Raw genomic sequence first — 288,358 nt, 5'->3', positions numbered from 1 at the left:
TCCGGCACGTCAGAAGCCATGCGACCGGCCGAGAGCACTGACGGAAATGGGTCCAGGACGCAGGGCCCCGGGGGAAACCAGGAGAAAAAGGGCAGCGGAAGGGCACAAGGGCCAGGAAGGGCAGCCCCCAGAGCCACCGGGCAGCACGACAAACCAACAAGGGAGCGGCCTGACGGCGCCAGAACGCACTGAACCCGAACCCCCCCACGGAGGCACAGGGAGCAGCCCCATACCCAAGGGAAGCACACAGGGCACCGTCCTGAACCCACCACTAGGGGGAGCCCCAGAACCACACCACCAGGGCCACGGCCCCCGAAGGCGGGAGCGAGCGGTGGCAAGGACGGGGAGCACAGGAGCCACCACAACCAAATCCAAAGCATAGGGTAGGGACCACCGAGCCATACGAGGGTGGGGCCCAGCCCCAGACAAGAGGCGAGGCCCAACCCCGGGGCCAGGAAGCGCACAAGGCCCCCGGACAGCCAGACCCACCGGTGCAGCCAGCAGGGCTGCGCAGAAATAATGTGACCAAAATGATTATTGAATCTATGAAATTTACTAGGACAGTTCTGGAGGCAAAAGAAGGCCTACCAAGGTGTGAAGTGGCCAATGAGTGAAGAAGCATCTGATTTAATTTTCAGGCTGAAATTAATATTAAAATATGGGACAATTCTTCACTAATGTTAAAAACCAGCCCATTAGACTTGACATGTTTCCACAGTTATTGCACACTAATCAATCAACCATATCCTCCAGACTATAAATGACAGATTTTTGATTACTTTGAGAGGTGTTCCAACTTACTTCCACAGTGACTACATGTCAAACAATATGTGTAACTATTCTAAAAAAAAAAAAAAAACTAAAAATGAAATTTAAAAAAAATCACAGTTTTTACATTTTCAGTACAGTGGCCGAGAGTGTGATGGAATAGTCTTTCCAGAATGTTACAAAATGCTTTTCCTGAATTTTTTTTAGAATGATATGTTTCCTAAATAAATAAATATGACTTATACTCTAGAAAACACAGTACTCCGATCTATCCATTGAGTCTGAAAGCAGGCAGCTTGTTACACACTTGATTTTACACTTCTGGCACAAATGTATGAGTTGCCACAGAGCGGGGTTTGGCAAGCTGTGGCACTGGAGCCACATGCAGCTCTTTATCCCCTCCACAGTGGCTCTGTGTCCCTGAAGGCCTGTGTCCCTGAAACTTTTCCCCCCTGAGTGATGTATGAAAATCTGAGGTTTTCAGACACTGTGACGCAGTGATGTGCGGTCAGGGGAGCCAGGGGAGGCTGTGCCTCACCTGTCATCATGGAAAGGCATATATATACATATATATATATATATCGTATTTATCCAGTGATTTGTACTGTAAAGTTATTTTCCTTTTATTGAAAATCACTGAATTTTCACATTTGCCGTTAAAATACTGAGAAGACCCGTGTGGTGAGGCAGCAGCCAGCCGTGCCTCACCTTGAATTGCGCAATCACTGCTGGCATGCTGTGCAGTCAGACTTTGCCTCACTGTCTCTCTGTATGTCACCATTAAAATGGTCAAACACTTTGGTTTTATGAACTTAAATTCCATATTTTAGCTGATGGATATAATGTACCGTGTTTTTTGTCAACAACTGTATGTGTGTAATGTGTTTTGTGTACTAAGCGATCATAAAACGGCTGCAAAAAGGCACCAGGTGAGGCACACAGTTCTCCTGCCTCATGGTAGGGGGCACTAGTGATCCCAGGGATTCTTCTTGCAGCAACTCCTCACCTGCAGAATAAGTGACAGCAAGCTACAATTTACAGTTAGCAAGTTAAGAGCCACAGTCCATTTATTTTACTTTCAGAATCGAGGATTACATATCCAAACTGAAACAATTTTTGCTTCAGAAAACGAAAGACCTGGTCTTTTCAAACGGAGCTGGACAACATAAAGTCTGGCTGTGTGGACGTCTAGTAAGAAACTGGCTCCAAACATACAATCGGAACAGGACTGTTGAAGGATGACTTTCTTGCCTGGCAAGACTTTCTTGTCTGACTTTCTTGCCTGAGACAGAGAGACTTTTAAAACTGAAGGAAGATAAGGTAAAGTTCCACAAACAAGTCATCAGTGCTTTTGTTCAGAAGGAGCGGTACATGGACTGTGTTTATAAGTAAAGGTAAGACCTTTACTTATAATGTTTGTTTTTAATCAAATGTGCTTTTTGTGTGCTAGTTTGTATGTGTAAAGGATGCTGATATGAGATTTTAAACATAACCCATTAACTGCTGCCAATCAAATGGTGAGTCAGCTGCTCTGTGGGGTTCATATGTTTGTAAATCTGATCTGCCTCACCAGCCATCAACCTCACCGCATGTCACTGCTGTGACATAATGTAGTGCCTCTGCATCTTCACAAAGGTGAGAACTTTGTTTTTGAACAGAGACACTGTGTTCTGCGGAGAGAGGGTGAACACATCAGTGTATGAGACAAAGAGCACAGAGCGGAGAGGGAGGCTTTTTGGCAGTGTGGAGTGACAACAACTGTAGAACCACCCTATTTCTCACTCCACTTTCACTGATGACACATTATCGACTCGTTCACATCATGTGCGTTTCTAAAGTGCATATGATGTGTCACAAGCAGCACCCACCGACATCAGTTGTTAAAAATTTGAGACAATATTGAATTCAATTTATGCTTTAAGCATCATCACAGATAAAAGAAATGGTCAAAATTCAATAAAACATGTCGATATATCAATGTGTTGAATAAAAATCACACATTTAAAATACAAGCCTGATCTGGAGAAACACTGCAGTGATGTTCACAAGCAGAAATCACATTAAGCAGGTGAGAACACTCTCCTTTAATAGGCTGTTATGTTCTAAAATGACTTGTTTTAGATTCTGACCTAATGTAGTTGTGTTTCATGTTGAGCTGCAACATTTAATTGCTGTACGTGACTGAGGAGAGGGAGGAAAAACAAGAGAGGATAACCTCAATCACACTGAAATGAACTTTAGCCATAATAAAAATACAAATAGGCACATTTTTTTTGTTTTTTATTTCAGAGTGGCCTTTTATTGTGGCCAGCCCAAGGCACACCTATGCAATAATCATACTGTCTAATCAGCATCTTAATGTGCCACACTTGTGATGTGGGATGGACTATCTTGGCAAAGCAGAAGTGCTCACTAACATAGATTTAGATAGATTTGTGAACAATATTTGTGAGAAATAGGTCTTTTTTCTATATAGAGAATATTTTAGATCTTCAGCTAATGAAAAATGGGAGCAAAAACAGAAGTGTTGCTTTTATATTTTTGTTCAGTGTGTGTGTGTGTGTGTGTGTGTGTGTGTGTGTGTGTGTGTGTGTGTGTGTGTGTGTGTGTGTGTGTGTGTGTGTGTGTGTGTGTGTGTGTGTGTGTGTGTGTGTGTGTGTGTATTTTTTAACTGTATTCATCTGTGTCTTTAGTCATTCATTTTAATGAACAAATGTGTTTTGTGGGTCCAGAAGAATTTTATTTGTGGGAGACGGGACAAAAATGGCTCTTTGATGATAAAGGTTGCAGACCCCTGCACAAGTATTTTATTTTCTGTTATGGTACTGTATGAAATAAAGAAGAAATGTTACAGTTGCTTCACTAAAGTAACTCTTAGAATAAATAGTTTCTGAGACTAAAGCCCAAAGCATAACTTTCCCTTATGTAATTTAATCGATTTAAAGAGACTAAAAAAACAAAAAGTCCTCATGTCCTGTTTTGGTGCATTGGGCTCCGAGGCCGAAATGGAGAGACGGAGCTGCAGTCGCTGCACACTGACTCCTCACACACAGGCTTTGTGCAGAGGAACGTTTGCTGCTTTCACAGGAAACTCATATTGGAAACAGATTTTCTCTGGCAGTTGATTTAATCCAAAACCCAACTGAATCCACGTTCATTCGCTCTGGCCTGCACACACAAAAAGAGGGGGACAGTTTTGAAATCCATATCAAAGAGTGGAAGGTATTTCCTTTATCTTTTCTTTCTTTGTGATTGCATATTTCTTCTCTCTTTCAGTCTCCTCACCAATCCTGCACACTGTTCCTCCTCTCGCAGGGTTGCCGGCTTATGTTTTACTGCTAAGTGCTGTTTGGTGGTTGAAATATCAGCTCACAGGAGCCTGACTGGGTGGAGGAGTAGCTGAGGCCTCAGCAGAGCAGTGAAGGTCCATGCGGGGGCCCAAATATAAATACAGAGTGTGACGCACCGCAGCTCGCTTTTAAACCCTCAAACAGAGGAAGTCAACATGTGAACATCGCTGTGCAAACAGCCAGTCATCTACGGGTGTATAAAGCTGTCAGGAGAAAGCCAGCTGACCCTGGAATCAACCCAAACACAGCTTTTAGAGACACAGGGCTCTTGCATATGTGAACAAAAACACCACACATCCCTGAACAACACAAATGAGACAAATGTTTCCAATGGTGTACAACCCCTTCTGTTGCCAAGGAGATTTATACATTGCTTTTAAAGACTTCATTTTGGTGTGAAGTGATACAAACATTCGTCTATCCATTTCCTATACCTGCTTAATCCAATTAAGAGTCACAGGGGTGGGGTGGGGTGGGATGTGGGGTGTGGGAGCCTATCCAAGCAGATACAAACATACAAAACCGTTTCTTACAGTTGGTACGTCATCATCAGTTGAACAGTGTTTGACTAGTATTCATTCAGTTTGTCTTACATACATGTGAAAATAAACATGGAATTGCTGGCTTGTTGTTTAAATATGGTGAGGGTCTATTTAACTGGAGTCAAAGATAAACTGAGAATTTACGGCCATTTTCAGGAAAAAAATGTTCAGTTGGATCAAACGGAAACTTGTGGTCTCTGAGTAACTTCAGACAAAGATCTGACATCTTGTTTCAGTGGTTATTGAAAAGCTATGTCATTGAGATCAAATGTCAAAACCAATGTTTTCAGTTACTTTCAGGAAAATGAATTCAACTGAATAAATTACAAACATGGAGTTATTGATTTGCTACAACTATTTGTGCACACCAGCGGCTGAAATACAGAGTGTGCCCTGTGAGAGCCCATTCAATCCCTCTCGCGGCAGGTGTTGGCCAAATTCCAGGTGACACACACAAGCATCTAATACCACTCATTTGGCACTTAAGAAAATGTGTAGCCATTTGTGCTGTTAGCATGAAAACAGTCAGCAGACAGTCACTTTCGATCTGGATGTGAAATTTGTCTAAGTGCCCCCACGAGTGTGGAGTTGCCAAGTGCACATGTGGCATGCCAGAATGTCGGATCCCCCCATAACACGTGTGCATGTGTTTACATGCTCCCCTCCCCACTCCCCGTCAACATGTGCGTGCGTGTGGTTCGCGTGCTCCACCGCAGGCGAGGCGCCTCTCATCTGATCACAGAGTGACACCTTGGTCTGTGCACTGAACGGACGGGGGCGTGGCTGGCTGTCAACAACAGCGACTGTTGACAACTCTGATCCTGGACATCACAGCTGCAGAATACGTACCATGTTTTGACTGACACGTGCGTGTGTGTATGCTTGCTGTCCTCACGTGGAAATACATAAATACATATATTGTTTTTGCAACGGGCTGGAGAGCGCTCACATTGACAGGCTGTCCCAGGTGAAACTGACCGTCATATCATGTGGACATGCAGCAGGCGATCTGAATGACATGTTTGTCTGACAAGGCATGCGTGTCCTGTAAGCAGCGTGCCACAGGACTATATGACAAGCCAACAGCGCAACAAATACACCACTTTAGTCATGTATCAGAAGAAATATGGCAGAACTGCCGTTTGGTCAGTTATCACTGCACTTTTTCTCTTTTATTAAAAAATACGTTTATGTCAGCGATGGTAGCGCAGTGCAGAAGTTTCTGGCTGACAACCAGAGCTTTTGTACATTGCAGGTTCGGATTGCATGGGTGGCATGTATTTTTCTTTTTTTTTCACAGCTTCACATACTCCAGCTACTCGCACTGTGTTCCTGCTGCGATGGTTTTGTGCACGCTCGTGCACAACACCGTCGCGTGCACGAAGCCGTCACAGTGGGTTCATTCACGCCTGCTCATCAGCTCAATGTTTTTGTGGTTCGCGCATACGAGCTGTTCCGCCATGATTCGCCCTGATTTGTACTTATTCATACTATCTGTGAAGGGGCCCTAACCTTTGCACAGTATTATATGAAACTAGCTGAGTTACCCGTTTTGCGTACTGATAGTATAGAATAATTTTAGCCATGTCATTGTATATTTCATGTCACTTCACTTAAGAAGAAGAAGAAGAAGAAAGCTGACCGTGTGTGTGTGTGTGTGTGTGTGTGTGTGTGTGTGTGTGTGTGTGTGTGTGTGTGTGTGTGTGTGTGTGTGTGTGTGTGTGCGCACATATGCTTTCAACCAAAGGGCCCCAGTAGCCTCCCTATTGGTGCCCCCAGGTCACCATACCAAGTTTGGTGTCGATTGCTTAATTACTGTGGCTGTGCATAGCAAACAACATGCAGACACATGCATGCACGGTCATCTTTATATATATTAGATGCATCATAAGAATGTGTTTCTTCAGTCTTTAGTGTGTCTTGCAAGTCAAAGAATGCTGAAGCAGGTTCATGTAAGTCACTAACCAGCTTATTTAATACTTTACATTCTTCCCTTCACATGTTCTGAATCAGATTGCATCAGGAGGCTACAGATGTATGCCAACCTCAACTAGTTCATAAAGTTTGCCTTAAATTACAGTTTAACAAACTAGACTTATTTTGCTGAAATTAACATGTGCCTTATCTAAATTAGCTAAATAATAGTCGTTCTGGTTTCACGCTCTACATGGAAACATGAATATAAGAACGTGTGTGGACAAATGGATGTATGGATGAAATATATTGTGCTACATATAATTGTATTGTTGTCATACAGGTCATTTAATAAATCAAATGTGGTATTTTGATGCAGACAAGATATGATTTCATCCTTCTCAGTATTCTGTATATCTGTTTTTTTGTGGGGTTTTTATGCATCTGCAAGGGCTGAACATGTTTACTTCCTATTGTCATTTATTGGTGGTGTTTTGGAACGTTTTCCTCAAATTATCAAACAAAAGAACATACAACCTTCAGTTGTGAATCCTTGACCTCAAAGGCTAATGGAGGATGGTGGTAAATTGTCAGAGTGGCCTGGGGTTATGCTGGAGCAGATAAGGAGTCTTCAGTGATCTGCTCACCAGCACACAGCTGCTTCACACTGTCCAGGTAGCTGCAAGTAGCACCATAATGCCTCATGGGTGCTGTAACCAGGATTACCATGGTGATAACACTGAGGTCAGGGGACGTGTGCCGGGGTGGGACCCCCCACAGTGAGGCAGGGGGCCACAATGTTACCGCACGAGGTTTTGTTTACATCATTTTTCATTACACCTGCACAGCACAGCACATGCGGGGTACAGCCAGTTACAGCCAGCCACTTTTCTTTTGGCAAATCAAGGGATGGTAGGCATTGGGGGGGGCTTAGTGGTTAGCACTGTTGCCTCATTACAGGAAGGTCCTGGGGTCGCTTCCCGTCTAGTCCTTTCTGTGTTGGCTTAGTGTCGGCACAGTGGTTTATTGGTTAGCACTGGTGCCTCACAGCAAGAAGGTCGTGGGATTGATTCCCGGCCTTTCTCTGTTGAGTTTGCATGTTCTTCCCTTGTCTGCGTGGGTTTCCTTCCTCCCACAATCAAAAACTTGCTTATTTAGGGTCTGCTCCTTTCTCTGCCCCTGACCAAGGCAGCATCTACATCTGGAGTTGATCCCCGGGCGCTGGACTGTGGCTGCCCACTGCTCCCAGTGGTTAGATTGTATCTAACTGTGATTAGGATGGGTTAAATACAGAGGACAAGTTTTGTTGTATGTATATACAGTATGTGCAGTGACAATAAAGACTCTGTTCTATTCTATTTTCTGATTACAGAAACTGCATAGGGCACATTTTGTGTCTGTTGCACCACTCACAGCTTCATGCTGGTGAAGGACTTTCAAAAAAAAAAAAAAAAAAAAATAGATCAAATCTAGGCTCGAGTTGAACATCTGCTTTCTGGCAAATCAGAGCTAAAATTTAAGAAAAGCCGAGTGGTTAAGCACACTTGTTTTTCAGTGCGGAAGGTTCCCAGTTCAAAACCCACCACTGCCCATTCTCCATGTAAAATGCAGCTGCTTCAGGAATGTCATCCGGTGCAAAACTTGTTTCAAATCATCATGCAAATTCACCTCGTTTCTGTGGTAGTGACCCAGAGTGAAAACAAGGGAGCAGCCAAAGGACTTACAATTCTCCTGCTGAAGAAAACTGGCTATAAAAGTGATGATTTCTATTAAGAATATGTATTTTAACATTATAAGTTCTTTGATTTCAGCCGTTACGCTGCTTCTCATCCATCTTCAAACTCAAAGGTCAGCATGAGGCTCTCACGAGACTAACCACAGCCATGTTAACTTTGCCTGGTAAAAGCAAAATCAACGTGTCCGACTGTGGCTGGCGGTATAATGGATAAATGTACAATATCCACTTGAACATTACATTCAGTTCACACTTTGTTAACGCTGTTATACCTAATGGGGAAAGTTATGCTCCAGTTATTTATGCTACGCAAACAATAGCCCGACAACAGGCCTGAATTGATCCGTATGCTGGCCACCATTTAAGAGTAGGAGATCGCACTCCTAGTGACCTGACACCTGCTTGACCTGGCGCTGATCACGTGATGCGCAATAATGAATATGACGCGATAGATCAGGCTGACGGACTGTTTGCTGTGCAGAACTTCAGAATATCATGTAGTTTCGTCGTAAAAGTAAGTATGTGGTTGCATTCGCATCTCTTAAGGAAAGTTTGAAAAATGAGGTCTGGGAATCCCTTTTGCAAATGACCAATAGGGGAGCAGCGCTCGTGCCACACCCCCAAACTTGACCAAAGTGAGGCTGACCAATGCTGATGTCAGCATCTTGGCCGCCAACCAATCACAGGTTAGGAGAGAGAGATAGGTGTCCGGCCTAATTCAGGCGGGTTGTCGGGCTACGCAAACAACATCTGGCTTCTTCTTCTGGGCTTCTTCTATGCTCTGCTTTCTGTTGCTGTATGTGGCGCTGCAGTGCAGTAGGACAAACTTGAAAAAGGTCACTAGTTTTTCATGAAGTATGCATTTGGAGGTAAGCAATGGCACTTGACACCACAATCCCAGGCTCTGCTTAAATTCCTAAGTATCCTAGCAACCTTGCAGTGAGCTGCATGGTGGTGATCCAAGGTACATATGGGTGTACTTTGTACCCGCATCCCTTAAATATAAATCGCTCCAAACAAACCTCGCTTTGACTCCTCTTGTTTTCATCATCTTCTGACCTCATGGCTGCTTTAATTACAGTGTATTGTTCCTTAGCCACATGTGCACTCGAGTGCTGTCAAACACTGTGGTGATTTTTGGATGAAGTTTCAGGGAGTGTGCACTAACCTTCCGCTGGGAAAGAATGCACCCTGTTCCATTTGTGCTTCTGTTCTTGCCTATATTTGTACATGAGAATCTTCTCTGTGGTTAAACCAGAGGCTCTGGGATCATACTGGGAGGTTTTCTTTGGCAGAGCCTCATGATTGGTGAAACTGACCTTAATCTGCACAAATGTCTCTGAGAGTCATCATCACTGTGTAAACACAGTATTTTAATGTAATTTTCAAGTTTTATTATTATTATTATTATTATTATTATTGTGCCTTACCTTATGTAATAAGGTTAAGGTTATGACCTTTATAACATCAGTGCAAATGCATTCAAAATATTTTGTCAATCAAGGCAAAAGCAGCGGTTCTACAGAAGCAGAAGTTTCCCATCATGTTTGTGCAAACATTCCATATATTTTCTATCTCCCCTTCCCATCTCGCTCTCACTCTTATCACTTCAAGGCCCGTCATCCTCGTGTGAACCTGAAAGTGTATGTGGTTGTGATTTCTCTGGTCTGTGACCAAGGAGAGTGGCTCAGTCCGCCAGTGCATTCAGATTTTCACACCTAGGTGTCAGCAGAAAGCAGGTTTCTGCACAGCGCTCCTGTTATCAGAACAGAGTTTTTCCATGACTGACATACAGTATAACATTAATCTGCAAATATGTTGAAAACTGGTAAGAGAAATGAAGCATCACATCAGTTGAGGTAGCAGACGTGGGGTAATCACAATCTGTAATCGTACTCGATTATAATCATTACATTTTTTCATGTTATCTGTAATTTTAACCAAAATAGGTCATTGTAACCGTAATTTAATTGTAATCTTTGGAGAAAAAAAATTGTAATTGTGAGAATTATGTGAATACGAGGTCTGTTAGAAAAGTATCCGACCTTATTATTTTTTCAAAAACTATATGGATTTGAATCACGTGTGATTGCGTCAGACAAGCTTGAACCCTCGTGCGCATGCATGAGTTTTTCCACACCTGTCGGTTGCGTCATTTGCCTATGAGCAGGCTTTGAGTGAGGAGTGGTCCACCCCCTCGGCGGATTTTCATTGTCAGGAAATGGCGGAATGATTTGGGCTTTTTTTCCATCAGAATTTTTTCAGAAACTGTTAGAGACTGGCAGCTGGAAACCATTCAAAAAATTTATCTGGCTTTTGGTGAAAATTTTACGGGCTTCACAGAGAATAAGGACTGTTACTACAGCTTTAAGGACGGCTTTAAGGACGCTCGGCGCACCGCACTCCGTGCCGCCATCGAGAACCACAAACCACCGGATCATTTCTAAACGGATGGCTCTGTGGAGCCAGACCGTCGTGTGCACTTTCTCTGGTTATCACAAGAGCTGGACATCAACCATTTTCAGCAGATTTCACTTTTAACAAGAGATTTTGTCATGGAAAGCCGAGCGGAGGCTTCGCGCGTCACGATGGATTCGCTACTGGAGCGAGACAAAACTCTGTTTTGGTCTCACAAGACGGCTTTGAGATGGCTTTCAGACAGCTGTCTTTGGTTTTTCCATCGAGTGATTATCCGAGAAATTGTGGATGTGCCTGGACATGCCAGAACATGTCCCATGAGGCTTCATCACGGCGTTGCTGTGCGCCATGCGGCACCGCAGCGATGCGCGAAGCCTCCGCTCCTCTTTCCATGACAAAAACTCCACTAAGAGTGGAATGTGCTGTTCATTTCCAAACTGGACGCTGTTTTTTATCCGGGACGTCGTCTGACTAGCACAGGAATTGTGAAAAGACGTGGACATCAGCACTTTTTCGGCACATTGAGACAGACATGGGGAGGAATTCCACGCGTTGCGGCGGTGCCGCATGGCGCAAAGCAACGCCATGATGAAGCCTCACGGGACATGTTCTGGCATGTCCAGGCACATCCACAATTTCTCGGATAATCACTCGATGGAAAAACCACCGACAGCTGTCTGAACGCCATCTCAAAGCCATCCTGTGAGACCAAAATGGACGTGGTTTTGTCTCGCTCCAGTAGCAAATCCATCGTGACACGCGAAGCCTCCTCTCGGCTTTCCATGACAAAATCTCTTGTTAAAAGTGAAATCTGCTGGAAAATGGTTGATGTCCAGCTCTTGTGATAACCAGAGAAAGTGCACACGACGGTCCCGGCTCCACAGAGCCATCCGTTTAGAAATGTCCGGTGGTTTGTGGCTCTCGATGGCGGCACGGAGCGCAGCGCGCCGAGTGTCCTTAAAGCCATCCTTAAAGCTGTAGTAACACTCCTTATTCTCTGTGAAGCCCGTAAAATTTTCACCAAAAGCCAGATAAATTTTTCGAATGGTTTCCAGCTGCCAGTCTCTTAACAGTTTCTGAAAAAATTCTGATAGAAAAAAAGCCCAAATCATTCCGCCATTTCCTGACAATGAAAATCCGCAGAGGGGGTGGACCACTCCTCACTCAAAGCCTGCTCACAGGCAAATGACGCAACCGACAGACGTGGAAAAATTCACGCATGCGCACGAGGGTTCAAGCTTGTCTGACGCAATCACACGTGATTCAAATCCATATGCTTTTTGAAAAAAATAATAAGGTCGGATACTTTTCTAATAGACCTCGTATAACTCTAAAATAAAACTGATTATCTTAAATAGTTCAACAACAAATTTGTGCTGCTTTTATGCAGCGCTTCTCCATGAAAATTTCAAACTAAAATAAAATGAATAAAACAAAACAGCCACATCGCCTAGTTTTCTCGGAACTGAAGTTTTCCCCTAAAATGTGTGTTTAACATCGATTGTGCACTCCACGCCAGCGGGAGCCGATCTGTGTGTATGTGTGTGTGCATCAACATGTGCGTGTTTTGAGTCCAGATGGTCCCCTTTTCACCCCTTTTATCTGTATTATTATGTTATCATAGCTGTTAGACCAACTCAGCCACATGGGGTGTGCAGCCAGTACATTCTGAGTGCCGGTCTCAAGCCCGGATAAATGAGGAGGGTTGCGTCAGGAAGGGCATCCAGCGTAAAACAAGCCAACCCAACTATGCAGACTAAGAATCAACTTTCCATACCGGATCGGTCGCGGCCCGGATTAACAACGTCCGCCACCAGACCCTGTCCAGTCTGTAAATGGCTGTGTGATGTGTCTAGTGTGTAGGCGTAGCATTAGTGTACTTGCCACTTCTTGCTTTCAGGCCTCACCGGTGGCTAGCGGAGCTGCTTGCAGCACTGCAAAAAGAGAGCCGAGTGCGTAAGTCTCTCCTGCCAGTACATAGCCTCTCCACAGCAAGTCCTATGCAATACCTCCCCGCGGCTACAGACGGAAACTGGGCACCGTAAGGCCCCAGGCTAAACTGCAGGGAGCTCGAAGGAGGTCTGGCCCCCAGATGCACGGCATGCAGGGCCCACCGGTGTGTGGACACGCCCTGATGCCTGTGAACCAGACCCCCAGCTATGAGCAAATAGCACGGGTAGACGGAGTTTGTCAGCCTTGGATGGCAGTCCATCTAGGGGAAGGTAACCCTGATTCAAACACCTCCGCTGCCTTGTGGCTATACCCAATCCTGGGTAAGGCTATGGGAGTAAACCCAAACAGAAAATCTAGCAGACAAATACAGTGATATTTGAGAAGTGAAGTTTACAGGATTTACAGAAAGTGTGCAGTAATTAAAAACAAAATTAGGCAGGTGCATAAATTTTGGCACCTCAACAGAAAAAAATACATCTTTATTTAGTAGATCCTCCTTTTGCTGAAATAACTGCCTCTAAACGCTTCCTATAGCTTCCAATGAGAGTCTGGATTCTGGTTGAAGGTATTCTGGACCATTCTTCTTTTCAAAATAGTAAAAATGACAGACACAGCCCTTCACAACAGCTAGCAGCCACAGTGAGTGGACTATGAGTTACTGACAGTGAGAGTTGAAACTCGGCTCAGCCACTGTCACTTAAAGCAACCATGCCCCCAATTTAACAAAACTTTATGTTTAAAACATCTTAAACTAAGAAGTTACACAACAATTCATCCCCTGTACAGTATCATGGAGGAGAAAACAAGCTAAAACCATTTTTTTGTACCGGCTGTAACATGTTTATTTCTGCTCTAAAGTTGGACATTTTAACATGGACTTGAATGGGAACTTGCTCACTTTTGGAGCCAGCCTCAAGTGGCCAGTCAAGGAACTGCAGCTTTTTCTCCTCTTCAGGGAGGGCTTCCTCTGAGCCCATTGAAACTTACCACTTCAGCAAGACTTAACCTTAAAGGAAAAATACATGAAGAAAACCATCAGTGGCAGAATATTTGGACAAGAGCTTTATAAAAATAATCTTGTCATGAAGTATTTTGTGGCTGCGCAGCCCACCACGGTTTAAAGCCCTGACTGCCCTTTTGTTACTTTTGTGGTAGTAGCATTATTATGACTTCATCAATCACCGGCATCTGTGATGTTGTCAGACACTTTCAAGAGAATCTGGAATGCTGTCGTGTGGATGTTTTTCTTGACATCCTAAAGGACATATAGAAGCATTTATGAGCAATGTTTATACCACTTAAAAGACACGGATAGATTTAAGTATGCAACTGTACCACAAATGAATCCTTAGTGTTGCTGTTTGCAGGCTATAAGGTCCAGCGACCTCAGTTAGCAGACTGTCAATAGGTTGTTCCTAATGACATCACCACTGGACCACAGACAAGTAAATTCAGTGTAAACACAACAGACAAGAATTATTTCTACCTGCTTAGCAATGGAGACCACATTCTGTGTTGTCGTAACTTCATCGTGCTATTGGTGTGCGGATGATGGTGAACCAAATGATCTACTTTTAATTTATTTGGAAAAACCTTTTAAAAAATCCATTCTTCAAAGAACAGGGATACTCCCATCAAATCAATCTGCAAAACTACACTGAATAAATTGTCTGGGAAATGAACTACAGAGTATCTCAGCAATATCATACCAAACGTTCCATGGGAATATCACAGCACAATATTGATTTAATGGATGCCAGTCCTTTCTCTTGACCTGGATTATCCAATGATATATTCATATGAGAGCTGAGGGGGAGGTGGGGGTGGGATGAAGCAAGAAAGCTCAAGCCATCCTTTGTAGTTTGCAGTCTGGTGCCAATTATCCTGATTGGAGTGTAAAAGTGATTCCAGTGCCAAAGCCACACACCATTAGGCGTGTGTGTGTGTGTGTGTGTGTGTGTGTGTGTGTGTGTGTGTGTGTGTGTGTGTGTGTGTGTGGTGTGTGGTGTGTGGTGGTGTGTGTGTGTGTGTGTGTGTGTGTGTGTGTGTGCATACAAAAACCTGAAATAAGAGATGGGGGGTAAAGCAAGGAGTATGAGGAATCAGGCTTTTGTATAGGCCAGCTCTGATTTTACTCACAAAATTAGAGTCTTGAGTTGCGGTCACAGGCTACTTGAAATCTGACACTTTCACACAGTGGAGAAGCATTTGAAAACCACCCCACAGCATTCCCATGTTTCTGTCACATCGACCATCAAATGTACAAGGAAAGTGACAGTAAAGCAAAAACATCAGATGTGAGAGGATTTTGTGTTGAAAAGCTTCAGTGGATACTCAGATTACATATTAAATTTGGGGCAGTAAAAGCACAAAAACAGTTCCAACTGTACCAGAGTTCATCTCAATGTTTTATGGGAACAGGAAGCATTTCGTGCCACAGTTCCCATCCAAGTGTTTTTAAACCTCTGACTCGGGATTAGATTCAAAATCAGGTGCTGTCACTCTTCCGACAACATGGACAAAGTACTGTATGTTTCTGTGACACTACAGAAGGTTCCCAGTACATAGAATCATAAACAGTATGACAACACACAGCTGTCACATCCATCCGTGCACTCCATTGGATACATAAAGTGAAACCTTTCGTCTCTCTATCCGCTTCACATACGAGTGTTTAGACAAGTTGCTGTAAACGTCTGCCCATAGGGAGGACTAGCACAAGTAGTTAACTACACTGCTGAAAATAAACAGCTTCCACTGCTTCTTCAGTCCCTTCCTTATACGGGCCGAGATTGTTTAGCTGCAGTTGAGAAACTCAGTGGTTCAACCCATCCATGGGAGTGGACAATGCCCCCCCTTCTGAAGGGCTCCAGGAGGTCAGTGGCTCCAGACTCCTTTTAGTGCCAGTGGATCTCTTTGTCTTTACAGGAGTCTCTCTTGTACTGCCACACGTCTGGTGTTGGCTACAGTCTCACTGCTCTGCACAAATTGTGTTGTAAAATGGTTGGACCACTAAAAGGACCAGTCTGTCCACAAGTGACCCTATTGATCTTCTCCAACTAGTGTAACATCTGCTCACCATATGTGACAGACGTTTCATGGATGAATACAACTGTTATAAATGTAATTCTCTTAACGGTGTTAACGAGATTGTGCTGTTTACTTACGGGCGCCAAGTGAGGATCCAAGAAGAAGAGCCTGAAAAACACACCTAATGAGCTGAAAGTTTTATACAGTATATTGAGGCACAAATGTGGAGGTTCCCAAAATAGTTGAGCATGCCAAGACTAGACGGTGATCATGTACATAAATAATTAAATTGACAGTTTATTCACAAAAAAAGAAGAAAGGAAGAAGAAAAGGAAACTGTGTGGGTCAGAGTCATTGCAAACAAAAAGAACTTTAGGGACACTCGTTACAGCCGTTTGCAAACGCTTACAACTGTTTGCAAACGTTTGCAGCTGTTTGCAGAAAATTAATTTGCTGAAAAATTTTGAACGTTCAAAATTTTCGCGACAATAAATATTCTTTGCGACTTTAAAAACTGTTAGCAAACTGTTTTGCAGCCTTTTGTGAACCCTGACGAAACCCTAAATTTTCTATGTTCATCAGGATTGCTGCTCTGTGGATATGGGCTTAAAGCCTGTATCTAAAAGGTTTGCAAAACAGTTTGCAAACAGTTCATAGGGTCATAGACAGTATTTCGTATCACAAATACATTTTGAACATGATTTGGCACCCAACATTATTAATATTAAATTAATAAAAAATTATGTTATTATAAAAGAGAAGAGACACATTATTAGGTTTGAATATATCTGATTTGTTGATTATACTGTCTGCAATATATCCCCAACTGTTCCCTGAGTAGGGAGGAAAATCCCCAATGACCAAGAACAATGAAAGGCATCAGAGGGCTGATGCAACCCTGTACATTCTGAACATACATGGCTTCTTTTTGTGACATCTGTGTGACTTTCATCATGCCAGCACATGACCAGTCAACCAATTTTTATTTTTTTATTTATTTCTTTATTTTTTTCTTTTCTTTTTTTTTTTTTTGCTCATGGATATAAACTTTAGATCACTCTCTAACCCTATTTGTTGCCATAATATAGTACAAAAGATTTTTGGGTACATGTGTTGTGGACCTTGACATTGTCCAGTCCGCTCCAAAAGTTACTCATTTTGAGATATCTGCCCAAGTAATATTCCCACCAAGTTTGGTGAACATTCATTAAGTTAATTATTATTATTTATTATTTATTTATTTATTGCTTGTTCAGACAGACACAGTAGTGATTACAATAACCCACTTCACTGTTTTGTCAGTGTGGAGGATAAATGATATTATTAAAGGAACAACGTATGATTTTTCTATACCTCCTTACTCCTATCAAGGATCATGGGGAGGGGGGGGGCTATCCCAGCATTCATAGGGCAAGAGGCGGGATATACCCTAGACAGGATGCCAATCTGTCGCAGGGCCACAGAGAGAGACACACACATTCACACTGTCACTCAAACCTACAGGCAATTTAAAGTTTCCACTTCATCTAACCTGCATGTCTTTGGAAGTGGGAGGAAGCAAAGCTCCCGGAGGGAAGACAGGGGAAACACACAAACACCACGCAGAGAAAGTGGTTAAGTGTGCTTGTTTCCAGTGCTGAGCGTTCCAGGTTTGAGGCCACCCCTGTGCATTCCTCCATGTAAATGTGGAGTTGCTTCAGGAATGGCACCCACTGTAAAACCCTGTGCCAAATCAAAATGCAGATCCGCCTCAGATCTGCTGTGGTGACCCTGAGTGAAACAACCTACAAATGCACTTTTGACTGAGAGTGCACTCACACTAGGCATGCCATACCAGGCTGAACACATTCGAACCCCAAAGTCTAGTTCATGTGAGTGGTGTGAGTGCTCTGGACTGTGGCTGGGCACCACACGCTTTTCTATCCCTGAAGTGACTTGGTCTAGGATGCAGTTCAGTTGGCTTCGGACACAGTCTACATGTCGTGTGCTCACAAACAATGCCCGAGCACAGCTTTATCTGTTAGCTGAACTGTGCCCACCACTGGTTGTCTTTACTGTACAACATTTAGGTTAGCAGACATTGAAGGCTGCGGACTGAAGTGGCTCATATCACCTCAGGGCTCAGAGGTCAAGAGGAGCCACACTTCCTGTTGAACCCCATGCTGACTGCTTTACTGGCTCTCTCATTGTTCAAATTTATCATCCCTGCCATTGATGTGGCCTCTTGCAGAGGCCATTAAAGACCAAAGAGCATCACCCCAAACCAGATGTTTCACCTAACGAAGTCCACCGTGCAGTCTGTCACTGCAACACACAGAGCTCATGAAAGACTGATGGGCTCATGCATAAGGTTCAGAAGTCACCGGTCAACATAAAACAGTCCAAGAAATGAAAGCATCTGTGCAGGTAAAACACATTCCCACTGTGGTTTTAACTTTCATCCCCAGTAGGTAAATTCTGTGTATAATAAAGTGATATTTCCTATTACTGTCATTGTGGGACTGCGGTTTTAACTCCGTCCACCATTCCACCCACAGCATGCTGTTTTATAGTTTTGATGAGAGGTGAATGGAGAATTTATAAGCATTTTTTTCTTTTTGACAGTGATTTCTGTCAAAAAATAAAAAACACAAAGCGCCACATGATCCAAAAACAGCAGTGATAACGCTTATATGTTTACAAACCCACCAGAAAAAAAAATGTTTGCACACCTCTTTTATTTTGGCACTATTAAATCGTAAGGTTCCAGGTTCAAGGTTCAAGACCACATCTGTCCATTCTTTATGTAACATGGAGTTTGTCAGTAAGGGCATCTAGTGTAAAATTTGTGCCAAATCAAAATGATCTGTCTTGGATCTGTTGTTGAGACCCCGAGTGGAAAAAAAAAATCAGAGAAGCCAAGAGGACTTGCTTACTTAATAAATCACAAAGTGGATTTTTTGCATTTATCCATCCATTTTGTATGCCCGTTTACTCCAATTAAGGGTCAGAGGGGGCTGGAACCTATCCCAGAAATCATACGGCGTGAGGCGGGGTCTCTGGATAAGACACAAGTGGAGGTTATATTTAACAATTAAAATCTTTGATGGAATTTGTTGTTTTCTCTTTCTGCCTCACTCTTAGCTTTTTAATAATGTGATTTTTTATTTTTTATTTTTTTTAGTAGATATGGTAGAACTACAAAAAAACAGGGTTTTTGTGTATTTGATTTTTCTGCACAGAAGACAAAAATTCTGTGCAAATAGGCAAATTTTCCAGGTACAAATTGTTGTTGTGTTTGCTGTGTATTTTAAGTACAGTGTGTATATACTGGTGGTGGTGTTATTCTACATCTGGGGACTGTAGGTGCTCCTTCAGCCTACAGAAATATTTTTTTGGTGGTTGGTGGCAGAATCATAAAATCACTTAACAAAGCTCAGGACCAAAGAAGATCTCTTGTTTCCACACTCTTTGTGAATACAGTGAGGAAAATAAGTATTTGAACACCCTGCGATTTTGCAAGTTCTCCCACTTAGAAATCATGGAGGGGTCTGAAATTTTCATCTTAGGTGCATGTCCACTGTGAGAGACATAATCTAAAAAAAAAATCCGGAAATCACAATGTATGATTTTTTTAATAATTTATTTGTATCTTATTGCTGCAAATAAGTATTTGAACACCTGTGAAAATCAATGTTAATATTTGGTACAGTAGCCTTTGTTTGCAATTACAGAGGTCAAACGTTTCCTGTAGTTCTTGACAAAGTTTGCACACACTGCAGCAGGGATTTTGGTTCATTCCTCCATACAGATCGTCTCCAGATCTTTCAGGTTTGGAGTTTCAGCTCCCTCCAAAGATTTTCTATTGAGTTCAGGTCTGGAGACTGGCCAGGCCACTCCAGGACCTTGAAATGCTTCTTACGGAGCCCCTCCTTAGTTGCCCTGGCTGTGTGTTTGGAGTCATTGTCATACTGGAAGACCCAGCCATGACCCATCCTCCTGTGTAGTTCTGAGCTTTCTCAGAATCATCCTTACTCCACAAAGTGAGATCTTGCATGGAATCCCAGACAAAGGGAGATTGACAGGCATCGTGTTTCTTCCACTTTCTAATAAATAATCATAACAGTTGTTGTCTTCTACCAAGCTGCTTGCCTGTTGTCCTGTAGTCCATCCCAGCCTTGTGCAGGTCTACAGTTTTGTCCCTGGTGTCCTTAGACAGCTCTTTGGTCTTGGCTATGGTGGACAGGTTGGAGTGTGATTGATGCAGGTAACAAGTTCAAACAGGTGCAATTAATACAGGTAAAGAGTGCAGAATAAGAGGGCTTCTTAAAGAAAAATTAACAGGTCTGTGTGAGTCAGAATTCTTGCTGGTTGGTAGGTGTTCAAATACTTATTTGCAGCAGTAACATACAAATAAATTATTAAAAATCATACATTGTGATTTCCAGATTTTTTTTTTTTTTTTTTTTTTTTTAGATTATGTCTCTCACAGTGGACATGCACCTTAGATGAAAATTTCAGACCCCTCCATGATTTCTAAGTGGGAGAACTTGCAAACCGCAGGGTGTCCAAATACTTATTTTCCTCACTGTAACTCTGTTTGTGCCTTCAAACAGAGGTACTTGTGTGAAGAGGATGGAGGAAATCCATTTAGAGCCTCACCTCTGGAAAAGACAATACCACCAGATAGCACCAAGAGTCTGATATCTGGGGGATGATGGTCAATGCGGTGATTAGGAGTCATCCACAGCTGTGTCCAGGCCTATAACTGGGGCTGCTCCTGTGCATGGACACCTGGAGCATCTTTTTTCTCAATAATAATGATCATCTTCCATTGCTGTTCAGAGAGCTAAGAAAGTTCCACATTGCAGGAACTGCTGTGCTCTCTGAGCAAGCAGTGTGTGGATAGACCTACCTTTTGATATGGTTACCCCAACAGTCAGTGACCTGGGGGGTGACAGTAACTGCAGTGGTTACAAGTTTCAAAACATCCAGAGTGACATCGCTGGACATGGTCTTCTAATACCAGAAGTACTGCTAATGAGATTGCGCATGTTCTTGTGGAAGATGCTGGAGTCTTTTGCAGAACTGTATGGTCTGTAGACGTGAATTCTGACCACAGACTTGTAGCTTCCCAAAGGATTCCTTTGACTTTTCAGAGACTGCCGACTGCTCATGTGTCCAAAAATAAATGTGCCTAGACTTCAAGATCAGGCTTTTTTGTAGGAGTTTACATGAAATCTAAATTGAGGAGTTGTAGACAAGTACACATGCTAGTGACCCAAAAGGAGTTCTTCCCTGACCAGTTAAAGCTAATAGGGTTTGTATTGGAGTCACCCCTGTCCACACGAGGAGGTGGTTCATATCTGAGAGCATGACGAATATCATCCAGTGGGGTTGTAGTGCACCAATTGGCAGAAATTCCAGTTTTACAAGAAGCTGAAAAACAGTGATGACTCTGAGGACAGACAAGGATCCATATGTTAGAGGAATCTGTGCCCAGGTGACTCACCATCTGTGGTCTAGCAATGCTCGGCTGCTTGCAGAAGATTTAAAACACAATGTCCTCCAAACTGACACCTCATCTTGTTGAAGTCATGGTGAGCATTTGTAAAAAAACGATCCTTCTGCCAGGATGTTTGACATTTCCAGTGCTAGGATTCTGTTGGCTGAGCTGCCAGTCAGATGCAAACCTTTTAAATAGTTCAGATATCACAAAGGCATTGAAACAGCCGAGGGTGGAAAAATCTTAGCTATTTGTAATATTGGAGTGGTATTCCTTCAGGCAGGTGGCGATTCTGTTCTCTGTTATTCTAAAAGGATTCAGTCCCAGTTATTTGGTGTTCAGTGACCACTGCGGTTTGTCTTCACACTCAAGAAGTCAACCATCCACCACATCCCAGCTCTGCAAATACTTCATAAACCCAAGCATGGGCTTCTTTGTTGATTTTGGTGATGCGGTGATTCAGAATTTGTTCATCCCAGTAAGATCGCTACACAGATACAAGTGCTATGTTCTTCCTGGTTAATTTAGCCATTTGTAAAGGAGCTGAGTGTCAGGTAGATCTGTGGAGTCACATCGGAAAATACTTATAGAAAGCATCACATACATGCTACGTACTTTGCAAAAATGAGGTGGTAGGGCTGCAACTAACAATTATTTTTCTATTCTTGTTTAGTCGATTAGTTGTTATAAGCCCATAAAATGTCAAAAATTGTGAAAAATATCAATGAATGTTTTGCGGAACCCAAGACGACACCTTCAAACGATGTGTTCGGTCCATGTCTCAAAGATATTCAGTGACCTGCCAGACAGAAGTAAAGCTACTTAGATATAAACCAAAAAATATTCACATTGAAGCCGCTGAAATCAAAGAATATAGATATTTAAAACAACAAAAGGAAAAATGATTCATCAGTTGTCAACATTGCTATCTATTAATTTAATGGTAAATTAATTGCCAATTAATCACTGCAGCTCCAGCGGATGGTCTGCTTCTGTGAGACCAATCAGGTCCAGGGAGAAGACACTAATCAGAGCATCTGTAGATTATTTTTAAGTTTCCCAAAGCATCCAGAAGAAGAGGAAGAGGTGATCAGCAAGGAGCTGATGGAAATGGAGGAGGCAGAAGAGATGATGAGCCGGCTCTAGGCTGTGCATGAAGAACAAGCAAAAGCTGAGATTAACGCTTTGCACCAACAAAAGGCGGTGGTGAGGGAGCTAAAAAAAAAAGGAGCTGGAAAACATGAAACAACAGTTCATTCAAGAGCTCACGAAACAAAGGATGAATTCAGAAAACGAGAAAACTGTCTGCAAAGTCAGATGAAGGACAAACACGACCTTATCAGAAGAGAGGGGAAGCTCAGGGGGGCCGACTTAAGAAAGAGCTGCTGGCCCAAGGGGAGCTTCATAAAAAAGAGCTTGAAGCTGCGATGAATCATTTCAGCAAAGAGCTGCAAGACCAGGAGAAGAGATTTATTATGGAGTTAAAGACAAGGAGGAACATTTTACGAAAGAGCTCCAGGCCAAAGATGTCTCAAAGACCAATTAATTACAGCAGTTATGTAATCACTGGAGTTATTCTTTTTGCTGGATTAGTCTACAAAATATTTAATCTTAAAGTTTTAACTGATTTCAGTAGTCAAGAGGTGAAGCGCCAAGGATGAAGAACAACAAACCAAAGAGGACTTTATTCAGTGCTGATGTTGACTTAACCTCCTGACTTCAGGAGGATATACCTGGTAGTCAGGAGGATAAAAGTGTTCCAGTTTGATTTCTGATGCCTCCTTGGCGATGCCTATAATGGCTTCACAGGTCCGATGTGATATGAAAACTCTGCCCTTCAGAATGACGCCTGACATCGGGACTCGAGGGTCGCTGTCTGACTGCCTCATGCTGGGCCACAAAGGCCTGATGTGGCTGCAGAGCTGGAGGCAAATATAATCAAGCCTATTAGGAGAGAGTATGGGGTGATGGAGCTGTTGTACACAAAGGAGAACAGTGTTCAACCTCTCTTGGCTGACACAAAAACCTTCCATATGGCTCTGTGCTAATTACATAAATATTTCGGGTTCGAGCTGCACTAGTGGCTGCTGACAAATTTCTCATGGGGGGGTGCAGTGTCTGCAGTGATGGCTAAGGTGAGCCATTCAGTAACTAACTATAGCTAACTAGACAATTTGCTGGATCATATCGTGCAAATTAGTCATCTAGCAAATTTGCCATAGTCTTGTCACCTCATGTATATGTCATCATCTATGTAGGCTTGACATTGACTGCCTTGTAGACAGGGACAGGTAACAAAAACCAAATAAAAATGATTAAAGACCAGAATACTGATAAATTTTAATATTAATGGTACATCTTTCAGTACTAGAAAATAAACTGGTGCATTGTCATTTTGCAGAAAATAGCTGTGTGCTAGAGGTTGGCGATACCGGGAATTTTGGTATTGATCCGATATCAAGTAAATACAGGCCCAATATCGCCGATATCGATATCAATGCCAATACTTTTTCATATTTAAGCTTCATAGATCCAAAGGATCCAAAAGACTGAGGATAGAATTTCGCCAAACATTGTACGTGACAACAAAATACTTTATTTATCACAATCAACATTTTTGTTTAAAAAATATCACTCAACAAAACTTAAAACAAAAGCAGAGGGCTGACTCGAGGAGCGCGCTGAGTGGGCGGGCCAGGCTGAGCCTACCTGCATGGGTGTTGGCTGGCGTCACTGAGCCATGTGACGGCACAACAACAAAAGACCAGAGGGGGGAGGGTGCACTGCTCTGTGTTGTGTGACACAGCGCAGCGCTGCTCTGTGTTGTGTGACACAGCGCAGCGCTGCTCTTACAGACAGAGAGTAGACTTTGACGAATCTGCATGCGCAGCAGACAGTGCACGTGGGAGAGAAAAAAAGCTTGAGTATCGATCTTTTTACACGAGGATTGTTCAATATCAATACCAGGGTTGATATCGATATTATCGATATTAAGATTGATCCGCTCACCTCTACTGTGTGCTGTCTGTCTCACTGTGCACATGGAGCAGCTCTCTCTTTCACTTTCTCGCACACATACACACAACCAGCTGCTGCCTGCTTCAGTTAAAGTTACAAATAAGCTCTGATATTAACAGTATGGCTTTCAGTGCTAGAAAATAAACTGGTGCATTTTTGCTATGCAAAAGAGGGGTCTCCCTTTCTCTCTCTCTCTCTCTCTCTCTCTCTCTCTGCTGTTTTCAGTCTGAATGCGGAGCAGCTCTCTTATATGTGCACATACACAGCCCGCTGATATTCACTTAAATTAAAGCTCACGAGTCAGCTCCAACTTAGCGGTACTGGCTTTCAGTACTGGAAACTAATAGTTGTATTTTCATTGTGCAAAGAACATTCTAGCTGTCTCTCTCAGTCTGCATGCAAGGTGCTCTCTCTCAAAACAAATGTACTGATAGAATACGGTTAAAGCATCAGACCACTAAGCAGTACCACAGTAGTAATAGTATCATTAAAATTTGAATGATACCCTTTCCACTCAAGAATATGTGTGCATGTGACGTCACTGTGTTGTCAGTAAAAAGCTCTGTTTGAGACCGAGAAAAATTCTTCCTTTCATCGTACTGCACTGTTATTATGTATTCTTACCAGCTGCATATGACAAACTTGCCGTCAAAAGTTTAAAAATAAAAAAAAATCTAATTTTTCACGCCTCAGCAACAAGGACAAAATGGACGTTTTAACTGAGAATCTTGTTTTTTGACTTCTCTCGTGCTTTTAATACAATCCATCCCAGCCTTCTGCAGGAGAAACTTAATATAATGGCTGTGGACCCTCACCTTGTGCACTGGATTTTGGACTATCTGACCAACAGGCGTTTGTTCATGCTGAGGCAGTAGGTCCTCAACATTGATCGGCAAGCACTGGAGCTCCTCAGGGCACGGTGCTCTCGCCCCTTCTCTTCACCCTCTATACTGCTGATTTCCAGTACAACTCAGGTGCATGCCACATGCAGAAGTTCTCTGATGACACTGCAATTGTGGCATGTATTAGGGAGGTAAAGAGGGGGAGTATAGGGTGAAGGATTTTGGGAGGTGCAGTGTCAGCAGAATAAGCTCCTGCTGAAACCACCAAAACGAAGGGAGGTGGTGCTCAATTTTCGACGGGGGCCAACCTCTCTGAGCCCATCATTATTGATTGATTAGAGGTGGAGGTGGTTTCCACCTACAAGTACCTGGGGCTGCAGCTGAACAACAGGCTGAGCTGGGCAGCAAACATGGAACACTGTACAGAAAGGCAGAGCAGGATGGTATTTTCTTAGAAGGCTGGCTTTTGGGGTCCATTCAAAGCTTCTGTACATGTTTTATCAGTCCATTGTGTCAGTGTCCTTTTTTAAGGTGTTGTGTGTTGGGGGAAGGAGTACTAAGAAAAAGGACATTCTTAGAGTGAAACCGACTGATTAAGAAGGTGGGCTCTGTGGTTGGACTGTGGTCTGGACTCTGTGGAGAAGGTGGTGGAACAGAGGACACTCTCCAAGATCAGGGCGACCCACCCCCCTGAACTCGGTCTTCTCCCACCAGTGAAGCACCATGAGCAACAGGTTCCTCTCAGTGTGGAGCTCCACTACTTTTCTTTCGGATCCATCCATCCATCCATCCATCCATCCATCCATCCATCCATCCATCCATCCATCCATCCATCCATCCATCCATCCATCCATCCATCCATCCCAAGGAGATAGGACTGACAACACCTGGTTTAATTTGGTAAATTAAATTCCTGTCTGTTTCTTGACTTCTTCTGCTATTCAGCAGGTAAATGAAACATGCCATCAACCACCAGACACTGCACACTGCAAATGGGCTGAGACCACCCCCTTTTAGTCCAACCAAATTCAGCCCCTTGGTCCAAAATGTGGTCCGTAGAGCTGTTCACACCTTGTATTTTGCTTGGAACAAACTGAACAGTCTGGTCCAAACAGTCAGGTGTGAAAACAACCTAGAGTCTGACACAAAGTGCTTTTTGGGCATGTCCAGTGCTATGTGTTAAGATTGTTTAATGACCATTATGCAGTGGTGTGGCCACACATGTAAGATGCAATTCAATCAATTTCTTAATTTTATATAGCGCCAAATCGCAACAGAGTCACCTCAAGGCACTTCACACAAAACAATTCAGACAACAAAATAAAATACAATTCAGAAATAAAATAAAATGAATTAAAAGATTTAAAAGCACAGTAAAAGAGGTAAAAAGTAAAATGCATAGTAACATAATATGCCAATATGCTAGCCTATACGAAAGGGAAAATAAGTGCGTCTTAAGTCTGGACTTGAAAGTCTCTACAGAATCTGACTGGCTTTATTGACACAGGGAGATCATTCCACAGAACAGGGGCACAAAAAGAGAAATTTCTATGACCCCAGACTTTTTATTCACCCTAGGGATGCAGTCCTCCATCCTGCAAGAGCAGAGCCTGGGCCAGTACATAAGGTTTAATTAGGTCAGCTAAGTAGGGAGGTGCCAGTCCGTGAACAATTTTATAGGTTAGAACCTATAAAACTTTTTTTTATTATATATATATATAGGCCCAAATCACAACAAACAGTTGCCCCAAGGCGCTTTATATTGTAAGGCAAGGCATACAATAATTATGTAAAACCCCAACGGTCAAAACGACCCCCTGTGAGCAAGCACTTGGCTACAGTGGGAAGGAAAACTCCCTTTTAACAGGAAGAAACCTCCAGCAGAACCAGGCTCAGGGAGGGGCAGTCTTCTGCTGGGACTGGTTGGGCTGAGGGAGAGAACCAGGAAAAAGACATGGCTGTGGAGGGGAGCAGAGATCGATCAGTAATGATTAAATGCAGAGTGGTGCATACAGAGCAAAAAGAGAAAGAAACAGTGCATCATGGAACCCCCCAGCAGTCTACGTCTATAGCAGCATAACTAAGGGATGGTTCAAGCGTCACCTGATCCAGCCCTAACTATAAGCGTTAGCAAAAAGGAAAGTTTTAAGCCTAATCTTAAAAGTAGAGAGGGGTGTCTGTCTTCCCTGATCTGAATTGGGAGCTGGTTTCCACAGGAGAGGAGCCTGAAAAGTACAAACTTAAAATCTGATCTCACAGGGACAGGAAATGGGTGTAATGTGGTCAACCCTTTCTGCGTCATGTCAAAAAGTCTGGCAGCAGCATTTGAAGCAATTGGAGACCCCTAATGCTGGGACTGTGGTAAACCAGAAAATAGAACATAGTCCAATAGGCAATAGTCCATCTAGAAGAGACAAATGCATGAATCAGCATCTCATCGCATCAGCCATAGACAAGATGGGACGAATCTTTGCTGTTAATTCGGCAGGTGGAAGAAAGCAGTCCCTCGTAATATCTCTAATATGGAGGTTAAAGGACAACAGAGGATAAAAAAAATTACCCCAAGGTTCCTCACTTTGTCAGTATGATTTATGATACACGAGCTGAGGCTACGCGTATAGCTGGTCAATTGATGCCGATGTCTCACTGGACCAATACCCATTGTTTCTGTCTTAATCAAGTTTTAAAAGTAGGAAGTTAGACAATCCAGCTTCTCATTGTTGCAAGGCAATCTTCTAAGGATTTTATGTGATGAGGTAGTGTTACTGTACAAAACACAGTGAGAAACGACTGGACAGGTATGTACGTCAGCCAATGCAAGGTGCATTCCCAAGTAATCCCAAATTATTCTCCAGGCTATCGAGTAAATGTATGAGGATCCACAGTATCAAATGCCAGCGCTGAGATCTACAGCAACAGAAGTGTATGTGGTGGTGTTTGAATCCATTGCAAGCAGAAGGTCATTCACCACTTAGTGAAGCCGTCTCTGTGGAGTGTATTTTCTAAAGGCAGACTGCAGTGGCTCAAAAAGATTATTCTCAGTAAGGTTGTCCATGAGCTGCCATGAAGCCACCTTTTTCCAGAATTTTAGAGCAAAATGATAGATTTGAATATCAGCCTATATTTTTCAGTACACTAGGGTCAGATTAGATTTCTTAAGTGAATGGTTTTAATCACTGCAGATTTAGGAACAGAATTTAGGAACAGATCCAGAACTTAATGAGAGATTAACAATTTCCAGCACAATCGGCCCAAGAATGGGTCACAGATCCTTAAACAGTTTTGTTGGTATAGGATCAAATAAACAGGTTGTGCTTTTTGTTGACATTACAAGTTTCGTCAGCTGTTTCAGCTGACTTTTGAGAGTGGCCTCACAATTCCTGAATAAATGGTCCTGGTCTGCAGGTCCGCACTGAGAACCATCACCTGCAGCACTTTTTGAGGTAAGTTCAAAACTGTTCAGTTGGATTCTAATGGGAAATATGTTGTTGTGTACTTTGTGATGCAGAAGCAGTGAATGGGGTTTTTTTTTTTCTGTTACGGTTGGAGTGGATGATCAGTATTTGTAATGGGTTTTGGTATCAAAGCACAGGCTGTATTTTAATGACGTACTCTGTACTCAACAGTTTAAGTTTTTGTTTCAAACCATGTTTAATGTTTAGACTCTGTCTGAAAATGGAATCCCTCCCTGTTTGTTAACACAATCTCCAGACAGCCCCAGCCACAAAACAAAAATATAAACGCAACACTTTTGGTTTTGCTCCCATTTTGTATGAGATGAACTCAAAGATCTAAAACTTTTTCCACATACACAATATCACCATTTCCCTCAAATATTGTTCACAAGCTCGTCTAAATCTGTGATAGTGAGCACTTCTCCTTTGCTGAGATAATCCATCCCACCTCACAGGTGTGCCATATCAAAATGCTGATAAGACACCATGATTAGTGCACAGGTGTGCCTTAGACTGCCCACAATAAAAGGCCACTCTGAAAGGTGCAGTTTTATCACACAGCACAATGCCACAGATGTTGCAAGATTGAGGGAGCGTGCAATTGGCATGCTGAACAGCAGGAATGTCAACCAGAGCTGTTGCTCGTGTATTGAATGTTCATTTCTCTACCATAAGCCGTCTCCAAAGGCGTTCAGAGAATTTGGCAGTACATCCAACCAGCCTCACAACCACAGACCACGTGTAACCACACCAGCCCAGGACCTCCACATCCAGCATGTTCACCTCCAAGATCGTCTGAGACCAGCCACTCGGACAGCTGCTGGAACAATCGGTTTGCATAACCAAAGAATTTCTGCACAAACTGTCAGAAACCGTCTCTGGGAAGCTCATCTGCATGCTCGTCATCCTCATCGGGGTCTTGACCTGACTCCAGTTCATCGTCGTAACCAACTTGAGTGGGCAAATGCTCACATTCGCTGGCGTTTGGCACGTTGGAGAGGTGTTCTCTTCACGGATGATGCGAAGGAGATGTGTTGCACTGCCTGAGGCAAATGGTGGTCACATCAGATACTGACTGGTATCCCCCCAATAAAACAAAACTGCACCTTTCAGAGTGGCCATTTATTGTGGACAGTCTAAGGCACACCTGTGCACTAATCATGGTGTCTAATCAGCATCTTGGTATGGCACACCTGTGAGGTGGGATGGATTATCACAGCAAAGGAGAAGTGCTCACTATCACAGATTTAGACTGGTTTGTGAACAATATTTGAGGGAAATGGTGATATTGTGTATGTGGAAAAAGTTTTAGATCTTTGAGTTCATCTCATACAAAATGGGAGCAAAACCAAAAGCGTTGCATTTATATTTTTGTTGAGTGTATATATATATATATATATATATATATATATATATATATATATATATATATATATATATATATATATATATATATATATATATACAACCCCTGGCAAAAATTATGGAATCACCGGCCTCGGAGGATGTTCATTCAGTTGTTTAATTTTGTAGAAAAAAAGCAGATCACAGACATGACACAAAACTAAAGTCATTTCAAATGGCAACTTTCTGGCTTTAAGAAACACTATAAGAAATCAGGAAAAATAATTGTGGCAGTCAGTAATGGTTACTTTTTTAGACCAAGCAGAGGGAAAAAAAATATGGAATCACTCAATTCTGAGGAAAAAATTATGGAATCATGAAAAACAAGAGAACATTCCAACACATCACTAGTATTTTGTTGCACCACCTGTGGCTTTTACAACAGCTTGCAGTCTCTGAGGCATGGACTTAATGAGTGACAACAGTACTCTTGATCAATCTGGCTCCAACTTTCTCTGATTGCTGTTTGTCAGATCAGCTTTGCAGGTTGGAGCCTTGTCATGGACCTTTTCTTCAACTTCCACCAAAGATTTTCAATTGGATTAAGATCCGGACTATTTGCAGGCCATGACATTGACCCTATGTGTCTTTTTACAAGGAATGTTTTCACAGTTTTTGCTCTATGGCAAGATGCATTATCATCTTGAAAAATGATTCATCATCCCCAAACATCCTTCAATTGATGGGATAAGAAAAGTGTCCAAAATATCAACGTAAACTTGTGCATTTATTGATGATGTATGACAGCCTGTGCTCTTCAGGCAGTCATCTTATAAATCTCATTGGAACAGCACCAAACAAAAGTTCCAGCATCAGCACCTTGCCCAATGCGATTCGAGATTCATCACTGAATATGACTTTCATCCAGTCATCCATAGTCCACGATTCCTTAGCCCATTGTAACCTTGTTTTTTTGCGTTTAGGTGTAATGATGGCTTTTGTTTAGCTTTTCTGTATGTAAATCCTGTAGGCGGGTTTCTTACAGTTCGGTCACAGACGTTGACTCCAGTTTCCTCCCATTCGTTCCTCATTTGTTTTGTTGTGCATTTCATTTTTGAGACATATTGCTTTAAGTTTCTGTCTTGACAGCTTTGATGGTCTTCCTTGGGTCTACCAATATGTTTGCCTTTAACAACCTTCCCATGTTGTTGTATTTGGTCCGAGAGTTTAGGACACAGCTGACTGTGAACAACCAACATCTTTTGCAACATTGCGTGATGATTTACCCTCTTTTAAGAGTTTGATAATCCTCTCCTTGTTTCAATTGACATCTCTCGTTGTTGGAGCCAATGATTCATGTCAGTTCACTTGGTGCAACAGCTCTCCAAGGTGTGATCACTCCTTTTTAGATGCGACTAACAAGCAGATCTGATTTGATGCAGGTGTTAGTTTGGGGATGAAAATTTACAGGGTGATTCATAATTTATTCCTCAGAATTGAGTGAGTCCATATTTTTTTTCCCTCTGCTTAGTCTAAGAAAGTAACCGTTACTAACTGCTACAATTATTTTTCCTGATTTCTTATAGTGTTTCTTAAAGCCAGAAAGTTGCCATTTGAAATGACTTTAGTTTTGTGTCATGTCTGTGATCTGCTTTGTTTTCTACAAAAATTAAACAACTGAATGAACATCCTCCAAGGCCGGTGATTCCATAATTTTTGCCAGGGGTTGTATATGTATATATATATATATATATAGTGTGTGTGTGTGTAATTACTTTTGTGTAGACCCAGACCCTGCATTGGCAAATGTCAGCTGATCCTGGCTTTACAGTGTCACAGCACCACTGTGTGAGTTAACACTCAGTAGGAATGCGGATGCAAGAGTTGTGTCACTGAGTTTGTATATTTGATATGTGACATGTAGTGTTCAGTCTTTCACAGTGCCAGATGTTGGAAACCAGCCAACAGTGCAGCAGCGATTTCACTGTATAAACACAAGTATTACCGTATGCGTCAAACAACGGAAATGGGACACAAACCACTCCTGATTACATCATGCAGCAACTATGTGATCATTAGAGTTGATAATGTCTGTATCTGGGCTGATAATTCACCCACATGGGATGCTAATACTTATAATGTACACTGTGACAGCATATAGTATGTAGTTTACTGATGTGGGGGGTCAACTGCCTACAATCGAATCAGAGCTGCAGTTTATCAACTAAAGATCTTCACTTGTGGTCATGGGACAGGCGCCATGCTTGGGGGAGGTTTGATGGCAACTAGTCCCGAGGGTCACTGAGGTGACAGAGCTGAATGGAGGACTAATGAGTGACACAGCGGTTAGGTCTGTGTCTGCAGATCTAAAGGCTGCTGTGCTGTTTGACAACTAAGCTACACAGTTGATATGTGCAGGGGGTCACACATCCATACGTCATAAAGGACTCAACAAAAAAAGTGTCACGCGTCAGGTCCTGATGATGAGTCATTTAAATTTTGGCCATATGGGTATTGTGTTACATAATGTGGGTTGACCTTTAATTTTTTTACCTCTGTACTTAATTTTGTAAAAAACTGTTCTTTGCAACGCATAAAGGCAATAGAACAGAGTATATCATCTTATAATTTAATAGTCATTAGTAATAGTAGTAGTAGTATTTACTGTCTGTAGTGCAATTATTAATATTCAAAGTCACATTTATTTTAGAAACTATAGTTTTTATAACTCTCAGTTAAAAGAAGTTAGCCTTCACAACTGAGCTAATCTGTTTATCAAGTTTTAACACTGTTAAAGATAATGCCATAGATTCTATGCAGAGGGCCTATTGTAGGGTGCTAAAAAAGGAAGTAACATCAGAAGCACTGATGTAATCACAGGAACCCAACAACAAAATTTCTGAGTTTTACCATTTAGATTGAGAGAATTCAGAGATATCCTGACTTTTGCCTTCTAAGTAATTCCATAAGGACTACAAGTAATTGTCATCTTGGATTTTATCAGCAAATAAATCTGTGCCAGTTTTTGTAAAAAATAAATAGATATCATAGTTATTTGAAGTAGTTTCCCAATGGAAGCATGTGTCCAGAAAATAAATGGGACTAAGTATAGACCCTTGAGGATCCTCACAGGCTCACGAGGTCTGTTAGATAAGAAAAACCGACACTTTTATTTTTTTTTTAACTATATGGATTTGAATGACGTGCGATTACACCAATCATGCTTGAACCCTCGTGCGCATGCATGAGTTTTTTCACGGCGTGTCGGTGACGTCATTTCCCTGTGGGCAGGCCTTGAGTGAGATGTGGTTCAGCCCTCTCGGCCTGAATTACCTTTGTTTCACACGCTGCTCGAGACGGCGCGCGTTGCTTTATCAAAATTTTTCTGGACCTGTGAGGAATATCCGAGTGGACACTATTTGAGAAATTTAGCTGGTTTTCAGTGAAAAGTTTAACGGCTGATGAGAGATTATGGGGTGTTTCTGTCGCTGTAAGGACTTCCCCCACGGAGCGGGACGTCGCCGCAGCCGCTTCCAGGCGCCGTCGTCGGCCTGTTTTGACCTGAAACATCCTAATTTAAGGCTTAATTCACCCAGGACGTCATGAGAGAACAGAGAAGATTCAGAAGAGGCCGGCATGAGGACTTTATGCGGACATTCCACTGTTTAAGGACATTTTTTAATGAAAGACGTGCGCGCAAATTCGCCGAGACGTTTCCGTGACGACTCGGCGAATCTGTGTGCGCCGCGACAGGAAAAATACCTCCGTATTGAAAACCATTTGTAAAATTCAGGCGGCTTTTGATGGCTTTCAACACAGTGAGTAACTGAGAAATTGGTTTAACAGCTGGGCATGTTCCAACTTGTCCGTTAAGGTTTCCAACCCGGAGGTGTTTTTTCCTGTCGCGACCCCACGCGGTCGGGTCCGGCCCAACATGCGACTCTGCCCGCATGTTCTTTCATTACAAAATGTCCGTTAACAATGGAATGTCCGAATAAACTCCTCATGCCGACTTCTTCTGAAAGTTCTCTGTTCTCTGACGACTTACTGGGTCAACAGAGCCTGAAATGTGGAAGTTTTCAACTTGAAACGGCGAGACGCTGCCGCCTCGAAGCGCAGATCGCCGTCAGGCGCTGTGGGCCGTCCTTAAAGCGACACGAGCAGACCAAAATCTCTCATCAGCCGTTAAAATTTTTACCGAAAACCAGCTGAATTTATCGAATGGTGTCCACTCAGTTGTGCCTTACAGTTTTTGAAAAAAATTTTATCAAACAAAGCAGCAGTCTCTGAGCCATTCCTAAACAATGAAAAAATCGATGAGAGGGTGGGCGACTCCTCACTCAAAGACTGCCCACAGGCGAATGACGTAACCGACAGGCGTGAAAAAACTCTCGCATGCCCATGAGGGTTCAAGCATGTCTGATGTAATCACACGTGATTCAAATCCATATGGTTTTTGAAAAAAATAATAAAGTCGGATACTTTTCTAACAGACCTCGTAGAGCAAAAAAATGTCTGTGTGCCATTTTAGATCAATGGCTTGAACACAGTGAGACAAGTGGGACAAAAGCAGGCCATGATCAGCCGTATGAAAAGCTGCTGTTATTTCAAAAAGCACAAGAACAGCAGGATCCTGACATCAGCAACACATAAGATTATCTTTAAAAATGTAACTGACATAAACGTAGACATAAAACCATGCAAACTTAAATTGATTTAAAATGTTATTTCTCTCCAGTATTGATGGAGAATAGCTTTCTCCAAAATTATTTGAATTATATTGTTGTTGTTGTTGTTGTGCACTTATTAATTTTGTATTTCCAGTACAAAGTTCAGTGTTACCTGGAATCAACAAAGCAACCACATTAATACTGATGTCATACAACACTATATTAACAAATGTAACAGCACAACTGTATACAACTGTACAGGACAGATTAAATATGTCACTTTTTAAAATGATATTCTTGTGGCAGAGCAAATGAAAGTTACTGCACGTTTATTAACTCTAACAGCTAAAAGCTGTTTGATTAATTAGTGATTAATTGATCAATCAATCAGTCAACTGAAAAAAAAAATTCAATAACTGCTTTTGAAAATTGATTAATTCGACAACCAAAGTTGATCCATTTGATCAGTTCTGGTTTTTCAAAAATGGAGATTATCTATTTTTTAATGCGTTATTAATTTTCTAAGCCTGGTTATTGTTATAAATAGTCATGGGGCCCGGAGACTATTCCAGTGGTCATTATGCAACTCAGACAGTCTATCGCAGGGCCAACACATATAGACAGACACACACATTTACACGCTCACCTACGGTCAATTTAGAGTCACAAATTCACCTAACCTGCATGTCTGTGGATGTGGGATGAAGCTGGAGCACCCGGAGGAAACCAACGCAAACACGGGGAGAACATGCAAACTCCACACAGATGGGAAGCGATCCCACAATCTTCTTGTTGCAAGACAGCAGTGCTAATCACTGAGTCACTGTGCTGCCATACATAGATAGATAGATACATAGATAGCTAGATAGATAGATAGGAAAGCATCTGCTTTGTTGGTAAGAAATTGTCAGGATTTTTTAAAAATTTAGGCATTTTATCAAATAATAAATTGTGTCATTGACAGAATGACCCATTGAAACAACAGGAGTTTCAGCATCAACAAATACACAAATGGTTTTTTTCCCCAACATTCTGTACTGCCAAAGGATTCGTCACTGAAGTGATACCAGTAAAAAAAAAATGTTCCCACACTGCTGCCCGCCTTATTTCAAAGCTGGTTGAGCCAGTCACAATCCTGGCTGGAGTTCCCACATGGATCTGGGTATCTGGGTGGAATCGTGATTCATCCTGCTTGTTGACTCGAAGAACAAATCAAACTGTCCTGTTGTTCTTTTTGAGGGTTACAAGGTGGAGCAGTGAAAACAACTTTTAAACCTGCTCTGCTGTGGAAAGTTGGGGTTGGATATCCAGAATGCTCATGTTATATATATGCAGCCACATTGTCACTGTCTTACGGTGATGATGTGGGACTGAAACAGATGGGTCCTTGAAATGTTGATAATCTGTGCACCGTTGCGTCCCGTCTGTCTGTCCTTATTCATACTTCTGTATATAGATGAGCCTGTCCTCTGACTGTCTGACATGTGAATTTAGTCAAGCATGTCTGGTCATGTGACAGGTTAAATCTAGCTTGGCAGGGTTCAACTCTCAATTAAATTTACCTCCAGCATTCTCACATAGTTTTGCCAGATGAGACTGAAAGGTCAAAGAACAATAGTCCCGTCAGGGAATTCAGTTGCTCAGTTATTCTTGTTTTTATCACCCGTGACAAATTTTAAACGGTGCTTTCATGACGTGTCACCAAAACTGTCCTGATCTCTTCTGGACCGTTGACTAATTTCTCAGGTAACTGCTCATAAAAGCCAGAAATTCTGGTTATCATATGGTGACAAAGATGTGTTTACAAATGTTTAGTATCACTCGTGTAGCTGCAGAACACTTTGATGTTCATTATTTTTAATTAAACCTGCACAGCAAGTTTGTCAGTGTCAAATTTCTAGTGTTAAGACATGTCAGCGTAAATAAAGTGTTAAGATTGTGGTGCTGATTTTGAACAAATTTTCACTGCATTGGTGTCACATCGTATTGTAATGTTAAATCATATAGTGTTAATTCAATTCAACTTGAAATGTCTAATTGTACAATATGATAAAATACCACCCTTTCAGTCCTCCAGCACCTTGCAGATCTCTTCTTCTACACTTCCAGTCAAACATAAGACCCTCAAAGCAACATAAACAAAATAAAGAAACTAAATGGATCTGGAGTTTTACTTTTTAGCTGACAACTGAACTATGAAGTGGCTTACCTGCTGCTGACAAGGTCAGCCTCGCCGGCCTCCTGCAGAGCATCACAGCGGAGCTCTGAAAATGGAGGTCGGTCTTGAAGTCCTGAGCGATTTCTCTCACCAGGCGCTGGAAGGGCAGCTTGTGGATCAGCAACTCGGTGGATTTCTGGTAGATTTCTTTGTCCACATTTTGGATTATTCCAAAATGGAGTCAATTAATTTGTTTCACTCAAAATTCTACTCGCAACACGCCATAATGAGAATAAAGGTTTTTTTGAAATTTTTGCAAATTTATTAAAAATAAAAAACTAAGAAATCACGTGTCCGTAAGTATTCACACCGTTTGCTCAGTACTTTGTTGATGTTCCTTTGACAGCAATTACAGCCTCAGGTCTTCTTGAATATGATGCCACAAGCTTGGCGCACCTGTCTTTGGGCAGTTGTGCACATTCCTCTTTGCAGCACCTCTCACGCTCCATCAGGTTGGATGGGGAGTGTCTGTGCACAGCCATTTTCAGACCTCTCCACAGATGTTCACAGAGTTGTCCTGAAGCCACTCCTTCGATATCTTGGCTGTGTGCTTAGGGTCATTGTCCTGCTGAAAGATGTACCGTCACTCCAGTCTGAGGTCAAGAGCACTCTGGAGCAGGTTTTCATACAGGATGTCTCTGTTCATTGCTGCATTCATCTTTCCCTCAATCCTGACTAGTCTCCAAGTTCCTGCTGCTGAGGAACATCTCCACAACATGATCCTGCCACCACCATGCTTCATTGTAGGGATGGTGCCTGGTTTCCTCCAAACATCACGCCTGGCATTCACACCAAAGAGTTCAAACTTTGTCTCATCAGACCACAGAATTTTGTTTCTCATGGTTTGAGAGTCCTTCAGGTGCCTTTTGGCAAAATCCAGGTGAGCTGCCATGTGTGTATTACTCAGGAGTGGCTTCCATCTGGCCACTCTACCATACAGGCCTGATTGGTGGATTGCTGCAGAGATGGTTGTCCTTCTGGAAGGTTCTCTTCTCTCCACAGAGGAATGCTGGAGCTCTGACAGAGTGACCATCGGGTTCTTGGTCACCTTCTGATTAAGGCCCTTCTCCCCTGATCGTTCAGTTTAGACAGGTGGCCAGCTCTAGGAAGAATCCTGGTGGACCTGAACTTCTTCCAGTTACGGATGATGGAGGTCACTGTGCTCACTGGGACCTTCAAAGCAGCAGAAATGGTTCTGTACCCTTCCCTAGATTTGTGCTTTGAGACAATCCTGTCTCAGAGGTGTAGAGTCGATTCCTTTAACTTCATGCTTGGTTTGTGCTCTGACATGCACTGTCAACTGTGGGACCTTATATGTAGACAGGTGTCTGTCTTTCCAAATCATGTCAAATCAACTGAATTTACCCCAGGTGGACTCCAATTAAGCTGTAGAAACATCTCAAGGATGATCAGTGGAAACAGTTCCACCTGAGCTCAATTCCTAGTTCCTGGAAAGGAACTAATTCCTCGCCCCATATTATCTATCATATCACTTGATATTCTAATTCCTGTTCATTTTGTTTGTTATTTATTCCCTTTATCTTGTTTCAGTAATTATTTTTGTGAGTTGCTCTAATTGTACATTTGTTTGTGCTTTCTTACATACCTTTCAGTTGTGGTGACCATTTTACCATTTACTGTTACGTAAAGCAACCAGTTAGCTTTTTAGTTTTAAGCAAATAAATTTCATTTCATTTAATTTGTTTTTATTCTTTTTTCCATGGTAATGAATAAAAAAAAAAAACAAAAGAAAATTGCACTTTACAGAGTACAAAATAACACATTCCATGTAAAAAGGAGTAGGATGAAGAAAAACATCTTATCTCCTACCCCATTCTTGTTTCAACACAAGTTTTGACGGCCTCACCTTTGTGTTCGTTAAAAGAATACATAACAATGAGCATTTTTTTCCTTTTTCTTTTTTAGCTCTATTCATTTGGATTTTCATACAATTTTAATATTTTCTGTTTATACAGGCATTTAAATACCTTTAATACTTTGCCTCTACTGGTGGTTGGCTCTCACTGCGGTATTGTATCACTTCCTGTTCCGGAGCACAGCGGTGTTTTTCTGTATCTGTTAGCTGTTTAATCTGCGCAGTTAGATTGATCTAGTTACCTAGATAACGATTTGTTTCACAGTGTAATCTTCACGTGCCTTAACTAAAGCACTCCCTCTGCTGAATCACCTCTAAATTATTTACACATTATTCACTTTGTGTGTTTTTAGGAATCCACTAGCTTAGCGCAGCTACTAGCTCTTAGCCGGTTTAGCATGGCGGCTTCTCCTGTCTCTCCCACACTTTTCTGCTCTGGGTGTGAAATGTTTAGTTATTCCTCGGCCTCCTTTAGCAGTAATGGTACTTGTAATAAGTGTAGCTTATTCGTAGCTTTGGAGGCCAGGCTGGGCGAATTGGAGACTCGGCTCCGCACCGTGGAAAATTCTACAGCTAGCCAGGCCCCTGTAGTCGGTGCGGACCAATGTAGCTTAGCCGCCGTTAGTTTCCCTCTGGCAGATCCCGAGCAGCCGGGAAAGCAGGCCAACTGGGTGACTGTGAGGAGGAAGCGTAGTTCTAAACAGAAGCCCCGTGTACACCGCCAACCCGTTCACATTTCTAACCGTTTTTTCCCACTCTGCGACACACCCGCCGAGGATCAAACTCTGGTTATTGGCGACTCTGTTTTGAGAAATGTGAAGTTAGCGACACCAGCAACCATAGTCAATTGTCTTCCGGGGGCCAGGGCAGGCGAAATTGAAGGAAATTTGAACTGCTGGCTAAGGCTAAGCGTAAATTTGGTAAGATTGTAATTCACGTCGGCAGTAATGACACCCGGTTACGCCAATCGGAGGTCACTAAAATTAACATTGTATCGGTGTGTAACTTTGCAAAAACAATGTCGGACTCTGTAGTTTTCTCTGGGCCCCTCCCCAATCGGGCCGGGAGTGACATGTTTAGCCGCATGTTCTCCTTGAATTGCTGGCTGTCTGAGTGGTGTCCAAAAAATGAGGTGGGCTTCATAGATAATTGGCAAAGCTTCTGGGGAAAACCTGGTCTTGTTAGGAGAGACGGCATCCATCCCACTTTGGATGGAGCAGCTCTCATTTCTAGAAATCTGGCCAATTTTCTTAAATCCTCCAAACCGTGACTATCCAGGGTTGGGACCAGGAAGCAGAGTTGTAGTCTTACACACCTCTCTGCAGCTTCTCTCCCCCTGCCATCCCCTCATTACCCCATCCCCGTAGAGACGGTGCCTGCTCCCAGACCACCAATAACCAGCAAAAATCTATTTAAGCATAAAAATTCAAAAAGAAAAAATAATATAGCACCTTCAACTGCACCACAGACTAAAACAGTTAAATGTGGTCTATTAAACATTAGGTCTCGCTCTTCTAAGTCCCTGTTAGTAAATGATATAATAATTGATCAACATATTGATTTATTCTGCCTTACAGAAACCTGGTTACAGCAGGATGAATATGTTAGTTTAAATGAGTCAACACCCCTGAGTCACACTAACTGCCAGAACGCCCGTAGCACGGGCCGAGGCGGAGGATTAGCAGCAATCTTCCATTCCAGCTTATTAATTAATCAAAAACCCAGACAGAGCTTTAATTCATTTGAAAGCTTGACTCTTAGTCTTGTCCATCCAAATTGGAAGTCCCAAAAACCAGTTTTATTTGTTGTTATCTATCGTCCTCCTGGTCGTTACTGTGAGTTTCTCTGTGAATTTTCAGAACTTTTGTCTGACTTAGTGCTTAGCTCAGATAAGATAATTATAGTGGGAGATTTTAACATCCACACAGATGCTGAGAATGACAGCCTCAACACTGCATTTAATCTATTATTAGACTCAATTGGCTTTGCTCAAAATGTAAATGAGTCCACCCACCACTTTAATCATATCTTAGATCTTGTTCTGACTTATGGTATGGAAATTGAAGACTTAACAGTATTCCCTGAAAACTCCCTTCTGTCTGATCATTTCTTAATAACATTTACATTTACTCTGATGGACTACCCAGCAGTGGGGAATAAGTTTCATTACACTAGAAGTCTTTCAGAAAGCGCTGTAACCAGGTTTAAGGATATGATTCCTTCTTTATGTTCTCTAATGCCATATACCAACACAGTGCAGAGTAGCTACCTAAACTCTGTAAGTGAGATAGAGTATCTCGTCAATAGTTTTACATCCTCATTGAAGACAACTTTGGATGCTGTAGCTCCTCTGAAAAAGAGAGCTTTAAATCAGAAGTGCCTGACTCCGTGGTATAACTCACAAACTCGCAGCTTAAAGCAGATAACCCGTAAGTTGGAGAGGAAATGGCGTCTCACTAATTTAGAAGATCTTCACTTAGCCTGGAAAAAGAGTCTGTTGCTCTATAAAAAAGCCCTCCATAAAGCTAGGACATCTTACTACTCATCACTAATTGAAGAAAATAAGAACAACCCCAGGTTTCTTTTCAGCACTGTAGCCAGGCTGACAAAGAGTCAGAGCTCTATTGAGCCGAGTATTCCTTTAACTTTAACTAGTAATGACTTCATGACTTTCTTTGCTAATAAAATTTTAACTATTAGAGAAAAAATTACTCATAACCATCCCAAAGACGTATCATTATCTTTGGCTGCTTTCAGTGATGCCGGTATTTGGTTAGACTCTTACTCTCAGATTGCTCTGTCTGAGTTATTTTCATTAGTTACTTCATCCAAACCATCAACATGTCTATTAGACCCCATTCCTACCAGGCTGCTCAAGGAAGCCCTACCATTATTTAATGCTTCGATCTTAAATATGATCAATCTATCTTTATTAGTTGGCTATGTACCACAGGCTTTTAAGGTGGCAGTAATTAAACCATTACTTAAAAAGCCATCACTTGACCCAGCTATCTTAGCTAATTATAGGCCAATCTCCAACCTTCCTTTTCTCTCAAAAATTCTTGAAAGGGTAGTTGTAAAACAGCTAACTGATCATCAGCAGAGGAATGGTCTACTTGAATAGTTTCAGTCAGGTTTTAGAATTCATCATAGTACAGAAACAGCATTAGTGAAGGTTACAAATGATCTTCTTATGGCCTCAGACAGTGGACTCATCTCTGTGCTTGTTCTGTTAGACCTCAGTGCTGCTTTTGATACTGTTGACCATAAAATTTTATTACAGAGATTAGAGCATGCCATAGGTATTAAAGGCACTGCGCTGCGGTGGTTGGAATCATATTTATCTAATAGATTACAATTTGTTCATGTAAATGGGGAATCTTCTTCACAGACTAAGGTTAATTATGGAGTTCCACAAGGTTCTGTGCTAGGACCAATTTTATTCACTTTATACATGCTTCCCTTAGGCAGTATTATTAGACGGCATTGCTTAAATTTTCATTGTTACGCAGATGATACCCAGCTTTATCTATCCATGAAGCCAGAGGACACACACCAATTAGCTAAACTGCAGGATTGTCTTACAGACATAAGGACATGGATGACCTCTAATTTCCTGCTTTTAAACTCAGATAAACCTGAAGTTATTGTACTTGGCCCCACAAATCTTAGAAACATGGTGTCTAACCAGATCCTTACTCTGGATGGCATTACCCTGACCTCTAGTAATACTGTGAGAAATCTTGGAGTCATTTTTGATCAGGATATGTCATTCAAAGCACATATTAAACAAATATGTAAGGCTGCTTTTTTGCATTTATGCAATATCTCTAAAATTAGAAAGGTCTTGTCTCAGAGTGATGCTGAAAAACTAATTCATGCATTTATTTCCTCTAGGCTGGACTATTGTAATTCATTATTATCAGGTTGTCCTAAACGTTCCCTGAAAAGCCTTCAGTTAATTCAAAATGCTGCCGCTAGAGTACTGACAGGGACTAGAAGGAGAGAGCATATCTCACCCATATTGGCCTCTCTTCATTGGCTTCCTGTTAATTCTAGAATAGAATTTAAAATTCTTCTTCTTACTTATAAGGTTTTGAATAATCAGGTCCCATCTTATCTTAGGGACCTCATAGTACCATATCACCCCAATAGAGCGCTTCGCTCTCAGACTGCAGGCTTACTTGTAGTTCCTAGGGTTTGTAAGAGTAGAATGGGAGGCAGAGCCTTCACCTTTCAGGCTCCTCTCCTGTGGAACCAGCTCCCAATTCGGATCAGGGAGACAGACACCCTCTCTACTTTTAAGATTAGGCTTAAAACTTTCCTTTTTGCTAAAGCTTATAGTTAGGGCTGGATCGGGTGACCCTGAACCATCCCTTAGTTATGCTGCTATAGACTTAGACTGCTGGGGGGGGTTCCCATGATGCACTGAGTGTTTCTTTCTCTTTTTGCTCTGTATGCACCACTCTGCATTTAATCATTAGTGATTGATCTCTGCTCCCCTCCACAGCATGTCTTTTTCCTGGTTCTCTCCCTCAGCCCCAACCAGTCCCAGCAGAAGACTGCCCCTCCCTGAGCCTGGTTCTGCTGGAGGTTTCTTCCTGTTAAAAGTGCTTGCTCACAGGGGGTCGTTTTGACCATTGGGGTTTTTACGTAATTATTGTATGGCCTTGCCTTACAATATAAAGCGCCTTGGGGCAACTGTTTGTTGACATTTGAACAACATTTTAAATGATTTGCCATAGAGTTCCATTGTTTCACGCCCGCCACTGAAACACACATTTGCTTCAGCGTAGTTCTAGAAAAAGGGGTTTTAAAATCATATCTTCTTTGGCTTGTCTCACTATTTACAGTGAAAAGTGTTTGAAGACTACGTGGTAACAGAAGTTTGGCTTAGAACTAATAATGTTTTTAAGACAACCAAGTACTTCAGTTTTAATAGTTGTGACCTCAAATTTGATTTTAAATCTTTTTTTTTTTTTTTTTTTTTTTTTGCAATTCCCACTTTTCTTTCTGTTTTTGAAAAATTTTACAGTTGATTTTTTTTTAAGTCAGTTTGTCTTATTTGTACAGTGTCAAGGTACCTCAAAGCGCTATACATGAGTGAGGTGTACTCTACCCAACCTTAAGTGTTTTTGAAAAGGTGCTCTTCACTTATAACAAGAAAGGAATGTCAAGTCTGGAAGCAAGTGCTGGTACCACACACTACCACATCCACCACACCACGAAACTGCCTTGGGTCCTGAATGGTAACTGCCTAGGCAGACAACCAATTTATCCCCACATCTCGAAAGTAGCTATGTATCTGCCACAACCAGGTAAAATGTGGGCGACCCCGTGGCCTTTTCCAGTTGCAGGGTTCCTCAAAACTGAGGCAGCTCCATGCTGGATCATACCCTGAGAAACACACCACATGGCCAAAATGGCCAAAATGTCGTAGCTGATACTCCCTCACAATGCAAGTGATACTCCTTGTCTGAGTATTCCTAAGTAATCGCTGGTTTGACACAAAGTCATTCCAGAGGTACTCAGTGATCCTCCAAAAAGAGCTCGTGAAGCTCACAGTCCCGGATTAATATTTGACTCCATCACTTGTGCAGAGTCGCTCACTCAGTCATGCAGCGTCCATTAGAGCTGACAGCTTTGTTTAAAATCAACAGTACCTCAGGTGCAGCACACGGCCATCTGGTGCCCAAAACCCACCTCCACTGAGCCGTGATAACACAGGGGCTACAAAGACAACGCGTCACTGTTCCAGACAGGAGCAACTACTTGCTGCTCTGCCACATGCAGTAGGTGAAGTAAAATTTACGATATTGCACAACCTATAACTTTTACATTTTAGACATGAAGGTAACAAATATTTATAAAAACTGGCATGTCCAGAAAAGTTTGATTAAACACACAGTATGGACGAGTGTAAAGGTCAGAATAGAGAACCGATAATGCTGCTCACTGGAACTTTTTCAACATGAAACATACCACAACTAAAAGATATAAATGCAATAAAAGATATAAATGCAGTCCAGTTACCATTTCCAGCTCATTCTATGTCATCACCCCCCCCCCCACCCCATACCACATGAATGCACAGATGCAACCAAGCATCCACACATACCACAAAAGAATGGTGATTCCTGATTTTTTGTTTGCTTGCTAATTAAAAATATTAAAATCCAATCTAATTAAAAAGATCAGTGTTTTCCTTTGGATGAACCATTTATTGTCTAATAAATGAGTAATTATGACTTCATATAACATCTGCACTTTGAATTTTGATGACCTCAGAGCCGCCAAACTCTTGCACCCACTTGTGATCTTTGGTGCCCTCTTAAGTGGAGCTTGGACCCCAGGTTGGGAACCAGGTGAGTAAAAGGGCAGGTGTTTAACAACTCACTGGCATCTGAATCTTCGATGATCTGACCAAGAAAAAGAAGGTCAAGGTCAGCTCCCTCTGAACTCAAGGGTGGACTACATAGCCCATTGTGCTATGTGTAACCACTGACATTGGTTCAGGTGACAGGAGCCCTTGAATGAGACAGTGATTTCATATGACATCACAGTTTCTGTCTTAAGTCACACTGTGATGAATTGAGAAAACATACAAGTTCTTGTCAGTTTTTGACCTGTACAAATCTTTTTTATCCCCCGCTGGCCGAAGGGGCAAAGGGGGATTATGTTGTGGTGATTTCCATCTGTCCGTATGTCTGTCCATCCCAAAAAGGGCCCAAGTGTTCTGAAATCAACTCCTCTCGCATTTTTAGGAGGAATTTCATGAAACTCAGTGTGAGTCCTTGTTATAGGTTGTTAATACGCATGTTATCATATCGTTCGAGTTGGGCCCATTTTACCAGAGTTGTGCTTAATTAACAAATCTAGACTCAGTTTCATGAGTGGGTGCCTGCATTCTGAAATCAACTCCCCTCACATTTTTAGTCAGAATTTTGGGAAACTTAGTATAATTCCTTGTTATAGGTTGGTAATATGCATATTGTAATATTGTACAGATTGACACATTTTGAGTTAGTTATGGGCCTTGATTAATAAACCTAGACATGCCCAGCTTCACGAATCGGTGTCTGCTTTCTGAAATCAACTATCAGATACCTTGAAATGTTATCAAAATGTACCCTGCCTCTTGCCCAATGACTACCGAGAAAGGCTCCAGCCATGTTGTGACCCTTAAGTGGAATAAGCATATAGAGAAAATGAATGAATGCTGTATCAATCATCAGCTTAGTGATAAAATTTCAATTTTGTTGAGTGCTCCACGCTATGCACAAACCTTCCTACACCAGGTTTATCCTGGGTTTACAGCAGAGTTACAGCACGGTTACTACGTTCCATGGGCGTTCACCTCAGAGCTGTATAACTAGTATGTACAATGTAGTACCCTTTGCGCACACCTCAGTGATTGTAGATGCAAATCTGAGGTAGAAGAAGTGGAAACAAGAAAAAGGGTGTCACCATATAGATTGTGGGATGAGGTTCTAGCCCAAATATCTTGGATCTGTGAGTATTTTGTGTTGTTATTCTCTGGCAACAGTTGTGAACGGACACACACACACACAGGCAGAACATTTCCTTTTTCACTAAGCAGTGCAAAATCCAAAAATAACTTAAAATTTAGAGTATCTCCTATATAAAAGCAACTAATTATTTACAACAATACCTGTGTGTACATTAGATCCACAATAAAAGAAGGAGCATACTGGTTGATCATTCAATGTAAAATCACAAAACAGAGTAAGCAAAGTCGCAAAAAATCAGTGTTGGTAAATATCGCAAAAACTCATTGGTAGCCTTAGGTGCAATCACTTTCTACTACAGATTGTTCCACAGAACAGGCAGACGGTAAGACAAAGCTCTGCGGCCTGCAGACTTCTTTTTAACCTTTGGAACACATAGTAATCCTGCCTCCTGACAATGCAGAGCACGGACCAGTACATAAGGTTTAATGACCAGCCAGTGAGGGAAGTGCTCGTCCATGGAGGATTTATTAGGTTCATAAGAAAACCTTAAAATCTGACCTCACATGGACAGGAAGCCAGTGAGGGAGGACAAAAGGGGGGAAATATGGTCAAACTCTCTTCTCCTAGTCAGAACGCTATCAGCATTTTGTACATTGAGATTTTGGAGCCCTCAGATGCTGGACTGCGTGCGGTAAGCCAGAAAACAGGATATTACAGTAATTGAGTCTAGAAGAGACAAAGGCATGAGAGTATGAGCAGCATCCTGCTGGAGGAGGGACTGAAAATTAGAAATACTGAACCCGAATCGTTAAAAAAGGTCACAGTACAGAGAGAGAGAAAGAGAGAGAAACGTTTTCCCTCTTCCAAAGGGTTGTCAGTGAAGTTGATGGAGGAGAGAGTCATCCGGTGTGTGTGGAACCCATAACAGCATGAACCTCGTGTCTGTGCGCCTCCATGACATGTGATTAAAACATGTTTTTTTCTCATATTCTGCTCACTGAGGACGCCTCGTCTGTGAAAAATGGAAGCATGTATTAACTGTTAGTTTTCACAGACGTTGATTAACTTAATGTGTGCCCTGCACATCTGTTTCTAATGGATGTGAAGCGTATTTAAAGTGATCCAAGATGAACAAAAACCTTTTAAACTGGGTAACTTTGGGTCAGTGTCAGAGTCACACTGTGTATTTTTTTTTCTTTCGCCCCTTCAGAATATTAGAAATACGTCTGTGGCAAAGTAAACAAGTACCCGGCAAGTTTGGTTAAGATTATAATTTGTGTGGCTCTGCAGCCTCTGTGGACTTTTTTGCTCATTTTTCCTCCAGATTTGTTTTTACACTCGGTCTGCTCTGGTATACATCAAGACAAGAGGTCACTAAACAAGCTTGGCCAACAAATTATCCATAACCAGGCCAGGCCCGGGCGACTGGTGTCGCACAAACAAACGTCGGTGCTGGACCTCGTACGAAGCAGCTGGTTGACCGTTTGTGTTACAGTGAACTGCACAGACGGCGGATGATAGAGAAGACGTGATGGGGGAAGGCAGCAGGAAGTGAAAATGTCAGGGGGAAAAAAGAAAACTAGAGTGGGAGGATGTGAGAGGTCTTTGAGACCACACAATGTCTGCTTTCTGTCCGTCTCCTCTGTGTGACCCGTCCCAGGCTGAAGAAGGACCATTGTAAGCACCAAGCGAGGGACAGTTAGGGTACCACCACGCTGAGGAGCACCACAGGAGGACGACTTATCAAGGTCACGCCTCTGACCCCGGCTTCCTGCCCACCAGAATGAGCGTTTATGTGACGCTGTGGCTTTCCCATCCGGAGATGCTGGTTCACACTCTCACATGTGCTTTTTCGTTACAATCTACCCTGCTAGCGTTTAGCCTTTTTTGCTTCCGGACTTCCTTCCTTCCCTCGCCTCCTCAAACTGCAGAATTGATGTTTCTTTTCTGTGTTTCTGCTTATCTTTGCTCACCTTGACTTCATCTGACCATGAGCCAGGAGAGCACACTCCCACACACTGCCTGAGTCTGAGGTTTCCTCAGTCTGCAGCATTTTTTTCCAAAACAGACATTATGCTGTGGGGAAAAAAAAGTGTATGTGGAAAAAATATATATACAACCCTAATTCCAATGAAGTGGGGAGGTTGTGTAAAATGTAAATAAAAACATAATACAATGATTTGCAAATCCTCTTCAAACTATCTTCAATTGAATACACCACATTTTGAAATGTATGCCTGCAACACATTTCAAAAAAGCTGGGACAGTAGTATGTTTACCACTGTGTTACATCACCTTTCCTTCTAACAACACTCAATAAGCATTTGGGAACTGAGGACACTAATTGTTGATTTTCAGTGGGCGACAGGTCTGGACTGCAGGCAGGCCAGTTGTACCTGCACTCTTTTACTATGAAGCCACGCTGTTGTAACTCGTGCAGAATGTGGCTTGGCATTGTCTTGCTGAAATAAGCAGGGACGTCCCTGAAAAAGACGTTGCTTGGATGGCAGTATGTGTTGCTCCAAAACCTGGATGTACCTTTCAGCATTGATGGTGCCATCACAGATGTGTAAGTTGCCCATGTCATGGGCACTAACACATCCCCATACCATCACAGATGCTGGCTTTTGAATTTTGCACTGGTAACAATCTGGATGATATTTTTCCTCTTTTGTCCGGAGGACACGACATCCATGATTTCCAAAAACAATTTTAAATGTGGACTCATCACACCACAGCACACTTTTCCACTTTGTGTCTGTCCATTTCAAATGAGCTCGGGCCCAGAGAAGGCAGCGGTTTCTGGATGTTGTTGATGTATGGCTTTTGCTTTGCACGGTAGAGTTTTAACTTGCACTTGTAGATGTAGCAATGAACTGTTAACTGACAATGGTTTTCTGAAGTGTTCCTGAGTCCACATGGTAAGATCCTTTACACAATGATGTCGGTTTTTAATGCAATGCCGCCTGAGGGATTGAAGATCACGGGCATTTTTCTCCAGATTCTCTGAATCTTCTGATTATATTATAGACTGTAGATGATGGAATCCCTAAATTCCTTGCAATTGAATGTTGAGAAACATTGTTCTTAAACTGTTGGACTATTTATTTTTTCACACAGTTCACAAAGTGGTGATCCTCACCCCGTCTTTGCTTGTGAACAGCTGAGCCTTTTGGGGATGCTCCTTTTATACCCAGTCATGACACTCACCTGTTTCCAATTAACCTGTTCACCTGTGGAATGTTCCAAACAGGTGTTCTTAGAGCATTCATCAACTTTCTCAGTCTTTTGCTGTCCCTGTCCCAGCTTTTTTGAAATGTGTTGCAGACATCCATTTCAAAATGAGCAAATACATGCGCAAAAACAATAAAGTTTAGCAGTTTGAACATTAAATATCTTGTCTTTGTGGTGTATTCAATTGAAAATAGGTTGAAGAGGATTTGCAAATCATTGTATTCTGTTTTTTATTTACATTTCACACAAGGTCCCAACTTCATTGGAAATATATATATATATATATATATATATATATATATATATATATATATATATATATATATATATATATATATATATATATAAAGTGCTATACATTGTGTTATACATCAGTTTGAAGTCCATATGCAGTGTAACAGAAGGACATTATATTGTCTGGGTCATTAGAATTTAAGAGCAGCGAATGCTGATAAATGTTGAGATTTTTTAATTCACCAACTTTTCTGATGAATGCTGGTGAAAAATATCATTAGCAACATTTAGCAACAATTAGCAACATTCACGCGAATGTTAGCAGCTGTGTTTGTGAGAATTAGCAACTATTTGCCACTCTTTTTCCACTGTTTGGGAACATTTTGGACCTTTTGCCTATTTCTGGTAAAATACCAGGCGAATGTCAGGCAAGTCTTGGAACTGAATCAGTCTTACCCCTTGTGATGGACCCAAACCTATAAGAAGAGAGTAAACCCTCCCCAGAATTCAGTTTGCAAACACTTAAAAATGTTTTGCATATGTTTGTAACTGTTTGCGTGACCATAAAAACTGTTTGTGAACTGTTTTGCAACTTTTTACAAACCCTGAAAAAAATTTAAAAAGTGCAGCGTTTGTCAGTATTCATCGCTCTGAGATACTAGCTTTAAAGCTAGAGTGTGTAGGGTTTAGGGATGTTTATTAGCAGAAATTAAATTTAGTATCCATAACCACATGTTCATTAGTGTATAATTAGCTGAAACAATGTATCACAATGTTGACAAATGATGTATCAATGTATCAAAATGAGACAAAGTCAGAGAGGTGAAACTGAGATGATTTGGACATGTGCAGAGGAGAGACCCAGGGTATATAGGGAGAAGCATGCTGAGGATGGAGCCACCAGACAGGAGGAGAAGATACAGAGGACAGGGTAAGATAGAAACAACTGATCTGCTGTGGCGAGCCCTAACGGGAGCAGCCGAAACAGGAACAAGAAGAAGAATGTACCAAAATTTTGTCATACGCTTATATAATGAGCCCTTCACATTTACATAGGAGCGGGCCTCCTTATGAAGGCTGCCATGTTGTAGAGCCATGTTGATACAGTAGCCCAAAGGGGCATAATTACTTCATTTTGTGCATTTTGCAGCATGGCTGGAAGACTAAAGAAAAAGAAGAGAAACCAGTGGTTGCACCCCTATACACTGTCTGCTGCTTGCTGCAGGCTAACAACAAACCTTTGTTTTTGTGAAATGGAGGGTCATACATAAAGATAATCCTGGACACCAATGAATCAAAAGCATGAAGGGAAACAATATTGTGGCCGGTAACAACATAATACAATCAGCAACCTCACCACTACAGTACATGATACTAAATATTACACACTGTAGCTTTAGAAACAGGACATTCAGTGTGTCACTATATAGTTTGCATTCAACGCTGTTAGAAAAAGAATTTAAAAAAAGAAGAAGAACAACAAGAAGCCGTTATCCTATCGAGGCCATTGGTGCCCGTACTTATACCCAGATACTGCAGTGTTAGGTGGATGACAGTCTATGGACTTGCCCCTGGACAGGACCATAGACTCTATATATTGTACAAAGCCTGCGTGACATCACCCACAGGTTTTCTATAGAGACCCAGAACAGACTTCAAAGTCCATATTTGGGCGTCATCATAAAAAAAACCAGCGGGGAAAAAATCTTCCCTGGAAAAAAAAAACCCCAGGAACGAAACTTGCATCTTGCAAAGTTTCTGATTAAACTGATTTTAATCTCCCATGAAAAGAGAATTGTTTCAAGACACACCAAATAACTGATATCGAAGGGTATATGGTGTGACATATTACCAAGAAACTTGAAAGAGAGGTGGGACTGCTTCATGCTTTAGGTAGGGGAGTGATGGTCTAGTGGTTAAGGCGTTGAGCTTGAGACCAGAAGATCCTTGGTTCAAATCCCCGCCTGACTGAAAAATCACTTAGGGCCCTTGGGCAAGGTCTTTAATCCCCCATTGCTCCTGGTGTGTATTGAGCGCCTTGTATGGCAGCACCCTGACATCGGGTTGAATGTGAGGCATTATTTGTAAAGTGCTTTGAGCGTCTGATGCAGATGGAAAAAGCGCTATAGAAATGCAGTCCATTTACCATTTAGGTATAAAAACAACAAAAGGGAGGTGTTGTACATGCAACAGTGCTTGAAACAGCACCCACAATGGTGGTATCGAAAAACAAACTTCAACTTTTTCAAGGTGCTTCTTCATTTTTTTGGTTCCTTTAGGAGTAAAGCCAGCCCAGCCAAGACTGGCGTCCATTTACAGCTGGGTGGACTGGAACAATGCAGATGACATTTGTTCAGTGCTACCACAGCGGAGTCAGTATTTTGGCACAAGTTTTTCACCAGATGCCCTTCCTGATGCAACTCCTGTTTAAGAAAGAAACACACAGCCCCTGGTCTTCATAAGAGGGCTCCCATCCAATTACTAATCAGGACCTACGCTGCTAAGCTTCTGAGATCTGACAGGATCAACCGTACACAAAGCACACAGTCTGTGAGTAGTTTCTGTCCCCCGCTGGCCGAAGGGGGATGTCTGTCTGTCCATCCGTCCGTCCATCCCACAAAGGGGGGTAAGTGTTCTGAAATCAACTCCTCACGTTTTTAGGAGGAATTTGGTGAAACGTGCTACAAATCATTGTTATAGTTTGTTTGTTATAGTTTGGTAATACGCATATTATCATATCGTTTGAGCTGAACCCATTTTACCAGAGTTAAAGCGCCTTGGGGCAACTGTTTGTTGTGATTTGGCACTATATAAATAAAATTGATTTGATTTGATTTGATTTGATGATCCTTAATTAACAAATCGAGACTGTCAGTTTCATGAGCAGGTGCCTACATTCTGAAATCAACCCCTTTCACATTTTTAGGAGGAATTTCATGAAACTTGGTACAAGTCCTTGTTATAGCTTGGTAGTACGCATAATATCATATCGTTCGAGCTGGACCCTTTTTACCAGAGTTAGAGCCCTTGATTAACAAACCTAGACACTGCCAGTTTCATGAATTGGTGTCTGCATTCTGAAAGCAACTATCACCTTAAAATGTTATCAGAATGTAATAAGCACTTGTATCAAATCAGCATTTGCCAGCTTTTGGGGGGGGGGGGGGGGGGTATTGTGCTCTCAGTGCAGACTTGTTATATATGAAAATTCAGTAGGTATATCTTATATATTATATTCCAATTCTAAGGTGAAACTATGCTGTATACTAAGGTATATCTAAAAAGGAAGAGTAAAATAGAAGAGTAGAAAAGAGTAGAGTAGAGCCACTTAGGTGCCTGGTCTTGAGAACCAGGGATTGTAGGTTGAAAAGCTTTTTTATCCCATGGGAACTCTCCCTACCCACCCAAGAGGCTCAAGAAAAAGTACATATATAATAATAAATGATAAGACATCATATCAAGCATATATGTATTTCATTTAACTCGTGTTAAAGATTTTGTCACTTTGAGGATAAAGTCTTTTTTGTTTAAAAATGCTTCATTTTTTTAATGCCATAAAACAATTTAAACATTAATAGCTTGAGGGATGACTCAGAGTAGACATGCACTATAGCTTTTAGTTGTAGAGTAAATGCAGATGCATTCATTCAGGTACTTAAGTATTTAGAGTATGTGGATAATTCTTCAATGGTTAATGTGATTTTTTTTAATCCCCTTGATTAAAGATGACACTCCACACTACGCACACATCTTGATTGCTTAATTTCAAATCTACTGAGGTGGCGTACAGCCAGAGGCAAGACTGCAAAAATCATCACTATACAAATACTTAGACTGCATAATAGTACATGAGTAAATATACTTTCTGCTTATATGTTCATAAGTGTAAAAGTCACTGATGTTTGTGATAGATTAAGTGGATTTGGTTCTTTCACAACAAAATGAGTTTTAGAGTTTTCTTTTTTAAATCTCTAAAATCATTGAAACTTCTTTTCCTGTTTCCAGACTACCATGGAGTCATGTGAGTTCTTCACAGGAGATGCTGTGTTACAACCCTTTGTGTCTTTGGTATGCAGGTAAACCTCACGTCTGTTTATATGTACAAGTGAGAATATTTGAGTTTGGCCCTGCCTGAACTGGAGCTGATGCCTATAAACACACAGCGGGCTATGTGGTTGTGGACGGACCCTTGGGACTTGTGTCCTCAAACAGCATGAAGGAATGTCCACAGTTTGTCACCATATGAGGCTTTGGCATCTTTTGTCAGACTTTTTGTGGGAAGAATTCTTTGAACCAAGCATTCCCATGTTTCCTTTTAGTCAAACCTTTATATATATAAATCAGCAGAGATGAAGAACTTTGGAAGTATGTATCAAACAACTGCATTTTACTGTGGACCTTCTGAACTAGATTGATTATTATTTTTGGTCTTGTTGTTGGTGTATGTTTTGGTTGTTGTTTCAGAAAAGGGAGAGCAGGGTTGCAGTTTTATGGGAGCGTTGAAGCACATGGCTGTGCAAGACTCAGAGAAACCATTAATCGTCTCCAGATTGGCTAATGTTTTTTCCGTTCCCTTTAATGTGGAGTTTTTCTCTGTTTTTCCTGAAGCTGATCTTGGAAATGTCACGTTAGCCGCACGCTACAGGCTGTGCTTTTTTCTGTATACGTGCCGGCTGCATATTCTGGAAGGCCCACAGCCGTGACACCGAGCCAAATGTAGGTGAATCAGGACACGACACATGAGCTCAGACAGGACCTCCTGACCCACTTCAAGCTGTCCACCTGGCTCAGAGCACCATTACATGCTCAATGTAATGCTCAATGCTCAATTACAAATGCTCAGTGTTTAATTGTATTTTACACTACATCTGTAAAACAGAGACTGACAGCAAAAGAAGAAACACCAATGCAGTAAAAATTATTTTTAAGCTACTTTTAACCATTATTTGTGATTACTTTCATGCAAACGTTGGATAACACAAGTAATAAATCTATACTCAACAAGAACATAAATGCAACACTTGTTGCACAAATACCACACCAGCCAGGCGGATGGATTATTTTTGCAAATGCGAAGTGCTCACTAACAGTTTTTTAACAATTTTGTGGATAAAATTCAAGAGATATAAACCTTTCTGTGTGTGCGTGTGTGTGTGTGTATATATATATATATATATATATATATATATATATATATATATATATATATAAGAACTCTTGGATCTTTTCCTTCAGTGCATTAAAAACAGCAATAAAAATAAAAGTTTTGCATTTATACTTTTGAAGAGTATATATTATAGTGGTTCAAACTGCACCCCTGCCACATTTCTCCATGTAATGGGGAGTTGCTTCGGGAAGGGCATCCAGTGTAAAACTTGTGCCAATTCAACATGCAGATCCACCTCGGATTTGCTGTGGTGCAAACAAGGGAGCAGCCAAAGGCACTTACTTATGAGTATATATTATTGATTTTTCACAGTAAAAGAAAAAAAAATGTCTATCCAGTCCCATTAGCTTTTGGTTTGGATTTATCTGTCTTTTCCTCAGAGTTGTTGTAATGCATAGATGGGGTTCAGGTTACAATCCCATGAACCCGGCTATGGGTTCGGTGCCATTGGCCAAACATATTGTTTTGATACTACAAGTGACTAACACCGACAGGTCAGAGTAAATATTTGTGCAGGTGTTGGTTGTTAAAGTGTGACAGATGACGGTTTCAAAAGGTCTTTCCAACCAGTTAATAGTTATTATCAACAGGGCCAAAAACAAACACGACAACTGTCACGTTCTAGTATTGCAAATGTGTACAATGTTACAATGTGGTGTGATTGTAAATCTGCCTGGAATGGGCAGTTCTCAAAAACTGAGTGAACATGCAATAAGGAGCAAAGCCACCAAGATGCCCACACAACTCTGAAGGCGTTACAGGCTCTTCTGGTTGTAGTAAATGTCTATTTCATCACTAGTCACATCTTCATGGTGGAGTGGCGCAGAGAAGACTTTTCATGCAACAAAAGCCATCAAATCTAGGTTTGAGTGTCCCATGCAATCTGCTGCTGAAATTTCACATCTGCTTTTCAAGAAAATCCTTCTGTGTACCAGTCCACCATGAAGCTGTAACTCCATGACCACAAACAAAACAAAAAGGATAAAAAGTCCAACTGTGTTCCTCGTGGTTCAAGCAGAACATAATTGGAAACTTCTCTTGTATGTTTGTTGTCCTCCGGCTGCGTTCCCTCAGTGTTGTTTGCATCACCATGTTGAAACTGCAGCAACTTTACTGGAAAAAATGTGTGAGACTGTTCAAAAGGCTGAAATATTATTGAGTCAATTTGACTTGAATATTGTGATCAGAACTAACTAGAGCACTGTGCTCATAGAGCACAAATCTCCACCAACACCAGTTTTCAATTCCACAAAATTTTAGCTTGGAAAAAATTTTCAAGGTCAAAGTCCTGTTAGAAATGACTTTTCATAAGCTAAAATAGAGGTGATCAAATATCAGGAGTATGTGTTTAGTTCATTAGTTCAGGCACTTGAATCAAAGTTTTTTGTGGTGTTGTCAGGTTGTTCTTTTTTTTTTTCAACTTTTATAGTTTCTTAATTCTTTTCATAATTTTCAGAGAATACTGCTTATCTTTGCTATGCACAATTTTTCATTACTTTTTGGTACTTGGTTTGGTTTCTGACTGATAACTGGAAGACATAAACAGGCATGAAATTGGAACCTTCATCCAATTTTGGTTGGGTACGTGACATCAGTCCATAACAGAAAAATGAGAGCGGTTGAGGTACTTTTGACTGAGATATACTGTAGTGCAAAATGTACACCAAATGGGCTTTTCAATATTAAATTCAAATGTCCACAAAATCCACAATCCAGATCATTTCTGGATCAAATTTTGTCAGGTGATAGTGAGTGCCAGTCTGCACCTCAAATATGAGAGTGATTGGGGCACATTTGATTAAGATATAATGTAAAATATATTAAATGGATTTTTGAATGATAAATTTAAATGGATAGAGATTGAACAAGACTATATACGTGTAACATGACAAGCCAATTTAATATATTTTAAATGTTACAAATAAAGGGTCTTCTCAGGCTACTGTGGGTGTTTTTTGTTTGTTTGTTTGTTTGTTTTGTTTGTTGTTGTTTTTTTGTTTTTTTTTACAAATTTGAAGTTACTGTTTGAAGAATCTATTACTACAACACATTTTTTCAATTATGTATTGAGATTGAATTTTATAAACTACTACAGGATTCTGGTTTTGCTTTTAAAATCGTGTGTTGGGGTGAGTGGGGGAAGTCAGGTCTGACCTAAGAGGTCCTGTTTGGTCATGAGAACCAGAGCAAAGTCTCCTGGGAGATTTTTTTTTCTGTGCCGTCTCCTCTGTTATGATTCCCATGACCCTCATGGACCAGTTTATGAGGAGCAAAAGAAGAAGACAGCTGTGGCTTCCAAATAAAGTTTGTGTCATGATTTCCACTTCAACTCTCACATTTTAATTTGTTTGAATAGCACATATAAGCTTTTTTTTATTATTATTATTATTAATATTATTGTAAAATATTGTGTGACATATTCAGGCTTTGACAGTAAAAATGTAATTTGAATTTGTAATTTTTCCCGCAGCCACCATAATCACAATTTTTTTCTTTTTAATCTTCTCCCAATACAGTGTTCTGGAAGCTTATGTTTGACAGCCTGTAGCCTATATTTTGTATTTTTTACATTTTATGTTAAACATTAAACAGCTGACCCGTTGGCATCATGAACACAGCATCTGCTGTTGTCAACTGCCATCATTTTCTCTCCGGCTCTTCGTGGTCATACTTCTTCAAAATCGGATAAACTTGTGCTGCTATCTCCACAAGTCTCATCGGCTCTCAGCATAGTTTGCAGGGAACCCTAAAACATTTTTTCAGCTGTGGAACAGTCATATTCCTGAAATTTTTGTGCTCCTCCTTGATGACAGACATGGAGAAAATGCATGCAAAAATAACAGTAAAAAGCACGAAAAATAAGTACAAAATAAAGCACATTAGCCAAACGCTGCACAGCAATATTCTACCGGAAGTGTGCTGAGCTGCTTATAAAAAGGATGCTGATGCCACATGCATTGGATCGGGTTTTCCTATATGTGGTAGGGAGAATTGACTGGCTGCAACTTCATGGAGCACTACGTTTCCAAATGGGAAGAAAACAAAGCTAAGTCGTCGTCTGCATATGCGGCCATTTTTTTTAAGTTTCTTTACATTTACTGAGGTAAACATGCACACCTGTACCTCTGTAGAGATCATTTCCAATCCAGGAGACATTTTCACCAATTCTGTGCTGACAAGAACCACTTTATTGTGAGGTTTTTAGCTTGCCCCGTATCCTAAATGTATAGCTATTTAGCCTATGATTGTGTTAGCATTCTAACTCAATACTGAAATAATCAGAACAATTTTTGTCCTGAGTGAAAAGTTGAACTCAAACTATCTAAAAATAAGACCTATGTTGAAAAAACTGTTATATAAACATAGCACCTTTTCAAGAAATATTTCACTCCACATGATAATGCTCTAACTGCCTGAAAATGTTGTAGTACATATGCCAGGCCTGTATGTGGTACTGTAACACTTCCACCAAAGACGGAGAAGAAGACGTGGACCATGCACATAACCAGTGTCAGGGGCTAATCAATGTAGCAGTAGAAGCTAGGGCTTCACAAAGTGGCACACAGAATAAATATAAAGTTTTTCAGTCCTTTCATCATCGCAGCCTGACGAAAACTGTTTTCCACATGAGACGCCATTTTTTTGGACAACGCCATCTGGAAATAGTTTAATTCCTTATCTTGAAAATTACTTCTAAATAAATGCAGCTTTTTAAAATAAATCCCTGGTTGCATACCTCAGCCTCAGTGTGAGCTGAAGGACACCACCGCTTTGTCCCACCATCAACAAGAAGAAAAAATAACATTTTAAAAGCTGAAAGTCCTTTCTGCAATTATTTTATTACGGTCACAGCACTCCATTTATTCACAATCAGCATTCCCCACAGCCATCCTTCATCTCTTCAGCATTCTGCTAACAATGAAAATAAATACCATTAAGGATCCACCAAGACAAGGCAAAAAGTATGTTAAAGTACACTGTTAACAACAACAGCATGTCATTCATTATGAGTGACTGAGCTTAGAGAGGTGGGGTTATGACATCCATATAGGCTGTCCACATGAAAATGTGAATCTGGCACTTTCAGAATTATCCACTCTGGGACCTGTTTTCACAAAGTAGCATTTTTGGGCTCTGAAAATCTGCAGATTTTCTGAAACCCGTCTCCTCGTGGACAGAGCCTAAATGCAGAGCAGACTCTTGGCATAGGCCATATAGACAGTCGCCTAGGGTGCTACCTGCTGGAGGGGCACTGCTGTAAGCCTTCAAAAATAAATAAACGCTTGTCCATTTGTCCGGGACAAGCAAAAATCATAATCTCGCCTCGGGCACCAAAATGGCTAGAGCCGGCTCTGCCTAAACACATCCTCCTGCAGAGGCTGCATATTTGCCAGTTGGCAGATGACTTTGAACATTAAGCATCACTATAAGAGCAGCAGTGAATAAATGACTTTGGGAATTACTTTATGTGCGGGCGAGATTAGAACGGGGAGTTTTTTGTGCTGAGGCTGAGCTGTCAGATGAAGGTCCAGTATCAAATGCTGTGTCTGGTATTATTTTATTTCATAACCATAAAAGAGAAGGAGCTGTAATCTTCATTCTTGTCAGACAGCAGGCTCCATGCTCCAGTTAACAGGGTCGCCCTGTCTGCATACGTGTGCAAAATCTGTGTGTCACTGGAGACGTGCCTGTGCACGAAGACAGCGTGATGTTGAGATTTGCTGTGTGACCAGGCGTTTTTTGCAGACAGGCTTTTAATCACTGTCTGCTTCACTGATATGGAAGTCAAACATGAGAGGGCGTCCTTCCAACACATTATAAGGAGGCTCTGTACTGCTTCATATGTATTTACCCTCAGTTCAGTCTGGCCTATTATCACAGCACTCAGTCCTCTTCTTCCTTGTTAAGTAACAGAGAAAGTGACATCATTGTTACTTTTGGACGTGAGCCAGAAGAAGTAAATCACACACATTGATTTTGTTGTCAGCTGGTATCTCGTAATTACCAGTCATGCTCTTGCCTTGTTCTCAGCCTTGTGGTCTTCTTTATAATGGTGTTCTTTATATGGAATGGCAAGAGTGTCACCTGGGAGCATCACATGAAGCTAAAGTCTGCAGCAGAAGGCCCACATAACGCAACGCAACCTCTGTGAGACGGTGGTGAATAATGTGTGACATCAATTATAGATCTGCGTAATCAGAGTCAGCAGTTGCCTGTAAACCTCCCAGGAACAGAACAGTGATTGTTGCAGAGGTTCCTGCTATCTTCTTAACTACAGGAAACAAAAATCACAAGATCCTCTGGTGACACATCTGCAACCAGATCTGACTAAAATAACTTTTGATTTCAGAGTGTTATATAATCATATGAAGTCAGCAGTGACCACTGCAGAAACTAGGGTGGAAAAAAAACACCCAGCAGCTCAGTCTTATTCAGCTACTTCCACCCACAGCCTTCCATTTATTTGGTTCCTGGAGGGAAGTCCTCTTAATTTGAGCACTGTTTTTGTTTTCACACTTGTATATGAACACCAGTGGCCATGCTCATATTTATTAAGATGCGTGAAATAGTAAATGGACTGCATTCCAGTAATGCTTTTTCCATCTGATGTAGATGCTCAAAGAGCTTTGCAATGATGCTTCACATTCATCCATTCTCTCTCTCTCTCTTTCTCTCTCTCACACACACAGACACACACCACCAACCCAATCTCACGCCATTTCATGATTGCATCACGAAAAGTAAATGAATCAATGGTTCGTGCTCGCTGCTTTTTCACGACAGGAGCACAAATTTATTTTGTGACTGGGGGCACAAAATGTGGGGTAATGCTGGGAGGGGGCTGTGGGAGTTATGGATAGGATTAGAAATAGTACAATTAAAAAAAACATGTCAAGAAAATGTGACTCATTTCATGATGGGAGCACAAAATAAAGTGTGAGACAGGGCTGCACACACACACGCACACACACAAAATCTCCATCACGTATTAATTACTTTCTCCACCACATTAAGCATGCGTGTGCGAGAGAGACAGAAAAGCTGTAGCTGGAGAAGTCCGCTATGATTCCGGAAGTGATTAGAGGCGGTTTCAACAACCATGAACTCTGACGGAAAATGATTAATCCACTACGAAACAATTATTTTATATACGCAGCGTCCAGCGCACAATGCATGGCAGTCAGTGGAACAAAGCACGGCATCCAGCTGGGAACATAGCGGGTGAGATCGTCACGACGAAGTGCGTGCAAGTGCATGCATCAAAGTCTTGCAAGTGTCAGGGCATCTTAACACTAACCCTAGCCCCAACCCTAACACTAACCCTATTATATTTATATTTATTCATGAGACTGGGATTTTGTCCACTTTTGTAATAAGGAGTTGGGATTCTGTCCACTGGGATTCTGTCCCTTGGGATTTTATCCATTGAGATTTTGTCCACCACACGACAATGACCCAAAACACAAGACGCTCCTGGTGAAGATCTACCTCCAGAAGACTGAAGTGAGTGTTACTGTCTGGCCTGCACAAAGCCCTGACTTGAATCCCTCTGCAAATCTGTGTGGGGACTGAAGACCAAGGTCCACACCAGAAGACCATCAAATCTGGAGGAGCAGGAGAGACTCAGCAAAGAATAATGAGCTGGGATTCCTCAGGAAACATGTCTCAGACTTGTTGAGAGCTACAACAAACAACTGACTGCAGGCTGTTATTCAGCAAAAAGGACACACAACTGACTGTTAGCATCAGGGAGGCCAATGACCCTGACAATTTTTGTTTTTTGTGTAATAAATAATTTTGTTTCTGTGTGCAAAGTAAAATGATAATGCAATTTAATTTAATTTAATTTAATTAGCTTATAATGTGCCAAATCACAGCAAAAGTCGTCTCAAGGCGCCTTACATAAAACAAGTCAACATAAAATTGAATAAATAATTAAAAATGAATTAAAAAAAATTCAAATACATAAATAAAACAGAAGTAAAAGAATAAAACAAATAAAAATAAAAACTATCCATAAGAAAGAGAATAAAATAGGTTTTGAGCCTTGACTTAAAAATGTCCACGGACTCAGACTGCCTCACGGTCGCAGGAAGACTGTTCCACAGGGTGGGTGCACGATACGAAAAGGCTCTTTGACCTGACTTCTTCTTCACCCTGGGAACACAGAGAAGTCCGGCATCCTGCGACCGCAAAGCCCGGGCCAGCACGTAAAGTTCCACCAGATCAGCCAGATAAGATGGCGCCAGTCCATGAACAACCTTATAAGTCAATAGCAAAACCTTAAAATCTGCTCTCACAGAGACAGGGAGCCAGTGCAAAGATGCCAAAATGGGTGTGATATGTTCAAACCTTCTGCTACATGTCAGACGTCTGGCGGCAGCGTTCTGAACCAGCTGAAGACCCCTAATGCTGGACTGTGGTAACCCTGAAAATAGAACATTACAATAATCTAGTCTAGAAGAAACAAAAGCATGAATCAGGGTCTCAGGGTCCCTGATAATGTAATGATAATGTAATGATAAATGAATGTAATGATAACCATCCCTGGTTCTCAAGACCAGGCAGCTAAGTGGCTCTACTCTGCTCTTTTTTACTCTTCTATTTTACTCTTCTTTTTTAGATATTTTGATATACCTTAGTATACTAGCATAGTTTCACCTTAGAATTGGAATATAATATATAAGATATACCTACTGAATTTTCATGTAACCATTCAAAATAAAACTTGAATGTTTAGAAACACTGTGTTGAAAATCCCTTCTCTTAAAAAGCACTTGGGAAAACTTTGAAGAAAACTTTCAATTTCATAGGGGGAGCTAATATTTTTGTCCTTATATGTAAATGTTAGCAAGAAATAAACACTTTTAAATTGAAAAACCATGTTTGTGGAACCAGATGTTACCTCTGAGGTGAACTGCAAAACATCTTATGGAGACATTATAGAAGCTAACGAGGGATACAGGAACATCACTGTGGCACACATATTGAAACAAATCAATCAAACTTTGGTTCCTTCAGTCAGTCAAGTATAGAGGACAATGTTCACTCATCTTTTCTAATCTATCGTGAGACTGTGTGCAACAACACCAAGTAACCACTACCTAGGCATGCCCCGGGAACGCCCATCAAGTGAAAAATGGCAATTGCTTGTCGCTCTCATTTGCAGCTAATCTGGCTGTAGGGGTAGTGCTATTCCGCAGAGCCGTATATGAGTACTGTTCCTTCATGGAGTGCGAGCCACCATTTTCACACCGGGCAAAATATTGACGACGTGCCAGGATGTGAAATGTTTTCGTGTGCATTTTCAGTGCGGACGTAAATACGCGAGTGAACACACACGGAAAAAAGCTTGCAAAATACATGTTAAAATATCGTTCTTACCTGAATATCGAGCCAGTAAGACTAATTTACATGAAATTATGTAAGGAAAGTATTAAACTTACCCTGACACCCACATATTCCAAAATACTAATGTTGAAAGTTTACACTCATCTAATCTGTTCCAGCGTCAATCAATTCATTTGCGGATGATCAGTCATGAGTCACCTTTTATTCCAGGCACTGCCAGGCAATATCAAGGTACAGAAATTGAAGTTGAACAAGTCATAATCTGAACAGGTTAGTGTTGAAAGTTTACACAGATCCAATATGTTCCAGCTTCCAAATTCTGCAGACATAAAAAGGCACAATACTGCGATACACACAATCCAGACTGTGCACATTGGCTACATCAATTAATTCCACATGGTAAATCCATTTTTGTATCATTGTGAATTAATTCAGCTTTGAGTAAAATTCCATTCCAGGTTGTTTCTAAATCCATTGTATATATATCGCATACAACTTCATATTCATGCAATGCACAGGCATGACGCTCTGCAAGATACACCAGTTTATTGCCCAAAAGTCACGAAAAAGTAACAAGAACAACCAAAACTAAGGGCCCCTTCACACATAGTGCGAATTTGTTTGAATTACAGCGAAACAGCGTGAAACAGTTCGAGTTAGCGCACCACGAAACATCTCGCCGATGGGCAGGCGTGCACAATCCCGGTGTAACAATTCGTGCACACGACATTGTCTTTCGAGCAGGAACACAGTGTGAGCTGCTGCAGCTGCTTACACTGTGGGATGAGCTGCACCACATCGCGCTGCTGATGTGGAGGAAAATAAAATAAAAACCAGCTGTATAATTAGTGACTATCACTGGGTTTATTTAAATAACACATAAAGGGGGACGCAATACAGAACCCACCGGTTAAATAACCCTGGTTAAATAAAAAAATATATACCACACTTGAACCCACACCCTCTGATGGAAACTTTACCACTGCGCCACAATCACTGCCTCATCACATGAGCATGAAATGGTTAGAATCAACAAGCAGATGAACGCATTTTCTAAAAAAAAAGAAAAGCTTTGTGATAACTGACCAATGTTTTCGGTGTATTTCTGCTAATGTGTGACTGAAACTGGTGTATTTGTCATACTGTTGGCTTGTCATATGGTCTGCAGCACACCGCTCACTGTCCTGTCACACGTGATGTTCAGATCACCTGCTGCATGCCCACATGAACTGGCGGTCCAGTCCAGCTGGAACAGCCGTCAATGTGTGCGCTCTCCAGCCCATCGCAGAAGTGATATATGTTTTTATGTATTTCGATGTGAGGACAGCAAGTACACACACCGCGCATGTCCATCAAAACACGGTGCGTGTTCTGCAGCTCTGATGTCCAGGACCAGAGTTGTCAACAGATGCCACGCCCCCGTCCGTTCAGCGCACAGACCAAAGTGTCACTCTGTGATCAGATGAGAGGTGCCTCACCTGCAGGGGGGCACGCGAACCACATGCATGCACGTGTTGTGCGGGAGCCTACACTCTGGCACATCACATGTGCACTCGGCACCTCCACAGTCATGGGGCACTTAGACACATTTCACATCCAGCTTGACAGTGATTGTCTGCTGACTGTTTTCATGATGATAGTGCGAATGGTCTCACATTTTGTAAGTGCCAAATGAGCGGAGTTAGAAGTTCATCTGTGTCAGCAGGAATTTGGACAACACCTGCCGCGAGAGGGTTCGATGTGTTCGCACAACGCACACGCTGTCTTTCAGCCGCTGGTGTGCACAAATAGTTGTAGCAACAGGTGTTCGAGGCAGCTACAAATTTACATGTTTTGCATTCGATTCCTGCTTTGTGGGCACTTCAACCAAATTTGCACGATGTGTGAAGGAAATGTTGTCTCCTTCCTCCGGTTGTGGCATTGCTAACATGCGCAGCTTACCAGCATTTTCCAGCTGTTTCTTGACAAGATGTATGTGCGTCGTTTCGCGCTAGCCACTGAGTTGCCAGGTTTGAAAATGGGGACCACGTCTCCTTTCCGGCACGCGTCTCCGTACGACTGCAGACTCTAGTACTCACATACGGCTCTGTGTGCTTTTCCTGTCTGATGAGGAATCAAATGCAGTGAAGCATGATGGTTAAGAACCAAATATCACTAAAACAGAAAGACAAGGGAAATTGTGGTGTATAACTCATATCACAGTATACTCATCTGATTTCACTGAACAGAGCCAAGAGACAATCCAGCAACCTATGACAAGAACTGATGTGTCTTTGGTCTGGTTTCAGCTGAACTGGGCTTAAGTGTCACTTAATTTTGGAACACACAAGAATCCTGCACGCTGGGAATGCAGAGCACGGGCCAGTACATAAGGTTTAAAAAGATATGCGAGACAAGAGGGTGCTATAGTGTATTTAGTGTATTTTATATGTTCATAACATAACCATAAAATCCAACCTCATGAACAGGATCCTTGTGAAGGGAGGCCACAACCGGGGTAATATGGTCAAACGCTCTTCTCCTGGTTATAAACAATTCTCCCTACCACGTATAGTCACATTTGGGCAACTGTAGGGGGTGCATTATTATTATTATTTGCCTTATTTTGAAGAGTAACAGTCAACTATTCTTCCAGTTGTGCTGTAACTGGTGCAGCCAACATTAAAAATATGTCCAATCAATCAATCAATCAACTTTTTTCTTGTATAGCGCCAAATCACAACAAACAGTTGCCCCAAGGCGCTCCACATTGCAAGGCAAGGCCATACAATAATTATGAAACACAGTCTACGTCTAAAGCAACATAACCAAGGGATGGTCCAGGGTCACCCGATCCAGCCCTAACTATAAGCCTTAGCGAAAAGGAAAGTTTTAAGCCTAATCTTAAAAGTAGAGAGGGTATCTGTCTCCCTGATCTGAATTGGAAGCTGGTTCCACAGGAGAGGAGCCTGAAAGCTGAAGGCTCTGCCTCCCATTCTACTCTTACAAACCCTAGGAACTACAAGTAAGCCCGCAGTCTGAGAGCGAAGCGCTCTAATGGGGTAATATGGTACTATGAGGTCCCTAAGATAAGATGGGACCTGATTATTCAAAACCTTATAAGTAAGAAGAAGAATTTTAAATTCTATTCTAGCATTAACAGGAAGCCAATGAAGGGAGGCCAACACGGGTGAGATATGCTCTCTCCTGCTAGTCCCCGTCAGTACTCTAGCTGCAGCATTCTGAACCAACTGAAGGCTTTTTAGGGAACTTTTAGGACAACCTGATAATAATGAATTACAATAGTCCAGCCTAGAGGAAACAAATGCATGAATTAGTTTTTCAGCATCACTCTGAGACAAGACCTTTCTGATTTTAGAGATATTGCGTAAATGCAAAAAGGCAGTCCTACATATTTGTTTAATATGCGCTTTGAATGACATATCCTGATCAAAAATAACTCCAAGATTTCTCACAGTATTACTAGAGATCAGGGAAATGCCATCCAGAGTAACGATCTGGTTAGACACCATGTTTCTAAGATTTGTGGGGCCAAGTACAATAACTTCAGTTTTATCTGAGTTTAAAAGCAGGAAATTAGAGGTCATCCATGTCTTTATGTCTGTAAGACAATCCTGCAGTTTAGCTAATTGGTGCGTATCCTCTGGCTTCATGGATAGATAAAGCTGGGTATCATCTGCGTAACAATGAAAATTTAAGCAATACCGTCTAATAATACTGCCCAAGGGAAGCATGTATAAAGTGAATAAAATTGGTCCTAGCACAGAACCTTGTGGAACTCCATAATTAACTTTAGTCTGTGAAGAAGATTCCCCATTTACATGAACAAACTGTAATCTATTAGACAAATATGATTCAAACCACCGCAGCGCAATGACTTTTATACCTATGACATGCTCTAATCTCTGTAATAAAATTTTATGGTCAACAGTATCAAAAGCAGCACTGAGGTCCAACAGAACAAGCACAGAGATAAGTCCACTGTCCGAAGCCATAAGAAGATCATTTGTAACCTTCACTAATGCTGTTTCTGTACTATGATGAATTCTAAAACCTGACTGAAACTCTTCAAATAGACCATTCCTCTGCAGGTGATCAGTTAGCTGTTTTACAACTACCCTCTCAAGAATCTTTGAGAGAAAAGGAAGGTTGGAGATTGGCCTATAATTAGCTAAGATAGCTGGGTCAAGTGATGGCTTTTTAAGTAATGGTTTAATTACTGCCACCTTAAAGGCCTGTGGTACATAACCAACTAACAAAGATAGATTGATCATATTTAAGATTGAAGCATTAAATAATGGTAGGACTTCCTTGAGCAGCCTGGCAGGAATGGGGTCTAATAAGCATGTTGATGGTTTGGATGAAGTAACTAATGAAAATAACTCAGACAGAACAATCGGAGAGAAAGAGTCTAACCAAATACCGGCATCACTGAAAGCAGCCAAAGATAACGATACATCTTTGGGATGGTTATGAGTAATTTTTTCTCTAATACTCAAAATTTTGTTAGCAAAGAAAGTCATGAAGTCATTACTAGTTAAAGTTAATGGAATACTCAGCTCAATAGAGCTCTGACTCTTTGTCAGCCTGGCTACAGTGCTGAAAAGAAACCTGGGGTTGTTCTTATTTTCTTCAATTAGTGATGAGTAGAAAGATGTCCTAGCTTCACGAAGGGCTTTCTTATAGAGCAACAAACTCTTTTTCCAGGCTAAGTGAAGATCTTCTAAATTAGTGAGACGCCATTTCCTCTCCAACTTACGGGTTATCTGCTTTAAGCTACGAGTTTGTGAGTTATACCACGGAGTCAGACACTTCTGATTTAAAGCTCTCTTTTTCAGAGGAGCTACAGCATCCAAAGTTGTCTTCAATGAGGATGTAAAACTATTGACAAGATACTCTAACTCCCTTACAGAGTTTAGGTAGCTACTCTGCTCTGTGTTGGTATATGACATTAGAGAACATAAAGAAGGAATCATATCCTTAAACCTAGTTACAGCGCTTTCTGAAAGACTTCTAGTGTAATGAAACTTATTCCCCACTGCAGGGTAGTCCATCAGGGTAAATGTAAATGTTATTAAAAAATGATCAGACAAAAGGGAGTTTTCAGGGAATACTGTTAAGTCTTCTATTTCCATACCATAAGTCAGAACAAGATCTAAAATATGATTAAAGTGGTGGGTGGACTCATTTACTTTTTGAGCAAAGCCGATAGAGTCTAATAATAGATTAAATGCAGTGTTGAGGCTGTCATTCTCAGCATCTGTGTGGATGTTAAAATCGCCCACTATAATTATCTTATCTGAGCTAAGCACTAAGTCAGACAAAAGGTCTGAAAATTCACAGAGAAAATCACAGTAACGACCAGGAGGACGATAGATAATAACAAATAAAACTGGTTTTTGGGACTTCCAGTTTGGATGGACAAGACTAAGAGACAAGCTTTCAAATGAATTAAAGCTCTGTCTAGGTTTTTGATTAATTAATAAGCTGGAATGGAAGATTGCTGCTAATCCTCCGCCCCGGCCCGTGCTACGAGCATTCTGACAGTTAGTGTGACTCGGGGGTGTTGACTCATTTAAACTAACATATTCATCCTGCTGTAACCAAGTTTCTGTTAGGCAGAATAAATCAATACGTTGATCAATTATTATATCATTTACCAACAGGGACTTAGAAGAAAGAGACCTAATGTTTAATAGACCACATTTAACTGTTTTATTCTGTGGTGCAGTTGAAGGTGCTATATTATTTTTTCTTTTTGAATTTTTATGGTTAAATAGATTTTTGCTAGTTATTGGTGGTCTGGGAGCAGGCACCGTCTCTACGGGGATGGGGTAATAGGGGGATGGCAGGGGGAGAGAAGCTGCAGAGAGGTGTATAAGACCACAGCTCTGCCTCCTGGTCCCAACGCTAGACAGTCACAGTTTGGAGGATCCCAAAAAATTGGCCAGATTTCTAGATTTCAGATTTCAGATTTCCAATAAGTGTAAACCAGACTGGACAAACTAAATAAACACAACCGCATCACACTGATTTTACTTCTCCTTAAGCAGCACACAGACGCTGCTGAAAAGTAAGAAATTTCGGGACATCCAGGCTTTGACAGGAGCCAGAACCATGTAACTTATTTTTTCCATTTAAATCGTTGAAGAATATTCCAACATAGTTTGATGCTCGGTTGTCTCACACTAATGGACTGTAATGCAGTAGTGGAACATATCCAGTTTAATTCATAAATGCTGATGTTATCATTATAAGAGGAGTGATGAGAGTAACAGATTAGTGGGTGTTTCATATCCACTACGGTTTGCAGGCTGGGCCATGATAAAGCTCTGTGACCTGCTGTAGTTCATCATGTTTGCCAAAGATACACACACACACACACACACACATACACACACTGCAGTGTTTATTTCAGTGGCTTCAACATCTGTCAGGACATGTGACTCACTGCAGTCAGACTGTGAGTGGGAACCATCACTTATCATTCATAGATTGAAAGGTAAATCCATTACAATTGACGGTGCTTCACTCGTCCTGAAGCAGTTTATTGTTGCACCACAGAATCGCTCGTTCATTCATTCATTAACGTACTAATGGTGAGAAACTTAGAAGTGTAGTGATTGCTGCCTATCTCAATAGGTCGGCGTCTGCTGAGCACGCAAACTGTACCTCATTTACATTTAAATTTTGGCAGTTAGGTGGACAACAGAGCTCCTTTACACAATTACTGAGTGACGCTTGAATACAGTGAGAGGGGGATGACAATGGAAATGAAATGGCACTGAAAGAGAAACAGGAAGATTAACACTGGAGACAATTTCAAACCCACTTTAGGAAAGAAAAAAAGTGTTTCAATCAATGTATTTTTTTAAATTTGTGATTATAAAATTTTGCAATTCCTGCACATAATTCATGTGGAGATTTAAGATTTGCAACAGCTTTCCAGATACTGTCACACTGCAAAAACTGAGAAAGACTTTTTGTCTAAACAGAAAAAAATAATCTTGTCAAGCATTTTTTACACAAGAAACAAAAGTCTTATTTTGGGAAAATGTTTCTAACTTTTCCTTGATACGTTTTTCCAGCTAATCTCAAGCTGTATTTAACCAGTAACAAAGGCAATACATTCAAATCACCCAAGCAAAGGAACAAGATAGGTGGCTTACACTGACGTCACGGATTTCCCATGATCCGCTCTGATTCGCTAGTGTCCACCATCTTCAATGTACAACAAGGCGGTGGCAACCGTTGAGCAAGGTGCAAAATGGGAGTTATATGCAGTTGTCGGGTGTTCTAACAATTCCGCTCAAATACCAGGAGTGGGCAGTGAGTCCGTCTTTACAGAGAACAACCACAGTATGCTGTCTTTTGAAGAGGACAAGGAGCTGCAGTGTTTGGGCGAGTCAGAGTCTTCGCTGCCACTGTAGCTCGGCGGTGAACGCTGTCTCATGGCAGATCAGCCACCAGGGATGATTTCTTAAACAACAGAGAAACTTCCCGAATATACTTCACCTCCAGCATCACCTCTCTGCCAGCTTTCTTCAGCGCCTGCACCATAAGGTCGTGCATTGCCTCACGGAGGACGTTCCCGTTGATGGACAGGATCGCGTCCCCGACCCGCAGAACTTGGCTGTGGTCAACAGTGAGTCCCGGGAAGAGCTCGGAGATGAGGATGGACATGCAGTTCTCCCGGCCCCCTTTAATACTGATCACCAGCTCACCGGACTCCTACTCGACCACCTGGATCTTCTATTTAATGTTACACAGCATATTTTTTAAAAACTAAGTTAATAACAGTACCCGTAGGTATGAAGACAGTCAGGGCTACAGCAATCTGCAGCACAATAAAAACATGTTCTTTTTAACTTTTTAGTGTTTTTATTGTGTCATGGTTCAGTTTTACAGAATGTAACTGTGAAATGTATTGTTTCATTGGATTCGCTCTAGAAAGTCATCTGACATGCTCACTGACATGAAAGCCCAAAATAAAACAGAGTGACAGTTTACGAATGTATTTTTGAAAAGTAACAAAAGAGAATGACGGGGTTGTCGGATAACCTGAGAAAACGTGGGCTGCTGAGGATGACTGTAGTTTTCTACAATGCCAGCGGTTTGACAAGTACAGTCTGACCTGCAGGAGATGAGATCAGAAACTGAACACACTGGTCTACAAGTAAACACCTTTAAAGATGTCAGCATGTTAAAAGTTTGTCTGCTGGCTTGGTTTTGTTCCCCTTTTTGTTGTGTAGCTGCAGCCTGAAAGGTTTATGTTTGAATGCGCTGATGCAGCACATCAGTGTTTATCTGTGTTGTGCATGCGTGTTTTCATCCACACAGCTTGAGCAATCAGGATGACTGATAATGTTATTCTGAGACTTTGGGCCCTGTCTTCCACCTGGCTCAAAGCGGCACAGTGTCATTTTTAGTTTTTAACCCAACACGTCTATTTGCACTCATCTGTACATATCTGGGTGTGTTGGTCTAAATGTGAGGTGTGGTGGATGAACGTTTGTGAACCCTTGAATTATTATACAACCCCTGGCAAAAATTATGGAATCACCGGCCTCGGAGGATGTTCATTCAGTTGTTTAATTTTGTAGAAAAAAAGCAGATCACAGACATGACACAAAACTAAAGTCATTTCAAATGGCAACTTTCTGGCTTTAAGAAACACTATAAGAAATCAGGAAAAAAAATTGTGGCAGTCAGTAACGGTTACTTTTTTAGACCAAGCAGAGGGAAAAAAATATGGAATCACTCAATTCTGAGGAATAAATTATGGAATCACCCTGTAAATTTTCATCCACAAAACTAACACCTGCATCAAATCAGATCTGCTCGTTAGTCTGCATCTAAAAAGGAGTGATCACACCTTGGAGAGCTGTTGCACCAAGTGGACTGACATGAATCATGGCTCCAACACGAGAGATGTCAATTGAAACAAAGGAGAGGATTATCAAACTCTTTAAAGAGGGTAAATCATCACGCAGTGTTGCAAAAGATGTTGGTTGTTCACAGTCAGCTGTGTCTAAACTCTGGACCAAATACAAACAACATGGGAAGGTTGTTAAAGGCAAACATACTGGTAGACCAAGGACGACATCAAAGCGTCAAGACAGAAAACTTAAAGCAGTATGTCTCAAAAATCGAAAATGCACAACAAAACAAATGAGGAACGAATGGGAGGAAACTGGAGTCAACGTCTGTGACCGAACTGTAAGAAACCGCCTAAAGGAAATGGGATTTACATACAGAAAAGCTAAACGAAAGCCATCAACACCTAAACAGAAAAAACAAGGTTACAATGGGCTAAGGAAAAGCAATCGTGGACTGTGGATGACTTGTGATTTAGCGCTATATAAATAAAATTGATTTGATTTGGATGAAAGTCATATTCAGTGATGAATCTCGAATCTGCATTGGGCAAGGTGATGATGCTGGAACTTTTGTTTGGTGCCGTTCCAATGAGATTTATAAAGATGACTGCCTGAAGAGAACATGTAAATTTCCACAGTCATTGATGATATGGGGCTGCACTGTCAGGTAAACGGCACTGGGGAGATGGCTGTCATTACATCATCAATAAATGCACAAGTTTATGTTGATATTTTGGACACTTTTCTTATCCCATCAATTGAAAGGATGTTTGGGGATGATGAAATCATTTTTCAAGGTGATATGCATCTTGCCATAGAGCAAAACTGTGAAAACATTCCTTGCAAAAAAGACACATAGGGTCAATGTCATGGCTTGCAAATAGTCCGGATCTTAATCCAATTGAAAATCTTTGGTGGAAGTTGAAGAAAATGGTCCTATGACAAGGCTCCAACCTGCAAAGCTGATCTGGCAACAGCAATCAGAGAAAGTTGGAGCCAGATTGATGAAGAGTACTGTTTGTCACTCATTAAGTCCATGCCTCAGAGACTGCAAGCTGTTATAAAAGCCAGAGGTGCTGCAACAAAATACTAGTGATGTGTTGGAGCATTCTTTTGTTTTTCATGATTCCATAATTTTTTCCCTCAGAATTTGAGTGCTTCCATATTTTTCTTCCCTCTGCTTGGTCTAAAAAAGTAAACGTTACTGACTGCCACAATTTTTTTTTTTTCCTGATTTTCTTATCGTGTTTCTTAAAGCCAGAAAGTTGCCATTTGAAATGACTTTAGTTTTTGTGTCAGTCTGTGATCTGCTTTTTTTTCTACAAAATTAAACAACTGAAGAAACATCCTCCGAGGCCGGTGATTCCATAATTTTTGCAGGGGTGTACATCTTGTGTTTGAAATACATCAATTAAAAAAAACAATTCAGGAATAGAAAAATGTCTAAAGAATTATGCCCCTTTAAAACTCAGAGTTAAAATAATCTCTGCAACATGCCATAGTAAGTTCAGCTGCTCCCTTGTATTGTACTCAAGGTCGCCACAGCAAATCCAAGATGGATCTGCACGTTGAATTTTGCACAAGTTTTATGCCAGCTGTCCTCCTGCACAACTCCACATTACATGGAGGAATGTGGCAGGGGTGCGGTTTAACCCCTGGAACCTTCCACACTGAAACCAAGTGCACTAACCACATGGCCACCACCCCAGCCATCATTTTCAAAATCAAAATGATGAGTTGCATAACTGGCACTCTTGAGTGTAACACAAGTAAATCACCACTTTTATAGTCGCTAAATAGTCTGGGCCTTCATTTACAACATTCTTTAAAAAATACACAGAGTACAGTACTGTATAGTAAACAGCCTGGAGAGGGCAGTTCTCAAGAAACTGAGTGACGATGTAAGAAGAAGACTAGTGAGGAAAGCCACTGAGGTGACCCTAAATAAGTTATAGGCTTCTGTGACTGTGATGGAGAAAATTGTGCAAGTGTTGCATTTTGCAGCACTCACAGTTATAGTGGAGTGCAGCAGAGAAGGATTTCATCAAATCTAGGCTTGCATCTCCTGTGTGCTTTACTGCAGCTGAACTTTCATGTCTTTATAAGAAATCGCCCTCTATACCACTTCATCCTGGAGGTTTAACTGATGCAAAATGCCAAAGCTTGTGCTGTGGAATTTTGGATTTTTGTCCAAATATCAATAACCCTGATTGGTAAGTGTACAATCCCAATTTCACTGACGTTGGGACATTGTGTAAAATGTAAATAAAAACAGAAGATACAATTATTTGCAACTCCTCTTCAACCTATATTCAATTATAAAATCTGTCTTTGTGGTGTATTCACACACAGACAAACACCACTATCACACACACCTTCTGTCATTTTGGATGTCACCAAAATGACATGACCCTGCATGTCTTAGGCTGTGGGAGGGAGCGGGGTGTCAGGAGCTCAGCACTCCCCTTGCCTTCACTGCGCATGCGTCATTTCAGAAGGTCAGCAACAGATCACCGATAATCACCTTGTTCTGCTTACAACTGCACTATAGTCACCATCTATCTCAGCGACAGATATGTAAAGCTTTTGTACAACATTATTTCCACATAAAAGACGTGGGAGCATTCACAGTGCAACAGCAGCACTCTAAGACTCTTTCTCTGAGTCTGACTTCTACACCCAAAGCGATCAAATGGAATAATGTTATTATAACCATCAGATGACAACATCAAACCTCTTAAATCATTCTAAAGTCAGGTTTAAGCAGAAAACAGGTGAGAATCTGTAGTTGCCTCCACCATGGCACATGCATAGTGAAGGCAGGGGGAGTCCCTGACACCGGAGCACCCAGCAGGAACCCACACCAACACAGGGAAACATGCAAACTCCACACAGAAAGACCACAGGTGGAAATCAGTCCCATGACCTTCTTGCTGTGAGGCAACAGTGCTAACCACTAATCCACCGTGCTGCCACTTACTGAAGAACTTGACCAAAAAAAAAATGCATTAATAGAATGAAATAAAAATTGCAAACACAAAATGAATCCCTGTACATCATGACTGGGTCCCACACTAATATTTGGTTTCAGAACCTAACTGCCTCTAAACACACCTCATGCTATCTGTTGCTATTTTCTGTAGGTATTCATTGTTTTGCATTTAAACTCTTTTAGGTTTGAAGAAGTCCCTTTTCCCAAGGACATATTTCAGCTCTCTGCAAATGTTTTCTTTCAGGATTGTACATGTAAAAGTATTTTTACAATACTTTTGCAGTTTTGTATTTTTGTTGTGTAACTTTCCCAGCAGCCACAGTTCAGGGTGGTTTCCTGAAGCATGGCAAATAATTATGATTTATACTCTACATCATAATTATAGCCTGATAATATAATATGATTCCATTTCTTTTCAGGTGCTTCTGGTGTAAATTCCCCTTGCTTAATCCAAGTCAAAGAAGTGTTTTGAGAATAACCATGTAGATGTTTTTAGTACACAGTGCATATTTTAGGATAAATGAAGGTTGTCTGAATCCGAATCCATAAAAGGCAACATACCTTAAAATTCCTGGATTTTTATACTTCTGACAGAGGTGCATAATGGGTTTGTAGCAGTTATACAACTGGTGAGGTGGCTTTAAAACCCCAAAATTCACATTATATTTACAGAGCAACAGGAGTGGGAGGTGATGGTCTAGTGGTTAAGCATTGGGCTTGAGACCAGAGGATCTTAGTTCAATCCCAGGCTGACCAGGTCCTTAATCCCTAGTTGCTGTCAAGTGCTGGCGTCGGATATCCGCGGGCGCATCCTGACACGAGGTGAATGTGAGGCATTGAGTGTAAAGCACTTTGAGCAAGTCCTATCTAAATGCAGTCCATTAAGTACCAAAGTGGCATGTGAGACTTATAGGGGATACCTATTGATTTTGGACAAGGACCCCCATCTCATCACCCGCCACTTTCAGAATACTGATGAAAACCCACAATAGCTGCTTTCAAAAATAGACTGTATATATAGTGGACAAAACCTGCGGACATTACCCATTTGTTTTCCATAGAGACCCAGAACAGCTGAAATGACCCCCTTGTCTGGCATCACCATGTTAAGGGTCTCTCCTGCACTGATTCCCGATGAACCATTAATGCATAAAGCGGTGGAGGGTGGGGGGCTCCATGTGTGACAAAAAAAAAAAAAAAACCTGAACACACCACTCGCTCCAAGTCCAAATCACCAGCTAACAGGCTAACCTTAATTCGGGTGTTTTTTAAATCCTATTTTTGGGGAACTGCACAGTACTAACAGCCAGTGGTTCGGCATAGCTAACCGAAAAGTTAGCTTTGATAACCATTAAACCACTAACTGAAAAGTTTACTTTTATAATGCTAAACCACCAAAAAAAAAATTTAGTGGAAGTTACGGCTAACTTTTAGTATTATCGGTTGCGGCAACATCAGATTACACTGTCGGGTACTGGTAAGCCAGCAGGGGCTGCTGGACCTGTAGGATCACAAACACAAAAAGCAACGTACGAAAAATAAATAAATAAAAATAAAACCCCAAACCACTGTCAGCATCTTTATCAAAAGCAGTAAATCACAGTATATCTCTCTACTATATATTTATAAACTGTTAACAGAGCTACGGCTCACCCGTTCACAAACACAAAACAATGCACGACGTTTGAGCTGTTAACATACCGTTTTGTCCACAGTGTAATTCTTTCGGCTGTATGTTGCAACAACAACGCTTAATTGTGTGTGCTTTGACCTGTGAACCAGAAGTGTTAGCTAGCTCTCTGCATTCATAAACAGGAATTAACATGTATGATTTTAGCGTTTACAAATGTTTTTGACCATTAAATTTACTCAATTTACCAGCAAACAACAAAACAAAACAAAAAAAAAGTTAGCTGACAGTAAGTTAGCGAAAATAAATTTAGCAGAAGCTAATTCGTCCACTGATGGTTTTCAAAGTTAGCAGAAAAGCTTCTCTAACTAGCGGTTAGCGGCACTGTACCCACCACTGCTAACAGCTTACTTTTTACTTTTTCTCAGTAATCATGCATTAAGTCATGCGCTGTGTCACACAACATGGAGCAGCGCACCCTTGTATTGTGGTTTGTCAGCCCTTTGCCTCAGGAGATTTTGTTTTAACTTGTGTTGAGTGATTTTTTTAAACAAAAATGTTGATTGTGATAATAAAGTATTTTGTTGTCATGTACAATGTTTGGTGAAATTCTATCCTAGGTCTTTTGGATCCTTTGATCTATGAAGCTTAAATATGAAAAGTATTAGTATCGATATCGGTGATACTGGGCCTGTATTTACTTGGTATCAGATCAATACCAAAATTCCGGTATTGCCCACCTCTAAGTGGCTCACATCGAGGCGGCGAGGTTGGGGGCTACGAGAGGAGGAGTCACTGGGCTCATCCACTGTCACTCAAAGAAACCACGCCCACAATTATACAGAATTTTATTGATTAAAATATCTTAAACTAAGAAGTTAGAAAAAATTCACCCCTGTGTAGTTGTCATGGACGAGTAAACTATAGAGACCAAAACAGTTTTTGTTCCAGGCTGTAAACATCTTTATTTCAGCTTGAAAGTTTGACATTTTAAAATGGGCTTTAATGAAAATGTGCTCTGTTTTGGAGCCAGCCGCAAGCAGCCAGTCAAGGACTGTACTTGCTTGCAACGTAGTACATATGGCTAAAATCCTTGGTAATGGTCCAATACTTAATTCTTGGTGTCTATATGCAGGTTTTTGGGTCAATGAATTCAGTCAGATACAGGAGAACTGCGCGAACAAGAATTCCATGGAATGAGTTATCGTGAGAGGACAATACCCAGTACCTGCATAACATCACTCTGTGGAAATACTGTTTTGCACTTGTGTTGACATTGTGACAATATTACATACATTATACACCTAACCTGCATGTCTTTGGAGGTAGGAGGAAATCGGAGGACCCAGAGGGAACACATACCAACACAGGGAGTTCAGGCAAACTCCACATAGAAAGGACCATGTGGGAAGCGATCCCATGACCTTCTTGCTGTGAGGCAACTGTGACAAGCCACAAAAGTGCCGTGCCACCCAGTGCTTCAGATGTTTTGCATCCTTTGGTGCTGAATCAAAGTGCAGTTTATTTCTGCAAGTTTTTTTTTTTTTTCCAGAAAATAATCCTGATAATGTTGGCTGTTTTTACAGAATATTTATGTTTTTCCCCTCTAATTGGTGTGTGCATTTGACTTAGATGCAGTCCATCTTTAATGCAACCAAAAGCAATGAAATGATTTCATTTCATGATAATGAGATTATTTTGTTTTTAGGTTAACTCTCCTGACCCCTTTGAAGTGACTGATTTATCTGGATCTTGTGAACAGAAATACAAAATACAAATCAAATATAGCCTCATGCAATCACCATTCTGCAGAGGGGAGTAGCCTTTCTTATCGTTTTGCTGTCTTTTATTATTGAATTTGTGTCCAAATAAGGGCAGTGTTCAGCAGCGTGCTGCAGTGATGATCTGACTGAGCTGCTACGTCCAGCTGGCAGGAGCCAAGAGGAGAGAAAAAAAAATCATTTAGCTCATTGTAACATTCCTCATTTCATTGTATATTTTTGAATTAGTCAGTGAGCAGAAAACTGATGGCCCCATTACACACTGTGCATGCATGAGTTGGTGTTTCCCTGTGAGCCGCCGTAAAAGCACACATCAGGCTGCTTTAAATGAGGCAGCGTAAGGTTATGTGTCATAAAACTAAGCGACGAGGAAACCTCTCCATTTTGCAGCCAGCTGCTTCACCTCGCTGTGCACTGGCACAGGGGAGATGACCTCATCATGCACACTGAGCCACATGTGGACAAAGCTAACCTAAAAATTAGCTTCCATCACTGCTAATCCGCTAACTGAAAAGTTAATTGTGATCACGGTAAACTGTTGCATTGCTAAACCATTTAGCTGAAACTACTGATAACTGCTAACTTTTATGACATTAGTTTAGCTTTTGCTTGTTTTTCTTTTTAGCTCTAAAATGCTGAAAAACAGGCCTAAAGAGCTGAAATTTTAGTATGTTGTAACATAATGATGATCAAGATGCACATCAGTGCTGCCAATCGTCCCGCACTGGGCAAGACAGTCCCAGTATTAACCCCCGTGTCCTGCATGAGTGTGCGCAAGGCACCCATTAGTCCCGTATTTGTGTGGGTCTGAGCACGTCTCCGAGCCCCCATAGTTACGCCTTGCACCCTTGGCGCTTGCGGCCACGTATGGTGCCCCAATTTGGTAAATTCATATGTTGGCAGGTATGGCACATAAATAATTAAATGAACAAATTAAACACTAAGGACAGCACAGTGGATTAGTGGTTAGCACTGATGCCTCACAGCAAGAAGGTCAAGGGATCGATTCCCACCTGAGGCCTTTCTGAGTGGAGTTTGTGTGGGTTCCTCCCACAGCCAAAGACATGCAGGTTGGGTTGATTGAAAATTTTAAATTGTCCGTGGGTATGAATGTGTTTGTCTATATGTGACTGAGCAACAGACTGGTGTCCTGTCCACGGTGTACCCCGCCTTATGTCCTATGACTACTGGCATAGGCTCCACTACCCCCCCCCCCCCCTCCCCATGAACCTTAATTGGGAGGAGTAAGTGCTTGATGATGAGTGAGTGAATTAAACACCAATTTTACATTCAACATACAGTTTATTCACAGCACATGAAGTACTAAAAGATGAATATTAAAAAATATACACATGGAAAATAACTTTCATAATCTAATTGATGCATTTAAGATGACTTGACCTTCTGCTCCTCCATCTCCTCGAGGTAATGTTTGCCTTCATGTGACATTTTCACTTATTTTTTTAGTGTATAAGCTCCGACCAGAACAAATGTTAAGTGTTACAGATGTTTTTGACATTTTTTTTGTTTTTGACAAAGTTATTGACAACTTTAACTGCTAAAAATACCCAGTTGGTCTGCTAATGTTTTTCAAAGTTATCTGAAAAGCTAATCCACAAACCAGAAAGTTAGCATTGCTAGTTAGCTGTTAGCTAAACTGATGCCTGTGCTGGTCTCTGGATTGTAAATAGCCTTGTTACCCCATTTAAACATCTCAGAAGGATTTAACCTAGCGTTGTTGTTTTATTTTTTTTTAATAAACTCTAAAATCAAACCTGATTCCTTCATTAGAATAACTGCACGTCTGCATAACTGAAAGCATCAATATCTTTTTTATTATACACAAAATACAAAGAACCACACGTCAGGAGGATCACAGTACATTTCTGATGCAACGCTGCTGCAGAGGCAGCTAGAACCTCATCACCATCTCGCATGTAAAACTTCAGTGAACGGGAGTGTATAAATTACGAGGGCTGTCAATAAAGTAACGGTCCTTTTTATTTTTTTCAAAAACTATATGGATTTCATTCATATGTTTTTACGTCAGACATGCTTGAACCCTCGTGCGCATGCGTGAGTTTTTCCACGCCTGTCGGTGACGTCATTCGCCTGTGAGCACTCCTTGTGGGAGGAGTCGTCCAGCCCCTCGTCGGAATTCCTTTGTCTGAGAAGTTGCTGAGAGACTGGCGCGTTGTTTGATCAAAATATTTTCTAAACCTGTGAGACACATCGAAGTGGACACGGTTCGAAAAATTAAGCTGGTTTTCAGTGAAAATTTTAACGGCTGATGAGAGATTTTGAGGTGATTCTGTCGCTTTAAGGACTTCCCACGGTGCGAGACGTCGCGTAGCGCTCTCAGGCGCCATCGTCAGCCTGTTCAAGCTGAAAACCTCCACATTTCAGGCTCTATTGATCCAGGACGTCGTGAGAGAACAGGGAAGTTTCAGAAGAAGTCGGTTTCAGCATTTTATCCGGATATTCCACTGTTAAAGGAGATTTTTTTAATGAAAGACGTGCAGACGGATCCTGTGGCGGAGCCTTAAGGACAAGTTGGAACATGTCCTGCTGTTAAACAATTTCTCATATACTCACTCCACTGAAAGCCATCAAAAGCCGCCTGGATTTTACAAATGGTTATCAACACGGAGGTGTTTTTCCTGTGCCGCCACACCGCGTCGGCTGCGTCCCGACGCGCGGACCCGTCCGCACGTCTTTCATTAAAAAAATCTCCTTTAACAGTGGAATATCCGGATAAAATGCTGAAACCGACTTCTTCTGAAACTTCTCTGTTCTCTCACGACGTCCTGGATAAATAGAGCCTGAAATGTGGAGGTTTTCAGCTTGAAACAGGCTGACGACGGCGGCTGAGAGCGCTGAGCGACGTCTCGCACCGTGAAAAGTCCTTAAAGCGACAGAATCACCTCAAAATCTCTCATCAGCCGTTAAAATTTTCACTGAAAACCAGCTTAATTTTTCGAACCGTGTCCACTTCGATGTGTCTCACAGGTTTAGAAAACATTTTGATCAAACAACGCGCCAGTCTCTCAGCAACTTCTCAGACAAAGGAATTCCGACGAGGGGCTGGACGACTCCTCCCACAAGGAGTGCTCACAGGCGAAAGACGTCACCGACAGGCGTGGAAAAACTCACGCATGCGCACGAGGGTTCAAGCATGTCTGACGTAAAAACATATGAATGAAATCCATATAGTTTTGAAAAAAATAAAAAGGACCGTTGCTTTATTGACAGACCTCGTATGTCACATTTCTTCACAGCATATAAGAATGAGAACTCATTGTGTAAAAATTCAGATTCTGAGGATTGTTCGGTGTATCAGTAGAAGCTGACACTCGTCATATGTAGCCGATGATGTCTTTGCAGATTATGGGCTGCCGGTTGCCTGACTTGAGCAGAGCTGCAAACTGGTAGAAGTCTGTGTCTAGTTCATTAATGGCTGAGTGAGACTGGTGGAAGAAAGGAAGTTTGGACTGGATTGCTCCAACTGGACAGGATAGGCGTTTTGGAGCATTAGCAGTTTTATTAACATGAGAAGAGTCAGTGGACCTCAGCCTCACTCTGTCCTCTACGTTCTTGGAAATTCCAGCCAGTTTCCGTCTCATGTTGACAAAGAAGTCTCTGCCTAGTCTCCGTCGAGGACTCGGCTTCATCTCAGTGGGCTCAGGACAATCTGGCAAGTCCATCCAGTTCTGTATGAGGTCAGCAAAGCTGTTATCGCCCAGAACTAGAGGCTGCCGGCTGCGTCTTTTGGTTAACAAAGAGTTGGCCCAGTCGTCTGGGTCGCTCACTTCAAACGAGGTCCACCTCTCCAGACAGGCATCTGAAGTGGATTTGGGTCGAGCGTGCTCGCTCTCCACCCTGTTTGTGCGGAGGCAGGCTAAAGAAGACACTCTGACATTCCTGGTCCTCCTGAGAACCACACCTTCATCCCGCCATGATGCTTCAGAGTAGCCGGAATCAAACTCCAAACTCTTGTGACTGCTAGGAGATCTCAAACCCAGACCGCTGCTCGAATCCTCCTCATCCTCCTCCTCTTCCTCCAGAGGACCAGCCAGACAGCAGGCAGAGTCATACGTGCTGGCCGTGCTGGCGTCAGACATCCGCAGGTGCGTGCGCTGTTCTCGTTGTAGAGCTCTCCGTTGACAAGCGCGTGCCACAGCAGAGTGACGGCTCAGGGCTGGGAGCTGTCCGCTGATGGGTGCGAGGGGGCGTCTGGGGGCAGGGCAAGTTCTCCTCACCTGCTTCAGGTCCTGCAGTGACCTCATCATGTACTGCATCTGTTCCCGTAAGCAGTCCCCGGAGTCACGTAGACAGAGCTGAGGGTAGAAAGAGAACATAAAGTGGGCAACGATTTTCAAAAGCTTCCCGATAAAATGCTGCTGACTGCAGGCTGATCCAGTAATGAGAGCGTCAGTAAGACACGCTTGGGCTTGTTCAATCACTGGTCTTCAGTTCCAGCTCAAAGAAAAGCTTTTTCTCAAGCTGTGTGGCATCTGAACTCTAAAAAAAAAAAAAAAAACCCTGTATAATCACACATAACGTCAGTAAAAGCCCCTTTGTTCTTTAACATCTACACACTGAGACGACTAAAACAGCAAAGTGAGGACGGTTTAAACCGGCGTCACATCAGCCGCCATCCGGAGGTCCTAACCCATTAAATCCACAATAAAGAATATTATATGTCAGCTTCCTCTCGCTGAGCTGATTGGTCAGAATCAGCCAATGAGCAACAGTGACTCACTGTTAAACCCAAACAGCAAGTAGGAGATCACTTGACAGAGAAATTAACCAAAAAAAAAAAAAAAGATCATATTTGCGATGAAAACAATAGCAATAATAATAAAATGAATTGATATCGTGCTTTAAAAATAAAGTGCTTAGTGACAATTAAAAATCAAGAATCACAGACATAAAACAAAAAGCAATAAACCACAAATTACAATTTAACATCCACAAGAAAACATCAGCAAAATTGTAAAAACAATAGATTAGAATAACACGGTTATTGTCATTTTACTTGAAAGAGGGAAGGTGTATTTTTAGTTTAGGAACCTTAAAATCTTTCAGTTCACCTTTACGTATTGTATCTGCTTAGTTCTGTCCCATCACTTACACTGAAACCCCAACATAAACTGCATGGGTACTCACAAAGCACACACACACACACACACACACACACACACACACACACACACACACACACACACACACACACACACACACACACACACACACACACACACACACACACACACACACACACACACTTAAAGCCAACCATCATTACAAACCAAAAGGTGTGTGAGCATCAGTGACGGTACAGCTGTGGCGATAGTCAGTAAAAAATTAATAAATAAAAAAATTGTAATAGACATTAAAATACATGAAGTGAAAAAAGTTTACGATTAAAAGAAAGAGGGGGAAAAAACAACTCACCATTTCTTTTTGTTTCATCTGTAAAATTCAAATCCTGTGAGAAAAGAAGCCACCAGCACACATTCTACTTTTAAAAAACAAAAACATACACAAAACACTATTCAAGAAGAAAATATTCAAGTCTATAGTGAGGCTGGCAGAAAGAGAAAGTGTGGGGTTTACAGAGGTGCTGCTCTCACACGGACAGATGTGCTGCTGAGTGAAAAGTTGAGCTCTGAGCGCCTCTTTTTTTTATACCGTCTGCCCTCGGAATCAGCCAATCAGAGCGTAGCAAGCCTCCAAAAAAAAACAAAAAACAAAAAAAAAACAACCGCGTGCAGGAAGGCGCTGCAACCCGCCAGCAGAAAAATAGGCACTAAAATCAATGAACTATATTTACAATATTTTGTCAAAGAAGAAATACAGCCATCTAAACACAGAGAAAAGGGTGTCTATTTTTCTGACGTCACAACAGCGCACTGTGCAAGAAGTGGAAAAGTGAAGACTTTTCTGATCTGAATGACTTTTGACCCTGATCCTTCTCGTGACACTCTTGATGAAAACCTGATTTCAGAGGAGACTTTCAAAAACTTTCATGATTTGAAATTGGGAATCTTATTTTCTGAATGCCACCTGCAGCACTTTGATGCAGATTTGGATTATTTGCTTTATACTATTCTGTAATTTGTGTTCTTGGTTTGGTTTCTCTTTGTGCACGGTTGGCCTCTGGTCACAGCTTGTTGATGTAAATCATGTCCCTGCATGGTTCTGAGCGTGTTCTGTGGCACTCGGACATTCATTCAGACTATTCACAGTTTGCAGATGTTTGTGCTAATTTGATGGTTTTAAAAGCACCACTATCTGAAATCCAACTCTGACAGCCCGCATGCCAAAGAAAGTGCCACATTTGCATCAAAGTACTTGTGATGTGTCCTGCTCCTCCAAAGTGACCCAGCAGCACATACGCATATGATGGCACACAATCTTTATTAAAGCATAACAGTAGCATTATCCTCATAACCATACACCATTTTGCAAATGTATACTTCGTGCATGTGCCTAATAAATAGGCACACCATGATTTGTATGAAAAAATGGCTTTTCTCCATGCAAACCCAAAACACATACTGCATACCAACATTCATGTAAAACAAACTACAAAAATGTTTTAATTTACAAAAAGCAACACTGTATTAAATAATTATACATTACTGCTAATGGAATCAAGAATGTCAATTTCACGCACAGTGGATGTGTTTTTCTGGACACCTAATGGGTTTAGTTACTGTACAAGCTGGTACAGTAGTGTTCAGAATAATAGTAGTGCTATGTGACTAAAAAGATTAATCCAGGTTTTGAGCATATTTCTTATTGTTACATGGGAAACAAGGTACCAGTCGATTCAGTAGATTCTCACAAATCCAACAAGACCAAGCATTCATGATATGCACACTCTTAAGGCTATGAAATTGGGCTATTAGTAAAAAAAAGTAGAAAAGGGGGTGTTCACAATAATAGTAGCATCTGCTGTTGACGCTACAAACTCAAAACTATTATGCTCAAACTGCTTTTTAGCAATCCTGTGAATCACTAAACTAGTATTTAGTTGTATAACCACAGTTTTTCATGATTTCTTCACATCTGCGAGGCATTAATTTTGTTGGTTTGGAACCAAGATTTTGCTCATTTACTAGTGTGCTTGGGGTCATTGTCTTGTTGAAACACCCATTTCAAGGGCATGTCCTCTTCAGCATAAGGCAACATGACCTCTTCAAGTATTTTGACATATCCAAACTGATCCATGATACCTGGTATGTGATATATAGGCCCAACACCATAGTAGGAGAAACATGCCCATATCATGATGCTTGCACCACCATGCTTCACTGTCTTCACTGTGAACTGTGGCTTGAATTCAGAGTTTGGGGGCGTCTCACAAACTGTCTGTGGCCCTTGGACCTAAAAAGAACCATTTTACTCTCATCAGTCCACAAAATATTCCTCCATTTCTCTTTAGGCCAGTTGATGTGTTCTTTGGCAAATTGTAACCTCTTCTGCACGTCTTTTATTTAACAGAGGGACTTTGCGGGGGATTCTTGCAAATAAATTAGCTTCACACAGGCGTCTTCTAACTGTCACAGCACTTACAGGTAACTTCAGACTGTCTTTGATCATCCTGGAGCTGATCAGTGGGTGAGCCTTTGCCATTCTGGTTATTCTTCTATCCATTTTGATGGTTGTTTTCCATTTTCTTCCACGCATCTCTGGTTTTTTTTTGTTGTTTTTTTTTTGTCCATTTTAAAGCATTGGAGATCATTGTAGATGAACAGCCTAATTTTTTGCACCTGTGTATAAGTTTTCCCCTCTCCAATCAACTTTTTAATCAAACTATGCTGTTCTTCTGAACAATGTCCCAACGTCCCATTTTCCTCAGGCTTTCAAAAAGAAAAGCATGTTCAACAGGTGCTGGCTTCATCCTTAAATAGGGGACACCTGATTCACACCTGTTTGTTCCACAAAATTGACAAACTCACTGAATGCCACACTACTATTATTGTGAACACCCCCTTTTCTTTTTTTTGACTAATAGCCCAGTTTCATAGCCTTAAGAGTGTGCATATCATGAATGCTTGGTCTTGTTGGATTTGTGAGAATCTACTGAATCTACTGGTACCTTGTTTCCCATGTAACAATAAGAAATATACTCAAAACCTGGATTAATCTTTTTCGTCACATAGCACTACTATTATTCTGAACACTACTGTACTTGAACACAACGCATGTCCATTATCACGGTCACAGAGTTGCTGGTCACTCTGCATATTTGCAATATTTGATTTTATCACCACACAATTGGTGACACATAACTATAGTAATAACCGTTCAGGTTGATCTGCGCTTCTATCTGCAGGAACATCATGAAGACTTGTTTTGTCTGCGACAGCTGGGTGGCACTGTACCACAGAAGGCACGTCAACACAAGACTCAAAGGCCACCATGCCACTTCTCCATGTACACCAGAAAGGGCATCCAGCAAAAAAAAATAAATAAATAAAAAATTTGGATCCACAACAGATCTGCTGCTGTGACTTAAGAGAAGTCAAAAGAATCATTTTCTTGCAACTCTAAACCCTTAACGTCCACATCCTGTTCTGCTCACTACAGCTTACATTTTGAGTGAAACGGTTGTATCAAATGACTCACAGTTAAACCCAGAACCCAAACAGCGCAGAGTGAAAGGGATAATGTGTCAAACCTGAAGCTTCTCTAAAGTCAATAACAGGAAAAATTCTAAAGAGTATTAAACATACAGCAGAAGTTTTAAAAACGAGATTTTACTTCAAAAAAATCATTTAAAATGTTTAAAATTCTTTGTGCATCATCACTTAATCTATTTTCTGGCTCTGTGAGAAAATTACTCTCCTTAATAAGAAGTGTTATGGAATTAAAGACAAAATATTAACACGAAGAACAGGAGGTGTTAATCGATACAGGGTGAAGAATCATTAAAAAGTTAACATGAAGGCTTGCTGCATCAGAGCAGGAAACTTATGTCAACCCAAACTCAAGAACATGAATATTTTCTGGAGTATTTAGTCTAGAAAAGGAAAATGTACAGCAAATTTACAGTGCATCTGGAAAGTATACACAGCACTTCACTTTTTCTACATTTTGTTGTGTTGCAGCCTTATTCCAAAATGGATTAAATTAATTTTTCCCCTTAAAATTCTACACACAATACCCCATAATGACAATGTGAAAAGTTTTTTTGAAAGAGTTTTGCAAATTTATTAAAAATAAAAAACTAAGTAATCATGTGTACCTAAGTATTCACAACCTTTGCCATGAAGCTCAAAATTGAGCTCTGGTGCATCCTGTTTCCACTGATCATCCTCGAGATGTTTTTACAGGTTAATTGGTGTCAACCTGGGGTAAATTCAATTGACTGGAAATTTTTGGAAAGACACACACCTGTCTACATGTAAGGTCCCACAGTTGACAGTGCATGTCAGAGCACAAACCAAGCATGAAGACAAAGGAATTGTCTGTAAAACTCAGACAGAATTGTCTCAAGGCACAAATCTGGGGAAGGTCACAGAAACATTTCTGCTGCTTTGAAAGTCCCATTGCCACAGTGGCCTTCATCATCTGTAAATGGAAGAAGCTCGGATCCACCAGGACTCTTCCCAGAGCTGGACACCCATTGAAACTGAGTCATCGGGAGAGAAGGGCCTTAGTCAGGGAGGTGACCAAAAACCCAATGTCGCTCTGTCAGAGCGACAGCATTTCTCTGTGGAGAGAGGAGAACCTTCCAGAAGGACAACAATTTCTGCAGGAATCCACCAATCAGGCCTGTATGGTAGAGTGGCCAGACAGAAACCACTCCTTGGCAGCCCAGCTGGAGTTTGCCAAAAGGCACCTGAAGGACTCTCAGACCATGAGAAACAAAATTCTCTGGTCTGATGAGACAAAGATTCAACTCTTTGGCATGAATGCCAGGCTTCATGTTTGGAGGAAACCAGGTACCATCCCTACAGTGAAATATGGTTGTGGCAGCATCATGCTGTGGGGATGTTTTTCAGCAGCAGAAACCTGGAGACTAGTCCGGATTGAGGGAAAGATGAATGCAGCAATGTACGGAGACATCCTGGATGAAAACCTGCTCCAGCAACAGTTCATCTTTCAGCAGGACAATGACCCTAAGCACACAGCCAAGATATCAAAGGAGTGGCTTCAGGACAACTCTGTGAATGTCCTTGAGTGACCCAGCCAGAGCCCAGACCAGAATCTGAGTGAACATCTCTGGAGAGATCTGAAAATGGCTGTGCACTGACGCTCCCCATCCAACCTGATGGAGTTTGAGAGGTGCTGCAAAGAGGAATGGACACAACTGCCCAAAGATAGGTGCACCAAGCTTGTGGCATCATATTTAAGAAGACCTAAGGCTGTAATTGCAATTGCAGACATAGGTGCGTCAGCAAATTATTGAACAAAGGGTGGGAATACTTATCTGATTTATTGAGTAGAATTTTTAAGGAAAAAAATGAATTTACTCCATTTTCAAATAAGGCTGTAACATAAAATGTGGAAAAAGTGAAACGCTGGGAATACTTTTCAGCTGCACCAAGTTTGAAACCTGCTACTGACTAACTGCAGCTATTGAACTGCAGCGCCCTCTACAGACAACTCTCCTGCAGCTTTGGGAACAACTGGGATCAAATAAAGTTTAAAAACTGTGCAGTATAGAATACTTCTATCTATCCCATTTGTGGACCTACTTATTCCACTTAAGAGTCATGGTTAACATAACTTGAAATTTTCTTCAACATATGTCACGTCATAGAATCCAATAGACGTAGACCTTGTTTGACCCGTACTTTGGAGACCAAGCATTAAACACTGTCAAAACTATTCCATTCATTCATCCTATTAGCCCAACCAATAATTTGCATCACTTTTTACCAAAATTGGAGCAACTTTAACTTTTGACCCCTGTACAAAATGAAACTTACCTTTGTCACCATTCTTGCTGTTTTTATCCCGTAACTCCATAGAATTCAGTCACAGATAGTCAATACTATGCCTTTTTGGAATCTTTATGATCAGGCAAATAATATGGAATATTTTTCAATATGATTGGAGCATCTTTTAATTTTGACCTCTGTGTAATTCTTCAATTGACCCCTACCTGACCACCGATTGAAGTCAAGTGGCCAATCAGTTTTTTAAAAAGAGTTGTGTCTAAGGAGTATTTCTGCCGAATTTGATGCTTTTATCACCATTTGCATGATTGTTTCAGTTATCTGCTGCACTAAAACAACTAAAAACAAGTAAATAGTTACTGTGAAGCCCTTGTTACTTCATCAACAAAACATTTATGCCTGCTGCTCCATGCTTTTATTTTGAAAGTGATCATGCAACACAAATCACTGATTGCAACACATTCTCCTTTGTTGAGCTCGTCAGACAGATACATATAACTGACAGGGAACTGAATAATTAAAAACAAATCTATTTGATCAGAATTATTATTTTTGCATTCTACGGCACTAAACTGTGAATATTATAAGATGTCAAACTGTTGGGTCCTTACAAATGCTTTCAACTATTTCACTGTGCCGGATATTTTGAAAAGCTTTACAATCACATACAACTGATGAACTTTTATTTATTTTTGTACAAGGAAAAAAAAAATTCTGATGAAAAAAAGCAACAGTGGCCTCTAGTGGCCATTAACAACACATGATTCTCAAAAAAAAAACCATCACAAGTAGCTGTCTTTATTTTAGAATATGTACAGTGTACAGTAGTGTTCAGAATAATAGTAGTGCTATGTGACTAAAAATTTTAATCCAGGTTTTGAGTATATTTCCTATTGTTACATGGGAAACAAGGTACCAGTAGATTCTCACAAATCCAACAAGACCAAGTATTCATGATATGCACACTCTTAAGGCTATGAAATTGGGCTATTAGTAAAAAAAAAAAAAAAAGTAGAAAAGGGGGTGTTCACAATAATAGTAGTGTGGCAGTCAGTCAGTGAGTTTTTGTGAATTTTGTGGAACAAACAGGTGTGAATCAGGTGTCCCCTATTTAAGGATGAAGCCAGCACCTGTTGAACATGCTTTTCTCTTTGAAAGCCTGAGGAAAATGGGACGTTCAAGACATTGTTCAGAAGAACAGTGTAGTTTGATTAAAAAGTTGATGGGAGAGGGGAAAACCTATACACAGGTGCAAAAAATTATCGGGTGTTCATCTACAATGATCTCCAATGCTTTAAAATGGACAAAAAAAAACAAAAAAAAAACAACAAAACAAAACAGAGATGCCTGGAAGAAAACAGAAAACCATCAAAATGGATAGAGAAATAACCAGAATGGCAGTCTGGATTTACCTGTAAGTGCTGTGACAGTTAGAAGACGCCTGTGTGAAGCTAATTAATTTGCAAGAATCCCCCTCAAAGTCCCTCTGTTAAATAAAAGACGTGCAGAAGAGGTTACAATTTGCCAAAGAACACAACTGGCCTAAGAGAAATGGAGGAATATTTTGTGGACTGATGAGAGTAAAGTTGTTCTTTTTGGGTCCAAGGGCCACAGACAGTTTGTGAGACGACCCTCAAACTCTGAATTCAAGCCACAGTTCACAGTGAAGCATGGTGGTGCAAGCATCATGATATGGGCATGTTTCTCCTACTATGGTGTTGGGCCTATATATCGCATACCAGGTATCATGGATCAGTTTGGATATGTCAAAACACTTGAGGTCATGTTGCCTTATGCTGAAGAGGACATGCCCTTGAAATGGGTGTTTCAACAAGACAATGACCCCAAGCACACTAGTAAATGAGCAAAATCTTGGTTCCAAACCAACAAAATTAATGCCTCGCAGATGTTAAGAAATCATGAAAAACTGTGGTTATACAACTAAATACTAGTTTAGTGATTCACAAGATTGCTAAAAAAGCAGTTTGAACATAATAGTTTTGAGTTTGTAGCGTCAACAGCAGATGCTACTATTATTGTGAACACCCCCTTTTCTATTTTTTTTTACTAATAGCCCAGTTTCATAGCCTTAAGAGTGTGCATATCCTGAATGCTTGGTCTTGTTGGATTTGTGAGAATCTGATACCTTGTTTCCCATGTAACAATAAGAAATATACTCAAAACCTGGATTAATCTTTTTAGTCACATAGCACTACTATTATTCTGAACACTACTGTACATGTTAATCCACAATGTGGTGGCCAGAAGGTTATCAGTTCAAGACTACCTGTGCCAATTCTCCACCTCAGGAGGGGCATCTGGTGTAAAAAGTACAAGATGTTATCATCATGAACTCGTTTATATATTTATTTCAAAGTCTAGGAAATTAGGCTAAACTGACTAAGCAGATTTACCAGCTCAATACAAAAATCAAGTTTGTTTTGTTAAAACATCAAATGCTGGTCTGTTAAATGTGAGACACGTCTGGGTTTGTTGCAGAAAATAATCACCTGCATAATGACAACTAGGAGCAGAGCTTCTGCTTAGAAAGTTGGAAATAAACACACAGGCTGTTAACTCTAAATTAACCTTAAATACAAACAAGGTAAAGTCTGCAAAATAATCAAGAGGCAGATGTAAAACCAGATTAACTGTAGCAGTAAAAAGGCCCCAAGATCTTATTTCAAGAACCCCCCCCCCCCCCCCTCGTCCTCCAAAAAAAGACTAAAATGCAGATCAGTTATTTAACTACAGAGCTAAATTTTGCAGCAATCATTTTTCAATAAAATTGTGAAAAAAGAAAAAAAAAAACCAGAGTGCATGGGAAACAGTTTCACATGCACTCTGGGTTTTTCTCTCCAATAGATGGCGCCCTCAGCATTTTTAAAAAGTCACAAACGTAAAGAATTTGGATATTTTCATTTAACCTCAAGTTTATTTCACAATTCTGCTATTGTGATGTGTCTAACATACTGAAACAACAATTTAATGTCTGAGTGAAACTAAAATACCACAAAATTTTCTTAGTTTACCTTCATTTGTATGCTCAAATAGAAATCTTAAAACAGCTTAGCTCTGGTGTTTCACATTCAACACCTCATATTTACTTGCAGATCCCAATAATCACTTCAGCCAACTTTTTATTAATGTAGAGAATGACAATTTTCATGTAACAAAATGCTTTCCTTTGAATTAAGGTGCCATTCATGAAATCTTCCCCTACACACCGATTTCAAAATTATTTTACAGAAAACACTCATTTTTGTATCCATGTTTGAGTTTGCAGTTTACAGAGACACACACATTTCATCTAATCAACTGTCAAAGAAATAAAAAACAATGACAAGGAAAAACAGATTCAGGTGGTTTCTACTTTTATTTAAATTAAATCATATAGGACTTTAAAGCATTTTAACATTTACCAAAAACACTAACCTTTTTCTGAATTAGATTTTGTCTCAATCACTGTATACTCGGTTCTAGGCAGCAAACAGAAGAAAAGAAAGGGGAAAAACTAGAGATGCACATTAGGTCAAAGCATATCTAGGAACTGATTGTAAACAGAAATCAAGGCACAAACAAACATTGCGACAGACATGGAAAATCTAACTATAAAAAGTGAATGTTAGCGACACACATATGTTACACAGAAATTAGCCACTCTCCCCCTGCATGTGAAGCTTTTTAAAAAAAAAAACTTTTCTACTTTTTTTTTTAGGTTTGTTTTTTTTTTTTTTTGGAATGTTAGATAATTGTGCAGGTTACAGAGCTAATATTTGTCCTTTTGAATCATGCAGAACATTATACGGTTTAGCTGCAAATGACAAACTTATGTAAACACTGTAAAAAAAAAAAAAAAAAGAAGAAAGCAGTCCTTTATCATTTTTATGTCTATGCCTGTGCTGGTCTTAAAAATAAGCTTCATGTGATTAAAAGCTTAATCATTTGCAGATATTCTAAAGTAAAATGAAAATGTATTTATATAAAAAGGCTTTCCTTTGCTTTCTTTAGTACTTAGAAATAAAGAGAGAACAAAAATAGAATGATACAAGTTGATTTGTGGTCATAGCCCAAAGAGTTAACAACAGGAGCAACCGGATCGGCAATCATTGAAATTCTGCAAGGCTCGTCGACTTCTCAGTCTCTCAGGTGTCCGTATCAAAAGCAGGTCAAAGCAGAAATCGTGGTTGGCCAGTGCAGTCGTTCACCATGTGTGCTTTCTCCACGTCGGTCTGGTCATCGTAACTCTTCAAGTAATCTAAAGAGGCATTTATTAAAAAAAAAAAAAAAAGTCAGTCACATAAAGCACTCATTTCAAATTAGCATTCTGGGGTTGTCGTGCTCACCTCAACTCTTTCCCAGGAGCGACTTCAGAAGAGGCCACAGTCCTTCAGGTTGTTCTTGATGATGACGTCAGTGACGGCATCGAACACAAACTGCACGTTCTTGGTATCGGTGGCACAGGTGAAGTGGGTGTAGATTTCCTTGGTGTCCTTCTTCTTGTTCAGGTCTTCAAATTTGGTCTGGATGTAAGCCTGAGCCTCCTCGTATTTGTTGGGACCTGAAGAAGACGGAGGACAATATGAGCCAGACGCTGCAAGTGGTTCTTGTTTCAGATCCACATAATTTCATTAGGATGTACAAATAGTAACGTTTGTAAGTCCAACTAAAATTCACCTCGCTTGTGTATATATTATATACATTCCCCAGTTTAATGATATTGAAAACTTAAGTTATATTTAAAGAAATTCACAGTTAAAATATGATTAAAAACAGTATGTTTTTAAAGCTAATGATCAATTTTTGTTATACATGTTTCAACATTTGCCTAAAGGTTTTAAATAAAATCAAATGAGTGAATACTTTTAATTTTTTAAGTGCATAATTTAAAACATGTCTTTACATGTAGCCATTATATATAAACTATGAATTCATGAAATTTACAGAAAATGTACCAGACTGCAATATATAATCAGGATATAAATTTGCTGATATTGTGATGAGATTTTTGTCACATTCCACAGCCCTATGGTATAGTAAATATATAAATATATATTGAGTGTAAAAAAAAAAGTATGTCCAAAGTACACCCTCTTCCAATTTCACTGTCCATTCCAATATTTTACTGTGGACCCAGTGATACTCCTATTAAGTTGGCATTGAGCAAAACTGGTAGGAAAGAAAAGGCGGTCATCACCGCCATAGTATTTTTGTTGTGTATTTTCTTGTTGTGAATGGAGCAATTTCAGCATTAAGAGAACAGCAAAAAATAAACATGATGTGTTGGTGCAACGCTGATGTAGAGGAGAAGTCCGTTCTATCATGTGGTTAAAGGGAGTCGCACATTTTGAAATGGAAGACATTGTGCAAGAATAAAAATAAATATGCAGGATTACAAAAGCAACCTGGAAACACATCATATGCATGTTTCGTACTTGCTGCCTGACACACATAACGGCGTGCATGCATGAATGCACACTTGTGTAATAGTTCAACTGACTGATGATTTAGTCTGATGAAGCTGACCTGCTGTGACGGTTACTTAAATATGGCCGTGTTACTTATGAAAACCAGAACAATCTGCACCACTGTCAATCAACACGCAGACTGATGCTTTTGCCATCAGCCCAGTCGGCGTTTCTATCGTACCGGAGTACTCGGGGAAACAGATGGTCAGAGGACTGTGGGTGATCTTCTCTTCAAATAGGTCCTTCTTGTTGAGGAACAGGATGATGGATGTCTCCGTGAACCACTTGTTGTTGCAGATGGAGTCAAACAGCTTCATGCTCTCATGCATCCGGTTCTGAATGGGCCAGACACAAATGTGGAGATAAAGGGATTACCCGAGAGCACAGCTCGGGCACATAAAGGAAATGAGTTCACTGCAACACACCCCCACCTTACAGCTTGACTATAAAATGTTGGAGGCTTTAGTTTTTGTGATGAACTCACCATCTCCTCGTCTTCGGCTAGCACCAGGTCATAAGCACTCATGGCCACACAGAAGATTATGGCAGTGACTCCCTCAAAGCAGTGAATCCACTTCTTCCTTTCAGACCGCTGGCCTCCCACATCAAACATCCTGCATACACAAACAGAGCAACCATGCTGCTTTTAAAATCACTGGGCAGATAAGACAAATAAATGTTTTTGGAACTGAGAAATGACTGAAACAGCTCCAAGGTCTCCCTTTGAGACTCATGTCTCTGGCATTTCAGTACAGTGCTGTAACTGTGGTAACGGACAGCCTTTTCACTTATTCACGATGTGGAGCATCCGTAGATGGACAAGAGTTTATGTACACTTAGATGGTGCTACATTTGGCGGTCTTTCTAGTTAATATTATAAGCAACCTCTGTGCCTCCTAGTCAAAACTAATGTTGGGAAAACTGTTGAGTTTAACCGCTTGTTTCAACTATGTGACTTCTTATTCTTCTGTGAAAATGAATAAGCTCCAGCACAACCTCTAGAATACGCCGGGGACAGAAAATGTCCCCAGATGCTACATTATGCCATAGTACAACTCAATGCTAAAATACCCTCAGCCGTATGAGCATAAAAAGAGGAAACTGAATGTGACCTTTTAACCTCTTAAAATAGGTCAAAGTTAGCAATCTTTGACCTTGTCCAAGGTCTGTGTCCCAAGAATGCTCTGGCAGTAATAGGACTGTACTTATGCAGAGCACAGACAGACGGACAGATGGACACAAAGTATTTGTAATACCTGATGGGCATATTTTGGCCTTGAGTAAAAATGGATTAACATTTGGAAAAATTTTGTTTCACAGGGGTTTTTTAATCTCATCTCCAGGGAAAAAAGAATTAGTACTTGTTGGTCACAATAAACCTATCTGGATTTTCCTCTGTGGGTTCACACAAGTTTGACACAGAGTCATGCTCATTAATTATTTGTGATTCAGTGATACCACAACACATTTTGTTTGAACTTGATATCTGATCAATTCTGTCAAGAAAAGAACTACTTTTTTTTTTACATCCTTTCCACCATGACTAATCCATAATGACTCCAAGATGACCTTTCAAGATCACGGAACGTTAAAGGTGATATGACCAACAGAAAGTTAATATGGCTTAATATTAGTGTTTAACATTAACCAAAGGTGCATCTTTAAGCAATTTCTACAAATAGCCACTTTAAATATCCCCTGTAAACATTCAAAATTTGACGTTGACCAGTTCCTTTGACATCATTTCTCAAAATCAAATCACTTTGTCCTTGGCTGAACCTCAAACATTACACCAAGTTGGTCTTAGAATTATTTGTTCTCACACACACACACACGAACAAAAATGATATCTCCACATCCACTACCCCATGAAATTGTGATAACCACACAGGTTGTTTTATCTGTTTTGGCATAATCGTTTAAGCTTTACTCCCAATGAACAGCTCATTTTCCCATAAAGCTGCTAGAACACAGAATTCATGACTATATCTGAACTCATATTCAATAAGTGAGCCGTGTTACAGAGATCATGTTCAGATGCACCCTTTGGCATGTTCATTCTGCAACTTATCACATACAAAATATTCAGGACAACTGTGAGAGCCTCTCAAATTATAACATGCTAACAAATTTCAGCCAGTTAAATTAAACTGGCTGAATACTGGCTGTGGACAGCAGTCTGATGGCACACAGCAATAATTTATCTACTACAGTTTGAGCAGCTAATAACCAGATGTCCTATATCCGCAGTGACTAATTACCTTTATGTGCCCCTTTGCCATTTCAAGAATATGCACTTATTTCTTCTGACCACAGCAGAAGCAGTCATTAAACCAGTCAATGCAACAAATTCCTTCACTCACAAAAATCTTGACAGAATTTTCTTTTAAAATCCATTCCAGCACTCTGAGCAGATCATTTAACAAGTTATCAATTTTGTCTCCCCACTTGGGAAAGGAAGAAAATGAATTGAAGATTTTAAGCATTTCATAAACATGATTGCTTTCATTAGGAAAAAGGTAAAAACTGATATCTTACTTGAAGTGTAGCTGCTTGAAGGTGAAGTGTGTTTCCACAATGCCGGTGGTTTTGACTCTGGTCCGCAGTACGTCCTGCTGTGTAGGGATGTAGTCTGGCTTTGCTATCCTCTCAAGATCGTTCAGGTAACTGATGAGAAGGGGAACAGACACACCATAAACACATTTAGGATCAAGTACTGTTGCTCAGCTCTGCGACCAAAACACATTTTAGACCGGTATGGACACGGGCTCAGGCTATTTCAGTCTAAAATGTCTGGTTTGTTCCCTCAAAGAAAGACAGAGACTCACACTGGTCCTCTGAACATCACCAGGTCCAGATTTACAAAATATAATAAGCAACTTTTTTTTCATCAATAAATATTTATACACTTCCGGATATACAGGCAAATAAACTTTAAATATCTTATACTACTAAATCTTTTAAGAATTAATCAAATGCTTCCTTCAGAACTTTGCAGCAGAGCATCAGTTCTTGTCTGATGTCAAATAGAGGTTTTACAGATGTATATTTTATACTACTGAGTGCTGATGAGACTTTTTTTTACTTTTTTTTTTTAAATCAAGATACACATCTCAATAAAATTTCATAAATCGAGCCGACGCAGTGACAAAAATTTCAACTGAAAAACATTATCACTCCATTTCAATTTCTCTGTGATTAGTTTCACAGACATTTTGAGTGCTGCCCTTCCTCAGAGCGCAAACAACGTCTTTGCAGCAGTTAGTCACAGGTGCATAAAATACTGTGAGCCAGAAAATTCTGTTGCCACCAGGGTGGCGACTGCCTTATACCTACCAAATTAAGATGCCCATTCCAGCTTCTCACAGCCTTAAATAACATTGACTAAAACCTAAAGCTACTCAATATGTAGCAAGAAAGAAACACAACAAAACTCTCACATGACAAATGATTAACCAAAAATGTTAAGACACTTTGTTTAATCCCTCCTTTTGTTGTACATTCTTTGCTTTATTATTATTATTAATAATAATAATAATAATAATAATGTCCATGTCCAGATGTCCAGGGGGCATCTTTTCCGGATGCCCCCTGGACGCCTCGCTGGAGAGGTGTTCTGGGCACGTCCCATGGGGAGGAGGCCCCGGAGAAGACCCAGGACACACTGGAAGGATTACATCTCTCGGCTGGCTTGGGAAAGCCTTGGGGTTCACCCGGAGGAGCTGTGTGTGGATCTGGAGGTCTGGGCGGCTTTGCTTGAGCTGCTGCCCCCGCGACCCGACTCTGGATAAAGCGGAAGAAAATGGATGGATGGATGGATGGTTGGATTATTATTATTATAAGCGGATGTCAAATGGTTCCTTCTGACTGGTTCCACAGGAATTTAACTTAATTACATCCAGACTGCTGCTCGACTCCGAGCTCCTCCCGAGTGACAGAGTTCCTCACCCTATCTCTAAGGGAGCGCCCAGCCACCTTGCGGAGGAAACTCATCTCGGCCGCTTGTACTCGCGATCTTGTTCTTTCATTCATGAGCCAAATCTCATGACCATAGGTGAGGGTCGGAATGTAGATCGATCGGTAAATCGAGAGCTTTGCCCCTACTCAGCTCTCTCTTCACCACGACGGTCCGATACAGCGACCGCATCACTGTAGACCAGGGGTGGGCAATCATGTGCCATGAAGGGCCGAGACACTGCAGGTTTTCCTTTTAACCAATCACCTCAGCAGGTGATTTCATTCATGATCAGGTGTCTCAGCAGCTGATTTCATTGACGATCAGGTGTTTATGCTCAAGGGAGAAGCTCATCAGCAACCACCTGCTGAGGTAATTGGTTGCAAGGAAAACCTGCAGTGTCTCGGCCCTCGTTGCCCACCCCTGCTGTAGATGCTGCACAGATCCGTCTATCGATCTCACGCTCCATCCGTCCCTCACTCATGAACAAGACCCCGAGATACTTAAACTCCTCCACCTGAGGCAAGGACACCCCACTGACCTGAAGAGGGCAAGGCACCTTTTTCCGGTTGAGAACCATGGCCTCAGATTTGGAGGTGCCAATCTTCATCCCGGACGCTTCACATTCGGCTGCAAACCACCTCAGTGCACGCTGAAGGTCCTGGTTTGATGAAGCCAACAGGACCACATCATCCGCAAACAGCAGAGATGAGATTCTGTGGTTCCCAAACCGGACCACCTCTACACCCTGGCTGCGCCTAGAAATTCTGTCCATAAAGGTAATGAACAGAACCGGTGACAAAGGGCAGCCCTGGCGGAGGCCAACGTGCACTGGAAACAGGTTTGACTTACTACCGGCAATGTGAACCAAGCTCCTGCTGCGGTCGTGCAGGGACCGGATAGCCCTTAGCAAAGGACCCCGGACCCAGTTCTCCCGGAGCACCCCCCACAGGGCGCCTCGAGGGACACGGTCAAACGCCTTCTCCAGATCCACAAAGCACATGTGGACTGGCTGGGGTGTAGAGCTGGTCCAGTGTGCCACGACCAGGACTGAAAACCACACTGCTCCTCCTGAATCTGAGGTTCGACTATCGGTCGAATTCTCCTCTCCAGCACCCTGGAATAGACCTTACCAGGGAGGCTGAGGAGTGTGATCCCCCTGTAGTTGGAACACACCCTCCGGTCCCCCTTCCTAAACAGAGGGACCACCACCCCGGTCTGCCAATCCAGGGGTACTGTCCACGACCGCCACGCGATGTTGCAGAGACGTGTCAACCAAGACAGTCCCACAACATCCAGAGACTTAAGGTACTCAGGACGGATTTCATCCACCCCAGGAGCCTTGCCACCAAGGAGCTTTTTGACCACCTCGGTGACTTCAGCCTGGGTGATGGACAAGTCCGCCTCTGAGTCCCCAGTCTCTGCTTCCTCTTCGGAAGACATGATGATAGGATTGAGGAGATCCTTGAAGTACTCCTTCCACCGCCCAACAACATCCCCAGTCAGGGTCAACAGCTCCCCACCCGCACTATAGACAGTGTTGGCGGAGAGCTGCTTCCGCGTCCTGAGGTGTCGGACGGTTTGCCAGAATTTCTTTCGAGGCCGACTGATAATCCTCCTCCATGGCCTCTCCGAACTCCTCCCAGACCCGAGTTTTTGCCTCTGTGACCACACAGGCTGCAGCACTCTTGGCCTGCTGGTACCTGTCAGCTGCCTCCAGGGTCCCACCTACCAATAAAGACAAGTAGGACTCCTTCTTCAACTTGACGGCATCCCTTACTTCTGGCATTCACCACCGGGTTCGGGGATTGCCGCCGCGACAGGCACCAGAGACCTTGCGACCACAGCTGCAGGCGGCCACATCGACAATGGAGGTGGAGAACATGGTCCACTCGGACTCCATGTCTCCAACCTCCCCCGGATCTGGGAGAGGCTCTCCCGGAGGTGGGAGTTGAAGACCTCGCTGACATAGGGTTCCGCCAGTCGTTCCCAGCAGACCCTCACGATACGTTAGGGCCTGCCAGGTCTGACCGGCTTCCTCCCCTCCCAGCGGATCCAACTCACCACCAGGTGGTTTTCGGTCGACGGCTCAGCCCCTCTCTTTACCCGAGTGTCTGAGACACGTGGCCGAAGGTCAGATGATACGACTACAAAGTCGATCATCGACCTCCGGCTCAGGGTGTCCTGGTGCCATGTGCACTTATGGAAACCCCTGTGCTCGAAAATGGTGTTCATGATGGACAAACTGTGGCTAGCACAGAAGTCCAACAACTGAACACCACTCGGGTTCAGATCGGGGAGGCCGTGCTTCCCAATCACGCCCCTCCAGGTCTCACTGTCGTCGCCCACGTGGGCGTTGAAGTCCCCCAGGAGAACAATGGAGTCCCCGGTTGGAACACTATCTAGTACCCCTCCCAGAGACTCCAAGAAGGTTGGGTACTCTGCACTGCTGCTTGGCCCATAGGCCGAGACAACAGTGAGAGACCTGTCCCCAACCCGAAGGCGTAGGGACACAATCCTCTCGTTCACCGGGGTGAACTCCAACACATGGCGACTGAGCTGGGGAGCAATAAGCAATGCTACCCCAGCTCGCCGCCTCTCCACGTGAGCAACGGCAGAAAAGTGGAGCATCCAGCCCCTCTCCAGGAGTTGGGTACCAGAGCCCAAGCTGTGCGTGGAGGTGAGCCCGACTATCTCTAGTCGGTACCTCTCAACCTTCCGCACAACCTCGGGCTCCTTCCCCCCCAGCGAGGTGACATTCCACGTCCCAAAGGCCAGAGGCTGTGAGCATGGACCAGGCCGCCGGGCCACCCGCCCTCAACTGCCACCCAGTCCTCTCTGCACCCGACCCCCATGGCCCGGAACGCAGGTGGTGAACCCACAGGAGGGCAGACCCACATCGCTCTTTCAGGCTGAGCCCGGCCGGGCCCCGTGGGCTAAGGGCTGACCGCCAGGCACTCGTGCGCGAGCCCCAACCCCGGGCCTGGCTCCAGGGTGGGGCCCCGGCTCCGCCATACTGAGTGAAGTCTCGGCCCTTGATTTCATGTCAGTCATGAGAGCTTTTGAACTGCCCTTAGTCTGGCCCATCACCTAGGACCTGTTTGCCATGGGAGACCCTACCAGGGGCACGAAGCCCCTGACAACGTAGCTCCTAGGATCATCCGGGAATGCAAACTCCCCCACCACGATAAGGTGGCAGTTCGAGGGGGAGTCGAATTTCTGTAAATTCTTCTTCAAATGCTGTCTCATTATTATGTTGTGTTTAACAATGATGACCCTTCGAGGACACTCCGGTGAGCATACCCAGAGGGATCTGCAGCAAGCCTGAGACCAAATAAACTGATAAAAGGACTAAATACAAATGCTAATAGCTCTCACAGTAATGATGTTACCACTGGTGATGCAGGAAGAGACTCAATCTTTAAGCATGCCACAGTGCATCCAGAAAGTATTCACAGTGCTTCACTTTTTCCACATTTTATTGTTACAGCATTATTCCAAAATGCATGCAATTGTGCAATTGTCCATGCAATTGTGTTTCGAATTTTTCAAAATTCGACACACAAAACCCCATAATGACAATGCGAAGAAAGTTTTGGATTTTTGCAAATTTATAACAAACAAACAAACAAAACTAAAAACTAAGAAATCACATGTACATAAGTATTCACAGTCTTTGCCATGAAGCTCAAAATTGAGCTCAGGTCATCCTGTTTCCACTGATCAACCTTGAGATGTTTCTACAGCTTCATTGGAGTCTGCCTGGGGTAAATTCAGCTGATTAGACATGATTTGGTAAAACACACACCTGTCTACATATAAGGTCCCACAGTTGACAGTGCATGTCAGAGCACAAACCAAGCATGAAGTCAAAGGAACTGTCTGTGGACCTCCGAGACAAGATTGTCTCGAGGCACAAACTGGGGAAGGGTACAGAAACATTTCTTCTGGTTTGAATGTCCCAATGAGCACAGTGACCCCCATCATCCATAAATGGAAGAAGTTTGGATCCACCAGGACTCTTCCTAGAGCTGGCCACCTGTCTAAACCTAGCAAATGGAGGAGAAGAGCCTTAGTCAGGGAGGTGACCAGGAACCTGATGGTCAGTCCATCCGAACTCCAGCATTCATCTGTAAAGTGAGGAGAACTTGCAGAAGGACAGCCATTGCTGAAGCAATCCACCAATCAGGCCTGTATGGTAGAGTGGCCAGATGGAAGCCACTCCTTAGTAAAAGGCACATGGCAGCCCACCTGGAGTTTGCCAAAAGGGACTTGAAGGACTCTCAGACCATGAGAAACAAAATTCTTTGAGACAAAGATTGAACTCTTTGGCGTGAACATCTCTGGAGAGATCTGAAAATGGCTGTGCACCGACGCTCCACATCCAACCTGATGGAGCTTGAGAGGTGCTGCAAAGAGGAATGGGCAGAACTCCCCCAAGACAGGTGGCATCAAAGTTTGTCGCATCATATTCAAGAAGAATTGAGGCTGTAATTGCTGCCAAAGATGCGTCATTAAAGTAGTGAGCAAAGGGTGTGAATACTTATGTACACATGATTTCTTAGTTTTCTATTTTTAATAAATTTGTAAAACAAAAAAAAATTAAAATAAAAATAAAAAATATGGGGTGTTGTGAGAATAACGGAGGGGAAAATTTTATTTACTCCATTTTGAAATAAAGCTACCACATAACAAAATGTGGAAAAGGTGAAGCGCTGTGAATACTTTCTGGATGCACCGTGTGTCGTGTAACAAAGTGTTGATGCCCGTGTAATCTCTTACAAGCTGCAGCTTGGGTGTAGACATCAGAGCTTTTGCATCACTATTCCACACCACGTGTTTAATCATAATCCCACTCCCAGCAGAGAAGGGTTTAGGCTGCTTTGTCATCTTGCCATCGGCTGTAGAAACAACATTTGCCCATTGGGTTATAATCTCTGATGATTAACTGAATTTTTCAGTTCCCATTTTAGCAGAGATGCTACAAGTCAAATCTATTATGTAAAATGGTAGACGTATAGTGGCATGAATAAACGGGGGATATTCTAACGCTGTGTTCAAGACTATGGCACTCAGTTTTTGAAACTGCAAGTCCCGAAAAGCGTACGTTCCCTTGATCAACTCTGAAAATAATATGGATGCCCACGGTAGCATATACAAGTTTTGTTGTTGTCGATATAAGGAACATGTAAATACATAATTATACCTGCTTGCAGTGGGTGAGTAAGATGGAAAATGTCTCAGATGGTATTTGTAATAATATGCATATGTCATGGACATGAAGGAGGGATGCTCGTCAGCATCTCACCATGTAATTTAGGTCCTTCAGACTTTATTTTGAATAAATGCTTCAAGGGAGCATTAGCATGGCAAAAACCTTTCAGACCACCCAACTTTTTAAACATTTCTCTTATTTTGCCTTTCATCTTCTGGAGAGGCTCTGCCCCCCATACCCCCCACCTTTTTAAGCATTTTCCTTTTTTTGCTTTTCAGCTGATACCCCAATTACAGCCCTCTTAACCCCCTGCCACTTTAAGCATTTTTTTTAAATGTAGATGTAAATTAATATTCAAAGTTTTCAGCTAGTTGACAGTAGGGCTGTACAATATGGCCAAATTATCATATTTCAATATTGTCATATAAATTGTCATGTAAATGTCACTTATATAAACGCTGTCCATATTCTTGAGCCGCTTAAGTGGGTAGGGAGAGTTCCCATGGGATAAAAAAAGCTTTTCAACCTTCCATCCCTGGTTCTCAAGACCAGGTACAGTAGTGTTCAGAATAATAGTAGTGCTATGTGACTAAAAAGATTAATCCAGGTTTTGAGTATATTTCTTATTGTTACATGGGAAACAAGGTACCAGTAGATTTAGTAGATTCTCACAAATCCAACAAGACCAAGCATTCATGATATGCACACTCTTAAGGCTATGAAATTTGGCTATTAGTAATAAAAAAAAAAAAAGTAGAAAAGGGGGTGTTAACAATAATAGTAGTGTGGCATTCAGTCAGTGAGTTTGTCAATTTTGTGGAACACACAGGTGTGAATCAGGTGTCCCCTATTTAAAGATGAAGCCAGCATCTGTTGAACATGCTTTTCTCTTTGAAAGCCTGAGGAAAACGGGACATGCAAGACACTGTTCAGAAGAACAGCGTAGTTTGATTAAAAAGTTGATTGGAGAGGGGAAAACTTATATGCACGTGCAAAAAATTATAGGCTGTTCATTTACAATGATCTCCAATGCTTTAAAATGGACCAAAAAAAAAAAAAAAAAAAAAAAAAACAGATGCGTGGAAGAAAATGGAAAACAACCATCAAAATGGATAGAAGAATAACCAGAATGGCAAAGGCTCACCCATTGATCAGCTCCAGGATGATCAAAGACAGTCTGGAGAAATGAAGGAATATTTTGTGGACCGAGGAGAGTAAAATTGTTCTTTTTGGGTCCAAGGGCCGCAGACAGTTTGTGAGACGACCCCCAAACTCTGAATTCAAGCCACAGTTCACAGTGAAAACAGTGACATGTCACCCATTGAGCATGTTTGGGATGCTCTGGACCGGCGTATACAACAGCGTGTACCAGTTCCTGCCAATATCCAACAACTTCGCACAGCCATTGAAGAGGAGTGGACCAACATTCCACAGGCCACAATTGACAACCTGATCAACTCTATGTGAAGGAGATGTGTTGCACTGCATGAGGCAAATGGTGGTCACACCAGATACTGACTGGTATCCCCCCCCCCAATAAAACAAAACTGCACCTTTCAGAGTGGCCTTTTATTGTGGACAGTCTAAGGCACACCTGTGCACTAATCATGGTGTCTAATCAGCATCTTGATATGGCACACTTGTGAGGTGGGATGGATCATCTCAGCAAAGGAGAAGTGCTCACTATCACAGATTTAGACTGGTTTGTGAACAATATTTGAGGGAAATGGTGATATTGTGTATGTGGAAAAAGTTTTAGATCTTTGAGTTCATCTCATACAAAATGGGAGCAAAACCAAAAGTGCTGCATTTATATTTTTGTTGAGTGTATATATATATATATATAGAAGAAGAAGGGCTTTTATTGCACTTACAACAAAATTTGTCATTTGCCATTTGCATTTAACCCATCCTAATTACAGTTAGACATCCAACCACAAGGAGCAGTGGGCAGCCACAGTCCGGCACCTGGGGATCAACTCCAAAGATCCACTCCATCGACTTGCTCAGGGGCAGAGAAAGGAGCAGACCTTAAATAAGCATGTTTTTGATTTTTGATTGTGGGAAGAAACCAGAGTGCCTGGAGGACACCCACACAGACATGAGGAGAACATGCAAACCCTACACAAAGTACCAGGTGAGGCATCAGTGCTAACCACTAAGCCACCGTGCCCTCCATACTTTGTCTTAATGGGCCAATAAAAAATTGTGATGAATGGTGTAATGATGAAGGGTCAAAGTGGGCTACAGTGTTCTTAAGTTTGGAACGCAGTATAATATCCACTGTTGGGGCTCCAAAATGTGAAGTTGTTTTTAGCAATATCCCTCCAGGTTAATATGAGCACTGGATGCAAAACCTGTGGCCATACTTCCCTGGCCAACATTACTGCTCCCAGGAAGTTAAAACTGCTTTGACTGTAAAACAAATCACTTAAAAATACACTGAACTGTGTCCTTACAGTTTTTCTGCAGTTATTTCTACTCCAGCATACAGCAAGTTGCTGGAGAATGAGGAGGCGGCTCAGGTTTTATTTTTATTTCAGAGTGGCACAGCATCCACAGTGATAACCTCTCACCTCATACCAGCTGCCTCACATAATTACCTGATGATCCGTCATTACATCGGTTCATTTTAACAAGGCAATAGCACTTACGACCTACACAGAGTGGCTAACGCTGGCAGGACAGTCACAAATTAGGCCCCATCAAAAAAAGAAAAAGAAAAAACAGGTTATCATCTCCCCCTGCATGCTGAAATCGCCCACATCAATTTTTTTGTTTTGTTTTGTTTTGGTGAACTTCATTGATTGTGGTACAGCTGGTGCAGGAACTGGCAAATCTGCTAGGTGGTGAGTATGCTTTGGCCAAAGATTACCGAGGAAGGCCCAGAACTTGCCGCTTGTCCTCAGTGACAGCCACACACACAAGGACAACGTCATTTATCGTGATACAGATTGCCGAGAAGGCCAAGCAGGTGAAGCCATGGTACGGAGTGAGCGTTCCGCTGAGGTGACCATGAGCGATATTTACGGCCACTATGCATGTGGTATGCTGGACAATGGAGGTAGCTTGGACACCAAGTACAACGGTTGCCAGGTGAGTTTTTCCCCGTCCAGCTGTGAGACTGGTTTTGTCATAGTTCTAAGTGAACTTAGTTCTTTGTGTCTTATAACTAAGTGCCATAAATGTATGTTAATTCATATTACAAGGGGAAGTTTCATTTCCCAACTTCAAAATTTTACTGCATTTTTTGGTCTCTGTTTCAAAGGGGAAAATAATTGAGCTTTGTAACACGATTGGTATAAAAATTCCTTATGAAACAGAATCATACATTCTTCAAAGTTTTCCTTAGATATTTTTCTCTCCTGTAGTTGACCACACTGCTGAGTCAAACCGCTGAACGGGGGGGGGGGGTTGAATGATTTTTAGAAATACCATGTGGCATCTCACACTATATTTATTTTTATAATCACTTCGGAGAACATCAATCCAGGTGAGCCATTTTTGCAATGACAGTGAAGGATTAACCATGGGCTTACTTCTATTGACAAAACAAAGACACAGCCACTGTAAATCCAAACAGAACATTATTAATCACCATCTCTTCAGGCCTTCTGTTTGTCATAGGGGTAACAGACTGGTTTGGATCGCATCACGGTTTTAAGTCACAGATCATATAATTTGTTTCAGATCAGGAAAAAAATTCCTTTATGAAGGAACAATGAAAACAAGGAACTTTTGCTCATGAACCTGAATGAAAACGTGTCCAATGCACCAGGTACAACTCGCTGCATCTCATTGCCCCATACAATTACAGCCTGGCTGTGTCGAGTCTTTCCCAGAAGGCATATCATTTGGCCAAGTCGAGAAAAGATCTGCATAAATTATCTAATCGAACAATTAACCACACATCACAATACATTACAGACATCTGTAATAAAATGATCACAAAGGAGCCATTTAATCATGCCAACATTAGCCGTTAATGTTGCTTTGTGATGCTAGAGACTTCTAAAAGATAATGTTTTCAAGACGCGAACGATTAAAATCCACCATGAATCACACTGCTTTCCAGTGCTCACCTTGGTCATGTCACCAGCCAGTCCGAAAGAAACTTAACACTTATAAAGTAACAAAAATAAAGTACTTCTTTGGGTTTATCAGTGAATGGCAAACCAGCTTTAGAGGTGCACACTACCCATTGTATCAGAGTGTGTGGAAACATTGCATTAATTATTCTATGTTAATACAATACAGAACATGAAAAATAAAATGAACAATAAAATAATCAAAATGTACAAATAAATATCTTAACACTGTTGGGAAATGGCACAAGTTTGATAGACTGCCTGATGTCTTAGCTTCACATTTGACAAATACCCAGTCAGTAGATAAACTTGTGGATAGTTTAAACTGAGTGCTCAAAACTACACTCGACATGATTGCACCACCTGTGTTAAAACCGCGCTCACCCAAATCACAGTCACCTTGGTTCAATGATTATCTGCGTGACCTCAAGCATAAAGCAAGAGGTCTAGAACGGAAATGGCACCGTTCAAAATTAAAACTATTTCACCTTGCGTGATGTGATGCTATCTTAGACTGTAAGCATGTATTATTGGCTACAAAGCGGACCTACTACTCTGATTTGATCAACAAAAACAAGCATAACTCAAAGTTCTTGTTTGACACGGTGGCAACACGTTTGCATGGACAACCACCTGTAGTTCGCTCTCCTTTTACAGCACAAGATTTCCTGGATTACTTTGAGAAGAAAATAGAAGACATCAGGTTAAACATATCCCGGCATGCCTTAATCCAGCCACTACACCCTGCTACTGATGTGGGCGCCACTACTGAGGTATTACCTAGATTTACAGAATTTGACAGTATCTCACTAGACATGCTGACAAAACTCATAATGTCAACAAAAAGCACAACCTGTTTATTTGATCCTATGCCAACAAAACTGTTTAAGGACCTGTGGCCCACTCTTGGGCCGACTGTGCTGGAAATTATTAATATTTCTTTAACTTCTGGATCTGTTCCTAAATGTTTCAAATCTGCAGTGATTAAACCATTACTTAAGAAACCTAATCTTGACCCTAGTGTATTGACAAACTATCGGCCAATATCAAATCTATCATTTCTCTCTAAAATTCTGGAAAAAGTGGTGTCACAGCAGCTCGTAGACTATCTTACTGAGAATAATCTCTTTGAGCCACTGCAGTCTGCTTTTAGAAAATATCATTCCAGAGAGACGGCTCTCACTAAAGTGGTGAATGATCTTCTGCTTACAATGGATTTGGACACCACTACGGTTCTGTTGCTGTTAGATCTTAGTGCTGAATTTGATACAGTGGATCATCATATTCTACTTGATAGGCTGGAAAATCACTTTGGGATTACTGGGAGTAACCTTGCATGGTTGACGTCATACTTGACCAGTCGTTCTCACTGTGTTTTGTACAGTAACACTACCTCTAACCTTAGTGACATGAAATTTGGGGTTCCACAGGGGTCTGTCTTAGGCCCCCTGCTTTTCTGTCTTTATATAGCACCCCTTGGGCACATATTGCGGCGTTTTGGGATTACCTTTCACTGCTATGCAGATGAATACTCAGTTATACATGCCGATAACTGCTGGTAATCTCGTTCACATAAAATCCTTAAAAGATTGCCTTGCAGCAGTGAGAAGTTGGATGTCTAGAAACTTCCTACTTTTAAACTCTGATAAGAGTGAAATGATGGTTCTTGGTCCAGTGAGACATCGGCATCAATTTGACCAGTTAACACTAAGCTTCGGCTCGTGTGTCATACATCACACTGACAAAGTGAGGAACCTTGGGGTAATTTTCTATCCTTCGTTGTCCTTTGGCCTCCACATTACAAATATTACTAGGACTGCTTTCTTCCACCTGCGAAATATAGAAAAGATTCGTCCCATCCTGTCTATGGCTGATGCCGAGACCCCGATCCATGCATTTATCTCTTCCAGATTGGACTACGGCAATGTTCTATTTTCTGGTTTACCGCAGTCTAGCATTAGGGGTCTCCAATTGGTTCAAAATGCTGCAGCCAGACTTTTGACACGAAGCAGAAAGTTCGACCACATTACACCCATTTTGGCATCCCTTCACTGGCTTCCTGTCCCAGTGAGATCAGATTTTAAGGTTCTGCTACTAACCTATAAAATTATTCATGGACTGGCACCTCCCTACCTAGCTGACCTAATTCAACCTTACGTACCAGCCCAGGCTTTACGTTCTTAGGGTGCAGGACTACTTTGTGTCCCTAAGGTGAATAAGAAGTCTGCGGGTCACAGAGCTTTCTCTTATTGTGCCCCTGTTCTGTGGAATGGTCTCCCTGCGTCAATAAAACAGTCAGATTCTGTGGAGACTTTCAAGTCCAGACTTAAGACGCACTTATTTTCCCTTTCATATGGCTAGCATACTGGTACAGTTTTGTTTTACGCTTTTTACTCTTTTAATTCATTTATTAGTAATTGCAGCAGGCCATGGCCTCAACTTTACCTAAATTCTGGGTCTTTTAGTGAAGTTTAGGGCTAGTGGCTGGCAATCACCTTAGTATTTCTCTGTTTTCTTGTTGTTTAATGTTGGCAAATTATACAGTATTTTTTGTCTTTCTGATGCCTGATTCTGTTTTTTTTTCCCTCTCTGTTTAAGGTGCAGCTCCATCCAGAGATGGGAGTTGTGTTCGTGTTGGCGATCCTCCTGTCCTGTGTGCCAATAGCATTTCTTGTATATTCGTCCGTGAATTGTTCTGTAATTTATGTTTGTAGCATGGCCCAAGGAGAGGGTCACCCCTTTGAGTCTGGTCTGCTTGAGGTTTCTTCCTGAGAGGGAGTTTTTCCTTACCACTGTTGCTCTGGGGGTTGGTAAGGTTAGACCTTACCTGTGTGAAGCGCTTTGAGGGAACTCTGTTGTGATTTGGTGCTATATAAATGAAAATAAATTGAAAAATTTAAATTGAATTGATAGTTTTAAGCTGTATTATTTATAACCTACCACTGCGTTGATGCACTGACTTCAACGGTGTGCTTTTTCTGAAAAGTTTTATAACTTGGTAATTACTCTGCATCCAGGCAAAGATTGGTACCGCTGCTACTTATTTAAACTTTAGAACTACTACACAGTACATATGCGTGCCATACAGATCGCTGATCAACTATGTTCCGTTATAGCACTTGTATCTCATTCCTACTAAATTTAAAGCTTAGGTCCAACTTTGTACAGAAGATGCAGGGATAAACCACAGATGGACAACACCAAAAATATGCAGCAAATGCAGATGATGTTTCATTATAAGATACATCTGTTTTAGTTAAAGCCACTCACTAGGCTGCCGAGTCATTGAGCTGGTACTCGCGGGCCCTTGTGAAGCAGTTCTGCACACCACCATCGGCCCACAGTCGTTGGATGACGTTGGCCAGATCCTCTGGCAGGATGCCCTGCTCCTCTGCTGCTGCTGACAAGGCAAACAGTTGGCGAGCATCATCCTGTGGAGTGCAAGACACACCAAAATAGTTACTCCCAAAACACCAAGAAATGTGATTAAACCTCATTACTGTTGAACTTATTGTTTAGAACGTAGCATGACATTAAGTCAGCAGTTTCTTTCCATGTCATTAACTGCTATGGAATATGTAATGTTTTAATCATATTATTGCATGCTGTATTTATTGTCTCTGACTGTTCGCACAGTGTTCAGGATGTCTTTTAAGAGTAAGAATAAGATCATTATTCATCCCAAAGGAAATAATTTTGCTAGAGTACAGATACAGTGACAGCAAACAGTTAAAAGTTTTTGTTTTATTTTAAGACATTTGCACAAGATGTTACACAATATTGCACATAACTCTGAGTAACTGAATAACTCCGTTCCTTATGTATTCATCCTACGAGGATGGGGTGGGGGGGATTATACAGTCTGATTGCCGCGGGTAGGAAAGACCTCCTGTGGTGCACCTCGGTGCTCTCAGTCTATGGCTGAAGGTGCTCTGATAGGATGTCAGTGTGGCATGTAGGAGGTGGGAGGTGTTGTCCCAGATGCTGAGTAGTTTCCTCAACATCCTCATCTCTGGCACCTCCACCAAAGACTCTAGCTCAACCCCCAGGACAGCGCCAGCTCTCCTGATGAGCTTGTTGAGTCTGTTTGAATCAGCTGCCCCAGCACACTACAGCGTAGAAGATGAGTAGTAAAACATCTGCAACATATTTCTGCACACACTGAAAGATCTGAGCATCCTGTGGAAGTTCAGTCAGCTCTGACCTTTCTTATACACAACATCTGTATTTACAGTCCAGTTTGTTTTCTATGTGGAAACTCAGGTACTTGTCGTAGTCCATAATGTCCACCTCAATTCCACTGATGATTACTGCATCTGGATGGGTCTTCCATTTTCTGAAGTTCACCACCAGCTTCTTCATCTTAGATACGTTGAGCTACAGGTGATTGAGTCCACACCACTCCACAAACCTGTCCACTACACTCCTAGGCTTTTTAGGCTTCATTTAGATTTGCAGTAGACATGCAATTTATGTGCATATCCAATTTGACTGTTGTAAGATTGAACATTCACATCTTGCAAATCAGTTTTGGGCGACTGCTCAGATCGGATTCCAAGTGTGTTTTGTTACTTCTGTGACTTTTGACACCACATAAACACAGGGGGGGGAGTGTACATCAACTGCAGGCTGCTCATTATGACTCCCAGCTCTGGTCATTTTTCACCCTACTCCAATAAAATCACTTAGAATTCGCCTAAGAGAAAACATTTGACATGAGACATGCTTTCGGGGACACGCTGTCAGGTGACAGCCACTGTTCAGCTAAAGAAGCCAGTGTGTGTTGGGGGGGCTATACACAAAATGCACAAATCTTTAGTATGCATAGTAGTAAAGTATTTAAACACTGACAAATCAGTCTGCTTGGCATTGAGTGTCAGCAGAAAAAGAACAGAACACCAAAACATTTTGGAATGTAATAATCAACTTTCACATTCCTACCCAGTTTTTAGCTACTACTGGAGCTGGAAATGAACACATTGTAATGGACTAGCCAGGTTGAAGAAAGAGTAACATTTGACACAAGAAAACACCCATTTTCTGAATTATACAGTGCGGTGCATCCATAAAGTATTCACAGCGCTTCACATTTTCCATATTTTCTGTTACAGCTTTATTCCAAAATGGAGTAAACTCATTTTTCCCCTCAGAATTCTACTCACAACACCCCATAATGACAACATGAAAAAAAAGTTTATTTTAAAATATTTCTAAATTTATTAAAAAGAAATAACTAAAATCACGTATGTGTAAGTATTCACACCTTTTGCGCAATACTTTGTTGATGCACCTTTGGCAGCAATTACAGCTTCAAGTTTCTTGAATATGATGCCACAAGCTTGGGACACCTAACTATGAGCAGTTTTGCACATTTCTCTTTGCAGCACCTCTCAAGCTCCATCAGGTTGGATGGGGTGTGTGCGGGCACAGCCATTTTCTGATCTCTCCAGATATGTTATCAGTTTCAGGTCTGGGCTCTGGCTGGACCACTCAAGGACATTCACAGAGTTGACCTGAAGCCAATCCTTTGATATCTTGGCTGTGTGCTGAGGGTCACTGTCCTGCTGAAAGATGAACTGTTGCCGCAGTCTGAGATCAAGAGCACTCTGGAGCAGGTTTTCATCCAGGATGTCTCTGTACATTGCTGCATTCATCTTTCCCTCAATCCTGACTAGTCTCCCAGTTCCTGCTGCTGAAAAACATCCCCACAGCATGATGATGCCAACACCATGCTTCACTGTAGCGATGGTGCCTGGTTTCCTCCAAACATGATGCCTGGCATTCATGTCAAAGGACTCAATCTTTGTCTCATCAGACCAGAGAATATTGTTTTTTATGGTCTGACAGTCTTTCAGGTGCCTTTTGGCAAACTCCAGGTGGGCTGCCATGTGTGTTTTACAAAGCAGTGGCTTCCATCTGGCCACTCTACCATACAGGCCTGATTGGTGGATTCCTGCAGAGATTGTTGTCCTTCTGGAAGGTTCTCCTCTCTCCACAGAGGAATGCTGGAGTTCTGACAGAGGGACCATCAGGTTCTTGGGCACCTCCCTGACTAACGCCCTTCTCCCCCGATTGCTCAGTTTAGAGGGGTGGCCAGCTCTAGGAAGAGTCCTGGTGGATCTCAACGTCTTCCATTTACACATGATGGAGGCCACTGTGATGGCTGGGACCTTCAAAGCAGCAGAAATGTTTTTGTACCCTTCCCCAGATTTGTGCCTCAAGACAAATCTGTCTCAGAGGTCTACAGACAATTCCTTTGACTTCATGCTTGGTTTGTGCTCTGACCTACACTGTCAACTGTGGGACCTTATATGTAGACAGGTGTGTGCCTTTCCAAATCATGTCCAATCAACTGAATTTACCCCATGTGGACTCCAATTAATCTATAGAAACATCTCAAGGATAACCAGTGGAAACAGGATGCACCTGATCTTAATTATGAGCTTCATGATGTACATGTGATTTCTTAGTTTTAATTTAATAAATTTGTAAAAATCTAAAAAAACTAAACTTTTTTCACACTGTCATTATGGGGTATTGTGTGTCTAAAAATTTTATTTTATCCATTTTAGAATAAGGCTGTAACATAAGAAAATGTGGAAAAAGTGAAGCGCTATGAATGCTTTCCAGATGCACTGTATGTCACAACAGAGAATAAGCTGCATCTTTCCAAAATTCATTACGAAGATACACACACAAAAAAAATTGCAAGTTGCATCAGTCTAAAAGTAGCATTTATTGTTTAAATGAGGTGGCATGGCTTCATGCAAAAAAAGATCATTTTATTTAATTATCATTATTTAAACATTTACCTCACTAAATGCAAGAAAACATTTTAAATTACTACACATTTTTAAAACAATTATACAGTTAGCATTACCTTACCCTAGCCAACCCTGCTGTGGTTGTGACAGTCCCAAAAAGGGCAAACAAGTTGAATGCTGAGAAGTATGAAGGTTATTATCTCTCTTTATTCAAGAGTGTAGACTTCAGTTTGAGAGCATGATTTTTAGAAATTTATAATCAATCATTGCATTCATTGCCACTTTTCTTTAGGTGCCAACAATTCCAAGTCACTGATGTGTCTTGGTCTTTTTTCATCAATTATTAAGCAATACAAACAGTACTGTATTGTGTGAAATCTGTATGTAGAAGGCAGCTCTCAAAATCTGAGTGATCGTGCAAGAAGCAGACTAGTGAGGGAAGCCACCAAGACACCAATGCCAACTCTGAAGGAGTTAGTTTTCTACAGCTGTGACTGGAGAAAGTCAGCATTGTGCAATTCTTATCTCTTGTACCACCTGTTGCAGCTTCATGGTGGAGTGGAACTATAACATACGGAACTAATGGGTGAAACGCTGTAAAAGAGAGCTGCGCATTTAGGACGGTTAGAAATACTCTCTGTATTTTAAGTAATGTAAAATTGTTTAGTGTTCCACAACTATCCTGGGTGGCCATGCAAAAGTCTGTTCTAAACTACCCATTAAGAATAATTTTGCATTTTGCACCATGTTTATACTGAAGTCTAATATTGCAGTTTGAGAGCTGCTTAAGCATTTAATTCAATCAAGCTTCTTCAACAATTCTGCCACCTTTGTTGTAATGATGGATAATGCTACAGCAGCGAGGGAGATCACTATAATAACTGATTTTAATGATGACAGAGACCTACCGCTCTGCCAGACTCCTCATAGTCGATCTTGAGGTTGGCCATGGCTTTTATGATGGCCATAATGGACTGGATTGTGTTGCTGTAGACAACTGCTCTGTACTGCTTACACTCATCTTCTGAGTATCCGTCCTCATGGATAATCCTGAAAACAGAAGGAATAATGTGTATTTTATGATGAAATTGCAATGTGAACAAAGAGTAATATTATAAAATTACTGCTGCATGAAATGCTGGAATCTGCAACTACTGTGAATATGCAGCTTCCTATTGTCATGTAACGGGCAGTATACCTACAAAGAAGATTTTTAGTTGCATTTATTTCTTAAAAATGAAAGTTCCAGCATTTCATGCAGCAGAAATATTATAAAATTACTGCTGTATGCTGGGGGGGTCCTCTGTGCACCGGAATTAAACATTATTAAATATTTACTTGCACTTGGAGCACGGAAGAAATATATGGGTGATGAAGAAGAATGAAGCTGAAGCATAAGCTGCCAGGCTATAAACCCAACAGAACCATTGCTTTCGACCCCACATAGCCTGAAACAACAGAACCAGAATGCTCATTGGCTGTCATGTGCTGAACAAAACCTCACTGAAATGCAAGTGAACCTACAGTGAAAAAAGGGGGAAAAAGCCAATAAGGACTGAAAGCTTAACGTTTTTCTTTTGTCCACATTCAATAAATTATTTATACAAATTTGCAAGAGGAAATATGCTGCATAAAATTTAATTCAACAATTATCTCATTTATACCCATCAATAACCCAGCACACATGGAGAAAACACACTACATCTAGGGGTATGCAATATATATGAGGTATGTCAGACAAGTTCCAGGACTGGTGTCACAAAAAATTTATTTCAAATCCAAACTACAAACTACAAGTTATCACCTTCAATGTAATCCCCCTGGAGTCTAAGGCACTTTCCCATCCTTCTCTGCCATGCTTGCATGCACTCCTGGAACGAGTCTTCCAGGATTCTCTGTAGCTCTGTCGTCACGGCCTTTTTGATGTTGTGCACATCTTCAAAATGGGTTCCCTTTGAGGACCCCCTTGAACTTGGGGAAGAGGAAAGAAAAAAATCACATGTAGCTGGGTCGGGCAAGTAGGGAGGTTGCTCCAGCACAGTGATGTTCTTCTGGGCCAGGAACTCACAGGTACTCAGGGCAGTATGGGCAGGTGCGTTGTCATGATGAAGCACCCACGAGTTGTCCTGCCACAATTCTTGCCTTTTCTCGCACACTGAATGAAGCAAACGCCGCAGTATCTCTTTGTAGACATGCTGGTTGATCGTCTGGCCATGTGGTAAGAACTCGCAGTGGACGATGCCCCTCACATCGAAGAATGTGATCTACATGACTGACTTTGGACTTCAACTGTCTTGCTTTCTTCGGCCTTGGCGAATTCGGGCTCTTCCACTGAAGGCTCTGATGTTTGGTCTCTGGGTTGTACTTGAACATCCATGACTCATCACTGGTGATGACTCTCCCTAACAAGTCTGGTTCAGTTTCAAGACGCTCGAGGATATCCTGACACACTTGCATGCAGCGATCCTTCTGGTCATTGTTATGAAGATGTGCACGGCATCAAAAAGGCCGTGACAACAGAGCTACGGAGAATCCTGGAAGAATCGTTCCAGGAGTGCATGCAAGCATAGCAGAGAAGGATGGGAAAGTGCATTATACTCCAGGGGGATTACTTTGAAGGGGGTAACTTGTAGTTTGGATTTGAAATAAATTTTTTGTGACACCAGTCCTGGGACCTTTCTGACATACCTCGTATATACGATATAACCGTTTCACTGTATACATTTGGCCGATGGTAGAGATTTAGACTCCACAGTGCTTTGGTCACAGGCTCTATCTCCACCTCAGCAGATTAAAACTTCTTGTAGGAATGTACAATTATAAGCCATTTTAACCTTCTGGAGTCATTTAATCCTCTTAATTCGGTCATGTAAAAGTCACATGACCGAAGTTAAGTAACTGTCCCATTAAATTCACCAGACTCTGCCTCTGTTTCAATGCATTTTAAAAGTGCACGCTTCAAGCTTTAAAAAACTTTTTAAATTATGCTAATAGGCCTAGTATAACCTGAATTATGATTAATAATTTCCGCAATGTTTTTCTGTGAATTTTATGGTCATATTTTGTGCGCGTATTTGCAGAAAGCCGCAGTAAACAGTCTCACATTTCTTCATTCAACTGCGTTGAGAGCTCCATCTCGGGGCAGGAGAGCAGAGAGAGAGAAAAAAAAAAAACATGCTTTCTGGTCTATCATTGGTGGAACCCCTTGACATAAGCCAATCAGGATCATCAACCCATGTGGTGGCATCTCTGAGGTCTTTCTGGACAAAACGCCACCAAAAGCAGACAAACACTGCCTCCTGCTGGACAGAAGCAAGACTGGCAAAATGAGACTATTCTAATGCATAAAAATACAAGTCAGAGAATCAGGTGCTCAAAATGAACTATATCTGTTTTTGTTTTTTGTTGTTTTTATTTATTTATTTGTCTGTTTTATTTTAATCAATTTATATCAATTCATATGTTGCCCTCTAGGGTTGGGTATTGAGAACTGGTTCTTTTCGGGTATCGTTAAGAAATTATTCGATCCACTGACATCAATAGTCTTTTTACTCAAAGATTCCCTTATCGGTCTTTCAGAGTGACCGTTGTTTTTGAGAGTGTTTGTTGGGAAAATGATCATTTCTCTACGCTGATTGCAGACCCTGCAGCGGCTCTGTAAGCGTGACTCCACTTTGAAGCGTGAACCAGTGAAGTAATGCTTCAATCCGCTGGCTCATTGGTTCTTTGATTCGCTGCTCTTCAGAGGTGACAAGTCCAGTTCTTAACCCATCTCAAAGCCATTGAGCTGAGCCACAATCAGGGTTCCAATTCAGGGACCAGATGCATGAAAATTACTTATTTTCATGGTGTTTCACTTGTGTATTATCAAAGGTAACCGTTTGGTGAATCATATCTGAAAATTTCGTGAAGCAATCATTGAAATTCACAGATTGGCATTATTTTAAAGCCTCAGTTATAAATAATGTTACGGACACTACAATGACAGTTAGGTCTGCCATATTTGACATTTATTTGGAAATGTCCCTTTTTTCAATAGGTCAAATTTTCTGACATTTAAACGGTTTTCCACATTTTTTTCATGTTTTGAAGCAACATTGCAGATGCTATCCCAGTTGGCATAAAACAAAAAGGTTCACCTGCAGATAAATTTTACTTTTCATTGTAGTGGGGAAAACGTGACCCTAGTTGTGTCTGACCCAAATTCATTTCGAGTATCCCGAAATTCTTGTTTTGTAATATTCACTGCAAGATAATGACTTTGATTAAAAAATACTGTATCATGTGCATCGCATCATGTCCTATGTGTCCATAGCAGGTTACGTTCAGACATTTAGCATAATGTTACGGACACTACATTTTGACACACTGAAACCAACACTAAGACAGTGATGCTCGCATTCCTGTATATTTTGGTGTATATTGTGCCACTGCCATATTGTTTTGTCATCAGCATAAACGTGAAAGTGTTAGGTGACCCTGACTGTGTCCGAGCAAATGGAATGTACTTTGACCATCCCAAAATGAATATTTTATTGTGTCAGATTCAATCCAAAATAATGATTTGTGGTTTTAATGAATGATGAATCATGTGCTTTGTATCCATTTTACATTCTTGTACATTTAGCATAGCATTTGTTCGTTGATAGGAGAAAGCTAGGATGTATGTTACGGACACTACATTTGGACACAGTGAAGCCTTCATAAAGACAGTGATGCTAGCATTCCTGAATATTTTGGTGTATATTATGTCAGTACCATATATGTTTTGTCATCAACATATACAATATTGTTTCAATCCATCTCATTTGATTCTTTCTGTGCTGTTACGGACACTACATTATTTTACGGACAAAAAGAGTCCTTTACTATTGGACTCGCATGTAACAGCAAAATTGATTATGTTCAGAAACCTTCTGTAGGTGGACATGAAATTCAATTTGTTTGACATAATTCAGGTAAAATTCCAGCAAAGTTTTACCAGGTATTTGGTAAAGTCTTAATATTCAATGAAAGTAATAACAAAAACCTAAGTTTCTATATTGAGTCATAATTCGAAGCAGCATCGACCGATTACGATTCTGGAGGAGTAGGGAAATTGAAAAATGTTCATAAAAACGAGTAATATTTGACATATCTCAGCAAATGAGGAATGGTTTTGTATGTTTTTTGGTTTGGGAAGTTCATTTATGGGGTTGTTTGTGTAATCCAAGGTCAAGGTCATTGAGAAATGTCAAGGTCAATGTCTCATTTTCCATATTAAACTACTCCCAGTCAGGTGAATGTTCAAATACTTGTCTTCTGTTAAATAATCAAAGATATATTTTAGGAGCTTTAAAATGAATGGGTCATGTAATCATGTAACGGGTAGTGCACCTGCAAAGAAGGTTTTTATTTGCATTTATTTATTGAAAATACATGATGTAACGATAAACAAACAAAAAGCTTCATTATTGATATTTTAAAAATGTCAGATTTAATTTTTGGCGGAACAGGAATGTTTACACATCTCAAAGGTGATTTTCTGTTTACTCAAACAAAAAACTAACTTTTTTTAAACCAAAGTTCAAGGGACAAGCTGTTGTAGAGTGCTACTCTATGTCAAACAGATGATGCCTTGGAACTTGGCACTGAGTATGTAAAACCCAGTCAGTGGCTTTCAGGGTCATGTGCATGTTTATTCAACCTATTTGGTAATTACATAATACAAGTAGGAGCTGCAGTGACAAAAACAGACATGATGGTGTAACTGATTAAATGTGCTGAACCAATTTCTGAGCAACAATGTATCTTATAAAGGATCACTTGGGGGTGCTCTTGATACCATACCATTTGTGGCTTGTTACTCAGCAGTACACCAAATTTACAAATAATAATAATTATAATTTTCTGGTCATTATCAGACCAAAATAAGCAAAAACATGCGTATGTGTGAAGGCATTGACTATCAGCTGCTTTGCACGCTTGAATATTTCATTATAGCTGTGTTTTAAAATAACTTGCAAGTCTACTAGTTAACCAGAGACATTTTTTGTCAAAAAAGGGGTAAAAAATCTAACCCTGCATTAAAAAAGAACCCAATCTTTGATGCCTTCTCTGCCAACACCAAGAATAATATATTTTGTCCTTACTTGCACGTATTGTGTAAAGGACATTTTGATGCACTCCAAAATTGCATTTAATTAAACCCCATCAATAATGGTGCAGTTTTCTGACTGTCAGATCTTTGCAAGCATAATTATGTATTGTAAGCATTATGAATAAGATTTTCACTCACACAAATATACTGCAGCACACCACTGAGATCAGTGATTGATCACCTTTCCACAAAAGAACCCCCCCCCCCCCCCCCCCCCCCCCCACACACACACACACCATCAAGCTTTATTTTATTTCTTTATTTGTAACCCCATTAGCTTCCACAAAGTGGTTGCTAGTCTTCCTGGCATCCAATAACTTAAAATCACACTACAATTACATTTCGACAATAAATAATCCATACAATTAAATTCAATTCATGATCCTTCACATTAAACTCAGTCCAAAGTCTATGCTTTTTTTAAATTCATTCATATAATTTAGTTTTAAAATCTTTTTAAAATAATATCTACATGTTATTACAGCTTATAGTTAAGCTGTGTTGGTTTTGGTCTTGAGCATCTAAAGATTTCAGAAATTGACTAAAACAGGATGCAATACCTAACGGGAACGTAACAACAATGTGTTTGATGGGCCCAAACCACAGCCATGCACATTCAGCCTCATTTTCTCAATCTTCTCTTTACTGACAACTAAACCTTTTTTTCCCCAGAGGCACTGAGTGATGTAGGTAACACAGCTGACTAACAGTTTTAATGGTATGGAGAGTGTGTATGCACGTGAGCTCCGTTTTGTCTTCAATACTTCAGTTAATAACATTTACTGTGAATCTGAGAAACCCTGCAGCTGGAAGACGGAACATTCAGCAAGCGAGAGGAAGTGGTTTAGATGATGACATGATTCACTGCCTCTTAAAACTCAACAACTATTTTTCATTTCAGAGATGAGCACAATTCAGCGAATGCATGGACTTTTTCCTCTGAATTTGATGAAAACCGCCCTTGGTGCACAATTCTTTTTTCATTCTCTTGCATTAAGAGTACTTTTCTGCAGCCTGACTGATGATAGCGTCATCTTTACTGAATGTTTATTACATTTAGCAAGGTTTGCCAACTGTACGCCCTACAATTTATATCGTGGTGCAATTTGAAGCATGAACAGTAACTGTGTATATACATATCACAGAATACGAGGTCTATTAGAAAAGTATCCGACCTTATTATTTTTTTCAAAAACCATATGGATTTGAATCACGTGTGATTACATCAGACATACATGCTTGAACCTTCGTGGGCATGCGAGTTTTTTCACGCCTGTCGGTTACGTCATTCGCCTGTGGGCAGTCTTTGAGTGAGGAGTGGCCCACCCTCTCGTAGATTTTTTCATTGTTTAGAAATGGCTCAGAGACTGCTGCTTTGTTTGATCAAAATTTTTTCAAAACTGTAAGGCACAACTGAGTGGACACCATTTGATAAATTCAGCTGGTTTTCTGTAAAAATTTTAACGGCTGATGAGAGATTTTGGTCTGGTAGTGTCGCCGTAAGGACGGCCCACGGTGCCTGACGGCGATCTGCGCTTCGAGGCGGCTCTGTTGACCCAGGAAGTCGTCAGAGAACAGAGAACTTTCAGAAGAAGTCGGCATGAGGAGTTTATTTGGACATTCCATTGTTAACGGACATTTTGTAATGAAACAACGTGCGGGCAGAGTCGCATGTCGGGCCGGACCCGACCGGGGGGGGTCGCGACAGGAAAAACACCTCCGTTGGAAACCTTAACGGGCAAGTTGGAACATGCCCAACTGTTAAACAGTTTCTCAGTTACTCACTTGTTGAGTGCCATCAAAAGCCGCCTGAATTTTACAAATGGTTTTCAACACGGAGGTGTTCTTCCTGTTGCGGCGCGCACAGATTCGCCGAATCGTCACGGAAACGACTCAGCGAATTTGCGCGCACGTCTTTCATTACAAAATGTCTTAAACAGTGGAATGTCCGCATAAAGTCCTCATGCCGGCCTCTTCTGAATCTTCTCTGTTCTCTCACGACGTCCTGGGTCGAAACAGGCCGACGACGGCGCCTGGAAGCGCTGCGCGACGTCCCGCTCCGTGGGAAGTCCTTACACCGACAGAAACACCCCATAATCTCTCATCAGCCGTTAAACTTTTCACCAAAAACCAGCTTAATTTCTCAAATAGTGTCCACTCGGATATTCCTCACAGGTCCAGAAAAAATTTCGATAAAGCAACGCGCGCCGTCTTGAGCAGCGTGTGAAACAAAGGAATTCAGCCGAGAGGGCGGGACCACATCTCACTCAAGGCCTGCCCACAGGGAAATGACGTCACCGACACGCGTGAAAAAACTCATGCATGCGCACGAGGGTTCAAGCATGATTGGTGTAATCGCATGTCATTCAAATCCATATAGTTTTTTTAAAAAAATAAAAAGGTAGGATACTTTTCTGATAGACCTCATATTTGTTTAAAATTGCAATTGCAAGTGCTTTTGAACGGGTGAAGGGTAAAGCACTGCTCCAGAAGCTGTTACAGTACTTTTAACTGTATTAGACATATTTCACACAAGTAGTTTAGTAAACATGTACAAAACTCCAAAACAAATCACTGCAAATTCTGGATCTGTTGTTTTTAAATTTCTTAAAGATTAGTATTTCCCCAGAAAATTAATTTCTTTGATAAGCCAGAAGTGAATACGGAAGAAGGGCCATAGGACAAAAAGAAAATGTTGATCTTGTGTGAATTTGGTGATGCAGGTTGATGACCGTAAAGTGTGCTCATCCATTTACATATATAAATCCACCGCACTGAGCAAATGCATATCACTATAATTTATACCAGGCATCACTGTGGCTTAGTAGTTCACACTACTGCCTCATAAAAAGGTAACAGGTTTGGACCCGGTCCTTTCTGTGTGGAATTTGTATATTTTGTTTTTCTTTGGGTTCCTTCCAAATGCACTGGCTTCCTTCCAGTTCAAAAGACAAACAGGTTTGTTGAATAAGCAACTTTAAATTGACCGTAGATGTGAGAGAGTGTGTGTGTTTGTCGGCCCTGTTATAGACAGGAGGCCTGTCCATGGTGTACCTCCCCTCTTGCCCAATCACTACAGGGATAGGCTCTAGGTATCCATAACCCTAAACTGGAATATGCAGGTACACAAAATGAATGAATGAAAGAATGAATGCAATTTATACCACCCACATCTAACGTGCCAGATTCAGAGAACAGAATTAAATAAAAAGCTAGAATAATTTCACCTGATGGCTGAGCTAATTTGAACTCTAAGATAGGGGCATGTTCAGGTATCATTTGTTCCACCCAGGTCATGTCTTGCTCACGGTCCACCTATTTATTCACTTATAGGTTCATCGGGACATAAGCAGAGTAAACGCTGTCAACATGGGGACACCCAGAGCAGCAATTTTTGGGTTTCAGAATGGCTCTTCTGGACTGCTGCAGAAAACCTATGGGTGATATCACACAGGGTTTGTCTAATACATATACACACACACATATACACACATACATATATATATATATATACATATATATATATATACACACACACACACACACACACACAGGGTAAAATAAGCATTACATTACCATTTTTCTCAGTAAATATATTTCTCAAAAGTGCTATTGACATGAAATTTTCACCACATATCATTAACAACCCAAGTAATCCACAGAAACAGAAATCAAACCATAGATGTCCATAAATTATGTGCAATAATGTAAAATGACAGGAAAAAACTATTGAACACCTGAAGAAAGGGAGGTGCAAAGAGACATGAAAAGCTAAGACAACAGCTGAAATATATCAGTAATTAGAAAGCAGTCCTGCCCTTTGTCAATGTAAATTAATATCAGCTAGTTTGGTTCCAACTGGTGGCCTATATAGGTGTCTCCATAAAGGTGCATCACAAGAAAAATCTCATGATTTTTAAAAGCAAAGAGCGCTCTCAAGAGCTTCGCAACCTTATTGTTGCAAAACATACTAATGGCACCGGTTACAGTAGGATTTCTAAAATCCTGAATGTTCCAGTGAGCTCTGTGGGGTTATAATCTGAAAGTGGAAAGAACATTATTTCACTATTAACTGGTCACAACCAGGTGCTCCTCACAAGATTTGTGACAGAGGACTGAAAAGAATTATCAGAAGAGTTGTCCAAGAGCCAAGGACCACTTCAGCAAGACCTGGAATTAGCAGGTACAGTTGTTTCAAAGAAAACAATAAGCAATGCACTCAACCGTCATGGCCTATATGCAGGCTCACTATACAACACACCATTGCTGAAGAAAAAGCACAGTGAAACTCGTTAAAAGTTTGCTGCACAATATTTAGACAAGCCTGGGAAATACTGGAGAATATAATCTGGTCAGTTGAGATCAAAATTGAACTCTGGACTCCATAACAGACACAATAAATGGCATTGCACATCACCCCAAAAACACAACACCAACAGTGAAGTTTGGAGGTGGGAGCATTATGGTGTGGAAGTGTTTTTCAGCATCCGGCATTTGCAAACTTCATATAATTGAAACGAGGATGAATGGAAAAAATGTACAGAGACATTCTTGATAAAAATCTATCAGGATGATGAAAATTAAATGAGGGTGGACATTTCAGCAAAACAATGATTCAAAACACACAGTCAAATCACCCTAGAATTGTCCAGCCAATAACCTGACTTGAATCCAGTAGAAAATCTATAGAAAGAACTAAAGATCACAGTTTATAGAACACAGAATCTTCAACATTTGAAGACTGTTTGTGTTGGCCAACAATCATGTTCCCCTTCCCCAGATTTGTGCCTCGAAACAATCCTTGGAGGTCTACAGACAATTCCTTTGACTTCATTCTTGGTTTGTGCTCTGACGTGCACTGTCAACTGTGGGACCTTATATGTAGACAGGTGTGTCTTTCCAAATCATGTCCAATCACCTCAATTTACACCAGGTAGACTCCAATTAAGCTGCAGAAACATCTCAAGAATGAACAATGGAAACAGGATGCACCTGAGCTCAATTTTCTGTGAATACTTATGGACATGTAATTTCTTTTCTTTTTTTTCTTAATAAATTTGCAAAAATCTCAAAAATCTTTTTTCACATCGTCATTATGAAGGTGTTGTGTGTCGAACACGGAGGAGAAAAAAAATAATTTTGGAATAAGGCTCTAACATAAAATGTGGAAAAAGTGACGTGCTGTGAATACTTTCCGGACGCACCATCGTTGGACAAGTTAACATTCCTCCAAATGAAGGCTTACTGGATCAAAGCCTAGTTCATCTTGTCAGTGTGTCAAAGGGTCATTGTGAAAGACAGTGTGACCCACACTGCTCCATCCTGGTTATGACTCAAATCTGCACCTCATCTCCAGCCTGTAAAATTCTCTGCACGGGGCCGGATTAGCACGGCAACCACTGTACAAACAATCATACATCCCACAACTACAAGGGTGGGGATTATCCCACAGGACAAAACTCAGCACAAGCTCCTCTTAAAATAATACAATTGTGGGGAAGTGCTGCTAATATGCCAAGTACAGCAGTTTAAATACCTCCATCAGTCACTATTTGGCAACACAAACTCCATTGTTAACCTGCAAGTGAAACCCTCGTTGATATCAATTTGGAAAGTTGGGGGAGGCTAAGAAAGTCCTCATACAAAGGACCGGGGCTAATATTGTCACACATCTGATAAAATGCTGCAAAGACACAAAGTATAACCAAGATGCCAAAATTGACATTTAAGGAGTTTGAACTGCAGACAGCCCAAAACTGTATGTTACATCTGGCCATCAGTCCTCAACAAATGATTGATAGTATCAGTCTTTTCTTTAGTGGAGTTTTTAAAAAAGTACTGTATTCATTTATTAGACATGACTGGAGGAAAAGCCCAACAATGAACCTTCACTTACTTCATCTGTTTCACAATGGTGCTCTTCCCAGACTCCCCAGCACCTGCAGACAGAACAAAAACAGGCAGAGGTTAAAAATATGCCCACTGTTAGCTGTGAGAGGTAAACAGCCAGCCAGTGAGGCCGCCTCACATCTGAAACTTCATCTTGCTCCCTGGTATATTTACCTCCTAATTTTAGCTACAGTTCTTTAACGGATCTCAGGATCTTGTTTTTCCTTTCAGTGGGCAGCTGTGAGGATTTTACCTTCTCACTTTTAACAGTTATATCAGTGGTCATTACACAAACAATATTAAAGTCTGATATCTTCTAAAGGAACGTAAACAATTTCATTTTTTGTTTTGAAACCAGTCCGTTCATCATGTTAACATTTTAATGGAAATATTTTGCACTGAGAGGATATGGGCTTTTCTTATCCACTGCTGTTTATTCCAGCAGCCTGAGGCAATCAGAGAGCTCATCTGCAACACACACACACACACACCTACCTAGGGGTGCCTGTCAGTACTCACACACGCCTGGGGTGAAGTATTTCCAGGCTGACCCTCAGAACACACTGCTACACAGTGTGCAACACGTGCACAGTGAAGCCCCTGGGTAGGAACATGCCAAGATAGCTTCTATAGACAGCTGTCAACCCTTGCTGGAATATTTCAGAGTGGCTATAAAAAGCAAAACACAAAGACTGCCTCTAAATTAAAACATCTATAAAATCATACTAAGGTTATTGACAGTCTGGAGCAGGCATGGGCAGCAGTGTGCCATGAGGGGTCAAGATGGTACATGCCTTCACCTCAGCAGGTAGTTTCAACGATCAAGACTAACAGTTTGTTATATAGCCAAGCAAAAGTGATGTGACATGCAGAACAAGTTATTTTGTGCTGTTAAATGTTCTGGAAATGACATTTCTTAAAGCATATTGATCCTATACAATCATAAGTGGAAGTCAAATCAAAAGCCAGTGTATTCCACGGCTCCATGCCCATGCAAAGTACATTCATGAACATGGTTACTGTCTCTCGGCACTGTTTCACTGTATGCATGTCTTCAGGCAAGGACAGATTTTTAACAGAAAAAAAAAAAAAATTGTGCTAATATTGGTATGTGCCTCCTTAATACTGTGGTGTCTGTTAGAGCCATCTGATAGTTTGTAATAATAATCTAACAACATGGTGCATACTTGACTTGCAAAAATGCCTTTTATCTGCTCCCATGGTCAATGTTCAGAAAAAGGACAGTTTAACAAATTTTCCCTTGAAAATGCCCTTTTTGTGCAACAGTTGTTGAGGGGCTTATCGGATGGCCTGTGCAACCGTGTTATCTCAAACACTAATTGAAGAATTTTAACCAAATGTTGTACATTAGCCAAGTCCAACCAAAGGATCAACCCCTTAAGATTTCAGGTCCAACATCAAAGGTCAAGGTCACAACATATAGTCAAATGTTTGCCCAATGCAAACAGATGTAGGAAAGCTTTCGAAGGCTTATAACTCAATCAGAAGTCATAGATCCATGGTTACTATTACACATGAATAGGAAGTCATATGTGGCTTCTCAAAATATGCCACTGCACTTCACCTTGAGTGACCTTAAAGGCCACAATCAAGGTTGCTCATGTTTTGTCTATAAAAGAAAAAGACCCAAGGTTGCTATTAGACATAGATAGGAAGTCACACGTGGCCTTATAATACCATCACCTTCCTAAAATAATGGCCTAAGTCATATTTTCCAAAACATGATTTAGGCTATTATTTTAGGAAGTTGACGATATGCAACTTCTAATTTTACCCAGGTCAAGCCAAGGTTGCTGTCATGAAGTAGAATATACTTTTACTGATACAGCTGCAGACTTTGCACTTTCTAGAGCAGAGGTCGCAATCTGATTCCAGAAAGGGCCAAGAGGGTGCAGGTTTTCGTTGCAACCACCCACTCCACCAGGTGATTTCACTGATTTACTGATTCCATCTATTCAAAGTGATGTTAATCAGTTAATCAGATGTTAATCATCAATATTAAAGAATTATTAACGGAGCAAGAAAACCACCAAGGTCTGATTTTCCCATACAGACCAAGCAAGCAAGGTTAATAATTTGTTGGCTATTATATATAATAGCAATAGGATATAACAAGCAATGTAATAAAATGTAATAATGTAATAAAAGGAAATATAGACTGTAAGAAGGGAGATATAAAATATGCTTGTGTAATGGCCTACATGATATGTACATGATAGTGCATCAGTGTGCAACATTCACTGTTTTGTGCAACATTCAGCAGTAAATGGTTTTATGCAATTTAGTGCAATTGAGCCAATGGATTAAAGTTAACAGGTATTGTAGTGCAATAGAATAAAGTGTCCGTAATATAGTAAAGTGTCCAGTAGAAGATAAAGTGACCAGTGATGGCTCTGTCCTTAAGGGGATATGATTACTTCAATTACAGACATATAAGCTGCACCACTGGCACCTGTTCATTTGCCCACCATTGGAAAACAAGTCAAGTAAAGGACAATTAAAATCACTGACAAGTGGGAAATGATGTTTAATATAAAAATGTGATGTATCTGTGTTTACACAATCAAGAATTCATCAGAATTCAACAAATAAAAGTACAAATCTAAAATTTTGTGTCAATCACGAAGTGCAAAGCAGCATGACTGCAATTCTCGGGAAGTGGACTTCATTATTTAGCTGGTAATACACTAGTGTGCAGCCAATCCACCACAATACCAAATCTTTGAGTACATTAATATAATTGACCACAATCTACCTAGGCTGACAGTACTCACACATGCACATGTTCTGCTGAAAGTAGTAAACATGGCCTTTGGAGTTTGTCCCGTGAACACTGCTAAGAATTAGAAATGAGAGGTGAAGTTTGGCACATACCTTGGTGCCAGCACTGCTCTGATAACAAGTAGGCAGCAGCTCTGTTTACTGTACAATCGAAAGACGCTGAACCTTTTGGCAGACTTTGTCAGTTTTTTAATGTGTATGTGGAATCTGTCTTTTCAAGTTCAAATACAAATACAGTGTTCTCATTCAAAGGTTCTAATGTGAGAGGGCTCACACTTCACCTCCACAAGGGGGACAAGAGAAACTGGAGAATAAAACAATGTTAAAATATAGTTCAGAGTATTTAGAATTGGAATCCATGCAGTGTTTTAAATTACTTGAAAAAAAAAAAAAAACAGGTGAATAATTAACTGACATAACTGTAGTCAGTGAGTATTTAAATAACCACACTGCTCATTACGCACATGCAGAGGCAAAGTGCAACTCTGCTCTGCAGTTTTTTTTTATTTTTTTTTACCAGCAGGCAGTAAAATGTTGCCATCAAATGCACAAGCACTTTAATATTGCAAAATTCCTGCAGAACTGTGTGCACTTAACTCTCCCTCACTTCAATCTTCCAAAATGTTAAAGAATTAAATGCAATGATGCACTTTGAGTCACAGGTAAGGACTCAGACGATGTTTTATTCTTGGTCACCGTTGCGAGTGGTAATCACTCTTGGGATGAGAGCAAGTGCATGTTGGCAGCTTGTCCATTGGGGGAGAATAAACTGCAGTAGGAGCTAAAAAAAAAAAAAAAAAAAAAAAAAAAAAAAAAAAAAAAAAGACGTGTCTGACTACTCACACTGATCCTTATTATTACTACACACTTCATCTGATGTGTGGCTACTGCTATGTTATCATTTCTATTGTAATGTGGAGGCTCACACTGCAACTGCACAACTCCCCCCCCCCCCCCCCCCCCCACACACACACCAACTATAAGCGAAGTGTGCAATGCATCTGCACATGCGTGGGTCAAACGGGTCAGAAATTCCAGCTACCAAACACACACTGCTACCACTGAATTTCGTATACAGTAGCGTTAGCGGACTGTGAAAGTTAAGGCTTACTGGTGAAGCAGCAGGACCTTCGTGGCCGGGACAACGGTGGGGATCGAACACACGCGGCTCGCACCAAAAGACTGTTTCTCTACCAGGTCAGCCAAAGGGGAACTCCCCGTTAGCCAAGCTAGCGGGAACGTCTTTCAATTGGGGACCCGGGACTTTCATCCCGCTACACTGGGATTGTTTCAAAGGCTTTCATGCCACATTCACACCGGGCGCGACGTGAGCGACAGTAGCGACAGGTTGCCATGTAATCCCTATGGAAAAACGCGTTTTGGCGCCACGTCACGCAGCGCGACGCGATGGACGCGAATGAAGCGACGCGAGTGAGCGATTGGCACGTTTGTGGCGCGATATTGCGTCGCATCACATCGCGTTGCCCTCCTCCCCAAGTTGAAAAATCTGAACTTTTTCGTCTCGTCGCGCCGCGATGACCAATCAGGGACTGAATAGGTAGTGACATGGAGATGTCTGGAGTTTGACTGAAGATGTGAACATGTCCTGTATCTGGTAGCAGCCTGTGAGCAGGACTTATGTCTCTTTTGTCCTTTATTTCACAATTATGACAGTTTTTGGAAAAAGTAGCAGCCCTGCAGCAGCGGGGAGCGGAGTTTCTTTTCTTTGTATTTTACGTGCGTGCGCGAGCGAAGCGCCCATGGAGATTATTTTACTTATTAACTACACAGATGTATAATAAAACAAATGGTGACTGGTTTCTAAACACAATTATGACATTTGTTTGGGGAAGAGTGAGAGCAGCCCCGCAGCAAGCAGTGGAGTTTCTTATTTTTCTTTTTTTCGTGCGTCCGTGAGCGAATTGTCTGTGGAGAATATTTTATTAACTACACAGATGTATAATAAAGCAAATGGAGACTGGTTTCTAAACACAATTATGACAGTTTTTTTGGGGGGGGAAGAGCGAGCTGCAGCCCCGCAGCAAACAGCGGAGTTTCTTTTTTTTTTTTTTGTTTACATGTGTGCGGGACACGGGACAGGAGGTCCTCAAACTGGGTCCCGCAGAGGTGGAAGGACCGCTGAAAGCGGCCGTCATCCAGACGCAGCTTCTGCAGCAAATAATGATACTCCTTGTATTGGGAGCTTTCCACAACAACTCGCTCTGTGTGATCAAGGTCCGTCATGTTAACTTGACTGACAACCGGAGCCGGCGAGCGAAATGGAAGCTCCTCCTATTTGATGACGCACCGGGGCGAATTTTCGCAGCAAAAGCAGAGTGACACACCGGGTGAAGGAGGCGCGTCCGTTGCCACGCGACCCCCGCGAATTTGTAGCATCTGATCGCGCCAGGTGTGAACGCGGCATAAGCCTTAAGCGACGCATACAATAATGACAGGTGCACATTGTGCTGTTTTCAAATGCTCAAACAGAATTTATAGGCTTTAAAGGAGGCTGAAAACAGACGATTGCAAAGCTCCGCAGAGTCCACACAAAGACGGAAAGAAGAAATGTGGTTGTAAACCTCCATTCTACACAATTAACACCCACAGAAAAGAAAGATCCAGACGGATGTAAAAGACGAACTAAAATTGTATGTTTCTTGCACACATTTATTTTGTCAATATCCTGAAACGGTGCTGAATTATAATGTGGTTGATGGCACCATTTTCATGCATCGGCTTATGACTGTAATCTCGCGCCATGTCATTCATGACGAGAGATGCATGCACATATTGTATGTCTGTCAACTTATCAAAACAAACGTGACAACAGAGAGGTTATATGAGAGACCCACCTTCCTTGTAGTCATTACGAAGCCGGTGGATTAGCGATTTCTCATCCCTGCTTAGCAAATATTCTGCAATATCCACAGTTTCAGACCCTGGACTTCGTCTAACCATCCGTCAGTTGCCTTCAAGGGGTCAGAAATTTGTTTGTTTCCATTTTCAACAAGGACCGGTCATCATTTTCGACAGCAGCTCTCTCTTCCTCCTTTGTTAGCACCAATGGTAGTTTCTGTACCGATGCAGCATACGCAAGGGCAGCCAGCTCTTCTTTCCGTTTCTGTCTACTGCCGTACGTAGTCCTGATTGTAACAGGCAATCAGCGGAGCTTACAAAAATGCTTTAAATCGTCAACTTTCCAGCGGTTGAAATGGTCCAAATCATAGCACTCCTCGCTGCTTTCCGCCATCTTTGAATGTGGATTGGTAGCCAAAAAATTTAGCATACCCATAATATACCACGCGGCCCGAGATGTGCACTTCGCTTATTTACATGAGCACTTTCCAAAGAATGGTGAGTTGTGGGGGGGGGGTGACAGCTTCTCTCTGCATTATCTGGTGGGCTACCTGACAAATTGCTATACAAAGTGTAAAACAAACCATCTGGTAATGTTGACCTTGTTTTTATGCTTTAAATCAAAGAGACTTAAATCTGTTTCTTTACAGAAAGTGTATACTCTATGTCTTACAATAAAACTATCCTCTTAAATGGAAATTGCATTGCATTTCACAGTATTTTTCTATCTGACAGATGCTCAAAGTGGTTTACAATGCTTAACACGCACTCAGCCACACACACACACAAATGGCACTCCAGACACCAAGTCACTTCTCTAACCTTTTGGCCACCACTTCCCCTGCTGAATTGAGTCTGTTTCTGCTTATTTTCGCAAATCTGCCACAAAGTTCCGTGGTTTCTATTCAAGGCTAGACAACCGTTTCACCATGTTTCATGATTTTCAATAGTGTTTGCACAATCTTGATGACAAACCAACAAATAGGCACAAGCAAAAGAATCTCTTCTGCAAGGGTAAAATATGGAGATGATACTGGCTCAGATGAAAGCATATTTGGACCAATCAGAACAGGCTTTATTAAACACGAGTCTAATGCTGTGTTCCATTGCAGGTCGGAAGTTTATCATTCCAACTCATTTCCAACTTTCAATCTAAAGGCATCTGCTCGAGAAATCATGGATGCCTGCAGCAAACTCATAACGAAGGACATTGAGCTCCTTTCCATAATATTCTGCCATCTTGAGAGCGGGACTGTAATGTCTTTGTGACCCACCGCAGTACTGACAGAAACACCAAGATCCACAATGCAAGTTGATCCCAGTTACATAAAAGCTACCAAACACTACATACAAGTTAAAATCTGATGAAAAGGTAATTCCACGTACCACTCACCGTGTGATCTACCATACTGCTGTGATGCCAGACCGATGGACTTTGTCTTGACAGATCTTGCCCTAATATCCGGCTTGACTAGCATAGCACTTTCTGAGTTGGAGCACCCCCACAAGTTTCGAGTACAATATGTGGTCTTTTTCGAGACGCTAACAGCCAATACTCAATTGCTGCCTGATGGCGCATTTCAAAAACATCTCACTCTGCTTTGCTTCAGATATGCAATCAATTTTTTAAGGACGCCATTTCATTCCTTCTCGTTTCTATGTAGATTTATGTTTCCAGTCTTCTATTACTGCCTTCTGTTCTTCATTTACAGGGTTCATCTGTGTTAAACATTTAGCACATTACTGCCACTAAATGGACAGGTGTGTGTAGTACTACCTTCTCTTCAGACTTTCCACACATTGACCTATCATTACTGACAACTAGTAGACATAATTAAAACACCATAATTACCACATCCCACAACATTTGTTGTAAAAATTTGTGCAATGCTACACTAAGTGCATTTGAAAAGAGCCATATAGGGGGAAAAAAAAAAATCATTTTTAAGAAAAATAAAAGTATTTAAAAGTAGCAGTTTGGATTGCAGGAATGTTTTTCTTAATGCATTAGTAAAGTGTTCAACTGTCAAGCATATACACTGAAGTGACTAATGTTCTTGCAGTGTGCAACTGTAATATCTTGGAAAGTACAAGTACTGAATTGGGACTAAGGATCAGCAGACATTCAATACGAAGTGATTTGTTTTTGGGAGGGGGGGTGTAACCTGAATGGCACAGTAAAATTGGAAAATTCAAAGCAACAAGCAATACATAAAAAATAAAGCTCAACTTAAACTAAGTAAAACCTACCAAACAGACCTGAAATGTACTAAGAAGTACAGTTGACATAATGACAGCGCTGAATTGGAACTAAAAGACAATGCGAAATGACACAGAAATCTTTTTATTTTTTTCCCTGTATTTACTGAACTAGAGGGGTTTCAGACTGCTTGTGCAGTCCAAGATTCCCAGAGTTTACAAGAAAATAATGTGCACAGCCTAGCAACCGGGCAAAGAGGAGACTGTTGTGGTTGTACTTGACTCATGTTAGAGGTTAGGATTTTAAAAATGAAAGGACTGAGGCCAAGAAAACAGTCAAAGAATGGAAAAAGATGAATTGCAAATTTAATTTCCAACTCTATCTAAATGACATTAAAGAGTTAACCCACTACAGAAGATGTGCTTTTCTACTCATTTGTGTGTGTAGGAATAAGGGGTGTTTGCCTGAAGAAACTGTACGGTGCACTAGAGGAGAGGTCAACTCATTCCAGAAAAGGCCGAGAGGGTGCAGGTTTTGTTTGCAACCACCCACTGCACCAGGTGACTTCACTGATCAACTGACTCCACCTGCTCAAAGTGATGTTCATCAGTGGAGTCACCTGGTGGATGGGTGGCTGCAAAGAAAACCTGCACCTTCTCAGCCCTTTCTGGAATGAGTTTGAGACCTTTGTGCTAGTGTGTCTGTATGTAATTATTACCTCTATGCAATTAAGACCTCTGCACTAGAAGAACACAACAGAAAATATGTAAAGGCCTGTTTCTGCCACTGGAACTTGAGGGTCATTCTAAAAGGTAAGATATGTTTGCACACATCTCTGCCACAGGGACTGCACAAGAAAAGGGGCTCTGAAATAATGCTGGGTTGCTATGCAGGCTGATACCAGAGTGAAAATCTGACAGATGCATTTTTGCCCAATGATAAAATAAAAATCGTATGCGGCTGTTATTCAATAATCTTCATTCTTTTAATTCGTGTGACAACATACACTGTCACACTTCTTTTAATATATTTATTATACTTCATGGACCATAGTGAACACTTCTTATTTGTATAAATATGATGTCCTAAAAAAAACACTATAACAAAAATTGACTGTAAACAGGATCAAATTTATTGCCAAAATCTTTCAATTATACCTGAATCTATATATGTTTTTTTTAATTGATAAAATCAATAAAAATATGACTGCATATATTCTTAATAATAATATATTGAGATACAGACAGTTCACAGAAGACATTTTCCATTGAACCAATCAAAATTAGAAACAGTCCAGCAGGTAACAATATTCATCATGTCCATGACTAAATATACTAAAACAATACATCACAATTGTACACATAGCACAGTTGTGAAGTATGTGTACAATTGTGATGTATGTGAATTGATATTGAACATTTATTAGTCTTAAAGTAAATAATATGAAATTGGTCACTGGATCCTTAAACTTTGGACATAATAAACTCTACATGGTGGATCCTTGATCTCTGGACATAAATAGGAATAAACAAAATCTGTAGTTTTTGTCAAAAGCATTTCCTTTCAGACATTATTGGCATGAATATCTTTCCATATAGTATCTGAGCTGAGCTCTTATAGCTGCTGTGCTTCACTTCAGGATGTAATTTATAAAGAAATACAGCACATTTCATTTCGGGAGGAAAAAAACTTTTAGTCGATTGTAGTTTGTCTGTACTGCAACGTTTGGAAAGGAGGTGTTATTTTATTTGAAGTTATTAATTCCGACCGGACTCTGTCTCGGCAGAGAGCCGCGCAGCGTTTCGAGCTGTGTGAACAGAACGGAGGATGATTCTCGTTTGTTGAGCGCAACAAGACAAGAGTCCCAGTTAGTGACTTTAATACACACAAAAGTGACTCATGATATTTTAATGGCTTTGAGAGGGGTTAAGAAGCGGACTTACCGCTTCTGAAGAGGAGCAAATCAAAGAGCCATGAGCCACTGAATCGAAGCATTGCTTCAATGGTTCATGGCTTCAAAGTGGAGTCACACTGCAGAAACGGTTGATTACAGACCAAACCCTGAATATCTGACTTTATTTGTACGTCCGTATGACTCTGAAACTCAGAAAAATCCGTATAATTTACGGACTATAGGTTGACATGAAAACCAAAGCTGTGTTCACCGCGCGGACACGTTCGGCACTATTCGGGATTATTCAAGTTTGTTTTTTTTTACCGATAATGAACGATGCGGTTTGGACCAACCGGTCTGGATCCGGGCCTGCTATGGGACATTTCTGACACGTTTTCAGATCTGCCACAGTATGAGTGTAACAAAATTCACATCTAAAATGACAGCCATTATAGAGGGTCACGTGAATTGTACAACATGTCTATTTTCAGCAAATGAATTTAGACCTTGGCAGGGCATACTTTGTCTATGTGGCAAGCTACCCGAACAGGCTGCAAGCCAGGGATGCAGGTAGGCCTATGTGTCTATGTTCTTACTAGTGCAGGGGGTTGTGTCAAATCAGAGGACACCTGCTGTTGGTTCTGTCTCATTCATATTTGATTAATTTTATGACAGCACGGCTTACAGCTCCATTTTGGAGTTTCTGTAAACTGAAGTGCCGCTTGTTGTGGACACCGCTTCTTTTCTGCAACAGCAGGATCTGTGACATGAACTAAAAGAAGGTGCATCAAACCTCAGCACTGACCAGTGATGAATGCCGACAAGTATGCCAGCTAACGTCTCTGCAGCAATTCCTGCCAAAGTCTGTCTCGATAACTTTACGAGGGCTGTCAATAAAGTAACGGTCCTTTTTATTTTTTTCAAAAACTATATGGATTTCATTCATATGTTTTTACGTCAGACATGCTTGAACCCTCGTGCGCATGCGTGAGTTTTTCCACGCCTGTCGGTGACGTCATTCGCCTGTGAGCACTTCCTTGTGGGAGGAGTCGTCCAGCCCCTCGTCGGAATTCCTTTGTCTGAGAAGTTGCTGAGAGACTGGCGCGTTGTTTGATCAAAATTTTTTCTAAACCTGTGAGACACATCGAAGTGGACACGGTTCGAAAAATTAAGCTGGTTTTCAGTGAAAATTTTAACAGCTGATGAGAGATTTTGAGGTGATTCTGTCGCTTTAAGGACTTTTCACGGTGTGAGACGTCGCGCAGCGCTCTCAGGCGGCGTCGTCAGCCTGTTCAAGCTGAAAACCTCCACATTTCAGGCTCTATTGATCCAGGACGTCGTGAGAGAACAGAGAAGTTTCAGAAGAAGTCGGTTTCAGCATTTTATCCGGATATTCCACTGTTAAAGGAGATTTTTTTAATGAAAGACGTGCGGACGGATCCGCGCGTCGGGACGCAGCCGACGTGGTGCGGCGGCACAGGAAAAACACCTCCGTGTTGATAACCATTTGTAAAATCCAGGCGGCTTTTGATGGCTTTCAGTGGAGTGAGTATATGAGAAATTGTTTAACAGGCAGGACATGTTCCAACTTGTCCTTAAGGCTTTCAACAGAGGTGTTTTTCCTGTGGCGGAGCGTCGCGGCGGCTGCGTCCCGACGCGCGGACCCGTCCGCACGTCTTTCATTAAAAAAATCTCCTTTAACAGTGGAATATCCGGATAAAATGCTGAAACCGACTTCTTCTGAAACTTCTCTGTTCTCTCACGACGTCCTGGATCAATAGAGCCTGAAATGTGGAGGTTTTCAGCTTGAACAGGCTGACGACGCCGCCTGAGAGCGCTGCGCGACGTCTCGCACCGTGAAAAGTCCTTAAAGCGACAGAATCACCTCAAAATCTCTCATCAGCCGTTAAAATTTTCACTGAAAACCAGCTTAATTTTCGAACCGTGTCCACTTCGATGTGTCTCACAGGTTTAGAAAAAATTTTGATCAAACAACGCGCCAGTCTCTCAGCAACTTCTCAGACAAAGGAATTCCGACGAGGGGCTGGATGACTCCTCCCACAAGGAGTGCTCACAGGCGAATGACGTCACCGACAGGCGTGGAAAAACTCACGCATGCGCACGAGGGTTCAGCATGTCTGACGTAAAAACATATGAATGAAATCCATATAGTTTTTGAAAAAAATAAAAAGGACCGTAACTTTATTGACAGCCCTCGTATTTATTGCACCATGATTAAACAGACAAGTTCAGCTGTAAAAAGGAGGAACAAATGTCAAAGGCTTTGCGCTGTTCTGTGTGAAGACTTGCCATCATAATGCATCATCATCATCATCATCTCACAACTACACTAGTTGTGTTTCAAGAATAAGAGTTTAAAAAGTCTACCTCTCTTGGCAATACACCTTTAGCTGTTTATGCATTTGTGCAAATAAATCTGCATTTGTTATGAGCAAGTGTGACCCATCCTGGCGGGACTGGGCGCATAACACAAAGACAGCAGTGTGGGCCCCCCTCGGCACACAACACAGGGCTGCTGTTGAGGATTAAGCCTGGACCATTCCAAACAGCACCAGCTCACACTAGGCTCCGCCTCCTTCTGTTAACATGACAACTGTCTTAACTAGCCATAGCAAATCACTTTGTTGGTCAACACCAAGAGAAAGAACTTAAGGGGATACAACTTAACCCCAAAATGCTACCATTAGTGATGAAAATAAACTGAACTGTGGAGAAACCTGATAAAATGCTAATTATCATGAAAATACCAGTACAACGATGAACTGAAAGATATATATATATATATATATATATATATATATATATAGATATATATATATATATATATATGGACTTGAGCTTGTTTTGGTAAAATCTCTGCACAATCAGCTATCATAACCAAATTATGCAGTTGGTGGGGGAAGGATCAAAACAAAAGGGCGGAAAAATATTTCACATATCTATTATCAGATAAAGTTGGGCTGTAGCTATCAATTATTTTAGTAATCCAGTATTCTATCAATTATTCTGGCGATTAATCGAGTAATCGGATAAAAAGTAAGTTTGTGTTTTTAACAACATTAACAGTCCAGGGCTCTCCCTAAGCAATGGCACAATGTCGCTGCGTCATCACGCAGACTGTCAAATTTAGTCTATCCCTTTGTTTTCCTGGGTAATCATTTATTTTTTCACATCATTACAAGTTTTGGATCTTTCCTGGTGTCAGGGGTTCAGCCAAAGTCGGGCAAAAGTCTTGACATTTTGCTGAAATGGCAACGGGATGTGGCTTCCGGTTTTGTTTTCCCCGAATTTAACCATTTTAAGTTTTTTTTTTCTTTTTTTTTTTTTTTTTTTAAAGGTTGTGAACTGGGTCCCTGCGTGATTTTTTTTTATCCCTCTTTCTCTGTGATTCAGCAGATGCATTTCAGCTGGAGGTTGAACATGCAAGCCTCGCAAGTCAGTTTTTTAAAAATTATTGTTATTTTATTACCGTGTTTGTGAAACGTTGTGTGTTGCCCAAAAAAGCGAAAATTAAAAAGCGAAACACTCAGTGCGAGTCTGAGCAAAACACAGACGGAAGAGTGGACTTCTTCCAGAGACTGTTTGTCAGTGTGGCCGGGGACGGAGCTGTGAGGGCAGTGCTGAGCCACTCACACTGTGCAGAGAGAGAGGCAGCCACTGGCCGCTGTGCGAATAGCCACTCCCCACGTAGAATAGAGAGCAGGCAGCGGACAAAATGGTGGGTTAAAAAAAAAAAAAACAGATAAACACGCTGCTTCGTTTTAAATGCGCAGTAAGCTATTTCAGATGATCAGCGTGGACCGTTTTTCTCCTAAAAGTCTTTATTTCACTCTGTGTCGCGTTAGAAAGTTATAGCTATTGTGCTAATTTGATTAGCACTTACACGGCTTATGCATGCTCTAGTCGTCTTCTGTTTGTTTTTATGGGGATGTTACAGCTCCACACACAGGCCTGGCATATGTACTACAACACAAAACGAAGCTTTGAAGCACAGAATTTGCCTCCAACATTTTTTGTAATTGAATTATTGAAATTACTTGACTAATCGTTTCAGCCCTACTTGGGACACAGACCTTGGACAAGTTCAAACATGGCTAACCGTGACCTGTTTTAAGAGGTTAAAAAAGTCACATTCTGTTTAAATCTGTTCAGTTATTTTTATGAGTGGCGGGTGTGACAGCCAATCAGAGTAAAGTTGCACTGTGATGTCAGTGGCTGGTCTCTCCAAAAATCACTATTTTATGTATTTATATACATGTTTCTCATATATTATGTAAATGTTAGGGTGAAATAAACACCTCTAAAACTGAAAAAGCTGTTTTTTGGAGCCTAATAACACCTCTGAAATGATTTACAAGCCAATTCACGTTAGCATGGTGTCATCACAGGCTGGTAGCTAGCTGCAAAATTTGGTTTTGTTGGTGTGTAAATACATCCTGTCATATATAATGGAAATGCTAGAAAGAAATAAACACTTCTAAAACCAAAAACGCTGTTTATGTATCCTGATAACACCTCTGGAGTCAATTACAAGACATTTTCCAGATGTTAGTGTGCATGCTAACATCTGCTAACTCAAAGTAAAATTTGTCTCATTAATACCTGCAAATGCACAGAGGGTGATCTACAAATATTCCTTGATGTAAATATCATATTGTTTTTGACTGATCGATCGATACAGAGGCATTATTAAACATAACGTACAAATTGTATGTAAGACAATAGGAACTTATTAATTAAACAACTGCAAATTATAGGTAACACAATGCTCATATGACCGAGGGTTATTTTAGCATTGCGGTTTTTATTTTGTTTGGTTTTTTTTTTTTGTACTTACACAAATGCTAAATTTTGTTCTAACAACAATATTCCTTGGCCAAGCTGTTACAGCCCAAGCCGCACCAAAAATCAACAGGTAGAGCCGTCTCAGATTTGCTGTCTTCCTGAATGCAGCCTGGTAGTCTCCCTGGCATTACCACTCAGTGTGGTAGGAAGATGAGCGTATCATTGTGTTTCACATGCTAATAAAAACTCACCCTCCTCCATTTTTGTACTCTCTTACAGACACTCCTTAAAGCATATATTTATAGCATATATATTATACTTTGTGGTAACAGAGGGAATAAAGAGAAAAGCAGAAGCCTATTTGATATGCTGGAAACTGAGAAATGCAGTATTTTCCTCTCAAGAAATTAAACCATTAAATGATTAAAAAATAATTAATGACTATTTTTCTGTCAGATGATTAATCACCTCTGCTCTAAAAAGTAGTTTGCTGTTTGTGTGTAATTACTGAGGTTTTGCATTGTAACTGTTTGTGTGAAAACCTCCTGGAGATGACCGTCACTGCACTTTTTTCAGGTTTACCTGCTGCAATCACAGCTGCTTCGTCAACCCTGGTGTTCCCGAGTTGTTGACTACCTAAGCACGTTCGACTTTGTTAATTAGTAGTGGTTCGAGCAGGGAGAGTTGGAAAACATGCAGGGCAGGTGACCTCTGCTCTCATCCTTCCTGCTCCCACTTATGACATCTCTTTGATTAATCAATATCTGACACCTGGTTTTAGGCTGATCCATGAATATCAAGTATGCATTAGCTCCGAAACTCAACATTGAAGACAGTATAGAATCAAACACAGGAGATCATACACTACACATTCAGATCAATTATCACTTAAACAAACCGAGGGCACTCAGGTGCACACCTCTACCAACAGATCCATTTATCAGCTGTCAAATAAGTAGTACAAATGAACTGTAAAGTACAAATATCACAGAAATCATTGGGACACATGACAAAAATAGAACCTAAAATGTATCCTGGATTCACATATGGTAAGAAATCTAGTCAATACTTCCTCAACTGAAAACCTACATCTTCACTACATTAATAATTACTGAAATCCTTCACCAGGTTCCTTAAACATATTGCTAACAGAAACAAGAAGGGCCAAATAAATTACCCCTTTGGTGGAGGTAATCAATGTTTAGATCATTGCACCGCTGTCTCTTCCTGCTTCTCACACAGTGATTAAAAACACACCCTGCACAGATCTCACCGTTTGTTATGCATCGCTTCTCACTGACCTGAGACTTCTCACAGACTCCTCACTCACTGACAGCAGGCCAAAGTCACGATATAGAGCCTACATCGGGATGCCACACCTCCCCCCCCTCCTATAGTGCAAAAAATATATTTTTTTTGGGGGGGGGAGTATTTTCCCTAAAATCAAAGCAATAGATCTGATAAATATATACTTTAAGGAGTGTCTGTCAGAGTGCAAAATTGAAGGAGGAGGGTGTTTTTATTAGTAGAAACACAATAGTACTCTGATCTTCCTACCACACTGAGTGGTAATGCCAGGGAGGCACTAAGGCTGCACCAGAGACACCAGGCTGCATTCAGGAAGGCAGAATGTTCACATGTCTGCAGTATCCATGGATATGACTAGTTAGCATCAAACATGGCAAATGTTTTAGGCTCCAGCAATTATATTGATTAATCTGTCCATTATTTTCATTATCAGGTGTGAGGCTCATAAAATTTCAGAAAATGGCAAAAAAAACAAAACAAATCCAAAGCTTTTTAAAGCCTAAGATGATGTCTTGAAATGTCCTGTTTTGCCCACAATGCAAAGATATTCAGTTTATCAGAGAGGAGTAAAGAACAGTTACCAAAAACACAGAAAATATTCAAGAAGCTGAAAAGAGACTCATATCAATTAATTGGTTATCAAAAATAGATAGCAATTAATTTAACCGTTGCAGCACTGTAAATGCTCTGATCGCAGTCAGGGGGACCTCCTCTAAGTTCCCATTACTCCATGTCTGCACCGTGGCTCCTTGCAGCATTCAGTGTGGCAGCAGGCATCAAGAGTTAGCAGCTAACATGAGCGATGGCAGCAACACATTAAACGGGGTCACAGAGGACATTCTGACCAGATGTGGCATATGTTATCAGGATATGTTGGGTTGTGCATTTTTTATTTATTTATTTATTTTACAGAGCAGGAACGTAACAAGGATAAAAACTTTGAAATTGACTGTCAGATAAAGTACAAAGCCGCCACGCACCCTTCGCCGATTTCATCTTTCCTCACAATGTTTTACCATAAACAGTCATGGGTTAATTTAGGCAGACATCACCCGACTCGATTAGCAGCTCAAAATACAAGACTCCAATATACACAATATAAATTTTGAAATCTCAAAAATTAAAAAAAAGTAAGCCTTCGGCTGCTCCCTTGTTTCTTTTTCACTTGGGGACATCACAAGGTGGGTCTGTATGTTGATTTGGCACAAGTTTTATGCCCAATGCCCTTCCAGACGCAACTCCACATTACATAGATAAATGTGGCAGGGGTGGGGTCTGAACTAGGAACCTTCAGCACTGAAACCAGCGCACTAACCTCAAAATATACAGTGCAATAAATGCACATGGAAAGACTGGTGAAGCAACTTGAAACATCAATTTAAAAAAATATGGCAGGCACAGTAAAAATGCAATTGAAATAATGACACAAAAACCTCACAATACTAAAGTTTAACAAAATCCCCTTCATCACACAGAAACCTCAGTTCTTATTTCACCAGTTAGTTTAAATGTAATACCATTTGTCCACTCTACTCAGTCGCCTACACAGACAGCGAGGGGCCTGATGCCACCTGTTCTCTCATCTACATGTTGAGAACTGCGCTAATCCAGACTAAAGACGGTGCCACTTCCTGTTCTCAGTTTTAACAGAGGAGGAAATGCAAGCAGCTTGCATCAACATGTGTAAACTCAAACGCCAAAAAAAAAAAAAAAAAGACACACACGTACAGACGTCTGCTGTATGTTTGGAAAAGCAGGGATGGAAAGATTCAGTATTCTCCAACAGATGGCTGCCAGACCTCAGGCAAAGACCAACTCTGGACAGCACAGTGATAACTGCTGCCCAAGCAGACAGCAACAGAGATGACTAGACTGAAACTACTATGAGACATCCAGAGAACCTGAAGCAAAACAGGAGAACATGAAAAAAAGACACTACATCCAAACATAATTACTCAACCCCAGTACCAATAGAAATCCTAAATCCCCAAACTTAATATATTAGGATTGTCCTCAAATATGAATGATTTTCAAAATATTCTATCAAACGCGTTAAACAGTTAGTTGTCAGATGAAACATGCAGTATAAATCATGTATCCATTATTCACCTCAAATCTCAGCACAGCCATACACCACATTTATCAAAAATAAGGCTCACTAAATTTCCAATCAGAGCATCACATGGCTTCAAAGGTTTTTCACATGTTCTCAATTCATTTTTTTCACCAGTTTACAGAAAGAGCAAAATACAAATATCAGAATGCAAACATACTCTGTGGAAATCATTTTATCTGTGGAGTTATTATAAAATCAGTGCGGTGATCTCAGGCTGTTTTCACAGATGACAAAATAAACCAAAAAAAAAAAAAAATTGGCTTTTCAAAAAATAGTAATTATTTTACCCATAAAAAAAAAATCATATATATTTACAAAATTTCCTTGAATTAAATGTGTACTTACAAGGGCCATATTACACACTTTTTTGGAAAGCCAATAAGGCACCGCAGTCTTGTTTGATATCGCGGGATCTGACCACTTATGGGGACCTGCGCTCTGTTGTGTAATAATACACAGCATAAGTTCACACGGAAAAATGGTTTACTGTTTTGTTTTCAGCTGCAATCACCAAAGCAATCGTCAAGCGTTAGCCTACACAGCTAACCAGAGTAGCTCTGTTCTCTTGTCTGCAAAACAGCCTCAACACATTTGTGCCCTGCATTGTCAATTTTTCTTTGCACTTTCACTTTGTTTACATGTAATTTGCCCAAAAACCCATTGAAAATGCTGTGTTTTTTTCCTCCGGAAGTAGAGAAATTACGTCATATTTTACTCCTTTAGTGCCCGCCCTCAAACGAGACTACGGTGACCTATAAGGGTCATCAGTTGCAGATATTAAAGTCGGAAGATGAAAAATGTCTCAAACACACTGAAATCACGTTTCACCTTTTTAGAGGTGACAGCAAGCAGTTAGTTCTTATTGCTCCATCCAATAACATAAGCTGGGTAGCTTCTGCTTGCTCTGGTGGTGTTTGCTTTCTGAATAAATAATGCACCAATTAAATTAGTTTTTGACCAGACTGAAAATATGACACCAACATCTAAAAATAGAGCCTAAGTTGAAAAAAATGTAGAACTTCCCCTTTAAAGTGGATATGATACCTAAAAAATTAGGTAAAACCGATATAAATATCAAAAAGATACATACAGTATAGTAAGTTGAAAGTGGTTTTAATTATTATCACTGAGAAATAAAGTTTGTACAGTTTCTCAAAAGTGTGTTTCTTAGAAAGCGCACTGGCAGCGTTCCATCAGCGGTCACGTGATGCTGTGACGTCACAGCATGTAGAGTCCCGTCTTTGTCTGTTAGATTGACAACAGGAACAGATGGACCTCAACATGGACAGTGACAAGATCAAGAACCTTTCTGACTCCTCTTCAAGTGTGGATTGTTTCTGTGAGGAAATTGAGACCGACTCGGATCCTGAGGATGTCGCAGCAGTGATTAGACCCTACAGATTCGAGCCGTATCTTTCAGACAAACATTCAAACCAGGAGCATTCTGGCAGCGAAAATAATGCAGACGGTGCTTATGGCGGATCCAAAGCAGACGCAAGAGACGTGCCAATTCCAATGGATTTTGAAAGGCTGCCGAATACGGAATGGTAAGGAAGGCTTTGATTTTTGTTGCTGCTGTTTATAGCACTGTAATTATAGCACTTTCGATTCTAGCGTCTGTTTACTGCCTTTGTTATTTTTCCAGAGCCGCAATAGTGTAGTTACTACTTGCGGACCGCCGTCATTACCTTCGGGTTTTTGCCGTTTGAGTGCCTGGCATTGCATTCATCCATGTTTAGTTACGTTATTTTCACGAAAGAATAAGAAATAAACGGCGAAAGTTTCGAAAAACATTGCCGAAAACAACAGTGAACATGCCGCCACCGTGTTTACTACGTATTGCACTGATATTTTTAACCATTTTTGACCATTTCAAGATTATTGTGAACATATTTGGGGTTGACATTTTAGGTGTTCCTGTGAGCAGTGCGAGAACATGGAGACGGCAGAGGAAAGTGTCTGCCGTCGGGAGCAAATGCGGGTGTGCGAGCGGAGGGAGTGGCAGCCTGACATTTTGTGCATCACACAACACCGCGGCTTTCGATCAATCTGCCTGGACTTGAAAAGGCTAAAACCTTTCGCCCTTGTGTTTGTGCAATATGCTGCGACACACTGGTCAGGCATATCGACAAACAAGTCCCTGAGAGCTGTGTTTAATCAAAGTTTCTGCCGCCAAGCGCGCAAGCCGATACGGTCCACAGGCAGTGACGTATTTCAGGTTTGGTGCTTAGCGGGAAGCTGGTCACGGGGCGTGCACATTTTTCAGCGGCGAGACGTTCAAATGTTGTATATAACGGGAGAACCGCGTCCATTTTCCCAAAATGCTTAGGTTGACCGAATTATATAACCTTTGTTACATGTAATAAGACTATGTTGTCTTTAAGTGTCATATCCACTTTAAGGGACTTCATAGTTGTCAACAGAAAATATCCTAAAATGAGCTGCTTGATTAAGCCCATCAGTTCACAGTTCAACCAATAATTGCATCTTTTTTTTTTTGTTTTACCAAAATTGAAGCAACTTTAACCACCTATTGAAAATTCAAGTGGCCAGTTATCTTTTTTTTTTTCCCCAAAAGTGTAAGGCCCCATAAAAAAAACTTTATTATCCTTGACAGCAGAATAAAAGTGGTGAGTGTGGGCCAATTTGGTGCTTGTATCAACCATTTGAAGGATTGTTTCAGTTATCTGCTGCACTAACTTCAGTGACACTACACCACAAATACAAACCCAACTCAGTAAGAATGTCAAAAATTCTTGAAGCCCTATAAAACAGAATTAGGACAAATCAACCAACTAATCTCTGTGCTCTCAGATGCTCAACAAAACAGGATGTAACTGAAGGCCTCAGTGTTGGCTGTGAGTCACAGTGAACCTGACTTTTAAATACACTGTCCCCCACTTGGCAGGAGGGACATTAGACAGACGTCTTCCTTCCTCCAATAAAGCAGAGAGAGAGAGAGAGAGAGAGACAGAGAGAGACAGAGAGAGAGAGAGAGAGCGCCCTGCTGAGACAGGAAACACAAATAAATGAGGCTAATGACACTGAGGCACTGTGTAGAAATGTGCTTGAGAAACGTTTAGGCAATAATGGAGATCACATTTGTTTTGGGTAATGTCAGCTTTGACAGTATACAAGAGCGATAACATCATGACAGGCCACTGGCACCTCTGTAACAAAACGTCTCTTTGTCAAGATCTCCACATGCACAGTGTGCACGGACGGAAGCAGCTGACGATGACACACTGACAGCTCCTTGTTAGTAATCACTGTGTTCCTGCCTCTTGGCAGGTGCAGCCACACGTTCCACCCTACACAAGCCAATTAAACATATGATCCAGAGTCACATTATAAAAGAAACCTCTAACTGCACAAACAATGTGATTGAAAATATTCAGCTGAGGCTGATGTGCATGTGTGCTTTGTGAGCTTTGAAACCTGGGTGATGATGTATTTCACAGACTTGTTTTTGCTGTTTACATGTTTGCCTCTGTCATCACTGACCTCGTAGAGTGTTCCCAAACAGTGCATCAGCATGGCTTTTAAATTAAAACACACATCCAATCTGTAATATCACTGCATTAACAAATACAACCCCAAAGCCAAAGAGGACAAGTGTGGTTTTATATCACAAAAGAGGGTATCCAGCTGTCCAAAGTCATATTTGAGTGGATTAAATGTGTACAGAGTGCACGATGAAACAGAAATATTTTGATGCTACAGACAGTGAAAAGAACATCTGAAATGCAACTAAGATAAACCATCTCCCCAGTCTGAGGTCAAGAGCACTCAGGAGCAGGTTTTCATCCAGGATGTCACAGTACATTGCTACATTCATCTTTCCCTTGATCCTGACTAGTCTTCCAGTTCCTGCTGATGAAAAATATCCTCACAGCATGATGCTGCCACTACCATGCTTCACTGTAGGGATGGTGCCTGGTTTCTTCCAAACATGATGCGTGGCATTCACGCCAAAGAGTTCAGTCTTTATTTCATCAGACCAGGGAATTTTGTTTCTTATGGTCTGAGAGTCCTTCAGGTGCCTTTTGGCAAACTCCAGATGGGCTGCCATGTGCCTTTTCCTAAGTTTTTTTTCTGTCTGGCCACTCTACCATACAGGGCTGATTGGTGGATTGCTGCAGAGACGGTTTTCCTTCTGGAAATTTTTCCTCTCAACCACAGAGGAATGCTAGAGCTCTGACAGAGTGACCATCGGGTTCTTGGTCACCTCCATGACAAAGGCACTTCTCCCCCGTTTGTTCAGTTTAGACGGTTGGCCAGCTCGAGGAAGAGTCCTGGTGGATCCGAAGTTGTCCCATTTATGGATGATGGAGGCCACTGTGCTTATTTGGACCTTCAAAGCAGCAGAAATGTTTCTCTACCCTTCCCCAGATTTGTGCCTCAAGACAATCCTGAGAGTTGATAAAAGCAAGTCTATTAAGATATTCCGTTTCATTAAGATGACACTCATATGGGGTGGACATGTTCAATATAACACATTCCTTGTCATTATGCGTTAAACGTATTGCTATACACTAGGGATGTCCCGATCAGGTTTTTTTGGCCCCGATCCGATTACGAGTCATCTGATTTTGTGTATCTGCTGATACCGAGTCCCGATCCAATACTTTAAAACTGAATGAACAATGAACAAATGCTAAATATATAATAATTTCATTTTAATCACCTTATTTTATTATTTAGCACTTAAACAGTGCACTTCTCCTTGAGGTAGCTTGAACAATCAAGTAATAATCTACCAGACTTAAAAAATATACAAATTTCCATTTTATTTTATTTGTCTAAAAATAAATGTCCAAGGTTCCTTATGTTAAACAAGAAATTATCTAATCTGAAATAACAGGTGGTTTTAATTTACAGATGAAAGGTTTCTAAAGAACCATTTATTGATTTAGCTATTTTAATTACAAGTGTTCTAAACTTTCTTAAACAGTAATCAGAAATTTTGAGGTAACAAACAACAAAAACAAAAAACATTTCCAAGGATTTTTCTTCAGAAAACTGCTCTATAAATGAGCAGTGCTGTGACACATTTCTGTTTTGTAGAGATCAGTGGTTTCCTGCCACTAGTCTTCCGTGTTTTGGCGCATGCCGCTCGTGCGCACACAACCTCTCACTCTGTTTTGCAGACAAACGATCACAGGACAATTTGGGGTTTTTTTTTTTCTTTTTGTTAATGTTAATCAGATGATCGTCGTCCTGAGGACTTGGCTAGCACCGGGTCCTGCTGCACATGGAAGGATGACTGAGCAAGAGTTTCGGTGGGAAAGTGTCCATCATCCTTTTGTCATTCCATCGAGGCGTCAGGCTGAGCATGTAAACACACAAACAGCAGTTCTGCGAAAGAAACTTTAAGAGCGTAACTCCCCTCACCTCTGTCCAGGTTACAATTCCATCTGTTGTTCCCAAATTCACTGTGCAACTCTTGTTCCCTTTTCTCCTCTGGAATCGGTTTCAGCCGCACGCGTGTGCGAGAATGTCCGGTTGAACTCATGGTTTTAATTTTGTTCAATTAAAAAAAAAAAAAAAAGATTGGGTTGAACTTTGACTGCGTCAGCCTGCCGATAAGCGGCAATGCGCGCACTCCCGTCAGATGCATCGCGTCAAAAGCCGAGCTAAAGTGATGCTTCTGACGCCTCTAAAAAGCAATGCGTCTCATTGAAAATAATGCTTTTTAGACCGATTGACGCCTCTAACGCTTCCAACGCGTGAAAGGCCCATTAATCTGCAATAATGAGCTTGAAATAGCACTGATCAAAATAATGAGGATAAAATCTATATCGGATTCCTGATCGGGATGCAACGTCCAATTTCGAGGCCTGATTTCCGATCACGTGATCGGATCGGGACATCCCTACTATACACCAGTCCACTTCAGTTCTAACAACATTAACACAATATTCAAGTCTCTTGTTCCAGAGAATTGCAACTCCTCCAGGAATGCGCCAGCATATTATTCCTTCACAAATATCCACGGTGGACTCCCCTGCTCCATGGAAGTTATCGTGTAATGTGTTTAATCCCTCTATGCCCTGCTTTGTCAGAAACGTCTCTTGTAGACAGAGTACATCACACTGTTCCAACAAGTGGTCTACAACTAACCGGCGGGCTTTATCTTGCGCACTCTGCCCCACGCCGAGTCCCTGACAGTTGTATGACAGGACTTTTAAACTCATAGCACATTAGTTGGCCTCAGCCCTACTGGCTAATGGCGCCTCACTCATCCGTACATTCAGAGCAGCACCAGACTATTTCAGTCAGACACCATGGCCCTGCTACGTGGCTTGTAAAAGCGTCTCACATAAGCACCCTCCGGCCAAATCACTGGATTATACATCTCCGCAACAACTTTACACTCAGCAATTATTTTGAACGAGGAAAATCTATCATTAGTAGTGTCTATTTTCTGACACTTAACCTTGCAGCCAAGTGTTCCTTAAGATAGTCAGTGTTTTTGCATCCAGGTCAGGGTCAAATTTAGAAGCAAAAACGCTCACCAGTTTGGTGGTCACTGTCTAAATGTGGTGACCAGCAGCTCCTGTGCCAACAATTGCCAGGCTTTTACTTGGCATCCTCGCCCCAGGTGTTGGGGGAAAGTGGGTTCCTGGTTTACCAGCAGGCGGTGGCCTTCCTCTTTTAATGATGGTAGTCCACTTTGGAGATCCAAATAAATTAGGTACATCCTAGCAGCATTCGCCTCATCCCCGCCACTGCTGGTTGAAGCGTATGCACTGTTGCTCTCACTCCCCTCATCACAAGTAGCAAATCCTCCAGTAGCTGCTGGAACAGATATGGACTCAGTGTTGGCTGCCACGATCAGCCTGCTGCCTCCACACTGGTCGCCAAGCACAGGTCCGTTTGCGCTGCAATCACCATCCTGCACCTCTGCAGGGACGCAACTGTGGTTATCTGCCCGCCGGTCCAAACCACACGGCTGGTCACTTTTCCGAGCTTCATCCACAGCGCCCTCCAGGCTACTCACACAGTGAGTCACATCCGTGGTGATAAGGCGAAAATCCGCACACACTTCTCCTTGGAGTTGAAGCACACCCCGTATGGCACTAATGTTGACATGTAGCTGTTCCATTTTCCTCAGCAGGCCACACACATCTATATTTGCGAATGTCACAGGGGGCAAATCCTCCAAGTACTGCGATACAAATCGTGGGACATCCTCCCCGCATTCATTAAGAACTTTCAAACAACTTTGTATATTGTTAATGTCCTTCTGCGCATCTTTGTGTGTTACATTGCGCTGCATAGTTTGGCACAGCTCAAATAATACCTTCTTGGAGGCCTCGATCGATTCAGAGTTGAACGTATTTGCTGCCAGTAGTACAATTTCATCCTGGCTTAAAGTTCTCAATTTCACTGCAAGGTAGTTTAGGAGCTCATCCTCCACAATAGTTTTTCCATCCGCAGTCTTATAGATTAAAGGTTTTAGCCTGAAGCAACACAAAGTAGGCTGCTGCCACGTCCGCCATCTTAAAACAGGTTTGGGCTATGGTTTTTTTGTTGTTGTTTTTTACATTTAAGTAAAAACTGTGTTCATATGTAGCCAGTATAACCATGGCCAGTTACTGTCTAGTGTTAATTTCGTCAGACGAAGCGAGAAAATATGTTCGTCAACAACCCTTTTTCCCCATGACTAAGATGAGACAGCCCCAATGTTCTAAAAACCTGACTAAAACTGTGTAAATGTGCGTTATTGTTGACGAATAAAAACGAGACGAAAATGTTTTGCAAGAAATAAAAAATAAACAAAAACTCCCTCCTCGTTTTCGTCTACTACACAAGAAGAAACGCAACATCCAATCCAGCTGTCATGTGTTTGTGCCAGCAGTTCTTCTACTGTCCTGAAGACTACGTAATGTTACTTACCCTCTTGCTGTGCCCACTGATAGCTAAAGGGTTCTCACCAGCAATATAACAGCGTAACGGTCCATTACACTGTTATAATAAAACAATTACACTACAGTTGGGCTGCTACTTTGTTTTTGAGGGTGTGTAATGGGAAAATAATTTATCTACGTTGATTGTGGGCCCGCTGGTTCTGATTAGAAGCACTGCGTCCACAATTAAAGATGTCAGTCGTGACTCACCTTTTCTGCTGATTAAAGTCTCTAAATGGGACTCTTTTTCTGCGAGAACCGTCCAGCATTTCACATGGACAGTTTTTATTCGTTCGTCATTAACGTGCCTTTTTGTGGGGCAGCTGACGACAGTTTTCTGCCGTGGACTGGAACATTAATATCTCCTGCTTCTCTGGTTCCTAAACTAAAGTTAGTGTCCCTCATGAAAATAATAATAATTATTATGATAATATCCTCCGCTCCGTGTCTGTGTGTGTTGTGGAATTTGCTGCAGCTCTCTGCCGAGTAAAGGTGGAAAGACGGATCATTCCACAATCATTAACTTCAAAGCTAATCGCCATTTTAAATCAAATGACACCTCTTTCCAAACGTAAAACAGACCGCATACTACAACCAACGAAAACTGTTTTTCCCCAAAATGAGACGTCTTCCATTCCGTTGGGGAGAACTTATCCCAGCATCAAAGTCTCCGTGCTCGCCCAATCTGAGCATAGCCGTGTAGCAGTGCTCCAGGTGGGAGTACTGTAGGGGAGACAGGGGCCAAATAACATTTTACAATTATATCCCTCTGAATCTGCTCGGCTATAAGAGTCTAGCTGTTAGAGTCATATTATTTAACACCAATTTTTATTTTGTTGGTGTTGCTAATAAATATAAAACATCAGAACAAGTGCATCATTTGTAAATGTGTATTGAATCAACAAACAAGACACTTTTAGTAAAGTTGCATTGAAGATTCATTCATTCAATTCAATTCATTCAAGATGTTTGTTATTCCAGGCATTTAATCAATATTTCAGCTGTGGAACACAAGTCAACTGGAATGAATAAACAAAAATTATGTCTGAAATAAATAGAAAAAGACAAAAATATTTTGACTAAAACTAGACTAAAATACCTTGAGTTCTTGTTTAACTAAAACTAGACTAAAATGTTGAGACTTTTAGTTGACTAAAACATGAGTAACAAAAATGATGTGAATGACTAAGTGTGACTAAGACTAAGAACGAACTTTGACACAAGACTAAGACTAAATTGAAAAATGGGCAACAAAACTATTACTGTCTCCCTACTCCTGCAATTAACATTTAAAAGTTGATTTGACATTTGTAAATTGATTTAAAATCATCGAATGTCCGTAATCGTTTTTTTTCCCCCACAACTTTAGTCTCAATGGTCATCACATACGTATAACAACAGAAAGGCCTATCACCTCGCTTGTGAAGCCTTGGTTGCCATTTACAGGATCCTGATGGCCACAAAGGCTTTTATACATGCAATTCACACATCATCAGCATGGATTTTTGGGCCATGGCCCTCCATCAGGACTAATTCACATCACTCCAAAGGAAAGAAATTGGCCACATCTGTGTTTAAGTTTCAGCCAGACCAAGCAGTGACAGCACTATTACTAATTAAAAAGTGCCTGCAAAGTCAGAATAATGATGATGATGACCAAGATAAAGCATGATTTATGAATGTGTCTGTGCTAATAAAAAACAACTTAATGTTGCTTTAATTCTGCATGAAATATCAGCTGGTAAACAGGACAAACAAGGACACAGAGCCTGGTGATATCAAGTTCAATAAAAACATCAGCTGCATCATAGACTACGAGCCACTGGAAACAGACTACTGCATTATACAATCATCCATTAGCCCACTCCTGCTGTACCAACATTTGTGCTGAAATCCATGTGCAGACTCACACAGGCATGCACACAGAAACTGATGAATTATGAATTTCTATGTCAAAATATGAGAAACGGCTGTGGGGAACACATTGCATAAACTCTTTGGGTAGAAATATGTTCAGCAACAATGCCAAACAGACACCATTAACAAGACATTAACAAGGATAATGCTCTCAAATTTCACGATCATACATTATCGTCACTGTGGTGAATAGGTGAAGTTCAAACATCTTCATTGGATTCCATTTAGAAATAAAACGATCACTTTACATTTCACTGAAGAGAACTGTGTGATTATTTTTTTCCTATGAACAGACACTAAATGTATGAACACACACAAGAACCAAAAAAGGGCAATGGGCATACATAAAGAGAACCTTATTTATTAGCTTTCTGAAAGGAAAAAAGAAAAACACACTTTACCCTGCTCAGCAGGCCAGAAATAAATATTGATGAAGAGCCATCTGGTTTTTTTTTTCTTCTTCAGGAGGAACAAACAGAGTAACCAGGCTGCATCAGTCCTACGGTGTACCTTATTGTAGCTACAACGCTGTATTGTGTTTTCAAACAAAACAAAAAGACTGAGCAGAAGCAATAAAGCAGTTTACTGCTGTTCTTGTAAACAGAAAGGTGGATGTGAGGCATTTTTATATGTGAAAAGAGTTTCTTGAATAATGTGTGGATTTTAATAATTAAGACCCTTTGGCTGCTCCCTTGTTTGCACTCGTGGTCGCTACAGCAAATCCGAGGTGGATCTGCATGATGATTTGGCACAAGTTTTACACCGGATGCCCTTCCTGACGCAACTCCACATTACATGAAGAAATGTGGCAGGGGTGGGATTTGAACAGGGAACCTTCCGCACTGAAACCTAGTGTACTAGCCACTTGGCCACTCCCCCATAAACTGGTTCTAAAGAAACTGCTCCCCCCCTGGGACTGTGTATTCTGGGCACAGGTCATAATTCTGCAAATGGTGCAGGGCGTCTTCTAACTGATGGTTAAGGGAATTACATCCCTGTCTTCTGTGTGTTGACGTGTCTGAGCAAAACGCTAAAGCCCAGAATGCATAGATATGGGTATGATGTTATTCTGTGTTTCAGGGAGTCCCCAGTGTACAGAAACCCCTCTTCACAGAGTTGATGGCAGAAATAGGACAACAATTACTTCAGTAACATTGATCTACATCTAAATCACAAGCTGTAGATCAGGTAGCTGAATTGGACTGACAATATGTAGACTTAGGTTTGATACCTAGTTATGCTACTTGTCTGTGTCCCTGGGCCCCCAGTCCACCCAGTTGGAAATGGGTACTGGCCTTGGCTGGGGATGTAACTTGTGGATGGACTGGTGTCTGTTCTAGCAGGAGTGGTACACTCATCTGATTCCCTACCTATGAAATCCATCATAACACTGAATCACAACAGCTAGCAACCCCCACCAGTGGAGCTCACAGCACACACTACTGGTTAGTCAAGGTGACCATGCAACTAATTATTCATAATTTTATAGCATAAATTGTTAGTCTGCTGAGTTTTGGACACCCCCCCACCCCAACCCCTTGCAGCGGTCATAATGGGGGAAACTAGCTGCAGAGACAAAAACTGTTTTCGCACAAGGCTGTAAACATGAAACATGTTTATTTCTGCTGTAAGCTCTATGGGACACAACGCTCTTGTGGAGCAAGCCTCAAGTGGCTATTCAAGGAAGTGCAACATTTTCCACCTGCTGGTTTGCTTCATTTCAGACGGCCGGCAGATAGGGACTGGTCAGGACATGTATAATTTTGTGCTTACAGTGGGATTTAGTGTCTGCCGGGTGAGTTTTTGCCACACATCAGTATTTTTGCATCTAGACTTTGGTAACACCTGTATCCTACAGTTTTAACATGACCAGAAACTGCAATTAAACAGCCCTGAACCAACCATTCCCACCTGTGGCATGATGACTTTCCCTTCAGAGTTTTCAAAACCAATTATGCCTCCCAGTTTTCAGACACTTCCACCCTTAACTGCACAAAATAGTCTCTTGTCTTACAGCACACAATACTGAGCACATGGTGGTGACGTCTTTATGGACCTTATGGGTTGCAGTTCCTCACATCTTTCAACTGAAACATTGAAGACAAGTGGTTTTTTTCATGAAAGAGATTACCTTCATATCATCCTAATCAGATTTAACTGTTAGTATAGCGGATATGGTGACATGCCGCACAACTGCATGCCCCCAAACCTGACCTGATTATGTGGCTAATCATACCCCCACAGCTGGAACATATTTATTTGACTGTCCTAGTGGCTTTAAGACAGAATTAACAAACAAGTCAAAAACAGACTCAAACCATCTAATTCAACTACAGTGTGCAAGTACATACATTCACACATGTACAAAAAGAACAATGTACACAGACATGATGCATGCACCCAGTGATGCAAGCAGATGATGACATTTGCATCCCACGCATCCTAGGAGACCTTTCTGCACTTGCAGAAGCAAACTAATTTGACTTTATTACACATGCTGTTAGGAACTTCATGGAAATTCTTGAAGGCTCTCTTCCAACAATATTTGAGTTACCCGCAGAATGTTTTCAGCCATACTTTGAACACGGCTTAACAGTATCCAGCCTTCCAGTCTGGACTAGGATAATTACTCCAAACTGAAAGGTCATCGATCAAAGAGCAGGCGAGGCGACCACGGCTGCCTGTGACAACTGGCCTTGTCGTAGGAGAAAAATCAGCAGCTGTCACGGCCTTGAAGCTGGCAGACATGAAAGGTCCAAACCAGACCAATGTACCTGACACAGCCGGCGGCAACATCATCAGTCAGCGCTTCAACTGTAGTTTAAATGAGACTCTGATGCCAACTCTGATGTGCGTGTGTATGTACATATGCACAAACTAAATGTAGGAATATGTTTTTAACTGATAATGCTGCAGTTTTTTGTTCTGGGATCGAAATCTCTAAGCAGCTTCCAAAGCACCGAGTTTTACACCCACCACGGAGGTCATGACTCAGTATGGAACTCACCCTTTACCTTTAAGAATGTCATCCCTTGGTCTGTATCAGTTTGTTGGTTTCTAATTAGGATTTGTACTATTACAGTTTGAATTATGCTTGACTGATGATATTTTACCTTCTCTTGGTGCCAGTCTGTGTAGCAAACAAACAAACAAACCTGGAGCAGTATCTTTGAGCAAAGCATAATTAGCCATTCTTTAAAATGCCTCAGCCTCTTTCTACCAAAGTGATATGATGTATACAATATCATTACCATTAAAAGGCAGGTAATTGTCTATAACCTTCCAAATTAGGATATGAAAGTGTTATTTCAGTATTTAAAAAAATCATCCTTGACACTATTCATGATGTATTTCTATGTGAATAAGAGTGTTCTAGTTACGGCTGCAGCTACTGAATTTTTGGAATTGAGCATTCTATCGATTAATGAGTAATCGGATAAAAAGTACAGGACATTCTTTTTTCTTTCTCTTATTGCACATTTCATTTGATTTATTCAGTGTTTAGTGTATATTTATACATGTCATAGAGTGAAGCTCAAACCAAAGTCAAATTCCTTGTTTTCTGTGGATGTTTGGCAAATAATACAGCCTTTGAAAAACAGCTGTGGAGTTCAGCGTTTCAACAAAGCTGCAGTGATAAATTAACTCTACAGCCTGTTGATAAAAACTCTTATCAAACCTTTTTTTGGAATAGTTAAACATGATTCATTTAAAGTGCACGTCCTTTCGCTTCATCTGCGGAGGTGGAGAGGAGCAAGTGGAGCAAACCGTGTTTTTTTAGAAAAATATACAAACACACTGCTTCACTTTAAATGCGTAATAAGTCCATTTCAGACGATCAGCGCGGACCCTTTCTCTTGAAAGGCTTTATTTTACTCAGCGTGTGGCTTTGAAAACTTGTAGCGTCGCCTGCTACATCGATTAGCGCTTACATTAGTTATGGGTATGCTCTATGGTCTTCTGTTTTTTGTGGGAGAGTTACAGTGCCACATATAGGCCTGGCATATGTACTACAGCTTTAAACAAAGCCTCGAGGCAAAGAATTTGAATCGAACATTTTTTGTAATTGAATTATTCGAATTAATCATTTCAGCCCTAGCTCTAGTCAACACAAGAAGACAATTGGTGAATAAAGAATGATTGGTGGCAACGCCAAAAAAATGCTCTTCACTGCACATTGTTACCTCCTTATGATTTGAATGCAACATCATTCCATACGCTCTTGTGTAGTATCATTTTGTGATCCGAATTCTTCACAGAGGCTACTCTGCTGTGTGAATTTCCGTCATATGTATCACTAGATGGTCTATTATGCTGTGCACGATCACTGACTGGCTTGCTTACTCCAGGTGAGTGGTTCCCTTGAAGAGATAGAATATTTGTTAGATCAGACGTCACACTGCCGCAGTCGCTATGCCGTAAAACATTAGCAAAATGCTTAATCCTACCCATTCTGGTGCCGGTAGAAGTGCTTCAGACCTCATCAGTTTGCTGCTAGAATTTCAACTTTGTTTCTACTTGTAGAGTTCATGCTTTGCACAAAGAGGTTTCTGCTGGCTTTAGGGCACAATTACAGTGCAGCTGCATCACTACATGGAGCCCACTTCAATGCTGTGCAGCGTGAACGTATACTACTCTCCTGTATGCATACCTGAGTACCTAGACCGTCAACAGGTTAAGCAACATGGAAATAAATGGTGAATGTAGTTGCAAAACTAGAGGCAGAAGATCTGGAACAAGACAAGAGCTGTTGCCATATATAGAGATTTTGAGTCATTGCTGTGGATAATGCAAAATATCTGCACACTACCAAGGCTTAGGTTGTTAATTAAGGACTGGCTAGAATGTAAAAACTGTTCCTGTGGGTCAACAGACTGTCCTTCAAAACCAAAAATCCTGAGACCATTTTAAGAAGAAATTTAAACGAGTCATTGTTGGTAAGGTTATACTTTACTTGTGTGAAGTGCCTTGAGGCAACTTTGTTGTGATTTGGTGTTATATTAATTAAAATCAATTGAAAAAAAAATTGAAGTCATTAAGAGATGACACATCCCCTCAGTCACCCACAAATCAGTAATACAAAGTGTCAGGGGTCACCCAAGTACACCATTATGCTAAATATAAATGAAATTGGACAACTGGTTCTTGAGATATCACGCTAACAAGGGTGACCATGACAATAACTTAAATATTACTAAAAAAAACAACTTTGGATGCTGTAGCTCCTCTGAAAAAGAGAGCTTTAAATCAGAAGTGTCTGACTCCGTGGTATAACTCACAAACTCGTAGCTTAAAGCAGATAACCCGTAAGTTGGAGAGGAAATGGCGTCTCACTAATTTAGAAGATCTTCACTTAGCCTGGAAAAAGAGTCTGTTGCTCTATAAAAAAGCCCTCCGTAAAGCTAGGACATCTTTCTACTCATCACTAATTGAAGAAAATAAGAACAACCCCAGGTTTCTTTTCAGCACTGTAGCCAGGCTGACAAAGAGTCAGAGCTCTATTGAGCTGAGTATTCCATTAACTTTAACTAGTAATGACTTCATGACTTTCTTTGCTAACAAAATTTTAACTATTAGAGAAAAATTACTCATAACCATCCCAAAGACGTATCGTTATCTTTGGCTGCTTTCAGTGATGCCGGTATTTGGTTAGACTCTTTCTCTCCGATTGTTCTGTCAGTTATTTTCATTAGTTACTTCATCCAAACCATCAACATGTTTATTAGACCCCATTCCTACCAGGCTGCTCAAGGAAGCCCTACCATTATTTAATGCTTCGATCTTAAATATGATCAATCTATCTTTATTAGTTGGCTATGTACCACAGGCTTTTAAGGTGGCAGTAATTAAACCATTACTTAAAAAGCCATCACTTGACCCAGCTATCTTAGCTAATTATAGGCCAATCTCCAACCTTCCTTTTCTCTCAAAAATTCTTGAAAGGGTAGTTGTAAAACAGCTAACTGATCATCTGCAGAGGAATGGTCTATTTGAAGAGTTTCAGTCAGGTTTTAGAATTCATCATAGTACAGAAACAGCATTAGTGAAGGTTACAAATGATCTTCTTATGGCCTCGGACAGTGGACTCATCTCTGTGCTTGTTCTGTTAGACCTCAGTGCTGCTTTTGATACTGTTGACCATAAAATTTTATTACAGAGATTAGAGCATGCCATAGGTATTAAAGGCACTGCGCTGCGGTGGTTTGAATCATATTTGTCTAATAGATTACAATTTGTTCATGTAAATGGGGAATCTTCTTCACAGACTAAAGTTAATTATGGAGTTCCACAAGGTTCTGTGCTAGGACCAATTTTATTCACTTTATACATGCTTCCCTTAGGCAGTATTATTAGACGGTATTGCTTAAATTTTCATTGTTACGCAGATGATACCCAGCTTTATCTATCCATGAAGCCAGAGGACACACACCAATTAGCTAAACTGCAGGATTGTCTTACAGACATAAAGACATGGATGACCTCTAATTTCCTGCTTTTAAACTCAGATAAAACTGAAGTTATTGTACTTGGCCCCACAAATCTTAGAAACATGGTGTCTAACCAGATCCTTACTCTGGATGGCATTACCCTGACCTCTAGTAATACTGTGAGAAATCTTGGAGTCATTTTTGATCAGGATATGTCATTCAAAGCGCATATTAAACAAATATGTAGGACTGCTTTTTTGCATTTACGCAATATCTCTAAAATCGGAAAGGTCTTGTCTCAGAGTGATGCTGAAAAACTAATTCATGCATTTATTTCCTCTAGGCTGGACTATTGTAATTCATTATTATCAGGTTGTCCTAAAAGTTCCCTAAAAAGCCTTCAGTTAATTCAAAATGCTGCAGCTAGAGTACTGACGGGGACTAGAAGGAGAGAGCATATCTCACCCATATTGGCCTGTCTTCATTGGCTTCCTGTTAATTCTAGAATAGAATTTAAAATTCTTCTTCTTACTTATAAGGTTTTGAATAATCAGGTCCCATCTTATCTTAGGGACCTCGTAGTACCATATCACCCCAATAGAGCGCTTCGCTCTCAGACTGCAGGCTTACTTGTAGTTCCTAGGGTTTGTAAGAGTAGAATGGGAGGCAGAGCCTTCAGCTTTCAGGCTCCTCTCCTGTGGAACCAGCTCCCAATTCAGATCAGGGAGACAGACACCCTCTCTACTTTTAAGATTAGGCTTAAAACTTTCCTTTTTGCTAAAGCTTATAGTTAGGGCTGGATCAGGTGACCCTGAACCATCCCTTAATTATGCTGCTATAGATGTAGACTGCTGGGGGGTTCCCATGATGCACTGTTTCTTTCTCTTTTTGCTCTGTATGCACCACTCTGCATTTAATCATTAGTGATCGATCTCTGCTCCCCTCCACAGCATGTCTTTTTCCTGGTTCTCTCCCTCAGCCCCAACCAGTCCCAGCAGAAGACTGCCCCTCCCTGAGCCTGGTTCTGCTGGAGGTTTCTTCCTGTTAAAAGGGAGTTTTTCCTTCCCACTGTAGCCAAGTGCTTGCTCACAGGGGGTCGTTTTGACCGTTGGGGTTTTACATAATTATTGTATGGCCTTGCCTTACAATATAAAGCGCCTTGGGGCAACTGTTTGTTGTGATTTGGAGCTATATAAAAAAATTGATTGAATTGAATATCACCAGTCACTCAGTTTTTGAGAAGTGCCTCCTCTCGATAGATTTATCGTACTGTTTGTATTTCTTAAAGATTGATGCAAATAACGTCAGAGACATATTCAGCTATGTGTTCATCCCCCAACTTGTCTTAGGAAGACTGGCTGTAAAACTGATGATTTACTGCTGCCAACGAAGTTGGAGGAGGTTATGTTGTCGTCCCTGTTTGTCTGTTTGTGAACAGCCTGGAGCCCACAATATTTCATATATCATTTTTAAATTTGTACTGATTCATATCCTGAAAGGGAAGAACTGATTCAATTTTCAAGGTCATAGATCAAAGGACAAAGTCAGGAAAAATCTAAGAAGACTGGAAAAATAATCATCTTTAACAATGTGTACATTTTGCATTATATCTCAATCAAAAGTGCCTCAATCACTCTCAACTGTGACAATGATGTGCAAACTGCCACTTTCAATGAATACATTAAGTCTGATCCACATCTGATCCCTACTGCAGATTTTGCAGATATGTGACTAACACTGAAAAGCCTTTCTGATTGATATTTTGTTATATTTTAGCTTATGAAAGCGACTTCTAACAGGACTTTGCCCTTGAAAATTTTTTCTAAGGTAAAAATTTGAAGAACTGGAAACTATTGTTGACAGAGGTTTGCGCTCTACAAGTGCGGAGCTCTAGTTTACTGTAAATTCATCAAAGGGTGCCACAAACTGTCTAGCATACATTTTATGTCAGCATTTTTTTTGTATGTTTCACTCCATGAAAGAATTTTGTTTTGTTCTTTTTGCCAAATAACTTGACATTTTTTAAAAATATTTTTATTAAACAAAATTTTTTTTTTGCATTTACTTCTGACCATATCTTGAAATATGAACATAAAATATAGGGGTACCAACAATTTTGTTCACATGTGTATAGACAGAGCGATAGAATTTTTAAAAAGGGGCACCGTACCAAGGTGTGGCAAGTTGTAGTGGCCTACAGGTTCTTACATTTACCATACTTCACAATGACAATTTTATACACATGTGGACACTGAAGGGCAGGACAGAAAAGTATTTTGTTCATAAAACAACTCATCAATATGCAATATTTGCTATTTGCAATATTTGACAAACTGGATGAACTATTCCTATACAAAGAGAAATATAATGCTAAAATACCCTCAGCCATATGAGCATAAAAACAGAACGTGACCTTTTGACCTCTTAAAATGGGTCACGGTTAGCCATCTTTGAACTTGTCCAAGTTCTGTGTCCCAAGAATGCTCCCTGTGAATCTGAAGATCCTGGCAATAACAGGACTGGATGTATGCTGAGCATAGACAGAAGGACCAGCGAACACAAAGCCTTCGCAATACCCGACGTCCATATTTTAGCCTCGGTTAAAAATCAGAAAACAACAGCGTGCGTGAGAGAAAGTGTGATAACATGAGAGCCAGATCCAGCTCAAAGTTGCTAAAACAAAGCTTAAAAGTCGTGGTGACTGGGTCTTTTCAGTGGTTGGCCCCAAATTGTGGAATTCTCTTCCTCCACACATTAAAACAGCTCCATCTGTTGATGTTTTTAAATCTCATTTGAAAAAAAAGTATTTTTAGCCCCGACATAAGAATTTTAGTGCATTTTATGTCTTATTTTATTTTCATATTGATTGTAATTTTTTACTATATGTGGCGTTTTTAAATTGTATATATTTTTTTTCTTTTTGTAATTAGTGTTATTTGGTTTTCTGTGCAGCACTTTGGAGACTTTGCATTGGTAAAATGTGCTATAAAGGTGGATTGGATTGGAACATCATAACACGGTCACTGAAGGACCTCATAACATATTTTCTGCTTTCATCCAAATTCATTATTGGCACACCTCTCAATAATTCCCCATAAGGATATTTTAATCCATGTTGTCTCTTCTATAGTGCGTACAAGAATACTACTAACAAGGAGTGTGCACGGATTCCTCCAGGGAATTAAACAAATCAGACCCAAAACAGCATAACTAGATCTGACCTGGTCCCGATGAAACAGACATAATTTGTCATGATTCAGCTCAGGTCATCAGAAACAATGAGACCATGAAAATGTCTTGTTTTAACACCGAACACTGCTCCATGCAATGACTGATCACCAGTATAGAATAATGCACAAGCTTTGATCAATGACACCAGTAAAAATCCCTTGTCGATTACAACCTAAGCGCCACCTCACCATTCTCCCTCAAATAGTTTGGTGAATAGTTTTTCAGCAGATGCTGTGCCAATTCCACCACCAACCCCATGGGAAGCCAATTGTTTTAACAGCTGGGTAGACCATCCTCACAGATATACATGAGGGGGAAAAGTGCATAAAAACAGTATTTTTCAGGGCTATGCATGCTACTGCATACTGGTAACTGACACTATGTGAGTTTAGTTATTCAGCAGTCTTCACTTCCCCTACTTTTGTTGAAGCTTTTTAAAGTGCTGAAAGGTTAATTTAGCAAAACTCCACAGAAGAGTGAGATAAGTACTACATTTAAAAAACATGGTGGGGAAAAAAGTGTTTTGCTCTTCAGGAAACCCAATAATGGATGGTATGTTATGATTATCTGCATGAAAAGATGAACAGCATGAACAAGTGAAATGAAACATAAAACCAAATTGCAAAGGTGGAGGGGGGGAGTGTAAAAAGGCTGTAATCAACAACAGGAAGCAAGTTTATTCCTTCTTGATGTCACTGCAGCAACCTCTACTTGCAAGCTGAAAAAAGTACAGGAAATGAAAATGGGAGGGGTGAAGCAGGAGGTTTCTCAGCGGTTCATACATTTTCTTCAAAGCATGCAAGCTGAAACTCGTCAAAAACAATTTTGGTTGACTTGTCACCTCATGAAGATTGATGCAGTCCCAAAACTACTGGTTTCAGGCACACCTTATTTTGACTAAGCAGGGAAAAAAATTAAGTCACAAGCAAAGTAACATCCCCCCCCCCACCCCCCCACCCCACCCCAACCTGTGACGCTAAAATGCTGTTTGACAGATCTCTGAGGTATCTTGGAAGCAATGCTGACAGTGATGCTTTTGGTTTTGAGTTGGTGACTCAACATGCACATATTTGCCATTACAGCTAGCGATAAGATGTGGCTGATTTTATACCGAAACTGCAAATGCTACAAATTTATAAATTAAGAGCAAGTCTTTTGGCTGCTGTAGTTTTGGTCCGAGTCATCAAGTTTATGCTAGATGTACAAGGATGCTGAGGCATATATGGGTTTTAGACCAACAATCTTGTTTGGAGCCAAGAGAGCTACCTTGGATGCACTATGCCCTGAAAACAAATGGGTCATAGGGTAAGTGTACCCATTAAGCCCATGCACCCTTTAAGCCCACTTTCAACTTTGATGTCAATTTACAAAAAAATGAATATATATATTTTGCCATCCATTACTTCATTCAATCAAATGGTTTGTTACTTCTGTGACATTTTTATTGTATACAAATCACATTTTCCATTGTTAAGTTAGCCCCACTCCAAAGTATACAGTCTCAGGACCCCTGACAAGAAGACCACCAAAAACTTTGGTGTTTTGGGACCTGTCAGATTTCATTCATGTTCAGCAAATCTTTGTTAAGTACATTACTATTATGTCAAATAAGAGGTAAATGTACTAATTTTGATTTATAGATAAATAGTATTTTGCCAAATTATACGATTTCTCCTCAAATGGAAAGATAGGCTTATGAGCTAGCAAACAGTTGATATGCTAACAGGCCTAGGCCTGTTAATGCTACTTTGCCACAAGAACTAAGGTTGTCAGCTACAAATATTAAGAATTTGTTATTCATTTAACATTAATATTTAGATAAACGCATAATAAATTGTTCAGTGGAGCTGATTAATTTCATAAATTAACTTTTTTTTTTTAAACAGGTGGGCTTAAATGGTACATCCCATCAAAATGCATCCAAACTACAGCAAGCACATGCTTATATTCAATGACAACTACTATATTTATGAATGTGTGCACAGTAGTAACTGCTGTAATGTTTGATGCAAACTATATTTAGGCTCCATGCATAGTTTTATGAGCATATCTTACATTTTGAGAGGAAAGCATTGTCTTTTTGAAGCGCTCCTCACGGTGGAATCATTTAAGCCCACATTTCAACAGAGAATTTCCTCTACTACAAGTTAAAGACATTTTTCTGTTCAAAAGTGTTTAAAAGTAACAGTTCACTTTGTGACTTTAAATTACTGATCTACTTTACTAGATAGAAAGACAGAGAAATATATAGATATAAATAAATATAAATATATATATAGATGTAAATATGAATTAAAAATTTTTAAAGACATGTTCACTGTTATCTAATAAATATATTGCTGTTTATTTTTAATTGAATTGCCTGAAGTGCCTGAAATGAAACAAAATTAACCTATTCATTGTTCTGTGTTGTGTACTGCACTTTGTCATGTATGTCATTTGTTCAGATTATGAACTTGTTCAAAAGGGATTGTTTAAAAAATTGTTTTTTTCCCACTGTCATTTATAAAATATATTGCATTAATTAGATTGTTATGCATTAATTATTGCATTAAACAAGTTTATTTTGTCAATAAATGATGTTATGGGCTTATTTGGAACACGCATGGGCTTAAATGGTACCATGGTACCAATTAAGCCCATTCCAGACTTTTGACTTTTTCGATAAAATTTCTTAATTACGTCTTTTGAATTGTACATCAACTAATTACTAAATATTCAAATGAGAGGTAAATCTTGCCATTTAACCAATGATGTCACTTACAAATTATGTCAATATATAGGAAAAATAGCGAAACCCATTTTGGTGGGCTTAATGGGTACACTTACCCTATACAGTAATGACAAAATTCACAAGAACAGGCATGAGTGTGAGACATCCTGAAAATCTTTAAAGTCAGCTCTAGGTTTTAGGCAAAATTAGACCCATTTTAGGCCTTATTTTGGCAGCAAAGCAGGCACTTGAGAAAAAGTCAGGAATACTTTGTTTAGAGAGTCCTAAAATCCAGATTTCAGGAAAAACCCTAAAAATTCTAATGCCTGCAGAAAGGCAAGTCAGATCAGGTAAGAGACCACACACGTCACTCTTCACAACAGCCACGACACCAGGATTCCATCTCGGGTTGACAATGATCTACACAGACAAGTGCTCCATCCCTACATCCCAAAAGTATACATATTCCACAAAAGCATGCACCTGCCACAACCAGGTGATACAAGAGACTCCCCTTGGTCTTTTGCATTTGCAATAGGACCATAGTACTGACATGAAGCAGCACACTGCCTCCAGTAAAGGAGTGCGTGTCATGTAGCCATAGCATCATAGACTTATGTTCCCTCACAATGCATCAGAGCCTCCCTAAATTACAATTCATTTGATGCAAAGTCAGTCCAGCAGACTCTGCAATCAGAAGTGCATCTGTATGTGGTAGAAAGTGTTGAAATTGTTGTGACAATCAATTATTTTGGCAGTGACATTCATGTCTTCAAGTCGTCTGCCTTTGAGATTGGGAAATGCCTGGTAAGGTCTTATGGAGCCATGAGGTCTCTGGATAAAAAATATTTCACAATGGTTGTATCTTTACAAGAGAATGAAGGTCCAATTCATTTGGGTCTTACTCTACGGTTGTGCAACTTGAATGCTAACCAGTGACCTCGGGTGACAACTAGATGGCTTTGATAATAAGCCTCTTTAAAAGGATCCTTGGATAGTACTGGAATGAGAGGTTACTTAGGGAGACTCAGATCAGGAGTATTACTTACATGGTGAGAAAACATCAGCCAAGACATTTTAGCCATGTGGTGAGTTTCTTTGAGCATGATCCAACACCCACATGCCTCAGTGTTAAGTACCCTAGCTGCTGAATAAGGCCAAGGGGATGCCCATGTTTCACCTGGCTGTTCCAGATAAACATTTGCCTGTGTGGTTGCCATCCAGGACACAAGGCAGTTCTGTGGTGTGGTGTATGCAGCAATGCACAGCAAGCTAGCCAACGTGACCTGCTCTGAAAATTAAGCTTCACAGACACACAACACAAACACTTGATTTTCTCAGTTAACTTCAAACTAAATGTATGCTCAAATGTGCATACTGAGACTTCATAATGAATTAAATTCTTAGGAACTTTGCCTTACAAATTGGCACATGTGCCCAATTACAAATATTTTTAATACTGCTGATTCTGAGGTGAAATTAGCTTCCTTCACCAGATGGTCACCATTTTTAGCTACTTCTCCAGGGCTGTACAGTGCGAGCGTTTTGCTAGCATATTGCGCCTAAAATTTGATTGTGCGAGGAAAAAAAATAAAACGGGCGCACGTGTGCGAGAATGTATTTCAACCCTTTCATTCGCATTTTGCTCCTAAAATAAATACAGTGGTCCCTCGCTATAACGCGGTTCACCTTTCGCGGCCTCGCTGTTTCGCAGATTTTTTTTTTGTCCAATTTTGCATGCTTTTTTTTTTTTTTACAGTGCATTGTGTTCCGCGGCCTCATCAAGCAGCCGGTCACGACACCGCGAACGGAGAGCACGCGCATTGTGTTCTGCGTGTCTGTTTATAAGAATCTTGTCGCCCAGAAGAAAAAAGAGCGCCAACAACTACCCATAACTGTGTTCTACACTCGGAAAAAGACACCTGCAGCGAGGTGAGAGTCAGTAGAAAAAGACGTGACAGCGCAGCAGCGCCAGGACGAAGAGGCGCGATCAGAGGAACTGTGAAATACTGGTCAGTCACAATTAATAGTTTCTTGTGTCCAACCTCGTACGTTGATCGTTAAAATTAAATTCGTTAGTTCTAAAAGCCATCATAATTATTTATAGGAAAACGTTCTATTTTTATTTCTCAAACAAATGTTTGGGCCTGAAAACAGGTTGGTGTTATTTTTCTACTCAGGTTTGAACTTTGAGAGTGTTTACACATGAGAGAAAAGTGAGAAAATGTTCATGCGTGATTGAGAAAGTGTATAAAGTGTGTAGTGAGGGGTTTTACAGCTTTAAAACGTCTATAATAATTGTAAAAAATAACTCTGGCCAGAGCAGCAAAAGAAGCAGCCTAGCGGTCTCCACCACTGAAGACCTCATGAGGATCACCCTGGAGGGGCCAGCTTTAGAGGACTTTGATCCACATCCTGCTGTGGACCGTTGGTTGAATGTAGCTAAGGGCAGGCGACCTGAGTATAAAAAGTGGGACCGGGATGTTATGTGTGAGGGTTTAAAATAATACAAGAACTACACAGCAAAAAGCAATGAAATGGACAAAAGCAATGATGTAAATAACGATAGAAAAGGAAGTAAAAAACAATGAAATAAATACAACAACAGAATCATATAAAATGTGCATGTGTGTGGAAAAGGTACTCTGTACAGTATGTGTCTCTGCATTAATAATAAAATTGTATCAAGAAATTTCACAGTGCTCCTAAATTTTTATCTGTGCTCCTAATTTTTTTCATTTAGGAGCACCTGTGCTCCTAGTGAAAAAGCTAAGCGTAGAGCCCTGTTCTCTGTAAAATATTCCAAAAACATCATCATAATTAGTCATTCTTTTTCTATGTAAATAACAAGCAAGCTAGCCAGCCTATTCCAGCCACTGCATCTGCTTACAGATCCAGTTAGTATGGCTCGCTAACACATTGGTGTTTGATGACCTCATTCCCTGGCAAATGTCTAACCAGCTCACACATAAAGTCATCAGGTGATGTTAGACTAGTACCCACATGGTGATTTTAGAGATGTGACCTTGTAGATGTGATATCATTTGTGCATTATAAACTGTCCCACATAGAGAACAACAGCTGCTGAACCAGCAAGATGTCACACAGTTATGACATGCCATGTTCCAGTCCCCATGTTTTTACTACAACAAGCAAAGAAACACTTGCTATCCAATTTTCTAGCATGGTCAGGCAGCATGTGTCTTGATTCCATGCAAGAGATCAGTCACTAAACAGAAAACAGACACATTTTGTTTTGTGAAGCAAAGAAATTGGTAAACTGAATTTTACAGGTACAATAAATTCTTTCTTGGACTAGTTTTACTTTATACAGTGGGGACTGAAAAGATAACATTTTAGGCGTTTCTACCAACATCACCACAAAAAAAAAAAAAACATAACATGAGGCTGCCCTCAGGGAACTTTCTTACATGCATCTTCAGTTTTGCCTCCTGTTTGAATCAAGCACAACCTTGGTTTGTCCTCACTACTCAGTGGCCCATTAGTGCCAGCTGCCATCCACGCAGATGGTTCATGTCACCCTGAAGGACATTTTAGATCAGCAGGGTTTGCAATGCTGTGAATGTATCCAGGGCCTGGTTTCAAAAGCAGTCTAAACCTGTTTAGTCAACTAAATTCACTTAGTTGACTAATTTTTTATGTTAGTCATTGTACAAAGCACTTAGTCGGATAAAGTTTCATGTTAGCTGACTAAAGTTTTTAGCCTGGTACAGAGGAGACTAATCTTATTTTAGTCAACAAAACTTCAGTACCTTAGCTCAAAAAAGGTGGCTATCATGTACCACCACTTGATAGAGGTGGAAGGAAGGAGAGACTTGCGGCCAGAGCAGTTGTTCCAGCACTGGGTGGACCAATTTTTAGGGGAGACCGTTTGGTCTGCAACACCGGAATAATCCATTAGAGATGTTTACGGACACAGAGGCCAAGAGCACTTCTTCTATGCTGAGGCAGGCGGCCATGTTTGTAGCAGACAGACCAACCCCGAAGTAAACAAAACTGTTGCGCACTGGAGGAGTTTCTTGGCAATGGCACTTGTGAGGCCGCTATGCCCGTGAAAATAGTCAACTAACGTAAGATGGCTAATCTACAAGTTAACCATCGATGTGAAACGGTAATTAGATGAATAATGTGGGGCAAATAAACTTTAGTCAACTAAGTAATCTTAGTAGACTAAAAGATTAGACTGCTTTATGAGACCAGGCCCAGGACTCTTAAGTAGCTTTACTCCAATTATTATTTCATCAAAGATGCCTTTTTTGAGGAAACCCTGGTGCCTGGCAGCAAATAATTTCTTTGACATTGTAATTATGCGTTTTGTCTGATGATCTGCCTGCTGCAACAGATACATTGCACTACACACACAGTTTAGGTAATCACAGCCACAAAAGCCTATATCACAAAATCTGTCACGGCTGTCTTGATGGTTTCCCTCACACGTCCTTCTTGCACTGATGAGCAATGTGATACTTATGGGATTAGTTTTTTTTTAATTTGAGCAGTATTCTCTGGGAGAAGAATACTTAGATTAAACAGAACTTTATTAATCCCTTGGAAAGAATCCCTCAGGGATCCAGCAACACTGTAAAGCAGCACAGAGGGTAAGAAGCACACACAGTATCAATAATGAAAGTAAAAAAACATTGGCAAATATAAATACACAAATAAATACCAGAAATACTGCTCACTACTGGTTTAGTGGCTACTACTGTTCCTCTCCTTCCCGTCCTCTGTCTTCCTGTTACTTCTCCTAACCCTGAATGAGGAGTTGTACAGTCTGATGGCCTGAGGGACAAAGGAGTTTTTCAGTCTATTGGTCCTGCACTTGGGAAGGAGCAGTCTTTGGCTGAAGAGGCTCCTCTGGTTGCTGATGACGGTGTGCAGAGGGTGACTGGCATCATCCATAATGTCCAGCAGTTTGTCCATTGTTCTCTTCTCTGCCACCGTCACCAGAGATGTCAGCTTCATGCCAACCACAGAGTCAGTCCGTCTGATCAGTTTGACCAGCCTGGATGTGTCCTTGGATATGCTGCCCCCCCCCCCAGTACAGCACAATGTAAAAGAGGATGCTGGCTATCACAGACTGGTAGAACATCCACAGGAGTTTCCTATATTTAAAGGCTATGAACATCACAGTATGGTCAGGTTGCTCAATCTGCTTATAAAGCAAGTAATAATGTAAAATAATGTATTAAAAATTTTGGTTTTAAGTTTCACAGATAATGTCTGGAGCATATACGAGACAGTCCACAGCTTTCAATGCTCCTAGCATTAATTTGAGTGGAGAGAAACATTACTGACAGTTTAATGTACACAACAAAGCCTGGCATCTGTGAACTCTGTAACATCAATAACTATCATTAATTACTCTTGGAGTAACATAATATTTGACCTGTACGGAAGCCCCTCACAGGTTTGGCGTGCACATGATCCTCCGAATCATTGTAAAGTTGACAAAATAATATGAAATACAGATGTATTGTCATGGTGATGTGTTTTAACCTATTCATTGTTTAAGAATTGGAATGAAATCAAAGTGTGAGTGGTGATTGGCTAGAGACAGCCTGTGAAGATGCATGCATACCCTTATCCAAGCACAGAAATAACCTATCAGGCAGCTGAAGAAGAAATCTGTGGACTGATCTCAGAGAGATCATTATTTTCATTGTCAGACAATGAAATGCAGTTTAGCAGCACTTCATTCTCAAATTAACTGCACAATAAACACAAAACAATATATGACGTAAAAAAAAAAGATTAGAAATAGAATAAAAATAGTATTGGGACAGTTATATACATGGTATGACAGTTATATACGGTTATTTACATTGTGCAAAGTGCATATAGTGTAAGCATTCTAGAGTGGGTGTGGCAGGATGTGAGGGTGCATCTCTCCAGGTGAGATTGGTAGGTGGGAGGGGAAGGGGTGACACAGCTTGAACAGCTCAGTGAAAATGTTTAAAAGCAAGTTACACCTGCTATCAAGGAGACTGCAACATTGTGACCTGCAGAACTTTCCACACATGGACACAGATCTTAAGTGTCAGGGTAAAGACTGGGCGGAGCTTGAGAGTGCACGTTATGATGCTCAAGTGCCGAGCATCTTGACAGGTGCTTTACTGACTTTGCTTCTATTGAGCCTGTTGTCAGTTTTCTCTGTTTTCCATTTGGGGAAAATACAGATGTGGGCTGTATAAGGTCCAAAGTTGCACCACTCTTCAATCTGGATAGCTGTGCTATTGAGACTGAGATCCTCACACTGAAAAATGATCTTGAGCTAAAATCCAGAGTAACAACTGACATGTATGTCCAATTCTGGAATCAAATGCAGAAAGAGAAATACCCCAACCTCAGACAAACTGCACAGAATTTGACTGCACTTTTTGGGGTCAACATATTTGTGCGAGTCTGCCTTTTCACATATTAAAATCATCAAGTCACAGATCACCAAGACTGATGACCACCTTGCGGCCTGCTTACTACTGGCACTCAGCTCTTACTGTCCAAACTATGAGAGACTAGCTGGCTCCTCTCAGTGCCAGAAGTCCAGCTAAGATAGGGAACAATTTTTTTCAACTTGAATTAGGCATTGTATTATTTGGGTTGTTTGTTTGTTGTGTGTTGTTACAGGCCAGTCCTACACCTACTTGTTCTTATTCTTTGCACCATGCACATTTACTTCAACAATGTATTATTATTATTATTATTAAATCTTTATCCTTATCTTGTGCCAGAAAATTGTGTTATTATATTGGTGCTTGTATTGTGGCTATGCTACGGCTTTCGATATGGCTTGGTAGATCTCAATACACTTTAAACTTTAAAAGTACGTAGACCTTGATTTAAAAAAAGTCGGGCACCCCTGCAATAAAAGATCAAGGGGGCCCAGACTTAAAAGCGATTAAAAGAAAACTCTAAAAACATTTACGATAAACAAGAGTGCTTTTTCTCAATTCCTAAAAAAGGATATAAATTCCCCCACTGTAATCAACTCTGGTAGTTTCAGATCTTTCTGTATATTTTTCAGGGAAAAGGAAGTAGCATAGTTAAAAAGGTTTTTTTCCCCCCCAAGTTCACTTCTGACTCGGGGCAAAGTTCTCACCAGGATTATTTTGCAGTGTAATAGGATGGAAAAATTACTTTAAAAAGCTGGGGAGACGCTTAGGCGGCGCCTCATGGGGGTGCCCAGGATTGCAAAGCCCCCCTGAAACATTTGCATTGTGGGCTTATAAAGGGCTTTCTTTTTCCATCTAAATACACCAAATAGCTCTGGAATTAACTTAATTAGACCATGACCACCATATTTTATCTTTTACATACCATGTTTCCAAACATGGTCGAGGAGTTAGCAAATTTCAACAGAAATTGAGTTTTCACTTGTAAAATGAGCTACTAGTACCAGGACAATTTCATTGGTGAGGAGTTAGCAAAAGGCATGAAGCCATGATCACATTACTACTGTTAGTTAAGTAAAATTAGAAAGAAATTCAAATAGTCGACCTTCCACAATCAATAACTCCAAAGCAAATCTCCATTTTCAAATCAAATGACACCTCTTTCCAAATGCTGTACTACAGACAACAAACTACAACTGACCCCCCCCCACCCCCCCCACCAAAGTACAACCAGAGGGAGTTCATTGATGTGTGATGCGAGTTTGGTTGCACTACAAGCAATAAATAAAAAGTAAGAGATTCTATTAAAATTTATTGAAATTAAAAAAATCTAAAAATTAGACAAAAGTTTATTTTTCCCATCTAAGTGTTGTAGTACAACAAGAGGGAGTTTTTTGATGCGTCATGCGAGTTTGGTGGCACTACAAAATATAAATAAAAAGTCTGAGATTTTATTCAAAGTTATTGCAATAAAAAAAAATCCCTGAAATTATATAATAGTATATTTTTCCAATCTCAGTGCTGTAGTACAACTAGAGAGAGTTCATTGATGTGTGATGTGGGTTTGGTTGCACTACACAATATAAATAAAAAGTTAGAGATTTTATTCAAATTCATTACAATAAAAAAATCCCTGAAATTATATAATAGTATCTTTTTCCAATCTCAGTGCTGTAGTACAACCAGAACAATATTTTGAAAGATGTGTCATTTGCTTTAAAACAGCAATTCACCTTGACGTTATTGATTCCGAAATCTTTGAATATCGTTCCAACTTTACTTGGCAGAGAGCGGCAGCATTAGGAGGAACGATGTTTAATCCATCAGTCACACAACAACACACGGAGGATATTATTATTATTTTTCCTTTACATTAGGGACAGCGACTTCACTTTACGAACAAGCGAAGTAAGATATTAATGGTCCAGTCCATGCCAGATAACAGTTGCACACACTGCCCCACGATTCATGAGGAACAAATAAAAATAAATAAAACTGGCTAGTGTGAAACAGAGGACAATTCTCATTTATTGCCCGCAACAAGACAAGAGTCCCGGTTAGTGACTTTAATCAGCAGAAAGGTGAGTCATAATTGATATCTTTAAATGGCTTTGACAGAGGTTGATGAATTAACTGCAAATCCGCAATCAGTGTAGAGAAATGATCATTTTCCCGCTACACACCCTCGAAAACAAAGCAACAGCCCAGTTGCAGTGTATTTTTTTTTCAGGCAGCAATGTAACAGCCAATCTATGCTGGGGACTGACATTAAAACACTACTGTGTGAACGCAGGCCATGAGGATTTAGGTTCAGAACCATGTATGAACACAGATATGAAGGCATCAAACCAAAGAGAGAAATAGAAATGTCATCCAATGAATAAATCTGCTAACATACAGAGCAGGAAAAGTAGCAGCAGCACACAAAACAGTGATGCACACAATTTCCAAAAGCAAAGAGACAGAGAAGCAGTGAAAAATACAGACAGAAAGACAGACAAAGATAGGTAGTGAGAAAGAGACACAGCGAGAAAGAGAGAGCTTCATTATCACTGATGGCACCCTCCCAGTCTGTTACAGCACCAAACAGAGCTGTTTGCTTTCAAAACATATGGTCCTGCAGTGATAATTACCTTAGTAACTGGAGCTGAGCCTTCCAGAACTTTCCACATGTTAACAACTACAGTTCAATGGAGCTGACACACAGAAGACTAAGGTCAAATATTGTGCCAAAGATGAGATGACAAAGCATATTAATTCATTGTTTCCATAGAGAGCAATGCCCCACAGCTGACCCTCGGCAACAAAAGCATTTCCATCACATCTTGTACAACATCTTGACAACAGGAACCGCTACCTTTGTCGAGGAGATGACAAACAAAAAAACAAACAAAAAAATGAGATAAGGTCTCTGCTGAGTGTAGATAACTGTTGTGTTTATTTAATCCTGACAGACTGAACAGAACATTTCGGTTTGGGGACGATGGGCCTTGGTCAAGTCTCCTCTCCACCTTTTGTTTGTCAGAAGGTCTACTCTAGCCACGATGACGTTCTACTGACAACAATGATTCTTCACGCTTTAAATGAGCTGTCATTTTAATATTACAGAAAGTACTCTTTGAAAGTTACAAGAAGGCCCTTGAATAGCTGCTCTGACAGACTGTTCATATTGTGTAATGCTGCGTTTACACATAACGACGACAAGTTACGAATGCCACAAAGTACACATTCCGGAACTGCTGGAACCTGTTACCATATGTTACGATTAATGGCACATGTTGCTGGAGAATTATCAGGAACCATTACACACGGTCAAGAATAGTGTTCCGCGTTGTTGCGCGCTATTGCGCGTAACAGCGCATCATTAAGTTATGTCACGTTGTGAATGAGGTGAATTGTCTCCACACACACACACCCATATTCATCCAACCGAATTCAGATCGCTCCAGTTTTTCAGAAGAACTTTGTGACTGTATGCGTAGTTGGGCTCTGTGCCATGGAGTGGCGCAGAGAGGAGGAGGAGGACAGAGCCAGATGTGTGGCTTCATGCAGCTCTCGTCTCGTGCATTTTCCCAAACATCAGGCACATGCAGCAGGTGGAACACCTGCAGGAGCGCGCTGAAATGAGACTTTTAGCCGACATGGTGTCAGCAATCAAACTGCATGCGGTGCAGCAGGGTATAATTGTGCACGCGCTTCTTCCTCCGCTGGACTGGAGGAGGTGCAGAGATGTCTGGCTGCACGTGAGTCTCCTCTCGCTCCTCTGGTTCAGGCTCGTTCTCCTGCTCATCGTCCTGAGGAGCTTCAGCAGGAACTGTGGAACGACACTTGGAGCCGAGTTTAATTGTGCGCACGTGACAGAAAATTGATTCGTCATGCGCACAGTGAAATGTGACGCCGCGTTACAAGTCGTGTCAAAACTTGACAGTTTCCGTGTCACTTTGTAATAACGCGTGACAGTTTGGGATCCAAGAACCATCATAGGAACCACTACGAACATTGTCACGTTCTATTAAGGATCAATACTCGTCAAGACGGATCAATACACTCAGCTGCGACCTCCACAATGAGACGAAATGAGGGTGGTGTGTGACATTTGTGGCAGATTTTTTGACAGGCAAAAACATGCTCCACGAATATCAAGAATATCACGCACCAACACGCACTATTAAGAAACCTATTCAGATGCGTTAAGTCACATTAAGAATGTCAGGAATGTCTCACGAATGACAGAAAAATGACATTTGTAATGCGTCTTGGTTATGTGTAAACACACCTTAAGAGACAGAAGTACTTTTAACTTGAATGGAAGTGAGACACCTCAAAACTCACAAGCAGTTAACTTGTCAATAATTTTGGTAACCTTGTGTTATTGTTTGATTACCTTTCTTTCACACCCATCTTCATCCTCATTCAAATCATTTCTTCTGCAGATGCATGTAAGACATTGGAAAAAAAATTACTAATTTGCTCACCAGTATCCTCATTATGACAGTTTTCATAAAGCTCTACACACTCCATTCCTTTGGCTTTGCTCAGACTGGCAGTTCAAATTGGATTAATTGCATATCTGAATTAAATCTTACTTCACCGACTGTCTGTCCACATGACCATATCCTGATCTGTGTGTCTGTGTGGCAATCCTATTTTCAGTCTTATCCAGAATGGTTGCTACAGTAGTGACCCAGTGCACAGCCACGCATGTGAACAAAGTAGGAACGAGTGTGGAGTGGCATATAAACAACTCACTCCACTTACGTATACCGAAGTGGTACCAGACCCACGAAAACCACACATCTGAAGTATAACTGACCCAGAATGCATCTGTTTATTATTAAGCCTGAAACAGACTGCAAGCGTCACAACGGACATGTGCATGTGTATTTAAACCAGGCTGCATTTTAGCCATCTTTAGCTGTTGCGTGACTGTTCAATCTTTCAACATCATTTGTCTCTGACTTTTGTACCATATTCCATCTTATGGGACCATTTTTACATCCGCCTACAAAGTTGGGCAGAGGTTATGTTTTCACCCGTTGGTCTGTCTGTGAACAAGTCTGTAACCCACAATTTTTCATATAGCATGAAGAAACTTTTACAGAGGATTCACATCCTGATAAGCAAGATTGATTACATTTTCAAGGTCATATGTCAAAGATCAAAGTCAGGAAAAATCCCTATCCTTTAACATTGAATGAATTTTCAAAAATTCATAACTGTTCCAAAAAAGATTTAATTTCTTTCAAATCTAGGATGTTTCTAGGATGGTATCCTTTATCAACTGAAAAACGTTTGATCGGGATCTTATACAGATTACAGGTTTTGTGGCCATTTAAATTTAACATTGAAAACCCCATTTAATGTATATTTTATATTATATCTTATATCAAATTGCCCGAATCACTCATGTCAGTGAGGTGCAGACTGGCACTCACTAATCACCTGACAAAGTTTGACCTGGAGCTGATCTGGATTGTGGATTTGAAATGAAGTGCCAAAAAGCAATGACAAATTGTGCATAGCAGAGATAACTAATGATCTGTGAAAATTATCTCAAAGAATTCAGAAACTGAAAAAGTTGGGGGGGGGGAAAAAAAAAAAACACCACACCAAAAAAACTTCAAGTGCATGAACTAAATACATACTGCTGACATTTCATCTATCTAATTTAACTTATGAAAAGGCACTTCTAGGACTTTGACCAAGAAAATTTTTTCCAAGGTAAAAATTTATGGAGTTGGAAACTAGTGTTGGCAGAGGTTTGCATTCTACGGGCACAGTGCTCTAGTTTGAGATGTGATTGTACAGGTTATTTTAGGCTGTGTGTGTATGTGTTTAAAGTTCCGTCCCTCCCCACTGGCTCGTTTAGGAAAACTACTGCTGTCACCTCCCTGAAAAATAGGGTTGGGAGGACTAATGAAAATCATTACTGAACTAGTTGGGTACAAATAGTCAACTAGTTGTCAATTAAATTTGACATTGATTAAGCCAATTTTGAATCTTCATGGTGAAACTCAAATGTGAGATATATTTTAACAAATACACTCAACAAAAATATAAATGCAACACTTTTGGTTTTGCTCCCATTTTGTATGAGATGAACTCAAAGATCTAAAACTTTTTCCACATACACAATATCACCATTTCCCTCAAATATTGTTCACAAACCAGTCTAAATCTGTGATAGTGAGCACTTCTCCTTTGCTGAGATAATCCATCCCACCTCACAGGTGTGCCATATCAAGATGCTGATTAGACACCATGATTAGTGCACAGGTGTGCCTTAGACTGTCCACAATAAAAGTCCACTCTGAAAGGTGCAGTTTTGTTTTATTGGGGGGGATAACAGTCAGTATCTGGTGTGACCACCATTTGCCTCATGCAGTGCAACACATCTCCTTCGCATAGAGTTGATCAGGTTGTCAATTGTGGCCTGTGGAATGTTGGTCCACTCCTCTTCAATGGCTGTGCGAAGTTGCTGGATATTGGCAGGAACTGGTACACGCTGCCGTATACGCTGGTCCAGAGCATCCCAAACATGCTCAATGGGTGACATGTCCGGTGAGTATGCCGGCCATGCAAGAACTGGGACATTTTCAGCTTCCAAGAATTGTGTACAGATCCTTGCAACATGGGGCCGTGCATTATCCTGCTGCAATATGAGGTGATGTTCTTGGATGTATGGCACAACAATGGGCCTGAGGATCTAGTCACGGTATCTCTGTGCATTCAAAATGCCATCAATAAAATGCACCTGTGTTCTTCGTCCATAACAGACGCCTGCCCATACCATAACCCCACCGCCACCATGGGCCACTCTATCCACAACATTGACATCAGAAAACCGCTCGCCCACACGACGCCACACACTCTGTCTGCCATCTGCCCTGGACAGTGGGAACCGGGATTCATCCGTGAAGAGAACACCTCTCCAACGTGCCAAACGCCAGCGAATGTGAGCATTTTCCCACTCAAGTCGGTTATGACAACGAACTGGAGTCAGGTCGAGACCCAGATGAGGACGACGAGCATGCAGATGAGCTTCCCTGAGATGGTTTCTGACAGTTTGTGCAGAAATTCTTTGGTTATGCAAACCGATTGTTTCAGCAGCTGTCCGAGTGGCTGGTCTCAGACGATCTTGGAGGTGAACTTGCTGGATGTGGAGGTCCTGGGCTGGTGTGGTTACACGTGGTCTGCGGTTGTGAGGCTGGTTGGATGTACTGCCAAATTCTCTGAAACACCTTTGGAGACGGCTTATGGTAGAGAAATGAACATTCAATACACGAGCAACAGCTCTGGTTGACATTCCTGCTGTCAGCATGCCAATTGCACACTCCCTCAAATCTTGCAACATCTGTGGCATTGTGCTGTGTGATAAAACTGCACCTTTCAGAGTGGCCTTTTATTATGGGCAGTCTAAGGCACACCTGTGCACTAATCATGGTGTCTAATCAGCATCTTGATATGGCACACCTGTGAGGTGGGATGGATTATCTCAGCAAAGGAGAAGTGCTCACTATCACAGATTTAGACTGGTTTGTGAACAATATTTGAGGGAAATGGTGACATTGTGTATGTGGAAAAAGTTTTAGATCTTTGAGTTCATCTCATACAAAATGGGAGCAAAACCAAAAGTGTTGCGTTTATATTTTTGTTGAGTGTATAACCACAAAATCACAAATACAAAAAACAGCATTAGCATGAAAACAATACCTGCATTCATTTACTAGGCATAAACTACCCGTTTGAGCTGACTAATTCGCCTGCCAATGTTCACACACTTTCTTCACTGAGTGAAGGGAGTGGCAGCAGCTCTAGCAGGTCTATTCTTTTAAGGGTTAAATGAATGTAATAAATGGCTTGCAACTAGTCAACTAATAAAAATAAATTAAAAAAACAACTGACTAGTCAGATTTTAAAGAGGTGTAGTCACCTGTTACAACTGGGCATATCATCCCTACTAAAAACACATCTTGTGTCAAATGTTTTCTTTTTTTGAGCAAGTGGTGAGCAATTACGCTGAAGCAGGGTGAAAACTGACCGTAACTGGAGAATGATAATGAGTGGCGTGGTCTGCAGTGGTACCCTTACATGGCATCAAAAGTCACTGACGTAACAAAACACACTGGGAATATGATCTGAGCAGTGTTTCCAAAACGGCCTTACAAAAATGTGAATTGAATCATATTTCATACTATGAAAGAGTTGAAACTGATTTGGAGAAAAAAAATGGTTATCATGCTATTTTTGACTGTTCCGACTTGAATCTGATCTAAATAGGAAATGCACAATCATAAAGTGTACATGTGGATGCTGTAATGTTGTAAATTAATAACACTGTATAGTTGTGCAACATTACAAATCTAAATTTCTTCATTTGACATCCTTATTGTAATTTCACAAACTCTTATCTCATTTCTGTCTGAAGCAAAAATACCCAATTTAAACAGACACACACTTTTCACTTTCCAACCCATAAAATAAGGGGAGCAAGCAGAAAGCTGCTGTGGACAGTTTTGCGCAGAGAAGCACAAAATATCAGAAATTATTATATGGCTGCAGCGCTATTGGCTGATTACGGGTCTGATATTTTCCCATATCAGACTGGTTTCCATAACAACTGGTCCAAAATGCATATTTTCATTACAAACTAGGAAGCTAAAAATATGATTAGTAAAACAAAGTTGGACATGAACATACTCCATAAATATCTAAACAGCATCTGAAAAAAACACAGATTGAAAGTTTACCAGCTAATAGCCGGACCATCTGTTAGCAAGTTCTTCATGGAGGTGAAGCGAACAGGTCGGACTACGAGCCGTCAGCAGCTTTCATATTTGGGCAATACTGTAAGTTTGCACGTTTATATGTAAAACAGCGATGTAAAAAATAAATTAACCTCACTTGCTTGGTCTGTACGTGGATATTAGACCTCCACGTTTTTTGCACGGACCTCACTTCGATCATCCCATACTGACAACACGTCGCACTGATAGTTCCCGGTACAGACCTCACGGACGGTTAATAATACTTTAATATTCACATTTAATTATCTGAAATCAGTGAATGTGCACAATAAATGAAAGATTCAAAGTGAATATGTGATAGTGGTGTCACGGATTACAGTTGATCCGTGGTCTGTACAGGCCACACCCAGAGGTCCAGCACACGTGAACTTCAGACAACTTTATTGATCCCAAAAAAGGGCAATTACATTTACACTCCAATTACCTCAGACAAGATACAGCAATTAATCCACAATTATTACTTGTTTACCGTAATAATGGCACACATCAGAATTAAAGACAACACATATACATTTGACATTGTTTATGTGCACTGAACTTGAAGTAGTCCGTCTTCCAAACTGAGGCAAAGTGGGTGAAGGCCGCAGCAGGAGGGGCCCGCGCAGCCCAGCCTGGGGGTTGAAGGCTGCAGCAGTAAAAACTGCGCTGCCTTCGAGGTAGCAAGGAGGAAGCCAGGGAGGGGGGAGTGGAGAGACACGGGGGGGGGGGGGGGGGTAATAGGGATGGAGGGAGGGAGACATGCGTAATGTGCAGATGAGTTAAATTTCTGTCAATTTCTGTCCGTGTGTATGTAAAGTCTGATGTTGCTAGGCAACAGCAGGCTGGGGGGGGGTAGATGAGAGGGGGGAGACCGAATTCCTTCACCAAGGCTGTAGATCCTTCTGGGGGAAGAGCATGGAATTTGCCCTTCAGGAGCCGATAAGGCTGCCATGTTGATGTATGGCGGAGAGATACAGAATTCTATTTACTGCACCCCTTACCGTCGAGAGTCCAAATTTATGAAGAATATTCTCTGGTCCTCAGCAGTACATTCCTTTGCAATGCAGTGATTTGCTCCGAGATTGAATCCATTTTGCGTTTGAGTTCGAGAGTTCACGCAGTCTGAGATTACACAGCACTGCCCAACTCATTCATTATCACGGACTGATGAGGGGACAAAATTCTGGAAGCAGCCATCTTGCTAATATTCCTGTGGGTCAGGGCAGTGCACAAACCAATCAGCACCAAACCTCCCACCATAAAAGCGAATACGAATGAATCCTCAATGTCTTCCACAGAGAGTGGAGCCACATGTCACACTCCATTCTCTCAGCCGTCGAGAGCAAAGCCCGCTGGGTAGGTTCCATCAGGGCACGCAGAGTCCCCAAACCCTGATGTCCTTGTCGAAAACAAATGGTATCAATGGTGTTGAGAGACCAGCTGATCAATTCCATAGTTAATCCAAATCATAATTTGAAGAATTCACAGTCTGGTGAAGCTGGGACTTTGAAGGTTGGAGCAGAGATAGGGAGCAGAAAGGAGGAGAGGAGAGGGGAGGAATGCGACCATCCTTGCCAGAGTCCAAGCTGAACCACGGCTTAATTGTAAAGTTCACATAAGTGTGATTTCATGTCATGGTAATTTGTTTTTAAAGTGATAAATGCATTAATTTTGATGCAGTTACGGTAAACTCTAGGGCTGAAATGATTCGAGTAATTCGAATAATTCGATTACAAAAAATGTTCAAGGCAAATCCTTTGCCTCGAGGCTTCGTTTAAAGCTGTAGTACATACACCAGGCCTGTATGTGGCGCTGTAACGCTCCCACAAAAAATACAGAAGAAGACCATAGCGCTAATCAATGTAGCAGGCGATGCTACAAGTTTTCAAAGCCACACGCTGAGTAAAATAAAGCCTTTTAAGAGAAAGGGACTGCGCGGATTGTCTGAAACAGACTTATTGCGCATTTAAAGTGAAGCAGTGTGTTTGTATATATTTAAAAAAAAACAACAAAAAAAAAAACACGTTTTGCTCCACTGGCCGTTCTCCACCTCCGCAGATGAAGCGAAAGGACGCACACTTTAAATGAGTCATGTTTAATGATTTTTTTTTTTAAAAAAGCTTTAATTCAGATTTGGTAAGAGTTTTTATCAACAGGCAGCTTTTGTGGAAACGCTGCACTCAGCACACAGCCATTTTTCAAAGGTTGTGTTATTCACCAAGTATCCACAGAAAACAAAGAATTTGACTTTGGTTTGAGCTACACTCTGTACAGCATGAATAAATATTCACTGAACACTGAATAAATCACTAATAAAAAGTGCAAATGAAACATGCAATAAGAAGGAAAAAAAGAATGCACTGTCTGCAGACTGAAGATTTCACCGACTGCCTGGGCTTATGGTTTGGCAAAGCTCTAAAACTCTTAAAATGAAAAAATAAATAATAACCCGGCAAAACAGAGAGAGAGAACACCCTAAACTTAAAAATCTGCATGATGGCACAGCAACATTGTGCCACTGCTTTATGGAGAGCCCTGCCACTACTGATATTGTTTAAAAACACAAAGGTACTTTTTACTTTACGATTACTCAATCGATAAAATAGTCGATAGAATATTCAATTCCAAAAATATTCAATAGCTGCAGCCCTAGTAAAATCACAGCCTGAGTAGAAGACATGCAGCTCCACCCTCACATAGCCAGTACATTACAGGGTTTTAGCTAGCGCAAACATGCGTTACGGCCCGTTACGATATAATTTTGGACCGTTACACTTATTTTGGACCGTGTAATCAACCATTTCTGCAGCATGACTCCAGTTTGAAGCGTGAATCAATGAAGCAATACTTCGATTCAATGGCTCGTGGCTCTTTGATTCGCTGCACTTCAGAAGCAGTAAGTCCGCTTCTTAACTCCTCTCAAAGCCATTAAAACATCATGAGTCACTTTTGTGTGGATTAAACTCACTAACTGGGACTCTTGTCTTGTTGCAGTCAACAAACGAGAATCGTCCTCCGTTCCTTTGGCACAGCTCCAAACGCTGCACGGCTCTTTGCCGAGACAGAGTCCGCTCGAAATTAATAACTTCAAAACGAATCGCCTCTTTAAATAAAATGACACCTCTTACAGACGTTGCAATACAGACAAACTACAATCGACTAAAACGTTTTTTCCTCCCAAAATGAGACGTCCTGCATTCTTTATGAACCTGATGTGGAGCGCAGTGAGCTGTAGAGCTCACCTCAGATATGGAAAGATATTCATGCCAATAATAATGTCTGAAAGGAAATGCTTTTGACAAAAACTAAGATTTTATTTCTGTTTATGTCCAGAGATCAAGGATCCACCATGTAGATTTTATTATGTCCAGAGTTTAAGGATCCAGTAACCAATTTCATATTTATTTACTTTAAGACAATAAATGTTGTTCACTTTCAATTTAATCAGCTTATAAAGCACCAAAGTACAACAAAAGCAGTCTCAAGGTGCCTCACACATGGAGACACAGAAACCTCTCCTGGTCGTCCGAGCACCAGCAATTTTAAAATGATACAAGCCCCGTAAATTATATTTTCCCTCCCTCTCAGTAAAATATTCTTGAATTCTAAATGGCAGTTGTTTATTTTTCACTTTGTACATTAATTGAACAGTCCTGAACAAAATCATATCGTAAAGTTTCAATATTTGAGATTTAATTAACAGTGGGTTGGTGTGGTCTTGATAACCTGCATTATGAATTGTCCATAATGCTCTTTTTTGAAGAATGAATAATGGTCGCAATGTAGTTTTATAATTGTTGTCCCAACCTTCAGCACAGTAAGTCAGGTAGGGTGCAACCAATGAACAATATAAAGTATGTAGTGCTCTGCCATCAAGAACATGCTTTGCTTTATTTAATACTGCAATACTCTGATACCTTCATTTGAATATGCTGAATATGAGCTTTCCAATTAATTTTTTCATCAACACCTGAAAACTTCTCTTTGGCACGTTGTTTTACAGTTCCGCATAATAGTTGTTAGTTTATTTTTATAGTTCTTATATTTAATCTCTGCCTCTCTTGATTTACTTTTAATGAATTCTCTGTATAGCCTATTTTTCTTACAAGCCTTCTGAAGACCTTTTGTTATCCATGGGTTAGCTTTGTATTTATTTTGCTGTATAATTGGACAATTTTTGTTCTATATATTGAGAAATATGTTTTCAAATTCGGAATATGCTAAATTCGCAACCCTCCAGCTCATAGTTTGTATCATCACCCTCTGTAAGCCATGTTTACGTTATGGCAATTGTACTGAATGGTTGACAAAATTGTTTTAAATAGTCTTTGATACTCACAAAATTTTTGTACAGACTCCTGCTATTAAAATGGATTATTGACAATTTCCCATCACTAGTAATGCAGTTATTGTATTGTTCCTCTGTGTAATACTGACAGTTACTATCTATGAAGGAACAGAAATGATTGTCCGATCTATCTCATATTCCACATCCTGTATATGATGCTCAGTATACTTAAAAGGTTGTAATTCCAGATTCTCATAACCATGTATCATCTCAGTTATACTATTGCTGTTCAGAAGCACCGATGAATGGTCTGTATGTTTGTCAGTCATTGTAAAAGTTGATTGCCTTCACTTACCATGTTTTATTCATATTTTATCAATTCCTCCATGCTTCTGATCAGCAACACTTTGGCTTCTTCTGGGGACCCATTCAATTTGATGAATACTTTACAGTTTGTAGTCCAAGTGTTTTGAAATTTTTGTTGTTTTCTCAAGTATCTTGCCTTCTTTGCTATATCTGCGTTGTGTTTAGTGAGATGCTCATTTATGTAAACATTGGATCCTTTAAGTTTATGTCCTTGTTTGAGCCGAGTTGTTTTGTCTTTCCTGTTGACAAACCTCATGATGACTGTAGGTTTGTCTGCTGAATTCTTCCTGGGTAACGGGTGACACGCTTCAAAAGTGTTTATATCCAGATCGATCCCCTTAGTTTGCAGAAAAGCAGCAACTTGTTGCTCCGTGGAGCGTTCGTCTTGCTCATCGGGCTGCCCCGTTACCAGAGGCTGCTGCCCGAGCATACGATCTGGGTCTGACCATTAACTTAGGTAAAATTCTTTTGCAGTATATGTAGGCATTGCTCAGCCCTTAATTTTCTCCTGCAGATAGGAACGTTAATGCAGGTTTACTGCACAACCAAATCACTACATTGTGGAATATACTCAGACAGAATGTTGTAGATAAAAGCATACAGCAAATCACTCCTGAATGAACACTAACTACAAAATTTACGTGCAGACAACAGAGCTTGAGATGTCATAAAGCAAAAATGTTCGAAAAGAGATCAAATGATAATGTGTCACAATGAAAAAGGAAGGGATAAAAGGAGAAATTAAAGGCATAAACAGATCACTAAAATGTAACCAACTCTAACTGGGCCCAATGAAAATCTCCCCACACAAAGTCATCAAATCCATCCACTCCATTTAAATTACATTCCACACAAGCAGGCAGGGTGACCACAACCTATCCACCTCCTGTGGTTGGTGGAGGTAAAGACGGACCAACAAACAGACTACCCAGTCCGGTACTTAGTGTCAGCATAAACAGATGAGAACCAAACAGCTGAGTCACACTTCTTGGTGCTCCTTTAATTTTTTGCTGTCTTCATGTAAAAGGTCATGGTTTAAACCAGACAGACAATTTCATATTCCTTTCATTCCTCCATAATGCATTACAAGTATTTGGCAGGCATGTTATTTCAGGGACATCTGTCAGGAACCTGTGAAATCTCAAGAATTTGTAAAGGTTAAGAAAACTGGTGGAGTGGTTGATGAAACAAAACACACATTATTATCTATGTTATAATAGCCAAGTGGCCTGTGTGTGTGTGTGTGTGTGTGTGTGTGTGTGTGTGTGTGTGTGTGTGTGTGTGTGTGTGTGTGTGTGTGTGTGTGTGTGTGTGTGTGTGTGTGTGTGTGTGTGTGTGTGTGTGTGTGTGTGTTTGGGGTGGGGGGGGGCGCTTCATCACGCAAAAAGTGGGGAGAGCTGACATTTGCCGTTTGATGTGTTTATGTATTTTACGTCAAGGATGAACGCTGCGAAAACAGAAAAGTTGATAGGACAAATATTTTTGGAGAAATGAGCAATTTTAGATAAGCAATAAACAATGGATTTTGTGCTGCAATGCACCATGGGAATTCAGGGTTTTGAGGTTTTAAATTTTGTTATTGTGGTTTATGTTAGTTTAACAGTGTTGTCAGTGTTACTGATTTATTGTGTTTTTGTAGATCCTTTAGGGCACCTGTCCACTGCAAACAAATGAATAAAACAAACAAAAAACCACTAACATTAGAAAGTACAACCACACCCTATCAAGAGTGGCATGACATACAGATCTGGTTCATCTTCCCACCTGCTTCGGTGGAAGATGAACCAGATGTCCTGGCATCCGTAATGGATGACCTGTGGCATGTCGTTTCAGTTTACTTTGGTGCAGTACAGTTCAGCCTCATTCTCATAACGTAGGTCATTCACACACAGATGTATCTTCCTGAACGCCTTCTCATTCCTTTGAGTATTCCAGTTCATGCTTCATGTGGTACATTAAAATATGGATTGGTAGCTTATTGTTATGCTGCACTCACATTGATGGTGCAAATACAGTCAGACCAATCTTCAAGGTTATTTCAATTTATTTTCATTTATACAGCACCAAATCACAACAAAGCTGCCTCAAACCGCTTCACACAAGTAAGGTCTAACCTTACCAACCCCCATGGGAGCAAGCACACGTGACAGTAGTAAGGAAAAACTTCCTCTGATGATTTGAGGAAGAAACCTCAAGCAGACCAGACTCAAAAGGGTGTCTCTCCACTTGGGCCATGCTACCGATACAATTTACAAAACAATTCACAAATCGAATATACAGGAAATGTTGCTGGTGCACAGGACAGGAGGGTTACAGAAACAGACACCACACCCATCTCTGGATGGAGCCGCACCTCAAACAGAGAAAAAAACAAAAAACAGAATCAGGCACCAGAAAAACAACAAATACGGCATAATTTGTCAGCATTAAGCAACAAGAAAAACTGAAGAAATACTAAGATGATCGCCGGCCACTAACCCTAAGCTTTACTAAAAGACCCAGAGGCCGCGGCACGCTCCGTTTCCTAATAAAATGAATTAAAAGATTAAAAAGCATTGTAACATACTATGCCAGTATGCTAGGCATACAAAAGGGATGATAGCTGCGTCTAGACTTGAAAAGTCTCTACAGAATCTGACCATTTTATTGATGCAGGTAGATCATTCCACAGAACAGGGGCACAATAAGAGAAAGCTCTGTGACCCAAAGAGTTTTTATTCACCCAAGGGACACAAAGTAATCCTGCACCCTGAGAATGTAGGGCCTGTGCCAGTACATAGGGTTTAATTAGGTCAGCTAAGTCAGGAGGTGCCAGTCTGTGAACAGTTTTATAGGCTAGTAGCAGAACCTTAAAATCTGATCTCACAGGGACAGGAAGCCAGTGAAGAGATGCCAAAATGGGTGTATAATGCGGTGAAAAGTCTGGAAGCAGCATTCTGAACCAATTGGAGAGCCCTAATGCTGGACTGTGGTAATCCAGAAAATAGAACATTGCAGTAGTCCAATCTACAAATGCAAATGCATGAATCAGGGTCTCAGCATCAGCCATAGATAGGATGGGACGAGGGTATGGTTTGCAAATAAAAACTTTTAGCTTTAGGTGGCAGGTACAATCACAGAACGGGTATAATTTTACATCATCTCTTTTCATGGAAAAGAATGAGTCTACTGCACATCACGGAACAACATTTCCATAACCACTGACCTTTTGGGAGCGCTCTTCTCACAACAAGTGACCATGATATACCAGTGACTAATTCTCTGCAATGTGCTAGCAGTGGAAATAAACAACTACATACATTCCCACCTGGATTAACATGAAATTATGATGCTCTTATAGTGAAAAAGGCCCCTTCATTTAAATCATGATTCTGCTGTCTGCAATGAAGTCAACTATGTTTCAAAGCCAGATGTAACCAGAAATTGTGTCTGGTAAAGTTTTGTTAGAAATTGTTTTCCTCTTCCCGTTTTTAATGTAGTATGCACAACACCGTGCAGCAGCTCACAGGACCATGTATTAGTGGCTTCAAAGGTTTCTTCAAATGCTTCAGTATGGTCAAGCCAAACCTATCACATGGCCATGCTGAAGAGGGATGGGTACTGATAAGATTTTATCAATATCTATGCCATTATCAATTCCGCTTATCAATCTGATTCTTTATTGATTCCCTTATCAATGCCTCTTGTGACCCACTGCAGAAGCAGCGGGTCTGCAATCAATGTAGAGAAATGATCATTTTCCCGATACACACCCTCAAAAATGGCTGCTCCAGCGCAATGTGAACTGAAGGACCAATGAGGGAATCGTTAAGTAAAAAAGCTACTTATGTTGGTGGATCAAATCATTTCCTATGGATTCTTAACATGAACTGCTTTTCAATACCCATCCCTAATGGTGAACCCGTGAATAATACTCATCAGGGTCTGTAGCAGATCACTATATTATCAAAATACCGGTATGAGACTGAGTATGCGTAATGGTAATCCCACCACCATATTTTCAATATATCAGCACTAGATGTGGCAAGCCATTTGTCCACTGTTTTCTACAGCACGTCAGAGTTGAAAAAAATACAGTTTACGTCATCTCTGTTTCTCTCAGTGCAGTAGCAACAGAGTAACAAATCTGAAGTGAGATTTACATAATTTGCTTTGAATTCTTTCCAAGTCTGTGTGCTCCCTCTGGCTGTGTTAGTGCAGCTACAACAGCAGATAACAAGAGCAACACACACACGGCAAGTTAAGCTTGGATCCCCCCCCAACCACAAATGCCCAAGTTCTGTTTCTGAGAATGGCAAAATATAAAAACTTTGCTGGCAGCGAAGCCTCAAAACCACGGGAGAAGAAGAGGCAGGCCAAGCTTCCACGTCCATGAAACTCCACACAGACAGATCGCCAGCGAGAGGACATGTCCACATCCAATTCTAACTCCTCATGGACAGATCCCGATCACCAGCTGTAATAATTATGCATTTTGTAGTAAAAGCATGAAATGTGACGTACATATAGCCAAAGGATTCCAAATAAAACTGGATATTGGGCCATCATGAATTTTTAATATGTCACCTATGGCAGCTAATTTCCAAAATGAAAATTGAAAAATGCTCCAATCATATTGAAAAATGTACCGCATCATTTTATTAATGATAGTTTGGACTATCTATGACTGAATATTACAGAGTGACAGGGTAAAAACAGCATAAATTATGGCAAAGTTCAATTGCAGTTTGTACAGGGGTTAATAGTTAAAAGTTGCTCCAAGTTTGTTAAAAAGGGATGTAAATTATTGGTTGAGTTAATAGGATTAATAAATGGAATAGTTTTGATTGAATGTTTACTGTCTAAAGTAAATGTCGTCATCCACAGGATTTTATGGTAAATATGGATGCCATTTACATAGTGCTTTTCCATCTGCATCAGAAGCTCAAAGTACTTTACAATGATGCCTGGCATTCACCAATTCACACAGACACACTCACACACCGATGTCAGCCAATCAAGGTGCTCAGTACACATCTGGAGCAACTAGGAGTTTGGAACAGAGTCCTCTGGTCTGAAGCCCAACGCGTAACCACTAGACCTCCCCTATGTGACATATGTTTCACTGTAACATGATAACTATGCATGACACATGGTGTAAACTACTCCTTTTTAAAGCCCTATTCACTCAACTAATAATTTGCATCACTTTTTAACAAAATTGGAGAAACATTTGACCCCTGTACAAACTGAAATTGGCCTTTGTCACCATTCTTGCTGTTTTTAACCCCATAACATTCAGTCATAGATAGTCCAAATGATACCTTTTTGCAATCATTTTGTCACCATGTCAACCATGATGAAAATCCATGATGGCTCAATATGCAGATTTTTTTTTTTTTTTTTTTTTTTTTTTTGTAATATATTTGGATTACATCCTTGCCAAATTTGGTGCTTTTAATCAGAAAATGCCCAATTCCGAGGAAAAAAAAGTAGTTACAGCTATGGTGCTCAACTAGGCTTTTGGGGTTAATAATGTTATCAAGCAAACATGTAGGGTGTGATGCCAATTTGGGATAGGGTAGAGGCAAAGAACAGGTGAAAATGTGCAAAAGAAAATACCAATGCAATACACATTAAGCAGTGTAACTAAAATATTAATCACGTGGGTTACACATCAACACCAGACACTATAATTTATGAATGCATTCAAATTTATATAATTTATATAAAAGAATTGCCTTGTGATAGACTGGTATCCTGTCCAGGATGTACCCCACCTCACACCCTATGACTGCTGAGATAGGCTACACCACCCTCCCCCATGACCCTTAACTGGAGTAAGAGGGTATAGAAAATGGATGGATATACATAAGCAGTATTGAGCACATAAATGCATAGATATTATGATAAGCACTGGGTATCAGGTGTCCAATGTATTGTATAGTTTTGGGAAACAATACAAAGACTTGATACTCGTGCAGGCACAGCTCCAGTGCTCAGTCCTAGTCATTTGTGTCTACAAGTGAATTTTTCATGAAAGAAAAATTTACTTGAGGGATTTGTATTACTCAAAACTGTCAAGTTCTTCAAGGAACTGCTTCAACCTTAACGGATGACTACGTACCCAAGCAAATGAAAAATACAGAATTTGAGGGGCAACTGAGACACCATTATTTTGGCAGCAACGACTGAGCAATAACTCATCATGCCTCTGTGGTCTGACCCTGCTTCCTGCCTTAGCGGAAACACGCTACACCGCCCCAGCCCTAGCCCTGCCCTTGCTGTTCCCTCTGTCAGTATACAGGAGAGAGGTAAGAAACAGACAGAAAGAGACTATTCTGGCTTTCAAAACTTAACTACCTCATCCAGATTAGCATCATAAATAGTGTGCCCTCACTTCACTCAACTGTGTATGCGGCAGTCTGTGTAATGTCTGCAAAACAACATATGACAACAACGCTACATGAACAAAGGCGATGAACTCCTGAGGACTTCACAGCTCATAACAAGTGCTGGTCTGGCTTGCCCTTCCCAGATTGCAAACCCAAAACTACCTCATCTTTGCTTCTAAACCATAACATAAGAGAGCTGAGGAAAATGCTGAGACACAGACACCAGGATTACACATGTGCCTGGGCTGAAGTAAGCTATAATTGACTGGTAACAGTGTTAACAAAACAGTAAGAACAAGAAAGCTGTATTTAAGGACCCTTAGAGAAAATGAGTCCCTGCACTGTGCTGTTGTAGTCCAGCCTACTCCAGCTCCTCCATGACTGTTTTTCCCCCACAGTCTTTAACCCATTTAGAGGGGAAAGGGCAGGTCCTTTTTCAGCACCAGCTTTGGCCTACCAGCAGCGAGATTGCTAAGAAATGGAGGGTTCATGTTTAACAGACAGCGTTTCAACACGCAAATCTCAGAAAATGTTGCAAAATGGAAAACTGGCAACTCAGACTGAATTTAACATACACTTCTCATCCAGATTTCAGTGCTCGCACACCTGCAGGGCGACTCAAAATGTGTGAAACGTTTAACAAGAGCACAAAGAAAGCAGAAAAACATAAATCAACATGATGCAACTGGTAGCCTTTGTAGGTGGGTTTGAGTCGATGTATGACCCTCAATATTTCACTCAGACCGCAGCATTTCAGAGAGAAATTATCAAAAAGCAGACAAACAAAAAGACTGATCGACTATCCACATACATCACCTTACAATCAAAACAATCTATGGATATTTAGTTTGCTGTTGAAATCATTTACCCAAACCAAATCACTATAAGATAGATGTCACTTCTGTAGCTTATACTAATATACAGTTGGCACTGGACTTGGATGGACTAATTAGCATATGACAATGTCTATCGTAAGACACTGCAATGGATAATTAAATGATGCAGAAGGAGTAGTCTTTGTCCTTTTCACTGTAGCTGCCAAACAATTAGACCGTGAATGACAAAAGCTACGATGCAGGTTGTCTGTTTCCCCACGCTTAAAATGTTGTACGCTAGCAGTTGTGCTAAGAACAAGCAACACATAAAGAGATACATCCTAATAATAATAATAAAATTTGTTTATTCACATAAGTAATTTGGTGACTATTTTGTACAATAATTGCCCAGTTCAACCATCTTACAAACCACAAGCAGACTGGCACCTCACAAAGGCAAGTGAGGGAAAAAAACTAAAGATTAATAAGATGGGATACTCTGGATGGCATTACCCTGACCTCTAGTAATACTGAGAAATCTTGGAGTCATTTTTGATCAGGATATGTCATTCAAAGCGCATATTAAACAAATATGTAGGACTGCTTTTTTGCATTTACGCAATATCTCTAAAATCAGAAAGGTCTTGTCTCAGAGTGATGCTGAAAAACTAATTCATGCATTTATTTCCTCTAGGCTGGACTATTGTAATTCATTATTATCAGGTTGTCCTAAAAGTTCCCTAAAAAGCCTTCAGTTAATTCAAAATGCTGCAGCTAGAGTACTGACGGGGACTAGAAGGAGAGAGCATATCTCACCCATATTGGCCTCTCTTCATTGGCTTCCTGTTAATTCTAGAATAGAATTTAAAATTCTTCTTCTTACTTATAAGGTTTTGAATAATCATGTCCCATCTTATCTTAGGGACCTCGTAGTACCATATCACCCCAATAGAGCGCTTCGCTCTCAGACTGCAGGCTTACTTGTAGTTCCTAGGGTTTGTAAGAGTAGAATGGGAGGCAGAGCCTTCAGCTTTCAGGCTCCTCTCCTGTGGAACCAGCTCCCAATTCAGATCAGGGAGACAGACACCCTCTCTACTTTTAAGATTAGGCTTAAAACTTTCCTTTTTGCTAAAGCTTATAGTTAGGGCTGGATCAGGTGACCCTGAACCATCCCTTAGTTATGCTGCTATAGACGTAGACTGCTGGGGGGTTCCCATGATGCACTGTTTCTTTCTCTTTTTGCTCTGTATGCACCACTCTGCATTTAATCATTAGTGATCGATCTCTGCTCCCCTCCACAGCATGTCTTTTTCCTGGTTCTCTCCCTCAGCCCCAACCAGTCCCAGCAGAAGACTGCCCCTCCCTGAGCCTGGTTCTGCTGGAGGTTTCTTCCTGTTAAAAGGGAGTTTTTCCTTCCCACTGTAGCCAAGTGCTTGCTCACAGGGGGTCGTTTTGACCGTTAGGGTTTTACATAATTATTGTATGGCCTTGCCTTACAATATAAAGCGCCTTGGGGCATGTTGTGATTTGGCGCTATATAAAAAAATTGATTGATTGATTGATTGATTGATACAATCTTTTCTGCAATCTGGAGTCTGTGTGAGTCACAACGTGTTGCATGGTTTCAGCTAAGATCCCACTGGTGCTGCAGCCCTGTCTGTACATTTTGAGATTAACAGAAATAGTTAACAGTGACCCCAGCCCCACCCTCTGTTCTCCTACTCAGTATTCCCTGGCTAAAAAGAGCCTCAGTGTGGGAGCGCACCAACATGAGGCCCCACAGAAAACCACATAATTACAAATCACAATAAAGCCCTCAGTGCTGTGTCCCTGCCAGAGGCTCAGCTGCACCAAGCTCAACTAAACACCACCCCCTCCTTCACCACGCTTTCCCTCTGTTAACCCATGCTTTCCTTTTCTATCTCAGACCCCCCCTCCCGTAGATCTTACCCTCTCCTCATTCCCTACCATCTTCATTTTTATTCCACTCAACCGCTTCTCACTCCACTCATCTTCTTTTCAGTTTTTGTTTCTCTCTGGTAATCTATCAGTTTTCAGTTCAAAGATGAAAATGAAGGGATGTTGAGCAACAGACTAAGGTCCTACCACGTGTTTCTACAGGTCACCCTCATGCCAACCTCTGATAAAATTACAATGGAAAATTAAGCTCTGTGGTGGTGGGGGTGGGAGGTAGGAGCAGACTGCAGCTTCTTCCCATGAAGACGAGGTCTTGATATTGTCTCTGATCTCCAAACTCCAATTTAAAACTGATTTGAGCAGTCTTGACTTGACACAATCTGACAATCTGAATTTGATTGTTAAAGGAGACCTGCATTGAAAAAAATGCAGTCAGATTTTTTGAACAAAAAATGACTTACATTTACACATGAGATCCTTCTGAATGTAGTAAAGTAAATCTGCAAGCCCAGATCTGTCATTCAACGGAGAAATCTTCATTTGAAAATGAAGAATTTACAGCTAACATTTAGCCCTCCGCAAATTGTTCCTCTCATCATGGACGCTACCGAGACGTCACGGACAAGACCCTCTCCCAGCATACATTGCACCAATTGTAATTTGTGGATTTACGTCAGTTTGCATCTGCACCTTTTTCTTGTCTTATACGGAAGGATATACTTTTTTAAAACTTCATATTGTCTTGCGGCACGTTTGGTGAGTACACATTTCTTTTATTTGTGCTTGAAAATTATTTTGGGGGACTTTTTCATACGCCCGTTTGAGTGGTGTCGCAATGAAAATCTACTGTCTTTCGCCTCCGGTACCATCGCGGGATATGGAGGCGAGACCCGCAAAGAATCCCAGTCATTAAAAATATATAAACCTCTCTCAGCGTCCATGGAGCTCTGGGGCTCTGATTGCCGAGACGTGCGGTGCTGTGGATTTTGCCGCAAGAAGTCTGTCCTTGCAGCAATAGCTGTACCGGCCGCTTCGCATTAAAACAGCGAGCGTAATCTCAGGACTTGTGCCAAGTGTGCTGCAGCTCCATTCAGTAGACAGAGAGGTGATGTCGGTGTTGTGCACTGAATCTGGCACAACACCGGCTGCAAAGCAGACACGGGTGGTGTGAGTGGCCCGCGTCAGCGGTTAACGAGCTCGTTAACAAGCCCGCAGACTTAATAAGCGCAGCGGAGGCAGAGAGCGGGAGAGGAAGAACGGCGCCCGCTGTCGATGTCGTTGCTGATCTGAGCACACAGATCTGAATCTCACATTTATTGCAGCTTACTTTTAGATGTTGAAACCAGGACATGTATAAGTAACATTACTAACAGATAAAATCAATTTCAATGCGGGATCGGACTGAAGGCGGGAGCGCGTCGTCTTGTCCCTGACGTCATGGAAATGATATGGCTGTAAAAACTGTTTTCACAGAGGCTAAATTTTAGCTGCAAATTTGTCATTTTTAAACTAAGATTTCTCCGCTGAATTACAAATTTGGGCTTACAGATTTACTTTACTGCATTCACAAGGGTCTTATAAATACGTATCAGCTATTTCTTTCTGAAATCTGACCACATTTATTTCAATGCAGGTCTACTTTAAAGAATAGTGTTGGGAATGGGACCAGTCTTCCCCACTCAAACACTCAGCAGTTTTGGTTTTTTCCCCAAATGAGTTGTCAAGCTGACTTAAGCAACAAACACCTATATACGAGATCTGTTAGAAAAGTATCCGACCTTTTTATTTTTTGCAAAAACCATATGGATTTGAATCACGTGTGATTGCGTCAGCCAAGCTTGAACCTTCGTGCACATGCGTGAGTTTTTTCATGCCTGTCGGTTGCGTCATTCGCCTGTGAGTAAGCTTTGTGTGAGCAGTGGTCCACCCCTCTCGTCGGATTTTTACTGTGAATAAATGTCTGAACGATTTGGAGTTTTGCTGCATCAAATTTTTCCAGAAACTGTGAGAGACCTCCAGGTGGACACCATTCGGAAAATTCAGATGGCTTTCAGGGACGATTTTATGGGGATTACACAGATTAAGGAGTGCTCCAGCCGGTTTAAAGACCGCCCACAGCGACTGAGAGCGCGGCGCACTCCGAGCGCCGATCGACAGGCTGACACCCCGCTGAAACAACCAGATCATTTACAAAGTGAAGGCTTTGTTGATCCAGGACGTCGTCTGACTTCCACAAAAATGGCAGAAGACGTGGACATCAAGACTTTTTCGGCACATTCCACTGTTACAGGAGTTTTTTTTCATGGAAAGAGAAGCGGAGGGATGCGCCAGGGAGCCGCGAATGGCGCGGACAAAAGCACCTCCGTGTTGGTCTCACAGGACGGCTTTCAGATGACTTTCAGACGGCTTTTGGTGGCTTTTCAGTCGTGTGACTATCAGAGAAATTGTGCATGAGCTGGACATGCCAGAACATGTCCTGTGAGGCTTCATCACGACGTTGCTTTGTGCCATGCGGCTCCACCGCGACGCGCAGAATTCCTCTGCACGTCTGTCTCAATGTGCCGAAAAAGTGCAGATGTCCATGTCTTCCGCAATTCCTGTGGAAGTCAGACGACGTCCCGGATCAACACAGCGTCCAGTGTGGAAATGAATGGCACATTTCACTGTTACAGAAGTTTTTGTCATCTTAAGAGGAGCGGAGGAATTCCGCGCGTCGCGGTGGAGCCGCATGGCGCAAAGCAACGCCGTGATGAAGCCTCAGGACATGTTCTGGCATGTCCAGCTCATGCACAATTTCTGTGATAGTCACACGACTGAAAAGCCACCGAAAGCTGTCTTGTGAGACCAACACGAAGGTGGTTTTGTCCCACGCCATGAGCGGCTCCGTGGTGCATCCCTCCGCTTCTCTTTCCATGAAAAAAACTCCTGTAATGCGAATGACGCATCCGACAGGCGTGAAAAAACTCACGCATGCGCACGAAGGTTCAAGCTTGGCTGATGCGATCACACGTGATTCAAATCCATATGGTTTTTGCAAAAAATAAAAAGGTCGGATACTTTTCTAACAGACCTCATATGGTAAACAACATGACCATATAGACAGCATGACACGTGACGTGTTGTGCCACAATGATACACACCAATAACAAGTATCTATAAATATAAAAGGCAATCTATGTATGTATGTACCGTAATTTCCAGACTATAGAGCACACCCGAATATAAGCCGCATCACCAATTTTAAAAAGGAAAAAAAAATGTACATAAATAGGCCACACTTGTCTATAAGCCACAGGTCTCCATGTTGTAAAATGAGATATTTACACAGAAAGATGTTAGACAGAAAGATTTTTAAACTTTTAATAAAATGCGTACCATAAATGCTTCGTTTTTCTGAAGGTGTTATGGATCAGCACGGCATCCAGCGAGCGCATGGTGGCACACGGCGTCTATGCTCCACATGGAGAAATGAGTAACTTTAACTTCTTTTTTTTTTTCTTTGTGGATCATGAGATAATTTCATTGCATGCAGTCAGGATCACTTGGTGTCTATGGTAAATGAAACGGTAATGAGGCGCTGTGACTTTTTCAACTTGTGGTGCAAAGACAGAGACCCGGTGGGGAGGGGTGGGGGGAGAAGACTGCTGACTGACAACGCAAGCGTGGCACAAAGTGCCTGAGAGGGACTTTTCTTCAGCCACGACAAAGAGACGGAGCCAAGAAGAAGAGGAGTGTCTCTCCCGCGAAAAAATACAGAGGATCTTCAGACAGCACAAAATCCCAGTTTACTTTAAACCTGTTAACACCATGAGATAGAAATTAGTTCACCCTAAGGACAGGATCCCTAGTTACGAACAGAGCAATGTAGTGTATTCTATCAGATGTCAGGAAAACTGTAACAAACACTACATAGGTGAGACTAAGCAGCCGTTGCACAAAAGGTTATACCAGCACCGCAGAGAGGGCGCCGGTGGACCTCAGTCTGCAGTTCATCTCCACCTTAAGCTCATGAGGAGCTCAGTAAGTGAAAAAAAAAAGGTAGAAGAAAGTGCAGAAAGGCACAGGATACGCACACGAGGCGCGGTAAGGCGTAGAAATAAATGAAATATTGTATGCTCAGAAAGGAGCTTGTGAAAATAATATAGTAAGCACAGGATACGCACGCGAGGCGCGGTAAGGCGTAGAAATAAATGAAATATTGTATGCTCAGAAAGGAGCTGGTGAAAAATATATTAAGCACAGGATACGCACACGAGGCGCGGTAAGGCGTAGAAGTAAATGAAATATTGTACGCTCAAAGAGGGCTTGTAAAAAAAGTAATATATGAAGTTGCTGACAGCGCCGGAGAAGCTGTCTAACGTGAAGAAGAGATACATGCTTAAACAGAACACATTGGTGTTAAGTGAATAAAAAGGTTGTTTAAAGCCGCGGAGTGAAAAGTGGCAGAAGTCTAGATAGAGAGATATAGAAAGTTGTTTTTAATAATTTTTGTGTATAAAGCTGTTGAAAATTGTGTGTGGGAGAGTGGAGAGTAAGCGGGGAGGTGCAAGCAAAAAGCTGTGAGGGCTTGCAAGCTGGCTGACATACAAGATTAATGTGAAAGAGTACGAGCGGGAGGTATTTAGACCCAACAGGAGGACTTGGGAGGTGCATGACAGGCAGAGAGGAAAGTGTGAAACAGAGACAGTGAAGAAAAAGACAGGAGAGGAGTGCTATGTAAATACAGAGAAGGTAGATATTATTTCAAAGAGAGAAAACTAATAAACAAACATAGCAGAAAAAGACGAGAAGCAGAAAGTTAAAAAAAAAAATTAGAAGGAAAATAGAAAGTCGGGAGCAAAGACATTAGGAGGTGTTAGGGTTGTAAGAGGATTAAATAAATAAAGTTGGTTATAAATCAAAAGAGTTAAAGCTTAGATTATAGTGAAAAAGCTGACAGACTGATCAATGCTTGGGACAGTCATTGATGGGAGACTTAAGTGATGATGAAATAATACTCCCAGAACATTACTTGACTGACGGAGACATCGAAACCCAGGGAATCAGGACACATTTTTGGCTGGAAAGGACCTATTTTGACAGGGTAGGAGCAGAACATTGGCAGGACGAACAAGAGATCAATCAGAAATTATGGCAGATTACTAAGGTAATCAATCTGAAGCAAAAGAAAGAACAATTCCCTCTAATTAATTGGGAGCTGCTGATAAGACGTCTGTGGCATCAGGGTTTAACCCCGTGGCTGGAGCTGCTTTGTGCTGACCCTAATAAAGAACTTAGCATACCATTAAATCATTTAGTAACACTACCAACCGATCCAGGTGAAGAACTGTTTCCTAGGTTGACTCTGACTGTGGTCCCAAGGAGGGTTCGGTGGGAAACAGGTAAATTTTCATATTTAGTTAAAGAAAAAGAAGACGGGCATAGCAGTTGGAAATTTAATCCTTTTAAGGGTTTAAAATACAAAACAGGTGTTACACCCAGCAAGTTATTGGTCTGGATCAGGACAGCCCCTGAGGGACTACCAGAACACCATAGAAACACCTCACATAGCGTTTGTCAGGGTTACATGGGTAACTCTCAAGGTCAAGGTCGGGAAAGTACCCCGCTAGACTTAGTACTAAGAAAATATCCAGGAAAACGCACTAAGGCCAACCAATGTATGAGAAAGTGGCACAAAAGGTCACATGGGGGCAGGCAATGGCCTTTGGTGGGATCATTTGATCCGGTGATGTGTGAAGCAGTTGCGGTAGAAATACAGAAAAAAGAAATTAAAGATCAGCAGAAGAACGTAAAAAACAACAAAAAACGCACTGAAGAAAAAGAAGTTTTGGCCTTGTTCAAGCAGGAAGCACAGAGGCTACAGCAGAAAAGAGAAAAAATGACAGAGGAAAGATCCAAAGAGACTAAAGCCAGTGCACCGAGCTGGGAAGCAGAGCCACCCCCATATAAACGTCATGATATGGGGAAGACAGCTGGACAATTTGTATTAGGAACTCGTGAAGAGGACCAAGGCATGGATGTGGAGGGCAAATTCACACTGACACTAAAAGCTCGAGAGCCACAAGGAGACAGGTCCTCAGTCTGTCAAATGGATCATACAAGGTCTCCAAGTCCGAAAGTAAGTGGTCGCACACCACGACCAGCAGGGGGGGCCACAAATAACAGTGACACGGAGGCAGACGAGGATAAAGAGAGAGACCTGAAGGCTCCGCCTGCACATCGAGGTCCACTGAAAACCGTCCCCTCCCACCATAAGTCAGCCGACTGGACCTTCACAGGCTATAGAGGCTCCGAAGAGTGGCACAAGAGCTTCTGTGACACACTGGATCTGGCCAGAAGAGATAATGAAGAACTAGCTGAGCAACTTTGGCTAGCGAAGGAAAGAATACAAAGACATAGGGACGCCGAGGAAAGAAGAATATTACAACAATCGACGCCCAATCAAGGGAATCACATTATAGAGCCACCCACCCGAAAAATTTCTGGTGAGATCATCATTGAGACTGCAAAAGAGGCCCGACTCAGGCAAAGACAACAATGTGTAGCCAAAGACATAGCGGCTTTAGAACAGAATATAACCGACTGGATGGACTGCCTGGAACCAGTCAGTCGCACTCGATCTGGAAGACAGTATGGAGCCCCCACAGAAGAAGAGGAGGACGAAGACCTCATATGCCCATTGGTGGTTAGAAATGGTCATCATGTGTATACCCCATGGAGCTGGACAGACATGGTGGGGCTGGCCAACAGGCTGCCAGACATCACCCAAGGAGCTGGGAGATGGATAACTGCCTTAGAAGAAGGCACTGCAGGGGTAACCTTGTCTTTAGGTGACATAAAAGCCTTGCTAATGCATGTCATGGGAAAACATGACACTGAAGAATTAGCAGGAAAGGTTGGACTAACACAAATGATGGGCACTAATCAACATGATGAAGTCCCCTTTAATCGCTATAGAAACTCCATGTGGGAAGGACTGAGAAGAAAGTACCCTGAGGTCTTGGATCCCTCTAAATTGGATGATGAGGAGTGGACACCTGAAGAGTGCCCAAAGAAGTTCCTGCACCGATTCCAGAAAAGATGGGCGGAGGAAACAGGAAATGCATGGAACCATTCTCCAGCAACTGAAATCCTGTTTAAAATAACTGTAAAAAAGGCTCTACCAGATGAGGTTCAGAAAGCCCTAGATGGAGTTGTGGGACTATCGAAAATGAATTGGGCTTTATACTCTGAGCATATTTGTCACCATCTTGAAATCTACAAGAAAGAAAAACAAAAAGAAGAAGATGCAGCAAAATCCCTGACGAAAAAATTGGTGCAGATGCAGTTGGGAGAGCTAACCAAAGTCAAGAAAGAAAAAACAAAGACCCAGGCACCAATGATGACCCCTGTTCCTTCTGAGTCGGCAAGCCTAGCCCCTACGACAAACACTGCTGCCACCATACAGGCACCTGTGGTAACAGCCACACAGAGCCCCCAAGGAGCAGCAGGGAGCACTGCTGCAGGAGAAGTCTCGGCACCAGTGGAGCATCACTATCACTACCATAGCACTGGCACACCCGGAAATGGACCCACCTACAGTCATGGGTGGAGAGGAGAGTCACGGAACTTTCAAGGTCAAAGAGGAGGGTGGCGAAGAGGATCTCGCCAACCTTCATTTGGAAGCAGATTCCAAAACTCAGCTCCCAGGAACAGTCAAGTGGGACCGCCTATGGGACCAACACCCCCAATAGGGGATCAACCCTCTAATGAGTGTTGGAGCTGTGGACAACCTGGACATCGAATGAGAAATTGTCCGGCCCGACCTTGGGTTGGACCCTCTGCCTATTGGCAATAGGGGGGCCTAGAGAAGACAGAGGGGGGAACGGTGGCATTGGCTATTTCGATGTTACCTAAGGAAGAGCCAACCGTCACTGTTAATATACAAAACAGAGATTTCCCTTTCATGGTGGATACAGGGGCAACATACTCTTGCATAGGGAAAATGGGCGCTCATCTCCCCCTCTCTGGGTCTGTAATTAAGACCATCGGCTTCTCTGGGAAGACTCAAATAATACCGTTTACACGCCCACTTCCTGTAACGATTGTAGGAAAAACAATTGAAGCACCCCTGTTATACTCACAAAATACACCTGTGAATTTGCTGGGAAGAGACATTTTATGTAAGCTACAAACCCAGATAGTGTGTACCCATCAAGGACTGCAAATACACTTTCCTGACGAAGCACTCGCCAACATTATGGTGCTTATGGACATGGAAAACAAGGTCCGACCTGTGCAACCCATGGTATACTGGCTGAAGTTACAACCAGAAAATTCAAATCTTCAACTGGAATGGGAAAAATGGAAGCCCTGGGCAGAACAACACTATGAAGCAGTATATACACCTAGTTTACCTTTACATGTCACCCTGATGTTCGATGCCAAACAAGAACAAACTGACTATGCATGCTGCTGGGATGTAGTGATGAATCAACGGCTGTTTCACATAACCACCACAGAAATTTATTTAGGCCCCCAAGGGGCCGCAGCTTCTGTCAAGCTAACTTCAGCTGAACAACAATGGTATCAAGTGCCGAATGCCACACCTCATGTGACCCTTTTAGTCTCAGAAAAGTACGAATCCCATGACCTAGGTCCAATGGTAAAGACAGCCTCAGAAGTTGAAGAATGGCAAAACATGGAAAGTCCACAAGTACATCTGTCAAAAGACCAGCAGTTTGTACGAATTAATTTAAAAGTAAATGATGAGGCTATAGCTCAAAAAGTGGAGCTCAATCCTAGACCAGAGGGACAGATGGTGTTATCGGCCCAACAAGAGAAATTGTTAGAGCAAATACCACCAGTGGTGTGGTCCAAAAGCAAAACGGATGTAGGACTAGTAAAAACAGCCTTACCAGTAAAAATAAAAGTAAAACCGGGAGCAAAACTGCCTCACCAAAGGCAGTATCCATTAAAACCTCAGGCTATTGAAGGCATAAAACCAGTAATTAAGGGACTAATGGCAGCTGGAGTTTTAATAAAAACTGCAAGCCCATGCAATACTCCTATCTATCCTATCCCTAAAAACAATACCAAAGAGTATCGGCTGGTACATGATCTGCGTCCTATCGATGCAATAATAGAAATGGATGCACCTATAGTACCTGATCCGCATACTATACTATCAAGCATCCCTGCTGGAGCAAAATGGTACACAGTAATCGATCTGTGTTCAGCCTATTTCAGTGTGCCCGTGCACCCAGACTCACAACATTTGTTTGCATTCACATTTCTGGGACAACAGCTAACGTATACACGGCTACCTCAGGGACTGAACCTGTCCCCAGCCATCTTTAACAAAGTCCTGGCTGAAGATTTACAACACCTTGACATACCCAGTACATTGGTGCAATATATGGATGATCTCCTTATTGCATCAGAGACTCAAGAACAGTGTGAAAAAGATTCATTAATTGTATTGCATGCATTGGCAGATGGAGGTCATAAAGTAAGTAAGGACAAATTGCAGTTCTGCAAACAACAAGTAGAATACTTGGGAAGACAGTTGTGTGGGACCACGCGATGTATAGCCCCAAGCCAAGTGGAGGCTATAGTCAAGGCTCCCAAACCCCAAACAGTGGGACAGATGCTTTCATTCCTTGGGATGGCAGGGTACAGTCGGCCGTGGATTTGTGATTATGCTATAAAAACTGCACCTTTGCGTGCCATGATTAGAGCAGTGGGGCAAACAAGCAATGCAGCTCTCCTCGTCTGGACAGATCAGGCAACGGGAGCTTTTGAGGCCCTAAAAACAGACATGCAATCTGCTCCCGCGTTAGGTAACCCAGATTATGGGAAACCTTTCCATTTGTATGTTACTGAAAAAGCTGGTTATGCTTGTGCTGTACTAATGCAGGAAACAAATGAAGGAAAACAACCATTGGCCTATTATAGTACAAAGCTTGACAACATTGAAACAGGATTGCCACCATGCTATCAGGGTCTAGCAGCAGCTGCCTTTGCATTTCAAAAAGCATCATCCATAATCATGGGACATGCAGTAACGTTGTACACGTCGCATCAGTTACATGCCCTGCTAACCAGTCAACGTTTTGTCTTAACACAAGCTAGACGCACTGGATACGAAGTTGTGTTGTCCGCTCCAGAAATAACAATACAACGTTGTCACACGGTGAATCCCGCCACCAAATTGACTACACCGTTAGATGGTACTCCACATAACTGTGTGGCAGAGACAGAGAAATTTTTGAGAGCCAGAGAACATTTGTATAATCACGCCATAGATGCAGATCTAACCCTGTTCGTGGATGGCTCATGCTTTCGGGATGCCGCGGGATTGCATGCGGGTATGGGGATTGTTAAACTAAACACGGATGGCGAAACCTTTGAATTACTGGAGTCCCAAGGAATTGATCAGCCTTGTTCAGCCCAACTGGCAGAAATCAAAGCCTTAACTATGGCTTGCCAGATAGCTAAAGATCAACGTGTTAATATCTACACAGACTCAGCCTACGCTTATGGCGTATGTCATGTACATGCCAACATTTGGAAACAAAGGGGATTCCTGAGAGCAGATGGCACCCCTGTCACTCATGGAGAAGCGATTTCCCAACTGTTACAAGCTCTCCAATTACCGTCTGAGGTAGCCATCATTAAATGTGCAGGTCATCAAAAGAATAATAACATCATAGCTCAAGGTAACAACCTAGCAGATGACGCAGCGCGCAAAGGAGCACAAGGAGAAAATATGTTTCCCCTGCTAACCATCCAAGATTGTGCCCCACTGGTTTCACTTGACGCACTGATAGTGGCTCAAAGTAGGGCCAGTGGAGAAGAAAAACGAATGTGGGTTAAACGAGGCGCTATTGAGACACGCAGTCAGGGGCCAGCGGACAAACTGTGGCACAGTAGTCATGGACATTTTGTGTTACCCACCAATTTATTACGACATGCAATAATTTGGGCCCACGGACCCGATCATTGTTCGCGAGTCCAAATTATGAACAAACTAAAAGCTGTCTGGTGGTCACCATATATGGCAGCTACAGTGGACCGTTTGTTGAATGAGTGTGAGGTATGTGCACAGTACAATGTCCGGAAATCATTCACAGCCCCTTTAGCCCACATTCCGGTCCCTGATGGGCCATTCAGACATCTTATGATGGATTTCATAGACATGGGAGCTGAAAATCGAGTTAAACGAATGAGATATGTTTTGGTAGTGATATGCAGATTCAGCCGATGGATTGAGGCAGTAGCCTCTGCAAATCAAGACCATAAAACGGTAGCCAAATTCTTGTGCCGAGATGTCTTTCCAAGATTTGGCATTCCAGATACTATCTCATCTGACAACGGTAGGGCTTTTGTAGCCAAGGTTACACAAGAAACATTCAAACAATTGGGTATCAAACAGAAGTTTGGGTGTGTTTATCACCCTCAATCAAATGGGGCAGTGGAACGGGCTAATGGCATTTTAAAGAACAAACTAGCAAAAATCATAGCAGACAGCAATGGCAAACTAACCTGGCTGGATGCGTTGCCGCTTGCTTTATTGTCAATGCGCTCACAAACTAACCGACTAACCCATTTGACACCATTTGAAGCTCTTACAGGTCGGCCGATGCCTATTCCATACCTGAGAGGACCCTACGAAGGACCATTGCTGGAGCAGCTACAAGACGAATGGCATAATTATCTGAGACAGTTAACCCAAATACACAAAACTATCTTTTTGCAGGTCAAAGGTGCTACAGAAGACAGAGAAGCAGAGATTCCACTTGAAAATCAGAGCATCCAGCCTGGTGATCTGGTTTACGTCAAGGTGTTCAAAAAGAAGTGGGACAGGCCCCGCCGAGAAGGTCCTTTCAAAGTTATTCTTGCCTCACGTACAGCAGTCAAAGTAGACGGTAAGGACACTTGGTTTCATTTAAACCACTGCTGTAGGGTTGGTGGCCCAGCGCCCCTGCGGCCTCGGCAAGCTCGTCTTGGCAGGGCCGCCGGGCCAAGGGGGGAAGCAAGAGAAGCCAGAGACCCTACAGCAGCACCGAGGGACGGCCACGCCTCCCTGCAGCCAGAAGAAGCACCGAGGGAAGGCCACGCCTCCCTGCAGCCAGGCGAACACTGGCCAAGGCGCTCACAGAGACTGATTGAACAAAGACGACGCACAGCTTCAGAGAGTAGTGGATCCCTGCCAGATAGAGCAGCGACAGACTCAGATGCAGACTCAGAGACAACTGGAGACGCAGGCCAACAGACAGACAGAAATACAGACAGACAGATAGACAGGCCACAGGAGACATCAGACTCGGACAGCAACTCAGTAGATTTACCGACAGAAGAACCGCAGGAAGTACAACCCAGACAAAGCACAGATACACCACACATCCCTAGTGACAGCTCATCTAGTGACGGCTCATTTAGTAGCACATCTAGTAGCACATCTCAACAGTCATCAGAGCAATGATTAAGGAATTATTCAAGGGATTGACAATACTACTGGTGGTCAGTATGGGAGAAAATAGACATCCAAAACATACAACGGACTGTGCCGTGGCCATGGCCGCAATAGCAGCTAAACAAGGCATTCTAAACACAGGAAAAACATATAATTTGGTATACATTAAATCAAAAGCCTACAAGAACATAGGAATACAGGGAAAGCTGGGGGATTACATATTAGGCGAAGCCATTAGCATCAAATGTGAAGAGGAGGGAACACTCAACATAGAGGTAATTTGTGATAAAAGAGGATGCAGGGAAACCAAGCAAGACGTAACTGTTACAGTACATGAAGCCACAAAATGGGTAAAAATCAAACCAAGGAAAAAGAGGACAATTAGAAGCCTAGAAACAAGCAGTCACTTAGGGAGATGGGATCCCAGTACAGACCTAGCCCGCACACAAGGGTTGAAGACCAATTTATTTTACCAATGGTTGAAATTTTCGGCTAGGCAGATCAGTGAAAAGCCTTGAATAGCCTGTCACCGGAAAGGTGTGATACCTCAGGCTAAACCCCTACCTGATATCAACAACTGTTATAGGAGTCCCCAACATAACTCAGACCAAGCAGAATGCTATACACAATGTGTTATGAAAATGGCAGTAGGTGATGAAAAATATGCTGCCGACAGTAAACTTTGTCCAGTGCCCCTAAGTACAGAAGGAACCGTTCCACCTATGATTAAAATAGAGAAAGGGATGATACACCCATTCTGTATAGCTAAAGGCTTAGTAGCACAATACATAAGCGATTGGCAGGTAGGGACGACCCAGCCAAAACACCACATACAGTGTATGCAAAAGCAGCAAGAATACAAACCGGCCAAAACAGCATGGAACATTACCGTCTGTCACACCCTGCCAGCAGCAGGCATACAGTGTGAACAAATAGTACCGGCCACAGGGGGGTCTGTAATTGGACTGAATCTCACCCATGCTTCATGGGTATCTACTCCAAATTTAGCTAAGGGAACGGTACCCTTAGCTGACATCTTTTGGATATGCGGACAAAAAAGGAAACTCCTGTCATCGCTGATGTGTGCTGTGATGCTCACAGGAGGGAGCAATAACAGTAATTGAAATGCCAAATTCAATACAACCCATGCCACAGAAACTTCGTAAGAAAAGAGGAATAATGACGTTTAAAACAGACTACAGCATCACAGTAAGAAACGGGATACCAGAAGGGATACCCCGACAGTTAGAAGCCATAGACAGTAGCAGAGTTAAAGCAGATGAAGATGCGGATAAATGGGGATGGGCATTGGCTCTGTTTGGGGTTACTCCAAAAATCCGTTCTAGGTTCCAGGAGGTGCAGTGGATTCATTACTTGTGGTATAATCAGCAAAGATACCTGAACTGGACATTGGCAGCAGTAGGAGCCTTAACCGAACAACTGCACGCCACCTCGCTAATGACAATGCAAAATAGATTAGCTATCGAGATGATGATGGCTGATGAACAAGGAGTTTGTATTATGATCAAAGCCACCGAATGTTGCACAGCTATTCCCATGCGTACAGGGGAAGACGGAAATTTGACAGAGCTCTTAATCACACTTGAGGAGATGCAACAGGAACTGTTAAGTAACTCCATAGGAGGGAGAAATGAAACTGACGATTCTGGATACATTGTAGGGAATGGAATGAATATTGGCCCACTATTTTCACTGTTTGGGACTCTAAGGAGAGGGTGGATATCATGGAAAGACTGGTTATACCAGATAGGTGTAATCTTGGCACTAACAGGGGTGGCGGTCTTGCTGGTAATATGTTGTGGTATTCCCTTGATAAAATTTCTGGTCAATAAATTGATTTCATCCACAGTAGGACAGCTCCCACTGCTAGCCATCCGAGCCCTAGAAGAAAGCACAAACGAAACAGACAGAGAACCAGAATATATGGAAATGGATGAAATACCAATTATCCTCCCCGACAGCCCCCAGCTCCCTAATATTGTGGCGTATACCCCAGATAGGGAGGACTGGGATGGACCGTGCTTGGTGATATTGTAGACGAGGAAGAAGACATGCACGCACATTTACATTCACACACATGCACCCACAAAAATGAGGGATAGGATAGACAATATCTGAAAGAATGATATGGAGCTGTAATAATGAACGTATATGTATATTACTAGGACACAGGAGTATGGCTGAGAGACCAGACTCCCCTGATCAGGGACCTATGCCTGATCTGCCTCTATCAAGTCTGATTGGACTCTCAGAACTGTTTGGAGAAGAGGATATACAGGAGGGATGGTCGAGACATGATTGGTCGCCACAGCCGCCTTCCATCCAGCAGCTAAACCAGTTGGCAACAGAAGGATCTTCATCGTTCCAGCACCTGGCGATGATGGCTTCACAGAATCTGCCTGCAGCAAGAGTCGGCCCGAGGACTCCACCATCACCTGAAGGACCCTTTGGACTCAGGAACACACCCCTTCCGCAGATGCCATGGAGACAGTCACATGTGCCAGTGGCAACGATACCCTCCAGGGGAGGCAGCCAAGGTCGGCCATATGCAGCAACTGCCCGAGTGCATCCTAGACCCAATTCACTGCTAGGACCTGTCCCCAGCTTTCCACCCCCAAGGCAGGAGAGATATTCTGATCAGCCCAGTACCTCTGGAGGAGGATCAGCAGGGGTAGACCTTAGCCGAACTCACCCACCAGGACAGAGGGGAGCTTTGTACAGGCTGCTAAATGCCCAGAGTGTCCCACCCACTTGCCTGTGCGACATCAACAATACTCCCCCCACACACAAAATGCCTTCCCCCTTGTACTTCCTGTCCCCTGGACTGCACAACCTTAATCTGGTCATGGTCACCCCACAGGACATGGCAATCTTGGTTCGAGAGCTTCGTCTTCCACAAGAGTCTGTTCCAAAAACCTTGGAGCAGCTCCTGCCCCTCACAAATCACATTCCCCATGAGCTATTTGAGGAAATCATGCCACAACTAAGTCAGACAGCTGCATACCTGTTCAGGATACACCGTGACAATGCCAACATCTCTTGTGCTCAGGAGGGCCTCCATACTCAACTGTGTGGTCTTCAGTCTAGTATGGACATGCTAGCCTGCATGATGGAGCATATGGAAAGGGAACAGCTAGGGCTGGCCACCACCACCCTGAATGTGGGCAAGAATTCTCTGGGGGCCCTGTACAACCTGGCCAAGCAGCACAAGGAGCTGGAAAGATCCATCAGAGAACTGCACGACTGTCTGAAAGCCAGAATTCCTGATCCTTCCCCCACTACCCCTGAAAGGCCAACCTCCCCATGTTCCCCAACTTCTCCCAAAACTTCAGATGCTGAGTAAATGCTGAGGAGCGCGGACTGACGTAATGGCACTGAACACGGACTATGATCTTGGTTCTTGAGTTTGAATTGCGGACTGGTTTCAGAAATCTGAGTGTAAATAAAAACAAAGAAGGATATATGTTAGTAACGAAGGTTGGGTAAATCTCTGTCCTTACCATCATCTGCGTAACACAGATAAAGCTAAATGCATACACATAGATATCACATTGCAAAGTTATAAAAAGGGGACCCTTACACGGCGTGTTTGTAGATTTAGTAGTAAAGATGCACCATAGGGACCCCTTTTTCTTAAATTATAGCATGCCTCAAGAGACATGCATCGCCTAAATTTGGCGTCTGGCCAAAAAGGGCATTAGAAAACAAGCTGAAAAAGAAGAAAAACAAAGTGGAAAATGTTGAGAAATGGCCTATAATGAAAACCATTATATGATTGACTAAGGCAAATGACTTAAGGACGGACATGAAGGGAAACCATTTATTGTGTTTATCATTTAACTAGACATAGCTGCGCTAACCTTAGAATAGTTTCTTGATTGGTTGACTAAATAGTGGTAACGTAAGGGTTATTTGATGCATTTAAATGATAAATGTGTGATGCTTTAACAAAATAATATGTAGAACCAAGTATAATGGGTTGGAGCCTCTGGTTGAGTGAGTCAATAGATGCCAGAAGATGATTGGTTGCACTGATGTCAATGTAAAGCCTTTACTTTGCCATGATTAAGAAGTTGCTGTAACTTGTTTTATGTGGCCATTTTAAGTGCCTTGAATTACACCAAAACTCATTGTTTGAATGTCACCTTGCGTTGATATAATCCGGCTAATTGCTCACCTTGTGCCTTAGTATGTAGGTTCACCTGCACTGCAATATATTTACCGTGTGAAGTATCACTGATATTCATATCCGCACCAGAGTTATCAGTAAGTCGAGTGATGTGTTTTTCTTTTTTATTGCAATGCACAAATGAGGATGTCTTGTCAGTAAACAACCCAAGAGTATAATTGATGTAATGGGACTCTTTCCAGTCCCAGAGGAGGGACTGTAGAAGAATTTTTAGGTCCTTATTTGAACTATGATGAACTATCAAGTGTCCTGATCCGAACTGTATGTCCTCTGGTTGAACTAGCAGGTGTTCAACCCCAAAAAAGGGCTCTATTAGTCATTCAGTCTGTCAGGGGCTTTCCAAGCCCTTTTAGGTGCTTTCCCGCAGGCCACGTGCAGGGGCCTCAGGCCAGCTGCACGTGTGGCTGAGGCCACGTGCGGAGAGGGCCTCAGGCCAGCTGCACCTGTGGCTGAAGGTCTTTTAAAAAAATCAGTTGTAAATCCTTCATGTTTTAATGGGAGCATTTGTCACATTGAAATAATGGCCTAACACCTGCTTAGGGTTCACTAGAGGACGCTTCCAATAGAAAACCATGTCTTGGGAATGAAATAAATAAAAAAGTCGAAGGAGGAGCGATGCCCGCGGGTCTCCAATAAATAGACGAGCGCGGTTGTCATATTCAGTCTCTCTAGAGGACTCAGTTTGTCTAAGCTCTGTGTCAAAGGCTTAAATAAACTTAAAAACTCTGTGCATTTTATCTTGCTTAAGGCTGAATTATTCTAAAGTGTTGTGTCCTTTTTCTAGCATATCACTTGCAATTAGTTTGTGTTATCTAAAAGAAGACATCCCGAGAAGACTAAAGACGAGCCGCGACAGACCCCTCTCTCAACCCATTTCTTCTCTCTGGCTAATATTTTAACTTCCTTGTCCTCAAACGTGTGGTTAGTGTCTTTAAAGTGGAGATGAACTGCAGACTGAGGTCCATTGGCTGACCTTTACACACTGACTTTGTGTAAAGGTTGCTTAGTCTCACCTATGTAGTGTTTGTTACAGTTTTCCTGACATCTGACAGAATACACTACATTGCTCTGTTTGTAACTAGGGATCATGTCCTTAGGGTGAACTAATTTGACATGATCCCTAGGGAAGAACGTCGCCCGCTGTCGATGTCGCCGCTGATCTGAGCATACAGAGCTGTATCTCACATTCATTGCTGCTTACTTTTGGATGCTGAAACCAGGATGTGTATAACAGTAACATTACTAACAGACAAAATCAATTTCAAAGCAGGATCGGACTGAAGGTGGGAGCGCTCCGTCTTCTGCCGGACGTCACTGCAATGACCCGGATGTACAAACAGTTTTTGCAGAGGGCCAAATTTTAGATGCAAATTTGTCATCTTTAAATGAAGATTTCTAAGCTGAATTACAAATTTGGGCTTGCAGATTTACTTTACTGCATTCACAAGGGTCTTATAAATACATATCAGCTATTTCTTTCTGAGATCTGACCACATTTATTTCAATGCAGGTCTACTTTAAGGACAGATTTGTAAAGAGGGCTGGGGTTATAAAAGTGATTCACTTCTTCCCACTCCTATTCAGGCATGCATTTTTTTTCTCTATTGTTTTGTATTGGAAAAAATGATAAATGTAATGTGATGTTTTGATGACAGATCCAATGTTCAATGTTTGTGTCCGTCTGAATAAATTCATTAATTCATCCATCCATCCCACAGCACTGCCGTTATATTATTAGTTATCAAGTTGTTTTACCAATGAATATGGCTTTATACACCCTTCAGAAAACCATACACCCTCGTTTTACCAATGAATATGGCCCATACACGGTGTATGGTTTTCTGAAGGGTGTATAAAGCCATATTCATTGGTAAAACAACTTGATAACGATTTTATCATATACCTATAAATGATAAATGCACACACAACACAGTGCGCATGCTCTCCCTTCGTTCACTGCCTCCGGGGGTACGGATGCGGGACCCGCAAATAATCCAAGTCATGGCCACGGAGCTCTGCGGCTGCGGTTACCGAGACCATGCAGTGGGCGCTGCGCATCAAAACAGCAAGCGTAGTCTCTAGACCTGTTGCTGCATGCAGCTCGGCACAGCAGCCGGTGGGGGGGGCGGTGTGAGTGGCCCGCTGCGGCGCTTACCGAGCCCGTAGACTCAGTAAGCAAATCGGAGGCAGTGAGAGCAATCGCCCGCCTGATAAGGACGCAGAACACAATGCACTGTAAAAAAAAAAAAAAAGAAGCATACAAAATTGCACAAAAAAAAAATCTGCGAAACTGCGAGGCTGCGAAAGGGAGTTACATTCTAAAAACAACCAGTTATTTTTTACAATTATTATAGATGTTTTAAGGCTGTAAAACCCCTCACTACACACTTTATACACTTTTCTCAAACAGGCATTAACATTTTCTCACTTTTCTCTCCTGTGTAAACACTCAAAATTCAAACCTTAGTAGAAAAAAAATAGAACGTTTTCCTATAAATAATTATGATGGCTTTTAGAACTAACGAATTTAATTTTAACGATCAACCTACGAAGTTGGACACGTAAGAAATTATTAATAGTGACTTACCAGTATTTCACAGTTCCTCTGACCACGCCTCTTCGTCGTGGCGCCGCTCTGCTGTCCGGATTGGCTGATTACTCAGGTGGTATGAAAAATATTACCCGTCCGCGAAAAAGGTGTATTGCTGTTTATTCTTTAGTGTTTTATCCAATCATATTGGCGTATCATTTCTAGGTATATGATAAGACATGTTATCACCTTTTTATCATCATTCAGTTGAGTCTCGTGAATGTCACAAATTGCTCTATGAAAATTAATGACAACATACACACAATGCAGTGCAATGACATGACATATACAATGACATGACAAAAATTCTTCTCTATTACCTATGCGCAGAACGGGTAACTCAGCTAGTAATCCTATAATACAGCAACAAAGATCGCTTTCATTTTGCCTTGTATTTTGAGTAATATTCAGGAAATCTGTCCCATTTGCTGAAACTAGTAGTGGAGCAAGAGGAGAGGGTTTTAATGTAGGTGTGAGTTGCAGACAGCAGTCTGGGCTGTGTTTCAATCCGATTCCACAATCTCTTATCTTCTGTAATTTTTTTTATTATCATTATTTTTTAATAGTGCACATTCAATTTTGCCAGTGTGTTTTATTTTATTTTTCCTCCCTTTCTTTTCTGTGTGCAGAACTCACCTTGGAACTTCACTTTTCTCTAAAACAGTTTTAGCAGAAGTTGTTAGTTCAGCCCATTACAGTTCCTCATCTAAAAGCTATGACAATGGACAAAGACTGGTGGATCTGACAAAAGCTATATGCCAGCACTGTTCATCTACAGCCGGCTGGGTATGTAGCTGACTGTACCTTGAACATCACCCAAATGTGAATGTCAGTAGTGCAAAAAAAAAAAACCTGAGTGCAGTGGAAAGAGAGCTCCCTGTGGCATTTAAGCAGTCTCTTGTTAACAATTCAGACTGGACCAAAGCAATAAACGCCATCAGGTGTTTTTATATCAGCAGACATGCGACCATACTGTTATTGAGAACTGGGATCTGTTCTCAATAACGGATCCCTCTCATTAAAAAAAAATGTTTAATTTCTTATTTCCACTATACCAAAAACATTCCAAACTGTGCCATCAGTTGATATAACTAATAGTGGGTTGCGAATTTTTGACGATACTGCCCACTACTACTCTCCAATAAGTTAAAAGGTAATTCAGGTTCAATTATTCCTGTAGAGCAGCAGTGGTATTTAGCGGTATTCAGTAGGGATGTCCCGATCAGGCTTTTTTGGCCCCGATCCAATTCCAAGGCATCTGATTTTGAGTATCTGCCGATACAGCGTCCCGATCCGATACTTTAAAAAAACAATGAACAAATGCTAAATATATAATAATTTCATTTTAATCACCTCATTTTATTATTTATCACTTAAACAGTGCACTTCTCCTTGAGGTAGCTTGAACAATCAAGTAATAATCTACCAGACTTAAAAAATGTACAAATTTCCATTTTATTTTGTCTAAAAATTAGGGCTGGGCATTATTGAGGTCATTATCGTCGACAATTTTGTTCCTCCCCTTAACGCTGCGGTTTTTTGTTTTGTTTTGTTTTTTAGCCTTTTATGACTGTTGCTCGTTGCCTTTTATTTTGAAAGCGTCAGTCGGGGGCGAGCTTATGCTGCTGCTTCCTGCTGATAGCTGCGTTCACACAGAAAACGACACGAGGATCGTGAACAGTACAAGCTATGCAATGCACAACAAAACAAAATGCAGAAAGACGCCGAACTTTTGAATGGACATTTTCAGTACAAAGTTCTACAGGATCAGGCCCGGATCCAGACCGGTTTGGACCGATGCAGTTGCATCGGTCAAATTTTTTTTTGCGCATCGTTCGTCATCGGTTAAAAAAAAAAAAAAAAATCTTGAATAATTTCGACTAGCCGAACGTGTCCCCGCAGTGAACACAACTTTTCAGTGGTTTTCATGTCAACCTATAGTCCATAAATGATATGGATTTTTCAGAGTTTCAGAGTCATACGGACGTACAAATAAAGTCGGATATTCAGGGTTTGGTCTGTAATAAATTATTTCTGCAGCGCAGCTCCACTTTGAATCCATGAACCATTGAAGCAATGCTTCGATCCAGTAGCTCGTTGGTTCTTTGATTCACTGCTCTTCAGAAACGGCAAGCCGCTTCTTAACCCCTCGCAAAGCCATTAAAATATTGTCAGTCACTTTTGTGTGGATTAAAGTCACTAACTGGGACTCTTGTCTTGTTGCTGTCAAGAAACGAGAATCGTCCTCCGTTCCGTTCACACAGCTCGAAACGCTGCACGGCTGAGACAGAGTTCGGTCGGAATTAATAACTTCAAAATGAATCGCCGCTTTAAATAAAATGACACCTCTTTCCAAATGTAATACAGACAAGAAGCTACAATCGACAAACTTTTTTTTTCCTCCCAAAATGAAACGTGCTGTTTTCTTTTCAAATTACATCCTGACGTGAAGCACAGCAGCTGTAAGAGCTCAGCTCAGATATATGGAAACACATTCATGCCAATGTCTGAAAGGAAATGCTTTTGACAAAAACTACAGATTTTGTTTATTCCTATTTATGTCCAGAGATCAAGGATTCACCATGTAGAGTTCATTATGTACAAAGTTTAAGGATCCAGTGACCAAATTCATATTTATTTACTTTAAGACTCAATAAAATGTTCAATTTCAATTCAATTTAATCGGCTTATAAAGTGCCAAATCACAACAAAATCTAAATATACTAAAACAAATACATCACAATTGTACACATATCAAATTGTGGTATGTGTACAATTGTGATGTATTTGTTTTAGTACATTTAGTCATGGACATGAATATTGTTATTTTGATATGAAACAGGATAACAAATGACCTGCCAGTGGTTTTATATTTGATTTCATTAGTGTGTTTCAGTTGAAATTTACATTTTCAAATAAAACTGTGCTTTTAAGCAGCTTTTGAATTCATTTTTGGGTTTCACATATACCATGCGATTAATCATGATTAATCACAGAAAGTCATTGAGTTAATGCGATTAAGATTTTTTGTTTGCCCACCCCTACTAAAAATAAATGTCCAAGGTTCCGTATTTTAAACAAGAAATTATGTAATCTGAAATAACAGGTGGTTTTAATTTATAGATGAAAGATTTCTAAAGAACCATTTATTGATTTAGCTATTTTAATTACGTGTTCTAAATGTTTTTAAACAGTAATCATTTAAACATCATTTTAAACAGTAATTTGAGATAACAAAAAACAACAAAAACATTTCCAAGGATTTTTCTTCAGAAAACTGCTCTATAAATGAGCAGTGCTGTGACACGTTTCTGTTTTGTAGAGATCAGTGGTATCTGCCACTAGTCTTCCGTGTTTTGGCCCGACGCGTCGTTCCTATTGGACAGCGCAAAGCTACGTCACAGCTCAGAGCATCTAAAGTTCAAAAGTCAACTTGAAAAGTAAAAGGGAAAAAAAAAACCTTACATTTGCGTCTTGACAGTCCTCAGTGTACCCCTCTGATGCTTTATCAGTGTTCAACAAGTTCAGAGCAGCGCAGTGAACGTGAATGAAGACGGAAGCTCTTTAAGACGCGCTCCTAAATGTGATGAGTGCGCATGTCGCTCGTGCGCACACCATCTCTTGCTCTGTTTTGCGGACAAACAATCACAGGACAATTTGTTTTTTCTTTTTGTTAATCAGATGACAGATCGTCATCCTGAGGAATTGGTCAGCACCGGGTCCTGCTGCGCATGGAAGGATGACTGAGCAAGAGTTTCGGTGGGAAAGTGTCCATCATCCTCTTGTCATTCCATCGAGGCATCAGGCTGAGCGCGTAAATACACAAACAGCAGTTCTGCAAAAGAAACTTTGCGCGCGTAACTCCCCCCACCTCTGTCCAGGTTACAATTCCATCTCTTCTTCCCAAATTCACTGCGCAACTCTTGTTCCCTTTTCTCCTCTGGAATCGGTTTCAGCCGCACGCGTGTGTGAGAATGTCTGGTTGAACTCATGTTTTTTTTTTTGTTCAATTAAAAAAAAAAGAAAAGATTGGGTTGAACTTTGACCGCATCCGCCTGCCGACAAGCAGCAATGCGCGCTCGTCAGAAGCGTCGCGTCAAAAGCCGAGCTAAAGCGACGCTTCTGACGCCTCTAAAAAGCAACGCGTCTCATTGAAAATAATGCTTTTAGACCGATTGACACCTCTGACGCTTCCAACGCATGAAAAGCCCATTAATCTGCAATAATAAGCTTGAAATAGTGCTGATCAAAATAATGAGGATAAAATCTATATCGGATTCCTGATCGGGATGCAATGTCCGATTTCGATCAAGTCTGAAGCCACGTGATCGGGCCCGATTTCCGATCACGTGAGTGGCCTGCTGCGGCATTTACCGAGCCCGCAGACTCAGTAAGCGCATTGGAGGCAGTGAGAGCAATCGCGGTGATGCTGACCGGTGCCACGACTGGCCCGCCTGATAAGGACGCAGAACACAATGCGCTGTTAAAAAAAAAAAAAAAGCATGCAAAATTGCACAAAAAAAAAAATCTGTGAAACTGCAAGGCCGCAAAAGGTGAACCGCGTTATAGCAAGGGACCACTGTACACATAAATCCAACGTTGTGACTGATAAATATTTTCATTACTGATTAATCTGTAGATTTTTTGCATTTGCCCAGTTAATCATCCTGCCTATAAAACTTTTTTAAACTATCCAATCATGTCTTGTTTTGTCGACCAACAGTCCAAAGATCAAATGGGTTAAATTTTAAAAGAAAGCATGATGGTTGACAACAGAGTAAATTCTAATTTTTGAGAAGCTAAAACCAATTCGACTTCATTTCTTGAAAAATTAGTTTTAATTGATTAATTAATTCTTTGTTTATTATAACAGTTGATAATTTGTTGATCAGCAAAGATACAGTCTGACAAATTTCAATCAGCCTAGTTTCAGTGTAGTTCCTGTTTTAAAAAAAAAAAAAAGTCATAAGATGGGAGTAGACATTATCTTCCATTATAAATTCATCAGTGTGTTTTAGTTATTGCGGCTATTCCTTTTGAATAAACCACTGCAGCTGTTTTTGCTTGGAAGTATAACAACCTCAGAACACAGCGCTTCTTTGACAAAATTATCAAACCCCTTCTGCGGGTCTATTTCTTCCCCTCATTCCTTTCTCTAGAAAATGGGAATGTTCAACAAATTGTGGCTACAGTTAGTGGTACTTCCTTCACTGTTAGATGCCTCCCCCACCCATCATGTAAAATTCCAACAATTACACTAACACTCCCAGCAACTATGCAAACTCCCCACTCTGTGGGAAGGAATCCAAACTGATAAAACAGTCATATTTTCTATTTTGTTTTTTTTATTATTATTATTATTTTTCTTAATCTTCAAACTAAGACTTAAAAACTGACTGGAATGGAAGGCTCACAAGTTCTAACTTCTCCAGTGATTTAGTGCCATTTGATCTGAATCTTTTACTTCTTTGCTTTATTCCAAATCAACTAAAAATATGCAGTTTTGTCTGTTGTATTTTCAGTTTTAAGTTAGTCATACATTAGGACTGTCAATGACTTTTTTTTTTCTTTTTTTTTTACATCCATATATCAACATATCAATATTTGCTACGTATTCACTGTCTGGCAACATACTTTTAGGGTATTCTGTAAGTTATTTGTTTATTGTTCTTTCCTATCATAATATTAACCCTTTTCTTGTTCATTTTTGCAATCATTAGATTGTACAATGTAATAGCAGTTGATTATTTTTATTAAACTACTTATTTTCTAATGTGGTTTTAACAAAAACTTGCCTTTCATGATTAGTATCATAGGTGGCGTTGCTCACCTTTACATTATTACTAGCCATTCCATACAAAAAGCAATGACTAAATGTTTGTATTTTGTTTGCCATTTTAAAACAAAAAATAAATCACTATTTATTTTAATGTTTCCTAAGTTGTCAGATTCTGCAGTGAAGCAGGTTTGCTGCTCCCCCACCCCGAACTGCCTCAACTTGCAGATACCCATCGATGAGTAGTTGATTGTTCAAAATCATGCAGCAGAGCCCCCAGCTCATGTGGGTACCATACGCCTCTAACAGCACGGCACTTCATGTGGGGCACCTTCAGCAGGGTGAAAGATGAGGCTTACTGTAATATAAGGCAATAAAATCACTACATAAACATATCGATATGTGGTCACTTGTACCAATATTATATCAGGAAGTGTTTGAGTAAATAGATTGTGACAATATTGATAACAGTCGTATCACACATTGTTTAAAAGTACTTGAATCTTTCTTTTTCAGTTTTTAATCTGCAAGTAACTGAAAGAGTCTGCATTTAAAAGCTTCTTTTTATTCTTATTGTCCATGCAAGAGGGCACCACAAATCAAGAACAGCAGAACACAATGGCCAGATCATCCCTAACCCTAACCCACCCACTACTGCATAAGATCATGAGAGCAACACTTAGAAAATATAAAACTTTTACAAAAACTTGGATGCAACAGTACACCACCTTCGCAATTCAAATCACAGCACAGTTTCCTCATACAGGTATAGAATAAGAGACTAACACAAAATTAAAAAGATGGCATATCACCACTTGAAATGTTCAGCAACTAGCCTGGGGATCTACAGTTCCATATCCTGAACAATGTGTTTTTACACTACACTTTTATATAATCTGATTTTTTTTTTTTTTAAAAGCCACTGAACATAAACATAATTGTTAGCTGATGTGTACACACACACATACGAGGTCTGTCAATAAAGTATAGGTCCTTTATTTTTTTCAAAAACTATATGGATTTCATTCATATGTTTTTACGTCAGACATGCTTGAACCCTCGTGCGCATGTGTGAGTTTTTCCACGCCTGTCGGTGACGTCATTCGCCTGTGAGCACTCCTTGTGGGAGGAGTCGTCCAGCCCCTCGTCGGAATTCCTTTGTCTGAGAAGTTGCCGAGAGACTGGCGCTTTATTTGATCAAAATTTTTTCTAAACCTGTGAGACACATCGAAGTGGACACGGTTCAAAAAATTAAGCTGGTTTTCGGTGAAAATTTTAACGGCTGATGAGAGATTTTGAGGTGATACTGTCGCTTTAAGGACTTCCCACGGAGCCAGACGTCGCGCAGCACTCCCAGGCGCCGTCGTCAGCCTGTTTCAAGCTGAAAACCTCCACATTTCAGGCTCTATTGATCCAGGACGTCGTGAGAGAACAGAAGTTTCAGAAGAAGTCGGTTTCAGCATTTTATCCGGATATTCCACTGTTAAATGAGATTTTTTTAATGAAAGACGTGCGGGCGGATTGCAGCGTCGGCTCGCAGCCGCCGCGACGCTCCGCCACAGGAAAAACACCTCCGTTGGAAGCCTTAAGGACAAGTTGGAACATGTCCAGCTGTTAAACAATTTCTCATATACTCACTCCACTGAAAGCCATCAAAAGCCGCCTGGATTTTACAAATGGTTATCAACACGGAGGTGTTTTTCCTGTGCCGCCACACCGCGCCGGCTGCGTCCCGACGCACGGACCCGTCCACACGTCTTTCATTAAAAAAAATCTCCTTTAACAGTGGAATATCCAGATAAAATGCTGAAACCGACTTCTGAAACTTCTCTGTTCTCTCACGACGTCCTGGATCAATAGAGCCTGAAATGTGGAGGTTTTCAGCTTGAAACAGGCTGACGACAGCGCCTGGGAGTGCTGCGCGACGTCTGGCTCCGTGGGAAGTCCTTAAAGCGACAATATCACCTCAAAATCTCTCATCAGCCGTTAAAATTTTCACCGAAAACCAGCTTAATTTTTCGAACCGTGTCCACTTTGATGTGTCTCACAGGTTTAGAAAAAATTTTGATCAAACAAAGCGCCAGTCTCTCAGCAACTTCTCAGACAAAGGAATTCCGACGAGGGGCTGGATGACTCCTCCCACAAGGAGTGCTCACAGGCGAATGACGTCACCGACAGGCGTGGAAAAACTCACGCATGCGCACGAGGGTTCAAGCATGTCTGACGTAAAAACATATGAATGAAATCCATATAGTTTTTGAAAAAAATAAAAAGGACCTATACTTTATTGACAGCCCTCGTATTATATATATATATATATATATATATATATATATATATATATATATATATATATATATATATATATATATATAGTACACTGTCCACAGTTCCATAAACAACTATTGCAGTTCATTTACTGCTGAACATATACAAAAAATAAATAAAAACGGTACAGCTGTTATACCGAACATAATAATAAAACAGACTTATTGGCAGCACTTGACATATGTGAAAATTAAGCATGGAACATTGAATTCTGCATTTTCACAGAAATACCAGCGTTTAACATCACTGCTCATGTTAAACACACAATGAAAGAATTATCACCATAAGCAACAATCTACCACTGAGGCATTTTCATGAAAATTTCACTTGATTGAAGGGAGTCATAGTAATTATCAAGAGAATGACCTATGGAAGTTTTTACTCATGACTGCGTCCAAGGTCAGCCTTAAAAACAACAGAACCAAAGTGAATCATGTAGGTGCTCAGCAATTTAACTAAGATATCTTCTCTTTATTAGAAGTGCCACAAACTATTTATTTTAGCTGCCACAAAAATTATTTTGATAATCGACTAGTCACTGATTATTTTTGTAATTAGTCAACTAATCAGTTCATGCATAAATTGCTGCATATTGCATCAGCATGCAGCTGTTGTCTTTGAATGTTGCTGTTCTTTATTATATCACTTATTTATTTTACTGTGTGTTATTGTTGGTAATATCGTTTCAATATATTCATGCCAATAAAACAGAGAGAGAGAGGGAGATAGAGTGAGTGAGAGAGACCTTCTCAATGGTTGTATCATATTTCTTTTCCATCACTGTGGTGAAGTGAGATCAGTCTCATGTCAGTCACCAACATGTTCATGATTGCTTCAGTCAGGATATTTGCTTGTTGAGGTGTGCACATTGTTAACTTGGTAATAAAGTTGTCCATTGAAGAGGAACGTATTTTTTAACACTAATGTAGTGTTATCACATTTCCTATTCAAACATGACATCACTATTGTAACTTTACAGCAAACACATAATATGTGTGTGCTAAGGCTAATGAAATCGCCATTGTTAATGGTAACATTTACAGCTATCAATGTAAGTAAGTAGCTTACTATAGATATGAATGTTAGCAGCTAACTAGCCAATTACCGAGACAAATGTCCCTCTTCGTCAGAATCAGCCACAACGTGCTTCCTTCTCAGATTCTCCTGCATCTCCATTGTACTGCTGTGGAAGGCAGTTTTGCAGGTTGTGCATTGCAGGTTTTTCTCTTTAATTTGGTTAAAATGTTCCCAAACTTTTGAGCTCCGTTGCTGACAAGCCATTATATTGTTGGGGTATAACTTTTCCGGTGACATCACAGCTGACCCGAATTACCACTACTGTGCATTAGGGGTGTCGGGGGGGGGAAAAAAAAAATCAATTCACGTCCGAATCGCGATTCTTATTTATTACGATTATGAATCGATCCAAAGTGTCCAAGAATCGATTTTTTAAAAGCAATTTTTAAACATAATCTTGCTTACTCGCTGTGTGTAGTTTGTGAGGCAACGGCTGCAATACTACAGCGTCCACGCGGGGGGGGTCCGCCGTGCTTCAAACACTCGTGCGCTGTAGAGTTCAGTGGCTGTAGCTTAGCATGGCGGACGAAGAGCTAATTCAGCCAGCACCGTCTTTGCTGAAGGCAAATGTTTGGGCGCATTTTGGATTTTATTGTTTTATTGATTTTATAAAAAGGAGCTTGACATGACTTATGCAGTGTGCAGAATCTGCAAAATGAAAGTCAAGTACTTTGGAAACATTTCAAATCCGCAAGCCCACATGCTACGCTATCACCTGGAGCTAAAAGAGGGGAGCAGCGTTATCTGCCGACTACTGACCAGCGCTTCGCTAAACTGCCAGCCAACTCCAAACGAGCAAAGCAGATCAGTAAATTTACATCTAGAATCACTTGATTAACCTTGTAAAGCTGCATTTTCTTAAACAAACATTTTTTAAGTAATATAACTATTTCTCAGAGCTCTTTCAATCGAAAATCGATTCTGAATCGAATCGTCACCCCAAGAATCGGAATCGAATTGAATCGTGAGTTGTTGTACGATTCACATCCCTACTGTGCATGTGTGTCAAGGACAGAAAGGCAGAGGAAAATACAGCAACGGTTTTGAAAGAAAAAAGCTAAAAAAAAATAAACAATGACGACTATTAAATAAGCAGTCGATTTTGAAAGTCGACGTAGTAGTGACTAGTCGACTTATCGTGGCAGCCCTACTCTTTATACAAACAGTATAAGCTGTTCTATACTTCTGTATATAGATACACTTTTGCAACCATAAAACAGAGCTATAGGGTATGCTGTGGATCTGGCAGCAGACCTCCTGTGACTCAGTACAGACACAAAGCAGCATTAAACTGAAATCAGGTTCCAGCCTGCAAGCAGATCTGATTAAAACCTTCCTGGAGGACACTGTCACTGGGAGGCAGAAGCTGAGCAATGTTTTCGTTCCCATTCTATCAAACAAGAAAATGCAGGAGATACTACAGGTCATTAAAGTGTGAGGCTGGCCTTTTTTCTTAGGCTTCAGCTTAAATTAAGTAAGCAGACACGTCTTGCGTGACAGACTCAGTAAGGTGTCTGATGCAACCACCTGAACCTCAAATCAGTTCACAGTAAGACTCTAGACCGGATCGCCGTATTATCAAAGTATCGGTATAAGACCTCTGGTAGGTGTACCGGTAATCCCGTTCCTGTATTTTCGATACATTAGCGTTGGAAGTTGTGAGCAATTACTTCATTAGCAATTAGTTGATTTGTGCAGCAGGTACGAGTTGATAAAACAGCTTGCATCGTCTCTGTGACGTACACCACAGTGAAGACACACGAGCAACAGTATATCCTCTGCACATCCACGAGTTTTCTAAACATATTTACGCTTTAAGGAAAACAGGGCAGCACAACCACGGCGAGTAAAAAAAATAAAAAATACAAACAATAATAATACTAATGCTTTTAATTTTGTTTTTCTTCCCCAAATACACCCAAAATCTCTTTCTGAGGGTGGTGCAACATAAAAGTACAGCTAAAACGTCTTGCCTATCAATCAGGTTGCCCTTTCCACAAATACACGTTTTCATTCTTCCTGCTCAGACACTGTTCAGACCAGGGGCTAATCTAGACAGAAAGTGGACACAAGGGCCCTCTACAAACTTCCTTAAATTAAAAGGTCCACTTTTGAAGACAATTTTTTTTTTTTTTTACTATTACTACGACTACTACTACAGGGTTCTCCCCAGACTATGGAATAACAGCACCACGCTGCTATACTGACACTGTAGTGCCACTATACTGTGGTGTCGCCTCAGGATGTTTTAGTGCGAGACTTGGTGGGAACCTGACCGTGCGCAAACCTATTTTTGCGGGGAAATTTCACATAAAAATCTTAAGCTCTTTATTTTATCCTGTTTACATCCAGATGAGACAAACCATGACAAAACGCAAGCATAACATGAAGCCCGATGATCAGTGGACAATCTCTGCATTTTTTGTTTTGTCATGGCAGTGACCACATCCAGTGTGGGCGAGAAAGACCAGCCAGAAAAACGTCCCAATGTGCGGGGCGCTGCGAACGCCGGTCCATCCAGGGAGGGGTCCACTCTGACGGCGAGCAGCACGGAGGCAGAAGCCAGTGCACAACCAACTCGACCAACGCTGTCTGCCACGGGATCAACCAGATCAGACACCAACAACATTATTGGATTACTGTAGCTAAAGTATTTGCAAATGTGTATTTCCATCTGTTTATATCCAGATCCACAAATGTGTAAAAAAAAAAAAAAGAAAAAATCTGTGCATGTATAACCAGATCCACAAATGTGTAAAATAATCTGTGCAGGTATAAACAGTTAAACAAATGTGTAAAAAAAATAAAAATCTGTGTGTGTATAACCAGTTTCACAAATGTGTAAAAATAATCTGTGCATGTATATCCAGATCCACAAATGTGTAAAAAAAAAAAAATCTGTGCGTGTATATCCAGATCCACAAATGTGTAAAAAAAAAAATAAATAAATAAAAATCTGTGCGTGTATATCCAGATCCACAAATGTGTTAAAAAAAAAATCTGTGCAGGTATAACCAGTTAAACAAATGTGTAAAAAACAAAAAAAATCTGTGCGTGTATAACCAGTTAAACAAATGTGTAAAAAAAAAAAAAATATCTGTGCGTGTATATATAACCAGTTAAACAAATGTGTAAAAAAAAAAAAATCTGTGCATGTATAACCAGTTAAACAAATGTGTAAAAAAAAAAAAATCTGTGCATGTATAACCAGTTAAACAAATGTGTAAAAAAAAAAAAGATCTGTGCATGTATAACCAGTTAAACAAATGTGTAAAAAAAAAAGATCTGTGCGTGTGTAAATGTGTAAATAAATAAATAATCTGTGTGGGTATAACCAGTTTCACAAATGTGTAAAAAAGTCATATATATTAAATACAGTGAGGAAAATGATGTCAACTATAAAACTGTGTTTGGTGGCATCACCCAGCCGACAGCAGGCACTGCTCAGGATATTGTGCAGGCAATAACTCAGTTTTACTCCAAACATGCCTGGAAAGAAGTGCCATTGATGTGAAATGTGGAAACTCTTCTTAGAACAATATATTCCACTTTCTCTCGGTCCACTGTGAAGAGGGGGGGAAAAAATGGAGGACCTAGCAAAGATTCTTGATGAAGATACACCGTCACTCAGGCCTCTGAATGAAGTGCGATGGCTGTTGCAGCACCAAGCTGTGAATGCTGTTCTGATGACCTACACTGTGCTTGAAGAATACTGAAAAAAAAAAGAGAATTCACTGGTAACAGAGATCCAGTGGCAAAGTACTGCTACAAAAAGCTGAGTGATTCAAAGTTCAAGGTTACTGTCACTGCTCTGGGAGATGTTTTGGGTGAGCTAGCACAACTCTGCCTCTCTTTACAAAGACGCAACCTGACTGTGATGGAAAGGCACTACTTTGCTAGAGCAAAGATTGAGATGTTGCGTTCTCAATACTCGAAGGAGAAGGATGTACAGTGGAGTGACCGTGTCAAAGAGGCAATGGGGACCTCATCAGCTGATGGCCGAAATACTGCTGCGATTACTGTTTTTATTAGTAAGCTCTGTGATCACATGGATGCTAATTTTCCAGAGGATGAATTAAAGGAGTGGTCTGCATTTGACATTGAAGCTTTCTGGTGAAACCCTACGTGCTGGCCCGGGTTTTGCAGTCACAGGATGCGGGACTAATCTGTGTTCCAAGGGTGAAGATGAAGTTAGTGGGTGAAAGAGCTTTTTCTTATCATGGACCTGCTGTGTGGAACGGTCTTCCTGCGACTGTGAGGCAGTCGGAGTCTGTGGACATTTTTAAGTCAAGACTTAAAATCTATTTTTTAAAAACCTATTTTATTTTTATTCTCTTTCAATGTCAATTTTATTCATATAGCACATTTTCAACACCAGCTGCCCAAAGTGCTTCACATTAAAAAACAATATCAAAAACATTACAAAAACAGGGCAATTAAAATCCAAATAAACAAAAGACAAGTTAAAAAAAAAAAAAAAAAACAGACACATACAGCTTAAATTGCATTAAAAGCCAAAGCAAAAAGGTAGGTCTTAAGAGCAGATTTAAAAGACTTCAGAGTTGGAGCAGCTCTGATATGTAAAGGCAAACTGTTCTAGTGTTTGGGCGCAGCCACCAAAAAGGCGTGATCACCTTGAGTCTTTAATCGAGATCTGAGCACATTTAATAAAAGGTTTCTTATAAACAGCTTTTTTTTTAATCCATTTTTAATTCTATATTTGATTTTTTAATTACTTATTTTAAATTTTAGATCAAACAGTTCTGTGTGAGGCACTTCGAGGCGGCTTTTGTTGTGATTTGGCACTTTATAAGCTGTTTAAATTGAAATTGAATTGAAACATTGAGCTCAGACATCAGTTTTGACGATGCATCAGCAGACATTTCTCCACTGTCAAAGAAGTATGAGGCCATTCTCCACCACCCACAGTTTATGGAGGCCATGAATCATCAATATACTGAATTCAAGTCCATAATGAAACAAAAACTGAAGCGGGGTCAATCAGCACATTCTCAGTTAGGGTGGCTGCAACACTTAGATGTGAGGAGCTAAAGAAGCTACATTTCAAGCTTTCAGTGCAGACTGTGAAAGAGGATTCAGTTTAATGACTCATTAACAAACAGCATCCAGAATTCATCTTGAAGTGGCACATTTGGAGCAGATGATGTGCATAAAGTCAAAGCAAGAAGCAGACGGAGCCATCAACCTGGAGAAAGTGTACAACCACTGGAGAAGTGAGAAGGACAGACGTGAAAAATAAGTTAAAATTTAAGTCAGATTTTTGCATATTCTAGTGACATTTATTAAGATTTTGTATTTATAGATATTAATCATTAAATGCTGTTACTACTAGATAATTTATGGGTAGTAGAAATGCTAATTAAAAGACTGTTTAATTAGGTATTTTACAGACAAAGAGTTACAGGAATGTACACTGTATCACCAGCTACAGCACACGTCATTGTGCAAAATGTGAATGCTTTAATGTGAACAAAATGTTATGTATGAAAGGTGTATAAGTCTCATTCCTTCCAGAGCAGGACCCACATCCAGGCCACAACTGGACCCACATCCAGACAAAAGCACAACTCTCACATATACGACACATCTCACGAGCAACAAGATTTTTGTCTTCTTCATGTTAAGTGGGCCAAATCACTGATATTAAAAGTAAACTAATGGAAATTGCTGCTGTAATTTGATTCTTTTAATAAGGTTTTGAACAGGTGTGATACTGGTGTGTGGCCACAGTGTGCACACCTGATGTTGCTCACAGTGGTCCTCAGTGTACTCAGGGAGCTTGTGTGTATGCCCAGACACACGAAAAATTAGAGGGAATATTGCACCTAATGTTAGTGTTTTTGTTTTAGAGTGCCTAACATTTTTCCACACAATGCACTTCACGATTTGAATCATTTCTAGGGGAAACATTGCAAGGTGTATGTGAACTTATGTTTGCAACTGTGTACAACAAGGGTCACCTGCTACCTAACCAGTTGCCTTGGAGTCGGTAGTAGGCTGTGTCAAAATTTTGTGTGCCTTGTTCAAATAAGACAACTTTGCCCTCAGCCACCCTAGGTCACTGTTGCTATGGTGATTGTCCCTGCCACTGGAAATACTGATGTGCCAATGGACAGCGAGCTCAACACTATCCCCTACCAATACCGTGTCTGGAGGGATGATGATGATCATGCACTACAAGCTGGACTCCGAACAATAACATATGCACAAATAACAAGCAGGGTAACCCTCCTTGCTTTAGCTCTAGCTCGATAGGGGGGTTTGTACACTTTCCTCACAGTGCTCCGCTGCTTGAATCATTTTATAGGGTGGAAAACAAAAAGTACAAGTCTAGTTTATAGCTTTGCCATTTTTCCCAGAACCTTCTACAGCTTGAGGAAGTGTGCAAACAAAACAATGGTGACTGAGTATCATGCATAAATGATGCCTTATAGCAGTTATAAAGTATGACAGTGGATTTAACTGTGTGATAAAGAAGCCAGAACCATTTGAATGGAGCTAATTAAGGGGTATGAAAAACGCTGTTAAAAACAAAAAGTCTCAAGTCTGAAGAGTAGAACCACACAACTGACACAGGATGGGTGTGCTGATTTCCTCAAACAGAAAAACAATAGACAAGGATCTACTTCTCTTTCACGTGTCGCTATCTGACAAAGGAAGTGACAGATTACGGGGGTGAGGATCTGAAACAGGAAATGGCATCAACCCCATCTGCAAACCAGCAGCAGTCAGGATCAAAAATGTCAAGTAGATTATTACCCTGTTGGCCCAGCAGTAATGTACAAAAAAAGTTTATCAAAAAATATGTTTGTTTAAATGTTTGTCTGTTTTAAGAAAAATTGAGTTAATACTAAACTTTAAAAGTGTTGTAAAATCACAAGAGTTCACGAGCACTCACCGCCACTATTAAGCTGTGACTTTCACAGTAAAAGTCTGCTGAGTCAACTCCACAAATTGTACTTTAAAATGCTTTTAATATAAAAGACACTCAGAATGAGTTTGTAGCATCATTATACATCTGAACTTGTTAGTTGCAGCGACACAGGACAGACTCACCTAACTTTCATCACTTATAGTACACAAGGAAGATTTGAGGCCCTGCAGGCACCAGCCTTGTACCATTGTCCAATTTAACATGTCACCATGTAAAAATTTTAATCTTTTTCAGTCAAAGATTTATTAATGACAAGAACTGCTTGGGACTAAGACAACCATTAGGTATACATCAACTACCCTTCTGGGGTCCAAGGACTACATGGCAAGTCCAAATCAATAGGCTTTTCATTTTTCCGGACTCCAAAGGGTTAAAATAATCCAACAGAGAAGGCCATTTAATGATACTGCATGAATGCTACCCAGCATTTACCATCTCATGTACCCTTTCAGGCGTTGTGCCATGCCAACAGTATCATGCCAATAGTACCTTCTCACTCCTCACTGTGCGAGCATAATTCACTTAAGTTTGTTCCACTAAATGTATATCACCTCTACAGCTGCTTATTACATTCATTTTAATGATCTGCCTTGAATACAAATTGATCCTGTTTGGGGTGAATGTCAAAACAATGATTCATGCTTTTGTTCATTCATGCATTCCTCCAGAATGTATAATTGTACTAAAAGTAAGTCCCTTCAGCTGCTCCCTTGTTTTTGCACTTGGGGTCGCCACAGCAAATCCAAGGTGGATCTGCATGTCGAATTGGCACAGGTTTTACGCCGGATGACCTTCCTGACGCAACTCCATATTACATGGAGAAATGTGGCAGGGGTGGGATTTGAACCTGGAACGTTCTGAACTGAAACCAAGTGCATTAACCACTTGGCCACCACTCCTGCTCAGAATGTATAATTGTACTACAGTACATTATTTTCTGGTTCCCCCACATAAAAGTATGAAATGACTGCGCGCATTATTCAAAACACTGAATTTTGACTAGAACTCAGAAATCTGATCATAACTGGATGTAGATTTTAAATGGTTGCTATTGCCTTACAAAATACTAAATTGTGCATTTTCTTATTTGTCCAATTTTGTTCAGTCATATGTGTCTGCTTTAGTCGTGTGGTCGGTCACAGGGTGACAGCTTGCTGAGTGTCTCAAATGTTAAGAAAAGGATAACTGCTCATGCACCAATGTTATAATACCTAATTAAATCAGCAAGAGTTTCAACCCTTTTTCACTCACCTGTGCTTTAACAAGACACTTGAGCTCATCTTTTAGAATATTTGATGGTTCTTGAGGCAGCAGGGTATCTCTAGAGTCAGCATGTTCCTCCACTTGGTTTAGATGCAACTTAAAGCTAATTCACTTATACAAGTAGATCCAAAAGACAAAACTTTATTTAATGCTTGTTTTCCCAGCAAAAGTTGCTCTTTTTCCCAACATCACCCCAAAACCTTGCCAATAACTTCTCAGCCGGCACAACCTTTAGCCCATGATCAGAGGACAAATCCAGATTTTTCGGCTGCCTTGCAGGCAGACTGCTGCTGCTACTTTCATTCACACTGAATGGTTCCTTATCTGGTCCAGATTTCCTGACTATGCTTCATCATCATAGAAGCACTGGTCCAGTCTGGACAGATGGACTTTTACCATAGCATGTCTGTCACTATTAGTGGTGGCAAGATGGCATTAGCATTGGGAAATGGTACACTTCTCCATCCTCACATTTCCTCTCTTCTTCCTTGAAGTTTGATGTGCATCTTTCACATACAATGATCTGATACACATCTAGACGTGGACAAAAATACGATTCAGGGACATTACTTTTTATTATGGAATGATTAGATGCAATACAAATAATACAATTACTTTAATGTAGATGTTCTTTTTCCATTTCATAAAAGACCAGAGATCTTTTTACTACTATGCTGCAGCATGTTGGCACTGCGCAGTTGGCATTGCGCTCACCTTATGATCACCACAACAAGCATTACCATAAGGCACTGCGTAAAAGAAGTTCAGAAGCAGCAGCCAGCTGTTTTTACCCTGTTAGCATAGCATTCATTTTCGAGTGCTGACAGTCATCTGCATTTTTCAATGTTTGAAGTCCTCAGTTTTATTCATTATTTTATGATTAAAGCCCGTTACATAGCAGAGACAAAGCAGTGGTATGTCAACTGCAATTTACATGGGAATGCAAATTATCAAGCCCTTAAACTAGAGGTGTCAAACTGATTCCAAAAAGGGCTAAGACGGTGCAGGTTTACTTTACAACCACCCACTCCAGAAAACCTGCACCATCTTGGTCCTTTCTGGAATCAGTTTGATGCCTATGCCTTAAACTCACTGTTCTGTTCTGCACTCAAGATTCTCATACTGACCTCTGAACAGTTACAGATTTAAGGATGCAGAGGTAACAACATAACAGCTACACCAGGGTTCTCACCAACATAACAGCACACCGGTCCGTTACTCTGTTATAAAAAAAAAAAATTCACTGCAGTTGGGCCGTTACGTTGTTTCTAAGGGTGTGTAACGGGAAAATAATCATTTCCCTACGTTGATTGTGGTCCCGCTGGTTCTGATTTTGAAGCAGCACATCCACAATTTATTCATCAACTAATATAAAAGCCATTTAAAGATGTCAGTGATGATTAACGTCACTAAACGGGACTCTTTCTGTTGATGCGGCAGGAGTGAGAATTATCCACCACTCCACACAGACAGTTTTTATTCATTCATTAGCGTGCATTTTTGCGAGGCAGCCAACAATGCGGTTCTCTGCCGTAAACTGGAACATTTTATCTCCCGCTTCTCTGGTTCGGAAATTAAAGCTACTGTCCCTCATGAAAATAATAATATCCTCCACTCCGTGTGCGTGTGGCTGTGTGTGTTGTGAGATTTGCTGCGGCTCTCTGCCGAGTAAAGGTGGAAAGACTGATCATTCCAGAATCAAAAACTTCAAAGTAAATCGCCATTTTAAATCAAATGACACCCCTTTCCAAACGTTGTAACACAGACAACATCACATACAACAGACCAAAACTGTTTTTCCCCAAAATGAGACGTCCTCCGTTCTGTCAGGGAGAACTTAACCCAGTGTCACAGTCTCAGCGCTCCCCCAATCTGACAACAGCTGTGCTGCAGGTGTGAATATTGTAGGGGAGATCAGGGACAAAGAAATGTTTTACATTTATATACACCTCTGAAACACTACTGCCTGCATTTTGAGGGCCAAATTTTGTTAATTAAAGCCAGTTTTTTTTTTTTTTTTATCTTTGTTACAACCTTACTTTAAAGCCAAAAGAAATGAAGCATCAGACCAAAACATGGAAGAGTGTAGAAAAGTGTGTCACTGCACAGGAGCATCAGAACTGCAAATTTATACACAGCAGTTTACTATAGAAAATCCTTACAAATGTTTGTATTTTTTAACTTCAAGATTAATTTCTGATTACTCTACATTTTGAAGTTAAAAACACCAAAGAAAGCCCTTTATAAGTTCACAAAGCAAAAGCTTCAGCGGGGTCCAAGCCTAAACAGTCCCCGAACCCGCGGCTTCTTAAGGTGATTCTTCCATCCCATTATGCTGAGACATATATCCAGGGGTTTGTGAATTAGTGGAGTCATGTCATGTACTTTGCAACCAATTTGAGACTCATATCTATGAATTGTTACATCCCAACTTGAAGAGGTAGGTTGAGGTCATTCAGTTTGGTGCTCAGTTCAGTGCTCTTCCACACTGTCTACTTTGCTGTGTGCATGTACCATTTTAGCAATGGGCTTATGGAATGACTTGAAATATTGTTATTTTGGATTTCATGGTATTCCCCTAATCTTTCCAGATATCCCTGGCAACCTACCTGAGTACTCAAATAGTGCTTGTTGTATGCACACACCTGATACTGGATTGAGACTAATACCATGACAAAAGAATACAGTTCTAGTTACAGACATGTTGAGATGAAAGCAGTAACAACAAAATGCAAGTTTATAGAGGGAGAAAAATAATCCAATGATGAGTATAGCTGTCAGACAATGCAGAGGACGGGCAAATACACGGAAATGAATTGACCTTTCAATTATACTCTTGACAGCACAGCTGTCACAGCAGTATCACTCTGAGCCCCATGAGGTAAAGCACATACACTACCCAGAGTGACATCTAAATTATTTCCACCATCTATCACCTTCACATGGGACCCTGATGGGTGAGTTACACCAGGCACCTCATTTGATAAACTTTTAGCCAGCGTGCAACAGCAACTGACAGCTGGTAGCATGAAGTCTAACTTAGGCAGAGTTGGAAGGAGAGCATTGTAAAATGTAGGGTTGTTTCTCCTGTGCATCTGAAAGTAAATCTGAAGCTATTGAGAAGTGAGGAAGAATAATGTAGCACACTGAGAAAATAAATTGCAAACACCACTGACCTGGAACTCTGGAAGAGTAATGCTTCCCCTTTCTTTTGCTCTCTGACAGCTTCACTATATCGCCAACTTGCAACATGGCAACACTGTGTCAGTTTAAAAAAAATAAATGAAAGGGAGGGGCATACCACCTTTTCACAACATTTAATGTCCAACTGATGCAGTATGCATTAATCACGTAAAACTCTTCCCTAATTACAGTCCACGGAGAAATAGTCACCCCTACAGAAACATTCAAAAAGTTGTATTTTTTTTCTCCTTCTGCTTTAAGTAGCTTTTAAGATTCAAAATGAGAGATATAAATATTGGTTTTGTTCACCATAAACCATTCCTGATTGATTGACATTCCAATCATGAAAATAGTTTGTTTTGATGCTTTGTGATGTAAACAGTGTGCAGCTGTGTACCGCCCCCTGCCAGGCCTGGACATTGCATCTGAGCGCGACCACTCCAAGTCAAGTGTGGAGCATGTGCTGGTGCCGCACTTCACCGCATCCATGACACCACAGAACCCTCCTGGGTCCACTCCGCCAAGAATGGAAACCACTGTTTTTACCATCTTTTCAACATTTTTTTTTCTCTGGCTGGCCAGAACTCTATATAGACGACAAGTAGTATATGCAAGTAAACGTAAAGAGGATCAAACCATATATCACGAAGTTAAAGAGGACTAAACTGCATCTGAATAAAGTCATTCCTAAGCCGGCACAATAGCTTCCACAGAACACATTTCCAGTGCTGAAAAAAGAAAAGCTAATCCTAAAAGAATAAAAGGGATGTGAAGTGAGCTCATTTCCTACAGTGGCCAGAACAAGGGAAATGGATTGAGGGAGGGGAGGTAGAGGATAATGGTTTACTGTATGCATTTAATGATCTGGTGAGAAAAAGAAAGCCTCCAACGCAACCCCAAAGGCAGCTAAAAATGTAAGCAATATCATGGTGCAGTTATGGGTCATGAACTTGGCAAGGGGACAATTTAATTTCTCTTTATTTTGCCTGCTTTTGAGTGGGGTCACCACAGCCTATCCAGAATGGATCTGCATATTGATTTGCCACAAGTTTTAAACCGGATGCTCTTCCTGAACTAACACTACGTGCATGTTCCAAGATGAAAGCGATAACAGTTACGTCATCAAATTTTGTAAAGTCTGTCGAGGCCATGAAGCCCATAGGCATGGTGTTTATCTGCAGCTTCTCTAGCATGAAGTAGATGATAGTCTCCCCTGGGATGAGAAGTGTATACTCTGCAGTATGGGTAGGGGATATGTTGGTGGTGTTGGGGGTATAGGTAACAAAAAAGCACTTGAAATGTCCTTGGACACTCCATTGTATCAAAGAAAAATTGCTTCAGGGCATGATATCCTCTACATTATATGTTGCACACATGAGCTCACTCTACTATTTATTTGGAATGAAAATGATTGAAGTGTGACGTCCTCTGTTTGTTCTGTGTTTTATCTTTGTTTGAATGCATTATGAATGAAAAACATCTTAAGACAATTAAAAAATGTACCTGCTGTGTACGGCTGCCAGAGCATTGCAGTGACATGACATGCTGTCACCTTTTATCATCATTCACTTGAGTCTCATGAATGTCACAAATTGTTCTATGAAAATTTATTATTTCCATCACATTTCCAAATCAGGTCTCAGTATTTGTAGAGTATATTTGGAAGGGGGATTTAAAGATACTTCAGACTAGGAAATATTACTATTATAGATAGCTATAGATACATACAAAAAGAATACCAATATCGTTCACCGTCAATCAAACTGCTTCATCGGTGACCATAAAACATCCATGAAATATTGAGTTTAAATGAGTTTAAAGGTTGTCCTGATTGGGCCTTATCAAGGTTTGGGTTAATGACTGCCCTGTAGGAATCTTGTCTATCAGGGGTTGGGGGGGAAGATTTCCAGGGTGGGGGTAAGATATCCTAGGATACATATACTGTTACACCGGGGTAAGAACCTGGTTAGAACCAGTGACTTCAATGGGTGTGGGAGGGTGTTGGGGCAGGATTATCGGGACTAAGAAAAAAAGCTTTGTGGCCGCCATTTGTACAAACTTCGAAGCGAGTGCAACCGAACATATGTAAATGTAAAGCAAAAAAAAACAGTTCAATGGAAGTGAAAGCAAGAACTCTGTTGTAGACTCTTGTGTTGTAGACTCTATCCTCTGTAAGAGACAGGCATCCTGACAATCTGGGATCCGGGCAAACCAAGGTCGCAAATTCCTCCACGGCCACAGCAGTGAAAGAGCCTATCAGAAAGTTCCATTGTCCTTGGGAAGTATTGCTGCCAGTCATTGTTTCTTCAGTGAACTGCTGTCTTACTTCAACTTTGTGTCCATATGTATGACCCTGATACGATAGATTTGCAACCATGGGTAATGTTAGCAGACAACCGGAAAATCTGAACTAGCTCATCAGCTAACATGCAAGTAACAGTAACTAACATTTATATTATATGTAAGGTCTGATTATAATTGTAAACTAGTTAATAATATGTCTTTTACAGTTGATAATATCATGGAATGTGTTACGGTCAAAATTACATCTATAAATTCAAATAATACGGTTGTTAGTTGCATATACAGAGCTCCTGGAGCAAATATTGATACCTTTGAACAAATAATTATGGGAATGTACAACAAAATTAATAATGCACATTTATTTATTTGTGGTGATTTTAATATTGATTTTCTTAATCCTCACAATCATCCACAAACTACTTCATTTATAAATTCCATATATTGTATGGGGTTATTCCCGACTATTATTCATCCAAGCAGAATAACTTCGAACTCAACAACCCTTATTGATAATATTCTAACAAATGTTATATCCGGTAAGCTCAGTGCGGGACTACTGGTAAGTGATATTACTGATCACCTGCCAGTATTCACTGTTTTTGCATTACATGGTCGAGTGTTTCGAAAGGATTTTAAAAGGTTGAGTAGAAAAGTAACACCAATAGCCATTGACAATTTAAGGGAGGATTTACTACGTCAGAATTGGAATGAAGTTTATGTTGATGATGTTGATGTATCCTATGATGGTTTCATTTCCTCTATTTCTAAGTTATATGATAAACATTGTCCTCTTGTTGACAAAATATACACTAATCGATACGGCAATAAACCATGGATAACTAAGGGACTTCAGAGAGCATGTAAAAAGAAGAATTTATTGTATAAACAATTTATAAAATTAAGAACAAAGGAAGCTGAAAGTAAATATAAAATTTATAAGAATAAACTAATTTATATTATGAGATTTAGTAAGAAAAAATATTATAGCGAGCTACTCGTTAAAAACAAGAATAATATAAAAAATACATGGAACATTTTAAATGAAATAATAAAAAAGAGTAAAAATGTTAGAGATTATCCTTTTTTTCTCTTGAATAATACTGTGATTGAAGACAATGAGTCTATTGCTGACCATTTTAACGAATTTTTTGTCAATGTGGGGAAAAACTAGCTAGTAATATCGACTCAACGAGCACTAATTTTTTTGAAAATAAGATAATATTTAATAAATCTGTGTCAATGTTTGTTGGTGCAACCAATGAAGAAGAGATAATTGATCTGGTGCATAATTCCAAAAGTAAGAAAACAAAGGATTTTAATAATTTTGATATGGCTTTTCTGAAAAAAATTATTGATTGTATAGCGAAACCTTTCAGCTATATTTGTAATATATCATTAAGTTCTGGTAAATTTCCTTCTCAGATGAAGATAGCAAAAGTAATACCTACGTTTAAAACCGGGGACAAACACACTTTTTCCAATTACAGACCTATTTCACTTTTACCACAATTTTCGAAAATACTAGAAAAAATTTTTGTAAAAAGATTGAATAATTACTTGCAAAAGCATGAGATACTTTGTGAAGAACAGTATGGATTTAGAAAATCTAGATCTACATCACATGCATTGATGGATTTTATCGAAAATATAGCGACTGCAGTAGATAATAAGCAATATACAGTAGGTATTTTTTTTGATTTACAGAAAGCGTTTGATACTGTTAACCATGAAATATTATTAACCAAATTACAGAAATACGGAATTAGAGGATTAGCATATGATTGGATAAATAGTTATTTACATGGTCGGTTTCAGTATGTTCATTATAATAACATTGATTCTGGACTTTGGGAAATTACGTGTGGGGTGCCCCAGGGTTCGGTGTTAGGACCCCTGTTATTTATACTATATATAAATGATATAAGTTGGGTGTCAAGAGTACTGAGGTGTGTCCTTTTTGCAGATGACACAACTGTGTTTTGTAGTGGTGATAATCTTGAACAGCTTTTGGATACTGTGGAAAATGAATTGGATAAATTCAAGGCTTGGTTTAACGCTAATAAATTGTCACTTCACCTTGGAAAAACTAAATGTATTATATTTGGAAATAAATTTGTACCTAAATGTAAAAACGTAACCATTAACAATATGGAAATAGAGACAGTGACTGAGAATAAATTCCTTGGTGTTATAATTGATAATAAACTCAGCTGGAAACCGCATATAAATTATATAAAATTGAAAATGTCAAAATCTATCGCCATCATATACAGGGTCAAGGACACACTGTTACAGGAAGGATTACTCACTTTATATCATTCTTTAGTAGTATCATATATGACATATTGTGTGGAGTCTTGGGGTAACACTTATAAATCAAATACCAATCAAGTATTTCTCTTACAAAAACATGCCATTAGAATTATTTGTAACAAACATTATCTTGAGTCAACGCATTCTTTGTTTCTGATTTTAAATTTATTAAAATTTAGAGATTTAGTGGATTATATCACAATACAAACTTTGTACAAAGCAAATCATCGAGCCTTACCACTTTATGTCCAGAACCTGTTCAAGATAAGGGATTCTGGATATAGTTTACGAGGATGTGCTGTATTTAAGAGGCCTCCCGTACACACACACTTTTTGTGTTTCAGTTAAGGGGGTGAAGATTTGGAATAAATGTCCTGTTGAAATTAGATTATGTAGTTCTTTAGTTTGTTTTAAGAAACATTGTAAAAATCTATTAATTTCTGGATATATTGGAAAAGGAAATTGAATTTAATGTATAAATATGATGTATAAATTTGTTAATGTATGGTATGTATCTGTGGGGAATGTATGTATATATAGGAGTGTGAGCAAAAATGGATATGTATTTATGAGTCCTATTTTTTTTTTTTGAGTATAAGTGTAAAATGTGTTGGACTGGATTTTTGGTATAGGGGTGGGTAACTTATAAGCTTTGCTTCTTCCCACCCCTTTTCAGACACACAGTGCAAATTTTGGTTTTGGTTTTTGTTTTGATTTGTTTTGATATGTTGTGTCTGTACTGTGTTGATGCTGAAATAAATTTCATTCATTCATTCATTCAACATTTGCACATATTGCATGAGACTTGGGTAAAAATGTCATGTGGGGGGTAGAGTTGTCATTTATAAAGTTGTCTGATCCAGTGATGACGTCGTCATTGACACTGCAGCACTGTCATATAGCTGTGGACGTCTTCACAAACCAGATTGGAAAAGTTACTGATTTGTTTTTCTGATTAGGTACAACTATATTATTAGTTATTCATAAATACAGTCAGAATTTACAGAACTCAACCCATGTTATGGAAAATCAAGTGAGGCATTCACAGTCAGGTCCACATGCATTTGGACACAATTTTTCATATCATTATATGAAGTGTTGACTTTCAGCATTAACAGGGTACCACAGTCTTGTTTGAACCCTGCGTGATATCGCAGGATTTGACCACTTAGGGGGACCTGCACTCTGTTGCACAATAATACACAGCATAACTTCACACAGATAAATGGCGTACCGTTTTGTTTTCGGCTGCAATCACCAAAGCAGTCGTGAAAAGTTTTTTTTCCGGTTTCCAGTGGAGAAGTAAGGTGGCGAGGCAGATGAGGGACGTCGTGTCGGTAAGTGTTAGCCTACACAGATAACCAGAGTAGCGCCGTTCTCTCGACTGCAAAACCGCCTCAACATGTTTGTGCTCAGGGTCATAAACAAACCGCAACACATATCCATTTTCCCACCTCATCGTCACTTTTTCTTTGCATTTTCACTTTGTCTGCATGTAATTTGCCCAAAAACCCATTGAAAATGCTGTGGTTGGTCCACCAGAAGTAGAGAAATTACATCACAGGCATCATTTTACCCCTTTAGCGCCCGCCCTCAAAAGACACTGCAGTCTCCAATTCTAAGAGTTCAACCAAAAATATCACACTAATGGATAATAGCATGCTTTTAGCATTTTTACTGCATCTGATTTGATAGTGGAGATGTGTGGGGAATAAAGTAATCACTGGTCTCTTTGCACAGCAGGTCTGTCATTTTCTTGCTTGGCTTCAGTTTGCAGTCATTTCTTTTTAGGAAGTTCCGTCATGCTTTTTGTCTAAATGGCTGATGTTGCACAGCTCATCCGAGGGCAAGATTCGCTGTAAAACGCAAATAGATGACATTTTTTTAATCCAATTTGATAACCGTGTAGCTGATGCTCAGTAGTTCGTGAAGGCTAATAAAGCCCAACACTGAGCATTTTACATTCAGTGGTGGCAAGTAATAACCTTTCTTCTGCAAAGAAACCGCTGTCCATAGTGATCATGAAGAGCAGAACAAATACATTTTTGGTTTGCAAAGCTAGGAGCAACACTTAAAATGGAGATGACGCTGTCATCCATCCAATGTTTAGCTGAAGGCTTGTTACAAGAGATGCTGGGAAACCAGAGATGTATAATGACGTAGGAAGTGACATAATGATGTTACTCCATTGTGGCTCTCACAAAAAAAAAAAAAAAAAATCACAGGTTCTTATAAGGTTAAAAAGCAGAACAGACTCCGAATTGCCTTGAGCACCAACTTAGCACCAGCACCTGGTTCTTGTCAGCAGAAAAGAGGCCTCTGTGGTAGCCCACAAAGCTTCTGTCTTTGTCCCAGTCAAGTTTGCATTCATGCAGCAGTTCCTGTGTCTTTGCAATGCAACATTTGCTCAACAGGCCTCAGTGCTGCAACATCCATTTGCCCCCTCATACACATACCACCAGACATTACATATATTACATATAAATAAATCTAATAAATAAAGCTGACCTCGCGAATGCATGTTCGCTATGCACAGCCACAGTAATTAAGCAATCGACACCAAACTTGCTACGGTGACTGGGGGCACCATGGAGGAGGTCACTGGGGTCCTTAGGATGAAAGCATGCGCGAACACACACACACGGTCAGCCTTACATATTAGATCACAACCTGCTCACTGGAGCCCTTATTTTCGCAGGTCACATGGTACTCAGGTCAGGTAGCAAGCATCACTCTTTACTTACTACATAGTAGCGGCTGGCTAGGGTGCATTTTAATTACAGTGTGAACGGGGCAGTGCACACTGCGTGGGAGTTAAACCCAGGAAAGGGTATTGATAAGATTTTATTGATATCGATGCCATTATCGATTCCCTTATCGATACCTCTTGTGAATTTTCTGTGTACTAAAAGTAGGCTTTACAGGTTTTCGATATCAACAACATTTTATTGAGTCTTAAAGTAAATAAATATGAAATTGATCACTGGATCCTAGAGCTCTGGACACAAATAAAAATAAATAAAATCTGTACATGATCACTGGATCCTTGATCTCTGGACACAAAATCTGTAGTTTTGTCAAAAGCATTTCCCTTCAGGTATTAATGAGACAAATTTAACTCCATAGCCTCTGAGCTGTGGTCTTGCAGCTGTTGCGCTGCAAATTGATAAAGGAGGAGGCTTCATTTTGGGGGGGAAAAAGCCTGGTTTTGGTCAGTTGTAGTTTGTAGTCTATATTGCAAAGTTTAGAAAGAGATGTCATTTGATTTAAAATGGTGATTCGCACTGAAGTTAATTCCAACCAAAATCTACCTTTCAAACTTGGCAGAGATCCGTGCAGTTAGTCCCACAAAACAGAGGAACGGAGGATGATTCTCATTTCTTGCCCACAACAAGACAAGAGTCCCAGTTAGTGACTTTAACCAGCACAAATGTGACTCACGATTAACATCTTTAAATGGCTTTGAGAGGGGTTAACCCCTTCTAAGCCTATATTTCTCATCGATGGGAAATTTCACTTTTATTTGTGAGATACTGACAAGCCAAAATGAGGCTGGTGGTAGGGGGTTAATGAAGAAATTTGCAGACCCAGCACTTTGCTGCAGCTTTGAAGCACATCACTGCTTCGCAGCTTCTCAGAAACAGGGGGTCTGCAATCAACTTAGAGAAATTATTATTTTCCCAATACACACCCTCAAAAACAACGGCCGCTCAGACATAATGTGAACTGATAAGGGAATTGTTAAGCAAAAAGGCTACTGAAGCCGGTGGATCGAATCATTTCTTATCAATTCTTAACAGGAACCGGTTTTCGATATCTATCCCCAGTTAAAGTGCTTGTTTTTTCAATTAAAATGTATCTGCTGTGACACATCTATATAACGGCTTTATTTGGAATGAAAATGATTGAAGTGTGACGTCCTCTGTTGCTTGTTCTGTGTTTTATCTTTGTTTGAGTGCATTATGAATGAAAAACATCTTAAAAAAAAGACAATTAAAAAATGTACCTGCTGTGTACGGCTGCCAGAGCATTGCAGTGACATGACATGCTGTCACCTTTTATCATCATTCACTTGAGTCTCATGAATGTCACAAATTGTTCTATGAAAATTAATGATGACAACATAGACACAATGCAATGCAACTTACTACACCTTAACTAAAGTGACATGAAATATACAATGACATGGCTACAATTCATCTCTATTACCCGTGCTTAGAACGGGTAACTCGGCTCCAAAATAAATAAAAACGACAGCCACAGGAAATCATGCTCATGATCTGCTCCTGTGTCAAACATAATCATTCATCTTGACCAATACCAAAGTCAATTCTGACAAACCACAGAGCTGTACTCATAACATTCACTACTCACACAAACAAAGATGCACACAAAAAGAGTGACATACTGCCTGTGCCCCTCAAAGATCGTCTATGCTACTGTAGTATTTTTAGCAAACAGCAGTAGGAATATTGTTGTAGTATGAGCTGGATTTCCTGTGCTATCAGTGTTTCCAGACTGGAGCGGATAGTGCAACCTGGTCCCAGTGGACTTGCACTGAGACACGTAGTCTGCAAGAGCTGCCTTTATCTTCAGAGCTTCCCCAGTAATTGCAGGACACTTGACCTTGCACATACACACTCGCAGATTGAGCATCCAGTGCATCATGATGCTAACTGGAATGTCACGCAGACTGTTGAGTATGTCACCCAAGCCTCTTTCATACATGCAATTCATGACCAAACTTGTCTAGACAATACCCAGACGAGTCATAGATGAGGAGGCAAATGTAAGAATAACTTGTACCACACATTAAAGGCACTTCAACCAAAAGCTTCTTCATAAAAAGTCCATATAATAGCCAACTGAACCTAAGTGGGCATGTTGCAAACATTTCAATATTGTATGCATCTGATCAATCTTGTGAACTTGCTACACTGTTGCCAGCATTGCTTGTAAACCACGTTGATAATGTCATTACTAGGGAGCCGAGATTCTTTTGAGGTTTTCCAAGTAAACCGTGCTCTCCAAAAGTATCATCACAGCAAGCATTCGGACAAGGACTGTTTACACCTGTGGAACAGGTCAGCCTGACTAGGTTTTTCCACAAAAGACAGCTGTCTATAATCAGCTAACTGTAATTATGCCTGAATCCCTCTAAAACTCAGCTATCATTGATAATAGAGAAGAACTCCAGGTTTCAACAGTTCTGACCACTATGGGCTGCTTGACACTGAAACGTGTCACTTTGCGGAGTCACCAAGCTTGGCTGTCTGCAGAAACCAGCTAACTACAAGGTAATTTAAGATTTGCTAGAATAATGTTAGGGGTGGGGGGTACCATTTTTTCCACAAGGTCCAAGATGCAATACGCAATATAACACTGTAGTAATGTAGAAGTAGAGGAAGTAGCACGTTATGATTTGATGCTGTATCAATACCCGTGGCAGTTTGCAATATAAGATTGGTCTGTATCTTACAGTGTATACATATTTAGTGGTATTGTTTTAGTGGTTTTTCACAATTACATCATTCTATAGGAGCTGAGGTAGAACAGGCTCTGCCTCTCCAACAATAGTATCAGTAGCTCCAGCTCAGGTTTCCCGAGTCAACTAGATTAATGGTTTTCTCAATAGTAGGACTGCTGAGCTAAACGACACATACCCTGCCTCTCTATCCATGATCAATACCACCGTGCCTGCAGTCCAAAGCAATAACTAACCTACATTTTCACTGCAGATAACAGAAGAATAAAAAAGGTAGTTACTTTCTTCCTGCTTGGAAACTGCCTTGGCACGTATTCCCAGGCTAGACATTCATCCTGTAAAATACAGTGAGTGAAGAGTTAAGACCATCCCCTCCCATTGACTTTGCTCGTACTACTAGAGGGACTGACCAGCAAAAATGTAAATGGGTGGGTCCCGGCCAATTTGTGCTGACAATAACTCAAGAACCGTTAGCTTTTATCTTGCAAGATCAGATTTCACGTGGCCATCAGCTAAGCTAGCAACCATGGGGAGAAATGTGGTACCTACCAGGTGGGTAAATACAAAAATAAAACTAAATTAAAAACTGGATAGCTTGTGTTGCTAGGAATGATACTCAAAGTTTTTGTCAGGAGTGCAAACTAGTGATGGCTACTTTAAAACCATTGGTGGACCATCAGGGCCAGCAAGACCTTCAGCGCTAGCCTAAATATTGCCAGGATACCCTTTACCAAAAATTATTCCAATCATTTATTTATATTTTGGATCCAAATGTTTTAAGCAATAAGCAGCCTTTGCAAAGGTTTGCACACTCTGAGTGCCTTCTCGTTAGTTTTGTTCCATCGCTGTCAACAATTGGTATGTCTTTAAATGCCATTATGGAGACAGTAAACCTTCAGTTCTTTCCTTATAAGTTTATCAAATATGCACAACCTACAAAACTTGAAAGATACCTTCAGACCATTTCTGACAAAAATGGACAGTTTCCTTTAACAATAGTGATAGCCAGTTTCTGGGAGAAAAACTGACATCAATTTTCTGGCCTTTTCATTTTTAATAGTGGCTCATCATCATATACTAACATTTCTTTATGTGTAACATTTACAGTGTTTGCTTAAGTGCCACCTACTCTATGCTCACTCATTCTTCTCTTCCTGAAGACCTTAGAACTGAGCATCATCTTGCCAATAAACTGACTGCAGTTTCAAAGACTATGAACGGTTGTCATCTGGTAGGAAACTTGTGCATGACGTTATGAAAAACACACTTTTCCTTTCGCCTACCAGATTAAGAGCAGTTCACCACTTAAGTTTTCCATCAGTCCAATTCCATATTTGAAAAGATTTATACAGTTTTATCATTTCAAATATTTTACTCAGATTCTCCGGTTATCAGACCTGGATGTTAACCAGTGGTCTAAGGTGAAGACTGGGTATTATTGGTACTCGTAACCTCCTGATGTTCCTTAGGTACTGCTGAAATGGTTGTCAAACATGGTTAGTTCGGGAGAGTCAGAGCAGGAACTGCATTGTGGGGAAACGGCACCTATGACATTTTGGCCATGTGGTGCATTTCTCTGGGTATGATCTCTCATGCAGGAACCTCAGTGTTGAGGACCCCAGCAAATGGAAAAGGTCAAGGGGAAGCCCACATTTCATCTGCCTACAGCAGATAGAGAACTCCTTCCAAGAAATGGGGATAGACCAGTTGTTTGTCTGGGTGGTTGCCATTCAGGACCCAAGACAGTTTGTTAAAGTGGTGGATGGGCAAAGTACAACACCAGCACATGCACCAATACCTGACCAGAGGCTTCCATATCACTCCTAAATGGATCTCTGTAAACATCCTACATGTCACAAGTCTACTTCTCTGGATTTGCATGATTAGTTACAAAGGTGCTGTAATCTTGCATGCCTTTACCAGAAGTGCAAGCCATGAAAGAGGATTAATGGAAATGTTCACGTTTCCAATTGTGTGCATGGTATTTACAGAAAAATTATTTGTGTTTTTTCGTAACATCACAGCAGAGTCGAACTGTGGGCAACCTAATGGGATTTATGAGTTTTAGTCAGACATCCAAGGCCTTACTTCCTGACCAACACATTAGCATGCTTAGGGATGAGAAATGAGAACTGAATGGAGAATGCAATTTTTTCAGTCCACTGGAATAATCAGATATCATCAATGCCTGGATGTTTTTGGGAAAGTTCCACATTGCAAAAATGCATGTTTGGCATGTCTGATATCATAGTGTGAACATCTGCAACTAGAAAGAAGGAAAACAGCTGCAATGATATTATAAACACGTCAGGCCCACATTTTTCCACAGAGAAAATTTATCAGGCATCGATAAGGAAATTGATAAAGAAATGGACCAATAACCAAAATCACTAATGGCATTGATAGATAAAATATTATCAATTACCATCCCTAAGCATACATTCTGCAGAGTCTATGCTTAAAACTGGAGGGAAAGATGAGTGGTTTAAAAATCAAGTCTTTTTGTTTGAGTTAAAAAAATAATAATAATAAATCTATGGTACTTCACAGCAACAGCCACCTGCCTGAATTGAAGGGCAACAGGAAACCGCAGTCTCCTTTGAACCCTCCATCATATCGCGGGATTTGGCCACTTACGGGGACCTCCATTTAATATATACACAGCATCACTTCACCCGGATAAATGGTGTAACGTTTTGTTTTCCGCTGCAATCACCGAAGCAATCGCAAAAAGTTTTTTTTTTTTTTTCCGGTTCCCAGTGGAGAAGAAAAGACGAAGCAAGTGGGAGACGTTGTGTTGGTAAGTCTTAGCCTACACAGCTAACCAGAGTAGCTCCGTTCTCTCCCCTGCAAAACTGCCTTGACACGTTTGAGCTCCGGATCATAAAGAAAACGGAACACATGTCCACTTTACCATCGCATCGTCACTTTTTCTTTCCATATTCACTTTGTTTGTGTGTAATTTGCCCAAAAACCCATTGAAATTGCCGTGGTTGGTCCCCCGGAAGTAGAGAAATTAAGTCATATGCGTCATATTTTACCCCTTTAGCACTCGCCCCCAAATGAGACTGTGGTCTCCTACTGCTGGCACTGCATGAGATTCTTCTCAATGTTCCCGCTCTGCACAGATATGCTTTGCCTGAAAATATTAATAGCATCTGTCGCTTAGCATGAACTGTGTAAAGTGGATGTTTCTTTAATTCTAGATTAATCATTTTAGACTTTTTTTTCATGACTAAAAGAAGCTGCATGTAAACTGCATGTCAGCTTCACTTCAGTGACCATGAGGAGTTTTGTAATAGAGCAGAAACCACTTCAGGACTAAAGCAACAGCTGAGTCAATGTGCAAGGCAGCAGTGCACTGCTTGTATTCAGTGTTTCAGAAAGACATTTCTACTGTCACCAGTGGAAAAGATCAGTAGTGCTGCCATATCATTTGTTTATAAAGCCAAAAACAGACCAAGTTGCTATTTGTCTAAGAACATAACCAGGATTTCGTAATCTCCGGCAAATGAAACAGGGTTTATAGACGTCGTTATTGCGTTTGTTTATGTAAACATGCGAGAATCACAGGCTGTCTCTCTGTTACTTTCAATGGGAGCTGCTGTGAGCTACACTCGCTTCCTGATCATGTTGTTCTGGGAGAAAGTGAAGTTTGCTCTTTAACGTCTTGATTATGGTTCTTTACAACACTGTTTGTCCTCTTTGTTCCAGACTAATATATATAATATGTCTGAAATTCGGTTTGCGTTTATTAATTTCCACACAGATTAAACGTAGCAGACACGGATTATTTGTTATAATTGTTTTCAGGGTATCATGCAGCATTCTCTTATTAACTTGATGAAAAGCATAAAAAATACATTTTTGTAGTATAATATTCATTTACAATTGTCATCATGTGGATTCTCTATGCTGTTTTGACTGCAGCGACTCTCTGGTGCGCAAGGGATTATGAGATACATCAATAGGGCGAATTGCAATATATTTACATTAAAAACCACTCGTATGTACCGGACAGAGCAGTCTGGACGTGCCCAGTCACAACGATACGAAATGAAGTTCAGCACTGACACTCACCAATTCAAGGAAAGTGCGTACCGTATTCCCTTGATTAAAAGCCTAGGCATTTATTTTTTTCAAAGCGTGCGCAGACCCAGCGTCTAAATGAGGCAGACCTTTATTCAAGGCTAGCGATTATTAACAAAATGCTGCTTGTTGCCTGTACTGTAATGTGGTGTTAAGTTTCAGACATATTCCCTGGGTGTGATGAACCAAAGACAAGTGTTTTATATCGGAGCCCTCTGCATCCCTGTGAACCCTCCCCCTAACCTGACATGCACCTGCTAAATGACAGAAACCGCAAGAGCTGTGATTTGTCACTTTTCCAGTTTCGCTCTTTCCTCTCCTGCCATATTTTAATAGTTTTTGCAGGGAGCACGCCAATTACATTTTAATTATGGATCAAACACTTTTGGGAGAAAAGTTTAAAACACGGAGTCTAAAAATTTTAAAGACACTCAAATGACCTGCAATTCATGGAGAGAAACTGCAAATACCATAATGTTAGATTAGAGGTTGATGATTGTAAAGACGTGGAGCTCTTTGAGGGACAAACTGATCCAGAAAAGGCCGCTGTTCCTGCTGAAAATTGCACTAAGACGCCCGCCAGCGCGACGGAGAACTTTAAAAGGGTCGTGCCGACGTCAACGTCATTGCATGGCCAAAGAGTTATGGAGTTGTAGAAGCATAAATCAGGCATTAGGATTTCAAGGTACCACTCCACACCAGGCTTAGAAAAAAGAGTGACTCGACAAAATGTAATGCTTTGAATGCACATAATGCCCAGCACTTATTTAAGGCAGGCATTTATTTTTTCCAGACAAAGTCTTGACCTAATCATTAAATGAGGCAGGTCCCCATTCAAGGACAAGCATTTAATCAAGGAAATATGTAAGCCTAAATGGAGCTGGCGATTCCCCGTAGAGCATTCTGTGCATCTCGACTGTAACTAATCCGTTACATACGTATAACGGATTTTCGTTTTATACATATAGTGCATTTTGATCACAATGTACAAAATTTTCTGGTCCACCTGAATCCATTACATGCGAGTTTTACTGTATAGCCTTCAATCATGAGTGAATAGTTCCCTGCAACAATGAAATGACATCTTCATAAGCTTAGAATGATCCCTTAATATCTACATCGGAAAGGGGCCCTCATGGAGGCTGCCATGTTTCACCACCACGATGATACAATAGCCCCCCCCCCCAAAAAACATTCTTGCTTCTCCTTTTGCATTTTGCAGCGTGGCCAGAAGACTGAAGAAAAAAGTTTCAGGTGTTACTCCCTCATATACTATCAATCAGTTGCTCATGCAGGCTAACAAGTTTGAGAACCCTCATTTTGTGAAATAGATCATATCTTACTGGGGACAAGAGAAGTCAATGGAGCATGAATCCCTGTCACCAGAGAAGTGAAAACTGGAAGAGAAGCAAAATCATGATGGCAGCAGTATATGTAGCCTGTAACCTCTCCACTAGATGGCACTAAATCCTACACACTACAGCTTTACGAAGTCAAATGAAAAACAAATGAGAGTGTAGTAAAGTTTATTCCAGCATTACCTAATGCCAGGTTCACACAGCAAGATAATTAGGCATATTTCAGACCCGATCTACCCTTCCGACAATCTTAAGGATGCCCCGACCATCGTGATGGCGCTAAAGATCTAAAGATAATCTATCAAATATTCCTGACATGTGTGGTGTGTTAAGCGCACTCTAGTCTGCTCGGAGCGCTCAGACCGTAAATCGGAGATATTCAACATGTAGTATCTAAGTTTGGGATTTCCATTATAAAACATGTAGAGTATGTATTTTGTCTTCCTATAGTAAGCAAGCAGGGTGAACTTTAGATAGATACCTAAAACATATTACATCATAGCTTCTGTTTCTATAATAAAATAACCATATTTATAGCTTAGCCAACTAGCTATAATTGAATTTAATTTTACTACAAGTCTACAGACTAGGTATACTACAATCTTCTCCTCTATGAATATTTAGGTTTTAGAACTCCTATAATATTATGTAGAACTATATTTCTTGTATATGTTGTTCATTACCCTGATTGTGTAAATATCACATATACATGCTGTCCATTTTCTTGAGCCACTTAGGTAGGTAGGGAGAGTTCCCATGGGATAAAAAAAGCTTTTCAACCTACCATTCCTGGTTCTCAAGACCAGGCACCTAAGTGGGTCTACTCTACTCTATTCTACGCTTCTTTTTTTAGATATACCTTAGTATACACTAGTAGAGTTCTACCTTAGAATTGGAATGTATTATAGAAGACATACCTTACTGAATTTTCATGTTGGATTGTCTTTGCCCGATAGCGCTGCATGTGTGGTGTCCCCCTGACCACAAACGAGCACACAGCCTGCTGAATGTGACATGTAGCCAATCAGAAAGCGAGGTGACGGACGCACGGAGCAGAATCCAAAATCAAAACAGTTGTCATGGTGCACCAGGAAGCCCGGTGGTCACTCCGTCTCCACTCCTTTAAACAACGCCTTTACTTTTTCTTTTTGTCGCATTTTTTCCTCTGTTAGAAACAGTCCACAAACTATTTACGTTGCTTCTTCCTCGTTTACCAAGTTTGTTTACTCTGAAGTAGGGCTGCCACAACTAGTCGACTAGTCACGACAACGTCGACTAATGAAACCGTCGACAACTAATTTAGTAGTCGATGAGTCGTTTATTTTATTTAAGTCTTTTTCTCTCAATTCATAGTTTTAGGCAGCGAGCCATCCTGCCATCATTTGGATGTTCAAACTTGGATAAGACGGCCGATTAAAACAGTGGCCGTCTTGTTCAAAGCCGTTTAAAATGCGCAATTTACCGGAGGAGGTGTGTGTGTGTGTGTGTGTGTGTGTGTGTGTGTGTGTGTGTGTGTGTGTGTGTGTGTGTGTGTGTGTGTGTGTGTGTGTGTGCGCGCGCACACGGAGTCAACTCACTGCAGACTGCGAACGGAGGCACGAGACGTTACATTTTGCTGAGAACCATCAGTGCACGTGACACAGCGAGCGCAGAGCAGAGAGAGGATTTTAACCCGAGTGAACATGTTAAAAAAAAAAAACATGTGGAACTGCCTTTACTTTTCTCTGCTCTCTCTACCGGTGTTTTTCTGATGGCACCATCCTGTTCACACAATGTGCGCATTGTATACTGAATTTATGAGATCTTGAGATGTAATAAATGGTCAAATATCCTTAAAACATCCTTAAAAAAGTGAGAATATATAAATGAACTGAGGAAAAATTACACATTCATGGGTTAAAAAAACCCTGCTGTGGAGAAGTTGATGTTCAGAGGCACAGATCACAAAATGCAGGTGAGAACTCTCAACTTTAACAGCTGTCATTTTCCAAAGGTATTTATTTGTTCAATCTTAAGTTTAATGTAGTGTTCAAGCACAAAACGTGACGAGGAGAAAGAAAAATGACTTTTGAAAATGACTTCATCGCACTAAAATGAACTGGAGTCAGAATAAAAATACAAGCTGCTGATTTTTGTTATTTTTCAAAGTTATTATAAGCTGCAGTTACAACCCCTGGCAAAAATTATGGAATCACCGGCCTCGGAGGATGTTCATTCAGTTGTTTAATTTTGTAGAAAAAAAAAGCAGATCACAGACATGACACAAAACTAAAGTAATTTCAAATGGCAACTTTCTGGCTTTAAGAAACACTATAAGAAATCAGGAAAAAAAATTGTGGCAGTCAGTAACGGTTACTTTTTTAGACCAAGCAGAGGGAAAAAAATATGGAATCACTCAATTCTGAGGAAAAAATTACGGAATCATGAAAAACAAAAGAACGCTCCAACACATCACTAGTATTTTGTTGCACCACCTCTGGCTTTTATAACAGCTTGCAGTCTCTGAGGCATGGATTTAATGAGTGACAAACAGTACTCTTCATCAATCTGGCTCCAACTTTCTCTGATTGCTGTTGCCAGATCAGCTTTGCAGGTTGGAGCCTGGTCATGGACCATTTTCTTCAACTTCCACCAAAGATTTTCAACTGGATTAAGATCCTATGTGTCTTTTTGCAAGGAATGTTTTCACAGTTTTCACTCTATGGCAAGATGCATTATCATCTTGAAAAATGATATCATCCCCAAACATCCTTTCAATTGATGGGATAAGAAAAGTGTCCAAAATATCAACGTAAACTTGTGCATTTATTGATGATGTAATGACAGCCATCTCCCCAGTGCCTTTACCTGACATGCAGCCCCATATCATCAATGACTGTGGAAATTTACATGTTCTCTTCAGGCCGTCATCTTTATAAATCTCATTGGAACAGCACCAAACAAAAGTTCCAGCATCATCACCTTGCCCAATGCAGATTCGAGATTCATCACTGAATATGACTTTCATCCAGTCATCCACAGTCCACTGTTGCTTTTCCTTAGCCCACTGTAACCTTGTTTTTTTTCTGTTTAGGTGTTAATGATGGCTTTCGTTTAGCTTTTCTGTATGTAAATCCCATTTCCTTTAGACGGTTTCTTACAGTTCGGTCACAGACGTTGACTCCAGTTTCCTCCCATTTATTCCTCATTTGTTTTGTTGTGCATTTTCGATTTTTGAGACATATTGCTTTAAGTTTCCTGTCTTGACGCTTTGATGTCTTCCTTGGTCTACCAGTATGTTTGCCTTTAACAACCTTCCCATGTTGTTTGTATTTGGTCCAGAGTTTAGACACAGCTGACAGTGAACAACCAACATCTTTTGCAACATTGCGTGATGATTTACCCTCTTTAAAGAGTTTGATAATCCTCTCCTTTGTTTCAATTGACATCTCTCATGTTGGAGCCATGATTCATGTCAGTCCACTTGGTGCAACAGCTCTCCAAGGTGTGATCACTCCTTTTTAGATGCAGACTAACAAGCAGATCTGATTTGATGCAGGTGTTAGTTTTGGGGATGAAAATTTACAGGGTGATTCCATAATTTATTCCTCAGAATTGAGGGAGTCCATATTTTTTCCCTCTGCTTGGTCTAAAAAGTAACCGTTACTGACTGCCACAATTTTTTTTTCCTGATTTCTTATAGTGTTTCTTGAAGCCAGAAAGTTGCCATTTGAAATGACTTTAGTTTCGTGTCATGTCTGTGATCTGCTTTTTTTCTACAAAATTAAACAACTGAATGAACATCCTCCGAGGCCGGTGATTCCATAATTTTTGCCAGGGGTTGTATATGTTTTTATTTCAAAGTGAGTTACCGCTTAGTTTATTCTGATTTATTTAAACAGAAAATAAGGGGAGCCAAGTCAGCCTGCATTGTTCTGTTCAGTTTATATCAAAGTTTTCCGGCATGTCTGAGTATTTTTTCCTTCTTTATAGGAGTTTGTGTTTACATTTGCTCCACAAAGTTTTAAAACTAGGGCTGGGCAACGTTAACGCGTTAACGTTGCGTTAATTATTGAGGTCATTATCGCCGACAATTTTGTTCCTCCCCGTAGCGCTGCGGGGTTTTTTTTGTTTGTTTGTTTTTTTAGCCTTATATGACTGTTGTTCGTTGCCTTTGATTTTGAAAGCGTCAGTCGGGAGCGAGCTTATGTTGCTGCTTCCTGCTGATAGCTGAGATCACACAAAACGACACAAGGATCGAGAAATGCACAACAAAACAAAATGCAGAAAGACGCCGAACTTTTGAATGGACATTTCGGTACAAAGTTCTACAGGATCAGGCCCGGATTAAGAAAATAATTAGACCGATGCAGCTGCATAGGTCTAATTTTTTTACGCATCGTTTGTCATCGGTAAAAAAAAAAACTTGAATAATCCCGAATAGTGCCGAACGTGTCCCCGCGGTGAACACAGCTTTTCGGTGGTTTTCATGTCAACCTATAGTCCATAAATTATACGGATTTTTCCAAGTTTCAGAGTCATACGACGTACAAATAATGTCGGATATTCAGGGTTTGGTCTGTAATCAACCATTTCTGCAGCGCGGCTCCACTTTGAAACCATGAACCATTGAAGCAATGCTTCGATCCAGTAGCTCGTTGGTTCTTTGATTCACTGCTCTTCAGAAACGGCAAGTCCGCTTCTTAACCCCTCGCAAAGCCATTAAAATATCGTCAATCCCTTTTGTGTGGATTAAAGTCACTAACTGGGACTCTTGTCTTGTTGCTGTCAAGAAACGAGAATCGTCCTCCATTCCGTTCACACAGCTCGAAACACTGCGCAGCCGAGACAGAGTCCGGTCGGAATTAATAACTTCAAAATGAATCGCTGCTTTAAATAAAATGACACCTCTTTCCAAATGTGGTAATACAGAGAAGAAACTACAATCGACTAAAACGTTTTTTTCCCTCACAAAATGAAACGTGCTGTATGTTCTTTTCAAATTACATCCTGAAGTGAAGCAAGAATTCAGCTCAGATATATGGAAACACATTCATGCCAATAATACCTGAAAGGAAATGCTTTTGACAAAAACTACAGATTTTGTTTATTCCTATTTATGTCCAGAGATCAAGGATTCACCATGTAGAGTTTATGTCCAAAGTTTAAGGATCCAGTGACCAATTTCATATTTATTTACTTTAAGACTCAATAAAATGTTCAATTTCAATTCAATTTAATCGGCATATAAAGTACCAAATCACAACAAAATCTAAAAATACTAAAACAAATACATCACAATTGTGCACATATCAAATTGTGGTATGTGTACAATTGTGATATATTTGTTTTAGTACATTTAGTCATGGACATGAATATTGTTACCTGCTGGACTGTTTCTAATTTTGAATGGTATCAATGGAAAATGTCTGTGAAGTGTCTGTATCTCAATATATTATTAAGAATATATGCAGTGAAATTTTTATTGATTTTTCAATTGAAAAATCATATATAGATTCAGGTATAAGTGAAAGATTTGGGCAATAAAAAATCTCCTTTTAACAGTGGAATATCCGGATAAAATGCTGAAACCGACTTCTTCTGAAACTTCTCTGTTCTCTCACGACGTCCTGGATCAATACAGCCTGAAATGTGGAGGTTTTCAGCTTGAAACAGGCTGACGACGGCGCCTGAGAGCGCTGCACGATGTCTCGCTCCGTGGGAAGTCCTTAAAGCGACAGTATCACCTCAAAATCTCTCATCAGCCGTTAAAATTTTCACCGAAAACCAGCTTAATTTTTCGAACCGTGTCCACTTCGATGTGTCTCACAGGTTTAGAAAAAATTTTGATCAAACAAAGCGCCAGTCTCTCAGCAACTTCTCAGACAAAGGAATTCCGACGAGGGGCTGGACGACTCCTCCCACAAGGAGTGCTCACAGGCGAATGACATCACCGACAGGCGTGGAAAAACTCACGCATGCGCACGAGGGTTCAAGCATGTCTGACGTAAAAACATGAATGAAATCCATATAGTTTTTGAAAAAAAATAAAAAGGACCTATACTTTATGGACAGCCCTCGTATATTAAAAGAAGTGTGACAGTGTATGTTGCACACGAATAAAATAAGGATTATTGAATAACAAGACGCGTATGATTTTTATTTTATCATTGGGCAAAAATGCATCTGTCAGATTTTCACTCTAGATCCAGCCCCGAGGATGGCGCATTGGAGAAAAGCAAAGTTACCTGTAATCATTGCAACGCAGAATTTGCATTTCACCGAAGCTATACAAGTCTCAGGTACCACCTCAATGGTTACTGTTTTTTTATTTATTTATTTTATAGATTCTCATTTTGATATGAAACAGGATAACAAATGACCTGCCAGTGGTTTTATATTTGATTTCATTAAAGTGTTTCAGTTGAAATTTACATTTTCAAATATATGCAACGTTCATTTACATTTTCAAATAAAACTGCTTTTAAGCGGCTTTTGAATTCATTTTTGGGTTTCACATATACCATGCAATTAATCATGATTAATCACAGAAAGTCATTGAGTTGATGCGATTAAGATTTTTTTATGTTTGCCCACCCCTATTTAAACACAATAAAATGTTCACACTTTTCTCTCTAGCAGTTCTGTAATTTCAGAAATGCAGCAGAAACAACCACAAATCAGAAAAAGTTGGGACTATAAGTAAAATGAAGACAAAAATAAAAATGTTGCACTATTCCCAGTTTCTCCATTCAAGAAGTCAAAAGTTCTTCCAGAGTTGTGTCTTTGTGGCTTCCCTCACTTTTCTCCTTCCAGCATGGACATTTAGTTTTTGAGAACTGCCTACCTGATACAGATTTACTATAAAGTACCACAGTGGTTGTATTTCTGAATGATTGATGTAAATGAAGTCTAAGAAACAGTCACTGATTTGGAAATGTTCATGTTTTCATCCCGACATTTCTCGGAAAATGCTGTAGGCCTTAATTTAGGAAATTATGTATGATCTGACTAGTCGACTAATCGCAAAATAATCGTTGACTAGTCGACTATCGAAATAGTCGTTTGTGGCAGCCCTACTCGAAGTCATGTTTAATCTCGAGAGGTTTTGTGAGATTTCCCATCTGACCTGGGAATGTTCGTGAGTGAAATCTGTTTGTGTGTGGTGTGTTGTCTTTACCGTGTGGCTGCACACACTGTACGACCAAAACTGTTAGACCTATAATTTTTTTTAATCTCCATCTGTGGGGTCACTCAGGTGTTGGAAAGCTACAGATAATTTTAAAATCTTGCCGTGTGAACCAGGCATAAGGAGAAGAGACCAGAATCTACAGGGAAGATGTGACTGGGTGCTTCTATCTGATAAAGGTTTAAGCTACAAAGTATGGAGTCCAGTCTCTGCTACATTAATTAATGAATTTCCAGAAAGACCAAATAACATCACAAAAAAAAAAACAATCCAATACAGCCAACTTTGTATGGTGTAGCTGGACCAAAGCAGCTACCATGGAAATACTTAATTACATTTGCACTCTGTAAAATATAAAAGTGCAGGCATTTTGACTGAGCTCTTTGTGAGTTGACTTCGCTGGCTCATTAAAAGGAGGCAGTGAGTCATTTCTGTGCCTCTTACGGAAACGGGGTTCATCCGTAAATCTAAGCACACACTGTTCATACTCTTCACTTGTATTTAGGAGGAACAGGGACCAACACAACTTACACTTTATCGAACAGAAAGGAAGAATTTCTTTTTGCAAAAGCACCATCAACACTGATGCCAGATGACGTTTTGGGTTTTTTTGGGGGGGGGGGTTTGCGTTTGCTTGTTTTGCTTTTTGTTTTGTTTTTTGACTGAGCCATTGCAGGCCACAAAGCTCAACAATTCACTGGTCTAGTAGGTCTTCAGAGAAATTTGGTCTGATGGGCCAAAGTCTCCAAGTTCAGAATTTGACATGTCCACAGGCCCACCTGCACATATTCTGTCTTCTGTCAGAAAACAAGTCAGTTTTGAAGGCAGCCAAAAAGCTTTGTGTAAGAAGTTGAAAAGGGAAGAGGAGCACCTGACGACAAAAAAAAAATCATGCTAATTCACTTCCACAGCACCATAATTTAATGTTGACTGGTCAGCTGTGCTGTCTGTGCATGAGTCAGCTGGTTGATTTCCTCTCTGTGGCTAACAGCGGTCAGTTTGCAAAGTGCTTTGGTGCACTAAATGAACAGCTTTAATCACAGTGAAACAATGTGTAAAACATTAATTTCAGCAAACACACAACCCAGGTCACAGTTTCTTTTGATATCTCACTGGAGAGATTTAAGATGCTGTGGTAACAGGCTGAAAACTTTCGGCTTTCTTCTACACTGTACTTTGGGTACTGAATGTAGCAATGACCAGAGTGGCAAAACTATAAAAGCCACAGGGGCCTTTATAGTTTTCATATATAGCCAAGATTATTAAAGATATGACAGAATAGTTTATTTGCTACCAATGACTCATTTTCAGCTACATGTGTGTTAGATGTTTTTAAGCCAATCTTGTGTACAACTGATGAGGCTTTTGATCTTATTTTGAATTATGACCCAATGGACAAGTTCAGTGAATCTGATGATTCCGAAAGGTGTTCAGAAATTATCCATGAAACAAGTAATACAATATTGCTTCACATTACTGGTTAACTTGGTACATGTTTTAGGATTTTACTGTTTGCTTATCTTATAGCTTGAGTAACTGATACTGTTTTATTGTGTCCAGTTGCTTTAGTTTGTCCTTTTTAAATCATGAGGCGCTCTTACAGACTATGCTTTTGGCCACTGCGTGAATCTAACTTTTGGACCGGTTTGATAGTTGCTGTTTAACAGCAACTGTGGTTTTATTAAGTTACTGTTTTATTGTTGCATCAACCCAGTACAACACTGCAAGAATCTAGTGTATTTCATATCTGTGATATGACTGTCAGAAACCACTTCTACAATATTTAGATAGAAACACTGGCGCATAACATGTAAAAGTTGTAAATCATGCCGAAATATTTATTTATTTATAATTTTCATGAATTTACAGGTTTACTGTTTTTATTCCATTTTTTGCCGTTTGTGGAAAATGCTGTTCAATTTGAACTTTAAAAAAACAAAAAAAAAAAAAATCATGCTAATTCACTTCCACAGCACCATAATTTTAATGTTGACTGGTCAGCTGTGCTGTCTGTGCGTCAGTCAGCTGGTTGATTTCCTCTCTGTGGCTAACAGCGGTCAGTTTGCAAAGTGCTTTGGTGCACTAAATGAACAGCTTTAATCACAGTGAAACAATGCATAAAACATTAATTTCAGCAAACACACAACCCAGGTCACAGTTTCTTTTGATATCTCACTGGAGAGATTTAAGATGCTGTTGGTAACAGGCTGAAAACTTTCGCTTCTTCTACACTGTACTTTTGGGTACTGAATGTAGCAATGACCAGAGTGGCAAAACTATAAAAGCCACAGGGGGCCTTTATAGTTTTCATATATAGTCAAGATTATTAAAGATATGACAGAATAGTTTGCTACCAATGACTCATTTTCAGCTACATGTGTGTTAGATGTTTTTAAAGCCAATCTTGTGTACAACTGATGAGGCTTTTGATCTTATTTTGAATTATGACCCAATGGACAAGTTCAGTGAATCTGATGATTCCGAAAAGGTGTTCAGAAATTATCCATGAAACAAGTAATACAATATTGCTTCACATTACTGGTTAACTTGGTACATGTTTTAGGATTTTACTGTTTGCTTATCTTATAGCTTGAGTAACTGATACTGTTTTATTGTGTCCAGTTGCTTTAGTTTGTCCCTTTTAAATCATGAGTGCTCTTACAGACTACGCTTTTTGGCCACTTTTGGACCGGTTTGATAGTTGCTGTTTAACAGCAACTGTGGTTTTATTAAGTTATTGTTTTATTGCTGCATCAACCCAGTACAACACTGCAAGAATCTAGTGTATTTCATATCGTGATATGACTGTCAGAAACCATTTCTACAATATTTAGATAGAAACACTGGCGCATAACATGTAAAAGTTGTAAATCATGCTGAAATATTTATTTATTTATTTATTTATTATATTTCATGAATTTACAGGTTTACTGTTTTTATTCCATTTTTTGCCATTTGTGGAAAATGCTGTTCAATTTGAACTTTTTTTTTTTTTTTTTAAATGGTAATTCTTGGTGTAAATAAATAAATAAAACCGCTTTGGCACATAGCATAGGGAAAATGGTGCAAAATGAAATAACTTTTTAATTATCAGAATGAACACAATGTTTGGACAATTGTATCAGTTGTGCAAAGTAAATGTGTATTCAGGAGTAAAAAGCCTTTAATTTTGATTATGTCATTTTGACACAAAAATCACAGGCCTTAAAGCAAATATGCTTTAAATGAAATATCCCGGGGAAGAACCAGGACACGCTGGAGGGACTACGTCTCTCGGCTGGCTTGGGAACGCTCCCGGAGGAGCTGGGGGAGGTGTGTGTGGATCGGGAGGTCTGGGCGGCTTTGCTTGAGCTGCTGCCCCCGCAACCCGACTCCAGATAAAGCGCAAGAAAATGGATGGATGGATGAAATTTGTTTACTTATGTGAGTTCCATATTGGCCAATAGATTAGCACAGGGATCCAAATGTAGTAGCTTTTTGTTTAACTTTATTTATGATTTGTTTTAATGATTACTAGATTATTCATTATTTATGATTTATGTTGTTCTATGTTTCTAATTAATAATAATTCTGACTTTTTACTGCCAAAATGTGGGTGTGTCTATTTCAGCAGACTGTGACACCAACTCCTGAATTGGTATCATCTTGTGTTACTTGACATATTTGAAGAAAAAAAAATACTTCTGAAACATATTGGACCTTTGCAAAGGAAAGGACACACATACTACAAGTTCTGTCTTAGAATTTTAAATACAGGTTTTAAGGTTTTCCCCCTCACCTGTGACAAAACTAAACTCCACTCTGTCTTGACATGCAACAGGAGCCTAAACAGACAGAATTACAAACATTTTCTTACAAACATTAACATCCTTTTAACCAAATACTTGATTAATCTTAAAAACAATTTGTAGAATGTAAAATATAAAATAGTTGCAGCCCTAGTTTGAACACTATTGCTAACAAAAGCACACACGTGTGTGTGCTAAAGTTTTTGTCTTGACGATTCATACATGGCTTTACCTTTATTGCAAGTGGAGTGACACAAAAATAGCATTTTAAAGGCCAAAGTCCTTTAACCAGACATTCCAGATTTAAATTATAGTGTGGCGTTCGCGTGTTACAACTTGCTTTTAACTCAGCAAGTGAAGCAAAAAGTCAAACTTGCACACCACACATCCTTGCACACAAGTGCAGTTCAGATTTCTCCTATAAATCCTTTCAACCCCCAGACACACACTAGATAGTATTCACTGATATGAAAACAAACCTGCAGTACAGAGCAGTGCATGTCATTAGCACAACTTCAAAACTAGCCCTCTTTTCAAACACCCAGGAAAGAGTAACACAGTATGTGCTCCCTGACAGTTCCATCACAATTACCTGCTGTCTGTCAGGCAAGGACATGACAAATCAAATTTAATTCCTTTGATCACCAAAGTGTTAAATGCATGCGCCCGATTAGGCGCACACTATAAACTGTGACTGACCAAATCTCAAATAATACACTAAAAATGCAATAAATGAACAAGCTGATGAATTTATAAGATTTAAAATTGCCTGTGTGAATTCTGCTTTCAAACTTCCCATGAAGCACATCTGACGTCACTAGCAGAAGTCTGCGCTTCACTCCAAAGCACGGCCACCCGGCGCCTCTGATAGTCATAAAAGGTGTTGGCGCGTTCAGCATGGAAATGTGTTGTAGGTACAAAGTACAAAAGAAGCCATTACTGATCAACAGAATAAAGTGGTTGCTGAAAATAAGGAAAACAAACCAGTTAGGCAAGAGATCTTTAGAGCTGAAAAATCAAAGGTCTTTGCTAAGACAACTGATTCATTCAACAGCAGCATGTTGTGGAGCGTAAATAGCATTATAACACAAACCCCTAGTTGAGATTAAAACTAAAATAGCCTAAATGTTACTTCAAAGCCTGGGAAATGTCATTCTGTCTTGTTCAGTCAGTTGCTGTGGACTGCTCACACCTGTGTTTTGTCCTGTGCTGGTACAGTCAAGACTGTTTATCCTCTGTTCACACAGCTGTCCACTCATTAGCAACCAGCGTTCGTCTAACTTCAGAATAAAACTCCAAGTGACACTAATCCACTGATACTAGTGTCCTCTCAAGCACATACACATTGGGCTTTGATCCATTTTGTAGTGTTTAAAAAAGGCTATTCTGTGTGTGCAAAAGCAAAGCTGAAAATGACAGTGAAGGGTACATCGGTACACTACTTTACTTACTTATACTACTATTGGTATCCTACTTTTGAACAAAAGAACTGTCCCACTGACAGGTGAAAGAAGTGTACTGCATTCTCAAAATTTGAACATTTGAGGACCCGAGTGCCGACACGTGGTACCCGAACAGACGTGAAAAGAACAGAGCCAAGAGTGATGACAGAAGGACATCACGCCACCTAATACAAAACTTCAACAATAACTTCTTTCCCTAAAATTTCCCATTGCTAATAATTACTAACAACTCAAGAAGTACAACATTTCCCTGTGTTGGTGTGTACTTTGATGCACCACGTCACACGCAAAAAAGCAACTTTGTGCTGCCTACAAAACATCCAGACACGTCCGTGTGTGTCATACAAGATGGCGACAAAAAGACTGCATAAATGAGTATCATGTCCGCTCTAGTCCTTTTTTGTTGATGTTGCTTTTTGGGCTTCTATTTCTGCGCATCATTTGTACTCATAGGTTGGAATTTCAGTTATGCCCCAGGAACGCACAGTGAAATCGGAATTTCAACTCCTTCAAACCTCCACATAGCTCGAACCGTGCACACAGCACTGCCCTACTGCTATCTGTGGACATGTTGCTTGGGTAATTTTAGCATTATATACTGTGGCATGTGTTGCTACCAACTGGCGCCACTAATACCATGTAACCCAGCTGATGATGCTAGCAACAAGTGGGTACAATGCACTGCAAACACAGCAGCAAATTATACGCAACATATATTGTTAAGGTAACTGTAAACGTGTCTGTAGGTTATTACTACGGTGGTCAAGCAACACCCTGACCTTAATACGAGGTCTGTTAGAAAAGTATCGGACCTTTTTATTTTTTTTAAAAACCATATGGATTTGAATCACGTGTGATTGCATAGCCAAGCTTGAACCTTCGTGCGCATGCATGAGTTTTTTCACGCTTGTCGGTTGCATCATTCGCCTGTGAGCAGGCTTTGTGTGAGCAGTGGTCCACCCCTCTCGTCGTTTTTTTATTGCGAATAAATGTCTGAACGATTTGGAGCTTTGCTGCATCAATTTTTTTCCAGAAACTGTGAGAGACCTCCAGGTGGACACCGTTCGGAAATTAATAAAGCGGCAGTAACACTCCTTAATCTGTATAATCCCCATAAAAATCATCCTTGAAAGCCATATTAATTTTCCGAACGGTGTCCACCAGGAGGTCTCACAGTTTCTGGAAAAAAATTGATGCAGCAAAGCTCCAAATTGTTCAGACATTTATTCGCAATAAAAATACGACGAGAGGGGTGGACCAGTGCTCACACAAAGCCTGCTCACAGGCGAATGATGCAACCGACAGGCATGAAAAAACTCACGCATGCGCACGAAGGTTCAAGCTTGGCTGATGCAATCACAAGTGATTCAAATCCATATGGTTTTGAAAAAAATAAAAAGGTCCGATACTTTCTAACAGACCTCATACACCAAATCTTACAGAGACATACGAACTGACAGAATAACCAAAGCAAGAAAAAATAAGTCTCGTTCTCACCATCAAGAATCGAACCTCAGTCTCCCAAACCAGGCGAGGGTACTTACTGCTATACTAACAAGGAGTTAGCAACAAGCACAGAATCACAGAACATCAATTTCTGCATCTGCCATAAGCATAGCCCCAAGATTTAAAGTGTAACCACTTCCGCACCATCAGATCCCTGTTGGATTTTATTTATTTATTTATGCATTCTATACAAGAAATCCTTGGAGGTGTCAGCTTATTTTCCAACTTGCAATGCATTTCATCAGGTGTGAAATCATTTGGAGCCACAGTTTATGATTGCTAAGGTAAATTGAATGCAGCATGTGTTTACATGCAGGATAAATTTTGACTTGCGCCCCCCAATTAAAATAGAAAACTCTCGAACCGCCCCTGGTGAAACACACAAACACACAGTTGTTTGTAAAAGCCTTGAAGAGAGCAAAGGAGTGGGACTGAATCCAAAGAAGTTTAAATGATTAAAATTTGACACTTCAGATATCCATCTTGGTGTTTAGTTGCTTAATCCGCCTGTAACCATTAATGCGGCACTTTTGCAGCCCAGTGTGAGTACTGGTGACAGACTACTCACCCAGCAGCAGCAGTTTCACTTCTTTGCTGCCTTCTCTCCATCTTCTCGGAGGTTTTTATCGATCATTTTAGACCTCTCGGCCGCGGCTTTATCTTCCTGACTAACCGTACAGCCCATGTTTCCCAGTGCGCGCTTCAGGACTGCTGCTTAGTGGGAAATATATCACCCAGAAATAAAGGAGCGGCCGAAAGCCCTTATTTTTTAAAAAGGAAAAAACAAAACAAGGCTTAAAGTTGAGCAAGACTACTTCCCTTTTTGGCGAGTGGTGACAAAAAATGACGAAGTCTGTTCAGCCGAGAGCAAAACTACAGTCATCAAATCCAAGTATTTCTTCCCAGCGACGTGAACTGGATTTCAACAAAATTCCTAAACACTCGTCCGGTCAATTTACGAACATCGGCGGAGATTTCCGAAGATTAGACAAGTTGCCAGAGAAGAGAGGAGGTCGAAAATGTCAACTTTTTGAAATAGTAGCGTTTTAGCAAATCTGGCAGTTCCGACAGTAGACCATGGCACGCAAACGGGCCACGAAGTAGAGCAAAAATAAAAGTATTCCAGCTGTTGAAAAGCGAGCGCGTGGAAATTCCTGCTACCAGCAACCTACTGGACGCACTTAGCAAATTCTCAAAAGCTTTTTAATTTGCTGTTTCTCATAGAGTTTATGGTAGCAGCCCCGCAACCTTTCCTCAGCGTTGAGATTTTCACGTAGGAAGCCACACCCGTCGCAGCCGCCGTGAAGCTCCCACAACGAGACAGCGCCGCCAGCACCCACCCGCCTCCACAGCAGAACGGCGGCGTCACAGAAAACGAAACGCCCACTCAGCGTGCCTCATGGGAAATGTAGTCAAATCCGAAAGCTGCTTTTGCCGTTATGAAATATACAACACTGCTATCTAATGCTATCGACTACATGTTCCATGCACATTATCTATAGAGGGTTTTCATGTGACGTATCTGTCACGTCATTTTGTGTCCCGCGGCCATTCTGGACTATGAAGCGGTGGCGCTGTGATACACTTCGTGCATTTGGCGAACAATTGCAGAATGTTTCAAAGTCGGTGTTAAGAAGCCTCACGGCACCGGGTCGCTGTGAGAGATCCGCCGCTAACAGAAATCACTGCTCCCAGAATTTTATTTTATTTTATTCGGCATAAAAGTATATAACAATACATAAAAATACTGCCGAGAGAACACAAGAACACTTCCAATACGGATGCTTATTTACATTGTGGTCCTTGAGCACCGAGCTGCTGATCCACAAGCTGCCCTTCTAGCGCCTGGTGAGAGAAATCGCTCAGGACTTCAAGACCGACGTCCGTTTTCAGAGCTCCGCTGTGATGCTCTGTAGGAGGCCGGTGAGGATGACCTGGTCAGCAGCTTCCTAGTTCACAATATCGCAGTGTGACACTGTCGGCCAATTTGTTACATTAACACTAAACTCACTATCTGGTATAAGATATGGATCCACTGAACCAACTGCTACACATCTACGAGGTCTGTCAATAAAGTATAGGTCCTTTTTATTTTTTCAAAAACTATATGGATTTCATTCATGTTTTTACGTCAGACATGCTTGAACCCTCGTGCGCATGCGTGAGTTTTTCCACGCCTGTCGGTGACGTCATTCGCCTGTGAGCACTCCTTGTGGGAGGAGTCATCCAGCCCCTCGTCGGAATTCCTTTGTCTGAGAAGTTGCTGAGAGACTGGCGCTTTGTTTGATCAAAATTTTTTCTAAACCTGTGAGGCACATCGAAGTGGACATGGTTCGAAAAATTAAGCTCGTTTTCGGTTTAAATTTTAATGGCTGATGAGAGATTTTGAGGTGATACTGTTGCTTTAAGGACTTCCCACGGTGCGAGACGTCGCGCAGCGCTCTCAGGCGCCATTGTCAGCCTGTTTCAAGCTGAAAACCTCCACATTTCAGGCTCTATTGATCCAGGACGTCGTGAGAGAACAGAGAAGTTTCAGAAGAAGTCGGTTTCAGCATTTTATCCGGATATTCCACTGTTAAAGGAGATTTTTTTTAATGAAAGACGTGCGGACGGATTGCAGCGTCGGCTCGCAGCCGCCGTGACGCTCCTCCACAGGAAAAACACCTGTGTTGGAAGCCTTAAGGACAAGTTGGAACATGTCCAGCTGTCTCATATACTCACTCCACTGAAAGCCATCAAAAGCCGCCTGGATTTTACAAATGGTTATCAACACGGAGGTGTTTTTCCTGTGCCGCCGCACCGCGCCGGCTGCGTCCCGACGCACGGACCCATCCGCACGTCTTGGGCCCCTCCCCAATCAGACCGGGAGTGACATGTTTAGCCGCATGTTCTCCTTGAATTGCTGGCTGTCTGAGTGGTGTCCAAAAAATTAGGTGGGCTTCATAGATAATTGGCAAAGCTTCTGGGGAAAACCTGGTCTTGTTAGGAGAGACGGCATCCATCCCACTTTGGATGGAGCAGCTTTGCCTTTGATTGCTGGATTGACCTGCATAGGATTGTCATGTGACAATCCTATGCTGTCGCTTTTCCTCAGATTTCTACAGCCAATTTGTTAACACTAACAGCAACACTAACCCTGATCCACAGGACTTGAAATTGTTATAGTGTATAGAAATATTTCTTCTACTTCTACTTCTCGTACCTTACTTATAGAATTCATGTTTTGGGATACATCTTCCGTATCTGGAGACACTTTGAAATATCCGTAGTTCTGCTAGGCCAATGCGACACAAAAAGGGGCGTGGCTAGCAGCAACTCCTTTCCTTTTAAAGGAGCAGGGGCATAACAGAATGTTTCTTTGTGATATGAAAATTGTGATTTTTTTTTCTTTTCAAATAATGCATAACCACTGTTTTAGACTACTTTTAAACAGCCATGGGCAGTGCAATTTTTACATCTTAGTTTACACTGTAAATAACATGTCTATTGTTGTCTCTTGCACCTTATTGCGCTTATATCTTATTTTTATTTATTTTATCTTTTATATTTAATCTTTGCTGCTACTGACTGGTTGTCACCAATGAAGTTTCGTTGTTTATTACAATGACAATAAAGTCTCTCTTATCTCTCTTGTCTTATCTTACATCCCAGTTTTAGTAATTGTTTTTAAGATACTTGGTGTATTTTCTTGCTTACAAAAAAAACAATATCCTATTGTTCTTTAAAACTTTACAAGCCAAACATAAACTGAAAACAAATTACGCCAAAAAATAAAAAGTTAGTTTGACATATACTGGTGTTTGAAATCACTTGGTTGCACTGAAGACATCATCAGACACCAATGCTGCTTTGCCAAGCTTCCACTCATAATCAGGTGACTGACTTGGCCATTGCAGAACATTCCATTTGTTTGTCTACACACAAAAAAAGAAGAAGGAAAAAAGACAGAATAGTCTCGGTGTGATTCAGATCACTGTCCAATGGCAATATGAATGTAACGATGCATTTAGCTGAATCTGACCACATGATCCATAACTACATCCAAACTCTTTTGTTATTAGTTATAACATCAGTGAACGCTAGTAATCCACTTACATTAGCAGACACACGTGTAATGCCACATGCTTCACCGATTAGATGGAATGCTTCAAATAATGAGGTGTTTCTCCGCTCACTGGACTTTTTTTCTCTTGCCGTCATTATGGTCAAGCTTTGCCTCATCTATCCAAGTAGTTTTTGAGGCCTAAAGGCTTAGTCAGTTTTTATTTGTTTTGAGGATTATTGATGTTTTACATCTTGTGGTTAACACCCCCTGCGTGTTTTGTTTTGTTTTTTCCCAGATTTCATTTAATTGTTGATTAAAAATATGTTGTTCACACCCACCTCTTCATCTGGCACATGATGTTTGGAGATCTTAAACAGTGAACATACCTCAAGTTGGATTTTCACATTAGGAGCTCCTGTGGAACTTGAAAGGGGAGCGAAATTATAGCTAATAACCATAAAATTTAATGACATTCATAATCAGATGGTGCAAATAACTGATTATAAACTGTTAAGTTGGAGCAACTGCGCCCTTTGCCCATAAATATTTAAACACACAAGATGAAACCCAAAATCAGCATCGATCCTAAACTGTTACTTTGTTACTCGGGCAATTCATATTAAGTTTTACAGCGCCACCTTGTGGGCGATCATCAAAACGTTGAGTATTAAAAAAAATTGCTGTCCTCCCTTTAATTTCGTCATCTCTATCTATCTATCTATCTATCTATCTATCTATCTATCTATCTATCTATCTATCTATCTATCTATCTATCTATCTATCTATCTATCTATCTATCTATCTATCATGCCAATCAATTGGGACCTGATCCACCCAGTGACCTGAAGCAATTTGAAATGATTTTTTAAGGTAAAGAAATGGAATCTTCCTCAGTGGACAAGTCAATCACCTGACCCCAAGTGGAAGCCTGACAGAGTATCATCTCTGATGATGTCTGTTTCACTTTCACTGATTTTCAACACTTGCACATATCAAACTGACCTTTTAAACTTGATTTAGTCTGTCTTATTATGTTTGGTTTGTGAAAATGTGTATTTGCTTTTGTTCCTGCCCCCCTCCCCCCGGCAATCAAGTACAACCCCTGGCAATAATTATGGAATCACCGGCCTCAGAGGATGTTCATTCAGTTGTTTAATTTTGTAGAAAAAAAGCAGATCACAGACATGACACAAAACTAAAGTCATTTCAAATGGCAACTTTCTGGCTTTAAGAAACACTATAAGAAATCAGGAAAAAAAATTGTGGCAGTCAGTAACGGTTACTTTTTTAGAACAAACAGAGGGGAAAAAAAATGGACTCACTCAATTCTGAGGAATAAATTATGGAATCACCCTGTAAATTTCATCCCCAAAACTAACACCTGTGTTGTGTGGGCCGCCAGAAGAGGAGGTACTGCTGGCCCACCACCAGAGGGCGCCCTGTCTGGAGTGCGGGCTCCAGGCACCAGAGGGCGCAGCCGCCTCACAGGAGCAGCCAGGGTGACAGCTGTCACGCATCACCTGCAACAGCTGTTACCAATCATCTGATCGGCAGGAGTATATCAGCAGGACGACGTCTCCACCTCTTTGCCGAGATATCGTTTCTACCGAGAAGGTAACGTGCTCAGCTGACTGTTTAACAGTGATCTTTGTGACTTTTGTGCATTGCTCTGAGAGTATTTTCCAACGAGAGGTGGAGGTAACTTACCTGCCGTTCGGATTCCTGGGTGCGAACGCGCCCTCCTTTAATTGTCCTTTGTTCCTCGCCAGCAGTACCAGGTCCGACACGCGGAGGCAGTGGCCACCTGGGAGTTCGGGACTTGGCGGCTCCAGTATTCCCGGGTCTGGTGGCGGAGGAAACCGTGTGGTTCCGGTTCTACTTTGGAGAGGCGTCTCCTATCTTCGAGCCTGCCCACACGACACCTGTGTGAATTTGACTTTGTCCATTATTGTAATCTGTTGTACTTGCTGTGCATATTCACAACAGTAAAGTGTGTTATTTGACCTATTCCATTGTCCCGTTCATTTGCGCACCCCTGTTGTGGGTCCGTGTACTTACACTTTCCCAACAGGATATCTCGGCCAACGTCATGGATCCCGAGGGGCATCAACCGGCTGTTGAACGGCCAATGGAAGAACAGGGCGCACAGGCGTCCGCAGGAGGAATGGTCGGTGAGTTGCAGCGGATCCTCACCGCTTTCACGGCTCGGTTGGATTTGATGACCGAGCAGAACGTCCTCCTTACCGCAGGTGGAGGCTCTCGCCGCACAGGTGGAAGCACGCCTCCAGGGCGCTGCTGGCGCTCTCCCTCCTGTCGACCCTGTGCGTAACAGTGACGTTCCACAGGTCGTTCAACGCCCCCTCCCACCTTCCCCGGAAGCATACATAAGCCCTCCAGAGCCGTACGGAGGTTGTGTGGAGACGTGCGCGGACTTCCTTATGCAGTGTTCGCTCGTCTTCACACAATGTCCTGTCATGTACGTGACTGATGCTAGCAAGATAGCTTATGTAATAAACCTGCTACGCGTGAGGCACGCGCTTGGGCTACAGCGCTCTGGGAGCAGATTCACGCTCCTTCTGACATATGATGGGTTTGTGAGGGATTCAGAACAGTGTTCGATCACCCAAATAGAGGAGAGACCGCTTCAGCCGTGCTGCTGTCAATGAGACAGGGGCGCCGGAGCGCAGCTGCCTGTGCAGTCGACTTCCGCATCGTGGCTGCGAGGTCCGGCTGGAATAGCACTGCCCTCCGCGCCGCCTTGTAAACGACTGTCGGTCCTAAAGGAGCACCTGGTGGCTAAGGACGAACCGCGAGATTTAGATGGGCTTATTGATCTAGTTATACGATTAGACAATCGGTTAGAAGAACGCCGTCGGAACGAGACGAAGGGCATGGCCGGGCACGCGCCGTCCCTCTCCCTTCCGGTTCCGACCGCGTCCCGCCCTCCCCACGCTCCACACGCCCCTACGCTCCGTGGGTTACAGCTCCCCCTGCTGACAAAGCTATGGACACGAGCAGGGCCACATTTAGGGCGCCAGATAGACAGAGGAGGCTGGCCCACGAGCGTGTTTTGTTTGTGGCTCGATAGAGCACAGGTAAGAGGCTGCCCCGAGCGGTTTAAACCCACGCCCGCCCCTAGAGACTGGGCTAGGGTGGGCTGAGACATTCACGTGGGACACACCCACATTGCCACACAACTCCCAGTTACAATCCTTTATGAGGATTTAACCCTGAAGGCCCCAGCACTGGTGGACACGGCTCTGAAGGGAATCTGTTAGACAGCAGATGGGCCCGGAGATAGGGCTCCCTCTGGTGGCGCTTACCTCGCCTGTGCAGGTGCGGGCACTAGATGGCTCCCTACTCCCCCAATCACACATAAGACACCACCTGTAACTCTGGTGGTGTCAGGAAATCACCGGGAGGAGATCGAGTTTTTGTGACTCCTGCTACCTCCCGTGTGATTTTAGGGTTCCCCTGGATGTTAAAACACAATCCCCGGATTGATTGGCCGTCCGGGGTAGTGGTTCAGTGGAGCGAGACCTGCCATCGGGTATGTTTAGGTTCCTCGGTTCCTCCCGGTTCCCAGGCTAAGGAGGAGGTCAGAGTCCCGCCCAATCTAGGGACGGTGCCGGGGAGTACCATGACCTTGTAGATGTGTTCAGTAAGGATCTGGCGCTCACCCTTCCCCCCCACCGTCCGTATGATTGTGCCATTGATTGGTTCCAGGCGTTGAGTTCCCGTCCAGCAGGCTGTACAACCTCTCACGGCCTGAGCGCGAATCAATGGAGACCTACATCCGGGACTCTTTAGCTGCCGGGTTGATCCGGAATTCCACTTCCCCGATGGGGTGCAGGTTTCTTTTTTGTGGGAAAAAAGGATGGCGGACTACGTCCATGCATTGATTACCGGGGGCTGAACGAATCACGGTTCGTAACCGATACCCATTGCCCTTGTTGGATTCATGTTCATGCCCCTGCATGGAGCCAAATATTCACGAAGCTAGACCTTAGAAATGCGTATCACCTGGTTCGGATCCGGAGGGAGACGAGTGGAAGACGGCATTTCACCCCGTTAGGTCACTTTGAGTACCTGGTCATGCCGTTCGGCCTCACAAACGCCCCCGCGACGTTCCAAGCATTGGTTAATGATGTCTTGCGGGATTTCCTGCACCGATTCGTCTTCATATATCTAGACGATATACTCATCTTTTCTCTCGGATCCTGAGACTCATGTCCGGCATGTACGTCAGGTCCTGCAGCGGTGTTGGAGAACCGGCTGTTTGTGAAGGGCGAGAATGCGAGTTTCACCGCACTTCTTTGTCCTTCCTGGGGTTCATCATCTCCCCCAACTCCGTCGCTCCTGATCCGGCCAAGGTTGCGGCGGTGAGAGACTGGCCCCAACCCACTAGCCGTAGGAAGCTGCAACAGTTCCTCGGCTTTGCAAATTTCTACAGGAGGTTCATTAAGGGCTACAGTCAGGTAGTTAGCCCCCTGACAGCCCTGACCTCACCAAAAGTCCCCTTCACCTGGTCGGATCGTTGCGATGCCACGTTCAAGGAGTTGAAACGGCGCTTCTCGTCTGCACCTGTTCTGGTGCAGCCCGATCCTAGTCGCCAGTTAGTGGTTGAAGTGGACGCCTCGGACTCAGGGATAGGAGCTGTGCTTTCCCAGAGCGGGAAGACCGATAAGGTCCTTCACCCGTGTGCCTATTTTTCCCGCAGGTTGACCCCGGCCGAACGGAACTATGACGTCGGCAATCGAGAACTCCTTGCGGTGAAAGAGGCTCTTGAAGAGTGGAGACATCTGTTGGAGGGAACGTCCGAGCCATTCACGGTTTTCACTGACCACCGGAACCTGGAGTATATCAGACCGCCAAGCGGCTGAACCCAGGCAAGCCCGCTGGTCACTGTTCTTTGGCCGTTTTGACTTCCGGATCACCTACCGTCCCGGGACCAAGAACCAGAAATCAGATGCCTTGTCCCGGGTACATGAAGATGAAGTCAAAATGGAGTTGTCGGATCCACCGGAACCCATCATCCCGGAGTCCACTCTCGTGGCCACCCTCACCTGGGACGTAGAGAGAACCGTCCGGGAGGCCCTGGCACGAAGCCCGGACCCCGGGACTGGGCTGAAGAACAGACTCTACGTCCCACCAGAGGCTGGGGCTGCAGTCTTGGACTTCTGTCACGGCTCTAAGCTCCCTGTCATCCAGGGGTGCGAAGAACCGTGGCAGTTTTTCCGGCAGCGCTTCTGGTGGGCGTCCCTAGAGGCCGACGTCCGGATTATATCCAGGCCTGCACCACCTGCGCCAGGGGCAAGGCTGACCATCGCAGGGCTTCGGGACTGCTCCAGCCGCTGCCCGTGCCCCATCGCCCCTGGTCCCACATCGGCCTGGATTTTGTCACGGGCCTCCCGCCGTCCCAGGGCAACCCCACCATCCTCACGATAGTGGACGATTCTCCAAGGCGGCCCACTTCGTGGCCCTCCCGAAGCTCCCGACGGCCCAGGAGACAGCGGACCTCCTGGTCCACCACGTCGTCCGGCTGCATGGGATACCATCGGACATCATTCGGATCGTGGTCCCCAGTTCTCCTCGCAAGTCTGGAGGAGCTTCTGCGGGAACTGGGGGCCACGGTGGTCTCTCATCCGGGTATCATCCCCAGACCAACGGGCAAGCAGAACGGGCCAATCAGGAGGTGGAGCAGGCCCTGTGTTGCGTGACAGCCGCGCACCCGGCGGCCTGGAGTACCCATCTGGCCTGGATCGAGTATGCCCATAACAGCCAGGTGTCGGCAGCCACCGGCCTCTCCCCTTTCGAGGTGTGTCTGGGGTACCAACCTCCTTTGTTTCCGGTGGTTGAGGGAGAGGTCGGTGTGCCCTCGGTCCAGGCCCACCTACGGAAGTGCCGTCGGTGGCGTGCCGCCCGTTCTGCCTTGCTGAAGGCCCGGATGAGGACGAAGGCCCATGCAGACCGTCAGCGGACCCCGGCCCCTACGTACCGGCCAGGGCAGGCAGTGTGGTTGTCTACAAAGGACATACCCTTCAAGTGGACTCCCCTAAACTGCAGGACGGTACATCGGTCCGTTCAAATCAGGTACTCAGTCCAGCCGCAGTGAGGCTTCAGCTTCCGGCCTCACTGCGGATCCATCCCGTTTTCCACGTGTCCCGGATCAAGCCCCATCACACCTCACCCCTCTGTACTCCCGGTCCGGCACCACCTCCTGCCCGGATCATCGATGGCGAGCCGGCTTGGACTGTGCGCCGACTCTTGGATGTCCGTAGGATGGGCCGGGGCTTCCAGTATTTGGTGGACTGGGAGGGGTACGGACCTGAAGAACGCTCCTGGGTGAAGAGGAGCTTCATCCTACCTCATCCTGGACCCGGCCCTCCTGGCCGATTTCTACCGCCACCACCGGACAAGCCTGGTCGGGCGCCAGGAGGCGCCCGTTGAGGGGGGGGTCCTGTTGTGTGGGCCGCCAGAAGGAGAGGTACTGCTGGCCCACCACCAGAGGGCGCCTGTCTGGAGTGCGGGCTCCAGGCACCAGAGGGCGCAGCCGCCTCACAGGAGCAGCCAGGGTGACAGCTGTCACGCATCACCTGCAACAGCTGTTACCAATCATCTGATCGGCAGGAGTATATCAGCAGGATGACGTCTCCACCTCTTTGCCGAGATATTGTTTCTTCCGAGAAGGTAACGTGCTCAGCTGACTGTTTAACAGTGATCTTTGTGACTTTTGTGCATTGCTCTGAGAGTATTTTCCAACGAGAGGTGTAACTTACCTGCCGTTCGGATTCCTGGGTGCGAACGCGCCCTCCTTTAATTGTCCTTTGTTCCTCGCCAGCAGTACCAGGTCCGACACGCGGAGGCAGTGGCCACCTGGGAGTTCGGGACTTGGCGGCTCCAGTATTCCTGGGGTCTGGTGGCGGAGGAAACCGTGCGGTTCCGGTTCTACTTTGGAGAGGCATCTCCTATCTTCGAGCCTGCCCACACGACACCTGTGTGAATTTGACTTTGTCCATTATTGTAATCTGTTGTACTTGTTGTGCATATTCACAACAGTAAAGTGTTATTTGACCTATTCCATTGTCCGTTCATTTGTGCCCCGTTGTGGGTCCGTGTACTTACACTTTCCCAACAACCTGCATCAAATCAGATCTGCTCATTAGTCTGCATCTAAAAAGGAGTGATCACACCTTGGAGAGCTGTATTCTGATTTATTTAAACAGAAAATAAGGGGAGCCAAGTCAGCCTGCATTGTTCTGTTCAGTTTATATCAAAGTTTTCCGGCATGTCTGAGTATTTTTCCTTCTTTATAGGAGTTTGTGTTTACATTTGCTCCACAAAGTTTTAAAACTAGGGCTGGGCAACGTTAACGCGTTAACGTTGCGTTAATTATTGAGGTCATTATCGCCGACAATTTTGTTCCTCCCCGTAGCGCTGCGGGGTTTTTTTGTTTGTTTGTTTTTTTAGCCTTATATGACTGTTGTTCGTTGCCTTTGATTTTGAAAGCGTCAGTCGGGAGCGAGCTTATGTTGCTGCTTCCTGCTGATAGCTGAGATCACACAAAACGACACAAGGATCGAGAAATGCACAACAAAACAAAATGCAGAAAGACGCCGAACTTTTGAATGGACATTTTCGGTACAAAGTTCTACAGGATCAGGCCCGGATTAAGAAAATAATTAGACCGATGCAGCTGCATAGGTCTAATTTTTTTACGCATCGTTTGTCATCGGTAAAAAAAAAAACTTGAATAATCCCGAATAGTGCCGAACGTGTCCCCGCGGTGAACACAGCTTTTCGGGTTTTCATGTCAACCTATAGTCCATAAATTATACGGATTTTTCCAAGTTTCAGAGTCATACGACGTACAAATAATGTCGGATATTCAGGGTTTGGTCTGTAATCAACCATTTCTGCAGCGCGGCTCCACTTTGAAACCATGAACCATTGAAGCAATGCTTCGATCCAGTAGCTCGTTGGTTCTTTGATTCACTGCTCTTCAGAAACGGCAAGTCCGCTTCTTAACCCCTCGCAAAGCCATTAAAATATCGTCAATCCCTTTTGTGTGGATTAAAGTCACTAACTGGGACTCTTGTCTTGTTGCTGTCAAGAAACGAGAATCGTCCTCCATTCCGTTCACACAGCTCGAAACACTGCGCAGCCGAGACAGAGTCCGGTCGGAATTAATAACTTCAAAATGAATCGCTGCTTTAAATAAAATGACCTCTTTCCAAATGTGGTAATACAGAGAAGAAACTACAATCGACTAAAACGTTTTTTTCCCTCACAAAATGAAACGTGCTGTATGTTCTTTTCAAATTACATCCTGAAGTGAAGCAAGAATTCAGCTCAGATATATGGAAACACATTCATGCCAATATACCTGAAAGGAAATGCTTTTGACAAAAACTACAGATTTTGTTTATTCCTATTTATGTCCAGAGATCAAGGATTCACCATGTAGAGTTTATGTCCAAAGTTTAAGGATCCAGTGACCAATTTCATATTTATTTACTTTAAGACTCAATAAAATGTTCAATTTCAATTCAATTTAATCGGCATATAAAGTACCAAATCACAACAAAATCTAAAAATACTAAAACAAATACATCACAATTGTGCACATATCAAATTGTGGTATGTGTACAATTGTGATATATTTGTTTTAGTACATTTAGTCATGGACATGAATATTGTTACCTGCTGGACTGTTTCTAATTTTGAATGGTATCAATGGAAAATGTCTGTGAAGTGTCTGTATCTCAATATATTATTAAGAATATATGCAGTGAAATTTTTTATTGATTTTATCAATTGAAAAATCATATATAGATTCAGGTATAAGTGAAAGATTTGGGCAATAAAAAATCTCCTTTTAACAGTGGAATATCCGGATAAAATGCTGAAACCGACTTCTTCTGAAACTTCTCTGTTCTCTCACGACGTCCTGGATCAATACAGCCTGAAATGTGGAGGTTTTCAGCTTGAAACAGGCTGACGACGGCGCCTGAGAGCGCTGCACGATGTCTCGCTCCGTGGGAAGTCCTTAAAGCGACAGTATCACCTCAAAATCTCTCATCAGCCGTTAAAATTTTCACCGAAAACCAGCTTAATTTTTCGAACCGTGTCCACTTCGATGTGTCACAGGTTTAGAAAAAATTTTGATCAAACAAAGCGCCAGTCTCTCAGCAACTTCTCAGACAAAGGAATTCCGACGAGGGGCTGGACGACTCCTCCCACAAGGAGTGCTCACAGGCGAATGACATCACCGACAGGCGTGGAAAAACTCACGCATGCGCACGAGGGTTCAAGCATGTCTGACGTAAAAACATGAATGAAATCCATATAGTTTTTGAAAAAAAATAAAAAGGACCTATACTTTATGGACAGCCCTCGTATATTAAAAGAAGTGTGACAGTGTATGTTGCACACGAATAAAATAAGGATTATTGAATAACAAGACGCGTATGATTTTTATTTTATCATTGGGCAAAAATGCATCTGTCAGATTTTCACTCTAGATCCAGCCCCGAGGATGGCGCATTGGAGAAAAGCAAAGTTACCTGTAATCATTGCAACGCAGAATTTGCATTTCACCGAAGCTATACAAGTCTCAGGTACCACCTCAATGGTTACTGTTTTTTTATTTATTTATTTTTATAGATTCTCATTTTGATATGAAACAGGATAACAAATGACCTGCCAGTGGTTTTATATTTGATTTCATTAAAGTGTTTCAGTTGAAATTTACATTTTCAAATATATGCAACGTTCATTTACATTTTCAAATAAAACTGCTTTTAAGCGGCTTTTGAATTCATTTTTGGGTTTCACATATACCATGCAATTAATCATGATTAATCACAGAAAGTCATTGAGTTGATGCGATTAAGATTTTTTTTATGTTTGCCCACCCCTATTTAAAACACAATAAAATGTTCACACTTTTCTCTCTAGCAGTTCTGTAATTTCAGAAATGCAGCAGAAACAACCACAAATCAGAAAAAGTTGGGACTATAAGTAAAATGAAGACAAAAATAAAAATGTTGCACTATTCCCAGTTTCTCCATTCAAGAAGTCAAAAGTTCTTCCAGAGTTGTGTCTTTGTGGCTTCCCTCACTTTTCTCCTTCCAGCATGGACATTTAGTTTTTGAGAACTGCCTACCTGATACAGATTTACTATAAAGTACCACAGTGGTTGTATTTCTGAATGATTGATGTAAATGAAGTCTAAGAAACAGTCACTGATTTGGAAATGTTCATGTTTTCATCCCGACATTTCTCGGAAAATGCTGTAGGCCTTAATTTAGGAAATTATGTATGATCTGACTAGTCGACTAATCGCAAAAATAATCGTTGACTAGTCGACTATCGAAATAGTCGTTTGTGGCAGCCCTACTCGGAAGTCATGTTTAATCTCGAGAGGTTTTGTGAGATTTCCCATCTGACCTGGGAATGTTCGTGAGTGAAATCTGTTTGTGTGTGGTGTGTTGTCTTTACCGTGTGGCTGCACACACTGTACGACCAAAACTGTTAGACCTATAATTTTTTTAATCTCCATCTGTGGGGTCACTCAGGTGTTGGAAAGCTACAGATAATTTTAAAATCTTGCCGTGTGAACCAGGCATAAGGAGAAGAGACCAGAATCTACAGGGAAGATGTGACTGGGTGCTTCTATCTGATAAAGGTTTAAGCCTACAAAGTATGGAGTCCAGTCTCTGCTACATTAATTAATGAATTTCCAGAAAGACCAAATAACATCACAAAAAAAAAAACAATCCAATACAGCCAACTTTGTATGGTGTAGCTGGACCAAAGCAGCTACCATGGAAATACTTAATTACATTTGCACTCTGTAAAATATAAAAGTGCAGGCATTTTGACTGAGCTCTTTGTGAGTTGACTTCGCTGGCTCATTAAAAGGAGGCAGTGAGTCATTTCTGTGCCTCTTACGGAAACGGGGTTCATCCGTAAATCTAAGCACACTGTTCATACTCTTCACTTGTATTTAGGAGGAACAGGGACCAACACAACTTACACTTTATCGAACAGAAAGGAAGAATTTCTTTTTGCAAAAGCACCCATCAACACTGATGCCAGATGACGTTTTGGGTTTTTTTGGGGGGGGGGTTTGCGTTTGCTTGTTTTGCTTTTTGTTTTGTTTTTTGACTGAGCCATTGCAGGCCACAAAGCTCAACAATTCACTGGTCTAGTAGGTCTTCAGAGAAATTTGGTCTGATGGGCCAAAGTCTCCAAGTTCAGAATTTGACATGTCCACAGGCCCACCTGCACATATTCTGTCTTCTGTCAGAAAACAAGTCAGTTTTGAAGGCAGCCAAAAAGCTTTGTGTAAGAAGTTGAAAAGGGAAGAGGAGCACCTGACGACAAAAAAAAAATCATGCTAATTCACTTCCACAGCACCATAATTTTAATGTTGACTGGTCAGCTGTGCTGTCTGTGCATGAGTCAGCTGGTTGATTTCCTCTCTGTGGCTAACAGCGGTCAGTTTGCAAAGTGCTTTGGTGCACTAAATGAACAGCTTTAATCACAGTGAAACAATGTGTAAAACATTAATTTCAGCAAACACACAACCCAGGTCACAGTTTCTTTTGATATCTCACTGGGAGAGATTTAAGATGCTGTGGTAACAGGCTGAAAACTTTCGGCTTCTTCTACACTGTACTTTTGGGTACTGAATGTAGCAATGACCAGAGTGGCAAAACTATAAAAGCCACAGGGGCCTTTATAGTTTTCATATATAGCCAAGATTATTAAAGATATGACAGAATAGTTTATTTGCTACCAATGACTCATTTTCAGCTACATGTGTGTTAGATGTTTTTAAGCCAATCTTGTGTACAACTGATGAGGCTTTTGATCTTATTTTGAATTATGACCCAATGGACAAGTTCAGTGAATCTGATGATTCCGAAAGGTGTTCAGAAATTATCCATGAAACAAGTAATACAATATTGCTTCACATTACTGGTTAACTTGGTACATGTTTTAGGATTTTACTGTTTGCTTATCTTATAGCTTGAGTAACTGATACTGTTTTATTGTGTCCAGTTGCTTTAGTTTGTCCTTTTTAAATCATGAGGCGCTCTTACAGACTATGCTTTTTGGCCACTGCGTGAATCTAACTTTTGGACCGGTTTGATAGTTGCTGTTTAACAGCAACTGTGGTTTTATTAAGTTACTGTTTTATTGTTGCATCAACCCAGTACAACACTGCAAGAATCTAGTGTATTTCATATCTGTGATATGACTATCAGAAACCACTTCTACAATATTTAGATAGAAACACTGGCGCATAACATGTAAAAGTTGTAAATCATGCCGAAATATTTATTTATTTATAATTTTCATGAATTTACAGGTTTACTGTTTTTATTCCATTTTTTGCCGTTTGTGGAAAATGCTGTTCAATTTGAACTTTAAAAAAACAAAAAAAAAAAAAATCATGCTAATTCACTTCCACAGCACCATAATTTTAATGTTGACTGGTCAGCTGTGCTGTCTGTGCGTCAGTCAGCTGGTTGATTTCCTCTCTGTGGCTAACAGCGGTCAGTTTGCAAAGTGCTTTGGTGCACTAAATGAACAGCTTTAATCACAGTGAAACAATGCATAAAACATTAATTTCAGCAAACACACAACCCAGGTCACAGTTTCTTTTGATATCTCACTGGGAGAGATTTAAGATGCTGTGGTAACAGGCTGAAAACTTTCGGCTTCTTCTACACTGTACTTTTGGGTACTGAATGTAGCAATGACCAGAGTGGCAAAACTATAAAAGCCACAGGGGGCCTTTATAGTTTTCATATATAGTCAAGATTATTAAAGATATGACAGAATAGTTTGCTACCAATGACTCATTTTCAGCTACATGTGTGTTAGATGTTTTTAAAGCCAATCTTGTGTACAACTGATGAGGCTTTTGATCTTATTTTGAATTATGACCCAATGGACAAGTTCAGTGAATCTGATGATTCCGAAAAGGTGTTCAGAAATTATCCATGAAACAAGTAATACAATATTGCTTCACATTACTGGTTAACTTGGTACATGTTTTAGGATTTTACTGTTTGCTTATCTTATAGCTTGAGTAACTGATACTGTTTTATTGTGTCCAGTTGCTTTAGTTTGTCCCTTTTAAATCATGAGGTGCTCTTACAGACTACGCTTTTTGGCCACTTTTGGACCGGTTTGATAGTTGCTGTTTAACAGCAACTGTGGTTTTATTAAGTTATTGTTTTATTGCTGCATCAACCCAGTACAACACTGCAAGAATCTAGTGTATTTCATATCTGTGATATGACTGTCAGAAACCATTTCTACAATATTTAGATAGAAACACTGGCGCATAACATGTAAAAGTTGTAAATCATGCTGAAATATTTATTTATTTATTTATTTATAATTTTCATGAATTTACAGGTTTACTGTTTTTATTCCATTTTTTGCCGTTTGTGGAAAATGCTGTTCAATTTGAACTTTTTTTTTTTTTTTTTAAATGGTAATTCTTGGTGTAAATAAATAAATAAAACCGCTTTGGCACATAGCATAGGGAAAATGGTGCAAAATGAAATAACTTTTTAATTATCAGAATGAACACAATGTTTGGACAATTGTATCAGTTGTGCAAAGTAAATGTGTATTCAGGAGTAAAAAGCCTTTAATTTTGATTATGTCATTTTGACACAAAAATCACAGGCCTTAAAGCAAATATGCTTTAAATGAAATATCCCGGGGAAGAACCAGGACACGCTGGAGGGACTACGTCTCTCGGCTGGCTTGGGAACGCTCCCGGAGGAGCTGGGGGAGGTGTGTGTGGATCGGGAGGTCTGGGCGGCTTTGCTTGAGCTGCTGCCCCCGCAACCCGACTCCAGATAAAGCGCAAGAAAATGGATGGATGGATGAAATTTGTTTACTTATGTGAGTTCCATATTGGCCAATAGATTAGCACAGGGATCCAAATGTAGTAGCTTTTTGTTTAACTTTATTTATGATTTGTTTTAATGATTACTAGATTATTCATTATTTATGATTTATGTTGTTCTATGTTTCTAATTAATAATAATTCTGACTTTTTACTGCCAAAATGTGGGTGTGTCTATTTCAGCAGACTGTGACACCAACTCCTGAATTGGTATCATCTTGTGTTACTTGACATATTTGAAGAAAAAAAATACTTCTGAAACATATTGGACCTTTGCAAAGGAAAGGACACACATACTACAAGTTCTGTCTTAGAATTTTAAATACAGGTTTTAAGGTTTTCCCCCTCACCTGTGACAAAACTAAACTCCACTCTGTCTTGACATGCAACAGGAGCCTAAACAGACAGAATTACAAACATTTTCTTACAAACATTAACATCCTTTTAACCAAATACTTGATTAATCTTAAAAACAATTTGTAGAATGTAAAATATAAAATAGTTGCAGCCCTAGTTTGAACACTATTGCTAACAAAAGCACACACGTGTGTGTGCTAAAGTTTTTGTCTTGACGATTCATACATGGCTTTACCTTTATTGCAAGTGGAGTGACACAAAAATAGCATTTTAAAGGCCAAAGTCCTTTAACCAGACATTCCAGATTTAAATTATAGTGTGGCGTTCGCGTGTTACAACTTGCTTTTAACTCAGCAAGTGAAGCAAAAAGTCAACTTGCACACCACACATCCCTTGCACACAAGTGCAGTTCAGGATTTCTCCTATAAATCCTTTCAACCCCCAGACACACACTAGATAGTATTCACTGATATGAAAACAAACCTGCAGTACAGAGCAGTGCATGTCATTAGCACAACTTCAAAACTAGCCCTCTTTTCAAACACCCAGGAAAGAGTAACACAGTATGTGCTCCCTGACAGTTCCATCACAATTACCTGCTGTCTGTCAGGCAAGGACATGACAAATCAAATTTAATTCCTTTGATCACCAAAGTGTTAAATGCATGCGCCCGATTAGGCGCACACTATAAACTGTGACTGACCAAATCTCAAATAATACACTAAAAATGCAATAAATGAACAAGCTGATGAATTTATAAGATTTAAAATTGCCTGTGTGAATTCTGCTTTCAAACTTCCCATGAAGCACATCTGACGTCACTAGCAGAAGTCTGCGCTTCACTCCAAAGCACGGCCACCCGGCGCCTCTGATAGTCATAAAAGGTGTTGGCGCGTTCAGCATGGAAATGTGTTGTAGGTACAAAGTACAAAAGAAGCCATTACTGATCAACAGAATAAAGTGGTTGCTGAAAATAAGGAAAACAAACCAGTTAGGCAAGAGATCTTTAGAGCTGAAAAATCAAAGGTCTTGCTAAGACAACTGATTCATTCAACAGCAGCATGTTGTGGAGCGTAAATAGCATTATAACACAAACCCCTAGTTGAGATTAAAACTAAAATAGCCTAAATGTTACTTCAAAGCCTGGGAAATGTCATTCTGTCTTGTTCAGTCAGTTGCTGTGGACTGCTCACACCTGTGTTTTGTCCTGTGCTGGTAACAGTCAAGACTGTTTATCCTCTGTTCACACAGCTGTCCACTCATTAGCAACCAGCGTTCGTCTAACTTCAGAATAAAACTCCAAGTGACACTAATCCACTGATACTAGTGTCCTCTCAAGCACATACACATTGGGCTTTGATCCATTTTGTAGTGTTTAAAAAAGGCTATTCTGTGTGTGCAAAAGCAAAGCTGAAAAATGACAGTGAAGGGTACATCGGTACACTACTTTTACTTACTTATACTACTATTGGTATCCTACTTTTTGAACAAAAGAACTGTCCCACTGACAGGTGAAAGAAGTGTACTGCATTCTCAAAATTTGAACATTTGAGGACCCGAGTGCCGACACGTGGTACCCGAACAGACGTGAAAAGAACAGAGCCAAGAGTGATGACAGAAGGACATCACGCCACCTAATACAAAACTTCAACAATAACTTCTTTCCCTAAAATTTCCCATTGCTAATAATTACTAACAACTCAAGAAGTACAACATTTCCCTGTGTTGGTGTGTACTTTGATGCACCACGTCACACCAAAAAGCAACTTTGTGCTGCCTACAAAACATCCAAGACACGTCCGTGTGTGTCATACAAGATGGCGGACAAAAAGACTGCATAAATGAGTATCATGTCCGCTCTAGTCTTTTTTGTTGATGTTGCTGTTTTGGGCTTCTATTTCTGCGCATCATTTGTACTCATAGGTTGGAATTTCAGTTATGCCCCAGGAACGCACAGTGAAATCGGAATTTCAACTCCTTCAAACCTCCACATAGCTCGAACCGTGCACACAGCACTGCCCTACTGCTATCTGTGGACATGTTGCTTGGGTAATTTTAGCATTATATACTGTGGCATGTGTTGCTAACCAACTGGCGCCACTAATACCATGTAACCCAGCTGATGATGCTAGCAACAAGTGGGTACAATGCACTGCAAACACAGCAGCAAATTATACGCAACATATATTGTTAAGGTAACTGTAAACGTGTCTGTAGGTTATTACTACGGTGGTCAAGCAACACCCTGACCTTAATACGAGGTCTGTTAGAAAAGTATCGGACCTTTTTATTTTTTTTCAAAAACCATATGGATTTGAATCACGTGTGATTGCATCAGCCAAGCTTGAACCTTCGTGCGCATGCATGAGTTTTTTCACGCTTGTCGGTTGCATCATTCGCCTGTGAGCAGGCTTTGTGTGAGCAGTGGTCCACCCCTCTCGTCGTTTTTTTTATTGCGAATAAATGTCTGAACGATTTGGAGCTTTGCTGCATCAATTTTTTTCCAGAAACTGTGAGAGACCTCCAGGTGGACACCGTTCGGAAAATTAATAAAGCGGCAGTAACACTCCTTAATCTGTATAATCCCCATAAAAATCATCCTTGAAAGCCATATTAATTTTCCGAACGGTGTCCACCAGGAGGTCTCACAGTTTCTGGAAAAAAATTGATGCAGCAAAGCTCCAAATGTTCAGACATTATTCGCAATAAAAATACGACAGAGAGGGGTGGACCAGTGCTCACACAAAGCCTGCTCACAGGCGAATGATGCAACCGACAGGCATGAAAAAACTCACGCATGCGCACGAAGGTTCAAGCTTGGCTGATGCAATCACAAGTGATTCAAATCCATATGGTTTTTGAAAAAATAAAAAGGTCCGATACTTTTCTAACAGACCTCATACACCAAATCTTACAGAGACATACGAACTGACAGAATAAACCAAAGCAAGAAAAAATAAGTCTCGTTCTCACCATCAAGAACGAACCTCAGTCTCCCAAACCAGGCGAGGGTACTTACTGCTATACTAACAAGGAAGTTAGCAACAAGCACAGAATCACAGAACATCAATTTCTGCATCTGCCATAAGCATAGCCCCAAGATTTAAAGTGTAACCACTTCCGCACCATCAGATCCCTGTTGGATTTTATTTATTTATTTATGCATTCTATACAAGAAATCCTTGGAGGTGTCAGCTTATTTTCCAACTTGCAATGCATTTTCATCAGGTGTGAAATCATTTGGAGCCACAGTTTATGATTGCTAAGGTAAATTGAATGCAGCATGTGTTTTACATGCAGGATAAATTTTGACTTGCGCCCCCCAATTAAAAATAGAAAACTCTCGAACCGCCCCTGGTGAAACACACAAACACACAGTTGTTTGTAAAAGCCTTGAAGAGAGCAAAGGAGTGGGACTGAATCCAAAGAAGTTTAAATGATTAAAATTTGACACTTCAGATATCCATCTTGGGTGTTTAGTTGCTTAATCCGCCTGTAACCATTAATGCGGCACTTTTGCAGCCCAGTGTGAGTACTGTGACAGACTACTCACCCAGCAGCAGCAGTTTCACTTCTTTTGCTGCCTTCTCTCCATCTTCTCGGAGGTTTTTATCGATCATTTTAGACCTCTCGGCCGCGGCTTTATCTTCCTGACTAACCGTACAGCCCATGTTTCCCAGTGCGCGCTTCAGGACTGCTGCTTAGTGGGAAATATATCACCCAGAAATAAAGGAGCGGCCGAAAGCCCTTATTTTTTTAAAAAGGAAAAAAAAAAACAAGGCTTAAAGTTGAGCAAGACTACTTCCCTTTTTGGCGAGTGGTGACAAAAAATGACGAAGTCTGTTCATCCGAGAGCAAACTACAGTCATCAAATCCAAGTATTTCTTCCCGCGACGTGAACTGGATTTCAACAAAATTCCTAAACACTCGTCCGGTCAATTTACGAACATCGGCGGAGATTTCCGAAGATTAGACAAGTTGCCCAGAGAAGAGAGGAGGTCGAAAATGTCAACTTTTTGAAATAGTAGCGTTTTAGCAAATCTGGCAGTTCCGACAGTAGACCATGGCACGCAAACGGGCCACGAAGTAGAGCAAAAATAAAAGTATTCCAGCTGTTGAAAAGCGAGCGCGTGGAAATTCCTGCTACCAGCAACCTACTGGACGCACTTAGCAAATTCTCAAAAGCTTTTTAATTTGCTGTTTCTCATAGAGTTTATGGTAGCAGCCCCGCAACCTTTCCTCAGCGTTGAGATTTTCACGTAGGAAGCCACACCCGTCGCAGCCGCCGTGAAGCTCCCACAACGAGACAGCGCCGCCAGCACCCACCCGCCTCCACAGCAGAACGGCGGCGTCACAGAAAACGAAACGCCCACTCAGCGTGCCTCATGGAAATGTAGTCAAATCCGAAAACTGCTTTTGCCGTTATGAAATATACAACACTGCTATCTAATGCTATCGACTACATGTTCCATGCACATTATCTATAGAGGGTTTTCATGTGACGTATCTGTCACGTCATTTTGTGTCCCGCGGCCATTCTGGACTATGAAGCGGTGGCCGCTGTGATACACTTCGTGCATTTGGCGAACAATTGCAGAAGTTTCAAAGTCGGTGTTAAGAAGCCTCACGGCACCGTGTCGCTGTGAGAGATCCGCCGCTAACAGAAATCCACTGCTCCCAGAATTTTATTTTATTTTATTCGGCAATAAAATTATATAACAATACATAAAAATACTGCCGAGGATAACACAAGAACACT

At 41.1% G+C, this 288,358-nt stretch overlaps 2 protein-coding genes across 3 annotated transcripts; both read right to left on the bottom strand.

The window, feature by feature from the left end:
- Positions 1–81,679: 81,679 nt before the first annotated feature.
- Positions 81,680–84,002, bottom strand: LOC117506960 (PAK4-inhibitor inka2-like). Its single transcript, XM_034166635.1, has 2 exons — positions 83,817–84,002; positions 81,680–82,696 (listed from the first exon to the last, which is right to left on the bottom strand). Exons 1-2 carry the CDS (start codon positions 83,832–83,834, stop codon positions 81,716–81,718), a joined length of 999 nt encoding a protein of 332 aa, XP_034022526.1. The 5' UTR covers positions 83,835–84,002; the 3' UTR covers positions 81,680–81,715.
- Positions 84,003–92,635: 8,633 nt separating this feature from the next.
- Positions 92,636–287,900, bottom strand: LOC117506959 (guanine nucleotide-binding protein G(i) subunit alpha-2-like). 2 transcript variants are annotated; one of them, XM_034166633.1, is made up of 9 exons: positions 287,153–287,900; positions 126,804–126,846; positions 115,677–115,818; positions 111,275–111,435; positions 97,285–97,413; positions 95,231–95,360; positions 94,928–95,081; positions 93,625–93,839; positions 92,636–93,536 (listed from the first exon to the last, which is right to left on the bottom strand). In XM_034166633.1, the coding sequence occupies exons 1-8, from the start codon at positions 287,268–287,270 to the stop codon at positions 93,649–93,651; spliced, it is 1,068 nt and encodes a 355-aa protein (XP_034022524.1). In that variant the 5' UTR covers positions 287,271–287,900; the 3' UTR covers positions 92,636–93,536; positions 93,625–93,648. The 2 variants fall into 2 exon arrangements, with proteins under 2 accessions (XP_034022524.1, XP_034022525.1); XM_034166634.1 differs by lacking the exon at positions 287,153–287,900 and adding an exon at positions 265,824–266,137.
- Between the last annotated feature and the right edge of the window lie 458 nt (positions 287,901–288,358).

This window comes from Thalassophryne amazonica, chromosome 3 (genome assembly GCF_902500255.1).
Source record: "Thalassophryne amazonica chromosome 3, fThaAma1.1, whole genome shotgun sequence".
NCBI classification, from domain to species: Eukaryota; Metazoa; Chordata; class Actinopteri; order Batrachoidiformes; family Batrachoididae; genus Thalassophryne; species Thalassophryne amazonica.
The sequence above is the reverse complement of the archived record's forward strand: the minus strand, read 5'-3'. Positions and strand labels throughout refer to the sequence as shown.

Coding starts and splice junctions, on each gene's coding strand:
- LOC117506959 (XM_034166633.1), bottom strand. CDS start 287,270: ATGGGCTGTACGGTTAGTCAGGAAGATAAAGCCGCGGCCGAGAGGTCT. Junction 126,847..287,152: donor AGTGAAACTGCTGCTGCTGG/GTGAGTAGTCTG, acceptor TTCTGTCTGCAG/GTGCTGGGGAGTCTGGGAAG. Junction 97,414..111,274: donor CTCAATGACTCGGCAGCCTA/GTGAGTGGCTTT, acceptor CCTTCTCATCAG/TTACCTGAACGATCTTGAGA.